General features: G+C 30.8%; 2 protein-coding genes across 2 annotated transcripts; both read right to left on the bottom strand.

The window, feature by feature from the left end:
* Positions 1-29,532: 29,532 nt before the first annotated feature.
* On the bottom strand, positions 29,533-229,351 carry LOC136969945 (laminin subunit alpha lam-3-like). The gene is made up of 48 exons (XM_067264272.1): positions 229,258-229,351; positions 208,874-208,997; positions 208,444-208,597; positions 203,306-203,548; positions 194,107-194,166; positions 190,334-190,450; positions 180,339-180,428; positions 178,547-178,664; positions 172,269-172,387; positions 169,200-169,361; positions 165,876-166,031; positions 163,917-164,057; positions 160,811-160,966; positions 158,794-158,895; positions 156,030-156,244; positions 152,698-152,809; positions 148,430-148,543; positions 141,066-141,292; positions 130,307-130,515; positions 123,946-124,052; positions 116,108-116,285; positions 115,927-116,033; positions 113,388-113,571; positions 109,539-109,678; positions 102,382-102,612; positions 100,097-100,237; positions 99,326-99,496; positions 92,580-92,756; positions 85,274-85,398; positions 82,472-82,592; positions 75,831-75,971; positions 74,725-74,837; positions 72,247-72,330; positions 68,531-68,724; positions 64,657-64,799; positions 61,919-62,026; positions 56,422-56,536; positions 56,026-56,176; positions 54,592-54,790; positions 53,983-54,099; positions 51,935-52,092; positions 50,250-50,382; positions 47,652-47,757; positions 44,357-44,473; positions 39,499-39,672; positions 39,269-39,423; positions 35,145-35,301; positions 29,533-29,667 (listed from the first exon to the last, which is right to left on the bottom strand). The coding sequence occupies exons 1-47, from the start codon at positions 229,328-229,330 to the stop codon at positions 35,152-35,154; spliced, it is 6,732 nt and encodes a 2,243-aa protein (XP_067120373.1). The 5' UTR covers positions 229,331-229,351; the 3' UTR covers positions 29,533-29,667; positions 35,145-35,151.
* Positions 229,352-235,365: 6,014 nt separating this feature from the next.
* On the bottom strand, positions 235,366-261,129 carry LOC136970100 (probable 3',5'-cyclic phosphodiesterase pde-5). Its single transcript, XM_067264482.1, has 26 exons — positions 261,047-261,129; positions 260,601-260,797; positions 255,324-255,482; positions 253,130-253,167; positions 252,898-253,050; positions 252,703-252,740; positions 251,950-252,010; positions 250,308-250,398; positions 250,165-250,223; positions 250,032-250,082; positions 249,907-249,965; positions 249,002-249,053; positions 248,770-248,903; positions 244,736-244,828; positions 244,557-244,625; positions 242,707-242,821; positions 242,485-242,624; positions 242,322-242,408; positions 242,082-242,232; positions 241,609-241,764; positions 241,343-241,393; positions 241,134-241,255; positions 239,379-239,490; positions 238,030-238,110; positions 235,572-235,660; positions 235,366-235,478 (listed from the first exon to the last, which is right to left on the bottom strand). The coding sequence occupies exons 2-26, from the start codon at positions 260,791-260,793 to the stop codon at positions 235,391-235,393; spliced, it is 2,442 nt and encodes an 813-aa protein (XP_067120583.1). The 5' UTR covers positions 260,794-260,797; positions 261,047-261,129; the 3' UTR covers positions 235,366-235,390.
* Between the last annotated feature and the right edge of the window lie 8,558 nt (positions 261,130-269,687).

Genomic DNA, 269,687 nt, shown 5'->3' with positions numbered 1-269,687 from the left:
TCACGCGAGTGTATGGCCAACGAAAGGACAAATTTACAATAAAACAAAACTTTAAGTTTAATGAAAAAAAAAAACAACAATCAATAAAACACTCTTTCACCTCGCGTGATGATACGCAGGATTCTTTTACAACTCCGACTCGAAACCTCACACGTGTAGGCGAAGGAGTAGACAAAAATAACAAAGGGAAACACGTGGTTCACACACAATAAGCGCGACAAATTTATAACGAGTTACAAATAGGATATTCACCGGACTATTACAAACTAGGATTAAAACTAACTTACTTGCTATAGAAAGGGGAAAGAAGAGTTAGATAAATATATGGAATTATATATAAGAAGGGATAGGGGGTACCCAGAATAACGATGTGTCCTCGAGATCTCTATTTCGCTGAACGAGCCGATCCTATTCTTTCTCCACGTCTGCTCCGTCCCAGCTCCACACCAAGAATGACCGTTACTCCCGTTCTTTTGCCTCCGGGTCTTTTTCTTCTTTTGTCCTCCCCCTTACTTCCGGGGAAAGGACTGCCCCACCCGCAAGGAAAGTGAAAATAGAAAGATCGAGAAAACAAGGAGAGACAGAACAAAGAATTGAAGGATTAATATAAGGCTTATAACTATCGCGTATATACAAAATTATGACGTACCGTCACATACGTCCCCCGACAAAGATTAATTGCCGTAGTGCAACCTACGATAATTCACTTTATTACCGCGCAGATAATAGTTGTGACGGGGCCTTGGTGAAGCGTCGACTACCGCATTTTCATCGGGAGAACCTCCAAGACATTCGTTTTCCTCCTGTTGATCATGCATGTCTCTCGTTGGTACATGCGGGATTCGGATTTGAATCGGCAGATCATCTTCCTCTTCATCGTTACGTTCGGGTTCCTCAACTTTAGAAATTCTTTGCCTCCGCTTCCTATGTATCCTCCTAATGTTTATAGGTACTTGACACAGCTTTAAGCGGTCGACATGAACAGTCATGCGGTTACTACTAGAATTGTTCTCGATCTCTACTGTCACAGGACCCAAGATCCGGGCTATGCGAAACGGACCTAGGTACTTGGGGGAGAATTTTCCGAAACGCTTCCCTTTTTCCTTTCGCAAGAGCCAGACCCGCTGACCTATCTTCCAATCAGTGACATTCCTCCCCTGATTTATCCGATTTCGACCCTCCCTATTCTTATCTCTACCGACCTCGTAAGCTATTTCACGAATATACTTAAGTCTTCTCTTCCACTCACTGAGTGATTCGTCATTGACAAAATCATGTTCAGTATCGTTAGGGAAAGCCCAGGGGAGGCGGGGATCGTATCCATATAAAAGAAAGGCGGGTGCTTCACCCGTTGAGGAGTGCGAGGCATTGTTGTATGCGAACACAGCAGGAGGTACGAATATGTCCCAGTCCTTGTTATTTCCGCACGATATGCGGGATATAATTTTCACGATAGATTTATTAAGGCGTTCACAAACGGAATTCGCGCAAGGGCGATACGCGGTGGTAACATTATGTTTGATGGAAAGAGACTCACATGCCTCGCGGAATACCTGTGACGTAAAGTTGCCCCCCCTATCAGAAATAATGATCTCCGGGCAACCATAACGACAAATAACATGTTCGAATAAGACCTCAGTAACGGTCTGGGACGATTGATTTTGTATGGGGCATACCTCAGCATATCTAGTATATAAATCAATTATCGACATAAGATAACGGTAACCTCTTGATGTAATATTGAGAGGGCCGATTATATCGACAGCCACCTTTTGAAAAGGGAAGTTCGCCGTTTCCGTTTCCTGAAAGGGGGCACGGTTACGGTGAACATTATGCTGTTGACAGATGGTGCAAGACTTAATGTATTTTCTAACGTGGGTAGATAGGCCCCTTATGTGGTAATTGCGATCAATAAGGTTGCAAGTCTTCTCGATACCGAGATGACCGGCCAAAGGGGACGCATGAAACGCCTCTATAACTTCGTTGATCATATTCTTCCCTACACAGGGACGTCTCCAATGGCGCAAACCATAACGCCCAGGCTTAACGTTGATGAGAATGCTCCCCTCTAATTGGTACTCAGGTTGAATATCGGTGTTCGGAATTAGGTTATCATTAATATGATTTATCTTATGTACCTTCAACTTGTTAAGAAACTCATCACTCTCCTGCGAGTCAATAATGCGTCTCCAGAACCCATTACTCACGACATTCATATCATAACTCATAGTTATATTAGAATTTTCATCGTCAATGGGGCGTGAAAGTAAATCCGCTACCGGGTTATGTTTTCCTTTTACATGATAGATTTTTATATCATAGTCCGATAACTCCATTGACCAACGCATGAGACGTTTATTATGATTATGCATGTTGTTTACATAAATTAGGGGTTTGTGGTCAGAATAAATATTTATAGTATGTCCTAGCACGAGGGGTTTGAAATGGCGTAACGCCATTATGATAGATAAACACTCTTTCTCCACGGTCGCATAGTTTACCTCTGCCCCACGAAATTTTTTGCTAAAATAACCTACTGGGACGAAGCCCCCGTCCCGTAACTGGCCTAGCACAGCCCCAGCACTTTTATCAGAAGCGTCAGTGTATAAACTGAAAGGGCTGTTGAAATCAGGATGAGCAAGTAGGGGAGGTTTCGTGAGGATAGTCTTAAATTTGTCGAATGAGGCTTGACATTGTTCACTCCATATGAACCTTTTTCCCTTTTTCGTTAGATCGATTAATGGGAGAGCTAACTCAGCGAATTTTGGGATGAATCTGCGAAAAAAACCGACCATCCCAAGGAACGCGCGTACTTGTTTAACATTCACTGGGTGGCTCAAATCTGTGATGGCAGATATATTCTTGGGGTCGGGGAGGATCCCGTTTTTATCAATCACGTGCCCTAAGTACCGTACCTCGCTCATAATCAATTTACTTTTTTCAGGATGTAATTTTAAATTAGCGCAATCAAGGATACTCAAGACCTTATCAAGAAGGTCCATATGGTCGTCTATCGTACGGGAAAATAACACAACATCGTCCTGGAATACGTAACAGTTGATACCCAGGAATTGACCCAACAGGTTAGACATTACATACTGGAAATATCTTCCACTATTTTTAGCTCCCTGGGGTAACCTACACATTTGATATTTACCCCAGGGCGTGGAGAAAGCAAATATGTGCCTAATAGAGGGGTCTAGGGGGATTTGAAAGTATCCTGATTTAAGATCTAAAACAGAAAAGTACTGACTTCCGTGGAGCCTGCTCAGTATTTCATCAACCCTCGCTATGGGAAAGTCTTGGGAGAGTGTAAACTCGTTAATACGCCTTAGATCAAGGGTCATACGAAGCTCACCCGAGTCCTTTTTTATGATATAGATGGGGGAATTCCAGGCAGAGGAGCTCTCCTCTATGATGCCGGCCTTTAAATAAGATGTTAGTAGGTTTTTGAAATCTTTCAGATAGCACTCCGGTATGCGGTATTGCTTGGTATGGACCAGTTCGCTGGTTTCGATAATGGGCTTATGAGAGAACTTCGTCGTACCCTTCAATTCGGATATAGAAGTGGCAAAACAACCTGGGTGTTTATTTAATATACTATAAAGTCTTTCCTTTGTCTGAGAATTTAAGTGACTAAAATCTTGGGATACCATAGGCGTATTATTAACGCAATTAACGGGGGAAATAGGAGTATTGAAGCTCTTACGACAGCACTCACTCACCATTTCTCTCACACTGTCGATAATCGCAGGGATGTTACTTATCACATCCATGCCAATTATAGCATCATACTCGGCATGACCCGGGAGAGCCATGCAAGCGATAGTAGTCTCATGAAAACTGGTGCCGTGCATTATGACACAGCGTAATATTTTCTCACACTCGGTAACAATACCATTGATGCCCCTTATGCCTATCCTATGAGAATCGATAGTAGCGCGATTGACATACGTACGGGATATCTGCTTTTCAATTCTATCTAGATTTATTTTCGCGGTCTATTTGATGAGTATTAATGGATTCGTTCTTATCACATACATACTCATTGTCTTCGCCCATCGCAGCATAAACTCCTTTACGCTCATTAGTACCGTTACAATCGATTTCAATCCTTTCTTCTAATTCCGCCATTTCGAAGGCCTCATCAAGAGACTTGGGAGATCTCCTCATCACGCTGGCCCTTATACGAGAGCACAACCCCTTTATAAACCTCTCCATTATAATTTTGTCACGTAAAGCAATTATCTCGTGATGATCTTTAATCGCACGAGCTAGAAGTGTTCTGGTGCGTATAATGAAATCGGTAACGGGTTCGTTATTCCCTTGCCTTAGATTTAGTAACTGGTCAATTATATTCTTCCCTCCTGCCTTTCTCTTATCGAAACATTTTATTAAGTCTCGTTTAATTTCATCATAGGAATGTGGGTACTGTTCCAGTAAGCAAAAGAACGTTCCCAAAGGTTCACCTTTTAGTCTTGCTTGCAAGACGGCGATCTTCACAACGTTATTCCACCCAGCCAGGTTAGCTATGTTCTCAATAGTTTGGAAGAATTGGGTTATATTTACGGAATCACTGGGGGAATTCGAGAACATCGGGATCATCCCGAGGAAGCCCGTCACGACGAACGATGGGTTACTGTTGTGTCCGTCGTTTTGTACAGAACTATCTACCGGAGTACTAGTAGCCATATTAAAGAATCACCACGTGCGTCACACAAAAAGGGAAGGATGTCAATACAAAAAAATATACAAGCGCGAGTTTACAAAAATTGCCGTTTACACGCAGAGAGGTCAGAGCAAGAATCCTGTCACGGACGCCATTGTTAAGTCACGCGAGTGTATGGCCAAAGAAAGGACAAATTTACAATAAGACAAAACTTTAAGTTTAATAAAAAAAAACAACAATCAACAAAACACTCTTTCACCTCGCGTGATGATACGCAGGATTCTTTTACAACTCCGACTCGGAACCTCACTCGTGTAGGCGAAGGAGTAGACAAAATAACAAAGGAAAACACGTGGTTCACACACAATAAGCGCGACAAATTTATAACGATTTACAAATAGGATATTCACCGGACTATTACAAACTAGGATTAAAACTAACTTACTTGCTATAGAAAGGGGAAAGAAGAGTTAGATAAATAAATGGAATTATATATAAGAAGGGATAGGGGGTACCCAGAATAACGATGTGTCCTCGAGATCTCTATTTCGCTGAACGAGCCGATCCTATTCTTTCTCCACGTCTGCTCCGTCCCAGCTCCACACCAAGAATGACCGTTACTCCCGTTCTTTTGCCTCCGGGTCTTTTTCTTCTTTTGTCCTCCCCCTTACTTCCGGGGAAAGGACTGCCCCACCCGCAAGGAAAGTGAAAATAAAAAGATCGAGAAACAAGGGAGAGACAGAACAAAGAATTGAAGGATTAATATTAGGCTTATAACTATCGCGTATATACAAAATTATGACGTACCGTCACACCCATACCTGTCATCCAAACTTTGTTTGACTCAATGCCCAGCCGGATTATAGCATGCTCTGTACCTCAAATTACCTGTCAATTTAATCATGTCTTCCTGCCATTATACTGTATGTGTACAATAAATATGATTCTGCTATTTGCTTTCCTATCTGGCGTAGCACTTTTAATGGCCAGCAGTATATATTGAAAAAGAAACTTTTACTTGAAACTTTTACTCAATATAGTGTGTTATTCAACAATGCTGCTTATTAATGATGTTATGAAAAATATTTTAAATTTTGACATTATTTTTAATCTTATTAAATAATGTACTTACTGTATCCTTGCAACCACTTTCAACTCCATAGTGTTTATAATTAAGTAAATTTAAAATTGTTGTATCAATCTGAAGATCTTTCATACAGCCTAAATAATTCTGAAAAGTAACTCTTGACCACCTGTATATTTAAAAACAGATAAATTTTATATTATTTGCATGTTAATAACAAGATATAGATAAAATCAAAAATGTTTAAAAGAATACAGTTTGTGATATTAATGATTAAACATTTGTAGATAGTATTTTTAAATAATAATGTGATTTAACCTTAATGCTAATATAAATTTAAAACATATTTTTGAATTAAGCATATTTAAATATATGTATTTCCTTTGGAATTAGCACAAGGTTGCTGTTGAGAACAAATCATATATGAACACTTTACTTTGAGTGGAAAAAGTAGGTTTATTGACACAAAAAGATATGCATTATCTTCAGTCCTATTATATTAAATATATCGGCAAAAAATTATGTAAGAATTACAGAATGTATTAAAATAAATTTAACACACACATACAAAAGTTTTCACAGTAAATATAATTACTTAAAATTATTATAGTGACAATGGAATAACCAAATTGCTATGTAAAACATGGGTGAAATAAGTAGAATAGTAGAGCTAAAAGAATTTTTGTTAAACCATATAAAAACATATTAACAAAAATTCTTTTGGCTCTACTAGTTGTACCAAAAACTAACATCCCAGAAGTTTCCTTTAAGTTCATTTTTGATTGAATTATAAATTTGTTAATAAGACTTTTTGTTAACATTAGTTTAATTAATACAGTTAATAATACTTTTAAAAAAAATCACGTTTTTATAATACTTTGGAACAATTCACAAAAATAAATAATTCTTAATGAAAAAAGTGGAGTTTTGTTTTGAAAATCAAATTGCCCAAAGAGAATTTAGCATTATTCATAATGTCTGATCAATTTAATAAGTTAATCAATATTTATCAAGTTGCATGGCCATTTTAGTCATTATTCATAGTGGCTGGGCATTATAAATAATGCCTTATTAATAACTTTGTCCCTAACATACATATGGATATATTACATATGTAATATATATTTAAACTAGTAGTAGTAATATACTTTGTGCAAAGCATATTACTATTTCTATCTAAAATCATATACAAATCTTCTTACATAAATTATGAAACATTCATTTATGACTTTATGAGAAAACAGAAAAACAGAGTACTGTATATTGTTCTATTTCTAGCCATATTAACTCACAAGTAATAATGTAATGGCACAAGATTTAAAAGTTACTTATATGCTTAAAATGAAATTATAATAATTCATACTTATTATTTCCAAATCCAGGTGTTACTCCACCAAAATATAACAAACTCTTGCTCAGTTCTAAACTAATGGGTCCTCTCTCTGGTAGTTTCCCCTCTTGAAGTTCATCATCTACAGATAACTGTCCTAATAATAACAATTAATACATATAATTTAAATATGGCTATTACATTTAATTATGAATATTAAAGTAACAGTAATATAACTCCTTATTGAATTTTTCTATTTGACAAAAAAAATTATTATTCTGTAAAAAAATGTAATAACAATAATATTAAATTAGGCTAAAAATTCAACAAAAGTTCCAATATTCATAACTTTTGCTGGATGCAAATCAGGCTGAAATAATTCATATTATTTTTTGAATCTTTCATCTAAATGTTTGCACTGATTCACTATCAAAAATAAAATTCATACAAATATTTGTATTTATTTATTGTTTTTTGTACAATAAAGATATTACAGATATGCATGTGAACACAACTGTTGAAGTAAAAATACAAATGCTTCTGTTAGGTTCATAATTTGAGCAAAATGTCCCAAATAAAACTATCTTATTTTCCCATAGAATTGGAATATGTAATAAAAAAAATGATGGGTTTCTATTGGAAAATATAAAGTTGATGTTTGTTTCAACAATAGTAATTCCATCTATGAGGAAACTAATACTGCCATCTTGAGCTCCCCATTGATGCAGAACATTTTTATTGAAAGATTTTTGAGATATTTTGGATGGCTAAATAGTGAATATTCTCTTTTATCCTTACATAATTAATATAGTATTATTATTGGCAATAGATATGTAATACTTATTAGCTCGATTGTGTTTTTTTCATACGTGAGCATTAGGGTGGTCCATGCTTAAATTGCAAAAAAAAAAATTTTTAAATGGAAGTCATGCCACCCCCTTGTTTTGTTACACCTATCATTCTTATTGTGTGTTCAAAATTTCAGCCCCCTATCTTATATACAAGGGGGTGCTCATTGACTTTGAAATATCTGAATTTTATGAAAAAATCCTTAAAAAGAACTAGTCAGAATATTAAGTAAAAAATGTAAACTATGTATCAAAAGTAAGTTTTTATTTTATTCAAATATAGTATTTAAACACACACAACATGTTATAAACAAAGCAATACTTAAAATAGTAGTAATTACAGTTCTTTTTTCTCAACCTAAAACTAAGTTTGTTAGAACTTTTTTGGATGTTTCAGTAGAAACAATCTTTCTGTTTTGTTCAATGACATTAAGTAAAAATTGTTTTTCTTCCTCATTCTTAGTGAGTATCATATTATAATCTTCAAATAATTTTACACCCCTCTCCACAGTGTCGTTAACCACATGCAAACTTCTTATAGAACTTTTGCCTTGAAGGTAATCAACATTGTCACCCCAAGTCTCAGGAGGTAATCGCAAGAAAGACTCCTTGATGTCTAGAACTGAAAGCGTTTTCAGCGTTCTTTGCAATGCAAAGGCTTCTAATGTGACTTCCATGGATAGTTTAGCAGAGTCACCTCGTACTAAACGAGAACCGCCGTCAACATCCATTTTTTGAACAATGGCCATTTTCTCACCATAAGACAGCTTGTCGGAAAACAAGGCAAAGGCAACTAGCTCATCAGACAAGTACCACAAGTGACACTCTAAGACATCCCTTGCTGCTGCACTGATTTCGGAATCAATGGCTTCATATGATTTTAATCTCTTCCGAAGTTGCAAGTCATTAATCGGTGCATCTGCTGCCAAAGGCACTTCGATCCAAATCTTGGTGTATATGAGTGCACCAAAACTAACAAATCGAACGATTTGTTTTTCTTCTCTTTTGGTTAGCATAAATGCTTGTGAATTACTCCTAAAGAGAAAAATCTTCATAGCATACAGCAGTTTTGCCGTCCATCGAGCATGATGTATTGGTCCGGGGCATGCCAAAGAATCCTCGTAGGTGGTTTGTTCAAAACAATCATTGTGAGCTCTGTTAGCTCATTGTAATCATCACGAACTTGTTTTTCTCCAGCTAAAGTAATCGTAAGACTCGCAAGAGTGTTTTCAGCAAACTGTTCCATGCTAGTACTGGAATCAAGACAATTGTAGTGCTCTTTTGGAAATGTATCCCATACATCTCTGAATCTCTTGAATAATGGAATCATAGGAGAGCTTGATGGCCCAAAGCACAGTGTAAATATTTTTGAAAGCATTATTTCAAACACGTGATGACGACAAGCAAGCCATAAAAGATCACGGCCTGTCTTTGCTTCTAGGAGAGTGCACGCTCCTTTTTTGGCACCGATGTTAGAGGCAGTAGTGTCAAAACTCATAGCTCAGACTTTATTTGTGACATTCCACTGTTCCATTGTGTCAAAAACAGCTTCGGATGTTTTTCCCCGTACGTGCAATAAGTTTGGACACGCCTAACAGTTTTTCGCAACCATTACCAGAGACAAGAATCAGAAGGTGCTCTACTTTCATATTACCTGTTATATCAGGCAGTATTTTCCCATCCCAATGTATTACAAGTGGATAAGTTGGGTCGGATGTTTCTTTTACATTCGCATTGAATTCTGTCCTTGCTTTTTTCTTGCATGTTGAATTGTGCTTTGAGAGATTAGGAGTGAAGTAGGATTACAACCAAGTGTGGCAGACAACGGAATAATCAGTTGCACTGCTTCTTGTTCGGTTATATTGTTACAATCAAGAGCGCTGGTAACGTGTAAATATACCAGTAGTCAATGGCACAATGTCACTGGCACTGGTAACGCTCTGTGTCTTTTTTGGTAAAGCAACTACAAAATCATCATCTTGCTTATCCTGTAAAGTGATATCGGCACTAGAAGTGCTACTGAAGCTGAAATCAAGTTCTAGTTCTTGACTTGACACTACAGAAGTTGAAGCATTACTTTTAGCGGCCTTTTCTCTTAATTCTTCAGCTTTTGTTTTTGTTTTAGAGAACATTCTTTGGTCTTTTCCAGCTTCTTGTGAATCAATGTCATAATCCTCTTACTCTCACCTCTTTGATCAATGAGAAACTCTCTGTCTTCCTCAATTTTGATTGAGTTCATGGCATTTGCATGGGCAATATCAAAAAGTTTGTCTAGCTCTTCTATAAACAAATGCTCTCCATTTTTCTGTGCTTCTGAATCTCTTGTTTTATTTTTCTTTAAAAGCAGCCATTTTTTATGAATTTTTATAAGTTTTTCAACGCAGTGATTTGGTTGTCTGGTCAGAATACCAGATTTGCTCCACACCTCTATGACTTCTTGAATGAGCACATGCGCAGAATCTTTCACATTTTTTGATTCATTTAATGTGTGGTGATAACGAAGTAGAACTTGCCGAAGAGTTGGAAGTTGGTTAATCCTTACCAATGGCTCAAGATCCCAACATCCAAGTAGAAAAATGTCATATTTTTTTCGAGTTGATGAACTCATTTTAATGCACTAATTCATTCACAGTCTAGTAAATAAGTACTAAAGTTTTTTACGTTTGTCTATAAAACTGTTTAACAGTTGTATTTAAAAGTAGATTCGATTAATTTAACACACGAAACTGACCTGTAACAAAAAAATCAAGCTCAAGCATTTTTCACAAAAATTTCAAAAACAGCACTTGATTGAGCGCCCTCTTCCGCTAAAGCTAGCCAACTGAAATTATACAATGTTATTGCTATGGATACATGTTACAAATTTATGGGGTGGCCAAAAAGAAAACATTTTATGGACCACCCTAATGAGCATACTACTATTTTGTATTTCAAATATGTTGATATTTCAACTTTCTTGAAGGCACAGAAGTCAGGTTCACCTAGGGTGCCAAATTTGCTCATACCAGCCCTGTGGGGATACACCTATGTAGGGATGTCCTGATACCACAAAAGCCATGATACTGGTATCATGAGTAGTTTTAAAGTATCAATACTGATATTGGTATTGGTCTTAAAGAATCAATACTGGACAGTATCAGCATCAGGTATTGATACTGGAAATCTTGCCAGATTTATTTATTTATTTATTCCCGATACCGCCCGAGCATAATTGGGTTAAATAGAGATATATCAAAGCACAGGTAAATACCTACATAATAACAGAGAGATAACGTGCAAACAGTATGACAATAGAGAAGAGGTATGAACAGATGGTGAGATGACTGGATACAAATCAACCGATATAATACATAGCTTGAGAGTAGAATAACATGTACAGTAGTATAAAATAGACAATACTAATAGTAGTTATAATAATATTTTGAATTTTTAATAAAATGTCGAATAGCGTATTACACTGATCAGACCTTCTGCATATGGCATTATAATACTGCTTAATAAGAATTTGAAGTTTGTTTTGCAAAAAATCATATACTGCAATGTATTTTTTAATATCTTTTTTATTCTATTATACTGGATTTTTCATCATAAAGTAGTTTAAAAAGTATTTTCATTTTATTTCAACTATTTAATACATGTTTTGTTAACAAATATTTATATATTATTTTTAAAACTAAAAACGTTTAAACTATACTTCATTGTTTTATCACAAAATTATAATTCTATTTACCAATAAAGAAATACAGTAAACAGAAATAAACACTAGTTTCATTTTTGAGCCAATCATAGCAAATCAATGAATCCCACTTCTAATCTGCTATTACTTTTCATAAAAGATGCACAATCTAGCAACTGCAAATGTATAAATTATTAATATTATTTTGCTTTTTTTGTAGTACTTTTCATTGCCTCGATCTGATCAGCCCAAGCTTATACATACCTTGTAACATATCTCTTCCTGCAGTCAACTTTGACCAATTTCCATTATTGTACTTTTTTTGGGTTTTTAAGACTAAGCGTGAAGTATTTCCTAAATCAAACTGATAAACTACATGTCCCTCCTGTAGTTCTAAGGAAACGAAATGTCCCTAAAATGCAAATATAATCAATTAAATAAGTATAGATTTTGAATACACACATGTAAATATACATACAGTTTATAAAAAGTGCCTTTATATTGAAGTTAAAGTATTCTTCCAATATATATTTACAATAAATTTATGTTAAAGAATATTTATTTTATCATAAATTTAATTTACCCTAACCGTAATTTAAAAAGTTAGAATATGATAAATTTACAAGATTTATTGGATTTTAATTAAATACTGTAGCTTATAAAACAATTAAATTGTTAACCACATAACTTATAAAAGTTTTTATATTATTAAAAATTAAGATTTTTTTTTATTTAACTTGATATTATATTAATTTTTTATCGGCATAAAATTACTGAAATATTTATTATTGTTATAAAAACAGTAAAATGTAGAAGGAAATTTAGCAAATGATTTTCTCAAAACTGAAATGTTTTACTATTTTTAATTCATTATTAAATACAGTAGATTCTTGTTAGATTAAAATAACAAGTTTTTGATGTAGGCAAAAATCTATACAGTTTCAGAGTACACTGAATTCTGCTTAAGGAAATCCATCAACTTTTTCTTTAGTTCAAACTATTATATGCAGTGTACTAAACAATAATGGTTAACATCCCGTTGTGACCGTCGGCCATATTGTATATATATATTTTATTGTATATAGTTATAATCCTATCTTATTTTTGCAATTTCCTCTTTTTTCCTTTGTCTATTCTTTCTTAAACTTTCCAAGATGACCGTTATCGCCGTGGGGCTGGATTAGCCGTTCTGAGAATCGGTAGAGACAATAGCAGGTAGTGTGGCCTGGGGAAAAAGTGGCTAAGAGAGGGGTCACTTTTCGACTAGACACGAAGAGAGTCGGACGAAAAGAGCGAGGCTCGATCGTGATTTCCGAGAGAGGAAAGAAGTTTGCGATAGTCTAGTGAGGAACCGAAATATAGAGACCGGCATATTGGAGAACCCTGACAATTGAGAGAAGAAACGATAGTGAAGAAAGCCACTATCATCAAACCCAGATCCTACACAAAGTACATATCCGCCGAAAAAAGAGAAAACCCCGGGTGAATCATCTCTTCATTTCTTCTACCTTTCTGCTATCCTATCTTTCTTATTTTTCCTTAATATTAAGTTAGATTTAAGCTAGATTTAAGTTAGGTTAGTCATGCGATTACGAGAGACTGATTGTTACACGCTTGAAAATTAACACACCATTGTGCTTTGTTTAGGGACAGAGAGTCCCCTATGTGAAACACCTCGAATTGTAAGTCAGTTGGGATTCCTTAACAACAAAAACCTTATTTGTTCTAAGTGGAATAAAGGAACATTGTCTATTATTGTAGTCGTTGCAGAGTCCTTTCTGTACGTTTCATTTGCGGACCGTACTGCCTCACTTTTATAGAACACCACACCGTCCACTTATCAGCCAAAATTATTAATATCCTTTTCAGAAAGTTCCAACAAAATATACGAAAATTTAGCTGATTTCTATATTCAAACTTTCAGGATTTATTTAGGAGGTTAAAAAGTTCCATCTGATAGCATAAACAAATTTAAAAATTAGGAATGGTATCATAGCAATTTAGTTTAGTTCATTATATTATCATTAAATTCATTATATTCTAAATCTATGGTTCTTAAATTGTAACTGTTTTTGTTTGCTACACTGAAAATTAAAACATAAAACTAGAAGACACAAGATTTAACTAAGTTTTTAAAACATAAACAGCTACAGAATTTTATTATAGAATTATAAAAGTTAAATATATAAAGCAGTTCAATACATTAATGTTAAAATTTTCTTAAAATAAAAAATTATACTTACAGTTACATTATCAGACATAAAAAATAGCAGTGCATCTTCATCATATGTTTTAAATTGTAAAGTCACAAGAAATGTATAGATATTGTATCGACGAATTTGAGGTAATATAGCATAACCATTTCCTTCAAATCGATATGCGTTTACATCAGCCTGGTCAATTATTCTAAATTAAATAATATATTTTTCTATTAATATGATTAAATATACTTATTACCTCACATTTATTGCTGCTTCCATTATTTCAGACAAAGAATATATATTGAGTGAGTGAAAAACTTCTACACATTCTTCAAATAAAACTTGTAACATAATGTTAACAATATTGTTTATTTGTTATAAGCAGTTACATTTGTCCCGTTATTTAATATAACCTGTCTCTTCCTCTCTGGAAATTTGTGGATCCTGTTATATTATACTATACTATATCCACTAATCAAAAATTTTATGAGTCTGTTTAAATATCCTAAAATTTTTATCTAAGGACCTGAATGGGGGTTAACTGGGAGGTCCGAATATGAGGTATCAATCGAGAAATTAAAGATCTCCTTTTCAGATGCGAATAGGAGGAATTGAATGTTTTGATTGAACAATGGAAGTTTGTTTTGTAAACTATTTAAACAATAGAAAAGACTAAAGTCGAGGAAAACGCGGCTGGAGAGGAGTCGTATTCAGTCGTGACATTGACCTCTCCCGCATCCTCCACTGGGTTTCGAATTGTCACCAGGTGACGATGAGAGACCAATGGGGAGGCGACTTTGGATGAAAAATTAATAAAACTGCGCATTTCAAGGACATTTGGGGTTCTTGGTTTCCGATTGTTGGTGCTCACCATCAGGAATTGCCACCATGTGGACCAACATCGGCCAACTAGTCGACACCCAAAACTAACCATCGCTCCTGGAGACATGGTGTTTCTCCTAGATTTACCCTTCTCCCGAACTTTCAATTTGAAATTGTGCCGCACGCCCCGAGGCTGTCTACTGAAATGTACGTCGTCGAGGGACCGAGAGAACTTCAGACCGAACATTGGACACTCAACCAAACAGAAAGAAAAAACTTTTTATTCACACCCAGAGTTGGATTTTGTCCAAGCTTTGAAGAAAGTTGTAAGAAAACTTCTATTTTTATTAAATGGTTTTAAGATGGAAAACCTGTCTTGGTGAGTCTTTCCACTCCCACACGACTGTGTCAATCGCCTGGTTATCAAGACAGCCCCCCCAGACAGCTAACCTCACATTTAAACAAATTTTTATTGAAATAATTTTTCTATGATCAGAAAATGTAAAAATTGGAATAGGCTAAATCTGGACAATATAGCAGATTTTGTAAAATTTCCCACTGAAACGTTTACAAGTTTTGTTGAGTTGCAATTGCCATAAATGAAAGCATTATTGTGATGAAATGTTTATGCTCTTCTAATTTACTAAACTTAAAATCAATTTGTAATGTGTGCACTTCCTTTAGTTTGTCCAATAGATGAGAATAAAGATTAGTATTAATCATTAAAATTGAATGATGATAAATAATCATGATATTATATATTATTTCTCTGTAATCCTGTATCCCACAAACATACACATACATACATACAAAGCTTCTTTGATGAGAGTTTGAGTGTTTCTGTTTAATTGATATGGTGGTATTTCATTTCCTTTATAGGATCAATAGATGAGATATCATCAACATCAATCATCATATTTTGCACTTAATTTTATCATATATCATTCACCTTTCATTACCAGAGATCAACCAACCTAGGAAGTGTTTATTCAATATCTAAATTTATACTTTCCTTCTATCAATGAGATTTTTCTGACATACAAAAAACCCAAACATTAATCTTTAAAATGAGTCCTAATTTAGATAGATGTTCTATTAATTCCTAATATTTAAAAAAAATTTCTTCTGCAGTTTATGAGAGATTTGCTTCTACAGTAGCGTGTAATTAATCATTTCTTGAAAAAAAAACAATAACAATTATAAAATTTTGTTTAAGTCTCTTGGCAATACTGCATGAGGATCACATAGTTGAGGCGAGTCATTATGTGATATACTGTTAATAAAAAATGTAAAAAAGAAAAATTGCTGTTCCGTCTGTCCCTTAAAACTTTATCATCATTTACATCAGATGATTTTTAAGACTTAGGTTGATCTTTAAATAAAATATACCTTTCAAAGATAATTTCAAAATTTTGCAAACTGTCTTTGAAAAGTATGATGATCAATGCCAAACTCTACATATTCATGTATATATCAGGGTTGTGGAACAGTGACATGCAATGATATTTGATGATAGGGAAGCTGTGCCAGCCCTGGATAGAATCATTGGAAGTGTTATATGATATTTTGGTGGGTAGCATCCAAGAGCTAAACCATGTGAGGTTGGTGTTCTGTAAAGCACATGCGCAAATGTGTATATCTGGCTGTTTTACCCCATTAAATATTTTCGCTGTGGAAGCTATCCCATATTCAACAATACAGCACTTCCATTGGGAATATGCATATAAAACTTTATATTCGAATATACAATAGCAATCCAATCTTATCATTTTTTTTCACATGTAGTATAGAAATTTGTAATAAGATACATAATGCAGTTATAATAAAATATTAATTTTAATTAATTCAAAGTATGTTAGAATATAAAAATAATTGCACAATATGTATTTATATTTTAGAAAACACGAGGGAAGTGGTGCTTCCACAAGCTTTGACACGACTGATTTCCACAGCCACTGCTGTGGAATCAGTCGTGCAGTCAGGAGCAAATTTCTTGCTAGATGAGTCAGAGCCGGTAAAAATAAATCAACTCAGACTCCTGTTCTTTTTATTATGTATTTTATATTAAATTCTTAATAAAAGTATTAACCTCCTAGCTTTCATTATAGAAACCTCCTATAATAATACAAGAACCTATTTTATGATGATTGTCCTACATCGTGATCTTTCTTTGTAACTTATATCACTAATTATCGTTGATTCTTTTTTCAGAAATTTATATTCAAATCCATTCTGAGTTAGTTTATTGTCAAAAGACCCATATAAAATGGCTAAAACAATTCAGGCTAAATCTACTGTTTTTGAATACTTTACTATGACCATAGATGGAAAACATTTTATGTCTCAATGTGTGTTTAAAGAAAAAAATGATAATGTTAATAATGAAAATCACTATAAAAAAAAAGATAAGTACTTTCAGTTTCAACAAGAATACGTGATGATACACTTGGTAGTGATGAAACGCCATTCTGGGTTAACGTATTTTAAATTATTATTTAGAGTCAAAGTCAGACCTGAAATTCTGAGTTCAAGTCAGAATCATGTTTTGTCTTCAGCCCTGGTATCAGTTTCATCATATGTGGCACTACAATTGGTAAAAATTGGATCAAGTTCATTTTCTTCAATAGAAACACCCTGTTTTTTTATTGCATATTCTCATTCTATACCAAAAATAAACAAACTTTTACTAAAACATTTTTTCAAATGATGCACTTGTCTGAAGTTAAAAGCAGTTTTAAGCAGCCACACATGATGCAAGTAAGAATCTGTTGATATTTGTGAAATTTGCAGAAAAAAAGGAAGAGAAATGATAAAATTAGGAAACTTATTTGATGGAATCATTCTCTTTCTTCAAATAATGAAGTGAGATACAAAACTAGTGCCACAAATAATAATAATTTCCTATGTTTTTTTTTAGAATTTGTCTTCCTTTTTTCAGTAAACTTTACAGTATCCACAGATTCGTGCATTCATGGTGTTGTGGCTGCATTCAAATGCTCATAACTTCTAATAAGTACATCTTGTAGTGTCTGGGATCAACCTAGTAGTTCCCAACGTTGTGTTGGGGCAAGAGTGTTAAGGACCTTACAATTAAATGCACTTCGAAGACGTTGTCAATACAAAAAGAATTATCCTTTATAGAATCATTAATATACAATAGCCGCACAAGGTACAATTATATCTAATCAGCCTCACAACATAAGAGCGTAACAATAAAGCTTTACAAAGATATCTGACCGATGACTTAACCTAAATATAAATATGAATATATATATATATATATATATATACAAATCTTATAATTTACAAGGTGATCATGCACTGACGATCCACAGGTATACGACACTTTATACCCGAGTGGTTATCCTTATCCAGCAACACGTTTTAGTATAACGTGACAAGGAAATTTATTCTTGCTCATCGGAATGAACTACGAGTTACCAGACATTCCCTTCAATTTCGACTCCTCCTTAGTAACGGAATTCAGACGGAAATCAGATCCTTCACTCAGATGCAAACGGATTCTCTTATTAGTCCCTTGTCCCTTCGTTCCTCGCTTAACAAAGTACGGTGACCCTCACCTCTTCTCTCTTCTAGATAGGAAGTCCAAAACCGTCTCCTCCAGATGGTAAGCAGGCAAAAAGATAGTTCTCCCCACATAACCTCACCTTTTATATTCCCTGCCATCTGGGCTAGGCCACGGCCACATGGTACACAGGTGTCCAATTGCACATCCACATACAAATACCCATCAAAGGGTGAAACGCAACAACGGAACAAACTAATTCGCGTGACAATAACTTCAAAACCCAGCATGAGGGGATATATATATATATAGCAAATTTGTATAAATATATATAACGAAAGATTGTAATGCTTACTGTAGTAATTATACTACAATCTTTTGTTTTAATAAGTTTGTTTATTTTTGGTGTAGAATCAGAATATGCAATAACAAAATGGAGAAACTGATAGTCCCATCTTATGATTCCCTCAAAGTTAAACATTTTTGGTTCAATGATTTTTTTGTAGGATGCATATTTTTTGAGTTATTCCACTGGATTGATTAAAATGCCCCATCATGCATACTACACTTAGCTCAAGCTACACTATTTTCTTCTCTAAATCTTGATAATAAAATATGCCCCAAATCAACATTACCTATCTACATTAGCTTTCAGAATGGTCAGAAGTGCAATAATATTCTTAAAAAATGACAGGAGTACTTCTAATCTGATGTCGTCAATGTCAGTGACATTGAACAAAAACTGACAAAATTTTAACTTTATAAAACTCTAAAGAACTTTTGTTCTCAACCAGTAAAAATTTTGTAATTTCATAATTTTGTAATTATAGGCATTACCTTTATATGTAATATGTTTCAGAAAACATTTATCTAAAAAATACATAAAATATATAGAAGAATGTTATCATGATTTTCTCTGAATGTAAGATTTAAAATGAGAAAAAATTACTCTTATGAGAATAAAATATGGCAGTACTATTATTAAACTGTAATCAAATATATTCTTTGGTTAAAATAATGGAGTATAATCATAAAAGTATTAATAGAATTTATAATTTGTATAATTATTTTATTTAATATGTTGAAAAACAGTATAAAGCCAAATGATTGCCCAATTATATATGGCTATATTACTACTACTATTATTTAATAAATTTTTAAGTAATTTGGAACTAGAGGTAGGCATTAGAGGGTCCAACACCTGCCTCTAGTACCAAATTACATAGCATTTAATTAACAATAGTAGTAGTAATATAGCCCAATATAATTTGGTAATCATTTGGCTTTAATATATAACTATCGAGTTTGGATGTTTATATTTTAAAAACAGTATTTTAAAATATTATTTTTTATGTAAGTTTAAATGATAACAACATAATTTTTAAAAATTTTCTAATAAATTTTTACGTATAATAGTCAAAGATTAAGATTAAAAATTTTTTTATTTCTAAATAACAAGAACATAAATAAACATGAAATTTGCAACTGTTTTTTCAAAAGACCGTCATCAAAATTGGGGATAAATTTTGTGGCAAAAAATACCGAAATCTTTTTTAGATATTCATTAGATGGCAACGAAATATATAAATTCAACGTATCAAACATTTTAGAAAAGGTTTGTTCACAAAGACACATAGAAGCAAAACTAGAAAAATATCTCTTTTGCAAACTTCTTAAGACTTAAAATTCTTTACCGATAGAGATTTATAAACATTTAACAAATTTCCTTTTCTAAAGTAATTTTTATAAAATATCATCTACATCATGGTCCATTAATTCTAGTTGACTTTAACTCTAACTTATAATTTATGACTACAATAATGGAAATAATACAGTATGATTCAAGTTGCTTAACTTCTTATTTATATTTATTTTAACTGGCATTAATTTCCAAATTATGTTGTTCAATTCTATTTCAAATACTATTCTTATATTTACTTAAAATTATAATAAAATTTTTAATATTTACCCTTCTTTACAACCATCACATCCAAGATTTGTAAGAAAATTCCATAATGGAATATGTTTTCCATCTAAAATAATTCCATATAAACAACCAAAAAATGCTTGTGTTTTTAATTCTCTTGGAACCTTAATATTTTATAAAAAAAAAAAATGTCATATTTAAAATTTTCAAAGAAACTTTAAACTATTAAACATTATGATATATAATATAAAATATAATGTATTCCAATTTATGATTGCTTTCTTTACAACCTTCCTGCTTTTATGACTATAAATTTTCTGATATTATATTAAAAATCATGATTAAGTGTTTACATTGTTGGCCATCTTTATGTGATATTATATAACACAGATGGGCAAGCAAGAGTTCAGTGGGAGCCGAAATGTAGGTTTTGCAAAATGCATGCGAGCCGCAGTTCTGTACTGTCGTGGTGGATAGTATGGTAAGGCGCGTGATTTTATTTATAATATAAATATAATATAAAACAAATATTGAATTTTTTTAATAAACATATTTTCACAAAATTATAAAAATAAAATTGTAAAAATAATAATAAAAAACAGAAATTAACACTTTCAGCAAGAGCCGCATGTAACTCAAAAAGAGCCGCATTTGTCCATGTCTGTTATATAATTTAAACTACATTTCCAAGAGCTTAATTTGTGGTACTGGGTTTTAAGGAAATAGAGTAATTTGTTCTATGATAGCATTGTATAATAACGATTTGCCAAAAACTAAAGCAATCAAAAGGAGGAAACAGGATTTTTCTCCAGGACTAGAGAAAATTTAGAGGCCCATGGAGATTCCTACCCCAATAAATTAATGTTATGTTATTTTTACTAACAAAAATAAAATCTTTAAGACTACTTTTTATTAATAAAGAAACATTCAACATTTTACATTTGTTCAACAAAAAAATGCAAAAGAGACCCACTCTACCCCAGTCCCCATAAAAGTACTTGATATTTTTACCTAGAACCAATTCGATCATAAAAGTAGGGGTTTACTCTATATTTTTTTATAAGAATCAAAATTTTATGTTTTTAATCTATAAATAACGGCGCACGTAAAAACTGGAACAGTACAACAGTGAAACTGACACCTATATGCGATTTCCAGCAAATAAATATAATGTTCTAACATTTTTGACCACAATTTAGAAGAATTTATCTTTTAAATGTTATGGTATTCTCCATCAAATGATAGAACTGTCTTTTTGTTTTTTGTTTTATTTCCTGATGAGGCCTTTAAATTGTGGCCAAAAATATTAGAACATTAGAGTAATTTGCTGAAAATCACATATAGATTGCAATAGTGAAACTAACACCTATATTTGAATATAAGTTTTATAAAATACATAAAGAATATATACATATATATATGTATGTATCATTAATATAGCATTCTAATAAATAAATGATATTCAAAGTATAAATATTAAATTATAAATCACTAGTTGTCCAAAAATCTAGGATGTGAAAATGTTTGATTATAGATAGGTCCAAACTCAATTTTAGGCAATACATTAAATATTTTATTTATCTAAGCTTTAAGAATGCTAGGAGTTTAGATGCACCAGATACTTGGAGAATTACATACAACAAAAAGCACAGATATAAATAACAATGTTTAGTTTTCTGACTTCTAACTAATACAACATTATTTAATTTACCTCAGTAATAAATATTCATCTTATCAGTTATCTTGGGAACAGTTAATCACATTATATATTCATGAAATCTCAGTACCCAACAAAACTTTTCCCATATAAATCTGTTTTCAATTGATTTATACATTAAAAATTATATTCAAATTGTTTTCTAAATATGTCAATAATTTTATCAATTCATATTCAATATTAAAAATTCTGAAAAAATTAATGCTTTACAGTCAAACTGTAGTTTATTTGAATTTGTAGTGCTATGCAACTATGTATTATTATTATTATTTTATTTTCTCGGTTTCCTTTTTGTATGTATCAGGTTTTCTTGGTTTGTACCATGTCGCGTGGATTTTTGTTATGATGTCACCATAGGAAACGTGAAAAGCCTTCTGATTGGTCCAGAGTGGGACAGTAAGTGAAGCAGACTTCCGGAGAGCGGGAAGTATAAATTGAGGAACTCTCACGATTTAGGACACTTTTTTTGTTGTTTTTGGATTCGTCGAGGTGGTCGGAAGAGGAAAGGTCGGCAAGAACGTCAGAGTTAGACCAGGGAGAACAGGAGTCGAGAAAGGGCGACCATTTTCAGTCGGGAAGCACAATCCATTTCCATCGTAGTGCAATTGAGAGAGTATCAACGAGGGACGTACTTCTGGTGACGTGAATTACATTCAGGTCTCGGACAGAACTATTAGTTTTGAGGTTTGACGTAAAGAAAAGGAACGCTCGGAAACTCGAGATCGTGTTGCATTCACTTAGCATAATACCGTGATTCGTCGAAGACTACTATATGCAATTATCGTATAGAAGGAAAACGTGTATGTATATATGTATATAGAGTTTTGTAAATTTCATTAGTCTTAAGTCGTGTATTGTGTAAACTTGAGGGATAGGAAGTATCTCACAGTTATTGAACTTTAGAATAAATTACTGTTGTTTCATCAAATTCGTGCACATGTAATTGGTCATTACTTGAGTCCTTAATATACATCCTTATTACATCCATGGACTTCGATCCATCGGATAATCTACAAATTAAATGTTTTTCAAGATATTTCATACCTTATCATCAGACAAACACTTAACAATAAACAGATTCAAACAGAACATGTTAATAAATTTAAATAATTTGTAAATGGGACAAAGGTTTTTTAAAATTTTTTTGTTCTGTTTTTGTTTAAAAATTAAAAACAATCCAATTATAATAAAATACCGACTGCATAACATCTTACAAAAATAAAACTTGCTAAAATTAATCAACTCAAATTAGTACATTATTATATGATTATACAAAATTTAAATGTGTAAAATTCACTATTTTTATTATTAAGAATTACAGATAATATTACCTGATATAATTTTGGTAAACCACCCACATAGAGATGTGATGACTGATCAAAATCCATTTTAGAATATCCAACAGGTGATGTACCTTCAACTTCCCAAGGATCAGGAAGTTGTCCATCTGTATTTGGTTGTACCCTTAATTTTGCAATATTTCCAACTCTAGGGAAATAAATAATAAGAAACATATAACTGTTATCTTTTAATAACTATATTATTACATTTTATGAACAATGTTAAATATCATTGATTTATTCTTAGATAACAAATTTCATCAACATAGCTAATAGTATGTTAAACCCATAAAATCATTTTTTGAACAAAGAATAATACAGTAGATATCATTGTTTAAAACAGAATATCATCTTAAAGTAAATGGCGTATAGTTTATCAACAAGTTTGTTTTCTAATAATTTTCTGGGCATGATATTACAGTTGAACCTCTCTAAAACAACACCCAATATAATGATATACTCCAGTACAACAATAGAACTTCCACAGTCCCAGCTTAAGTCTTATACAAATATTGTAATTTTTTACCTGCTTCAGCAATAGTAAAAACCCTGATACAATATAACTATTGGGATGTGTCGATGCATCCTCAGCCAATTCAAGTGCTTCATTGTGGTTGACCATGTGGCAAAGAGCAGTTGTTAAGGCGAGTATGGGCTGCACTCAGAGGTATAGCCCCATAGCGAGAAGCAGAAAAAAGGGGTAAAGGAGTTTGAAGAGGTTAGAGCGAAGGAGAAATAAAGGTGGATAGGATAGTTTGAAGATATCAGGGGTTTAAGGGCGCCTGCATCGCAATTAATGAATATAAACAAAATTATATACAATCAGTCCAGCATCTTGATGTCTCTAGCGAACTTCGTAAGTGCTTTAAAAATAGTCCTGTTGCTAATGAAAGTCTTAAAATGGCAAGGCCACAGTTCATTTGCTTTGTGCACTGTGTTGATTAGGTCTTTCCTTCGGGGAGAGTAGAAGGGGCAGTGGTAAATTATATGCTCTGGGTTTTCATCCTCATTCATGGAGCACGTGCAAATCCCGTCAGATTTATGCAAACCTCCTTAGGTAACTACAGAAGTTGCCATGTCCAGTCAAGAGTTGGGTAATCCAGTAAGAGGGAACCAGATGCTTATAGCTGTTTCTTTGGAGAATGTCTGGGAGAAAACTGTAGGTGAGCCTGCCTGTTTGGCTGCTGTCCCACCTATCTTGCCAGCATTTCCAAGTATGTTTGCGGATGTTAATTTTTAGCCAAGAGATGGGAGTAGAGGCAAAAGAGCATCTAGAAGTCCTATTGGGAGCAGAACGGGCCAAGAGATCCGCCCTCTCGTTCCCTTGTATCCCAGAATGTCCTTTCACCCAGATAAAATTAACTGAGATGTCTTTTCGGAGGTCAAGGAGCAGATTAATGCTGTCCTGGACAATGGACAGTTTGATGTTTAGCTTCTTGAGTTGCATCAGGGCGACTTTGCTGTCGCTCAGAATGGTAGCTGTGGAGAATTTGTGTTGGTTTTTGTTGTTAGTAATCCATAGTAGAGCTTTATGAATGGCCAGGGATTCCGCCTGGTTCGCTGTGCAGTGATTGGCCAGCCTGAAGTAAGCCTGATAGATGTTGGTGCCGTTAGCCTTAACCACTACAGAGCCACCCACCCCTAGAGCAGACTTAGACCCGTCGGTAAAAAGACAGAGGCCTGTGGGTACTTCTGCACCTTCCATAGAGAAAAGTTCGTCAATAGAGATGCTAGGGTGATAAACGTGGTGTTTCTGCTTATGGTCCAAGTTGAAAGTTGAAAGGTGATCTGCAATGTTTGCTGCAGCTGGGTTGAGATCCAAGTGGTTCATAATACTATTAAAATGTTCTGTGGTTATAGAGCCAGCAGCTAGTTTAAGCTGGTGGAAAGTCCAGACCTTTTCTTTTATAATTAAGTCAATTGGTAGCAAGTTTGCGATGTTGAGGATAGCATCGGATGGTGCAGTTTTGTAGGCTTTAGTGATGAGTATAGTGGCAAGCCTTTGGGCAGAAAGTAGTTTTCTTCTTACGTGAACCTTAGAGACAGAAGTGCCCCAAATTTCAGAGCCATACGTCAAAATGGGCTCGATGACTGCAATGTATAGTAACCTACAAGCCTTGCTGTTATATCCCCATTTGTTTCTAGCTATGGAAGTGAGGGAGTGTAGGACCTTGACAGCTTTTTCATAGACATAATACATATGCTGTTTCCAGGTGAGCCTATTGTCCATTATCACGCCCAAGTATTTAACTGTGTCAGTATTCCTGATCCTATTTCCATCCAGCCTGATGGTAGGCCTCTTTTGGAGGGGAGTAGTGCATGGAAACACTATGCAGGTACATTTTTCATATTTGATCCTTAGTTTCATATCTTTACTCCACCTGGATATGGTCTGCAATATTTCATTGGCCCTAGCCTGAAGGACTTCCTGATTTCTATGTGTAATAGCAAGGACGGTGTCGTCAGCATATCCTTGGAGCTTACAGTTGTAATCCTTGGGTATATTAGAGTGTATTTCCAAGAGACTGTTAAACATCACATTCCACAGAAAGGGCCCCGACCTCGAGCCTTGGGGGCACCCCCTATTAATGCCTTTCTGTAGATAAGTAGTGTTGTTACAGATGACCTTAATTTCCCTGTTGTGGAGATAACTCTTGATGAGATTGAAGATGTTTTTCGGACATCCAGTGTTATCAATTGCAGTGAGGATTGCTGGCCACCATGCATGGTCAAATGCACCTTGAAAATCAATAGTGATCAGCATGGTGTGCTCCCCTTTGCCTTTGGCATCCTGAATGTACTGAACAATGGAATCCAGAGCTGTGATGGTGCTTCTTCCTTTCCTGAAACCATACTGGTTGGTGTTGAGGCAGTTGTTATTTTCACAATGATGTTGTAATCTGTTGATCATAAGGCCATCTAATATTTTTCCTATTACAGGAAGAAGGGAGATAGTGTGGCAAAGAGCAGTGCCATAACTAGGCAGGTGCAACAGATGCACCCACACAGGGGCCACTTGGAAGGGGGCCCAAAATGCATGTACCATATATTCCGGCATATAAGACAACTGAACGTATAAGACGACCCCAGACTTTTACAGTTAAAATATAGAGTTTGGGATATACTTGCAGCATAAGACTACCCCTCTTCCAAAGCACATCAAATAAAAGTAAAATAAAATCAGATTTGATTTCAATATGGTAATTTTAAGTCAAATGCTTATGACATGCAGGTACTTAGCAGGTAAACTGTCACTTATAAACATAAAGCTGTTTGTCATCAAACAGGAAAAATTCAGCAGAAAAACACACTCGCGATAATCACTATCATCAACTGCGACCATCTTTTTCGCTATCAATTCTTTTCTCCCAATAATTTTTTTTTTATTTCAAGAAAAAGATCGATTCTAGCCCAATTTTGAAGTGAAATGTTGCAACATATCAGCCCGCCCTTGTATCCTATTACCGTACCTCCTTCTCTGCCTCTCAGATCTCGCACATGCGCGCCTGCGCCACTTCACTGCAGTCCTCGGGAGCGAGATCCAAGAGGCAGAGAAAGAGGTACGGTAATAGGATACATACAAGGGTGGGCCAGACAAGTGAAAGATGCATGTTTTTCTGGGCACAGTGCCACTCTATCTCTATCCATACCCCGGGCGTCCTGGCCAACTGCAGCACCTGCCCTATAAGACGATACCCAGCATATAAGATGACCCCTGACTTTTGAGAAGATTTTCCTGGGTTAAAAAGTCGTCTTATACACCAGAATATACGGTATTTAATAGGTGGTTGTCTCTTTAATCCGAAAACATTCGGTAGACTAACTTACAGCTGTACAGGCTTAAAACTTTTTTATTGGTTCTTCATCAAATGCATTAAAGGGATTAAAGAGACAACCACCTATTAAACATATATACAGCGACTAAACAAATTTAATTATACGGTATTTGTTTTATTATTTTCCCAAACCTAATTAATTAAGGGGCCTAAATGCAAATTCTTGCACATGGCACAGGAATGGTTAGTTACAGCACTGGCAAAGAGTTAGGAATGCCTATTCGCTAATTGCGTTACCTAAGACCCTCCTTTCACTCCAGAATGTTTTGCCCACAATTAGCTAATTGGTGGAATTGTAACCATCATCACTACCTCAGCCAATCCTATTATGAAAAACTGCAAACTGCCTATCAATCATGAAGCATTTCCTTTTTCCACCAGACAAGAGCTCTGGCTTGTGGCCAAGAAGGTAGCAGTACTAGCATGTAGTGGAAAAAAAATGGAAGAAAAAAAAGCCAAAAAAAAATAAGTTTGAAAATGAAGCTAGGAACTTTCAAAGATATTGATGGTGAAGTAAAACAAACAGAAATTGCAAAGAAGTATGGCTTAACTCAGTCAACCCTGGCAGCATTTTTAAAGAAACAGAAGGCAATCAAGTGCAGTGTAGCAGGTGGAAACTTAGATCCTTCTTGGAAATATCTGAAGACACCTAATTGTGATGATGTTGACAGTGCAAATTCTGCTGGTTTATTGAGATGTGGGCACAGAATGTATTTAAACTAATTTTCACTTTCTTAATGATTTCAGTCTTTAAATTTCAAGACCTCACCAGAATAATAATAATGGTATAAAATTCTATTTTCCTGTCTCCAAAATATTGTTATAGCAATAAATAAATAAACAAAGCTTACTAAATTGTTTCTATACAGTAAAATAAAAACCTTTTTTTTCATTCCAGCAGTATTTTAATTACATAAAAATATTTTCAACTGTTTTAAGCAGCCTTCATCAGTTAAACATACAGCAAAAAAGAACGTAGAATTATAAAATTATAAACTTATGAAAATAAGAACGAAGAGTTCTAAATTTATGAAATATAAACAAATTTCTATTGCGCTTGCACAAATTGTTGGTAACGCGCTTGCGCGTTAATCCAAACGTAAAACAAAAAGGTAGTAACATATCTGCCTAGGCATCGTAAAAATATTTACATTAAATATAACGATAAACTAAAAGTGGCGTTTTAATGATGTTCTGTCGCTTTAACAATGCTCTGTTAATTTACGTTATCAAAGAAGGATTTCCAGGCTGAAGCCAACGTGTCCGCATCTCTATGGTTGATGCAGTTTGTGGTTAAGTGAGCTCTGTGTATTTCCATTTTTTCAATGGGCTTAACAGCTTGTCTCCATCTTACGGCCCTCACAATCGAGGCTTTATCCCAAAATACCGTTATCCCTTGCTCTTTCGACATGGGTACTGGAGGAAAGTAATCGACGACCTGATTACGAAAATGCATAAACGTAAACAGGACCAGCAACAACCCCAAACTGGGCAAAGAAGAAATTTAGTTCTGGATTATATATTGTTTCTAAATAAAGTAGTTAAGAAAGTAGCGAGGCATAGGAATCTGCACGTAATATACGGGCATAACCCAATGGTGTACAGTATCTTGAGAAATGATAAGAGAAAAGAAAAGCACAACGACAGAACAGGAGTATATTCCATCCCAATTAGAGACCATCGATTTAACACTAAGCTAGTATATGTCAGCACTACGATGAGGAGCCTAAAACAGAGAGTATATGAGCATAAGCAGTCAGTGAACAGGAATGTTGACTCTACGGTACTGGCAGCATTTCCGAAAGAGCAAGGGATAACGGTATTTTGGGATAAAGCCTCGATTGTGAGGGCCGTAAGATCAAGACAAGCTGTTAAGCACATTGAAAAAATGGAAATACACAGAGCTCACTTAACCACAAACTGCATCAACCATAGAGATGCAGACACGTTGGCTTCAGCCTGGAAATCCTTCTTTGATAACGTAAATTAACAGAGCATTGTTAAAGCGACAGAACATCATTAAAACGCCACTTTTAGTTTATCGTTATATTTAATGTAAATATTTTTACGATGCCTAGGCAGATATGTTACTACCTTTTTGTTTTACGTTTGGATTGACGCGCAAATGCACGAGCGCAATAGAGATTAGTTTATATTTCGTAAATTGAGAACTCTTCATTCTTATTTTCATAAGTTTGTAATTTTATAATTCTACATTCTTTTTTGCTGTATATTTAACTGATGAAGGCTGCTTAAAGCAGTTGAAAACATTTTTACGTAATTAAAATACTGCTGGAAAGAAAAAAAGGTTGTTATTTTACTGTATATTGTTATAGTTAGGTTCAACTGTATTAAGACTTTAAAAATATAATTATTACATACTTAAATACATACATAGATATATTTTATATTATATCTATATTATACCACATACATATATTTAAAACTGATTATACAAATTATTACTTTATGAGCTTTGTGTACTAAAAAATTCACATCTAATATTTTATATATTAATCTATTATTTTAAATGACATACCTAATAACTTCTATTTTGTACCAATACTCATTTTTTAATAAATATTCATTTGTTTTAATAGTTAAATTATGAGAAATCACTTTTGTGCCGCCGCCAGCATTCCATAAAAATCTAATTTTCCTATTGATCATTTCCACTGCCATAAAATCATCCTGAAAAATTAACATATAATAATCATATTAAACATTTTAATTTTTAATATATGTACAGTATATTAGATAATAAGTGTAAGAAATTTGATGTAACTTTCTAATTATCAAATAATTCTACATTTTGGCAGAAAAGATTAAAATTTAGTGCTAAGTTGAAGCAAAATCACAGAGTGATCACAGCCCTATAGATAGGGCTCTATAGACCTCTGTATACCTTATTTTGACATAAATTCTTAGTTTATCACCTTTTGTTTTCCTTTTATGAACCTGAAATTACATAAATTGATTTTCTTGACTTATAATTAAAATTTTATTATACAGATAGGGGCCCAGGCCCCAGAGATGCAACCATAACTTTCCCCCTCTTTCATTAATGCAGAATCCAAGATATTTCATTACAAATTATTAGTATTTTTTTTAAAACTGGCATGTGATGATAAAAATATTTCAATTCTCACTTGAAATTATAATTAAATTATTTTTATCTTTGCTGTTTTTATTTTATTTCTATTGTTAATTTTAATCAAATATCATGGAAATGTAAGATTATTTGTAGGATTAATGAGATAAGGCAATGCAACACATGGGTGAGCTGCAAAGGGGAATACCTCTCAGGCGGACTTCTATGGGAAACTGGGTCCTATTTAGGTATTAGACATGTGAAAAAACTGGAAAAACTCCAAGTAGCCAGCCCATTAGTGAGGTGCAAACCCATATGTTCAGTGGTTTTATATCTCATAGCCCTATCAGGGGAATGACAGCTCTATCATGAAAATTTTTATTTTAAGTAACTTTATATTTTGTTCTCCTTTTATCTACTAAAGAAAAAAGGAAGAAATTTTAAATAAATTCTAAACCCTCGCTCAGAAAAATTCATATATATGTTTTAATGAGCACAAAAATCAACTTAATTACTGAAAGATTTGCAGAATTCTGTTCCATTTCAACTACAGACACTGAAAAAATATAATGAAATATGTTTGGTGCAATGCAGCATGCTATTTAAATCATTGGCATTGATCTGTATAAATATGTGGGGACAGGCCAATGACGATAATTGAGAACAATTTCTCATTGCTGAATTTTGAGATTATACAAAATAAGTTGTTTTTGTTGTGTACAGTACTTGTTTCTACTTTTATCTTTTATAATATGATATAAAATAAAAATACATTGGGAGAAGAAAAACAATTTGCAGGTACAAAAATACCGGGGATATGTCCCTTCTCTCCCATATGGATTGACATCCATGATTTAAACACATATCAGTATTACACAAAATACAAAGTTTGGAAATTTATGATTTTTACAAAATTGATATAGTTTTAAAACTATGATAATTAATCTTTTTCATTATTATTTCACATAAATTATACACAGGAATCCTCCAGTAATGCATATCTCGTTAGTGTGAACTGATGCTTTATCATCTGGCTGGTCTTATGAGACTTTCTTAAGGTACCTGTTAATGTGAAATCCCCAGTAAATCAAAGTGTAAAGTGGAAATTGAGACCCCAATATTATATTAATCCTAATAACACAATGAGAAGAGAATAAAGAAAAACACCAAAAAAATTCTTCAGCTTTTTAAGCCTCCAAAACAGTGTTTCACTGCCAAGCATCTTAATGCCTATATTTATATTAAGAAATGCTTACTGGACCTAAGTAACAAAACTAAATGTATTCACACCTTTGACGTGTCCAGCATAACGTTTAATTCTATAAAAACGTTTTCGATCCCTTTAAGAGATCTTCTTCAGTTAATGTTTACAAAGAAACGAACAAAACTTCGAATTTAAAAAAGAACAAATATTTCAAAACTGGTCGTGCATCTAATGGTAAAAACGTAAATCCATTCTTAATAACGTAAAATTTAAACATCCAAAATAATCCTAGCACACGTATATAAATTACCCAAAGGTAAAAAAACAATATTAGACAGGAATAAAGTAAAGTGGCTTCTGCGGAGTCGTAAAATTACGTCATATCCATTTTATAGAAAGACTTCCAGGCCGTGGATAAACTGTCGGAGTCTCTATGATTAATGCACTGTTTGTTGAGATGCGCTTTGTGTATTTCCATTTTTTCTATGTATTTCACCACTTGTGCTGACCTTGTATGTTTAATAATCTCTGCCTTGTCCCAATAAACCGTAACATTCTGCATAAACATTGTTCGTTTCTTCATTTTAAAACCCTTTCTTTATTGAACATGTAGAAAAGATTCTAAGTTCATCCCAGAGAAAGAAATGGAACATCCTAGTTTGCATAAGGAACATTACAGTGGCTGTGAATTCAGTAACATCCCAAGTTATAACAAAGTCCTTTGTAAAAAGAGCCTTGTCAAAACAGAAGACAAAAGTGCTGCCAATGAGAAAAAGAGTGTTGAAAATACTGAAGAAATGTTCCAAGAATGGGAAGAACTCTATTCTAGCAAAAACACAATTGAACAATTCTCCAGTTATGTTCACATGAATGAGTTTGTTGTGACAAGTGATGAAAGAAGTGATGATACTGCTGTGAAAGAATAGGCCAGTAGAACCTACAATCAACTTGGGGAAGAAGATAATAAAGGAGAACTGCAACTGTTGCCATGGCTCTCTCCTTTCACACTCCCAAGCTGGCAGCAGTTGCAATGCTCAATGCCATTTTTTCTGTTGAGAATACAGATTATAATCTTGCTAAGTCATTTGATTCCATTTATAATTATATTAGTGGTAGCTATAAATGTGGGACGAAACTATCATTGATTATCATTGATAATTTCTTTAGAAAATTATAGGCCTAACAGAATCAGAATACTGTAATGCAGTTTTGATTATTGACTTGGACTGTAAACAGATTAATTTGTTCTCATATATTAAACAGAAAAACCAATCAGAAAAAGCACTCTTAATTTTTCTTATTTTGAATACTGTAATATGTGAAAATTTAATTTTGTGATTCATATCTGTTAATACAATAGAAAAGGAAAGGAATTTTAAATATTATACCCCTTTATGAGAACCCCATTAGTGAGATGTTTCTTGTTTCCCTTCCAATTTTCATTAATGGAGGATTCCTGTATTTCATTTCATCCATATTAACACATAAAGTTTTCTTCTTGAATTTTCACAATACATTTTACTGAAATTATAACATATTTAAAAGTTTTCTGTTGTGTCCGTAAAATAAATGACTCTTGTTAACATATATAATTAACTTTATTATAAAGCAAATGTAACTTTGTGATGATACGAACCTGTAACTTGTGCCCCAGGTCTAAGTGTCATCACAGCTAATGCACAACTGACCGAAAACAAAGGAAAGATGACAAAGGTCAAAGGTATGGAGGTCATCCGACTAGGTCAAGGGACAATTCAGTGTGGGTCATCCCTTGGAGGTTTGCATACATAACATTTTCTCTATGAGCAAAGTTTGATTCTTTATACATAAAACTATTTTCATTATTAATTAATTATGAAATAAAACACACAATCATTCTGAAAACTATTCATTAATATAAAAAAATTTAATATTTCTCCATATGTTCCACCATCGCAACCAGTTGACATCATTTGAAATAGTGCCAAGTGATATCATTTATTATGAATTGTTTTGAATGGATATTTTTGGATTGTAAAATGACAACTTAAACATTTAACATCAATTTCATTCATTTAACATTAGTAGATATCATTTAAATGTCAATTCATACAAAGTATTCATTTGTCATTATATAGCTAAAATATCTATTCGAAACAATTTATATTAAATGGTTTCAGTTGACAATACTTTAAATAATAATTATTGGCATAATTTAACACCCTTTGACATCAATTACCTCAATTCAGATGATTTCAATTTAAATGATTCTAACTGCATTATTTCAAATGATATCAATTAATATTTTTACTAGGGTTTAATTCATTTTATCTGTATAAAGTACTGGCACAATAAGGTTATAAGGGCAGCTTTGTTATTCTAATTCTAATTTATTATAATATATATATATATATATAAAATCATTATATAATTCTACTTTATATACAGGGTCTCCATACACATAAACATTTATCCAGGGGCTAAAGGGATCTTTCCAGCATTGAATAAGTATGCATGTGATATATGTTAAAATAATTAAAGAAAATCAATTTAAGACAATTTAACAAAACACATAAATAATCTCTAACTGTCAAGATAAAGACAACATTGCAGAAACTGATATAAAAGAATGAACTTTATTTTGTTAGAGATTATGTTAACCACTTCCTTCAGCAGCAACACGAAAATGCAGATGGTTGAATGTGGCATTACAGATGACATAGCATTCTTGATGTCACCGTTTCACGGGCATCTATATGCATTTCTTCAGTTTTCCAACATCATGTGATACTATTGGATATGCACTATACAGCAGTGTTTTTAGGTGACTGCACAAGAAAAAATCCAGAAGATTGTCTGGAAAACATGGTGGCTGTGAAACAGGACCATACTGTCCTACCCAGAAATTGCCATATTACTCTGCAAACCACTAACATATGAATGTCCAATAATGAACTAGCACACAATTGTGTTGATACCAAACCTGCTATAGTTGTACAATGGCAAGTCATTAAACCATTTGTCTATCATTATGTTTAGAATGTTCAGATATCAGTCATTATTTTGGATGTCATCAATGAATATAATACTCGTCTGTCATAGACAATAGGTTATGCTGTAACTGTGACTACAAACTTATTTTATAAAATGAAATAATTTATAATTTTATGATAATCTGTTTAACATAAACAAATTCATAAAAAAAGAAAGAATTATATTATATACAGCTTTTAAATGTTAAATTCATTTTTAAAATTTGTATTTTAAGTTCTTATAACATTTAACTATAAAATATATAATTATTTAATATATATATTATCTTCCGGTAATCGTTAGTCGGCATCACTGATCAACATATCTTCCTCGTACACTGAAGAAGGACACGGAAGGCGTCCAGAAAACGTTCGTTTACTTGAATTAATTTATTTCACACCGGTCACAGGCACAAGTGAGTTCTAGTTATATATATATATTATATCTTGTATAAAGATTAATTATATTTTTAACAAGTAAAACAATGAAGCCATTTTTGGGACGAGGCTATGTCTTGGAGAGTGCGAGCAACGCATATGCAAACCTCACACTCGCACCTGTTTGTAGAAACATTCTCAGCATTTCATATTTTCTTTTGACCTTGTTCTCAGTCCCCTGACTACCTACAAATCTGGTTTATTTTATGTGCACGTGATTTGGGTGACAAATTGCAACTCCTGACATGTACTCCTTCATACCTCTAAGGTGTGCAGCATTGACAGCAATGCGATTTTAGAGGCGAGACATAGTCTCATTAAACATATAAAAAATAAAAGTAATATTGAGAAATAGTATTTAAAAGTATTGTCAGTTTCATTATTAATTGAAATAAATAACAATTTTAGTAAAATCAAAACTTACTGTTTTATTATTGGCTAAAAAAAAATAATAAACTGTCTCTAACATCATCTTTTATTGAATAATTAATAAGTATATGATTTGTCGTTGCAGGTTCTATATCGGGTTGAAAAGATCTGACACAAATTCCAGATTTATCAGTTGTAAGAGATATCCGTATCTATATTAAAAAATAACAATAATATTAAGAATAATAAACAATAATAAAACTTTAAAAATGAAGTTAAAAGTCTATGTAAATTTTTATTTTATGAGAGAAAATGTTTTATGCTTGTTCAAGACCAATTTTATATAAAATGTTTGAAAATGGAACATACATTCTGATTGTTTTAGAATCAAACAATAGTTTTAATTAAATTTAATATATAAATATGTAATTAATCATAAATGTTATTTAAAATGTATCAGTAAAATATTCATAAGATACAACGATAGTAATTTTTTAGAAGTCAGTTTATTATCGTACATGATAAAACATTTTTAAAACCTATTATATCTCATCTTCAAATCCAAACTTGATAACATTAAAATTGAGTACAAACCATTAAAAAAGCCTTACTGTCCTTAAAATTCTATTATTATTTATAGTCGTCTACGTGGATGTTATTTATTAATAGGACTGAATTAACTCTCATTACTGTGCCAATCTTTAAACACCAGTATAAAGTCCTATTAATAAATAACGTCCACGTAGACGACTATAAATAATTGAGTATAAACCAGTTTTTTTTATTCAATTTTAATGTCATTATTAAGTTTGGAACTAAAAATGAGCTGTAATAGTTTCTAAAATGTTTTATCATGTAATAAACTGACTCCTTAAAAACTATTAGAATTGTTCTTATGGATGATATAAAAATGGAGATGCCTATCAACAGAAAACATCAATTATACTTCAAAGTACAAATTAAAAGCAAAATGCAATTTTTAGTTTATTTATAACTGAGGTAATTGAGGTATAATTGATAATTGAAGATGTATTTTAGATAATATTTATTATTAACTATATACTTTTAAATTTAACATTTATAATGTATATTCCATTTTCAAACATACGTAGAATGTTTGAAAATAAAGTTGAAGTTGGCCTGCTAACAGGTTAAAAACATTTCTTTCTCTTTTATAATAAAAATTTTAACCATTTTAGTCCATTGTGCTTCTATCAGGCCAAAAACCACACTGCTCACCCTACAATGAAATCTGAACTATATCTCTGCATCTCCTTTCTACTAAGTATTGATACATTTCTAGGAAGAATTAACAAAGAGATACCCAAAAAGATAAAGAATTCACTCATCTCTCCCTTCTTAAAATAGATTTTTACTCCAGTCTGCCATTGCATGCTTTGGTGTCTTCCCAGAAACTGATGCTATCTGACAAATGTTATTTTCTTATAATTTTTTAAATTTTTTTCATAAACATATAAATATTTTATACTAATTTAAATATTTTCGAAATTTTATTTTATTTCTTTTATATTTAAATGAAAAGCAAGTAGAACTGATTGATATATTTTCTTCCCTGCATCTCTCAAAAGAAAAACTGATGAACTCCACTTTCTGTAAATCAATCAATCTTAATACTGGAGCAGATGATTAATGCTTAACTTTACAGAAACCAAATGACTGACATCCACAATTCTGTTTATTGTATTACCACAAAATGAAATTGGTTTTTTTTAAAATTTAACTTGAAATATACAAATAATGTTTATAACAACAATAATTTTCTCCACTTTCTATTTGTCAAAGTTCATTAGTTTGGCTTATGAGAGACTTATTTATGAATAAGAAAATGTCAGCATTTGTTTTCCAGTGCACATTACTAAACAATATAATGATAATATATAAACTGCTTGATAACAGAATATGAAAGTATGTAAAAACTTGGCGACATGATAGTGATGACTCAAAAAAATAAAGACCGCTTGCTTAAAACACCGAAAATTATATATTTTAAAAAGTTTTTGGCTCGCTTAAATGTACATAATGAAAAAGAATGTTCGCAAAATAGAATATATTTTAAAAATTTTATTAATTTTTTAAAATATTTAAAATTTTCAGTTAAATTTTAGAAGTTTAAAATGCATTTTAATTTGTAAATATTCATTTTCTACCCGTAATCAGACGATTTTCAATGTATATTGAAGATGGCCTGATGTAATTTCAAAATAAATTTTTGTCCTTAAGCAAGCAGTGTTTGTTTTTCTTTTTTTCTTTTCTAATTGTCGCTATAGTGGAATACATAATGTTTTCTCTAATTTAATAATTTTCTATCTCAAAATAATGTCGTCATAAAATACAGTAAAAATTAAAACTTTGAAAAAGTATATAATAGACATAGCTATATTTGAGAATCTATGTTTGTATTAAAAACATAGATTCTCAAATATACTAGGGACTCGCTTTAACAGATCTTTATTTAATTAAATACTATATTATTCATTAAATCGGTCCTTTGTAATCAGGACTCACTTGATTACAAAGTTTGATAGTTGGAACTTTGAATATATTCTGATACTAATATCACAATATGTTTTTAAATAATAACATATTTAAATATTACTAGCTAGTTTCATTTTTAATATTAATGGCTGTTTCCCTCGTGAACGTTTTAAATATCTCCAGCTGTTCGAGATATTTTAGACTGGCCTGGTCCTCGCACCGTTGTAGTAATCATGCATTATCAAAGTCCAACCTGACGTCGTCATAAATACTCCATTCAAAAAGGTCTTTCCACTACAGCATTGGCTTCTTATGCTACTGATAATGATGTCAAGATGGACTTTGATAATGCACAATTACTACAACGGTGCGAGGACCAGGCCAGCCTAAAATATCTCGAACGGCTGAAGAAATTTAATATTAAAAATAGTATATTATTAATTAGAAAAAATATATGATGTGTGTGATTATTCTGATTAAAGTAAATACATAAATATATACAGTAAATGGAAACATCCATAAACCACATAGTCCAGTTAAAGGGAGTAGGGAGTAAATTAGTGGTCATCATGGGTATAATGGAGGAATAAGTCTGGTATGTAATTTAGCCTTTTATAAAAAGTTCAATACAGCCTATTATCTGTTGAAAGTATATTATAGACATGACATGCATGTGGAGAATCACAGTATAAGTAAACTATTAGTAGAAACAACATTGAGCAGAAGGGACAACGATCACCAATATCAATTGAGAACAAATGAAGTGAAAATAGTATGAGTCTTTGTAATTGTACAATTATAATTATTTAATTTAACTCGTTACTTTAAAATATTAACATAAAATGATATATAATATAGTTACAAAATAAAAAATATAAATTCTACGGTTTTATGTACGGCACAAGTAGTATGACACAAATTCTAAATGAACTGGCAATATTTCAATAGGAAAAATCATTTGGGGGAAAAAAAGATATTAGCCATTACAATTGTTGTTTGTAACTGACCTACTGTATCTTTGTTTTATTGTGTTTTTGTTTGTTTAAGGGGAGTTGCAAGAAACATTTTGTTATTCTCCCATATGGTGTTTAAATTTAAAAAGAATAAATGAAAGTATTTGAGGATCCAACTTCATTAGGCTATGTGGTTTTAGTGATAGGGGCCAATTGTTTAGGCACGGAATCACCAGGATGAGAGAGGTGATCAAAATTTGCAAAATACTGATCTATATGGTTTGTAGATGTTCCCTATAGGATAAAATTAAATAATCCAATTTCTATTATTTAATTCATATGCCTCTATGTCCTTATTTTCTATTTGTTATATATTTCGTCTACGAGGACTTAGCCTATTAATAGGATGTATTGCACTGGTGTTTTGTCTTTAGCAATCGAGGAAAACCTTATTCAGAGAAAACAAACAAACAATCTTTATCGATATCATACCTTGTATTATATCTGGTATTATATCAATAAAGATTGTTTGTTTGTTTTCTCTGAATAAGGTTTTCCTCGATTGCTAAAGACAAAACACCAACGCAATACGTCCTATTAATAGGCTAAGTCCTCGTAGACAAAATATATAACAATTTCTATTGTTTTTAATTTCATATTTTACAACAATCATAATAGTTAAATTAATATTTATCTTTAATAAAAAATTATAATAAATATAAATATTAACACTTGATGCTTTTTGCCGAGCAAGCAAAATATTATCCTTTAATGCTTTCAACTTAGAAGAAACTTCTTCATGCTTATATCTTAATCTTTTGAATAAAGTTTCAGATGAGTGTTGCTTTCTACTTGCTTTTTCTAAGTTTTCTTGACTCTGGTCAACTAAATAAACCAAAAAATATATTCACTTGATTCATTTTTAAAATTCAAATAAATATAAAATTACAGTTGACTCACTTTGAAAAGTTAAGTTCTTCATTCCTAATAAAGTGCTACCTTCTAATCTCTTTATTTTATCATAAATTTCAGGATACTTTGATGTAATATTATTTACTTTTAGTTTAGTTTTATCAATGCTTTCACTGACTGCAGTCTGTATAATTATAGTTGATTTTACTACATTTTCAATTCCTTAAAAAATATGTAATAATTAATTTAATTCTTATATAAAATATAAAATATATAAATTTGAAGAAAATATAATCTGTAATTATTTAATTATAAAGAATAAGAGATTAATCATAAAATTATAATTGCTGTAATTAATCTACAAATCAAAAATATTTATGATATTATAAATTAATAAATCAATTTTAGTAGGAAGGATTTAGATATTTATTGAAATTATTATTTAATTTTCTCTCAAACTTTTAATTTTAATTTAAACATAAATGCATCTACATGTTAGCAAATATATATCACATATCTAAATCTAAATAAACAAATTAATCTAAACACACAGAGTTGGAAAAATTTGGCATTTCGTCACAGGTACAGTGGATCAGTGGCACGTCCAGAGGGAGCCAAGGGGCCCAGGAAAGTAAAGGATAAAAACCACTAGTAAATTTTACAGATGTCTTTTTCTGATTAAAATTCATTTTTTTAATTTATATTGTGTGGTGTGTTCTATTTCTATATTATTTATGAATTGGGTTCACATAAGGTGGAAATTATATTGAATTCACATTAAAATTTTTTTTACCTGTTTGTGAGATCAGATTAAGGGATTAATTATTATAAAATATTATAACAAAATATTTTATTTCTTTGATAAATTCTTACACAAAAGGATGTACATTTAGTCGTTTCCAAAAACGGGAGGAAACGAACTTCCTTTCTAGGCTGACTAAAAACTACTCACTGTCCTATGACAATGAGTCAGTCACCCAGCTGTCCCTATAAAAAGGGGTAGATTTCCCGCCTTTTTGTGCAGTTCGTGGAACCCGAACTGGCCACATTAGCGCAGTCTTCCACAGTCTTAAAGGCGCCATATAGAAGACATAAACCATAATGTATACTGAGCACATAGAAGATTGATTCTCCCATTCCTCATTCTCCAGAATACTTATCAACATGTTGATATTTAAGAAGATCAAACCTCGAGTGAAGGTAGTATAATATTTAGAATGATTGTAAGCTCTCTTTCTCGTGTAGCATTAGTGTTAGATATACAGAATATAGTTAGATTTAGATCCTTTGATATGAATTTCTTGCATTTTATAATGCTTGTGGACTATTGTATATATTTTATTGTTATAGTATAATAAATAATATTTATATATATTATATTGGGGTTCCACTCTTTCTTTATCTTTAAGACATTTATTGTTAAATAGCCCTCCTAGAAACCATCTTTAATATACACGTGTTGGTCCACAATAAATCGACTATCTGGTGTCAGCATCCTGACATTGATCGGGATTTCGTGATCTTGATCATCCTTTACTGCTCATAGAAAGGCTTTGACACAGTGAGTGGACCGAAAGTTCCGACAACAGGGCAAACACGTTTTGCTAGTTGCGTTAACGACCCCCTGTATTCTCACATGTTCAACTTGGCTCTCCAAGATTAAATCTTGAGTGCACACTCCACTGCAGCGGATATTGAATACTTGTAGAATAGGCAAAGATTTTGGATATCATATGTAGACATTGTAGAAACATCAATGTCAACACAAAACTGATTAACATGATAAAAAAAAAAAATACATTTTATGAGAAGAAAAATAGTTTATTGTAATTTTGAATGCCACATATGATAGATGAATGATATAGTTTGTTATTGATATAAAAAATGAAAACGTAGAAAGGAAATGGTGGTTCTGTGCTCCTTGTTCCAAAAGAGAAATACTAAAAATCAGTTGCATTAAAAAGCATTAATTTTCCATAAACATAAACCTACAATTGTTTTTATTTCTTTTATGTGCTTCCTTGAATCATGTGATCAAAATTGAACTAATAAGCTACATAAAATCAGCAACACAGAAACCAAAAACCAGCAGAAAAAAGTAATAGAGCTAACATTTTGCCCATGTTAAAAGGACATCCCTAGGCTAAATGACCCCATAGCAGTTAAAACAAATACTGTACAAATGTCAAGAGGGAAGATGTCATAAGAAAGAGAGAGGGAGGGGGAAAGGATAGTAAGTTTACAGTTTGTAGAATGACTTCTATAGAGGGGGAAGAAATCTACATTGTGAAAATTAATGGTAGCATTTTATTGGGCTGTCTCGTAAATTTCTACCTACTCTGAATATCTGAGCTGTTGTTTTTAGTGGAAGTATACATGAGGCAGGTCGAAATGCATGTCTCTGTTAGTGTTGGTGGCAAAGGTAGCTAACGTAGTGTTAGCCGACCCTTTCAGGATGGAATTCCAATGCTCTTTGAGACAGGTATTTAAAAGGCACATTGTAGCATCAATGTATGCAGTTTGCAGTTGGTTCTGTGAACCAACAACAACTTGCAAGGCCACCCAATAAAATACCTCCATTAAATTTCACAATGTAGTTTCCTTCCCTCTGTGTGGAAGTCATTCTACAAACTGTAAACTTACTTTCCTTCCCCCCCTCTTTCGTTTTAAGTCATTTCCCTTCTTCACACTTGTATGGCAATCCCTCGTTGTTTTAACTGCTGTGAGGTAATTTAGCCTGAGGATGCCCATTTAACACATGCAAAATTGTTAGCTCTATTACTTTTTTCTGCTGGTTTTTGGTTTTTGTCATTGATTTTATCAAGTATACCAGTTGTGAGTGGTTGTGTTAAATAAGCTACAGTTTCAACTAAATAGACTATAGCTTAACTTACAGCTTGAGCTGTAACTCATTTAGCTTAAGCTTCTAATTTTGTCACATGATTTACAAGAAACAGAAAATTGTAACAGATATCTGAAATCAAAAGATTGTGCACTTTTATAAGATACATAAACAATAACTGAAAAAACTTTTGTATAAATAAATCATGGATAACATCAAAACTACAAATTACTACATTAAATTCTGATAACTTATATAAAATGTATTTCTGATATTTACCTATTATACTGATTACTTTTTATTTAATAATTTATAATTATTAAAAATTTTTCTTGAAAAATATTTTTATAAATCCAGTTGATATTTCTAAAATCATTTGTTTTTACATTTAATATACTTAAAAAACAGAGATTTTACAATTTTTGCTTTTACTTTCAAGATGATAAAAATTAATTATTGCTACTTGTCCTGATGCATGAAGTAATCTCTAACAAAATAAATATTTTTCATACAATACATTAAATGTATGTAATGACTGTATTATTTGTTTTCTCAAAACAAAAGAACAGAGAGAGACTTTTGCTTTAATATGCATAGCTTTATTTCTTTTTTTTAATATATATAAAATCAAGCAACTTGAAATTATTCTATCAAATGAGATATGACACGTCATGTAGAAAGGACAGAAAATAATTTAGAATATTCTAGAAAAAAATTGGCCCAGAGCATGACTCGAACTCACAACTCTACCTTACCATGTGTATGTGTTGCTAAGTGAGAGTTGCTAAAACACATCTGCTAATTCCCACTCCAGACCAATTCTTTTCTTTCAGAATATTCTAAGTTATTTAATAAAATATTAATTTATTATAATTATTAAAGGACAGAAAAGTATGAGAGTCTATATTTTTGTTGTATTGGTTAAAAAAGGATGTAGAAGTGTAGAAAATTGTAAGTTATTAAAAAAAACTCAAGTTTTTAACCAGTCAAAATTCCTGTGAAGTATCATCTGATTCCTATGCATAGGGTGTGGGTTGTACTGTACATCTGTTGTTTTGGGTTCTAATTTTAATGGTTCTTAAATTTGATAAAACTATTAAAACCTATTACATATAAATTAAAGAAAAGGGTTATTTAGCTGATTTAAATTATATTACTAAATAATAAAAATTTAAAATTCAACAACAGCTTATGTTAGATCAAATGTACATAAACTGACTGTATAAACCCAACAGAACAACAAAATACCTTCAAAAACCAACAAAGCATTTAATAAATGTTTTCAACCCTTTTAAAAACCCTCCATTGGGCAAGCAAAATTACTCTTCTGACTGGGATCTATTCTGATTAGTTTGCTTGTCTGATGAAGGCCTTCTAAGAAGGTTGAAAACATTTGATAATTAAATAATTTGCTGATTTTTGAAGGCATTTTGTACTGTGTTACATTAATTCAGTTACTAGACTTTTGGACTAATTTTTCAAAAGTCTGCAGTTTAAATATATTATCTGATAACTTCTCATTTTTAATGTTTTTCTCATCTTTAATGTTTAGCAATGTAATTTAAAACAAAAACATATATTTTAAAAATTAAAATTATTCTTAATTTATTTTCAGTATCAATGTAATTTTTTGTTACTTTTGTCTGTAATATTAATTTTTAATCATTCTATAAAAACTTCTTGTTTGGTTTGGTTTATTTGATTACAACAATGTAACATGTGGGTGATCTACTGAGAGGAGGATGCCTTCCAGGAGGACTTTTATGGATTAGTCATCCCTATTTACGTGTTAATAACATGGAAACCTGGAAAATTCCACATGGCCAATCCATTGGCAAAGCACAAACCCATGACCAACTACCAGTGTTCAGTGGTTTTATCCACTAGGCCACTGATGGACACATGAAAACTTCTAAAAAAACAAACATGAGGAATCATTTACGAGTTTCCAGAATTAATAATTCTAAAATGAATATTAAATCGATTAGCACATTAAAAATTATTTAAAATATTGTAATATTTTAAATAATTTTTAATCATTAATGATTATTCTAAAATTTTTACCTTTTCCAAACTGTTGTAACTGCTCATTAATATCATTTATTGTTTCAATTCCATCATTGAGAGATTTTCTTGTTTTATGAAAAGTTGTTATGTTATTTTGTATATTATCCTGCAATTCTGCCAAATAAACAAACAGTTTTTTTTAAATATGATAATATAATTATACAGATTATATTATAATCATATATATTAATATGTGATTATATTATAATTGCATTAAAAATTATTTAATATAACTTTTATATATATAAAATAAGTAAAGCTTAAAAATATTGTAATGACCCATAATTATGTGTTATTGTAGGATTCAAATACATAAAGAAACATTTAAAAAAAGAAGTGTGTGCCCATCTGTTAAGTTACACAATGACATGAACCTGAAACAAGCAAAAGCTGCAGATGCAGTTAGTGACTTGACAGGGAAAACTGAGCAACGACAGAATGACAGCCAAATTAAGCTGCTTGTATATCTGCCATTTTATAAAATTTGACATGTATTTCTTTGTGCATTTGTTTTACTTAAAATGATTACCAAATAAACATAATGCAATCAAGTTTTACATTATCTTATTTTACATGATTCTGAAATAAAATAATTTTATAATACAAGTCTAGATAATATATTTTATAATGGATGTAAAAATTAAAATTAAAATAGATTCATGTAAGGTATTAAAAAATTGATAAGTAACTCAAAAAGTTAAGAGTCAAAACAAATTACAATTACAGATTACATGCATGTTTTTTTTTTTTTTACTTTATAAATAACTTTCAGATAAAGTTATTAAAGAAATGATTTTTTATATAGGGCAGATAAACTTTTGTTCCAAATTTCATTCAATTTTATCTGTATAAAATAACAAAAATTGTTACATTCATGATTATTTATGTCTTCTCAGAACTGCTTCTCCAATTTTAATGTATTTTTTGGGTATAATTAGTTTTAATTTGCACAATCCTTGTTTACATAAATATCCCAGATATGACATCATCACTTAAATCACAAATGTATTGTACAATGTATATATTTTTTATATCTATAATTTGGAATAATGTTTATTTTTGACAAAAGAAATGTTTAAAGTTAAAAATTATTCACTTCAGTATATAAAAACTTACATTTATTTAAAATACTTGAAAACAATTACTTAATCAATCTTTAATAGGTGGTTGTCTCTTTAATCTGAAAATATTCAGTAGACTAACTTACAGCTAAACAGGCTTAAAACTTTTTTATTGGTTCTTCATCAAATGCATTTCGGACCAGTTTTATGAGTCCTGGTCCCTCATCAGTGCTACAGGAAATCAAAGGTTTTTTATTAACATGGGTGACGCGAGTACGTACATAATAAGATTTACAAAAAATTCTTTAAAAAACATTTTTAACTAAATACATTTTTTATTCATACATTTAAAAAAAAAAAAATGTATTTAGTTAAAAATGTTTTTTAAAGAATTTTTTGTAAATCTTATTATGTACGTACTCGCGTCACCCATGTTAATAAAAAACCTTTGATTTCCTGTAGCACTGATGAGGGACCAGGACTCATAAAACTGGTCCGAAATGCATTTGATGAAGAACCAATAAAAAAGTTTTAAGCCTGTTTAGCTGTAAGTTAGTCTACCGAATATTTTCGGATTAAAGAGACAACCACCTATTAAACATAAATACAGCTACTAAACAAATTTAATTAAAATTAATCAATCTTCTTTACACACCAGGATTCAATACAAAAACACACTTACATAAGAACCAGATAATTGGAGTGGTTGATATTAGGGTCGCTAGGTTCAACATACGGCTTATATTTATTACTACAAAGCCTGAAGAAGAGCCCAGACGGGGCTACAAAAACGTTAGCGACCCTAATATCAACCACTCCGGTTATCTGGTTCTTACGTAAGTGTGTTTTTGTAACAATTACTTATTTATAAATAAGCATTAATGGAACAATAAAGTTATGTTTCAATTATAACAAAGTTATAATCTTGTAATAAGTTATATCATCACTAGATTAATAAGAACATATAAAAATCACTTTTGGTTTAACTCTATTAAATGAACTGTTTTATTGAAATTCTATTTGAAAAAATAGCAAATGATATAATTAGAATCTCGAAAGTGTTCTTTAAAAAAATTTTTAATAAGATTAACTTGAACTGCTGAATAAAACTAAAATGAAAGTAGTTTTCTTAAATAATATACATTTTAAAGACTGAATTAAAATCTAGAAGTATTTAGAATTCAAATTAAATAAATTTAGAATATAAATGTAATATATTTCCAAAAACTGAAAGTTGAATACATTTTACAAATCTTTTATAACTTAATTAAACCAAAATACATCTTAATCCAGTAACAGAAAATAAATTTAACTAACATTTTTGATCTTATTTAAAGATCATCATCAGGCTTTATTTCCTCATTGATACAATGCTATCATTCTCATTCAAGTTCCAGCTCCAAGGAGACTGAGCCATACAGAATAATCATCTACAGCAAACTCTTGAATGAAATCTACAAAGATATAGCTCAAAGCTCCAACTTTCAAATTGTTTATAAAAGGAGACAGAATATATTCTTCTTACTCCCGAATGATAAAGATCCTGCAAATAATACTACTCTTCCAAGTGTTTACTCAATACTTTATATGATAACAGGATAGATGGTCCCTTTGCATATATTGGTGCCACATTAGATCTCTGCATACCAGGATCAAAGAACATCAAGACTCAATCAGAAAAGCCTGACTATAACTATCTTGGTGACCTTTGCTTCTGACCAGGATATTGATGTCTTTGTTTCGACAGGGTACATCTTATACACTGTGCATTGACTCCTCATCTAAAATATCTGGGAATAGTTGAAATCTATAAAGCAATTTGTAAAGGGACCACAATTAACAGTAGAGACGACTCCATTGTTATATGTTTCAAGTTTGAAGTTGTCTAGTTTAATTTAGTGTCTCTCTGTTAATATTACATTTTTATTAATTTTACCCTCTTTTTGTTATATGTTTATGCATTTAACTATTTTTATGTATTTATTTTTAATTTTATGTTAATTATTAACCTATTTGTATGTTCAACCCTTGCACATGCAATATGTAATATGATTCGAATCATTCAATCATTTGTATTTTTAAAGCTGACTTCTATTCTATCATAAGAACCTGATGATAATCTTTAAATTAAATTGAAAATATTAGTTCAGTTATTAAATTTGATTTTTGTTACTAGATTAAGTGTATTTTGAGTTAATTATAGTAGTACAACCAATTCTTTTATAACTTACCTTTCAGATAATTTATGTAAAATTCTGCATCATTTAAAATGTTGTTATTTTCTTCCATGACATCATTTAATTTTTTTGACAATGAGTATTTTGAGTTAGGATCAACCTTTAAAAAATTAAACTTTAAATGTATTTTAAAAATTAAATTAAATATAAAAAAATGAAAAGTTTTTAAGATTACTTTAAATAAAATAAATGTATAACGTAATTATTACATCCATTTTTAACAAGAACAGTCCATTTTTTTTTTTTTTTATAAAATATCAAAAATTACAGATAATAAATCTTCGAAAAACTGATTTCACTTTCCAAAAAGCCTAAATAAATTCAAAACATATCAATGATTCATTAACTTGATGCCTAAAACTAAAATATCAGTAACTAATACCTGTGGATAATGAATTTGAAATAGTGATCTTTGAAACTCGGATGGCAAAATGCAGGAACTTCCTCAAAGATCAACTGCTTAAATCATTCATCCAACCATTACTATTATTTTTTCTTTGATAATTTGGCTTTATAACTTACATCAGATTAATGAATCTTTCCAATATTTTTAATTTATAGTACAAAGTTACTAAATTTTTTTAGATATAATAAAGAAAATTATATGTTTTGAATATTACCATTAAATAAATCATCTAAATCAAATTCATCAATAATTGTCAAACTGAATTAGCTCGGCAAGCAGAATATTGAGTAATTTCTCAAAAATCAAAAAGTTTCAATTTATCATTCAATAATTGTCATTTTTTGTTTTTTTAATCTTTGGTCATCTGGCTAAGTAATTTACTGAAAATTAAATTTTAAACCTATTTTGTTAAAAGTTGATGGAATCTTCAATATATCAAAATACCAAATTATAAACGTTTGAAGCATTTAATATTAAATATCTCCAAAACATTTTGCATATTAAACTTTTACTTAACATAGATCAGGAGTGTAAACAAGTTGATTGTGATTGACTAATCAATTGGTGTATCATTTTTGGTCGATTGCAAAAAATTAAAATGCAAAAAATGGTGTAATTTTGATAGGAAAATTAAATTCACATTTGTCATGGAGAAATCTTTTAATTATTCGCTATGAGTGGGTAACATTCTATAAGATGATGCGTGGTGAATACAAATAAGTGTTATTTGTGTTGAAGGTCATTGCTAGGTTATTTTAGTTTAGTAGTTATTTTGCTGCACCCTAAGCAAGTTCAGTTATGTGCAAAATGAGTGAGCCAGAGAGAGGAGCAAAATTTATGATTTGTGCAACAAAAGAAATAAAATTCATTTTTGTTATGGTAAAAAATAAATGGTATTGTTTGATTTATATTTTGTGGGGAAATACTTGATCTTTAGCGTATTCCCTGTGCAAAAAAAGAAACTTAAAGAAATAGATCACACCCTCTATGACTCCAATGCAATGAATTTAAAGTTTATTTTAGACCTTCCGATCACTTCTTTGTCCTTTCACTATAACAGACACTAAAACAAAGGAAACAACAGACAAAAAAACAAACTTGCAACTGTCTTGTCTACACGTCTTCTCTCCTCTTTTTTCTTCTTAAAATTTCGCTTCTTCCATTGAGCATGCACGATCTCCCTCTTTTCCTCCTTGATCCGGATTTTTTGGTTGTCATCAAGAATGCCCATCCCTTCTTTACCCTATGGCCCCAAGGAGCTGGTTACGCAATAGAACACGTGATCTTCAGACCACATATCTTCCCTCCTCCCATTAACTTTTACAACAACAAACAGAAAACTTTTACACAATAAGGACCCATCCCTCCTTTACTTCGTGAACCACTCGAGGGGCTGGTTATGAGCCAGTTACGCAACAGGACACATGGTCTTCAGACCACAGTTTAGTATATTTATAAAAAGAAAATAATCTGAAATGCTAATTGCTGTGCAATAAATAAATATAACTATGTATTGCAGCATAATTTTATTAGGGTAGATTATTAAGCTTTTATAGAGAACAACTGAGATGTGAAGTAAATCATTGATGCTTTTAACTCATGAAAGTTGATCACACCCCACTATAAGTTGGTCAGGCTTGACATAGATAATAATACTGGCATAAAACAATTATAAAAATAAGCAACATGCAATTCACATTGCAACCAGCTAATCTTTTTTAACAAAAAAATAATCATTATATACTATCGCAGTGAATTTTATTTGTATTATTTGTATTACAATTAATCTTGTATAATGAGTAAGTATCAATATTACTTAAGATTAATTGTTAAATTTAAGAAATTAACTTGATGACTTTCATTTTGTATAATGTTGAATAAAATAATCAGCTATTCGTTTTTTTTTCTATTTATTCAAATCTAAAGAATTCATAAAATTACTGTATTCTTTATGCTTAAAATATGTCACAAAATTTTCATAAAGTCAAAGCTATGGGGAAAAAATATCCGAAATTTGATTAAAAAATTTGAATATTTTACATAAGAAAATCCATTTAAAAATAACACAATATTTTAACAATGAAAATTAATGAAATCAAAATAATTTTAAATACAATAATGTATTAAAGACTATACCATTGAATATGTTAGAGATTTAAGTAAACTTCTAAAATATATGTACTTACTTTTGAATAAGCCTCATTAGCAATTAATGAAGCATTTTTTACAGATAAATAAGCTTGATCAATAAACTCCACAATATCTTTAAATACTGTTGATGCTTTCAATGCAAATTTTGCAGATTCGAGGTTACAAAGTCTAAATTTAAAAATTTATATATATATATATATATATATGTATGTATATAGTTATTTATTTATATTTAAATATTAATTAATTCATAAATTAAAATTTAATATAAATTAAGAATAATTTATCTTAAATATGCAATGTATTTTATAGTGTAAATATTGCCAGCCATTTATAATTGAATTATTTTTAAAGTTTGAAATAAATTATATTACATATAAAAAGTAGAACATCAATTACAGAAAAAACTTTTGTAATATTTAAAAGATGCATTATATTATAAGCATATGAGTCACCTATTAGACAAACAAATTTGAAAAGAATACTTGTACAGTACAGCAATACCTCGGTTTTCGTCAATAATTTGTCCGAAAACAATCAACAAAATCTGAAACCAATGTAAACCAAGGAAATTATTTCCATATGAATCATGTAAATCCAATTAATTTGTTCTAGACAGTCCAAAATACATACCAAAAACACATTTTATAGAGAATTAATATAGCATTAAATACTAAAAGCAATAAGAAATTAATATAAAAGACTAATCTAAAGGAAAGCAATAGAATTGTTTGGCTAGATGTGCAGGGAAATGTCTTGTCTTGTAGAAGTTAGTTGGACATGAGCTTCTAACCTATATCGCCCTGTGGTAAAGTGTGACCTAATTGTCATGTAATAGTAGTTGTATGCGTTTATAATGGTCGTATTACAGGGAATAATGCCTTCCGGGAGGTCCGTTTAAGGGTAACTGGCCCCTATTCAGGTGTTACAGATGTGGAGAAAACCCAGAAAACTCCACGTCACCAACCTATCTTGGCGAAGTGCAAACCCACGACTGAACTCCCAGTGTTCACGGAACAGAAACAGTGACCAATAGTGGGCCGTTGCGAGGTAATGCTCACAGAACAAGAAATAAAGTCACACTGAGCCGGAAAACGCATGGGTCACCCTTTGCTTTTGCAAAATTACAGCGAGGTCACTTGGGCACGCTGACAAAATCAAGGCAATCGACAAAAACAGACACAAACTTTTTGTGAAAAAAATTGACGAAAACTGAAAACAAGGTATTACTGTACATGCTTTCTACTACTATCTAAAACTATAAGTTTTTTTCTAGAATGAAAAAATTAAGCTACAATAAAATTTTAAGATACCATTCATTTTGACTACAAAAACAACAGTCCTAAAATGAGAGATACATGTGCTCAATAATTGGGGAAGGATAATTTCTTATCTCACATAATAAAAAGTTCTATAAATTCGATTTTTACGCAGATAATGTGATAGAAAAAACTTCTATTTTGACTCATTACTTTTATCCTGTTTTAAATTTTATATTGTAAAGTGTTTTTGTTATTTATTAAATAGCTTCTTTTGTTTTGTTATACAATGCACATGACTTTCTCACTCAATTACCAATATTTAAAAAGATGGTTTTTATGGTTTTATTAAATACTAATATATTGCAAACATTTGTTTATTGACAAAAATCACAAACTCACTTAAGAATAATAATCGTAATTATTATTATTATTATTACATTACAAATGAAATACCTTACCCAACTAATATCTGTGATTCATTTTGAAGTTTCAATGCATGCTCTTGACACGGAAGGACATACTTAATAAGATATTCAGGATTAAGTCGGGCCAGAATATTATATTGATAATCCAATAAAGTGTAGTTGTTTAAGTCAAATGTGTAAGTGAAAAAATTCTAAAAATAATCAAGAATTAATTATTATTATTTAATATTTTATACATAAAATAAATAATTTGCTCCATATAAAAAGATATAATTGACAGAATATCAAACTTCTCTTCAATATCATCAAAAATTTTAAATGTTGTTTTGTAAGAACACTATTTCCTTAACATAAAATTACTTTAAATCTTATTTGTACATAGTGTTAATTTATCGAATATTTTTCTTGTATCTATTAATTATATTACTCTACAATTAAATAAGATAAAGTACAATGAAGTAAAGAAATGACTCCATAATTATTGGTTTTTACATTAAAAAAACAAATTTTGTTAAAAAGAAATCTATATTTTTAAGTAATAAGAATTCTTTCTTTAATAAATGTCTACTTTTAATCACCTAAAGGCTTCTGAAACAAATTCAATCTTTTGAAAAAATAGTTTTAGAATTAAATTAGAATTACTCATTTTCTATATGATGATAAATAATATAACATAACACACAAAATTCAAAAAATAATAATAAATAAATTATTTAAATATTTGAAATGATTAATTAATAAATTTGAAAATTATTGTAAATAAGTATAGAAATAAGCCAAAATATTATTTCTAAGTTTGTTAGAATTAGGGTTTCTCAAACAGGATTCCGGTTGTTTTTTTAACCTAGGAAATTCTTCTCATTCCAAGAAATCCTGCAAATTTCTTAGAAGTTAACTTTTTTTCTTATTTTGTGTTAAGGTTAAGGAAATTTTGCAAATAGAAAGTATAATTAACTCATAAATTCATCGGAAGACTTTTGTATTTATTAATTTTAAATTTACTTATTAGTTTTTTAAACTTTTGCTCGTTATGGCATGCCACAAATGGTCAATAATCAATATTTAGCTTATTTGTGGCAGGACTCTAAAAATTCTTTACTTGTCAGAACCTGTAATATCTGGAATAATTGCACTTATGCTGTCTTAATTTTTAACCACATCTAGTAGCTTTAATAACTGCGTAACGCCCAGGTTGTGTAAATTGGGCAAGGATACAAACAAGTATGAAGTCTGCAAGTATGAAGTTTTTCTTCATAAACCTGATTATTAAAGACAAACAAACTGCTGAATTATTGGGCTATAAGCTTGATGTTTCTATTAAAGCAGCCGAGACAGACAAATCAAGAATACTAGAGAGCAAAAGAAGTACTACAATCTCAAAAACAAACTAGAAATCTTCCAGACTACAGGTGAAAACACAGATAACATCCATTTTCTCTTAAATGCATTAAACACGATTCCACCACATCAACTGAATCGGAAAAAGCATTCTCGAGAGCAGGACTTTTCATTACTAAAATAAAAATCAGATTGAGTGATCGGAGTATTGACCATCTTTGCTTTTTAAAATCTTCTTATAAAAATTTACAATAATATTTTGTATTATGTTTTATTTAAAAAACGAAAATTACCTTTTAAGTTAGAAGTTTGATCTAAGTTCGTTTTTTTAAATTTTCAACTGAATTCAAAGCATTTTGTTGTTTTTGTTGTATACAGTTTTCAGCACACTTTAATAAATTTTTTCTATTTGTGAAAATTTCTACATAATTCAAAGATAATTTTTAATTTATATCTTACACAGCATTATTAATATGATTTTAGAGGTTGCAGAACGTATTAAATTACTTTAAAAAATAAAAAATAATTATATCATTCGATTTCAAGATATTATGTATATCTTAAAAATAATTAATTCCATCCTGGGATTTCCCGGAATCCCAGGAAACAGTTCACTTTTTTTCTGAAATCCCGGGACAAGAAAAAGACTGGGAAATGAGAAACCCTAGTTAGAATTTAAGCAAACCAACCATGATTTGATTTAGTTAATGTTTACTTTTTGTATATTTTATACAATATCTTACCTCAAAATTACTATTGGTAACAATTATGCTGTTTTTAGTTTCTTTCAGATTTAATTCAGCTTTCTCTAACGTCTTATTTACATACAGTATATTATCTTTAATCATATTCACATTATTCTGCAAAGAAAATGTTTAATATTTATTTCAAAAAATAAGATTAAATGTCAATATATAATTATATAAATATATTTCTAAAATACATTATAATTTTGTACAGCACTTATATAAAAACCTTATGCAACTTTTTCCATGTGTAGAGCCTGTAAAAACCTGGTAACTTCAAACTACTTCTTATTTTTATTCATTAGGATCAATAATTATGATGTGACCCTTGTACTTAAATTTCCATCACTGAATAATATTTTAACAAATAAAATTACAAATACGTTTATATTACAGAATTCTGAAAATATATTTCTGGTCTGGTTAAGACCAGGAATTCTATAAAATCATACATATGAAAAATTGATAAAACTGATAGCAAATTAAATTTGAGACTAATTAAATCTGTCACAGATTAATTTAAAAAGAAAATGTGATAATATAATATATAACTACTACCACAGTCGAAGAATTAATACATAAAAAAAATTTTAAATTATTACTTACTTGATATGTGAAATCAGAAAATTTATCCCATGAAAGAATAGCATATGTTTCATTAATTGGTAAATAAACATCATAGTTAAGTCTAAATAAGAGATTCTGAACATATTTTTCAACATTTTCAACTTTTTCTTTAACATATTTAAAATGATGAGTGTTCATGATACTTGTTTTCACATTCTGTAATAATTTTCTTGCTTTTCTAGATAATAATATAAAATAATTTATTATTATCTTATAAATTATTATTATTATTATTATTATTATTATACACAAAATTTTATGAGAGTAAGCTTAAATTATTAATGTCTTCCATGTAATCAGTTTATAAGCTCTGTCAAATGGAAGTACTCCATTTTAAATATTGTACTTAATTATTAACAATTATTTTTTTAAACTATCATGTTGAACAAAAACAACCTTTTCTTTATTCAAATTATAAATATTTATATTTAAATAACATTTTCAAGTGGCTTCATAGCTCTTCAGGTTTGAAAAAAGAATAGCATAATGTGCAGGAATTCTAAGTATTTAAATGAAATAGAATAACATAGCTCAGTTTATCTGTAAAATTTTTTAAATTCCAAAATGTTAAAGATATAATTAATAAAATTTGTAATTAGTGGTATTCATGTAATGTCAGTTAAAATTTTCTAAAATCAGAGTGATTATTCTATTGTGGCCGTCGGCCATATTATTCACGTATTTTATATTTTTTTTAATATGTAATATAAGTTAGTGTTAGCAATTCCTTTGTTTCTTTTGTCTTATCTATCCTCCTTTATTTTCCCCACCACTCCTTTTTACCCTTTGGGTGGGATTACCGTTTCGAAGAAAGAGACAACCAATAAAAGAATAGAAGAGACGACGCCGAGGGTCTCGACGAGAGAAAGTGAATCACTTTTGGACTGGACTGCAGAGAGAGAAGGTGTGAAAAGGAAGCGATCTTGACCGGGGTGTATAAGTTAGCAGCAGAAGAAAGGAAAAGGATACAACAGGAGAGTGAGAGATTCACCAAGAACACGGGAAGCCTATAAAAATCAAACAGGACTCAAGAACGGTATCCCACTAAAGTATTTCAATCTTCGTCTATTTCTATCTCTACATGTATACCTTTGTTCTTCCCCTTAGTTATAAGTAGAATAAGTTTTAGTTTTAAGATCTGCATGCGTATAATTTGTCGGGTTCCGTTTTGAGCGCGCCATTTCGTTAAGCTTAAAGACTGAACGACTGTAAGAGGATTTTCTTTGTAAACTTGGGATCCATAAAAAACCCATTTCTGTTCTTTCTGGCGAGAATAAAATCGTACCTTTGTTAAAAGTAACGTGTTTCGACTATTATTTTGTGTCGGTATGTTCACGGAAACCATTACACCTCGTCACGAATCTTCACACTATATCAAATGATGTTATTGGTAAATTACCTTAAAATACAAACCTTAATTCTCCTTCTGCCATTTCTCTATGATACATAAAACTATTTGTATTTAATTCATTTAAAACTTCCAGACCAAAATTTAAAATATCATCAATCTTCATGTCAATACTACTTTTATCAATTCCAAAATTTTCAAGTTGATTTACAATACCTATATTATAAATAATTATAAGTATTTAGTTTTTATAATTAAAATGATTAATTTATAAAAAAAATGTTTAGATACCTTTTGTTATAAATTATTTAAATATTACATTATATATTAAATATATTTGATTTATTCTCTTTCAATTATTTTAGATTTAAGTGAATTTTGAGGAATGAAATTTTTATAACAAAACATGTGATAATGTCATAAGTCAACCAGATAGAAATTATAAAAACTTTAATACTTACTTTTAATCTCTTTCCAAAGATCATTTAATTTCATAAAGATTAGCTCCGCATCATCTCTTACTTCTAGAGCATTAAATATAATATTTGGTAATTTTATTCTTATAATGTCTCGCATCTGAAACATCAAAAGAGAATATTCTCAAAAAGTAACAAAGATTTTCTTAATTAGTTATAAATATATAGTATTAAACTATACATAGATACATTTATCAATCTGTTTAAATGTTCATATTAAGAAGCACTTAACCAGTAATACTTAAAAAACATAAATAGAACTAAACCTGATGAGTACTTTTGTATTTATAACATGAAATGAAATTTGTGAGTTCAAATGTATCTATACTTTTGACCTTAATAAAATGTTTTAAGTAAAGCCAGTAAAAAAACCTAATATCAAGCAGAGAAGTTTGTAGATGCTAACATTTTCGCCCATGTTGAACAAGCTTCATCAGGCAAACTCCTCAGGCTTTAGTTCAAGTATACCCAATTTTTTATTTTAAGTATACCCATACAATTTTAATTTCTTATTTAGTAGAAATAGGATCAAAAGTTTAATTATAAGAAACACATACATTACAGAATACATTTAAATACAGTATAGAATAGTAGTTAAAACATATAATTGGGAGAATATTTTTTTAACTGAGATGTTAACATGCAATAAAATCTTATGTCATAAAATTAAATAAAGTAAAAAAATATTATTTTAAATTTATAATGAATTTTTAAAAATAATTTTAACTGACAAAATATGACCTACTTGAACCAATAACCAGTGCGTAGAAAGTTTAATCTTCCAAAACAAACGTTCTCCTAACCCCTTCTGGGTTCTTCTTCAGGTAATTGAGCTGGATCGAACTCAGATCGAACTGGATCAGAGAGATAGCATTATACTATTAAGTTCTTGGTAAAGAAAAAGTACTTGGGAACGTGTGAGATTATTATCGATGATTTATCTCTCACACACATATTTTTACGTATTGTGACCTAACATTCACTACTGTTCAGATGTTGATGGTTAAATTCAAACACTTTTGAACACATCATGTGACAGAATATGCAAACGAACTGGACATTTGAAACATAACATCGTTCGGATTAGTTCAAATTTTCGTATCCGAGTTCAATCCAGCTCAATTACCTGAAAAATAACCCAGAAGGGGTTAGGAAAATGTGTTTTGGAAGATTAAACTTTTTACTCACCGGTTATTAATTCAAGTATGTCATATTTTGTTATACCAGGTGTGCAGTTTCTGATTTATAATTTTAACTGACTGCTAAGAAATCAAGAGCAAATTAATGTAGCATTATTGTAATGCCATCACATAAAAAATTACAGCTTAGAAGTATGTTTAATTTATGCATTATAGAAGTCTTTCAATTAAAATAAATAAATCAATTTTATTATATAGTAACATCACCTTGTGTACTTTAATTAGATGAGTTATTTAATTTTAATGTGATTTAAATATCATATGTATTTATAAAATTAAGTTTTCAAACTGTTTCAATTCCATTTTCAAATGTTACAACCATTAAAACAAACTGAAAATTAAACATAAATATGAAAAGTTAAATAGCTTTTAAAATATCTTTTCGTTGGTTTCCATGGAATCTTCTTTGTAATAAATGTTTCATTGAATCTTAAAACAGAATAGTTAAATTATAATAAAATAAAATAAATAAATAATAACAGTGCCATAATTAGACAGATGCAACAGATGCAAAAGGACAGGGCCAAGGATGAAGGCGACCCTAAAATAGAAATGACAAAATATTGCCAAATAATGGAGGAAGTCAAATAAAACCTAGTGGAGGCTATAACACTTTCTAAAACACAGAGAAAGTAACATACATGTGAGAAAATCATCATTTACAATGGAAGAAATGTTGCCAGACTAAATGAAATTCTCATGGATGGGATTAAACCCAATTCCAAACAGCCTCCTGCACTGCAGTGTCCAATATAAACTTCTTGCCTTTCAAGCTCTTCTTGAGATCCAAAAATGGAAGTCACAGGACAACAAATTCAGACTATAGGGTAAGTGATCCAGTGTTTCCCATTTTAACCATGTAAATTCATCCTTTATTCTGTAGGCAGTATAATAAAAAAAAAAAAAAAAAAATGGAAAAAGCATCTTGTAGGCATGGCAATGCCTTTATGAAAACTGAGAAATGTCAACATAAATTTATTAAATTATTAAAATTTATTAAAATTATTATTATTTTGTAATGTTATGTGTTATATTTATATAGAATTTAATTTTATAATTCTTAAAAATACCATCAATTTTGTATATTTATATGTTTGATTTACATTGTTATATTTTACATTCTAATTATTTAAAAATACGTTTAAAAATTTTTGAAAACTTGTGTTCTGAGCATTCCAATTTGGAATATGATGTTGACCTGATGCAGATCTTGTTTAAAATCAAAAATGCTCATCAAGTTTTACATTAAATTTCATTACTGGATGTTAAAGATTTTGTTGATTGTGTTTTCAAAGTAAAATATATTGAAGTAAGCTTACGTTAAGAAAGAGATTCAGAAGAAATGGAATTTTCTTTACGAATTTTCAGTCAATAGTTGATTACTGTTTACCCGTCTGGGCAATGGCTGCCCCTTATCTGCTTCAAAAAATACAATCTTAATTAGATAAAATTTATTTCCTGATCCATAAATTTTGCAATCTACTCTTCACTGATAACCACGATGTGGTAAGAGTCCGCCTTGGTGTTCCTAATCTTTCTGATCACATAAAATATTTTGATCGCATTCTCTGCTTTAAATACTTCAATAATTTAATTTCAAACTATGGTTAGGTTTCCGCATTCCAACTGTAAGAACCCGCAATACATCTTGCTTCTTCATCCCATATTTTCACCTTTCTCTCTCACAAAGATTTTTTTTGCCATATAGCATCTCATATATAGCCTGTGGACCATACCTATATCATGATTTTAATTTTTTTAAAATAAGTGTAAATCTATTTTGTATTATACATAATGTAACTTTTGTTTTGTTGTTTTTAATTTTTAGTATGTTTTATATAATTTGTTATTATTTTATTGGAATCTTTTATTTCTTGTTATCTGGGGATGGAATACAATCGTCTTCTGACATTTCCAATTGTAATAATAAAAAAAGAAAAAAAAGATAGAAGTCAGAAGGTAAAAATTAAAAGACATGATCAAATTTAATAAGAGATGGTGCTTAACACCTGCCTCTAGTGACAAATTATTTAATAATCACAGAGAAATAGCCTGATATAATATGACAGTCATTTGGCATATTATTAAAATATCGGGTTTTGTGATGTTTGTATATGAATATAATCATATACTAAGTTCTATCTATAACAAAAGAAGTCTACAATAAAAATACAACAAACAGTGCAGATGCGCTTTTTATTATGATCAAACCCACTTAATATCACATGTCAGTTATTGTTACAAAAATTTTTATTCCTGGCCTTAAGTAAATGATAGACTTTTCTCTGGTTAATGTCACTGTGCCTATCAGTATAAATCGGTTAATGTCAAGGTATTTGTATGCACTAGAGACTTAAATATTCTATTTAATCACAAAGTTTGCATCTACAAATGGCTCAGCAAAGTGTTATCAATGACACCAATTGATATTTTTTAATTATTAATAATTTTTTAATTTATAACAAAATATGGGATTTATAACTTTTAAACAGGTGTTTTTAGTGCTTTTTAAGTGTGAAATCTAATGGTTTTCTTGTCCAAAATGCAGTTTTGAGCACACTGAAGCAGTTTTCATCTTCAGAACTTCAGAAACATTCTTATTAAATAGAGTACATTGTACTAATTAATTGTAAGAAGTACTGTGTAATTCCCATTATGATAAAAAAAATAGCAGCTAATATTTTTTTACTTTATATGATTTTACAATTACAACACATGTAATAAACTTTGTGCTTAATAATTATAATCTTAATTGTTTGTTATATATTTAATGTGGCAAATGTAGGACATATACAACAGACCTACAGTTAAAACCTTTCCATCATATCTCAAGCTCTTCTATTGAACTCCTCTAATGTCAACTCAATTTAATGTCACCATATTCTAACAATCCCAAGGATATGATATTAAACATGTTCGACTGTATATTATATTCTATAATAAGCTGAAGAAGTCTAAAACAAGAATATAATAAACAATGCATTTGTAAATGGTTGAAACTGATGTATCAGAGACATTCTATGCAATTATGTATACATTCTTAAGATTGAAAGAAAATGTGAAATACCAATATACAACAGCTGATTAAGTCTATTGTATTACATCAGGATAAATGATACCAGTCAGTTTTTTTAAAGAATTGATAAACTTGGATTATATATAGAGGAGTTTTTAATCTTTTTCCATGATTAAGTGTATGACCATTAGAAGAAGTAGTTGAAAGGACATTAGCCTTCAGTTTTCTTTTTCAGTAACAAATTTAACTTTACTGTGAGATTTTGACACACTGTGTATTTTAGCATAGAGCAAATTTATTGTAAACACAACAACTACATACAGAGAGCAAGAGTTGATTCTCAAACATTCTGAAAATCCATACAAGTCGTAAAATTTCCAATTATATGATCCATACAAATTCCTTAGTGTTGTGATGAGGCTGACCTCAGAAAATTTTATACGTCAATAGTAAAACTATTGATGTTGTGTGTTATTGTTATATGCTCAGGCCCATAGGTAGATTTTCCCTCAAGGACTCATTCCTCAAATTTTATTTGATGATGGAAACAGCTGACACCTTAACCACCTCAGACTTTTGTCCATCATTTTCCTACTGGCAGTAGGCTTCTACCAAAAATCAGATGGAAGCTTTAGCCCCCAGGAACCCACCTTGCCTATGTACAGTACCTGTATGTGTTAGATTTCAAAAAGACTAAAATAAAATAGGCACAAGTGCAAAATATGAAGATTACAATAGATACATTAAAGATATAAAAGCATTTTGTTTCCCATTCAACTTATTTTACATATTTATCATGCATGAAAGAATAGATTGAAATCAAAATAAAATTAGATTAAAATAGTGTTTTACTTTCACTTTCACAGATACCAATACAACAAATTTCAGAAACAACAGATCAAATTCAGTAGTTGAGGTTCCATCAGAACTGCTTAGTCTTGAATTATTTACATAATCATGTTGAAAATGATGTCGTACGTGAACGACAAAACAAATATCGCAGAGTCAAAATATCATAACTGGGCTTATCACTCTGCAATAACTGGCTTGTGGAATATCTTAAAGGCAACATGTCAAAGCAGCTATTGTTTACATCTCATGTGGAGGTAAAACGGTGTTTGTTTCTCTTAAATTTCTCACAATATAGGCTGTTTTGTGTTCCTTATACTACCTTATATTATTATATTATTGAACATTACTCCTCCTATTAATACATACATTTATATTAAGCTATATATAATTTATAAACTAACATTTATTTACTTACTCTCAAATATAGTAAATCAACATGTGTTTCCATGTCAAAATTTGAAATGTAATTAGTAAGTAAAGTATATCCATCATCCAATATTTTCATATAATTTTCATTCAATTCCTAAAAAGATATTGAAATTAAAACATAAATAATAAATATAGTTTTGAAAAAAATATATAAAAATAATTAAATATAGAAAATTTAATGTATATTATGAAACTGTATTTAATAGATTTGTATTTAAAGTCTCTTGTAGCATTGATCCCAGACCAAAAAGATAGAGCAGAACAAGTATTATATAAATCAAGAGCACCAACAACAGAGGAAAATAAAAATTAATATTATATTACAAAAGGCAAGTGTTATATACAGAGTTATAATGTAAAAAGCCATCCACTTACATTGGAGAGACAGGGAGAGAGAGTTACATGAAAGAATTAAGGAACACGTTAGAATAATAAAGTATGATTATAAGAATTCAAGTAAAACTAAACATTGTCTGAGGAACAGATGTCAGATTGATCTTAATACGTTTAAGGTTTGTTCAATTAGAGAGGAATATAATAAAGAAAAAGTTACATGAACACTTAGTAATAGTTAAAAATAAAAAACGTTTATAATTAATGAATGAGAATTGATGAAGTAAATTTGCTTGAATTGTGGAATTGGTTTTTGGCTAATAGGGAGCAGGAGGGGAGACCTCTGGTTGTTGTAGGAGTATTGGCAAATGATGCAGAAGACAATGAATATTGCAGTAGATATATTGGGTGCTGTGGAACTTTCAGTACATTGTTTTCTGTATATTAAACCATTGTTTCCTGTTAACAAGTGAATTAAGTTATTTTCCATAACCCAAACCAACAACTAAGTTTTTACATCTCACAATATCCATAAACTGCAAAGCTATATCATCAGTCATCATGCAAACATCAATCTATTTCATCGCCACCAACTATATTAAAATAATATTAAATTTTATTTGAATTATATTTAAAGTGGCCACCTTAGGAATTTGCCTGCCTGTGTGAGAACTGAGGGGGTAGAACAGCAAGCCAAACCCTTCTTACCAGTGACGGGAAAGTGAGTCCTGTTCACTGAGTCAGGGGTGGTGTAAATTTAGGTGAGTGGGAGGGTTGCGAGGTTGTTGATATGGTGTCAGCAGTATACGAAGGATGACACTTAGTTAAACATAACATATTTAATATAACTAAAGCATACACTAAGGGAAACAATTAAACAGGTCATTCGATAGATACTAAACAATTCTATTTGATTATGGTAGTTCGACATTAACAGAAGTCTCTGCACACAGGAAGCAGATTGAAATAATTTGTGTCCTTCCTTTAGTTCGTTAATATTATTCTAACTTACAAACTAACTTGAACCAAGAGAGAGAGACAGAGTTTATATCAATCTGCAAGTAAATAGCTGTATGTTTTGTTCGTAAGGTGACAAAGTTTAGAATGGTTCCTAGGCGGTGAGGTAGAGGTCTGAAGGGGGTGCTATCAGGTAGGAGACTTTCTTTGGACAATCCCCTGATGTTCAGGTGCTATCCCTTTTTATACGTGTGAGACTGGTCTGAGGTCAGTATGATGTAATATGTTCTAAGTTCGATTTTAGGTCCGTGTTTTGAGGATATGGGCCGTAAAGAATTGGAAGTATCGACAATTTGTGGATATTTTCTATCCATTATTGTGGTTTGTCTTACCTCATAAATTCATTTGTTTGACAGTTTGTTATAATGACTAATTGTCTGGTTTGACTAAGGTTAGGACTTATGTTACAACCTGAGCAATAATTGTCAATTTAGAGGGATATTTGATCGGTTTTATTTGTCAAGAAATTGGGAGAAATAGGATGTGTGTGGGTTTTTCCCACTTTGTCATCCTTTCACCTGTTGACCTTTCGTTCACCCTTTTCTCAGATAGAATATTAGAATCAGATTAGAATATTACTTCAAATATTTAATTATTACTTTAAATATTCCCTTAATTAGAAAAGAGGTCGAAATCTCACACCTGCATGCATGCACCACACATCTATCAGAACTGGCCCTCTCTGCAAGTGCTATGTAAAATGAAATTCTGCATAAATTTGTACTCCACTCCAACCCAAGAACGTAGTCCCAGATGATTGCCTGAACATTTATGCAATCATTTACAATTATCAGAAAATATTAAAATGTGTTGAAAATATGTTTTACTTATGTTTTTACTATAAAGCATAATATTTTAATCCAATGTTTCTGAATATACATAGAAAAATTGTATTATACAATACCAAATACTTACTTGAGAAAATACATGTAAATTGAGGTATTTTCACCATGAATAGCATTCAATAGCTCTTAACTCTGTGTTCAGAATTTCAGAACACAGAGTTAAGAGTTAGATTTAGTAGAACCAAGAGTAGGTTAACAGACTTGTGTTTTTGTGAATGGCAAATGTAATCATTTAGCATCCACAAAAACATAAATCTGCACATAACAATACTGCATAAAGTAAGACTCACTATTTTATTAAATTATATTATTAAACCATCTATTTTATTAGATGATTTAATAATATAATTTAAAATGAAAAAATTTCATTATTATTATTTATAAAAAGTGATAAACAGAAAAATAAACAAAAAGAATTTAATTTATTTTATTTTAATTTATTTAAATGATTATTACTTTACAATCAGTTTTAAAATGTCTTATTTTTGAGTGATCACTATGCTAGTTTATTATTAATATAATCTTTTACCTTATTATAAGTATATTTTTTTATAATGGAGTAAAGTTTCTTCCATGCGATCAAATTAAAATCAGTAACATTAGTTTTGCTTATTATTTCTTTTAAAATATCAAGGTCAGTCAGCAAAGAACCAGAACACTGATCATCACATGCTGAAATAAATATATAAAAATTATATATTATACATAAAGTATTTATAAAATTAAATTTTTGTAATTGTTAAATATATCACTTATGCATTTACAAATGGAGACTAGGATACCTTACAAGTAGGTAAAAATCTTACACGACTACTTTGAACCATTTCAAAGTCAAAGTGAACCCAAAAAGTGGCGGGCTTGATAGAGATGCCACCCCATGGCCGTTTATTCATTAAAAAAATAAACATACAAAGGATACGAAGGACATATAACAAATCATTGCTACACATATAGGTAATGACAGGAGAGAAATTTAACAGTAATAAACAAGATTAAATAGAATACAATATTAAATTTTAAATTTTAGATAAATTTGCTTAAAAAAACACATTAATACATACAGATGAGTCAATATTTGAGCCAGAAATGAATGAATGAAATACACGCACCGGTAAAAGGCTTTTAGATACGTGAAACTGTACTGTTCTCCAGTGTAGATATTATTGTGGTGTACAAGGTGGACAAACAATAAATACGAGATTTATTTACACAAAGATAATATTTTATTAACAGTTCGCGCAGCTCTATGTACACTCGATTCTTTCAGATCCCAACTAGGCAATTCCAATGTACAGCAAATTGGTACGTTGTATTTTTGTGATAACAAAGGATGGTAACACGTGTTCGCGACAATGACTTTTCTTTGTTTAGGTAACCTCCCGAAATATTACAACTAACTTAACCTATCTTAAACTAACTTACTAACTAGAAAACAAAAAGGACAAGAAGAGAGAAGAGGTTAGAAGAAGAAATGATTTGGTGGGGTACCCGGGTCTTCCGTAGATCGTCACTCTTCTAAAACGGGGAATTGCGCTCGATTTGCTTTCAACTGTCCTCTCTATATCTCTGAACTTGATGATCCTGAAGATCAGAAGTCCTTCGACTCTTTGTCGTCAGTCTATATCGTTCGTCTTCTTGCAGACAACTTAAGGTCCCTCCGTCCTGCTAATCGGCGATCTTGACCTTCTTTTCACTGTCTGCCTCTCTCGAATGCCAGCACAAGAATGACCACAACCACTCCCCGACTTGCCTCAGGGTCTTTCGTTTTACACCCTTGTTTCCGGTGTTATTCCTCGAAATTGCACCCCCCACCAGTGGAAAGAAAAGACTGTTAGGAAATTCGAAGAAAAGATATAGAACAAAAGATTAAGGAAACTTAATGTTAGGCTTACGCTACATATATATATATACAACAATATGGCGTATCGCCACATTATAACATCTTTCGAATGAATGAAATGTTTATACACCAGAAAACTAAGCTCGCTAGAACTATCTTTGATTCTTCCTTAGAATCAGTTTGAGTCAAAACAAAATTGTTCCATCCTTTTAAAAATTCTAACTTACTATTTGTATGGGAAACTTTACATATATTAGACATTAATCCATGTAACTCTCCAATATTAGATTTCCCATGGCATTGTCTTTTTTCACTTTTAAAAGTTCTTAAGTAGAAGGATTTATCTATTAACTGGCTTTTAAAAACTTTAATCTAATTGCCACTTTCTTTTTTTAATACAGGTATACCTCGGGTTATGTCATTTCGAGTTAAGTCATTCTCGATTATACGTATTTGTCAAAAAAAATAAATAATAAAAATCAAGTTTAAATCATTTTATACGACTTTACATCTGTCTGCCACAAATATTGAAGTCGTGATATCACTAGAAAAGCGTTAGAAGCACATAAAATCATGTTACTATACAATAAATAAAAATAAAAGTATATAAAATCATATTAAAATGTGTACATTTACAGTAAATGTTAATACTATACAGTAAATCATAAATCCTAGAGAACAAAATATGAAAACATATGTGACTCTGTGTTTTTGTCTTATTTAGCAGTCTTTATTGGTAAACTTAACGTAAATTAGTTTATTTTCTACTATCGCAAAATAATTTTAAAAACTGTATTTGTTATTTAACCTTACAAAATCATTTTATTTTTTAATGTCTTAGAACAAACCACATTAACAAATAAAGAGTCGGAGATGTACTGTATACATTGCCAAATTGTAAACATGTACATTTACAAGTATGTACAGTACATACTGTACATGTATTCGAAAATTTAGATAAATTTTAGTTTTTAATATAGTACAGAAAAAAAGTAATTTGTTTGTAAGCTTAAAATAGATTCTTATTAACCATATATTATTAAAAATGCATTTATAAATAAAATACAGAACTGAGAATGGTTATTTGTGGTTTAGCCTAGTGACAAGTAAATTCGGAGACAAGTAAATTCGACAGGAGAGGCGACTTAAGTCGTTTTTCGACTTAAGTCGCCTCTCCTGAAACCAATTACCAATGTAAGGTGAGGTATACCTGTATTTCCTCTGCGTATAAAATACTTTCATATCTTATCATAGTTTTAACATATATTTTGTAAATAACAAAAGTATTTTATTTATTTTTCATGTTTAACAATTACATAATAATTTTCAAAGAATTTTTAAAAATTTAACATAATTTTTTTAAAATTTTGCCTGATGATGATAACATTTTACATTATCATAAATAAATAACGACTAACCCGTTACAAAGCTATACATCCACAAGAGCCGAATTATCGGGCTAGAGTTGGCTATAATAAATAAATAATTAATAAGACAATTTGGCACTAGAGCTTGGCGTTAGGTGCCATCTCTTACTAAACTTAATAATTATAATTAAATTAAATAAATAATTTTAATAATTTGGAACTGGAGGAAAAGAATGGTCGTCGTGTTAGCTTATATATACTGGAGGAGGCGATCGGACTGAAGGTCCGGGTAGCGTAACTGGTAACGTGTCTGCACGGATAGCAGAAGTTGCGGGTTCGAGTCCCTCTTCGGGCCGATTTCTTTTCCTCCAGTTCCAAATTATTAAAATTATTTATTTAATTTAATTATAATTATTAAGTTTAGTAAGAGATGGCACCTAACGCCAAGCTCTAGTGCCAAATTGTCTTATTAATTATTTATTTATTATAGCCAACTCTAGCCCGATAATTCGGTTCTTGTGGATGTATAGTTTTACATTATCAAAAATATTTTTAAACTTTATAATTTCTGTGTTTTTGTATTTTATTAGTTAAAGTTAGTTAATGTTAAAAGACAGTTTTCTACCTTATTTGAAAACAATATTAACATTATATGCTATTCCTATATCCCTTACCCTCTTTTCTACCGGCTAAACACTTCGTGTATGGCCGATGTCTTTCTTGTATGTACGTATTCCTATATTTATGAATCATTCAATTATAAAATCTCAAATTACAAATTTAATGTTGTCAAATGCTATAAATTTGAATTAATATTTGATTTGCTTAGCCTCATCAAAAGTTATCTGAAAAGCTTTTTAATTATTTTGTTCATACATTTATTTATATATACAACTGTTTGTTATTTTAATAATAAAACATAATTTATTTTACAACTGTGAAATAATGTTTAATTTTCTGTTATTGCATTCTCTGTGCTTATATTATGACAATGAAAACCCATTTACTGAAGAATGTTTCATAAAACAAACACTTTAAATTCCTAGAATCCTAAGAGAATAAGGTATAAAAATTTAAAAAAATCTAAGGAAAATTAATAACTAAATTTTAAATAATTATGGGAAATTTCACTTTATCCTTATTTTTATACATTAATATTAAAGATTTCATTTATAACATAACTGAGTTATACTTACATATGCATTTAGATTCTGTTAAAATATGATGAGGTTGACAGATTGAGCAATCACGACCGAAAATTCCTTCTTTACAATGGCACTGTCCCGTTACTTTATCACATATTTGACTAATTGATCCATATGAATTGCAATTACATGACTTACAAAATCCACCTTCTTTAAATGGATTGCCATAGTAACCATCTGAGCATCTATTAAATTTATATATTTTAATATATATGAAATTAATATAAATTTTTAACACTATTTTTTAATAAGTATTCAAAATTTAAATTACGTAAGATTTAAAACATAAAAATAACTGTATTTAAAATACATGAAATATATAAATTTAAAAAGTAATTAAAATAAAAATTTTAATAAACTATTCTACAACTAAATGAAACTTCCCATAAATAGATTTTTAAAAAATCAACCATCACCTCCAAAAAAACTTTCATCATAATCCATCAACAGGTAAAATGAATATGTTTTAAGATGTTTATGTGAATTTATTTTTGATGTTATAGCTTCCATTATCAACAACATGTATTACAATAAAATCTTATAAGATTGCTATAATGCATTAAAGAAAGAAAACAATCTGATTTTATACATAAAGAAATAAATGAAATATATATGTTATGGACTAAGTGATTAATATGGGCATTATTCATAATGACAAACAAAATCGGGCACTGTAATAAATTACAAGTTTTTTATCATAATAATTTATCAGATTTACCAGTTACTATGAATACTGTTATCACCTGGTCATGCAAACTGATGATAATACTATGAGCAGTCGGCCGATCGGCAGTTGCGTTTGCATTGCACATGTGTATTGCTTTTATTATTGTGTGAAAGTTCAAATTCACCGGAACTAAAAATAACAATAAAATATTTTATTGCACTTTTCCCACGGATTCAGAAATGAATCACAAGGAACTAAATCCAAATTGTGGTGGTTGGCAAAAAGAAGTAACGTGACCAACGATATAAAAAGGGGAACAGAGAGAGGGAAAGAGAGAGTTCCCGTTATGCCGATTCTATAAAAAGTTCCCGTTACACAGTGTCCGTCCCGAAAAAGATCACGCCGGAGACGAATACCGAGCATCGCCCTGTCACTATTTCGAACCACCAAACACCGCAAACACCTTCGCTGGAACGACAAGGTATGAATTCCCAATCTTTGTGAACTCTCTCTCAAAGACACACCCCTTTTATTAGGTAAAGCGATGTATCTCCTCTCAGAGGCTTTAAGTGTAAATTTTTATTTAGTTTGTTAATAAATTTTTGTTTGTTATTCAATCAATGTCAATTATTCAAATATCGCCACCGCTTTATCGTCGGACCCACTCACTTCGGTCACTCGAGTAACACACAACAACAGCGGAACCGCCATCCTTGACTGTGGGCAGGTCTCACTGACCTGTTAACCAGAAAAGGGAGGTACATCCTACCTCTCAGTACCCACAATTGAATTTTAAATTCACATGGTTAATAGGTAAACTTGTATAACATTTTTAATTTTATTTTTATCTCTTAAAATAGTGTTTTCTTCTTTGAAAAAATAATGATTATGAAGCAATCATTAAGTGATTTGAATAACCTCTTCAACAATTAATTAAATGAGTTAATATCAGCAGATGTTATCAAAGTCTTAATTGCTTGAATAAATAAACTAAAGAAATATTTAATTTTTTATATAGTTTATACCAAAAAATAACATCCCAGAAGTTTCCTTTAAGTTCATTTTTGATTGAATTATAAATTTGTTAATAAGACTTTTTGTTAACATTAGTTTAATTAATACAGTTAATAATACTTACATTTAAAAAATTCACATGTTTTTATAATACTTTGGAACAATTCACAAAAATAAATAATTCTTAATGAAAAAAGTGGAGTTTAGTTTTGAAAATCAAATTGCCCGAAGAGAATTTAGCATTATTCATAATGTCTGGTCAATTTAATAAGTTAATCAATATTTATCAAGTTGTGTGGCCATTTTAGTCTTTATTCATAATGGCTGGGAATTATAAATAATGACATATTAATCACTTGGCTCATAACATATACATATGCAGTATATATTTTACTCAAAAATATTGTAGTGATGATATGTATAGTGTAAAGTTGTATATTAGTATACAGCATAAAACTTGTAGATGTTATCATTGAAAAAAATCTATGACTCCATGTGGCAAACTGTTTCACATTGTCAACAGATCCTTTGAAATCCAAAGTATGGAACCTCCACAGGTTGCTATATCAAATCATGAAAACATGGAATAGCTACCATCAGATGATTTTGATGTCTGATTCACTGCATGATTTCTTAAATAGTCAACAATTCATAACTGAAAATTCATGTATGAAGAATTTAACATTCTATTTAAATATGATTAGCAATGGACTAATGTTTTATATTGCAAGTACAGTAACATTTGTAAAACAATTGAACAATTTCATTCTGCAAAATGAAGCTTAGTTAAAAATAAAAATGATTTTTAATATCTTTAAACAACGTTAAAAGTTGAAAATGTGTTTAATAAAACTGTTTTCATATTTTTGAAATATTTTTTTAGATATCATCAGTTAAATTTTAATTTTAAATATGTTTGAGTTAATAGAAACTATAAACTGAAAAGTGTAAAAATGTATTTAAATATTTCTCTTTTATAAACAACTAGCAGATAGGCCCTGCTTTGCTCGGGCAAAAGTAACGTTAGCGAAGATTAAGATTATTACATTATAGTCAATATTACCTGTTTTCACAGAATGCAAGAATTGGGTCCCCCTGTTTCCGGACTAATTAGAGAATTTTTAGATGGGTCTAAAAATATGTTTGATTTCCCGCAAAAACGAAAAAAAAAACTGCATCTGCGACTTGAACGTTGCTTTCTCTTAACACTTCCATTGTTACGTAACACTTCTATTGTTGACACTTCCATTGTTACTTAACACTGCCATCAACAATGGAAGTGTTAAGACTTAATCCTGTCCCTCTCTCCCATGGGGAGGAATTTCAAAAAATCCCTTCTTACTGACGTACCCTAACTATGTACCAAATTTCAACTTTCAACTCCTAACCGTTTGGGCTCTTAACATTTCCATTGTTACATAACATTTCCATTGTTGACACTTCCATTGTCACTTAACACTTCCATTGTTGATGGAAGTGTTAAGACTTAATCCTGTCCCCCTCCCCCCTGAGGAGGAATTTTGAAAAATCCTTTCTTAGTGTGCATTCTTGTGATGTACCCTAACTGTGTACCAAATTTCGACTTTCAACTCCTAACCGTTTGGGCTCTGCGCTGATTATTATTATTATTATTATCAACTCATCTCGATTATATATATAGATTACAGTAATTTTACCTAAATATTTTTTTGAAGAAATAAAAAAAGATGAATTTTCATTCCAATGAAAGTAAATCCATGTTAAAAAATGACTTAAATTTTGTTTTTGGTAAAGATGCAATCTATTTTCTTTATCATAGAGATTGCACAAAAAAATTATACCAACTAAAAGTAACTAGAGCTATGAATGAATTAACAATTCCTAATTAAACCAGTTCATTATAATACTTATGATAAAAATGAGGAATTATATTACATGATTATACCGAATGTAATAATTATTTTAATAATTTTAACACATTTATTGAAAATATTTGTAAAAATAAAATACACAAATTATGATTTTTTGGTATAGATATAATTCTTACATTTCACAATGTGTTCCTGTATATCCTATTTCACAATTGGTGCATATATAACCAGAATCGTCACTTTCACATACGTCACTGAAACTGAAAAATTCAAAAATATATTTGTTATTTTATATTTATAATCACATTTAAAGATATTTAAGACCAAAAATTAATTTAAGAAATAAAAATAAATAATGATAAATATAAATTCTTTCAAAAACTGCTTAAATTTTTTCTTTTTGTAACACACGGTATATTTTTTTAAAGTTTAAGACATACAATAGTAAACTTCTTGATAAATGTTTACAAATTTATTTAATCATCAAAAAATTTTTAATTTTTAAACTTTCTATTCTCCAGAGAAGATAGATATATTAACATGATTGAAAAACTAAAGAACTTCATGAGGAAAATTCTCATTAACAAAAATTTTATGATTTTATGAATTTTATATATTTTTTGGTGAAAAATTAAAAATATTCATTTTCTTTACTTAAACAGTAAGATGATATAGAATTCTTTAAATGTTTAATTGACAAAATAAAAAATTAAAAACTGAAATATATAATATCACATCTAATATGGCAGGGGTGGCCAACAAGTCGATTGCGATCGACCGGTCGATCGCCGAGCCAATTTTGGTCGATCGCTCGTGATGTCTTGACTTAATGTATTACATATTTTGTAACCGAACGCAACAGTATGCATGCAGTTATGACTCGATTCATAAGCAGTGCACCTCGTACTGAAACACAGCATATAAACATAGTATGTATTTCACACGTCCCCCCCACTTAAACTATGCCTATGACAACAAGTCAATCACGACACATTTTTAAGATAAAAAGTAGATCTTATGTACACAAAAGTTGGCCACCCCTGTAATATGGCATATTTTAATAGTGAATTAATACAATACAAAAATATTTTTTTAAAATTAAGTATTAGAGTAGACTCTCGTAGAAAGGAGAGTTAATTAATTTTAAACAATGACATGGCAGGTAAAATAGTACAAAGTTTTATCAACTGATCACAACAGCAGGATATGTTAAGGAAAAGTACAGATGGACTGGGCTGAACTGATTATAATTTTTTGGAAACTTTACTGAGATTGATAGCAATCTTTATTATCAAATATTGTGAGATATTATGGAAGTAGAGGTGGAATTTGTCAACAGGGAATACATTTGAAAACTCAAGGTTTTTTAGATAGACTGGTTGAAGAGCATTGCATGAGACTAAGAAATGACAATTGCCTAAATAATTGGGCTATAACTCTGCTAATTTTAATAATTAATACTAAGTAATTTGTTACTAGAGATAGATATTAGGCACTGTCTCTTAACTAAATTAATAATTATAATTTTAATAATTTATTAAATAATTTAGATGGCACCTAATATCTATCTCTAGTAGTAAATTATTTAGTATTAATTATTAAAATTAGTGGAGTTATAGCCCAATTGTTTAGGCAATTGTTTGCTGATGTTTCTCTAGTACAGATAAATGTAATATATCTATGGTGCTATTTTATTTACATTATTTTATTCTTTTCAAATCCATTTTTATTTCAGAATAATATACATTCCTTAAGAAAATCTTTCATAGTTGATTAAGCAGAGGGGCATATTTATTTAAAAAGATGTTATTTTGCTTTTATAAAAAAATTTTTAAAAGGCATATAAATTGAAATTCTACTTTATCAATGTTCAGTAATAAAATTGTAGTGCTCCATCACTAAATTGTTCTTTTTTTTGTTTTTGTAATTATATATTTTGTATATCCGTTTCATTCTGTATCGAATTTTTGTTGTCGTGATACCTGTTTACTTGTAAAAGTTCTGTTTGTCGCATGCCTCCTTCTTTGGTAACCACTCACTGGCTTGTAGTTGGTTGTAATGACATCACGTGACTAAGGAGTAAGTCCCAGATGGCAGGGGATATAAAAAGGAGAGTACAACATGTTCAGGGACTTTTCTTTTGGTTTTTCAAAAAAAAATTTGTCGAGAAGACACGAGAGGAAGGAAAGCTTCAAAGGATCGGGGTACGAAAAGGAAAGCTGTTCACATCAAGAGGAAGGTTGTGTCTAGAGTGGAAAAATAGTTTGCCTTTTTATTCATGTTTGGATTGTACGGGATTCAATGAACATGTCGGTGATCCCAACATGTACTCGCCTTGTATGTATATATTGTAAATATTGTTATTAGGTTAAGTGTTGTTCTAATCTTAGTAATTAGTCTACTAGTGTGAAAATTGTCAATTCTTTGTGAGATATATAAATATTGTTTTTCATTCCTTTAATTTGTAGTTTGTACAATTTCCTTTTTTTTTTTTGTACAGCCTTTGTACTCCTTTACTAACGTTGGATCTGAATCTTGGCGATTCTTACTCACTACAAAATATTACTTTTAATTTATACTCAAATATAATTTTTAATGTTTCATATTAAGAATTTGTTAATACACGTATATTCAGTTAAATATATGTTACAGACCTATTTAGAATATGTGGGCAAGCACATGGAAGACAAGGAGCTTTAAATGGATCACCATAGTATCCTTTAGCACAAATTTCACAGTAAGAACCATCTGTATTTTCTGTACAATTCTGTAAACAAAGAGTAAAATTAAAATATTTAAACTTAATTAATGTATTTTATGTTTAATAACTTGAGAATCAAGTAATAATAGTGATAATTAAAAAAGTAATACACACACACACACACACACACACATATGTGCATGCACATGCACACACAATATATATACAGTTGAACCTGTCTATCTCAAATCTCATGGAAATGAAAAAAAAATATCTGAGATATCAAGGTTCCTCTTCCTCCACAATAAACAGTAATAGGTTTGATTGGAAGTACATTATATTATTAATACAACAGAAAATATAGTACATACCTGTATTAGGCATAAATAATTGACATACCTTAACAGAAATAGTTTGTCAATCTGATGCTTGACTTTCTTCAATCAATAGACGCAAGCCAAACTGATAGCCAATCAGAGAAAAGCAACATTAATTACAATTATATACTGTATTGCAAGAATGTTTCTCAACTGCAATTTATGCTATCAAAATTTAGTTGCTGACCTTTGAATTTGTAATTGACACTTCAGTGCATAATTTGAGATTTTGAGAAAAAATTATTTGAGGTAAACATAGAAAATAAATTGAATTTAGGATGAAAATCCAGGAAAAAAAAAATAAATTTTGAGAAAAAAACTTTTTGAAATGAACATATTTGAGATACTTTGGTTCAACTGTGTATATCTGTATACATTAAAATAATTAATAAAACTATAAAATCAGTTTAGAATGTGGTAAAAATTAGATATTTTATGAATGCAAAATCCATATCTAATTCATTTTAAATCAGATTTATTTTAAGTGATTTATCATTTTAAGACCTATGAATCACAAAATTATGAACATTTTAAAAATATTGAAATGTTCATAATTTTGTGATCAGAGAGAAATAATTTTTAAAATATTAAAATGTCAAAACCATTGATTTTAGAAATTTTCTTATTACATGAGAAAATAAAATACTATTCTTCTCATTAAATAATAATTTGTATCCCTTACCATACAAATACCAGTATTTTCATCACAAATTTTGCTCCTATTATTACAAGGACATGGTTCTGCCCATCCAACCAAATCCAAAATATTTTTACTATACAAATAATTATCACTGTGCTTGCGGTAATAGCCGACATTTGGATTCTGAAAACATAAATGATTAAAATTATGAAAACAAATAATTATTTCAATCAAATGTTTGAAATTAAAATTAATCGATGCAAATTATCCTTTAAACTGCTTAAACATTTTTAGATAATCTCAAATTTATTTGTATCTAATCGAATTAGAACTACTGTTATTTCAAACCTACAACAAACAATAAGAAAAACAAATATAATTCTTCATCTTTCATTCCATAACTAAATTTTCTCAAATAATAATAACCTTAGATTTATTTTATCTTTTAAAATAACAATAGGAAACTATATTCCAATAAATCATTTTATCCGAGTACAAAGACATAAATCAATTGTCCTGTTGAGATATAATTTGAATAATATTTTCTTGTTAATTAAATCATTTACCTTTTTTCTTTTCTAAAACAATTATGTTTACAGATAGGGCTCTGCCCCTATCTGCCTTCATTGGTCTAACCTCATTATTTGACATTCTACGCAACTCTTCACACCCGTCTCGCAATTTATAATAAAACTTTATTTTTTTAATAAACAATATTAATTTCATATGTATATATTGATTAAATAACTATAAATAATATTTTAAAAATTAATAAAGAATAATTAACAGCAAACAAAAGAAAATTTTGTAACTTGAAATGCTGCAGAGTTAATTAATTACCGTCATTAGAAATACACAGATGCACATAAGTTATTCAACTATATGTCATGGCATTCTCAGGCATCCGAAGTTACTTTGACATATTATAAGGCCTTAAATATTTTATTTTTTGAGATTTCAAATAATGATATCTCATTTGGCTGTATCATTTTGCTTTTCTTTAAGAAGTCTATTTTTTTTTTTTCAAACATTTCACGTCAATGAACAAGTGAGTGTGTGGCTGTACACCATATTATATTTTAAGTTTAGTTCCTAGTCTTTAGTATATTTCCTCTGTTCTTTCCATCTTGTAGAACCTTCTTTTTAATTACTCTTCCCTCTTGAAGATGAGGGCCACTTTCTGGAATCATCAAACAATGAATGTGAAGTTTTCTCAGGGCACACATGGGGAGAAAGTCACTTGGCTGCTTTTCATGGAATGAGGATGAACTGGAGGATAAGGAGAATTGTTGAGTGCTCAAGAAATGGGTGAAACAAATTTGGAAAGAGAAGGGCTCCTGAAAATCTTGGACTGGCATTACAGTGGTAAAGTTGGCATTTCAACTTGACAAGTTTCAGACTCAGATGAATGAATGATAGCTTGGACTAGAAATTTAGAGAAACCAGCAAGACATCTTGGATTGAGGAAAGGTGATTGAAATGCAATTTTTTCCAAGGAAGATTCTATGTGGTTCATCACAATAACAGCAAGACATTCGTACAATCTGGGTTCTTTATTCTATTCTTTCAGCCATCTTTGATACTTCTCACTTCCTATTGTCTGTTTTCCATTTTCCTTTAGTGTAAGTTAGTTTTAAGGATTAGTTATAAGGAAATTTTTGGATAATACATAATCTCGGGTTTTTTGTACATGTCACAATACTTTATAATTATCTAGCTGACAATCACATTTTGAATTATTGCTGGGATATCCACCCTAGAATTGGCATCCGTTACCACTCCTGTAAATAGTTATATCACACAAAATAAATTGTTTGACATATAGGACGTGTGTTTCTTTTTTTAGGATGTTTGCCTTAGTGGGCTAACAAAAACCCTTGCATATCTCACAAGTGAGTGAGTCAGTCAGTGAGGTAAATGTAGCTTTATTATATTACACTCATGTCCAAAAAAATAAGCATAATGATCGATAGATACAGTAAACAATACACAGTGAAAAATTTATGTAAACGTTTCCAGACAAAAACATCTACAATGTAGATAAATATTCAATTAAAAAACAAAAATTTATGCAAAATATGCATGTTCCATAAATACTGTAATAGCTTGGCTTAGCTTATATTGCAGTTTAACAATCAAGGACAGTTTGTATATAAATTCATGTGGCTTGGTCAAGCCATGTTTCTTTAATTTCCTTCCCTTTCTTTTAAATTCTATTACTTCCAGCCATTGTCTATCCAGCCTTGTCCTTATTGGTTAGCCTTAGTGGCTTTTTCAAACAGAAAAGGAGTGGGAAAACTAAAGGACAAAAAGGGTATATAAAGGAGGAGGATGACAACAGAAGAGACTTTTGGGTCAAGTTTTTGAAAAGAGAGGACAGAATCCAGTTTAATCATCGAAATGAGGAGAGATAGAGTTATTAACTGTAAAAATTGGAGAATACTTCCCTAAGTGTAAAGAAAGAGAATTAGTTATAAAGGTTTCTGTGTAGTTTTTGCCCAAATCAATAATAACTGAAACGAGTGATTTAGAGAAGCAAAACACATGCAATGAGAAAAATAACTTGAAATTATCACTATTTTATCAAGGAAAGAAAACCCCAGGTGCTATTTCTGCCAACGGTTTCTTTCTCTAAAGTCTTTGTATTAATTTTCCTAATTATTTTACTTTTCATCTAACCCCATTTTGTTCCAGGGCCCAATTAGTTGTAATATTAGTTAAGTTAGAGATAAGTTTAGGTTAAGTTTTTTTTTGTTTTTTTGTTTGCTTGGAATGTTTTAGTCAATTTATATTTTTTTGTCCCAATTTCTGTATATATTCTATATATTTTAATAATTGTTCTAATAATTTTAATAATATTTTAATAATTGAAATAATTTTTATGGTCAAAGTATTAAAATCTTGTTTTTCTCGTATCTACACCAAGTGATTCTTTGGAATTTTTTCCTCAGTAGCACTCACAAAGCTGGAACTTCAGACAGTAACTCACACAGAAAACTCTGTATTTACACTAGCACTCAATTTACTAATCACATGAATGTTTTTGACCCCATTTAGAGGTCTTTGTCAGATAGTACAGCCATTCCATTGAACTCAATGAATATAAAATTGTGTGCAGATTTCATTTTCATGGACAATACTGCCTGTGCACATTAAGCTGTACTCATCAACGATTTTCTTGACAGTGAAAGTATTATTCATCACGTGGAATGGCCAGCAGGATCTCCACATTAAATCCTGTGGATCATGTCTGAAATGCTGTAAGAAAAAGTGCAGGCTGACAGAATAAAACTTCACTAACACTCCAGGAGCTTCAAGATGCTCTTGTTCAAGAATGGACTTTGCTCCCAATTTAGCTGATAAACATTATAATCAATATGAGCAATCATTGTTCAGTATATGTGCATGCAAAAGACAATCACGTATAGTACCATATTATTCATTTTTGTGCAAAAAGATTTATGATTCAACACACAATAATCACAACACTCTAGCAAAAGTTTGTATGTTAGATTTAAAAGCTATTCAGTTTCTGCTATTACTATATGAATGGGCTTACAACAATGCTTAACATTTTTCTTGTTGTTTTCAGTTTGATGTAATTTAGATTAAATTTTTGATTGGGCTAAATTTTGGATAAATGACTATAGATTAGAAATAAATTTGGCACTAGAGTTAGGCATTAGGTGCCATCTCTTATTAAAATTAATAATTATAATATTTAATTAATTAATTTACATTAAACTGGAAGAAAAGAATCAGCCCGAAGCAGGACTCGAACCCACAACTCCCACTTACCGAGCAGATGCGTTGCCAGTTACACTACCCAGATCTTCAATCCGATCTTCTCTTCCAGCATATATAAGACTAAGATATAACCATCCACAGCTATTATAATAACCATGGAACTTATTACTTTTAATAAGAGATGGAACCTAATGCCTAACTCTAGTGCCAAATTTATCTCTAATCTATAGTCATTTATCCAAAATTTAGCACGATCATTTACGGCAGTTGTTGGTGTATTTGCTTACGATATTAGGTTTTGTTTGATGTATGTTTGTATTAAATTTTTGTTTTTCAATTGTTTTGTTGCACAAATAATACAATGTTCTTCTTATATATATTATGATTTATAAAACCATTCTGGGATTTTGGGATGCTGTACTATGTTCAATTTTGATGGTGATAAATCTAAACAGAAAGAAAAGTTTTTTTTTTTTTTTTTTTTTTTGTGATTTTTCCAATTAATTTCTGTATTTCAAAACAGAGCTGAATCTAGTTTAACTTAAAAATCTCCATTTGAAATACTCACCAGTAATAGTTAGGAAGAATGGAATGAGGATCAAATTTAACTTACGGAGTCATGTGCCATACGTCTTTCCCTGCCTCCCTTTGACACATGGTGGGTCCAACTCGGTGGAGAGAGTTGTGTAAATCTGGGTGTGTAACCTAGGGTGGGAGATTTATTGGAGGGTGTGTTTCGGGGAGAAGTTAGAACAGAAATGGAGAGAGAAGGAAGAATCATAAGGAAAGAGTGTGGGGTGTGAAAGTGCATGAGAGGAATTAGTCAGGAAGTGAGAAAGTAAAGATTGTGCAACCAGGTCAGCAGGAAGATTTTGTTTTCAAACTGTTTCCTGTCTGATGAGAAATAAAGGAAGAGGTACACTTTAAACTCATTGTTGGTACATTTTATGTCTGCGCGTTACAGGAATTCTGTAACATATCATTTGTCGGGAGAATTGTGTGTTAAAGCTATTTGGTAGATTGAATTGTCAGGTTCCGTATGTTCCTGTGTGTTTCCCTGGATGTATTGTACGTTTTAAGGAAAATTAAAGGGTTATCTTGTTAATTTGGATAGTTGTCTTTGTCTAGTCCAGTGTTTCTCAACAGGGGCGATTTTTCCATGTTGGGGGCAATTAGTAACAATTTATATTTTAGGGGCAAAAAACAATTTTCTGGGGGCGATATAGTAAAACATTATATTAAGCTCTGCACACAAAGCTAGAACTAATTTAAAATCGTAGGCACAAAAAACCTTTCACACACTATTTCTAGCAGACAAATTAATGAGCACAAACGTTTTCGGCCATTTTAAAAGGCCTTCTTCAGGTGCACTGAGGACGGTTGGAAAGTCGGATAGCCAATGTTTACGTGACGTCATTGTTTATGAGGGGTTTCCTCTTACAAGTGACGTCTTAGCAGAGAAGGTTTAAACGATCACTCCTCGATAACCCCCTTAATTAAATAGGCCGGTCCACCCTCTCCTTGTCCGTTTCGTTCTCTCGTGCAGTTTCTAAATTTATCAGGTTTCTTTTTCCTTTTTCTTTCTATTTCCTTTTTTCCGCCTTTCACGATTCGCATATCTTCGACAATAGTTCACGCATCTTGGCTAATCTTAAAATATTTTCCAAGGTCAATTTCGTTTAAACCTTCTCTGCTAAGACGTCACTTGTAAGAGGAAACCCCTCATAAACAATGACGTCACGTAAACATTGGCTATCCGACTTTCCAACCGTCCTCAGTGCACCTGAAGAAGGCCTTTTAAAATGGCCGAAAACATTTGTGCTCATTAATTTGTCTGCTAGAAATAGAGTGTGAAAGGTTTTTTGTGCCTACGATTATATTAAGAATAATTAGATATTTTATTCATTATATCGTACAATAATTAAACAAATAGCATTCCTATAATCCTTCTTCCTTCCACTTTTAACCATTTTTGTACCGTCCAAACAAAGAAATCGGTTACAATTAACACAAAAAGGTGGTTTACAATTACTTTTGACAAATTTCGAACCAAAGATAAACAAATTGGCTCAACTTCATCAGCCTCAAGGTTCGCACTAATAATAATTTTTCTGTATACTTAAACATTTTATATTCAATAAAAAGTGTTAGATTTTATTATATTTGTTAAATTTGTTAACACTTATGTTTTTTAATTTGTTAATTATATTAAAATCTAATACGTATTCTGAGTAAATAAATGTTTAATTTTTTACAAAGTATATAATTATCAAATAAACTAATAAACCCAACAAAATTTTTTTTGAAGTGAAGGGGGCGATACTATGTAATGGTTTTATTGAAGGGGACGATACTACGTAATGGCTTTATTGAAGAGAGCGACAATTCGTTAGAGGTTGAGAAACACTGGTCTAGTCCCTATTAAGATAAATAGATTCCCCCTTCTAAGCGTGTGCCTATCAAACACGCTTGTTATCAATTTGTCCCATTGAAGAAATCACTAAAATTCTGTGTGTCAACTCATTCATACTTTATGTAATCTCACAAATCACTGTTGTAGTTATACATAATGTTGTCAATTAAATACACTATGTAATTGTCATGATGTCAATTACACATATTTATTACAAGCATTACTGCTATGTGAACAATTAGTTTCCATAAATAAGGCTAAATTAAATTTGGTTTCCTTTACAAAATTATAAAAGTTCTTTGTTGTCATTCTCATGCTATAAAAAAGTGATCAGAGACAAATTATTATTTTTTAGTAAAGTTTTCTAATACAATTACATATTGTATTGACAATATGTAATTTCTTGTAAACAAATATAGATTTGATTACAAGTAATTATATTAATTCTTTTAAGAAATATACAAAAATTAAGATAATAAATTTGTTTAGTCTTTGAATTTCAAAAAATAATTAAATCTAATACCTGACATGATGAACCTGAATATTCTAAAGGACATTTGCATGATTCAATGCCAACAGCTGTATATGGAGAAGGAAGATTTGACTTCACTGGAACTGCAACATCCAATGATAAACTTTCAAGCCTAAATAAATATAAATATATATTTCTATATTTTACATTTTAATTATTTATTTATTTTTTTTTTGTTAAATTATTATTATTATTGTGTGTTATTTGTGAAAATATTTTCTTGTTTAATAATTTATTACAGTAATACCCCAAACTTACACGATAGGTGGGACCAAGTGATAACCGCGTAAGTCGAATTCGCGTAAGTCAGAGTATAATTTTGCATATAAATACATACAAATTATTTTTAATTGGGGCTGGAGACTAAAGAAAACAATAATTTAGAAAAAAATGTTTAATAAAATCTTAGATAATACATATGTATAACAAATTATATTATTAAAATCGTAAACCGAAGTTATTTTCATGTAGAAGGCTTCATAAAATCTTACAAATTCGACTGACGGCTCAAAGATTTTTTTTTGTCCTGCAAAATTTCCTCGTAGCATGCTAATAATTTTTTTATTACTCGTTTTGTAGAAGAAATGCACTCTGCGCTGGAGTCTATATTTTCTAAAATTTGTAACCTCTTTTCATTTTTGTATCGAAGTCTTTAATAATGTTAACTTTACATTCCGAAGATAAGTTTTTCTTTTCTTGTTTGATGCAGAAGAATCAGTTCTACTTCGTTTGGATGACATAGTAGAGTCTCAAGTCTCCGTAGATATATCAAACATAGAAATAAATAACAAAATAAATTGTAGCTATGCGTCGATTCCACATGACACATCTGAACATGTAAGCTGAACAATAGTGTGAGGGGAAGTGAGTAATCAAGAGTTGCGTGGTGCTCAAACAAAAGACAAATCGACGAGATTTAAAAATCGCGTAACTCCGGGTTCGCGTAAGTCGAGGTATTACTGTATTTAATCATAAATTTTAGTCTATTAACCCATTTTGTAATTATAATTTCCAATTTATTGATTCATAAATAGATTGTGAAGCATTAATTATTATAATAACATATACATAATACATATATATTATAAATAATATCATATACATTGACAAAAAAAATCATTAAAAGAGTTGTTGAATATATATATATATTTTTTCAACAACTCTTTTAATAATTTTTTTTTTTAATAATTCTTTTTCCATCAATATATCAGGTCAGTCCATAAGTTCATGCGTATTTTTATCTACAAAAAAAGCAGCAAAAAATTTTAATTAAATTTTATTTCAATCTATAATGTATTCACCATTATTCTGTACAATTTCTTGCCATCTCGATGGTAGCTTTTTAATCCCGTCTTCGTAAAATGATTTCGGTTTTGAATCAAAATATTCAGAAATAGCCTTTTTTACATTGTTCTCATCCTCAAAAGTTTTCCCTTTTAAAAAATTCTGCAAACTGCAAAAAAGATGATAATCACTGGGAGCAATATCTGGCAAATATGGTGGATGAGGTAAAATTTCCCAGTTGTAGCTTTCAAGTTTCTGTACAGTTATTTTTGCAGCGTGTGGTCTGGCATTGTTATGCTGCAAGAGAACCTGCTTTCTGTTCACTAACGACGGTCGATTTTTTTTCAATTTTTCATTTAAACGCTCTAATTGCTCACAATACATTTGAGCTGTAATTGTTTGATTAGGTTCTAACAGCTCAAAGTGAATTACACCTGACATATCCCACCAAACAGACAAAAGAATTTTTTTTGGATGCAACCCACCTTTTGCAGTCGATTTTGAGCTGCTTGTCGCGATCCATCCATTGTCTTTTTCTCGTCACATTATTATAGAAGATCCATTTTTCGTCTCCAGTAACCAGCCTACCAAGAAAAGGTTCTAAAGCAATACGGGATAAAAGAGACGTGCAAATGTTTACACGTTGTTGTCGGTTAGCTATTGACAGTTCACGTGGTATCCATTTTCCTAGCTTTGAAACTTTTCCGATTTGTTATAGTAGGTGTCTATAAACAGTTCCATGGGATGAATTTAAATGTTCCACAATTTCATCAACTGTTAAAGATGGTTCTGCTTCAACTAGTGCAGAGAGAGCATCGTCATCAAAGTCAACGGGTCTTCCAGTACGAGCCTTATCCTCCACACTAAAATCATTGTTTCTAAATCTTTCAAACCACTTCTGCGCAGTCCTTGCACTAATTACAATTTGATTATGTACAGTATTTATTTTTTTGGCTGCATTTGTAGCATTCTCACCACTTAAAAATAAAAAGTATAAAACATGTCTTTTATATTCATTGGTTACTTCCATTTTAACAAAAATAAACAACTGAAATGTTCACAATTCTGAACAGTATTATATGAATGAGATCTAATTTAACACTTCAGTGTAAAAATTATCACATTAGACTGACATGTTTAACAGCAAAACAAGATTTTTCTCAAGGTCATAAAAATGCCCATGGACTTATGGACTGACCTGATATATATATATTGATGGAAAAAAAATAAAACCATGAGATATCAGTTTAAATTTCATTAATGTTTTTGTAAGAAACTTGATAGTCATTCTATTGAATGCAAAGAGTAATAATAATGAAAAGAAAGAATGATAAAATACTCATCCTGTGATATGCATTTAATATCATTGATGTTTAAACAGACTAGTAATGGTAAAATGGTATGAATTACTAAAACTCATTTAGTATAAAAATGAAAAATTTCCATTATAATATAGCAATTCTCAAGTATTTTAATTTTTATTTCATATTAAAAATTAACAAAACACACCTTGCTTCTTTTATATTGGCACTATCAGTTGCTCTGATCAAAATATATTGCAGATTTTGTAAAGTTACCATCAAAGTTGCTCTTGTTACTGGTAATTGAGGATTCCTCAAATGTTGCCATTCTTTCTAAAATAAAAATTAATTTTATATTTATGAAATATTATATTTTATATTTATGAAATTTAAATTTTGTGAGAGGAGACTATCCATTATTTGATGTGATACCCTATAAGATAAAAAAAAATTAAGTTCTTGTTTTATCATGTCCCAAGAAGTAAAGAGGAAGACTTTTTCACTGACTGTTCCAGAGCAAACACCAAGTAGACCTAGAAGGAGTAGTTCTGGTCAGGACGAGGAGATTTTTGAATTACTACAAAATCTGAGTTTTGATGTATCAGAAGGTGTACATTTATTATTGCATATGCATGCTACTCTTAACGGCAAGGTAGAGGGTTTTATAAAGCGACTTGACCATCTTACGGAATGGATTAAGAATGTGAATGAGGCACTTGTTAATTTTGAGGTTAGATTAGTTGATATTGAGGCCAGGATTGGTCCGGGTGGATTGGAGTCGGTCAGCTCTTCCCTTATGATATTAGTATGAAAGTGCCGAAAATGGAATGAGAGATGGATTACATGGACAATCAGCAGAGAATTGGCAATGAACACATTGGAGGCAGTTAAATCTTTTGCTATGAATAAGTTGAATTTGCCTCTGTTGCGATATGTCAATGCTAGGTGAGTTAGTAAGAAATTCAGCAACAGGCCTAGAATAATAATTTGTCAGTTTAGTTCTCTTAATGATAAATTATCTTTTAAAAATCAGCAGTCTTGAGTCTCGTAATCTGAATGTATTTGTTAACAATGATTTTTCTCAGCAATTGAGAGACATTAGGTATAAGTTAGGGATGTTTGGAAGACAGAAGAAATCTGAAGATGCTCATAGAATCCATTTAACCAATGATAAAATATTTATAGACGGAGTAAAATATGGATATGATGAGGATTCAGATAAAATTATTATTGTTTCCTCATAGCAACCATCGATCCAAGCTCTCTATAGGGGCGTGGAATTGCACTGGTATTAAAAATAAACCGAATTCATTCTGGAAGTATACATCACAATTTGATGTAATCTTTTTATCTGAAACTTGGTATTCTTCTAAAAGTAATAAAAGTAATTTGGAAGTATTATTGGATTATAATTGTATCATTGGTGATGCTTTTAGGGATGGTAGTAGGGGTTGGTTTAAAGCCAGATGGTTGCTCTTTATAAAAGTTTGTTTTTGTTATAAAGTAATTTATAGAGATGATTTTTTGGTTTTGATTAATATTACATTCCCTGTGAGTGAATTCTTGCTATGTTTTGTTTATATCCAAGAGTATAGTTGGCAGGAAATTTTTGAGATTCTAATTAATTTTCATTTCAATGAAGATTTTAATTTAATTACTTTGGGTGACTTTAATGCTGATGGGTGAGAGAAATGTTTTCCCTGACTACGTCGGTGATGCTTTCAATATTGATTTTGCTAAAAGAAGCAGGACATCTAGGGATGCTATTGTGAATAGCAGAGGTCAAAAGATGCTTCAGTTTTGTGTAGATAAGAATTTAATAATATTAAATGATAGAATGTCTGGTGATGAAGCTGGTAAATATACATTTGTTTCTAGCTTGGGTTTTTTGGTTATTGATTTTGGTCTAACAACCTCTTGTGTATGAGGTTGTGGTAAATCTTTTTTTGTTGATGATTGTTGTTTATTGGATCGTTTTCCTATAATATTATGTTTAAACAATCCTGTTCAACCTAAGGTGAATAATAAGGGCAGTTTGTATGAAAGAATTTTTTGGAATTGTGAGACTATGAACATATTTGTGCTTGATTTTGAGAAACATTTGTTAGAATGTGAAACTGTTTCTTTATCAATTGTTAGCAAATTAATTGTCAAGAAAGCTAATTCCCATAATGTGAATTTTAAACCTAAAGATTACATAAATATTAATAATTGGTTTGATCTGGATTGTCGCCTAATGATCCGTAACAGCTTGGCAAGCTTTTAAGAAAAATGGTTTGGAATCATATCGTAAATTATTTGTGTTATTTCGTGGTTTGGTTAAGAAAATTTGTTTAGCTAAGAAAAAAGTTTTTGCATATGGTTCAGTATTCAGGTATATTCCATAAAAATAATAAATGGTTTTGGAATGTGTGTAAAATTAAAAATTATAATAATAGAGTGAACATTTCTTTGGAGGAGTGGTTTACATATTTTTATTCTTTATATGGTTCTTCACTTCCTTATATTGTAGATTTGTCTGTCTTCAATGAGTGTTTAATTTGGTCTGATAAAATTTTGGATGTAGACATTATGGACTCTGAGTTGAGCTATGTTTTAAGTAAAGTCAAAGTTGGCTCCGTGCCTGGAGTTGATGGTATACTTTCTGAATTTTGGAGGATGGATTCTGTTTTTCCAATATTACTTAGAAATTTTGATAGAATCTTGAGATCTGGGGTAATCCCAAAGGATTGGGGTAGTGCTATTCTATGCCCAGTATATAAAAATGGCTCTAAATCAATTCCTAGTAATTATAGAGGAATCTCTCTGCTGAACTCTGTTTCAAAGATTTTTTGTAGTATATTAAATCATAGGTTGGTTACTTGGTTAAATTTAAATGATATTTTATTTGAGAATCAGGCTAGTTTTTGTGAAAAATATTCTACACTAGACAATGTTTTTATTTTACATACTCTTATTACTAAGACGTTAAGAAGAAAAAAGTGAAAGGTATACCTTTCACCTTTTTCTCCTTAACATCTCAGTTGTTGATTTGTCTGGTAGAAATACCAATACAAGTTGTTAATTTGTCTTCAGCTTTTGATACCATAGATAGGAATTTAATGTGGAAAAAAACTCTTGAAATATGGTATTAGTTTTAAATTTGTTTCTTTGCTTACAGAATTATATAAAGAGTCTAATGTTAAGATTAAATGGGGCCATCTCTGTTCTAGGTCTTTTTTCACTGCTACTGGGGCTAGACAGGGCTGTGTTTTAAGTCCTGTGTTGTTTAGTGTATATTTAAATGATTTAATTGAACAAATAACTAATTCTGACTACGAAGGTATCGAGGTGAATGTCATTAGTACTAAAATTTTGGCTTATGCAGATGATATAGTTTTGATTGCCGACTCTGTTAGAGGTTTACAAAGATTTATTAATATTTTAGATAAATATTTATTAAAAAGTAATATGAGCTTGAATCTTATGAAATCTAAAGTTATTGACATCGGTAATGGTGGTAAACTTGCTAAGTTGGATAAATGGTAGTTTAGAAACAATGTAATACAAGTAGTTTCCCAATATAAATATCTGAGCATCATATTTAAGTATAATGGAAAATATAAATCCCATATTCAGACTGCTATAAAGGAATACTTTTATTAAAACTGAGAGAGTTATTCAGATGTGTAGATCAGCTAAATTACGTAATTTGAATAATTGTTTAAGGATTTTTAATTCAATTGTTACATCATCTTTGTTATATGCCTCTGAGGTTTGGGGATATCAATCTGACAAGTTAGATCTGGTCTTGGCTAATTTTATTAAAAAGTTATTTGGTTTGTCTCATTATACTCCAAGATACCTGATTTTTATGGAGTGTTCACTATTACCTTTGTCTTTTACAACATTAAATAAGTGTTTGAATTGGATCTTTAGGACAATTGAATTGGATGAAAAGCAATGGAGTAGAATGTGTTTATGTTATGTGTTAAATAAGAGGGACTTTCTGTGGTCTAAAAGTTTAAGGAAAATTTCTGTTAATAATGGTATTAATTTTGATGAATTACTAAATAATTATTACTGTTGTCCTACATTGAAATTAAATTATTTTGATAATTTTATTCTTGATTTGAATCAATGTATTAATGTAAGTTCTTATAGTGTTTGGTATAAGCATTTAAACAAATCTTTTTTTGACTGTTCGCTTTATAATAACAATTTATTTTTCAATATTAGCTGTACAGTAATGCAAATCAGATGTAACTCCCTCAATTTTTTGCAGAATCATCACAGAGAAATTTGCATATATTGTCAAGGTGATCAGCTATTGGATGCTTTTCACGTGATAGCTAGGTGTGCTAATTTAGAAAAAAATTTGTGAAAGTAGTTTTTGGTATCCCTATTATTCCATTTCAGAATTTTCTAGACCTTATTGGTAATTCATGCAAATTTGATTTAAATAATTTTGTTCAGAAGGTTAAATTATTTAGGTAATCTTATGTTGACTTATTTTGTTTCAGTGATCCTTTGTACGGAAAGTGGTGTACATTTTGTTTGGTTTTGCATATTGGAGTATTGGAGTATACAATTTTGCCCAAAGGTGGCATTTGCTTTCTTCCTTTAAAAGTGTGTTTGTGGCTAAGAATCTTTGGGAGACTATCCATTGTTTGACATGTATAACTTAATCCTTTTTTGTCTTATAGGTGGGTGTAATTAATTTCTTTATATAATGTTGTTTTTTTATTGTTTGGATAGTTCTCCCCACAATTTTTTATTTTTTGTTTTATATATGGATATTTTGATTAAATATTTCTTAGTATCGCTTTGTATACTTTGTTTGTTTTATTTATGTATATTTTATTTTTTTCTCTGTAATAACTTATGAATTGTAATATTACATTAGTTTGCAATGTATATGCAATGATTTTGTTGTATGTATTCCCACATCATGGGTTCTTCCCAGTATGTCTAAATAAATAAAAAGAAATAAAATATTTATGAATATTTAATATAAATGATATTACTATAAATTATAAACATGTAGTAGTAATTTAAAAAAAAAAAAACTTTATTATTTTTATTGTTATGTTACATTCAAGTCAAAAGCTTATCACAAGAATATAATAATATCCCAATTAGCTACTTAGAATATTAATAAGTACAGCACTAACAAAAATAGAATCATCTACCAATGATACTGAAAGAAACACGGTTCTGCAACAAAGCTTCCATCTGTCTCTGGATAGTAGACACATTGTTGCAGCTGTTGATGCTTGTCTCACAAAATAGATGTGTGGGCGTCGGCCATGATATTGTATATTCTGTATATTTTATATTGAACTCTTTCTAGAACTTTCTTTGTCTAACTCTTTTGCCCTTGGGGGAGGATTATCTTTCCCTCGATAGTAAGAACAAAAGAGGGTGTGAGGCCCTGAAGCAAAACGGACAGAAAGAGTGCCATTCTGGGTTGAAATCCCAAAGAGGTAGGAGGTGAAAAAGTCAGTGCTCCAGAAAGGGAGAAAGGTGATCTAAGACAATAAAGTGCAGAGAGAGATCATCGAGGAAAGACGACTCAGTCCAAAAGAAAAAGATTATAGATGAAAGGTCTACAGGGAAAGGGGCTACAAACGAAAAAAAAAAAGAGGGAGGTTCAAAGTTGTTTCCCACTAAAAGACACATCGCAAAGAAACCCGGGTATTTCTACTACTTTCCTTATCTTTCTTTATTTCTTCTATTCTTCCATTTTTTTTAGTTTTAAGTTAGTATAAGTTAGTGTAAGTGAATACGATCCTCGTCAGATTGTCGCGTGTGTGCAAGATAACTGTTTTTGAGGACAAACATTTATATATTAAATTCTGGAAGTTGTAAAGTTGGGATCCTATGTAAAGAACCTGTTCAGAGAGAATAAAACTACTTTGTATTAAGATTTATTTTGTATCATTTCGCTCGTGGGATCGTGTACCTCTCATTACGAACACCACAGATGATCATCTCTCTTGATGGTCTTCTTAGATGTTTGGAGCTTTGTCCTTTGTGTATATGGACTCTGATGTAGTCATTGCTCCAAAAACCTTATCATAGTTTGTGACATTGCCAAAAAGGAAAGAAAAAAGGAGAAGTCAATTAAACTCAGGTCAAGATGAATAAGAGATAAGATATGGTATGTTGGTAATGGTGGACATACTGAACAAAGCACCTTTACAAATGAAACCTGTTTATTGGGAAAACTGAAGGCTTACACAGTATTATAATGTGAAGACAGGGGCAGTGATATTTCAAAGACAGCAATGACATAAGCATAGGTAAAAGGATGACCAGAATCATCTTGTGAAGTTGGAAGAGGAAAATCTGACTTTGTCCTTGAAATTTAGGGTTTTTAAAGGATTTTATCCATAAATTTTGTCTTCTTATTAATTCCTACTCTTCCCTATCATCTCCTAATTGGTTATTTTATTTTCTCCAAGTGAAATTAAGCCAGATCAGGCCAGAAGAAAGACTGATCTTCAGTACTTACCTGACACCATATCTCAACTCCAACCAAAAGAGGTTGATTAAACTTTGAAACTTTTGCTCATATTTTAGACAAAGATGTTTTTTATCCTCCCATCCAAGAATTTTAACAATTATAACGTGACTTTTTCTTTGATTAAAACTGTTCTGTTTTTCCAATTTAACTATATTTTGTCATTTCTATGACTGTTGTTGTCATAGCTCAAACTCCTCAGTTTGAAATTGATAAAGATTCAAACATGTGTACTCAATTCACAGTTGAAACTTACATTTTTTACATTCACATTGCTTTGTGCTGTGTTTATATTATAATTATTTAAAATATACTAAAAATATATTTTAATATCTTTTTGATAATAAAATATATTTTTAGCATATTTAGTAAGACTGGGGCCTCAAATATTGGAGCAGTAGATAAATCTGCTTAACATGTGAGGCACGTGGTTGGACAGATGCAGCCTTTCTCAAATTTTGTCAGTTGTGTGTAACATGTTTGACTGCCTTGCACAGGAATGCCTGGCCTCCAAAACTCTCTAAACAACAGATACACTCAAATTTTGAAAACAGTAATCCTATGTGAGCCTTTTTATAGAATACTTGGGTAGTGATTTTAAGAGACACTCTTGTGTACCTAATATGCAATTGCACACAACTGTAATAATTTACTTACCTCTCTGAGACATAGCTGTATGCCAAGTTTTACAGTAATCAGACAATTCTATCAGGGTGCATTTTTTGTCAATGAGTATATATATATATTAACAGCATGTTTTAATTTGAGCATTTTCAGTAATTTATTTTTTATATAGTAATAAATATTCAGTAATATATTATGTACAATTTTAAAATCTTTACCAAAAATTAAATAAATGGCTATAATAATTAGGAATTATGAATCATAAACAGTGATGTAACTGTAAAAAGTTGAATATGTTTCACGTAAAAATACAGTCTGAGAATTTAAAAGCAAAAAATTAAGAGACTGAATTATGCTATATAAATTTAAATATGCATTATCTTACTTCATTTAATGGAATAGTATAAAGTCCATTAACAGGAGGTAAAAAATGTGTATGGATTAGCACAAGATGATGATTTCCCTGTATAAGTATTAAAGGATATGCTTGAAGAAACATATCTGTTGTTTGATTACTGTCAGAAGTAACTCGAAACTGAAGATTGCCATTATATGCTAAAATCTGTTTAAAAAAAAAAATATGAATCAATTTATGTATCTATATAAATAAAATTAAGATGTAATTTTATTTCTATATTAAAAATACTATATAAAAGTTATTACATTAAAATATAAAATGAAACTAAATTGATCTTTTCGCATGTTTCCAGCATTTTCATATATACACAAAATACCCAGAAACAGGCAAAAAGGTCAGTTTAGTATCTATTTATACAGAGGTTCCAGATACAAATAATAAGTTTTTATGTTTCAATATGGCATCGCCAGCCAATACTTACAAAAAGATTGTCATAGCCCTAATGAGACCTAAAGTCAAACTTAATTTTCTTTTGGAATGGAAAAAGAATAAGGTGTTTCCAATGTCAATTTATAGGATTTGACTTCTGAAGGAATTCTATTCTCTCCTGTCAAAACTCCACTTTATTTGCCCACAAACAGCTATCAGAGGAAGCAGACTACATGTAAGATAAGCAGGGGGTCAGGAGTCAATCCACGCTGACCACTTACTCTGCATGGGTTGGCAAAACCCGATCTCGGTGTCGCTTCGGATGGCTAGGAGGGCAAAAACGAGTGGGGGAGTGTGTCGGTAAATGGACAGGTGTCCTTAAATTGACAAAGACAGGTCTTAACAAATAAAATATTTATTGATTAACTAGATTAATGACAAAATTGGTTACAAGGCTATGCATCTAAGATACTACTCGATAAAATGCGATTATATGCGATTAAATATAAGTTTACAATTCTAATAAGGACGGCTATGCCTAAAGCTTAATTCTGTCTTCGGGGAGAGAGAGTTTACAGAGTTCTAACAGTTACCTCTATGCGAGATCGGACAGTAAACTGAAGTATGGCGGTTGTATGTCTTCTCCGACGAGGTCCCATTCCTTGACAAGTGAGATTGACAGGCACAAGTATAGGAATAACTTCTGTGTGCTGATGCGCACCAAGTTCCAGCTGCGCGAGCTTTTATAGCATTAGTGTGGGAAAGCAGTCCGTTGTTGATGATGACTTGCAGTTCTTGACAGCTAAGTGTCAACTTTCCCACCTAACTGTTGATAGTTGGAGGAGGATGGTTACAATAATTTCCGATCAAAATAAATGAAAGTTTCCTTTCATTTTACAAAAATTTTCCCTCCAAATCTGCGGTCTCACATACATATGTATTCTGAACTAAGAAATCTAGTGAATATGGGGAAATGGTTACATCAAGAAGATCCTAACCTGCTCACTTATGTCAATCAAATAACAGTAGGTTTACAAGAACAAATTACTCAAGTACTTCATAAGAAATATAGCAAAAAGTTAATATGGATATTCCATAAACAATTACATGTCAATAGAAATGCATGAAACTTCCCAATCATATGCTGGAATGCTCTTATGTTGCCACAGGGCTTGAAGCAAGTTTTGAAATTAGGCCTGATGTATGCACCAAGAAATGTAACTCTACAACCAGGAATGATAATTCACCCCAGATAACATTGAAAGAATGTTATCTGGGATGAAAGAAGAACATTGAGAATTCTGGTCAACAGTTTTTAACACGAGGTATAAAATGCAAGATAAAGATAGAGAAATATGAGATATCAGGAAAAACAAAAAAATGGCTACGTAATAACAACATTACACTTCTCAAGGTAGATAAAAGTAGATCAATCATATTAATGAAAAGAAACAAATACACATTGAAGCTAGAGAATCATATCAGAGACACAGAATGTCAGCATATCAATGACTAGGCAAACACATTACAGAAAAGAATTGTCAGGATGACAAACACAAGCCTAGCAAGAATTCGCAACTTAAAATATACTGCTCTACAGTCTCTGAACATCATGAGGTTCTTCACATTTGCAAAAATGCATAAACCAGGTCGTCTTCTCTGCCCAATAATTGACAATTGAAAAGATGGATGGTTTAGTTAATTTAAATAGAGCTTGTTCCAAAACGTTTTTCTTTAGAAAAGTGTCCAAACTAAAAAGTTCAGCTATAAAATCTTTAATAAAAAGCCTGACACTGGCCCCCGAATGATTCCAAAAACGTTTGTTTTACATATGTATTGAAAATGCTAGAAACATATAAAAAGGTCAGTTTAGTATCTATTTATACAAAAGTCCCAGCTAGAAAGAATAAATTTTTATTTATAAAATAATTTTTGATACACAAAAAAGTTTAAACCCTAGTCTATAAATCTCATATTCATCCAAAGAAAACAACTATGATCTAAGCAAACAATAATATTGACTGAAAGAATTTGAACCTATGTGCATTATGAACCCATATGTATTATAAAACATTTATATATGCTTTATAAAATTAATAGAGAATTAAATGATGTCACAAAAATATATATATATCAGATACATTCCTAATTAATAATTAAATTTTGTGTGATCTCATCTATCATCCAATTCTTATATTCTTACTACTCAGAACAAGATTCCTTTTTAATATTTTCAAAATTTAATTACTAAATAAGTAATTAGTCAATAACTAATGATATGCATATCTAAGCTAATAAATTTAAAATAATTCAATATTAAAAATTTCAACTAACTCATTGTCAGTATTATATTAATTTCTTAAAAAATAATATTAATATTGAGCTGAGTGAATAACCTCATTCATTTACCTTCAAATGTCATTGAATTTAAAAAAACTCCTCCAAAAATGCTTTACCAATCTCAACCAAATTTGGTATGGACGTCAAAATATAAGCTATTTGAAGTCCTGATTAGATCATGTCCTTGATGAATATTACAGGAAAACTCTGCCATATACTTTAGCTTGAATTTTGGGTGCTTACAAAGCACATGCAACAGTTCAATTCTGTTTATAAGTGTAAACAGTTTTTTTAAAGTCTGAATCGACATTTCATTGGATTCTATCAGTATTATACAATATTATTGAATTTAATATAAATAAACATTATACAGAAAGTTATTTATATTCTTTTTTAAAATAATCATTTAAAAAAATATATATAGCTAACTTTGTTGTAATCAGTGGCATTCTGTCCAGGACAGCCTGAGCAACTACTATTGATTAATTCATAAATCAATAGTAGATGTAAAAAGTATTGTAGACGCATTTTTAAACAGAATTTTCTTTTTAATTTCTTTAAAAAATTTATTTATTGTTTTGTTTTTATTTTTTATTTTTAAGATCTGTCGATGAACATGAAGACAGATTTTCAACTGGCAGAGCCTGAAGTATTCATCAACAGAATTAAACCTTAGAGTTCATTTTGTCTATTTCCTACATTTTAGATTTTTCATTGACTTGGCTTTTTTTGCTAGCTGTGAGAAGTAATCACATCACTGATTGTTATGTATCTGAATTCAAAGAAACAGCAGTATTTTCAACAGTAACAGCTCTGTTTCAGAAATACTGAACAACACTGATTTGAAAAAAATGCAGTTGGGCAGTTTTCAGTTAGCAATAATGGCGGGCAGCAGGCAGCAATAATGAGAGGAATTCACAGTGGATTCCAAAACAAAAATGCAACAAATGAATCCTAGCTGCATCTATACATGGTCTTTCAATCATATATCAAACTTGATTATAATGGAGACATGTTACTTGACTATTGTTGCATCTTTTTTGGATCCCTAGAAAAATTGTATGCATTCTTTTCATAGCCAAACAAGAAATACCTCTTTTAGAAGCCAGAAAATGGGATAGAATTTCAAAACATCAGATTGTAGAAAGTGCAAACAGCTAAATTCTGATCACTTCAGAGATCTTCAGAAGAGTTTTGTTGTTGGAAGATGTAGACTTGCATAACACTATAGTATGCATGCAAAAGCATTCTTACTTAATCATAATCAAATTTTTACCTCAGAGCAATCTTCAATTATCCTTTCTGCTTCTGTTTCATTTATATAGAATTCTAGCAACTCCTTCAATTCGTTTTGATAAGTGTGAAAATTTTTTCTCAAAATTTGAATTAGTAGAGAATAGAATCAGGTCCATAATGAACCAAGAAAGATTAAATAATGTCTTGTTTTAACAAATCATGAAATGGATTTCTTGGAATAATGGATTTTTTTCCAGGTCCTGCAAAATCAATGTAATTTTTCCTACGTTTAGTGGCTCTGTTACTTGGAATAATGGATTGTTTCTACCTCAAATATATTGTAAACTTCATGTTTTTTCAATGTTTAGTTAACATTTGGGATATATGTTTCCAGGAAATTTATAGAGTTTAATGATACACTTGTTACATTTGGGATATATACAAATGAAGAATTCTACAAAAGCGAGTCAGTCAACTGATATGATTGAGGAGGAGTAACCTGTAGTGATTAATCATTATTGTAGCTGTATGTACTATGTATATATATATATATATATGAGTTTCGTTGTCCATATCGGAAGTCAAGATGTCGTCGTTGCGCATTTTAATTGTTTTCGCGTTGTCATATCACCCTTTTGCCGGGTGCCTGCAAGTGCAGTTAGGATTGATCAGCTCTTACCACATGACGTAGCTGTAACCCGGATGGCGGGGAATATAAATGGAGACGCTCCATGTGTGGAGCCATCTTTCTTTTTTGCTGACCAGATCACAGACGGGACAGAAGAACGGTTGGACTTTGAGGAATTCATCGAGGAGTGCTTATGACCTCGTGGTGTCCACAGATGAGTACTCTGTAATTTAGTGTCGTCGTACCTATTGTATATATATTTTTTCGCGTAGATCAATTTCGTCCAAACTTGTCGGGTATACACTTGTAATGAGACTTAATTCATCTAATTCATGTCGCAATTCGAGGAAATTGTAATCATATAACTGTAGACTTGTGTATCAACAATCCTAAGTTCATAAAGAATATATAGATATCGTAATTTGTTGTGAGTATAAGTTTGTAAGATCCTCAACACACTTGCCATTTTATACGTCGGGGACATTTTGTTGATCCTCGATATTACACACCTAATGAACACTGTTGCTGGTCCAAGTGTAGTACCAAAATTTAGCAAGGCCATCAAGTATTTCCAAATCATGAAAACCTTGCTGGTGAGTTTCAGCCTAAATAAACAGGCTGCAATGTACAGTACATGACATTGCTAATATCAAGCAGTGTTGTATTCAATAGACAGAAAAGTGGTATCAAAAGAAACCAAATTTTTTAACAAATCATGAAGTCAAGCAAAGTACTAATGAGTATATGTAATTTGCCTCTTTTTATGCTTACAGTATGTACAGTTTTTGTCAGCTTTGTCATACACACGTATGGCATAATATACGATCATATACGGCATAATATACGATCATATACGGCATAATATGCACATATGTTACAAACGTACGTGTTTTTATAGGATAAAGAATAGAGTTCTCAAAAAACTGAATAATTTCAAGTACTGGTATTTCTTATATCTAGGGATTAAAAAACAGAAATTTTTAAAATAATGGATATATTCCTGGGTGTGCAGGAAATCTGTTGTTTGTGATATAACAGATTCCTGGAATAATAAATAATTTTTGGTTGATCTGAGCAATCCATTAAAACAAGATTCTTCTGTAACAATTTGCTGTGACTATTTTTGCTGTGAAACTAGCAAGCTATGAAGTTTGAAGGACGACTATGTAAAGGGTGAACTGCTAACTGTGTTAAGTGTTAATTGAACAAAATTATAAAGTGGGTCATAAATCATGATGGTTATAGGAGTGTACTTTTAAATGTAATAGCCTTAATTAATTAATATTCATAAATCATATTTTATACCTTTGTTACTTATGCTTCAAATTTCATAAATTAAAATTTCCATAACTGTGCTTCTTAAATTTCACAACTTGATAAATGTAGGACTTATAGTTTGTCAAGTTGTGAGATTTAAGAAGTACAACAATTGAATAGGACAAGAAGCCCTGAACATATTAACATTTCAAATTCTTGTTATTGACTGTTGTTGTATTATTTTTTGTGCAATATAATTAGGTGCACATTTCTCGTTAATATCTAACTGAAGTTAACCAGATTTCCTGAAACTGGACATTAATCAATTAATAACTGAGAAATAGGTTAATGTTTGCAATTCATATCTTGACAATAAAAGAACTTGTCATTTTCTACAAAAGTTTTTGAATAAATCAAATCTTCTCCATAATTTCATTCAAGATGCCGGTGGTTTCCTACATAAACCTCTTACCGTACCCACAACTATTCTGGAGATAAGAATTTTCAGAAATTTCAAACTGTTCTGTCTCACTAATATTATTAACCCAGAACATCACTGATTTTAATTACATTTTCAATGAAATTGATTAAGTGATTATATAAATATCTTACCTTCAGTAAAATATATAAATTTTAATTATAATAAAGTTGTGTTATTCCCTAAAAACAGCACAAGTAAATTTGTATAACTCACAAATAAACTAATTCAATAAATAATTCATTGCAACATATACATCTGGTATTTTCAGATCTAAATTCTTTTCAAGTTGTGCAAACAGAATTTATTGAATGAATTAGCTGACCAACTAACTCACTTTTCTAACTTAACTTAAGACTTGATGTATTAATGAAAAAATAATTAAGACAAGAAAAATTTTCATACTTTATCACCTAGGTATTCCTGAGGTAACATCCAATACAGTGGCTGTTTAATATTTCCAAAAACTCCAATCCGAATATTTCCCCTATGACCAGGTATCACATAAAGTCCATAGAGAAGAGATAGTTGAGTATTTCCATATTCTAAAACCAGCTTTCTGTTTAACCCTGTAATCTGTTAAAAATTAAAATTGTAAACTTGTACAATGATGCTATATTTGTTAAGGTATTTTATATCAGATAGGCAAGTCTTCTATTAAATATGAGAATAATTTATAAAAATTTAAAATTTGGAATTGAATTTTAAGTATTAACAATCAAAAGATTATAAACTATAAAATCAGAAGTCAATGATGATAAGACTTCTACTCTCTAGCAGTCTTAATTTTTTTCAATCTATCAAATACTTTTGAAGAGTACATCTGTCCACAGGATGATCAGAACAACACCTCTACAGACCTTGAGGTAAAGTTTAGTTTAGGAAAAATATCATTGGGTGCTCATATGGAAACTAAACTTTAAAATATAATTTTTGTCATTTACAAAACTAACCTTACTAATTTTTTAATATATAAAAATTACATTACAATTTTTCCATTATAATCAAAATTTCATCAATATGTTTACTTGTGAGAAATATACATTTATTTTTCTTTTATTTAGATCGTTTGTTTGTTCTTCTTATATTCAAAATGTAGAAGTTTCTACCAAGTTTTCAAAAATAAAATTAAAATAAATTATTATAAGTATATTTTATATAAATATAAAGAAATACCTGAGACCAAACCATATACGCTTCTTCACATTCTGTACTTCTGCCAAAACAGAAACATTCTAAGCAGCCTTCTTTATTATTAAATGTCAAACTAAATGTTCCAGATTTGCATTCGTCACATTTAAATCCTATAACATTTTTCTAAAATAAAAAATAATCATTTTATAAAAATTAAAAATACAAATTTTGCAAGTTCTAATTTACAAAATAGTTAAACATTCTCAAATAACAAAACTTAAATATATAATAATAATAATAAATGTAATAAAGATACCACCTACCCATGCCTCACAACCATACAACAGCATTGGGAGAACCACACTCTTGTACACAGCCATACTTGCCTTCTTTGGAAACATATTCTTATGAACTAATCACCCTGTACACACAACCACTTTCATACATGCATTCACTTGTCTTCCAATCTCCATATCTATTCTGCCATTTCCCTCGAAAGTGCTCACCAAGTAAACAAACTTCCTAACTTCCTAACCCTTTCTAACCAATCAGCTGTATCTTGCATTCACTCATTTGCTTATCTCTTTCAAACACTAAACATTTTATTTTCTCTCCATTTATTCTCAATGTCATCTTTTTGCAGCTCTCATTCAACTTCAACATAAGATACTGCAGTTTACTTGGCTTTCAGCCAGTATCATCAGCATATAATAAGCAATTGAACGGGTCACCACCTACTTTCACTCCCGTTTGCTCTTCTTTCAACTGAACTATAGTAAACCTGTAAACAAACTTAAACACTGCGAAAAGTTTTTCTACAGAAAACAAGAAACATCACAATTACATTCTTACATACAAAAACTGCATACTATTAAAGTTATTTTGTGCATTTAATATCTCATGTAGTAGTATTTATTTGTTATTTCTTTTCAAAAGAAAAATATTCGATTCTCAATGTCCAGCTTATTATTTACACAAAAGCCTGAAGAAGAGCCCAGAAGGTGCCTCGAAAACATTGGCTATCCTATAACACAACCACTCCGGTTACCAGGTTTAACGTAAGTGTTATTTATATCTCATCCCTGTGTGTGGAGATGACTAAATATTTAGTGTTTTTAACAATATGGAAATTCTCAACAATTCTGTCTTTTCCAAAAATAAGCATCAACAGAAGTTTTTTAATTAAAACTTTATGCTTTCTTTTTCAGAAAAAAAAAAATATGAATTTATAGAGATTTGCAATTAGTTATTTGCTTCTGATTATAAAATTATTATAAATTATAGCATAAAGCTATATTGTGAGTCAGCATTACAGTAGAGCATCGATTATCCGACTCAATTGGGGACTGGGGTTGGTCGGATAACTGAAAAGTCGGATAACTGAAAAGTCGGATAACCGAAAAGTATGAAAAAAATACATTATTAGTATAGTGTATTAGGCCTGGTTTAAATACTAGCCTCCCTTTCATGGTCGAGCCAGTGCTGCCAGCTAAAACATGCAAAAATTTAACAAAAATAATATTAAAGTAGCCAAGACATAACCAAATATTGTAGCGCCACATCACTAGCGGACATTTGAATTTGCCGACTAGAACGCGGTCGGTTAACCGATAAGTCGGTTAATCGGGAGTCGGATAATCGATGCTCTACTGTATTTGTACTTTTTTTTTTTACAGTCATATTATTACTTTCAGTTTATTATAACTGCAATAAGAAATGTTAAATGAATTTAAAAAATACATTTTCTAAAGCAATCAAGAATATAATTATAAAATCTGCTATCAGAACAACAGTTCGAAATATTCATTTAAAAACTATATTTTCTGAAGTTAATTAATTTATTAAACTCTTAAATAAAATATTAGACTATATACAATGAACTTAAACTTTGGTATAACTAGAGTTTAAGTTACATTTATAATTGAACGATCTCTACATCTTCATTCAAATCTATTTTATATTATTAAAATTCTGATTAGAAATTCTTCCACTCTTGTTACTACCAAAAAATAAGAAATCATACTTCTTTCATTATAAAAACTATTCTACCATACTTTATCTGTAAAAGATTGGAGAATGTTTTTTATTATAAAATGTAAAATAAAAATAAAAATATTATGAAACAAATACAGTAAAACATGCATAAACTGGAATTGCATGGTACCAAATATTTTTTCCAGTTCGGCAGGTTTCCACTTTAAACAGGTTTTTTTAAATATGGAAAATTGCTCTGTTCTGAAGAATTTTCCCCATTTATTGGGTTTCTGTTTTATTCAGTTTCCATTTTGGACAGGTTTTACTGTATATATGAAAAATTGAATCCTTACTTTGCATGGGCATTGGCCATTTTCATCACATTGGCAGAATCCATCACTATTACACATAGTAGGAACAGTTCCATCTATATCACAATTGCAAGGCAAACAATTTGGAAATGAATAATAAGCAAAATGACATTTGTCACATGCTCGACCTTCATATCCTTCTAAACATAAACATTTTCCTGTGAGGGGATCACATTCTTCTTTATGTGAGCTAGAAGGATTGCAATTACAAGGCTGAAATTGTAATAAATATAATGATTATGGAAAAAAGTATATGTAATTTTATTTTTGTTTTTTAAAATTTTTAAAGTGCAAAAAAAAAAAAAAAAAATATTTCTATTATTGCTTCCTTGCAGTAAGAATAATTAAACTATGAATAAAAAATTTAATCACAATGACATCACTGCCAATCAACTTTGCACCTTCACTCCACTCATCAAATAGTTCATGTATTACTTTTTTCTGAAAAAATAGAAATATTGAACATAGTGAAATATCCTCTTAGGTGGTAAACAGCATGTGTTTAACTACCAAATAAATGTTAGTACTAAGTATTACATGACTTGCAAAGAGCAATGTTCTCTTTGTAATGTTTACACATTTCATATATTATCCTCATTATCCAACTTCGTGAATTAAAAAGAAATAAAACATCTATGGTAGTTTTGGTTTTAGAAAAAATTTCTAGTTCAATTTCTAAAGAAACACTAATTGAAAAAATCTCATATGTATATAAGGCTAAAGTACATTTAATTACAGTAATACCCCGAACTTACGCGATAGGTGGGACCGAATGATTACTGCGTTAGTCGAATTCGCGTAAGTCGGGATATAATTTCGCATATAAATACATACAAAATATTTTTAATTGGGGCCAGAGACTATAGAAAACAATAATTTAGAAAAAAATGTTTAATAAAATCTTAAGATAATACATATGTATGACAAATTATATTATTAAAATCGTAAACTGAAGTTATTTTGATGTAGAAGGCTTCATAAAATCTAACAAATTCGTCTGACGGCTCAAAGATTTTTTTTCTCCCGCAAAATTTCCTCGTAGCATGCTAATAATTTTTTTATTTCTCATTTTGTAGAAGAAATGCGCTCTTCCTTGGAGTCTATATTTTCTAAAATTTGTAACCCCTTTTCAATTGAACTGGGGCCTTCTGTCAAGTTTTCACAGCTTCAAGAATTTTTTCTTTGCCTTTTATAATTGTTCTGACCGTCAATTCCGGTAGATCAAACTTCTTTGCCAATTCACAAATTTTCATTTTTGTATCGAAGTTTTTGATAATGTTATCTTTACATTCCAAAGATAAAGTTTTTCTTTTCTTGTTTGATGCAGAAGAATCAGTTCTACTTCATTTGGATGATATAGTAGAGTCTCTCAAGTCTCCGTAGATATAACAAACACAGAAATAAATAACACAAAATAAATTGTAGCTATGTGTCAATTCCGCGTGACATGTCTGAACATGTAAGCTGAACAATAGTGTGGGGGGAGTGAGTTGTCAAGAATTGCGTGGCACTCAAATAAAAGACGAATCGATGAGCTTTGAAAATCACGTAACTCTGGGTTCACGTAAGTCGGGGTAGCATAAGTCGAGGTATTACTGTATATAAATTTCAAAAGTGTTTAAAAATTATAAATAAATAAACCAAACAATCTAGTTTCCAATTTCAGTTTTTTTTAACTAAAAGAATTTTATAATAGGGAGATCTAATTTTTTCCTAGAAAACAATCTTCACTAGTGACTACCGGTACATATGAGATCATAGACCGTGGTCATTATTAGATAGACTCCTGTCTATTAAATTTATTTTATATCTTTGATCATTACTACATACTGGAGATGTTCAATTTTTTGAATTTCAAAAGCATTCTATATTCATCGCATTCCTTTTTGCAAGCTTCAATGAACTTGACGAAGATCTCTTAACTTTCGTTGTTGTGTACCGGAAATTTGAAGGTTGAAGAGGCTGTATTTTATTTTTTCCTATTTATTTAACTTTTTTCTATTTGATATTGACAAAATTTTTAGTCCAGATAATGAAATACAAATTAATAATGTTACATTACAATTAATTAATAAAAACAATTAATGTTATATCTAACCTAATTTAATCTTACAATTTATATAGTTATTCATACAGAGGATGTCATGATATATGATTCTACAAAAATAATCTTAAAAAGAAAATTAACCAAATGCATAATTTATTATAAATGGCTTGCATAATCAAGCTAATAAGTCTTAAATAATGATTTTCAAAATAATAGATATTTTAATCATAGAACTCATTGTAGACTGCATAACTTATCAATACAACATACTCAGAACACCTTTTAAATTTGCAGTCATGTTTACTAGATACTAACTAACGTTTTCGGTCGTATTTAACGACCTTCTTCAGGAAAAAACAGCAAAAAATCGAACACTTAAAACATTTGCAGTAACGAACAAGCATTTGGAACATTTTTAAAAGATATTCTAAAGAGAATTACGTGTGCCATCTCTACATCGACAAATACTAAATAACAAAATACATAAGAATAAATAAAACACAATGAAAAATAATAGGCTCCAGGGAGACATTAAAAATAAAACACAAACATAAAATAAAGTGCAAACCAAATGGCACAATGAACATAGAGAAGGAAACAAGCTGGGCGGAGACAATAACTAACGGGTTCTGTCCTTAAGTAAGCTTCTGCTTATCCACTTTTCTTAAGTAAGCTTCCACTTATCCACTTTTCTGACGTTTACATACCACTTGAGCGCCAAGCTGCAGATACTTTACTAGCCTCTCGGAAGTTGATAGATTGTTTTTTCTGGCTGGCTTTGCAGATATGCCACGCTTCTGCATAACGGAGGTGCTTTATGTCGCAAACTGTTTGTATTAATCTTGTGCGAGCCCATTCAGCTTGGACTTCTTGGGGATCTGCCAGGACTTAAGTCGCCAGCGCTGAGCATGGCTGTTCGCTTCTTATGTTTCTCTGGTGTTCCGCCAGCCTTTCCTTTAGTGATCTTCTGGTGGCTCCTATGTAAAACATTTTATTCTGCCTCAGTGTGTCCGCAATAGGGATTCTGTAAACTCCCGGAAGAGAGTTTGTATCCATAGCATCTTTATCCGCCCTTAGCAGCTGGTATATAGTGGGATTCCTTTTATATATTATTCTTTTGTTTGTAGTGGTTCCTATACGTCTATGGATGCTGCCCAGTGCCGCTCTATAATCCATCAGCGTAAACTCCTCTGTATTTTGTAAGTTTCGCCCCTTATTCCGTGTCTTAATCTGGCTAGTGAAAGTACCATCTCACATCTCGCATAACGTACCTGCCAGAGGGCTACCCATGGTTACACCCTTCTGTTGCGTGTAAGTGATGACATTAAAGCTAAATATAGATGAGAAGGTGGTTAGATGCATCATCTTTAGTATGTGCTTTCTCTTCTTTTCTGGGAACTTGATCATGCTTAACAGGAAATCCCTTAAATGACAGAAACATGGTTCCAGTTTGACAGAGGGGTACGGAGCCTTGAAGTCTAATATGGTCTTATATTTAACTTCTTGCGATTTCATGTTAGCCATTTTATGTAAAAGGTCTAGGGGTTGTTTTATGCTGTAAGGACTCTGGGGTAAATATTTATTAACGAAGACGTTAACCAACCTTTCTAATAAAATTGTGGGTGTGCATCCTTTATCTACCACAGGGTGTAGCCATGGGTAGCCCTCTGGCAAGTACATTATGCGAGATGGTTCTAAGAACACTAGAGAATGCACTTTTGCCGAAATATGCAACGCAAATCCTAACTTATGCAAGGTATGTTGATGATGTAGTTATTTTCTGGAATGTAAAACCCAACTTACACCAATTCATAAAGGACATCAACGATAACAAATTCGGCCTCGAGATTGAACTCAAGCAAGAAAACAATAAGCTTATACATTTTCTGAATTTATCTATACAGCTTGAGAGCCAAGGAGTTTTTCTTACTAAGGTCTACAGAAAGCCTACTTACAACCCGATTTTTATCCCATGGAACTCGCATGACCCGCCTGCATATAAACTCGCAGCATTCAGAGCGCTCGCTGCACGAGTGCATACACATTGTAGTAGTACCCAAGACAAAAACGAAGAGATGAATTACATCATTAAACTAGCTAAGAAGCATGGGATCAGTCCTAAAGCTTTCACTAGTCAGATTAAGACACGGAATAAGGGGCGAAACTTACAAAATACAGAGGAGTTTACGCTGATGGATTATAGAGCGGCACTGGGCAGCATCCATAGACGTATAGGAACCACTACAAACAAAAGAATAATATATAAAAGGAATCCCACTATATACCAGCTGCTAAGGGCGGATAAAGATGCTATGGATACAAACTCTCTTCCGGGAGTTTACAGAATCCCTATTGCGGACACACTGAGGCAGAATAAAATGTTTTACATAGGAGCCACCAGAAGATCACTAAAGGAAAGGCTGGCGGAACACCAGAGAAACATAAGAAGCGAACAGCCATGCTCAGCGCTGGCGACTTAAGTCCTGGCAGATCCCCAAGAAGTCCAAGCTGAATGGGCTCGCACAAGATTAATACAAACAGTTTGCGACATAAAGCACCTCCGTTATGCAGAAGCGTGGCATATCTGCAAAGCCAGCCAGAAAAAACAATCTATCAACTTCCGAGAGGCTAGTAAAGTATCTGCAGCTTGGCGCTCAAGCGGTATGTAAACGTCAGAAAAGTGGATAAGTGGAAGCTTACTTAAGAAAAGTGGATAAGCAGAAGCTTACTTAAGGACAGAACCCGTTAGTTATTGTCTCCGCCCAGCTTGTTTCCTTCTCTATGTTCATTGTGCCATTTGGTTTGCACTTTATTTTATGTTTGTGTTTTATTTTTAATGTCTCCCTGGAGCCTATTATTTTTCATTGTGTTTTATTTATTCTTATGTATTTTGTTATTTAGTATTTGTCGATGTAGAGATGGCACACGTAATTCTCTTTAGAATATCTTTTAAAAATGTTCCAAATGCTTGTTCGTTACTGCAAATGTTTTAAGTGTTCGATTTTTTGCTGTTTTTTCCTGAAGAAGGTCGTTAAATACGACCGAAAACGTTAGTTAGTATCTAGTAAACACGGCTGCAAATTTAAAAGGTGTACTGAGTATGTTGTATTGATTTTAATCATAGATTTTTTCCCTTCCATATATTAAATTAGAAATAAAAGAAAGAATTAAATACTTCAAATCATTCTTGCATCAGTTTTATCTTATACATTATTATTGTTTTACAATAATGCTTAAAATATGCTAATATTAAAATAAATTAATGTTATATCTACTCTTACAATGATTATGTTTGAAATTAATTTAGATTAAACTAGCTGACCCGGCCACACATTGTTGTGGCTCAAAATGTATCTATTATAAATGTATAACACTTCCCCCGTGGGGGGAATTTCAAAAAATCCTTCTTAGTGTACATTCTCTTGACGTACCCTATTAAAACGCAATCAAAAACGCATCTAAAATAGTATAATAAAAGCCGAGTTCTTCACAGTAAGCCTTAGTCCTGTCACTTTTCCCGCTGGGGAATATCAAAAAATCCCTTTTTAGTGTATATTCTGTTGGCGTAACCTATTAAAACGCAATTAAAAACGCAAAAAACCGCATGTAAAATAGTATAATAGAAGCCAAGTTCTTCACTGTAAGCCTTAATCCCGTCTATCTCCCCCCACTGGGGAGAATTTCGACATGTATATTATATAAAAACACGTGCGTATTCGAATGCAACGTTGTGTCAAAATTTCAAAGGAATCGGTAGGAACAAACGAACGTTATATTTTATTTATATAGATAGATAGAAAATGATCTGCTTCAGTCCATTCTCACAGAAAAGCAGAATGCCTCACAGAAAAGCAAACTTAGGTCGTCGGAAGTTAGCACCATCTGTTGGACATAAAAGCCTTAATCCATATATAAATATATTTTTGAAAGGGGGGAAATGGTGTAGGGGTATGAAAAATAGATAGTAGCCGATTCTCAGACCTACTGAATATGCATATAAAATTTGGTAAAAATCGGTAAAGCCGTTTCGGAGGAGTACGGTAACAAAAATTGTGACACGAGAATTTTATATATAAGATAATGCTATCATCATTAATTCAGTTGGATATGAATCTCTAATATAATCGTTTAAATTCATTTTTAACATATAATATTTCAAATAAAATAATTTTTAAATTATCTTTATAAAAAAAAATTTTCAATTAGGCAAAATTATGCCAGATTACACTCTATATCAGCAATTCTCAACCGTCTTAGCTCTGTGACCCCCAAATAGTAATTACAAATAAAATTAACATTTCCCGACCCCCCACCCAAAGGAATAATAACAGTAAGCCTTACTATTACTAATTGAAAAATGATTCCTCGAAGAAATGGGTATTGAATCAGTTTAGTGAAAACGTTGTTGCTGCTGCTAAGTTACCAGTCGAGATTCAAGACCAGCTCATTGAAATGTCTTCCAACAAAACGCTACCATTTATATCTGAAGATTTAAATATGTTTTGGCTTGCTCATTGACATGAATATGGAAATTTAGTCACAGAAGCATTGAAAGTATTAATCCCTTTCACCACGTCTTATCTCTGTGAAAAGGGTTTTTCGTCTATGGTTGCGCTAAAAATTAAATACAGGAATCATCTTTTATCACTCGAAAACAATTTGCTTTTGTGTTTTTCTAACATATATCCATGTATAGAGAAAATTTTAAATGAAAAACAAATGTAACCATCGCATTAATTTCTTTTCTTTACATGTTTAAACATTTTACTTACATGTTATTGTAAGTAAAATGTTTATAAATTTATAATTTATATAAATGATTTTATTGAAAATTTATTTTAATTTATATAAATGATTTTTTTCTCATAAAATAATTTCATTATTGTTTCATGACCCCCCTTTAATATCATTGTGACCTCCAGGTTGAGAAACACTGCTCTATATCATAATTGTAAATCATTTTAATTTTTCTTTGTCCATATAAAATTAAAAACAATTATATTCTATAAGAAACTATATTTGAATCAATATTGAATTTTATAAAAGAAAATTTTATAAAAAAAAAAACAAAAATACAATAAAATTAAATTACCTTACATCCAAATTTAGCATCATAGCCCCAAAACAATGGAAGACATGTTTCACAACTTTTTCCAGTAGTGTGAGGAGGACACAGACATTCTCCTGTGATTGAATCGCACACATATCCAGTTATTTCACATTTCTGACATTCTAAAAAAAATTATTCCATAAATTTTATTTTCTAAACTACTTAGATATGCTTTAAACTATAATATTTAAAATTTGTTTATTTCCTCTCTGATCTTTTTAAAATAAATTAAATCATGAATTATGTTATTTATTAAATATTTTTTTAATTTAATTACTTTATAAAATTTTCATTTTATTTTAAGTAAATTCAAAAGTAAAGAAAAAATTCATAAAACTATTAAGTAAATTACTAAATGAATAGGTAAAGTAAGAATTCACATTTATTCATAAAATTTTAAATATTGAATTAGATGTTTTGTAGAATATATTCAATTTTTACCATTAAATTAATGCAAAATTTTATTTTAAATATTCAGTTCAACATATATTAGTAGAAGATCAATAAAATTTGTTTTGTTTAAATTAAGGAAAAACTCTTTCACTTAAAATTTACAAGTTTAACACTTCGCAAATTATAATTGCCATTTTCAGGTGAATAAAAGAACAGTATGTTACAAATTTAAAATTATTGAAAACAAAATATTTAAATAAATAAACAATGAAATAAAAATAAAATAAAACACCAGTGTTTATGATGCATGAAATAGCTAAAAATAAATACTAGCACATCCATAACCATGGTTAATGTAGCTAATACATATAAAACTAACGGTATCTAAGAAATTTATTATGTACTGTGGAATTCAACCATATTGTATATATATATATTTATAATAATTTTGTATAGTTTTCTTTATTTGTTTCATTGTCTATCCTTTCCATAATGTTCTTACTTTAACTCATTCTGCTTGGGTGGTGATAACTAATCCTGAAAACAAAGGAAAGGAATGAAGCCATGAGGGCTATGTTGGGAGCATGAGGGTCATTCTTTGCTGGGACGTCGACAAGATTGGACATAAGAAGAGTGCTCTCTAGTTTGTTTTTTGGCAGTGAAAAGAGACAAAATGAGGTCTAAGCAAGAATCAAAGAAAATCCAGTAAAGAAAATCATAGAGACTCCCAATCACCATCAAAGCGAATTAGCGAGAATCAGGACCATCCAGGACCAAGGAAGAAAAGCTCTGAAAATTCATCACCCTAAGATCACCATTGAAAATTGGGTACCCACTTTCCTCTATCCTCATTCTATTTCCTGTTTCAGTCTACTTACTCCCTTCTTACCTAGATTTAGCTAGTTATAAGCACCTAGTTGTAGTTTGTTGTACATTTGTTGTAAATATGTCATGTCCGGTAATTTGTAGTGTAGCAATAATAGAGTCAATAACGACCTGTTATATCAAGATTTGTATGGCTCAGGTTATATACTTGTATATTGGGACTGAGAGAAGCTGGCATTCCAAAGAATTGTTTACTATACGTGAAATAAAGATACAGTGGAACCTCGCTTAACAAGTGTTTTGCATAACGAGCAAAATAAATTGTGAAAAAATGACTTGCTTAACAAGCGAATTTTCACATAACGAGTGGCTAAGAGAGGGGAAGTCCCGGATTGTGCGCATGCTCCATCTAGCACACGTTCAGCTAGTATCTTAGTGTCGCTTGTGATCACACATTTTTCCAAACTTTATCCAACACATATTACGTATAAACATCAACAACCATAGCCCGTTATATAATAAACACGCCAAACGATATGCCAAATTCTTGGGCTATGTAAAGGCTATAATTACATATTAGAAATTAATTAATTTGACTAGAGGTAGGCAGTTATGCTGCCATCTCGTATTAAATTTAATGACCAATTCCAAATTAAATTTTAGAAATGTCTGAATTAAAAATTAACTATTTATATTTATTAAATTTAATACGAGATGGAAGCATAACTGCCTACCTCTAGTCAGATTAATAAATTTCTATTATTTAAGTATAGGCTTTTCATAGCCCAAGAATTTGGCAAATCATTTGGTGTGTTTATGAAACATATTATCTGTGATTTTTTTTTTGTTTTCTGAAAATCAAATTTGCATTTCAGGTTGGTTCATTCAGCACTAGAAGAAAAGATGATGATTCCCTCTCCTTAACAATGTTTATTGTATAATTTTCTTTGAATAAACATTATACTTAAAATATTTGAGTATATTTTTCGACGTGGAACACATTATCATACATTAATTTCTATGGGAAAAATTGTTTCGCTTAACGAGTGTTTCGCATTACGAGTAAGACTCTGGAACAAATTATGCTCATTAAGTGAGGTTACACAGTATTAATTTTATAACATATCTTTGTAACTCATTTCGCATCTATCTTCACTGTACTATCTATGTGCAAACATGTTATATTATATTGGTACAGCAAAATTAAGTTTCTTAGTTTCACTGTACCAACAAAACTACTTGTTAAAAGTATCTTTTAACTTGTTAAGTTAACTTTTCAATTTTAATATAATTGAAATTTTAATTAATGTTGATGGAAAGTTTTCTTTCTTTAAGTATTAATTTGTCATTAACTCTTAAATGTAGTTTAAATTTTCTGTTATTTTCTATTTCAATTTGTTTTTTAACAAAAATTAATAAAAAACAAATTGCAACATGTTTAGCATGTTATCAGTAAAGTTAAGACATCTAAGCACTAAAATCTATATGGTGCTTTAGTCCCATATTTGTGTTGTTTATTTGTAATATTCTCTCCCAGTGGTTTTGTAACACTTCTTGCATGCTTGTTGCTGTAGGCCATAACAGTCTTATCCCATTAGATATGCATTAGAATACGTCTAACCATCAGAGTTCAAAACACACCCTGATCGGTAGAAAAGTAATGATGATGATACAAAGATATAAGAATGAGGAAAATTGTATGGTGACCATCTTTTTTCCTTAGATCTTCTGTTTGAACCTTGGCAGAGAATGAGCTGTAGAGAGAATGTTCAAGGATGACTAGTGATCAAGGAGAGAGCACATATGGGAACATGAAGAAAGGAACTCTTTATCCCAAGGATCACATACCACTAGGACATATATATGTGTGTGTGTATGAAGATATAATATATATATATATATATATATAAATTGAAGGAACTGGCTCTTTATGTGTATGGATATATATATATATATATATATATCCATACACATAAAGAGCCAGTTCCTTCAATATATATTGAAGAAACCAACTATTTTTGGAATAGCACATCAAAGAGTTCTACAACAGTAAAAAAGGGAGAACAGAAACAGGATTGAAATTAAGGTACAGTCATCAAGTTCTTCACACATTAAGTATTGCACATACTGAAACACTTGGAAATGAGAACATCTTGTTATTTGATAACCCATGAAGGATGGATAGTGGGTCTAGAGAGTATTAAAGTCATGTTTACATCCCCCATATTAAGTTTGTAATGATTCATCTATAATTTCTGTCTAACTGCTCTCACACAATAGAAGTTACTACAAATCAAATAAACAGTTATAAAAATCATATAAGTTATGCATAAAATTTTTATAATAATTTATATGATTTCTTAGTGCCTAGATGTCCTAATCTCTAATTATCAGTTATAATGAAACAGCTTTAATATTAGATTTATTATTGGAAATAGACCATAAGATATGAATTCAACATATAATCAAGCAATAGTCTACCAATTTGAGATTTGTTCAATTCTCAGCAAGTTAAATCAAGACAGAAAACAAGCATGTTATTTTTCACACCTCTATCATATATATTATTTACATTTTGCAAATAAATTTTTTAAATTTATCATATGTTTATACCTGAACATCCATTTTCTGAAAATCCATAATAATCTGGCAAACAGTGATCGCAAAATTGACCACCTATGCCAGGTTTGCATTCACAATTTCCATAAATAGGATCACATGAAGGAGATGTTGATCCTGTTTTATTACAGAAACAATGTTCACAGCCTTTCTCAGAAATCAAATTCCAATATTCATCCTAAATTAACAAAAAATATTCAGTTTCTTTCTTTATATTAATTATTCAATATAAATGATATAATTATGAAGAATTGTTTCAACTAAAACATGTTTAGAATTTGATATTTCAATAAAGTATTGATATCACTTTGAATATACCGTATCTTGTCCTTGTAATCTTGCTATTTGATCATGGATTAGTTTATTTAATAATAAATCATATAATAGACTAACAATATAAAAGTTATAGTTTGAGTAATAAAAGTTTTCTTCTAATTCTTTGTGTCTATTACATGACAAAAATATACATATTTTCTGTAAAATATACAGAAATCACTTTTCTTATTCATTAATGTATGTTCATTATTATTAAGAAACATATTCATCTAATGAAGAATAAATTGGGACAAGAATTCTAGAACAGCTTTTTTGTTTTTGTTTTAAAATAAATGTACATGTACATTCAAAAATTGGAGAGGCTTATCTAAACAATCTAAAATATTCAATATATACTTTTTAAGATTAGAAATGAAAGCAAACAAAATAAAAATAAAATACAATGAGTAAATATACATATTAAAATCATAAGTGTGAGAACCAACACCTCCTATGTTTGAATTTAACAATTTATAAAATTGTTAAACTCACAGCCATGAGCAGTGTTTATAACACTGCTCAGGGCTGTGGCTGTTCAAATTTAAATAAAACGCTATATATATCATTTAATTTGATAGCATAAGGAAAATACTTTTTGCAAAAGAAACCAGTCTGTCCATTATTTGAAATAATTCTGAAGTTATTTGTCAGTCGTTGAATTTATGAGCCATATCTGTAGGTCAAGGAAAATGTTCTCTTTTCTGTTATTTATGATATAGAGTAGAGTCAGCTGTCATGGAGATCACTAAATCTTCTGAAGTTCTGATATGAAAGTGTCTTGCATCAGATATCACAAAGATGGTTTGACCCCAGTTAAGTATAGTTTTGGTGTTTATAAAAAGTCACTACAAGATTGGTTTGAAAATATTTTAAAGAGGAGAATTTTCAACTTACTACAGTTCATCAAGCAATTCTCTGAAACTTAATAAAAAACAATAAAGACAAATTTCCACTATGACAAAAAGTAGGTATGTACAAAATTCCAGTCACCTCAAAGAACAAACAAGAAGGTTAGATATGTATGCAGTACTTACTGGACATTAGAAACCAGAATAAAGAAACAAAAAGAAGACCTCAAGAGAGGCAAGATCACTATCAAACTATCTGAAGAATTACTTCATTACTATCTGTTTGGCCTGAATTTGGACAGTAACAGCTGTAAGTAGTATTATCATGAGCTTAAAATTGTATAATTTAAACATTGTTGTTGTTTTCACATTTGTGATTTTAATATGTACATTTACTCTTATTGTATTTTATTTTTATTTTATTTTTCTTTTATTTTATCTTTTTGTTTTTAATCTTTAAAAACTGTGTATTGCTTATTTTATAAACATATTATTTCCTTATTTTTCATTACTATATATTCATTAGAGGGTGAGAAAATTGCTGAAATGCATTCTGGAGCACTAATTGTTAATTAAAAAACAGAAAGGTGTGTGATTTGTTTAAAAATTGTAACAGCAAGGCAAATATGCTTCTATAGTTACCTATAACTCTTAATATTTAAACACCTTTTATCCTGTTTTTGGTATATATATTTTTGATAAAATATATAGTACAAGTTAATTTTATAAATTCATCATGTTTTTAAAAAATAATTTGTGATTACTTTTTGCTTTTGGTTGGAACATTTGTGGCTAGTGGGACATTCCAATTTTCTGATCTCAACATTCGTTAAAAGTCGTTCCTTTTTTCAACATTGAAGTGGCTCTGTTGTCAATGCTGACTCAACACACTCAGCACTCAACAGATATGTTGACTGCTACTTTCCAATGAATTGTGGGTACCATATTTTATGGACTATAAGACGCACTTTTTTCTTTGAAAAATTACCTCCAAAATTCAGGTGTGTCTTATAGTCCGTAGCGTCTTATAGGCATTTTTTTAAAAAATTACTTAAAAATTAAGGTGCGTCTTATGGTCCGTAAAATACGGTAATTGGCGAGACATTTGAATGAAATCCTTCTCAGCAAGAATGGAATTATGGGAACTAAGCACTTCGTACTCAAGTTGGAGCGTCATTGATGATGTCAAATTGTTGACTTCAACACTCAACACTCGCGTTGAAAATTGGAATGTCCCAAAAACAAACGGTATGGTTTAAGCAGAGTTCAAATTACTAGAGGTTCTGATTAACAAGAGTGCCCTGTATTTTCAAAAACTTTTTATTCTAAAATAAATTTTAATTATAGAATAGAAATATTATTTATCAAACCTCACAACTATCACAAGTTCTTCCATAAACATGAGATCGACAAATGCACTGTCCTGAAATTTCATCACAAAGATGGCTTTCTGAACCATATATGTTACATCCACACCCTAAATAAATCAAAATGTTTTATTTGTATTAATTAATAATTGAACTGACTCTACAAAAAATTTTCTAAACTTACATTCACATCCTTTATTTGAGAAGCCATAATATCCATCCAAACAGATATCACACTTCATTCCAAAAATACCTGGTTTACAAGGACATTGGCCAGAAACTGGATCACAGTATTTTGAAATTGATCCATGTTTACTACAAGAACATGGTAAACAACCTGCTTCTATATTTCCATATCCATCCTTGAAGAAATAAATACTTTTGTATTTAGGATATCTGTTTCATGAAAACCATCCATAAATAACATATTTAATTCTATTAACATTTTCCTATTAATAGCCATTTTTTTTAAATTTTAATGCAACATTTAAGTTCAACTTAAGTTGAAATTTAAAAATTTTAAATATCAAATGAACGACCAGATTTCTTTATCAGATTATAAGATTACAGAATTACTAAGTAATTTGGCAAATAGTAGGTTGTTATACTACCTTATCTCAATAAATTTAATAATCACAGATAAATTCTCTTCCACAATATTCTAAAATTTTAGAATATTGTGGAAAAAAGCTGGGACTGTGTGGGAACCCACAACTCCTTTTTACCATGCAGACATATTGCCAATTTTCTTCTAGAATATTCTAATTATAAATAAATTAATTAATTAATAATTATAAATAAAATAAAGTTAATTTATCAAGAGATGATGGTCTAACTGTCTACTTCCTGCTTAATAATTTAATAATTATGTAGCCTTAATAGCCCAAGAAAGGAATCCAGCTGTTTATTTGATATTTATAGTAATTATTGAATTAGTTTTATTTATTATTTAAGAATTTTACTTTAAAAGCTTTAAAAATTAAAATTAAACAATTATTGTAAGGGGCCATACATAATTATGTAAGGGTGATTTCGGCCATTCTAGACCCCCACCCACCGCTGTGTAAGAAACCATATTTTCTTTGATCCCCAATCCCTTTCCCTATCTTATGTAATATTTAGGCATGATTTTATAGAAAGATTTCAACAAAAAAAAATTTTTTTTATGAAACCCTAAAAACCTTAGGTCCAAAATATATAATTATTAATTAGTTAATTAATATGTACTATTATTTATAAAAGACTATGTGAACAAATTTAAAAATTTTTAAATTAAAAATTTAATGAATTTGAATAAACAATCTACTTTAAGAACTTTATTTTTTAATTATTAACAATTTTATTATTATTATCATCATTAATCAATATCATAATGTTCATTTTTATATTAATTTTAATTTTCACAAAAGGTCACAAAATACTTTGACAGATTGACTAGCTAGTGCACGTGTAAACAGAAATTTCATACAAAATAAAACAAGAGAGAATAGAGAGAAACCACATTCCATTACCATATTGGTGACGGAAATGGGTTTCTCTCTGCTCTTAAAAGGTGTGGTGTATTCATTTAATTGTAGTTGTAACCCGAAAAAACATATATTAGTGAAACAAAATGAAAATTAAAAATAAGATTAAATGAACATATTTGGGCAACTTGTAATAGAATTTTTTAGTTTTGTTTGGTGTCATGACTTGGTGAATTTATCGACACTTGGCAATTTCTTCTGTTTAATCCGTGTTTCGGGCTTTTGCCCCTCTTCAGTCCGTCACTATATATACATATGTTGTATCTGGTGGGCATCTGTCTGGCACCTTCCGCACTACATCTTCCCACTGACTTTCCCCTCCCTGCTAACTTGTCTGCTTCCCCTGCATGTCTCACAGTGTGTAACTTCTCCCTCCAAAAATGCTGCACACAGCCATGCCTACAACTGTATAAATATCTTTTTAAGAAAATCTATTTAATAGTTGTAACCAGCATTTATGAATTTCTACGCTTAGGTTCTTGTTAACATTATTTTTGTCTGTAGTAATTTCGTAGCTTTCTTTAAAAATTTTCTTATGTACCAATTTTTTTCTTTGTGTACTATTTTAACATCAGTTTTATCTATGCTGCAGTTATGAGTCGTGCAATGTTCGTAAAAAACAGAGTTTATTCTATTATATTTTAAACCCATGATGTGTTCTTTTAATCTTGTTTCCAATTTTCTTTTTGTTTCTCTGATGTATGCTTTTGGTGGTTCACATGTGCAAGGTATTTTGTAAACGACGTCAGTAGTGTTGTATTTATCTGGTTGTTTATTTACGCCAGATTTAGTCTGCTGGATTCTTTTTTGTAAATTTCTATAAGTAGGTGCCAGTTTTTTATTTATTTTATTAAAACTTTTATTTATCTGTTCGAAGAAGCCACGAATGTAGGGGAAGGATATGTATCTTAATCTGCTTTTATCTTTGTTTTGTTTATTTTCCAGTCTTTTATTGTAGATTTTACTTTCCCAGTTATTTATTATTTACACAGTTGTAGTCATGGCTGTGTGCAGCATTCTGGGAGGGAGAAGTTATACACTGTGAGACATGCGAGGGAAGCAGTCAAGCTAGCAGGGAGGGGGAAGTAAGTGGGAAGACGTAGTGCAGAAGGTGCCAAACAGATGCCCACCAGATACAACATATGTATATATAGTAACAGACTGAAGAGAAGAAACAGCCCAAAATGCATCTCTGTAAAGATTATAAATTAAATAGATGAATTTGCCAAGTGCCTATAAATTCACCAAGTCGTGACACCAAACAAAACAAGAAAAAGAAGACACAGTTTCAACAAAAAAATAAATGAAGAATTTTTTAGCTGAATTTATGTACTGTATGTACTGTACATGAATTTGTGTAATACATTTACCAAAACCTGTATATTTTTGAATATTTTGAGTAACATTATGAAAATAGTCTGTTTATTTAATTTTTCACTATTCACTTGTAAAATGGATTTTGTACAAAAAAAATCATCAAAAGTGACAGAAAATAAAATTATTTCTTAAAACTATGTTCATTGCAGCTATGTTACAAATACACATGTTTGTAACTATTTTTCAAATTTCCACTGCATGAAGGTGCTTTAATGTGGCACCATCTGATTTATGCAGGAAGCATATAGATGACAATTGAAAATGCTGGATGTCATTAAAAATTTTAAATAATAAAATATAACATTTTAAAAAGTTTCCATTACTTTATTCTAAAACTGTATTCCATTTAAAAAGCAGTAAAAAAGTAATGATAAGAATTTGAGAAATAATGATATGGAATCTAATAAACATGATTTTGTATATTACAAACACATTGCAAAATCAAATTAATTAAATCTTAACATTTATCAATTTCTTTCATAAATAACAAGTATTAAATAAAACTTTAATTATGTTTCTTCTTGGTTAGCTGTTAAAATCCATCATCATTTAAATTACTATCTTTTAAAAATAATTTAAATTATCATTATTATTATTATTAATACAAAAAATGCAACTGAAAAGAAAACAAATTGTTTTCTGAAATGCACATTGTCAAATCAATGTCAAAAAAAAGGAAATGAAAAATTGGTGAATAAACTGTGAGCGAGACACACGTTATTGTTCTTGATTGATTATAAGAAAAACAATTTATAATATTAATATAAAATGTGGTTCTTTATACTTGTTACTAAAGAGTATTTATTTAAATTATTATTATTACTATTAAAATGAAATTTGGAATTATTTATGTATTGAATAATAAATATTTTCAACATAAAATATACATGTTTTGAAACAACAAATGAGTTATACCTATGCTCAGTACTGTATAAATTTCTTACTTAACACAAAAAAGAGAAGTACAATATTAACTTATTCCTTAAATTGTTTTTTCAGAGTTTATATTTTTCACTTTTCCTAGCACTTTTGGGTTCCTTTAACCCATCATCAGGGTCATTCACTGTAAATATCAAAAAAATTAAATAATTGTTAAAGATTATTTTCTGAAAATATTGTAGTGTTATGACACTATTATAATTTTTTTTGGTAAACTCCATATCAGAATTCACCATATAGTCGTGTACTTGTATTATTATACTCAGTTCCATTTGTCACGTGCCGGGTTTTACCGTTAATTGTTTCATCGTGATTGGACTATGTTTGTTACATATAGCTCACGTGTCTTTCTATTGGTGCAGTATATAAATTGTGGGAGTGCCATGCTAGAGCTATTCTTTTCTTCTTTTGGATTGGTCTTCATGGGGAGAACTTCGATGAATACTACGAGGAGGAACAAGGAGGTACGTAGGAAGAATTCTGAATAGCGAGGTTCTGAGTTGTGAGTAACAGAAAAAGGAATCCATCGTCATTGAGACAAAAACATTGTGTGGACTTACGACTGTTATATTATATAACTTTTTTAGAGATGATTATTGCTGATATATAGTTATTTTCTTATTTGGTGGAATTTTATTTCCTACTGGCAACTTCCGTCACCACGTGGCTGAGAATAAGGTTCTACATTCGTTGGGAGAATTGTCATCAATCGATCAGCATATATTCTGTCAGTGTAAACCTTGTAAATATATTTAGTCATAATTTTAATATTTAGTATTAGGCTTAGATTACCAATTGTACTCGGTTAACCCATCACCCAATCGGTGGAGGAATTTGTTTGGTACTATCGTGATTGATGTGTAAACCTCAATATATATATATATATATATATATATATATATTTGTTATTAAATTTAGTAATCACCATATTTGTAGTTTTTTCTGTTTGTAAAGTCCTTATTCATCTTACCTCCCCTTCTGTGAGCTTCAGCCATTCAACAGATTTACAATATTAGTTCAGGTGACAAAACCATCAAAACTAATGTATCTGTTTACACATCTTTGTGTTAAAGAAACACTATTAATGTAATAATCAGAGTCTGTGGGCTTGTGTATATGTTTGTTGTCTTTCTTCCTCCATAGATGGTGCTACATCACAACACAGTGTATTACTTATTTATAATTATATTTTTATCACTTTGAGTGAATTGGAAACTGTAATCAGAAAATTAAAATCATCTAACGCCCCAGGTTCTGATAACATAAGGAATGAAATGATAAAATACCTTTCTACAGAAATACTACTAGATATATTAAATATGTTTAACTCCTTTTGGTCTAATTGCTCTTTTCCTTTATCTTGGAAACAAATTGCTTTAAGAATGATATATATAAGAGGGGATGTAGGCAGACGCCAACTAATTATAGATTAATTGCCTTAATTAATGTATTTAGAAAGGTTTTTTCAACCATTATTGCAAATTGTCTCCGGAATTGGATGAACGAGTTTAATATTGTTACACCTCTCCAAGGAGCATTTGTTAAAAATAGAGGTGTCGAATACAATTTGTTTATTTGACTGGTCTTATCCAAATATCACTTTTGAGGAAACAAGAGAAACTATATACTGCTTTTATTGATTTCAAGAAAGCTTTCAATACAGTCAATCATGATTTGTTATGGTATAAGCTTAGGAGCATTTTTTGTCAACTTACTTAAGAGTCTCTTTTCTAATACTAGATATTTTACAGAAACTTTTTCATTTTGTACTGATTATGTTGAGTCCAATAGAGAGCTACCTCAAGGAGAACCACTTAGTCCTATCATTTTTGTTTTGTTTTTGAACGATCTTCCTAAACTTCTGAGAAGTCAAAATTCTATGACAGCATTGTCTTCTCGTGTCGAAATTAACTGTCTTCTTTATGCTGACAATATCCTTCTCTTGGCTAATTCAGCTTCTTTGCTTAAAGAAAGACTTAATCTTACTTGGAGATATTGTGAAGATAATTGATTGACAATTAATTCGGAAAAGACAAAGCATGTGATTTTTCATAGAGGTGGAAAACTTAAAAAAACAGATAATTTCAGTTTAGAAAATCATAAAGTGGAAATTGTGTCAAATTTTAAATATCTAGGTATTTATTTTTTTTCACATGGCACATTCTCCTATCATTTAAATAAAGGATTACTTGCTGCAAGATCTAAAATCTCCAATCTCTTCAAGTTACTTATTAAAATTAAAGTGTCCTCATTAAATAATTATTTTAAATTATTTGATTCTTTGATTGGATCAAGTATGTTTTATGCTTTTCTGGTTTGGGGCAGTCTTTTAGTAGACAAATTTGAACCGATATAGTTATTCTACTTTAAGCAGGTGTTCCGTATTAACAGGTCTGTCTCAGGACCTGCAGTGAAAATGGGATTAGAAAGATCTCCCCTTGCTATTGGATTGTCAATAAAATCGTTTAGATTTTGGAGGAAACTTACTGACCTACCGGAAGATAACTACCGAAAATTGACATATACAAGACTTCCAAAGATAAATGGTAATTCCTTTTTGAAGCCATGGCCTACTATTGCTAAAGGATTACCAAATAATATTGGATTGTCCTTTAGTTATATGTATTTAAGTGAAAGTTTGTTCTTTCTGGACTGTGACCAACGACTAAGAGACTTATATTGGTTAAAAGATGTTTGATATCTGAGTGAAAGAGGTTGGAATAGTAAAATTTTTCTTAATGTAATGTGGAGTCCAGCACCTTATTTATTGTCTAATTTTAGTGATAAAGTAAAGTCATTTGCTGCACAATTTACATTAAATAGGTTTTCAATAAACCTAAATGGTAAAATAATTAATGTTTTAGGTGACTCTGAATGTTCTTTTTGTGGAACAACAGCGATGGATATGAGAAAACACTTTCTTGATTCTTGCAACATTCTTTTGAATGTTCGAGTTGCTACACTGCCATCTGATTTTTGTTACCAAATTTTATTCGGTGATAGTTTTGTCATGCTAACTCTGTATAAATTATATAATTTCTTTGTTCATGTATCTAACTTAAAATAACAATGTTCTTTAACCCCTTTGTAATAACACCTGTTATATCAAATAATAAAGATTGATTGATTTGATTTCATAATTATTTTTATTATTATTATTAGCAGTAGTAATATTGTTAAATTATTGTCGCGCCGGCTCCAAAAAAAGACGATGCCACGGTGTAGAGACTGGAAAAACGAAAAAGAACGATTTTTGAAAAAAAATAGAACATAGAACGTTTTTGATCGGAAGTTGGGAGAAGAATGATTCGAAAAAAAAGAAAGGAAAAAAAGAACGGTGGAGAATTTTGTTTTTTTTTTGTTCTTTTAATAAACTATTTTTGAGTTTAATTTGTTGTTGGTGTGTCTGAGAGGTGTAAATTTTGGAAACCGGGCTGTGAATTTATATCCTGAGCCCCACAGGTCATAACATTATTAATTAAAGTTGTTAATTTTATTATTGTAACATTCAAAGTCAGATTGTTCAGCAAATGATACTACTACATGCCATTTGACATTGCCATTTTTTATTTAGAATTTGCCTTATCTCATTCAAAAGACCAAAAGACTATTAAGGTTTCTATTACTCAGAAAAGACAGGAAGGATATCTTCTTCTTGACTGTAGAATTTTTGGTATGGTTCCATATCTTGGACATAAATGAAAATGTCTATATTGGCATGATCCACCATATTGTCCTAGTGAAATCAGTCTGATAAGTGAGCAGTGTTTGATGGGAACATAATATATTGACTACGAGAAGGGGATGGGATAAATACATTTCACCCTTTTCCCCATACCATGGTAACATATTAACAAGGGAGTTCCAACTGACCTGACTGGGACGAAAGGCCAGACCATTAACTAGATAGTTCCCTGTCATGATTATCTAGTTTTAAAATATATTCTGAAAGTATATTTTTGATGATCAAATAAGTTTTTTGATATTTACTGTGAATTTCCTTTATGATCAGTTAAAACAAGAAAGTGCTAGAAGGAATCAAAAATATAAACTCCAAAATTTAAGAAATAAGTATATACATTTCTTAACTTTCGAACAGAGTAAAACAAATTTATATTTACAAATCACAGAAATAATTGAAAAAACTTATTTGAATCAAATATCATTACATTATACTTACAGCACATCTTGCACAGTTTCTTCCAACATAATTGCCTTTACATTGACAAAAACCTAAAGAAGTGTCACATTCCTTACTCAATGAGCCATATTCATTACATTCACAAGCTACAAAATAAAAATTAAAATTAAAATATTGCAAATAAATTTATTATTTAAATTTATTAACTTAACTTTAATACAAAGAAACTCAAACACTATTACATATACACAAATATATACAACTATTTAATATGAACATTTTAGTATCACACAACCAGGTCATGTACAGTACAGTACAGTACATACTATTATGTTACATTTTGAGTAAATTAATTAATCTTCAAATACAGCAATTGCATTACAATATTTACTGTTTGTGAAACTTTAAATGCAAAGTGTTTGATGTACCCAAAACAAAATCAAATGAGTTTCTGGATTATCCAAAATTTTGTTTATATGAAAGTCCCATAATCCTGTGAAGTTCATATAATCAAGTTTCAACTGTATTTAGTCGATTTAATTTTGTTCTTGGAAGATTGTTTTGTAGGATTGATGTTTATTCTCATTCAATGTTCACTCTTTAATACACAGAATACTAATGCTTCAAATATATCTTATATACTTAATATCTGCTAGTTGTGTAATTTATTCTGCAAGAGATGTCATAATTTATATTCATATTTTTGTTATATTTCAATATTTTACGTGTTTCAGATTTAATACTTTTTCAAACTAGATATGTATTGTTGTAGATTAAAAAATATTGTCTTTTTTGTTAAATGTAATGTTCTAGTACTTGCATTTTACAATTCTTTTATGAGATCTCTTAGTGTTCTCTAAAAGAATGAGATCCATACACACTTTTTCTGGGGGGGGAAAAATCTCTTTATGAACAAAAACAAAATATTTGGTTGATTATAGGCTATGTACTTTATTCATAGTATCTAGTAGGTAAATAAGAAAAATATTTAACTCTTTAATGAAGTTTCTATAAAACTATGTATATTTGGTATTTCATATCATTATACTTGTAGTTTCTTTTTTATTATGCTGAAGCAGAGAATATACATTCTTCTGATTAAGACTTTAAATGAGTAAGTTTAAATTGTGATAGATCTTACAGTAATTTAATATTAGAGATAATAACATAGAAATTATTTCTGGTATATCATAGAAAAATGTACATCATTAATTTTCTGATCTATTGTTAACAAGAAGCAATAAACATGTATTTATATTCACTTTTATCTTAAACTTATATATCTAGTTTACAAAATTAAAAATATTTCACACCTTTAATGCCCAGCATACAGTTAATTTTCATAAAAACGTTTTCGATCACTTTTAGAGATCTTCATCAGTTACAGAATTACAAAGAACGAACAAAAATTCGAATTTAAAAAAAAAGAACAAATATTCCGGTGAAACGTAACTCCGTTCATAATGACGTCACCACTAACGTGAAAAATTAAACAACCCAAATAATTCTAGTACCCGTATGTAAATTACCCAACGGTAAAAAACAAAATAAGATAGGAATGAAGAGAAGCGGCTAGTGCATAGATGTAAAAATTATGTCATATTCGTTTTATGGAATGTCCCACTTCGCCGTTAATTTGTGAGCTTGTCCTACGTAAATTGGAAAACTACATCCTACCTTTCTTCCAGGAAGATATAGTGGTTTACACAAGGTACGTGGATGACATCTTCATTTTGTGGAAAAATAAGCAGAATATAAACCGTTTTATAAACTTGGTCAACGATAATTCCTATGGCCTCACACTGAAGCTAGAACAGGAAAGTGAGCGACAGGTTAATTTCCTTGATTTAGAGATTATATGCAGAGAGGGACACATAGTAATGAAAGTATACCGCAAGCCAATTTATCAACCTTACATCATTCCCAGGAATTCATCAGACCCGGAACACCTAAAATTAACGGCTTTTAAATCATGGATAAAGAGAGCTCACACACACTGTACTAGCATTCATGATACGTACAGAGAGTTAGATTACATACGCAAAATAGCGATTCAACATGGGTACAGAAGACAAATGATAGATACCCTTATTAAAACCTACCAGCCACACAGCTGACGTATAAAGGAAAATGAGCAGAAAGAAAGGATTGTCCTTAGTTACATACCGTTTTTAAACCAAGTCACTAAGAAAGTGGCCAGAAAAAGGAATATCCGCATTGTTTATAGACGTAATCCCACGGTTTATAGGCTTTTGAGAAATGACAAGGAAAGATATAGATACGACACCCTCACAGGAGTTTACTCGATACCGTTGAGAGATAATAGATTCAACTCCGACCTTGTGTACGTAGGAGCTACCATGAGGAATTTGAAAAAACAGATCGAGGAACATAAATACGCAGTCAATAAAAACATCGATAGTACAGTACTGGCGGCATTCGCCAAGGAGCAGGACGTGACGGTTTATTGGGACTAGGCGGAGATCGTTAAACCTACCAGATCAGCACAAGCTGTGAAACACACAGAAAAAATGGAGATACACAAGGCGCATCTCAGCAAACACTGCATCAATCATAGAGACTCTGACAGCTTAGCAACCGCCTGGAGGTCTTTCCATAAAACGGATATGACGTAATTTTTACATCTACGCACTAGCCGCTTCTCTTCATTCCTATCTTATTTTGTTTTTTACCATTGGGTAATTTACATATGGGGACTAGAATTATTTGGGTTGTTTAATTTTTCACGTTAGTGGTGATGTCATTATGAACGGAGTTACATTTCACCGGAATATTTGTTCTTTTTTTTTAAATTCAAATTTTTGTTCGTTCTTTGTAATTCTGTAACTGATGAAGATCTTTAAAAGTGATCGAAAACGTTTTTATGAAAATTAACTGTATGCTGGGCATTAAAGGTGTGAAATATTTTTAATTTTGGATTTAGTTCCAGTAAGCATTTCTTATTATATATCTAGTTTACAATATTAAATTATTATTATAGTGGTGCCTTGTAATTTGAATTTAATTCATTCCAGGACTCAAAGTCCAAATCAATTTTCCCAACAGAAATAATAAAAAGTGAATTAATCCATTCTCTAGTGTTACCATCCATCCGGTTTTCACCCGGACAATCCGGGAATTGACTCACTGTCCGGGTGAACTATTAATTTTGTCCGGGAATTTCATAGAAATTGTGAAATTACAATGAAACAAAGTTCTTGCAAATATTTTTATAAATTTACACTATTTGAACAGCAAAAAACCTCACACTCACTGAAACTCATCTGCCATTCTGCCATGTTACTCTGTTTATGCCGATGTGTGACGCGCAATCCGCCTCTCGACCTTTTTTTTTGCTTGTACGTCCATACACGTCTTCTATGGAGCTAAATTATCTGTTCTTTCTTTCTTAATTTAGGTTACATATGTTACTCCTACACAAGTCCCTAGTCCCTAACTGTAACTGATTTAGAACCGACATGCTCATTATTCTTCTCATTGTAAAATGACATTGCGCATGCATCAAGAACTTCTGTTTGAACAAACTTGACCTGCCGTCTGGGTCAGCAATTTTGTAAAGGTGGCAACACTACCATTCTCAAACCCTAAACAATACCCACTTCAATAAACTTAAAACAGCAAATAGACATAATTTAAGGTAAAAATAACACAATTAATTGCCCTAATAATAAATTAAAACACAAAAACAATAAATAAAATAAGTAAATACTGTACAATAAAATGAAATTTTGGCATTAATTAGTCACGTATCATCGACTTCAGCATATTAAACATGGCCATATGCCTAACACTTTTGAGCTTCGCAATAACTTTTCTTTCACCTCAATATTACAACCTTTCTGTTACATTCCATTGCTTCACACACTTTCCAAATATCATGGTTAATAAGAAATGGTTATATTCAGTTGGACAAAAAGATTTTGTGTATTTTAACAGTAATAAACAGACCACCTTGTAACTCCAGCAGTAGATTTAATAAATAATATTTTTAACCTAATATGATAGGCCTTTCTCAGTGAATTACACCATTTAAAATAAAAAAACAATAAGAATATCAAATTCAACAGAAATAATTTAAAAACTAAAAGGTGTTAATTAATTTAAAAGTTCCTTGAAATTCTGGAAACAGACAAAATACTAAATGATAGAAAATTTAATACTGTATTTTATTGTAATATCACAATATACATAAATAAAATTTATTTCATGAAATTTTTTACACAACTCTAAATAAATATCCTAAATCCCAGATATAATATAAATAAAGTACTTTATATTAAAAAAAAAAACTGTAATTTCTAAACATCAGTAAATTTTTGCATGTTTTTATTAATTATTTATTTTTTAAATTAAACCATTAACTTATACAAAAAATGTAGTCAAAGATTAACAATTTTTTATTTCTGGATGGACATAAATCAATGTAAAGTTTGCAACTGCTTTTTTAAAGTTCATTATTAACATTCTGTGGTTCCCAACATTAAATTCTCCTTTATTCATTAGGTGGTGCTGTCTGATAATTTGATTTTCTACATTTCATTTTTTGAAAAGGTATGTGAAGGCAAAACTAGGAAATATTTCCATAAAAATTTCTTAAATATTTAAAATTCTTTTCTGGCAGAGATTTGTAAAAATTTAATAAACTCCTTTCTTTAAATAGATTTTTATAAAAATCATTTGTATGAAGGTTTATTAATTCTAGTTGACTTTTTGATGTTTATATGCTTTGAACTAGTTTGAATGTTGATGATAAAATATGTTGGTAAAAAACACTGCATGCTTTGGAACAATGGTGCACCCAGGAGGTGAGCCAAGGGGCCCTGGCACCTCCCAAAGTAAAAAAAAATAATAAACACTTGTAAATATAAACATCCACAACAAACCCGACACAGCAATAATTATCCCTCCAACCTCCATATATCCTTGGGCTATAATTTGGCAATAATAATTATAACTTGCTAATAAATTTGGTCCTAGAGGGAGGTGGGGAGACATTAGGCACTATCTCATATTAAATTTAATAATTATATTATAATTTAATTAAATAATTTTTTTTCTTCCATTTTAGTCTAAAATTATTTAATTAAATTATAATTATTAAATTTAATATGAAATGGTGCCTAACGCCTCCCTCTAAAGCCAAATTTATTAGTAAGTTATAATTATTATTGTCAAATTATAGCCTGAGGATGTACGGCAGTTGGAGGGTTATAAACACTGGTAAATTTTCCAAAAATATTTTCCTAATTAAAATTTATTTTTTTATTTATATTGTGTTGTGTGTTCTATTTCTATATTGCTTATAAATTAGCAGTCATATAAAGATGAGAATTTTATTGAATTTGCATTAAAAATTTTTATTCATTCAACTTGACTTCCCAAGATTCAAACCTTGATTGTGCCACTGCTTTAGAAACTGTTCTGGCCCACAGGCTTAAGTTGGAGATGCATTCTACATACTTAATATTCCTGAGTATTCCCAGAATTTAAACAGGATATATTTAAGATGCTAAATACAGTGGAACCTCGGTATACGACCTTAATCCGTTCCTGACGTTTGGACTTATACCGAATAGGACATATACCAAACCAACCTTTCCCATAAGAAGTAATGTAAAAATGATTAATCTGTTCTCATGTAAAAAAAAATCCTCTTGATATGGTATATTAATGGGGTTGTAAAATAATTGAAACACTGTTTCAGCACATTAATAAAAAAATAAATTTTATTATAGATTTTTAAAGTTATTACAGTATATTGTATTATATTATTTAAATCATTAAATCAAAATCAAATCAAATCAAACTCTCCTTAATACTAATAATCTGTTTAGAAATTGACTAAACCCTTTCACAATAATGTCTTTATTTTTCACGATTGTCGATATCGTCGTTCTCGGAATACGGTATGCAACAGTTAAATCTCGAACACCCATGCCATCTTCATATTTCTCAACAATCTTTTTTCAGTTCCATTGTGATTCTAGTCATTTTTTTAGTTTTCTGTTGCTTTTCATTTGCCTTTTTGCAATTCATGATTAATAAAAATAATAAAATTTTACTTACAAATTAAAATCAAAAGAAATTTAACAAAGTCATAAACCGTGGGACCGCGAACGTCTAGTCTGGTCTAGTACACCGATAGTGCTACCTGTTTGTAGATGGCACGTATAATTGAATTAAGTCGTATACCGAACAAAAGTTGTATACCGAGCAAAATTTGTTTTTGTCCAAACAGGACGTATTCTAAAGCAGATGTATACTGAGGTTCCACTGTACAAATTAACTATTTTTCATTTATTTTTGGAAAACTATTATGAAAATTTCAAAATGTTAAAAATTAAGCTTTAATGAAATATTAGAACCAAAAATAACTTACGCTGGCAATTATGCAGTAATGCATTACCAAAATAATTTTCTGCACATTCATGACAGTTCCAACCAGAAGTATTATTAACACATTTCAAACACTGCCCTGTCAACTGATTGCAATAATTTGGATCAGTTATATCTGCATTACCACTGCAATCACATTTTTGGCAATAACTTCCTGGAATCATAGGGTTACCAAAAAATCCATAACCACATCTAAAATTTAAAAATGTTCATTAATTTCACATATTATATTATATTATATATACATTATCATACAATATTATATTTAATTATAGTTTATAAGATATTAATGAATAAATAATGCTTAAAATGAAAACATTATGTCAATCATATAAATAATATTCAAATTTACATTAACTAAAGCAAGCAAGCTAAATAATCTAATTGTGTTAGCTTATTGGAATCACATTTACCCTATCTAATACAAACATTGCTAAACTTATTATATTCTAAAAGAATATTTAGTTAATATATAGATTTATACTTTAAGTATTATTTTTTAGTAAGAAAATCAGCCACTCAGTTATTACATATGCATTTATTGGGTTGTTCAGAAAGTAATTTCGTTTTTTTATTACTAGAGGAATTAGATGTATTTTTATCAGCCAATTTGATTTTAAACCACATTTTCATTATATAATTTGACAGCTGACATTTTAAGGCTTATTTGTAAAAAATTTTGTTTGATTCTGTACAATTGTTTTTTTTTTCGGTGACCCATCAAATATGGAAAATCGAAAGCATGATTTTCGGCATATTTTGCATTTTTATAACTAAAAAATCAAAATGCTGTTCAAACAAGAAAAAAACTTGTGGTACATGTTTGGAGAAAATGTGTTGAGAGAAAGACAGTGCCAAAACTGGTTTACAAAATTGCGTTCTGGCAATTTTAATATCGAAGATACACCACATTCTGGATGGCCATTTGAAGCCAATGAAAACAAAATAAAGGTACCGATTGAAGCAATCTGCCGTATAACAACACGTGAAATCACTAAGAGATTAAATCTGTTAAACCGAACCGTTTATTATTACTTAAAATGAATTGGTTTCGTTTCAAAGCTCGATATATGGATTTTCCATGTTATTAACGAGAGATGCTCTCTATAATTGGATTTTAAAGAAATTTTTTTTTGAGCTTTTACCAGACAATTTAACAATTGATTCGAAAGTGTACTGCCATTGAGTAAACAAATTGAGTAATATCATCAAACAGAGAAGGCCAGAATTGATCAACAAACAAAGTGTAGTGTTTTACCATGATAATGCCAAATTTCACACAAGTTTGGTAACTCGTCAGAAACTTTTATAGCTTAGATGGGATGTGTTATCACACCAATCCTATTTGTCAGATCGGGCACACTCAGATTATTACTTGTTCCGGTCTATACAAATTTTTTTTAACTGTAAGACATTTACTTGAAATGACAATGTCAAAAATCACTTGGATCAGTTTTTTGTAAACAACGATCAAAATTTTTATGAATGTGAAATCATGCTACTACCAGAAACAATGACAACAGGTATTTGACCAAAATGGTCGATATATAATTCAATAAAATATTTATTTATTATAGGAATATTGTGTTTATTTTTCTATGAAAAAAACGAAATTATTTTCCAAACAACCCAATAAAACATCTCTTTGAAAAAGCAATTAGCATAAAACCAATATTTATTCATTTAATTGTTATCTTATTAATCTAAGATTAATTTTTTGAAAATCCAAATAATTTCAGAAGCGAAACTAGTGAATAGTCAAAAACATTTTAAAACATTAATAAACGCACTTGACTTTTTTACACATTTCTAACTAAAATATTCAACTAATTCATTCAAATATTCTATCTTGATATTTAACTTTCTCAAAAATTTTTATCATCGTCCAATAACTCTCCAATACTGGGATAGAATACACATACACAACATACCAATACCAGCACACTTGAAATTAAAAAATTAACATTTTCATCCATTTATAACAGACATCTTCAGGTATATAATGCAGAATAAAATGGCTGCAATATGTAATTTTTTTCAGGAAATAATTTAATGCATTTTGTAAGTTATTCAAAAATATTTTAAAACTAAATATGTAATTTGTTCAGGAAATAATTTTAAACTGTTTTGTAACATATATGAGAAATGATTTTAAACTATAGATGTACTTTGTTCCAGAAACAATTAAATCAATCAACTGATTGATTTAATTGTTTCTGGAACTAAGTTTAATTAAATCAATCAATTGTAAATCAATTAAACTTGTAAATCATTCGTAAAAACGCATTTGATTTTAATGTAACCATTTTGTTCTGCATTACATACCAGAAGATGTCTGTTATAAATGGATGAAAACATTAGTAAAAATTTCTTAATTTCAAGTATACTGGTATTGGTATGTTGTGTAAGTGTATCACCATCATCATCATCATCATCATCATAATCTTTTGTTTTATCTTTATTTTTAATATTCTATTCAGATTAATAATGACACAATATAATAATAAAATGACATCAAATTTTAAATCTACAATACTTTTCTACTAATCAAAATTAATATACAAATATTTATTCCTAGTCAAGTGGTACATAATCTAGACTAATACTTGTTTACCATTTTAATCTACTCAAACTTTCATTTCTAATACACATGCCTTTAATCTATCTTAAACATGAAGAGAATAATAAAAGAAAAAATATTTGATCTTATTTTAGATGGTGCATATTTTTGATTTATCTCATAATAATCAAATTTTCCATTTCTTAATAAATGCAAAACAGATAGAATTAAATAAATAGCATTCAGATTATGCATATTTTACATTTCTTTGAACATTGTAAATGATCGTATTAAGCAAATATACCACAACTGCCATAAATGATCGGGTTAAATTTTGGATAACCGTCGATGGTTATGTCTTAGGCTTATATATGCTGGAAGAGGAGATTGGACCGAAGGTCCAAGTAGCGTAACTGGCAACACATCCACACGGTAAGCGGGAGTTGCGGGTTCGAATCCCGCTTCAGGTCGATTCTTTTCTTCCAGTTTATTCTAAATTATTTAAAATATTGTAATTACTAGTTTAACAAGAGATGGCACCTAATGCCTAGCTCTAGTACCAAATTTATTTTTGTAATCAGTTATCCAAAGTTTAACCCAATTATTTACGGCAGTTGTGATATATTTGCTTATGTGTCGGGTTTCATTTGATGTGTATTTGTATAACTTATTAAATTTAGAATACAATATACTTGAAATAAAAAAGTTCTGAGTTGCAATTAATATATGATTTAATTGCATCAAATATATAACTAATAATGGATGTTGAAAAGAATAAAATATGAATTTTAAAAATTTAACATAAACCAATGAGAAAATAATTTAAGATAATGAAAAAAGATAACATGTAACTAAAATAAATACATATAAAATATACCCATGTGTTTTTATATATATTGTTTTCAATATATATAAAAACACACAAATATATATATTTTGCCTATATATACAGGTAAAACATATTGCAGTTGTCAATGTAGAGCAACAGAGTAATACTTCATCAAACTTCATAAACAGACTTCCAGGCTGCCAATAAAGTGTCCACATTTCTGGCAGCCTGGAGGTCTATTTATGAACTTTCAGCAGTATTACTCTTACTTTAAATTAACAGCCACAATATGTCTTGTTTTATATTTATTTATTTATTTATATGTGTTTTATATATATTGCTTTGGGTATATTTTATATGTATTTATTTTAGTTACATGTTATCTTTTTTCATTATCTTAAATTATTTTCTCATTGGTTTATGTTAAATTTTTAAAATTCATACTTTATTCTTTTCAACATCCATTATCAGTTATACATTTAATGCAGTTAAATCATTAATTTCATAAGTGATTCAACTGAAAATAGAGATCAAAAATGTTATTAATTCATTAAATTAATTTACTGAATAAAAAGACATGACTTCAAAGTTCTGGTATTAAATTTTCATACTAATAAGGGGAACCTGGAAGGTTGTCATGAATGATTTTGATAAAATTTTCTGAATGTGTAGTATTTACTCATACTTAAACTCTACCAAAGCTGCAGGACCCACTATTTAGACATTCTCGAAAAAATCACAATTAAAGTTTTTCTAGAAGTATTAATACTTGCACATAAGCGCCATTTACATGTTAATGGTATGGCATGATTAGTTAAGGCATTGTGTGAAAATCATTATTATATGGGTTTGAATCCCATGTGCAACAAATTTTTTTACATTTATAATTTGATCTTAGTTATTAAATTTATGTACAATTTTTATGCCATTTTTAATTATTGAATTTAAAATTTATTTTTCTCTATAAAATATTAGGGAATTCAAAAATTCTTTTTCAAGTTTTTATCACAAAAAGTATACATGCAATAAATACTTACAATTACTGTTTCACAAGAATATGACAACATTTTGGGAAGTATTTATCATAAAAACAGTTAAAACTATAATGGTTCAGTGCACCATGCTCAAATAATCATTGATACTTCATTTGCACAATCTTTCCATTTTGTTTTAATAACAGATAGTGGAAAATAAACTTCATTAATGTTTTTGAAAATATTTCTTTCATGTTATTTAAGATGCAAACCATGCATATTTTAACATGTCATATGAAACTAGTGTGCTCAGCTGGTTGTGAACTAGAAAGTATATTTTAATAGTATCTTCATGACTGCCTAGGAGATAGCTGCTGCACACTATTGCTCATTGATGCCATTAAAATATCCATATCTTACAAATCAAATACAGTATAAAAAAAAACATCTATAAAAATTTGTCCGGCATGCTTAAAATTTATATTCATACTGTCCATCATTGGGATCACTGGCAAATGAAAAGAGAGAATCCTAGCTGTCAACTTAGAGTTTAAGTACAAGTAAATACTACACATCCACAAAATTTTGTCAAAATTAGTTATGACAACCTCCCGGGTTCCTCTCGTAAATATCAATATAAAATCTTTAAATGAATATTCAAATCAAATAAATTTTTTAAATATGAAAATCACGTAAACTAGATTAAATATTTCTTGAGAAACTATAAATTAATTGAGATAAACATGCTTATATATATAAACAAAATGGAAGGTAGAATTTCACCTCCACCTTGAACCAACCATGCCTGAAAATGTTCTGTTGACTAGACCAAAAAACATTCATATTATTCAAATTTCACTACTGTTAACAGTTCATTAAGTAAGCTGAGTAATCACAGTGGCTAGATAACTATTATGTCCATATTAAAAATATTAGGAATTAAAGTATTGTTAATATCCCTGTTAAAATACTATAGTTATAAAAATGTGTAAATAAATTAATACTGATAATGAATATATTACTTCATAAGACAAAAAACACCTTGATGCTGAGAACGTTTAAATTTAATCAAAAACAAACGTTTTCGGCCCACTCCATGAGCCATCGTCAGGCTAACTACATTCGAATACAATTTCGAACAAGCAATTTCAAATTGAAATAAACTACAAAAAAAGAACTCACGCGCTACGCTGGATAACGTAAACTAAAACTAATATAAACAACATAGAAAATAATAAAATAAAATATGTCAATGTTACATGTGTACATTGTAAAAATCTATAGTCTATAGTTCTCTAGGCAATCCTTTTGCCGTATCTAATGTATTCCTGTGACTTTTTTAATTAAAAACTTCCAAGCTGATGGTAAAATCGCCGCATCCTTGTAATTTAAGCATTTTTTGGTTAAGCCGGACTTATAAATTTCACATTTTTCGGTTGTAGCCGCAAGTGTCGGCGAATGTATCGGTGTTAAGATCCTGGCTTCATCCCATTTCACCACGGACCCCTCAGTCTGCGCCATTTTTGCTAACGTTGTTGTGCATTTACCCTTCGCCACGTCATATCTGTGTTCCTTAATCCTTTTACTTAGGCTTCTCGTCGTGACCCCGATGTATTCTTTATCAATCTTTAACTGGTCGTTGCTGTACGGTATCGAGTACACACCTGGTTGTTCACTCGGTCTAATTGCATCTTTGTCGTTCCTTAGTAGCCTATATATCGAGGGAGCTCTTTTGTATACAATAGTGCTGTTCATGCGGCCCGCAATACCTTCCATGACCGATGATAGACGTTTATTATACGTGAATTTCGTGATACCGTTTGTCAGATCCCGTTTTTTCTTGTTTACTTTAGGATTCCTGTAAGCGGCAATCAAACGTTCAACAGTTCTTGGACCAAATCCCAACACCTTAGCCACTTGCCTGATTCTATCCAGCTCTCGCATCGTATCGAGTATGTTAGAGCAATACTGAAACGCTCTTCTAATTAAAGCTCTAAACGCTGAGAGCTTATAAGTAATAGGATCATTCGATGTTGACGGTATATACAGCGGGTCGTGTGTAGGTTTGATATACACCTTCGTATCTATTGACCCGTTCCTAAATGCAATACTAATGTCCAAAAAATGTAATTCGTCGCTACTAACTTGCTCCAAGCTCAGCTTTAGGCCATGATCGTTGGAATTCATGGCACTTAAGAATTGTTGTATTCTTGCGTGGTTCCTCCATATAACCAGCACATCGTCCACGTACCTTTTATACATGATTATGTCCTCCTTGAAGTTGTTAAGTGTGATGCGCTCCATTTTTCTTACAACTAACTCGCACAGCAAACCAGACATTGGGCTGCCCATCGGGACACCTTTCAGCTGTTTATAGACTTTACCCTCGAAAACGAAAAACGATTGAACACATACCAGATTTGCCATCATCTCAAGGTCCTTACGGTATTCTACAGCCGTTGGATGTAAGCTATATAACACTTCCATTAGCGCATCAAAACATCAGGATGGTTTGATCGATGGATACATGCTCTCAAAGTCCATTACTGACCCAACCTCATTATCCATTAAGGCCAACCCTTGCAGCTCCTTTACCACATTCATCGGGTTCTTTGTAACAAACTGGTGATCGCCAATCAAGTCCGATAAATACGAGTGCATACGCTTTTCCAGTTTATACGTGGGGCCTTTACATTTCTCGACCACGGGTCTAATTTCCTTGTTGGTTTTATGCGTCTTTGCGAAACCAAACAACCTGGGTACACCCGGGTTCGTGACGTGCGCTCCTTTCAGGAAAGGGAAGATTGATGCCAAGGGAGATTTCTCCAACCTTTTTACCTTTCCGTCTATTTTTCTTACTATGTCATGTTCAACCCTTTCGCATTCAGTTTTTCTTATGTAATCTTCTAGGGCCTCAACATAACGTTGCTTTTTCATTACTACCAAATGCTTGCTTTTATCAGCCCTGGTGATTATTAAACCATTGTCTGTCAACCATTTCTTCGCTCTTTTAATATCGGTCCACTCCTTACGCTTCCCTGCATATTTCTCACTTCGGAATGCCGCTTTCCATCTAAAATATTCTTTTTCTATCTCATCCATACCCAGGAGCCCCCTTTCAATCTCAGCTATCATGCCTCGCCAGTTTCCATTACTGTCAAGAGCATAATTCGGTCCTTTATCATGGTCCTTAAATGGTTGACAGACAATGGTTTAATAATCACCAGGGCTGATAAAAGCAAGCATTTGGTAGTAATGAAAAAGCAACGTTATGTTGAGGCCCTAGAAGATTACATAAGAAAAACTGAATGCGAAAGGGTTGAACATGACATAGTAAGAAAAATAGACGGAAAGGTAAAAAGGTTGGAGAAATCTCCCTTGGCATCAATCTTCCCTTTCCTGAAAGGAGCGCACGTCACGAACCCGGGTGTACCCAGGTTGTTTGGTTTCGCAAAGACGCATAAAACCAACAAGGAAATTAGACCCGTGGTCGAGAAATGTAAAGGCCCCACGTATAAACTGGAAAAGCGTATGCACTCGTATTTATCGGAGTTGATTGGCGATCACCAGTTTGTTACAAAGAACCCGATGAATGTGGTAAAGGAGCTGCAAGGGTTGGCCTTAATGGATAATGAGGTTGGGTCAGTAATGGACTTTGAGAGCATGTATCCATCGATCAAACCATCCTGATGTTTTGATGCGCTAATGGAAGTGTTATATAGCTTACATCCAACGGCTGTAGAATACCGTAAGGACCTTGAGATGATGGCAAATCTGGTATGTGTTCAATCGTTTTTCGTTTTCGAGGGTAAAGTCTATAAACAGCTGAAAGGTGTCCCGATGGGCAGCCCAATGTCTGGTTTGCTGTGCGAGTTAGTTGTAAGAAAAATGGAGCGCATCACACTTAACAACTTCAAGGAGGACATAATCATGTATAAAAGGTACGTGGACGATGTGCTGGTTATATGGAGGAACCACGCAAGAATACAACAATTCTTAAGTGCCATGAATTCCAACGATCATGGCCTAAAGCTGAGCTTGGAGCAAGTTAGTAGCGACGAATTACATTTTTTGGACATTAGTATTGCATTTAGGAACGGGTCAATAGATACGAAGGTGTATATCAAACCTACACACGACCCGCTGTATATACCGTCAACATCGAATGATCCTATTACTTATAAGCTCTCAGCGTTTAGAGCTTTAATTAGAAGAGCGTTTCAGTATTGCTCTAACATACTCGATACGATGCGAGAGCTGGATAGAATCAGGCAAGTGGCTAAGGTGTTGGGATTTGGTCCAAGAACTGTTGAACGTTTGATTGCCGCTTACAGGAATCCTAAAGTAAACAAGAAAAAACGGGATCTGACAAACGGTATCACGAAATTCACGTATAATAAACGTCTATCATCGGTCATGGAAGGTATTGCGGGCCGCATGAACAGCACTATTGTATACAAAAGAGCTCCCTCGATATATAGGCTACTAAGGAACGACAAAGATGCAATTAGACCGAGTGAACAACCAGGTGTGTACTCGATACCGTACAGCAACGACCAGTTAAAGATTGATAAAGAATACATCGGGGTCACGACGAGAAGCCTAAGTAAAAGGATTAAGGAACACAGATATGACGTGGCGAAGGGTAAATGCACAACAACGTTAGCAAAAATGGCGCAGACTGAGGGGTCCGTGGTGAAATGGGATGAAGCCAGGATCTTAACACCGATACATTCGCCGACACTTGCGGCTACAACCGAAAAATGTGAAATTTATAAGTCCGGCTTAACCAAAAAATGCTTAAATTACAAGGATGCGGCGATTTTACCATCAGCTTGGAAGTTTTTAATTAAAAAAGTCACAGGAATACATTAGATACGGCAAAAGGATTGCCTAGAGAACTATAGACTATAGATTTTTACAATGTACACATGTAACATTGACATATTTTATTTTATTATTTTCTATGTTGTTTATATTAGTTTTAGTTTACGTTATCCAGCGTAGCGCGTGAGTTCTTTTTTTGTAGTTTATTTCAATTTGAAATTGCTTGTTCGAAATTGTATTCGAATGTAGTTAGCCTGACGATGGCTCATGGAGTGGGCCGAAAACGTTTGTTTTTGATTAAATTTAAACGTTCTCAGCATCAAGGTGTTTTTTGTCTTATGATTTAATAGAGTCTGAGTGAAGTTAGACGAATATATTACTATCAATAAATACATAACAAAAAACTTTGTCAAAATATTCAAATTTCCACTAACATATTTCTTCATAATACTTTTCTTTAAAAAATTACATATAAAAACTAAAAAATAATAAGCAATTTAATTTTTATTATCCAAAATTTGTTAATCCGTCTTCCAACGAACATACAAATGAAATTCGAATGTAGAATAAATATTCATATTCAAAATTCAAATTATATTATGTGAATATGCATGTAACAAGCAAATAGAAAAAGTACATCCTCTTTCACAGTGAATAAGCACTTATTTCCTAATATCTAAAGATTTTCGACTCATTTAATGGGCCATTTTCGGGCATAAGGAAACAAAAATAAAATGCTGCACAACAAGCATGATAGTTAAAAAAAAAGGACGAAAGTAACATTCAAATGTATTCAATAACAAAATTTTTAAAAAATTCAAAAATTTTCAAACAAAAAATTAACTAATATTTTAATTAGTTAATTTTTAATTAATCTTCAGCATATATTTTAATATGCTGAAGATTTTAATTAGAATATTGTATTAATGTAATGTACAGTACATATAACAAACAAAATTGTATTTGTTGAACTATTCTGTTCTAATTATAATATTATATGAATGTATGAAAATGTTTATTTTGCTTTCAAATTTCAGTTTCATTTTAATCTGAAGACAAGTTGAATAATAAAAATCGGCATTTATTTTTTCAGTTTATACATGTAATTTTTCAAGAAAAGTATTATTGACAAATCTATAAGTAAAAAATTATAAGTGATAAAATAATAAATTTTAAGATATTTTGTTTTTACGAAATAAATTTATCAATATGGCCCAGGAATGCTTGAACCAGTCCTGTTTAAGACCACCTTCTTTGGCATTCATTTCTGACAATCTTATAAAACAATTATAAATTAAGATTAGCATACATTACATAATTTCAAATTAAAAATTATGGCAAATAAAATTTATCAAGTAAAACAAATCTGCAATTTTATTTTAAGACAATTCAGTCTCAAATGGAAGCAGATGAGACATTCAGCTTATCCGTATCAATTTAAGCAATCTGTAACAATCATTAATATATAAATAGAATAAATACAATAACAATAAATTATTAAATTAAATAGAAAATTACAATGATCTAAAAAATAGAATATGCATCAATTCACCTTTCGCACTTGTCTCCTTCGTAACCCATAGGGCAAGCTGTACAAATATAATCAACTTTGCCATATAATTTTGTGATAGTCAAACACGTTGGTGAAAAATTATTTTCTCTATTTTCCAATGGACATTTACATTTTTGACAATCTTCTGGTGTTCCAAAGAGTGGATTTCCATAAAAACCTACTTCGCAAATATTGCATATTGGTCCAGTTGTATTATGCAGGCAATTCTGTACATAAGATATATGAATACCACAAAATATACTTTTAAGTTTGATATCTATTAATAAATTTATTTAAATGTATTTTATAAACAAAAATTGGTTTAAGCAAAGATTTAAAGAACTATTTAATATATCAATATTTTACTTAGTTTATGAATAATGAAAAATTTAACTATGAAATTCAATTAAATCATAATTTTCATTTAATATTGGATTTTAAAATTTAAAAAAAATCAACTTAATTTCTCTTTAAATTTAATTGAAGATTACACTATAGATATTTTTAAAAATACAAATGGTTAAACGTCACAGTAGTATTTTAAAATTTTTTAGCTAAATTTTTTTAGAAGCAAGTTTTTATTGTTAATTGTAAAAAATAACCCTACAAGATAGTCATATAACTTTATATATTTTTAAATCTTTTTTAAAATCATTATATTAAAACAGTTTTACTTATAGGATTTAATCTAATCCTATAAGTAAAAATGATAATGCAATGTTCTAGTCATAAATTATTGTTAGAGCTCTGTAAAGTTGTAACGTATTTATATATTAACAATGGAAATTTACCTTCATAAAAATGTCTTAAATGAAAAATAAAATAAAAATTACTTAACATAACTGTATGATATCGGTAATGTTTTAAAAAACTTTCTAAAAAAATTCAGAATAAAAGAGCAAAGTATTTCTTCTTTGAAACCGTGTTTTGTTGATTGTTGGACTATGAACCCAAAGTTGAGTTTTAATTAAACACTTGGCTTTATTTCCATCTTTATTTAGTTGATACGTGCCATTTGCACGTTTCGGGCATAGAGCCCCTCATCAGTCAACATTATCATATTCGATCTGCCATGCATACAAGGTTTAAACTCAGTCGACACATGTATCTTATTTTTTCTATAAACGGAGTAATCCCCTTCACACACAATATTTATATCTGTTGTACTGTACATAATCTTTTGCTTATTTTATGATATCCAGTTATCACAATATCTAGAAGATGTAGACTATAGTTGCATTGATATTACGGAATATAATAAGTAATTTTTCACAAGGACATAAAAATTTCTTTTTCATTAATGTCTTATGGCTGTTTCGGCCTCGTTTACTGCGCTGTGATGCAATACAAATTTGCATATTTTCAGAGTTATTATAGATGATTAACAACGATGTAATTTCTTGCAATAATCGAGCAGAAAATGAGGCCGAAACAGCCATAAGACATTAATGAAAAAGAAATTTTTATGTCCTTGTGAAAAATCACTTATTATATTCCGTAATATGAATACAACTATAGTCTACATCTTCTAGATATTGTGATAACTGGATATCGTAAAATAAGCAAAAGATTATGTACAGTACAACAGATATAAATATTGTGTGTGAAGGGGATTACTCCGTTTATAGAAAAAATAAGATACATGTGTCGACTGAGTTTAAACCTTGTATGCATGGCAGATCGAATATGATAATGTTGACTGATGAGGGGCTCTATGCCCGAAACGTGCAAATGGCACGTATCAACTAAATAAAGATGGAAATAAAGCCAAGTGTTTAATTAAAACTCAACTTTGGGTTCATAGAGCAGAGTATGTGAAATCTGACCAACTGCTTCCAGATAAAAAAACACAACAATCTACCATAAATAAACAATAAAAACAATTATCAAAGATATAAAAATTGAATTACTGAATTGATGAATCAACCACTGTAAGATGCACTTGAATTCTCAGTCATGAAAATTTTATGTGATTGGCTAGATTAAAATAAAATACTCTAAGGATAACAGTTTCAATCAGAATAACAAAGATTATGAATATTCTTAACAATATATAACTGAAAACAGTAAACTCTAAAATTAATTTTTTCAATAATACATGCACGTTAGGAGAGATATATTTCATAAAAAAAATACTTTGAATGCCAACAAAGGTGACTCGTTTTAAATAATTAGTTAATTTAATAAAGAGGGAATTCCATTACTTTGTAAAACTCATCATTTAAGGAATAAAATTATCTACATGATTCCATTATTGCAGTACAATTTAATATTATAAATATAAAATACCATATTTTATGGACTATAAGACGCACTTTTTTCTTCGAAAAATTGCTTCCAAAATTCAGGTGCATCTTACAGTCCATAGCGTCTTATAGTCCATAAAATACGGTATATATTAATGCTAAATAACAATTAAATGGATTAATTAATAACTATAATGTAAACAATAATTTTAATATAAATAATAAATATAAACATTGATAACAACAGCCTTAACATATCTTACTTAAATTAACAATTAAAATTCAAACGAAAAATCAAAGCTTAGCCATTAGAACAATTATAAAAAAAATAGATATAACAAAAAATTCAGATTTAAACAAAAAATCAAATTTCAATATATATGAAAGAAATCAAAATAAGAAATTAAAGATTTTAGACGCAAACAATGATAAATTTTAATCGAAGAGCAATACTTTCACTTTATATAATTTGATAAAGATTCGTTATTCCATTTTCTACTAAGTCAGGAGTTAGCAACCTACAGTTTCAACAAGTAACACTGAGAATTATATGCAGTACTCGATGCTTATTTTCATTCCATATAAATTTTCAGCTAATAAGTTAGATCAGCATTGTAAATTACTACAACTTAGTACAATGCTTATTCTGGAATTTGTTCTATATACTACTCATAAAAGCAATACAATACAATTCTTTTGGTACTTTACCACCAAAAGAACAGGATTCCAGAACTTATTCTCTATAAGTAATGAGTCTTGGATTTGTTGTGTAAAGCAAAGCCATGAATCATAAAAGAAAATGAAAGACTTTAGATTTAAGACAAAAAAATAGATATAATTCATCCATTTGAAGATGAAAAATCTTAAACTGAAGTTGGTAAAGAAATGTCTATGAGTAAGCAGACAATTTCAGATTTTTAGAAAGCAAGCTTTCTTAAAATAATTCTTTCAAATATTTCAAAAAAATAATGAATAAAAGTATTGTTTTTACAAGTTTCATACAAATCTCATTGATATACTTTACAACTGAAATTTTATCCACTATATAATTAATTGACTATTGTCTGCAATATTGATATACGGTAACAGACAAGTCATTATTACTATATACAGTAGAATCCCTTTATATTCACAGTAATATTGATAGATCTGCTAAAACAAGGTATTTATTGATTTTGCATCTAGACCTGAAGAAAACATTCACAGACTGTAGATATTTTCTCTAGGTCAATTATCAAGATCTATTTTAATGTAATTTTACTATATAGTAAGAATTTTCAATATAACAGATGAGTCCATAACAATGTATAATCATGATAAAATAGACTTTCATTATAATAGATCAATTTCTTTGGTTTTATGGTGGTCCATTATATCGAGCTTTTATTGTAGTTGATTTTAATGATATTTTTATTTTATATACAATAAATTGTAAAATAATTCTTTAGTAACATTATATTTTTTATTGTGTTTAGTTCTTTTTTAGAAACTGTTTGAGGATAATAATTGAGATAAAGCATAAATGCATTGGGTTCAAAACAATGAAATCTATATATACAAGTATAAATTGTAAGTATATATTGCATTGTATAAAATAAAAGAAATAGTTATCAATAGAATAAGGCAAAAATAAATTATGTATTATAAAATTCCATGTATAAAAATAATCTGTTATTAAATAATAGTCATAAATTACAACTGCAATCTCTAAATATGATATATATTACCACGAGCTAAACAAATTAAATATTCTCTAAGGAATTAACTACTAATAGTATATTATTATGTTTCTTAATACTGCTTGTAATAACTGACTGATTGACTCATTTATTATTAGAATAAGTTAAATGGTTATATTATAATTGAAGTAAAGTAAAACCTTGATGCATCATTCTTTAAAAGAATGGAAAACAAACAATAAAGATAGAAAAATAACAGTTTCAGGAAACCCTTAAAAATAAGAACAAATAAATCATTATTATTCTTTGAAATATAGCATACATTACAATCTATTTAAAAACTAATTATTGCTGAAAAAACTGTTGATTGACATATGTTTTGTACAAGCCTTACCAGATCCACATTAAGCTTTTTGTAGGAACTAAGTACTTTTAAAATTTTTAAATATACAGTAGAGACTTGTTAATTGGAACCCTGGTAATCAGAATCGCCGGTAATCGGAACGATTTTCAGTCGGACTGTGTTGTGCTGAATCAAACGTTTTTGATACTAAATTTACTTCTAAAGTATAATTTTCATGTTTTTATATTCTTCAATATATTTATTTTGTTTGTACAAAATGCAGAAATAATTTTTAATGATACGATAGTCTCGATTATTATTATAAAAATTTTCATTAGGTTTAAAATAGATGAAAATTCAACGCGAAGCGACACACAACGGAGAAAAATTTGAACATCGGACAGGTTAATGTATTTTTTCGTACATAATCGGTAATCGGAACAAATCACTAATCTGAACAACTCCAGTCCCGAATTGATTCTGATTTTCGGTTCTCTACTGTAATCTTTTTCTTTTAACTTTTTAAATTATTTCCAAAACAGTACAAGAATTATTGTTGCTGCAAAAAGAGAAGATTTAGTATCCAGCTTCCAAACATTACTCTTAGAATGTACAGTACATGTCAATCTTAGGATCAAGTTCTGAGGAAGAATGATCTTTTTCAACATAAAATTGCATTAAAAATCATTTAAAACCTAATTTGTCTCAAACAAAATTGTCATATTTATCTATACTTTCCATAAAAAGTGAAATATTAAAACAGTTGCCAGTTGAGAAAATTAAAAATTCTGCATGCAAAAAATCTAGAAAAGTCTACATAAAATAGACTGACTGAACAAAAATTTAATGTTTTATTTTAATATCCATAACTTCTATTTTCTCAATTTTTAATTTTGTAGGTCCTTAATTTTTCATAAGCCCTAGGCAGTGTGCCTAAAGTGCCTAATGGATAAGACAGCACTGAACCTTACATCTCTATTAAAAGTACAATTTTTAAGGCCTAGAATGCTTGTAAGGAGTCAAAGTCCAATTGTTATTTTATGTTTTGGGCATTATTTTTAGTTATTATTATTTTCTTTTGGGGTCTTTTTTAAGGATGAAAACTCCAAAGAAACCCCAAATATGCTAAATTCAAAAATAAAAACAAAAATATACTAATTTACATGAATGAATGATCCCATGATGTGCAAACATGTAAATAGGGTAGTGCAGAATTGTACTTGTGGACAGATAAAAAGACAACATATCCATTCAACAGTGTGGTGTAGCTCCCAACAACAACCTTTAAGCAAATTGCTGGCATTCTTTGATAAGCAATCAGCTTGTAAGAAGTGTATATTCTTTGTTTAATTATTTTGGTGGAGATTTGATTGATTATACGAAAAAGAATTTCTTTCATTGATTGATTATTTTGTATATAATTGATCTTGACTTATTTTGTTTTTTTGAATATTTGAAATATATACTTATTACTAATTCTTGTTATAATCATTGTTGTTTATATATATATAATACTGTTCAATCTAATAAATATTATTGTGGATTTTTACTTATATAAGTGTTTTTTTTTTTATCATTGTATTTTGCTTCCCAATAAGTCCAGGCCTGGTACTTGATTAGAACCCTAATTTGTGCAACCCTGCGTTTTTGTGTCATGTGGTACATTACATGCTTTCACAATTACCATCATACATTACATGCATCTACAATTACCACCAATTATCATCTTTCACCCATGCTGAGTACACAAAAGAAAGATTTACTTTCATCAGCAATTCATGTGCCTCAGCAAAATTCGGCACATCTTTCGGTTTGCTATATTCTTTTCCTACTTTTTCTTCCTCCTTCATATTTCCAGATGCTAGAAGGTTCTTGCTCTATATAAGAATATACATACATCTCAATCTTGTGGAAAACAAAACTGGTAAAATTACGAGAATTTTTTCATTCTAATATCTGTTTATGGGTTAAATATACTACCAACAATATGATGGAGGGCAACTCAATTTTCAACAACATTCAGCAGGCAATCCAGATGACACGGGCAGTGTCAATTTTTTGAATCCATAAGATTATCATGCATTCATTCCCCTGTAGTACTGAACTGTCATTTCAAATTTTAAAAAAAAGTTTGAATTAGAAATATATTGATCAGGACCATTATTTTTCAATGATCAATGCTGCTATAAAATGATAGTTCACAGACTAATAGAAAAGAGAAAAAATAGTACCAAAACCAAATAAATTGAATGATATATGCAGAAAAATAAAAGTAATGAGAACAATGCAACAAGGTTTCATTGTATATTAATTATATATTGATAATAATTACAATAAAACTGTTTTCCTATTTATGCAATATTCCTAATGAGCTGAAAACTATTACCGTAATTTCCTGCATATAACCCAGAAAAACTGCTAGAGCATATTGTCAGAATCATAACTGTCAAATGTTTTAATCACTGTAGAGCTAAACCTAGGTTAAGAAAGGAACAGCTTTGAATTGTTTGTTAGAAGACTAATGAATATGTAAACAATACTATAAGACCATACACATGTAGAAGTGAATTGGTCCATTGATATCCTTTGTGTTTAGAACAGCCACCAATCACAAACAACAACAAGATTCTCATCATGTGGTGGAACTCTGAATTTTTGATTGGTCAGAACATCCAACTTGAATAAAAGATGAGTTGAGTAAAAGGGAGATAGATAGATAGAATGTCAAAGAAAGTAGTTCACAACTGGAAATCTGGAGACATGGAAGCGATTCTCTGATAAAACCTCTACAACTCTCTGCAAGCTTAATCTAAGAAATAGGAGGTATCCCTGCAACAAATATTTCTGAAGAACTTTTGAAGGATATTTACATGTTCATCATATTATACAATTATATATTGTAAATCTTTCCCCTTTCTTTATTTTCAGTCACATAACTTGCACCTGCTTTCAAAATGACTTAAAATATGGATGACCTGTAGGATATATGCAATAAATTACAGTAATTTTTCTTCTTAATCTAATCTAGCACTATTTAATTTCTTAAAACATAAACATGCTATTAATAATTTCAATTATTGATTTATTAAATCATACCTTGCATTTCCCAGTAAAATAGTCACAAGTTTCAGCATGATTATTGCAATTGCATTGCTGACATTTTCCCATAAATATTGTATTATTAACTCTTCTAAATCCTGGATCACAGTACTAAAATAACATAAAAGATAAATTAAAATTGTTTTTCAGAACAAAAAAACAATATAGAAATACCTGCACTCAAGCATTTTTACATTCATTAAAAATTATAATTAAAAAAATAAAGAATTGAGAAAATTCACAGTTTTGTAAGTTAATAATATATAATAAAAGAGATTTTTAAGAAAAATTCTTGAAAATGTTTTTCTTATAAAACTTAAGTTACAATTTATTGCATTTATTATAGTGCTAAGTTAAAAATTTAATTTTCTTATCTAGATTCTTTGCAGTCTCTTAAATGTTCCATACTTCTTAATTGCAAATGAACAGTAGGATTATTAAATGGCCAATTTAATCATTAGATGTAAAGTAATTTGATTAAACATTTTTAATAATTAATAATTTGAAACTATTACAAGGTGACAAAAGAAAACAAATAATAATCATAAAAAATGAAAGGAAAATAGAAGTAATAAAGGAATTAATACAAGATAGAAGATATGAACAGCTAGAAAAGGACCCAATTAAAGACCTGATCAAAACACTGGATAAGGAATTAGAAACTTTAAACATACAACAATTAATAACAGAAGATATGAAATATATTAAAAGAGAAGACAATAGAAAACCAAGATTTAATACAAAAGTCCCAGTTAAGTAAAGACCTTTAATAGATGTTAAAAACTACATATATTATAATTTGGAAAAATTCTTGAAAAATAAATTAAACTTAATAGATATATGGATATATAGCGCACAGAAAAAGACCGCACAAAAACAGGTTTGACTGTATTTAAAATGTATGTGGATAAAATAAAAACAGAACAACTAAAATAGAAACTCAAATTCAGAAAATAGAAGAAATAGTTAAAATGTTCATATTAAATGATTATTGTGGCCGTACGTCTTATTTTGTATATTGTAGTATATATTATTCTTAGTATTTATTCCATTTTCTTCCTCTTCGTTAGTTCCTTTGTCTATCTTTTCCTAGAAACTTCTTTCTTCCCTAACCCTTCCCTGTTCAAATGGTGGTGACCTAATTAAAAGACAAAGAAAAGGTGGTAGCCTGAGGGCTAAGTGGAGGACAAGAGGTCACTTTTTGACTGGGACGTTGAAGAGATAGGATGTGTTGTGAAGACCTCCAGGTTGTTCTGGCATCGACTGGAGGACAAAGGAGACGATAAGCCTAAGCTAGCGTTCTAGAGGAATCCGAAATATATCCCGCTATAGGAACCTCGAGAAGCTTATTGAGAGGATCGGAGAGATGTCCACAATCAACAACACAGAAAGTTAATAATCTAGCATTCGCCACCATCACCCCAAGATCATCGACACTTTGGGTACCCATTCTTTTCTATCATCATATATCCAACTATCCTATTGTCTATCTTTTCTTCTCTTTTTTCTTTATTTGTATAAATAGTTTTAAGTATTTAATCGTAGTTCCTTATTCTGTACCGCGGTGAATATTCTTTTGTCGCGAGGTTGCTTAACGATTCTACCCAAGTATCTGCAGGAATTATATGTAAAAACAGGGTTAATAGAGAAAGAACAAGGAGTGTCGGAATTGTAAAAGAATCCTGAAAAATTAAATAAACACATGCGACGAGAACATATATGTGTGTTATATTCTCTTGTTGAATCACTCACCACGTGCACATCCCACATTATCCAAAATTTATACTGAAAAAATGGATATAAAAAATAGAAAACAAAGAACAACCAAAAAAACAATTTGATAAAGAAAAACAGTGTGTAAAATTGATATTTATATACCCAAATTATTTGAAAGAGTTAACAAAGTAATTGCTAGTAAAATAAATTTAATACCAGAAAAAACAGATTCAACCAAAAAACATTTATTTTATAGAAATGATAAATAATATGAGATTACAGAAGAAAAAGGTGTGGTATATTCGTTTAATTGTAATTGTGAACAAAAAAAAGCATATATAGGAGAAACAAAAAGAAAATTGAAAATTCGTTTAAAAGAACAAATTCAAGCAATTAAAAATAATTATGCGAATTCAGCAGTAGCAGAACACTAATATGACTGGTTGTGAAACAGTTGTTATTGCCTTGTTGTCCTTATTTCAATTTTTATTATATTTGTCAACATGGATTTAAATTATTAATAGGACTGTTAAACTGGTGTAAGAAATAACGCAGAAAGTTGGGTATAGTTCTCATGGAAAAACAGTCTTAGTACCCAACTTCCTGCGTCATTTCTTACACCAGTTTAATAGTCCTATTAATAATTTAAATCCACGTTGACAAATATAATAATGGTTGTGAAACAATTTGAGTACTGTAAAAATAAAGAAAAAAAAAAAAGAATTATTTCAAAAGGCAGTTATACAAACACATTTATATAGTAAGACAACAAAACAGAATGAACAACAATATGAGAAGAAAAATCCCCCAACCATGGAATAGAATCATCAACAGAAGGAATGACAGGGGATATAAGAGAGAGCATCTAGTAATAGGTTAATAGTTCAAGTGAAAGTTGGAATACAAAATGTAAGTTGTAAATAGGTTTAAAATATACTTAATAATGTAACTTATGTTTGTTGCTATTATACAAGTTTTTAAGAAATATAATAAAAGTAGCTCTGTTTGTAATTCTGATTTTCGAAGTGTTTAAAAATTGAAAAATTGTAAGTAATTTAATGTAATAGGTTTTTATTGTCGGGATTTTATAAATTTATATTGATTTTAATGATTTTGTTTTAGAAAATATTGAATGCAGACCTGCTGATTAGAGACGAACTAGTTCGAAACACAATATCATGTATAAAGTGTACAGGTTAAAAAATAAAGACTGTTTGTTTTGTCTGATAAGCTTTCTTAACTTTTGCTGAACAAAGACATCGGTATAATATATCCTGATAATAAAATAAGACCAAGTAGACATTTTAAATAATATACTATAAGATAAGGACACAAAGGCATATGATTTAATTTGATTAAAGGCAAGCAGTTAGATCAGCATCTTATGATAACTTTAATAATTAGAAATAAATTTAATTTTTGATTTAAATTTAGAATATTCTGAAAGAAAAGATCAGTCTGGAATGGGACTAAAACCCACAATTTCTGCTTATCATGCCAGTTATGCTACCTGGACCTCCATCTGATCTTTGCTTCCAGAATAATTATTAAACTAAATTTATTTCTAATTATTAAATTTATCATTAGATGGCAGCCTAACTGCCAACCTATAGCCAAATTGCTTTACATCTAATCATTAAATTAGGCTTCTTATATCCCAATTAATAATCCAGCAGTTTGTTTGGAATTAACAAATTGAGTTGATGTATATGTTATCTTTCTTAATTCTAAATTTAATAAACATCAAATTAACGAATAAACAAAAACTTTTATTTTCTTGTAAATTAAAATCTATTTGCAGAAATTGTACTGAAAAAAAATATTCCTACTCTGCTAGAAATATTTTGAACAATTTAATGTTATTTTGTTGATTTATTGATCATTTTTACAAGTAAAAGATATTTTACAAATTAACAATATTTAATTATAATTTTGCAAATATATATCACATTTTAAGCTAAAGTAGTATTTGTAATACCTGAAATATGATTTCAAAGGATATAATATTGAGACATTAAGATGACAAATTAATTAAATATTTTTAAAATTTCTTATTGAAACAAAATGCTTAAATCCCTTAATTCAAGATAAATCAAAAATAAAATCTTTCATTTTAATAAAGAATTTTTAAAAATGAGAGTCAATTTAAGATAACCAATTCAGTTACTTGTGTTAGGAAATAATATTTTCTCAAAACTTCATTTTTTGCTTTTTATCATTTCAGAGACCTTTCTGGTCAATCTCACAAACCAAACAACCAAATTAAAAGAATTATAAAAAGTCCTATTTTATTTAATGAGAAAGTTATCTTGAAAATAAAATTTAAAGGTAGGTTAAAAGATTTACATTAAAAATATAAACTTGAAGTTAACATAATAAGTTACTAAAAAATTTGTAATTTAAGAAATAAGTAAATTAGTAACTTTATAAATAAATAGTAAATAAATGTAACTAAAATTCCATTAAAAATTCAATATAAATAAATTTATTTGAATTACTTTGTGATTTTTTAAACATAAAAGAGTTACAATAATGCATATAAATTATACCTCACATGACAATCCTGCAAAATTTGGTGGACATTGACACTTTTCTACTGATTTCAGTTTCTTAAAATTACTTGAATACTCTGTTGCAACTTCCATTTCAACACTTACCAATCTAGAAAAAATTTCTTCTTAAAATACAAGGATAGTCAATATAAAAAATAATGCATTTTATTTCGTATTTGTAAAAAATAATTAGTTTTTCATCATAATTATAGTAAAATGTAATAATATATTATTCTATATTGTGTAAAAGAGTCAATAAATATACAACTTTTTAATATTTTTTCAAATCTGCCATACTAAAAACTGACTCATTATATATAAATACTAGCAGATAAGCCCAGCATTGCCCAGGCAAAAAATAACAACAAACATTAAGATTATTAAATCCATCGTAAGAGAACGAAGCAAGAGCAAATAAGTCCAAGTCAGTGTGTATAATAAGCCTATAGCGCCGCACACAGCTTTAGCACAAAAATAGCCTATAAGCGGAAACCAGACGTCTTCTCCCTGCTTAGGAATGGGAAGGATCCGGTGGACGTTGAAAGGGCGCCGGGGGTATATAGAATTCCACTCCGAGACCATAGATTCGGTAGGGATCTAGTGTATATCGGCTCCACAAAAAGATCCCTCGGCCAACGCATCCGTGAGCATAAAACGGATATCGAGAAGAAAAAGACCAATACGGCCTTAGCTGTTTACGCTAGTGAAAACGGCATTACGCCGGGACTGCAGCACGCGACCCTGATAAGGAGAACTAGGCAGGCTCAACACCTTAAGTATTTGGAAGCGCTAGAGATCTTTAAAGCGGATTCCCAGGGCCTCTCTATCAACTTTAAAGACGAAATACAACTTTCGAAGGCGTGGCAAGCGATGTACGACCCGGCGTTGTAACCGCGCATGCGCGGCGATGTTTGTTTATAGTACACATCTGGAGTGGGGGTTGGAATGTATCCGTTACGTGAGTTTAGTTCGTAGGATCACTCTCAGCTTAAATCCCACCTGAAGAAGGTCCTAAGAGACCGAAAACGTTTGTGGATAAAGAAATATATTTGCGAAGCTAATTAAGGTTATCAGAGAGGACTTATTAAGATTATTAGATTCTTTCATACTTCTAATCCTTCTATTATATTATATTGTAGTATTTGATTTATATAACTATAAAGGTTATCTTATGTAAGGGTTTACCGTACAAGTGATCAATCTAACACATTTTAAAAATTATTTAAATTGTGTACAATAGAGGAAGAAAGAATTTGAGAAATACGTTAGATTGGTCACTTGGTGTGATAAACCCTAACATAAGATAACCTTTGTAGTTATATAAATCAAATACTATAATATAACAAACATTAAAACAAAAACTGTATAAAGAATTTGGTTATTTTAATCTATTCTAATCTTTGGTTATTTTCTAATGTGAATGATACAGTTTCTTAGAGATAACATCTGAATATCAAATGGTAATCTGCCAATGAATCAAATTTCGCAAAAAAATGGACCAAATATTTAAACTTAGTACCCTTGAAAACCACTTAAAACATATTTTCTGCTGGCCAGTAACTTTGTATTATGTAATTCTCCTATTTGAATGCCCTATACCACTCGTTCAAAGAAAGAAGGGACTGTGGCTATACACCATATTTTATATATATTAATTTTAGTTGTAGTTTTCTACTCTGTTCTTTGTTCTATTGTTATATTTCTTCTAGAATTTTCTTTCCTACCCTTTCTCCCTAGATGGTGACCAATTCTTAGAACAAAAAGAAAGGAAAGAAGCCCTAAGGGCTAAGGAGTAGAGAAATGGTCACTCTTGGCTTGGGGCATTGATAGGAAAGGATGTGAAAGGTTATAACCTTTCACTTCCTTTTCAACTTGGTAAACTTGGTCGAAAAGTTGGACTTTCTGACCAACTTTTCGACCAAGTTTACCAAGATTTCTTAAAATAGCACCATCCTTTATCATTCAATGGTATTATTAAAGTAAAAGTTTCACCTTCTGGTTAAGGTTTCAATGAATAAGCAATTCTCCAGGTTGTGGTTCAGCAGCGACTGGAAATGAGAAGAGGATTGGAGAGATCAAAGGGTAACTCTATCGTGGTTATGATAGAGAGAGAGGAGCCATACCAAGGCCAGATTGGCAACAGAAGACCATTTTTCCTCCCAAGAAAACCAAAATTGGCATCACATCTAAGATTACTACAAAGCCCGGGTACCCAACTTTCTACTAATCCTATTTTTTTATATTTTTCTATATTTATCACCTCCCTTCTTCTATAGTATTAAGTTAGTTTTTAAGCTTTAGTTATAGTTTTATTTTATCTCTATCATAAAACTTATTAGTACATATTTTTTATGTCACAAACCATGTACAAATTGTCGTTTTTCCATGTTCATTGCTAGCATAAGCTGTATTTTTACATTTTTTTTTGTTTTTTTGACTGAAGGGGTTGGAATCCAGAAGGAACCTTGTTCATCATATGCAAAAATAAAGATATTCTTTTTTATATATTTTTGTATGTTCCTTTCCTTGGATCACAGACTGTTGCAGAAGGAGATTGAAGTAATTCAATCAAATGTAGTTGTGACCTCCTCTTGGAAGAGAGAATGGTCAATAACAACTAATTAATACTGGTCTATTATTAACATTTGAAAAGTGATCTGTGTTGGATAGGTTATGATGGCCCCACACGTGGTCGAAGTTGTTAACCTTAACATCCAAAATACTTCATATGAGTTGTTTAAATAAAAAAATCTTGTAAAAATGCCAGAAGAATTGCTTTTATGTGATAATAAAGTGTTTATATTTTGCAACTGAATGTATAAACTGTGTGGGAAGTACATTCTTGTAAATATCATGCTTATAAAAAATTAATAGAATTAGTTTGGTTTATTTAGTTACAGCAATGTGATTTAAGTGAGAGATCTGCCAAGGGATGCATTCCAGGAAGATTTTTATGTAAATCTGGTCCCTATATGGGTGTTACTAACATGAAGAAGCCCTGGAAAACTTCACATGGCAGACACAAAGGTATTTACTAGGCATACATAACACACAAAGGTCACAAGCCATCCTATCAAGATGATGCTCACTGCAAAAATGAAGATACACAAGTCCCATCATCATACGATACTCATAAATGCAATGTGTAACAGTCAATTTTTAATGTGATAAATGTCAAGAGTGCCATTGCAAAACAATCCATGAATACAGATCTCATAAATATAGAAACCCAAGTAAGCAAAGTTAATATTGTAATTCTCTTCCTTAAACTCAATCACTTAATCAATTAAATTAAAACTGAAAAAGAATATATATTAAAATAGCCTTACATTCCTTCTGTTTGATCTGTATGAAATCTCATTCTAATAAGCAATCTAGTAAGGTCATTTAAAATCATCAGAAATACTTTCCGTCCAACTTTTCGACCAAGTTTACCAGATTTCTTAAAATAGCGCCATCCTTTATCATTCAATGGTATTATTAAAGTAAAAGTTTCACCTTCTGGTTGAGGTTTCAATGAATAAGCAATTCTCTGTCTTCTGCTCTATAATAAATGCCATAAATCAAAAATATATGTCATAAATTATTATTACAAATTAAATTTATTATTATTATTATTATTTTACTTATTCATATGCTCACAAACACATAGATAAAGTATAACCAAAAATGCAGCAAAAGAAACATAAAAATTAATGAGAAACTAATGTTTTCAACAGCTTTTAGCGATCCTCAACACTTTCTCCAACCTATTAACCGGAGTAATACTTTTCGATATTTGCTAACGCTTTCGAGGAAATCGTTAGCAAATACCGAAAAGTATTACTCCGGTTAATAGGTTGGAGAAAGTGTTAAGTATATCACCCCGGTGTATTGGAAGTGGAGATTAGCTATTAGCTTTTAGCAATCATTGTCAGGTTACAAACTGTTCTAAAAAAGAATAATGCTTCATTTTAGAAATTTTGTTGTTCAAATTGTATATTCCTTTTTAAAGTGTGTATTTGTGATTTAATAAATTTTTAATTATTAAAAGTTTATTAAATCACAAGTACTTTAAATATGTTTAATAGTTTTAAATATTTTCTATTTAACAAATATTAGTAGTAATAGTAATATGAGGAGTAATAACAATAGTAGAAGATTCCATATACCAATAAATTAATTTTTTAAATATAGTTACAAAATTTGTGTAGTAGTAAAAGAAAATTTCATTCAAAATTATATTTAGTTATTTATGTTATTTTTTTATTTATATTATTTCAAATTTTAGATCAATTTATTATACTTCAGTTGCTATCATAATGCATTGTGCTTTATATTGTCATGTTCAAGGAGATATTAAATAGTAATATTTCACTTTACAAATTAATGAAACTATAATAAAATAAAAATATTGTGAATCCAATAATAAAAATAAATATAGTAGTTTTTGCAACAAAATATTATTTAAATGAAACATGATGTTATTCAAGCTTATTATAAATGAAATGATCAAATATTCTAAAGCTTCACTTTACAATCAAATGAGAGTTCATAATATATACAGTTTTCCATAATGACTCCATAATATGGAATTATTATATAATCATTTAGATTATATCAGTACAATTACTTGAATACTAACTACTTGGATTATCTTAATGTACACAATGGTACAGATTGACTATACAGATTGACAAATGACATTGAATTTTAAACAAAAAATGTGTATTTGTGTAAAGATTCATCATATTTTCATCTCTTCTACACAATTACCTAATTTCTGCCATTTTTCTATACCATCCTATCTTGTTTTCATTTGACTAATCTTAATATTAATAGGACAAAATTGAAATATTTTTTCACAAAAGACACTATCAGTATAGAATTAAATTTCATTATTTAGTACAAATACTCAAAAAATAATTTATAAATTTTTCAATAACATATTAATTGTAAAAAATTATGTTTAATTAATGTTTATAAAAAAAAGACCAACAACTGCCGAATTATCGGGCTAGCAAATGGCTATAGTAATATTAATAATTTAAGTTAATTTGGTACTAGAGTTAGGCATTAGGCGCCATCTCTTGCTAAATTTAATAATTAGAATTTTAATTAAATAATTTAAATAAATTTAGGCTTAACTGGAAGAAAAGAATCGGCCCGAAGTGGGATTCGAACCTGCAACTTCTGCTATCCGTGCAGACACATTACCAGTTATGCTACCCGGACCTTTGGTCCGATCCTCCCCTTCCAGTTGATATAAGATTACGTACGACCATCAACGACCATTACAATGCCAGCTGGGGACACATTAATTGCCCACGTCCTCCCAAAGGCACTCAACCAGCCATCGCAAACCCCGGCAAGGCGTATACATATAAATAAACAACTAACCCGTTATATATAAAGACCAACAACTGCTGAATTATCGGGCTAGCAAATGGCTATAGTAATATTAATAATTTAAGTTAATTTGGTACTAGAGTTAGGCGTTAGGCGCCATCTCTTGCTAAATTTAATAATTAGAATTTTAATTAAATAATTTAAATAAATTTAGGCTTAACTGGAAGAAAAGAATCGGCCCGAAGCGGGATTCGAACCCGCAACTTCTGCTATCCGTGCAGACACGTTACCAGTTATCCTGCTATTTCTTCCAGTTAAGCCTAAATTTATTTAAATTATTTAATTAAAATTCTAATTATTAAATTTAGCAAGAGATGGCGCCTAACGCCTAACTCTAGTACCAAATTAACTTAAATTATTAATATTACTATAGCCATTTGCTAGCCCGATAATTCGGCAGTTGTTGGTCTTTATATATAACGGGTTAGTTGTTGTTTATTTATATGTTTATAAAAAAGATGACAAAACATTTTCAAATTTCTGTCCCAAATGCAGAAACCCTTAGACTAAAAAGACTTTTGCTCTTTCAGATAAAATTAAACATTTGATAATCAGGACTATTATTATTAAAATACAATTTAATGTAAATAAGTATATTTAATAATGCTCTTAGAATAAATTATTATAAATGTAATTAAATTAAGAATTAGTAAAAAATAGACAAATTTTTTAAAACTTAAAATTTTTATAAAATTTTATTCTTACCTCTAAAATAACTCCTGGTCCTTCAATAAATGATCCATATATTTTATTTTTTGGTATATGATATTTAAGGGCTATACGTAATTCTCCGCCATATGAATACAGCTACTTGATAAAAATAAAAATATATCAATAAAAAATTTTTAATAAAATATATAATGAAATAAATTTAGTTGCCTTACTGTCCTAATTACACTTTATTACAAATTGTCCCGGAAATAGGAAAAACTTCTACAGGTGATAAAATAAAGAATTTTTGATTTTTCTGATTGTGAATTCATCTTTGTGTCGATAACCAATACACTAGTATAAAGTCCTATTAATAAGTTATGTCCACGTAGACAATTTGTAATAAAATATAATGAAATAATTCTCAAAATTAATTTAATATTTTTATATTTCAAAAGTTCTTTTAATTATTTAATAATAATAATAATTTCATTTTTTACATAAAATTTTTAAAATATTAAAAAATCTTTGTTTATTTTATATTATAGAGTATATATTCATATTATACATCAATGTTTAGTTATATGTTAATAAATCTAATAAAAATCATTCTGTTAAGGACTTAAGTAATGAAATTTACAGAAATATTTGAAAGCCACTGATGAAGTTTTGAGAGTTGTATTGTGGCTGTCAGCCATATTTTGTTTTTTTTTTTATATAGTTCATAAGTTATAAATACATATACATATATATTTTTTCTTCCTTTCTTCTTCCTTCATTCCTACTTTCTTATTTCCGTTCCTTTGTCTCAACAATTCGTATATCAACCGTTATCATTGGAGGAGGAGGATTACCCCTTCTAAGAACCAAGAAATAAACAAAGAAGAGGGTATTAGGACTTCCACGAATTTGGGGAGTGAGAACAAAAGAAAAGAAGAAGCCCTGAGGGCTAAAGGGAGAAGAATGGACACTTTTTGGCTAGACCTCAAGAGGAACAGAGGTGCAAGGCAGCGTTCGAGACTCGAAAGAGAGAGAAAGAAAGGAGGCTGCAGGACTGTCGAGGTCAGAGAAAAATAGGCACAAGGGCTAGAGAATGCCGAGAGAATAGGAGAACATCGAGGACGAACAGCTGAATAAGGAAGAGGAGAAAAGGCCACTACTGTGGAAGGGCACTTCCTCGAGGATATCGATCGATCAACGTGAACCCGGGTACTTTCTATCTATTTCTATATACTTTCTATCTTTCCTAAGTCTATCCATTTCCCTATTACATTAGTTTTAAGGTAGTTATAAGTTTAGTTTTTAAGTCGATTGTAAAGGTTTTATGTTACGCGCGCGTGTATTATTGCTTGTACGCAAATAAGTGGCGACCCCTTCCCCAGTGAGGATACTCAAGTTGGAATCAATTGTAAATAATAAAGAAAAGAACCATGTTCCGAGAGAAATAAAGGAATATTTAATTGTATATATAAGTTTTTGTGTTTCTATTTGTAACGTTTATTTGCGGACATACAAATCTCTCGATACGAACAACCACAGTATAAATGTATATTACACAGGTAAAGGGCTTTTCAAAATAATGTGCCATAGGAGATTGTATGGAGAAACTGATTGGCAAGACATAAAGAGAAATTTTTGGTGACAGTTTGGGGTAGGAGATCATTCTTTTAACTTTTGTTTTGAAGTCTCCCCCAAGACGGCACTTCCAGGTTGATGACATATTTGATTTGCCCTTGGCAGTTGTCTGAGTAAGGTAAGTTTTGCTTTTAGTTTTAGAGTTTTGACTGAGTAAGGTGCGTGGTTTATCCTTAATGAAATAAAATGCCCCAAAAATCAAAAAAAAAAAAACTAACTAAAAATAATTCCCAAACAAAAAGAAAAACGGGTCAGAATCAACTCCTTACACCCATATATATTTGGGTGCACTTAGGCTGCTAAATATTTCTGCAGACAGTGTTGCAGTATTTTAATTACAATCACTCAGTATAAATGAAAAAATAAAAAAATGTAAAAGAAAACTACTACAAAGATATAAAATATATACTTTTAATATCATTTATATGTAACTAACCTTTTTACCAAGATAATATATAGGTGCTTGCCAAAATAGTTCAATATTTTCTGGTAAATGTAAAGTTTGTATTTTTAAAACTCCATTTTCAGGAATAGCAGGATAAATAATTTTTTGTAATAAATCTGTTATTATCCAATCTTCCATTTGGCGTACCTATTAAAAAGCAAGCAAATCAATTTTAATTATTCATTTTTATAATTATAATTATATTATATACAATGTAACTTCAAAAAGTTCCCAGAATTATGCTGGGTTAGTTAATTAAAAGATATGAAAAAGGGAACATGTAATGCATGTCTTCGCTAAACATGTCATGAATAGAAAAATGTGTTCAAACAAATCTGTACTTGTACAAAGATGACAACAGTTACCATTCATTGAAGGTCTTGTTAGTGAGATGTCATGAAACAGAGTATAATGAAAATGTCTGTGGAAGAACAACATGCAAAGTGAGATTATACACCCGTCTCTAGAGAACACATTAAGAAAAAAAGAACGAGTTATGTTACTTAAAAACAAGTGTTTTTATTCTAAAACTGTAAAACTGTTAGCATTATAACAAAAATAACTATTATATGTTTAATTTCTTTGTTTTGTCTTCTTTCTAATGATGTAAAATACTTGTGGAATTCCGAAAGTGCTTTTTTTATGTTTATTTTATTGTTATTTGATTCAAAAATGCAAAAATAAACATATTAAATATTTAAGAAACTTGCAGTAAATTAACTCAGCTTACACCAATTAACATCTGTTTTGTGTGAAATTTGAGAGGACAGTGTTATTTTTAAGGTCAAGGTAGATGGTCAGCCCACACTGACTAACTACTACCACCATTAATGTCAATAAGTCATTAATTTTAGTTTTGTTTGGTGTCACGACTTGGTGAATTTATAGACACTTGGCAAATTCATCTATTTAATCTATAATCTTTACAGAGACGCGTTTCAGGCTGTTTCCCCTCTTCAGTCTGTTATTATATATACATATGTTGTATCTGGTGGGCATCTGTCTGGCACCTTCCGCACTACATCTTCCCACTGACTTTCCCCTCCCTGCTAACTTGTCTGCTTCCCCTGCATGTCTCACAGTGTGTAACTTCTCCCTCCAAAAATGCTGCACACAGCCATGCCTACAACTGTATAAATATCTTTTTAATATATTCTGTTTAATAGTTGTAACCAGCTTTTATAAATTTCTATGCTTAGGTTCTTGTTAATATTATTTTTGTCTGTAATAATTTCATAGCTTTCTTTAAAAATTTTCTTTTGTACCAATTTTTTCTTTGTGTACTATTTTAACATCAGTTTTATCTATGCTGCAGTTATGAGTCGAGCAATGTTTGTAAAAAACAAAGTTTATTCTATTATATTTTAAACCCATGATGTGTTCTTTTAATCTTGTTTCCAATCTTCTTTTTGTTTCTCTGATGTATGCTTTTAGTGGTTCACATGTGCAAGGTATTTTGTAAATGACGTCAGTAGTGTTGTATTTATCTGGTTGTTTATTTACGCCAGATTTAGTCTGTTGGATTCTTTTTTGTAAGTTTCTATCAGACTCTAGCAGACTCAAATAACACACTATTAAACTTACACTCACATCATACAGACACAACACAACATATAAAAAGCATAGACACTATTAAGCAATCGTGGGCTCAAAAAGCACTCCATGGCAGGCACCCTTATGATCTGGCTGAGGATTTTGTTGACAAAACTGCATCAAACAGCTGGTTAGCTTGGGGATGCCTCTTTGGGGAGACGGAAGGATTCATGATCACCATACAGGATCAGGTCATAAATACCAAAAACTACAGAAAAAACATACTCAAAGATGCAACACTCACAAATGACACATGCAAAAAATGTCACATCATGCCAGAAACTATACAACACATCACCTCTGGTTGCAAGCTCTTGGCACAGACAGATTATTTACACAGACATAATCAAGTAGCAAATATAATACACCAAGAGCTTGAAAAAAAACACAAATTATTAGACATCTACAAACCATACTACAAATACATTCCACAGACAGTATTGAAAAACAACACACACAAAATGTACTACGACAAAGCCATAATCACAGATAAAACAATTTACCACAACAGACCAGACATCACACTGACATTGATAAACACAATAAAATCACATACATTATAGACATATCCATTCCAAACACACAATATACAAAACACATGCACTGAAAAAATCAGCAAGTACACGGAACTTGTCCAGGAAATAAGGCATCTGTGGAGGATGGATAGAGTGGTTATTGTACCTGTCGGTCTCTCTTCTACAGGTGTTGTGTAGTATAACACCCACACACACTACACAAAAGCCTGGGAACATTACAATTAAATAGAAATACATACATCACACTACAGAAGGCCACTATATTAAATACATGCCATATTGTTAGGAAATTCCTGAATGCTGACACTGACACTGACACACTTATTTAATTTTAGTTTTGTTTTGGTTGCTATGCCTTGATTCTGGTCTGGCATAGTACACAGCCACTGGTGTCAACCCAGTATAACCCACTAAACACAATGTAATAGTAATAAGTGCAGAGCCTGAATGGTTAGGAGTTGAAAGTTGAAATTTGGTACACAGTTAGGGTACATCAAGAGAATGTACAATAAGAAGGGATTTTTTGAAATTCCCCCCAGGGGAGAGGGAAAGAATTAAGGTTTATCCTAAAAAACTCAGCTTCTACTGTACTATTTTAGATGCAATTTTTTATTTTTAACTGCATGTTAGTAGGGTACCACGTAGGGATGAAAGAAGTGTATTCCTTAACAATGGAAGTGTTAAGGGAAAATGACGTGTGAGATTTACAGGCGCAGATGCAGTTTTTTGTGTTTTTGCTGGAAATCAAACATATTTTTAGATCCATCTAAAAATTCTCTAATTAGTCTGAAAACAGGGGATTTAATTCTTGCATTCTGCAAAAACGGGTAAGGTATATGGCTATAATGTAATAATATTAATCTTCGCTATCGTATAAAAATATTTTTGTATACAAAATAAAATTCTCTTTAAAAAAATATTATGATAAACTAATTAATTAAATATAAAAACATTTAAATTTATCATACTATTTCTATTCCCCAATCATTTGATTCACAGATGTGAGTCACACCAGAACAAAAACATTTTGAGCAGCCATCAGGATTATTAACATCTAAATTATAAAATCCAGGTTTACAGGAATCACATCGTTCACCTTCAACATTTTTCTACAGAAAAAAAAATTCAAATTATAAACAAATTTTTTTGTGTTTAAAAATAAATGTAAGTAAAATTACAAAAAATAATGTAATTTAGTTTCTTTTTAATTAAAGTATTAAATTTTTAATAAGGTTCATAGCACTTACAAATAATTTTGCAAATATAATACTTGAAAAAATATTTATTATGAATGAAGTATATAAATAAAGAAATAGCTCATAGGTAACAGATCATTTTTATATTAACTATTTCATTTACAATCAAGATATATTTCAATTAACTTAGTTAACAATCTCAAATCAAACAAACCCAAACAACCTTAAACGCAGTAATACTTTAATAACTAAATCATTTTTGATCATTTTCAACAACCTTCTTCAATGTATTCTTGAATGAGTCTATTTCAGTGTATATCAGAAGTTTAATCTATATCCTCACATCATACTGGCTACTTCATTCCAACTGCCTGGCTACATAAACAATACCATAGCTGCACTTACCAGGTGTACTGGTTAATAATGCAGATTTTTTAATCAAAGAAAACACAAATTTCAAAGAAACATCAAAAGTGCTTTATTCCAAGTAATGTCCATGCTGGCTACACATTTCCCCCATCATTCAGGTAATTTGTGGATACTGTCCCAATAGAAATTTTTTTGTTTTGAGGCAAACCATTCAGAGAGCCATTTTCCCACTTCTTTGTATGTTTTGAAATACTGCTTAGAAAATGTATGTGCCATTGATAAGAACAAGTGGAAATCAGGAGCAAGGTTTGGTGAGTACAGCGAGTGAGTTAATACTTCCCAGGAAAAATCTTTTAACGTGTCTTTAGCTGGCTCCAAAGTGTGTGATGGTCCATTATCATGAAGCAAAATTATTTTGTTGTGTCTTGTGGCCCATTCTGATTGTTTTACAATCAAAGCATGGTTCAAATTGATTATTTGTTGTCGATAACAATCATTATTAACGGTTTCACCTTTTTAGAAGCTCACAATACACCACACCTTCCTGATCCCATCAAATGCAAAGCATTGTTTTCTTTCCAAAGTGATTTGGCCTTGAAGTATCTTGAGATGGGGCATGTTTACCATAAGCTTCCCAAAGTATACAATAACTTTCAGTAGCACTTTTCTTCAAAGTAATAAATTAAAACTTCCTGCAAATGTTCTTTTTTGGGACAAAATTCAACATATTTAAGTGTAAAAATATTCATGATGTTAAGCCCTTCAAAAATTTTGACATATAAAGTTTAAAAGCTTGTTGTCAATTCAACAAAATGGCATGCGTATCAAATTGGATATATATCAACATATCTGTAATGCCAGCTATTGAACAAAATCCACATTATTAACAGGTACACCTAGTATTTGTAGAACCTATATATTACCATCATTACAACATTTGGTACGAAAAGAGTTACAATTTATTAATACGCCAGGTTATACTTACAAAATTCAAGTGTATTCACACCTGAATACACTTGAATTTTGTATGTAAGTATATCCTACCCTATGCATTTCTCACCATTTATATAAATAATAAAAAAGAATTGCATTTATATAAGCCCCATCCCATATCTTGGGTCTGTGCCCTTATGCATCACCAGAAGATTTCAAAAATTAGGATTTAACCTTCCAATAAAACCACAGCTACCCTTACACAGAATACTATATAATGACAGGAACAAATTAACTATGTTAGAAAACTATTGTAAATAATTGAATGTAGTATTATAAAGTATTCACAAGTCATAACCTACAGTTTGAGCAATTTGAAATAGCTTTTCCAGAATCAAACTTCTAGAATGAGTAAAAATCTAATCTCACCTTACAAATGCATTTTCCTTCACATGTATTTCCATCAATGGTTCCAGCAGTGTGACAAGGACATGGTTTACATTCAGGAAAATTTGTATAACCAACATCACAATGATCACATTTATTTCCAGCAAATCCTTTTTTACATAAACAGTCACCTGGTTTCTGTAAATTTTAAAAAATTAATCTTGTAAAAACTTTATACCTTAATATAAAATCAAAACAAATTCCAAAATTATGATAAAAAATAATAATTTCTTTATTAGAATTTATAAATTAAAATTAAGTATGTGTTAGTGATTTGGTAATTTTTATGAGCAATTGTATCTAGAATAAATCAATTCTAATCACAAATAGAATACAAATCTGTAATTAATTTATTTTAATACTAGTTAATATGAAAATAAACTTAAAACAAAAATAATTGACAAATGTTCCGAAAGAAGGAAAAGAACAATGAAAAAAGAATTTAAATGCTCATTTGAATTAATTCTAAAAATTTGCATTCCTTATTCTAAATTGCAAAACCTGGTTCAAATGTGTACAGTTCATAATATTCTTGCATAATATCTAAGTTGAAAGATTATCTTTCAACTTAGATATAATGAACTGATACAATGAATTTACATACAATGCTGATACATTACAAATTACAAGGTTGCTATTAACAATTCAATGATAAAACAAAAAAATTTCTCGATGTACAACAATTAAACTGTATTTATGGTTTCACAACACATTAAAATTAGTTTTAAATATTAAAGAGCTCTTTAAATTTGCTAAACTATAGTAAATTGGTAGATCATTCCATCTATTGACATTCGAGAAAACACACAAAACCAACTTTAAGATCATCCAATGTATTACAGGGGCATGGGAATTTTAATTCCTACCTGTACCATTTCAAGAAGACAAACAGCAGGAACTGCCAGATTGACACAGAATGTGAGGACAATGTAGAACACTTTTTACAGCTGGCCACCAAAGGAAGTGAACATTTTCAGAGACAAAAAACTGTTTGTTTTGTTAGGTTACAGCAACACAATACTTGGGCAATCTGCCTGGGGATGCCTTCCACAAGATCTTTTTAAGGGTAACTGGCCCCTATTCAGCCATTACAGATGTGGAGAAAACTCAGAAAACTCCATGTGGCCAGCTCATCCTGATGTGGCATTATGCCATATTGTGTATATGTATTTATATTAATTTTGTATAGTTTCCTTTCTTTCCTTTGTCTATTGTTTATCCCTTCTAGAAACTTCCTTCTCAACCCTTTCTTCTTGGATGGTGGTGGCTAATCCCTTTGGAACAAAAGATAGGAATGTGGTCTTGAGGGCTATGTGTGTGAACAATGGTCATTCTTGGCTGGGACTCCAACAAGACAAGATGAAACAAGAAATTCTCTGGTGCGTTCATGCAATCAAACTCTTAAAAGCAGACATACAGTTGTGGAAATCACAATAATCAATATTAAGACTATTGTGAAGGTGAATGATTACCACATGAAAGGGAAGACAAAGAAAAGTTACTTAACAATAAGTTTATGTACAAATAAAATATTGATATATACAAAAATTCACAATGTTGTTCACCACATCATACTCATACATACAGACAGTGATGTACGAGTTTGCTACAGTGCTGGTCCCTTCAGTCAACCCAGACATGGAAGTCTAACACCAAAACTAATTATCAGGCAATGTCCACTACCAACAATTAATTTAAGCCAACAAAACGTTCCAATCACACGGTTGGTATTTCAGCCAATGCAAACAGATTCCTTCACTTCTAGTCTGATAAATCAAGTCAGTATAGGTATCGCTTCAACCGCACCATGCGGTTCACTAGAACACTTTAACACACAAAGAAAAAAAAGAACAAAGGGCTTTTTCCTTCACCTGGGTGACCTCTCACCTGTCAGAAAAGAATGTAGTGTTGCCAATCTGCGTTACCTTAAATACCCTTTTTCTCTTCTTGCGTGCTGCCAATTCCTTATACCGTAACAAAAAATAAAATATTATGTACAGCCCAAAAACCTGCAACAACGCAAGAAACTGCACAGATAAAAATAACAATATCAATTACAAATGAAAACCTAACACATATCAACTGTTGCAAAATGACAAAAATCAACAAGATTCTGAAACAAGACATCAGATTTGAAACCATGCATGAGTATGCAGGAGCAATATATAGGTCAATATATACATACACAAAAGATGTATGCAACAACTCCAGGAATATGAATTGATCAAAAATTGCCAAGACAGTCAAACTAGCCAAAAAACTGGAAGAACTGATGAGCTTATAGCAACTTGAGATATACAAGAGGTATTTCTTTTCAACCTCCAATATGTCAAAAAAAAAAATGAACAATGAAGATCAAAACTGTTTTATTTACAAAAGCTACTTTTCTATATAATTGCCATTTCAATTTAAGCATTTGTCATATCAGCTTTTTTATACCCTCATCAAACAAGGTTGCCACCAGGTTGCTCAGTCAATTCTCAGTCAGAATGGTAGGCTTCAACTCCTTGTTAGTTTGGAACTGTTGTCTTTCTATCCACTGCTTCAAGTGAGTGAACAGATGGAAATCACTCAGTGCTAAGTCTGAGCTGTATTGTGGATGATCAAACACTTTCAATTTGAACTTCTGGACACATTCCATTGCACTATGTGACCATCACTGCAGCCAAATATGGCAGAACTCTTCAACAATTACAACAGACAATGCAAAACAATAAAAGAGGAATAATATGTTTTTTGGCTATTAATCTGGATTTATCATACCAATTTTGGAGGAAACTACTTAACTTTCTCCTCTTCAATCTAATCCCCAGCTTATTTTTTTCACTTATTCAAAAATTTTGTGATAATTCAATGATTCCTGATGTCACTGTTTTTATTTTTTTCCATCATATAAAAAAATGTTGTAATGATTTTAAGTATTTTATAAATATATAGAGTAGATTTATCTTATATAATAATAAACAATAAATACGCATTATAAATCAAAACAATAAGATATTGAAAAGAAATAAGAATTGTATTCTGTAAGAAAAAGTATTTGTGTTCTTGAATTATAATAAAAAAATAAAAATTTCTACATAAATATTTTTATGATAGAACATTTAATTTTGATTATAACTTTGATTACTATTCAACTTACCAAAATACTTTTACAAAAAGAATTAATTTAAGCTTTTTATTAATAAAAAAATATATTTTATAGAAAATTTCTATAAAATTTTATTCTGTATTATTATTGTTATTATTTTTAAAAATATATTCAAATACACTAAAACAATTGTAATTGGTAACAAAATCACATACCAAACCGTCCATTATATATGAGTCATCTTTAACACATACACCAGTGACTCCGGGTCCAGTACAAAAACATTCGTGACAAGGAAAAGAACTATTATGTGCTATACCTAATGGTCTAAAATAGCCATCTTCACACTTCTCACAGTTTATACCAATTGTGTGATGCTGTAAAATTCAATTGAAAATTTATATAAATTATGTAAATATTATCTAAGTATTAAGCATTTGATACGTTGTAAACAAAGAATGCTCAAATAACAAAATAATCTATTATTTTGTTATTATAGAGTTATTATTAGGTTTCTCTACATTTATTAAAGTTTAGCAATTAATTTATATCAATTTGCATAATTTTCACCCTAATAAAGCATTATTAAAGTTCTAAATTATTGCTGAAGATGCTTTATTTTTGAATGTAAATCAGGTAAGTACTCTGTGGTATTTATTATAAAAGTTGCAAGCATTTAGTAAAATTTATATAAATATACAGAATTTACAAATAGAACAACATTGCCAATATCTGTAATTACTCATATTACTATTTGAAACAAATATTCATATCAGGTCAATATGACCCAATGTCAGAAAAATTATTAAATTGGAATATATAATATTTTAGATATTTTTTTAATGGATTAAATGCATTAACTATAGAATACAGTAAAAGTATATTTTTCCATTCCATTTATTGTTAAACTGTATATGACAAATTAAAATACATTTTATATTTTTTATTTGACAATAAGTACATTTAATCTATAAAAAATATCTAATATAAAATATACACCCACAACTGCCGTAAATGATTCGGCTAAATTTGGATATAATGATTATAAATTAGAAATGAATTTGGCACTAGTGTGTGGCATTAGGTGCCATCTCGTATTATAATTAATAATAATAAATATTTAATTAATTAATTTAGATTAAACTGGAAGAATTTACTAATTTATAATCATTATATCCAAATTTAGCCCGATCATTTACAGCAGTTGTGGGTATATATTTGCTTAATATTCGGTTTCAGTTGGTGTGTATATTTGTATATCTAATCTTCTATATATATAAAAACGAATGTATGTCTGTCTGTGTGTGTGTTTGCCCTTCATGCATTACCACACCATTTATCCGATTGCCATGAAACTTCGGGAAGTTGTTTAATACACTCCCGCGAAGGTTTGTGGCATATGAAGACCACCATTTCCCCCTTCCAAAAATATATATATTTATATATGGATTAAGGCTTTTATGTCCAACAGATGGCACTAACTTCCAATGACCTAAGTTTGATTTTCTGTGAGAATGGACTAAAGCAGATCATTTTCTATCTATCTATATAAATAAAATATAACGTTCGTTTGTTCCTACCGATTCCTTTGAAATTTTGACACAACGTTGCATTCGAATACCACGTGTTTTTTATATAATGTACATGTCGAAATTCCTCCTACTGGGGGAAGATGGACAAGATTAAGGCTTACCGTGAAGAACTCGGCTTCTATTACACTATTTTAGATGCGGTTTTTTGCGTTTTAATAGGTTACGTCAACAGAATATACACTAAAAAGGGATTTTTTGATATTTCCTTGCGGGGGAGAGGGACAGGATTAAGGCTTACTGTGAAGAACTCTGCTTTTATTATACTATTTTAGACGCGTTTTTGATTGCGTTTTAATAGGGTACGTCAAGAGAATGTACACTAAGAAGGGATTTTTTGAAATTCTCCCCACGGGGGAAATGTTATACATTTATAATAGATACATTTTGAGCCACAACAACGCGTGGCTGGGTCAGCTAGTATATTATAAATCTCAATTTTAATAATTTTTCTGATGGTCCACATTACCTGACACAGATATAGCCGTCGTTCACAAGTGGCACTCGATTGCCCTTCACGGATATATCTGTCGGTCACTGCAGTGTGGTTAACTTAAGCTATTTATCTTAGAATACATTATTCTCTATCGATTCTTTAGTAATCATTAATCTGTTGAAAAACAACACAACAATATCTTCTGTATGTTGCCAGTCTCTACAAACTTTGGTTGTTCAATATCTATTCTTCAATTCTCAACTTCAGACATCTGATTAAGAAGAATTGTGCTTTGAAAAGTTAATATTTTAGTAAAATGTGGTTTTTACATAATTTCAGTTATACAATTAGAAAAAATTTCTCTGATTGCAGCACCAGGGTGAAATCCACTACTATACTCAGGTCAACTGACCTGAGGAAGAGCGAAGTGATAGCTCGAAAACATTTGTCGACTGCACTATATATATAGTATATACGTGTTACGCACCAGTTATAGGTTCCGGATAGTAGTAATTTCAGTTATATTTCTAAGTTCCATCTTTAAAGTTTTTATATTGCAAAATTTTGAAGTAACATCTTTTAGTTGTTTACATTAATTACTTTTAATATAAAATTTCAATATGTATTTATAAAAGATGCAAACCTCTGAACCCTATGAACAAAATTCCAGCATAGGTTAATGCAGATAAAATACAAACACTTTTGATTTACATAGATCTTCAAGTTAATGTGTTCCAAAATGGAATATGAGGAAAGGACCATTTTAAAATTATTTGAAAACTCTCAAATGCATAAAAATAGCACAAGTGTATACAATGTGATACAAAATAACATAAATTCTGTAATACACAATAAAATATAAGTATAATAAATTCTAAATTTTTACAGTATTTCTAAGAAAAAATGTTTTAAATGTTTAATAGTTTTTTATACGCAAGATATAATTCAAAAATTATTTTTAAATGAAAATATACACCGGGATATACCGTATTTTACGGACTATAAGATGCTACAGACTATAAGACGCACCTGAATTTTGGAGGCAATTTTTCGAAGAAAAAAGTGCGTCTTATAGTCCGTAAAATACGGTATGTAACAATCTTTTTAAATGTATAGTATTACAAGTTTCATGTAAATTTGATGAAATAGCTAATAGATATTTTAGATACAAAACTATTTTTACTTATTTTTACTGCATTATTTTTCATATGTATATAAATTACATTAAATGTAATATAATTACTGTTTCATATTCCTACCTGACATTTTATACATACTCCACCACCTTCATATTTTCCAAAAGTATTAAGACTCAATTTCTTTCTTGCAACAGTTGGATCATAATAACATCTTTCTGCATGTCCAAAACACTGGCATGCTATATTAACATAGAAATATGGAATAAAAAATAAAACTAGCATACCTTACAGTATTTCTCATTAAAATATTTATTTGCAATAGTTTATATTTTTTCATTATTTTATGTATTAACTTATTTAATTATCAAAATGGGTTTCATAGTTCTAACGTATTAGAAATTTGAGTCTATATTTAATAATAAAAATTTTAAATCTTCAAAACTTACATCTCAGAATTTCAAAAAAATTTCAAAACTTTTTTGTTTTACATACCTTAAAACATTTTGATATTAGAAAATATTATTTGAAAATTTAAAAATGCTGGAAACTTCATTCATATGTCTCTCATCATTTTTGATACCTCCAGTAATTTTCAAAAATGTTAGAAATCGTAAATTTAAAACATTTCTATAAGTTAGTAGCAATTTTTCAGAAAAATAACAAAACAATATTGTCTTCTTCCTTTTTAATATGGAAAACGGTAGAGTCCTGCTTGTTCGAACACCGCTAATCTGAACATCCACCTAATCCAAACAAGTTTTGGTCGGTGGAGAGGAAATTTTCTCCAACAGGTCCACATAGAGGTGTTCCCCTTCTCTTTCCTGAGTGAACCATGTGAATAAGGCTTCATCAAGCTTGTCAAATGTTGAAGACCTTGCTATTGCTCGATTTTCAACTGATTTTTCTGAAGTAGAGGCACAAAAACTGCTCAATCTTTGCGCGGTTTTTTCAAGTCAGTTATTATGGCCTTGCCTACGCCAAACTCTACTGCCAATTCCGTTGCACTTTCACCCATGTCCAGCCATTTCAAAACATCCAGCTTATCTTTCAAAGTACATGTTGTGTGTTTCTGTTTCATGGGCATTGTAGCAGCAGACTAAACTAAACTAAAATAATGTAGAGCAAAGAGTACATTCAACATCCATAATTAAGTGTGCTAACTCACACAGTACATCGGTCAACTAATTGGAATTCTGAACTGTGTATTAAAAACAATGTTTTTTGCAGTTAAAACAATTTTAAGGCAGATTGCCATTTTAAAATTGCAAAACTTATTTTTGTTAACTGTTTGTACCCTCTATTGAGTACAAGTCAGATGAAATAAAGGGTGGGGTGCTGACATCATTGATGGTGTAGAATCTATATAAACCAGACTTGTTTTACTGATTGCTTCTGCATTATTTCAATTATTTGGCTAATCCAAAAATCTGTTAATCCAAACAGGGCTCGGTCCCAATTAGTTTGGACTAGTGGGACTCTACTGTATAGAATTTTTCAAAACTTGGAAAAGTATATTACTAGAAAATTTTCATTTCAAATTAGTTTGTATTAAATCATTGTAAAACAAGGATTTATTTTAATTAGTATTAATCAATCACTCATTTTATATAACAAGATAAACTAGTCATCATATTTTATCTATTGAATTAATCAATGCACGTTTACCAGTGAATGAAGTTGGAGGAATACTAATGTTTTTGATTCAGTTAACAGGCCATCTTCAGATGTGGACAGAAGAAAGTAGAATACCAGTGTTGGTTAGGAAAAAAGATGGGATAGAGTAAACAAGCAAGAAAAGGTTGAGTACAATGATGACAATTGGTGCAAAAGACTAATGAGATATGGCCAGAAAGGGAAGGGGAAGTCCATGTCCCTGCTATTTAAACTTATGTTGATAATGATCATAGATGTACAAGTCAAAGAAGCAGGATGACATCTGCCCTTCCTAAATTTGAGAAAACAGTGGAAAAAATTTAGGAAAAAAGCAAGAACAAACCAATCAGAAATAGAAACAAAAAAGGTTAACAAATCATTACTGATGGCAAATTAAAACTTTGTACTTGTATTTTTATTTTTGTAAAATTTTGAGTAAATCAAATCCTCTGCTCCCTTAACTGATATGACCAAGGTAATAGTATTATTATAAATGTTACACTTTTCTACATTGCTGGCATGGGAAGGATAGAGATAGTTCTAGTGATTTTGACCACTTGCCAATCTACATCAGTATTAAGATGTTTCTACCATTTTGTAACATTAGACTGATAATCCTATTTAAGTGCAAACAGATCTGTAAGCTTATAACAGTGAGTGTAGGCACAGTTAATTAGTGCATAGAAAGCTGCAGTTTTTTAGCTGAAGGGCTCAAAGAAGGAAGTGAAATGTATCATAATTGGAATGTTTGTTTTGGGTAGACTTTTGTGTGGATTTGTCTTACTAATAGGTCAGACTCCATAACATCCTCTTTGAGAACAATCCAATATACTGGCCAAAATACATATAAATGTAAACAATCCACTTCCTTCTCCATGTTCACATACTCCAAATTTTTTTATATCTATCTTCAAGTCCATTAATGATGATAATGATAATGATAAAATACATCCCAACCCTATATCACCTCGTATGGAATAATAAAGACGATCATGAATGACAAATGAAGTAGTAGCATGTGTATATCATCCCAAACATAAACAAGGAGACTGACATCAATAAAGCAATATGTCAATATAGACTGACATCGATATGTCAAATGTTTCCAAATGCTTCAGTCAGAGGCTCATGAAACATAAAGAATCTGTTATAATTTTGTCTTCCTTTGCAAATTTCCCAGTATTGAAATAGATTGCCTAGTGGCCATTATTATCAGAACTATGTCTCAACCTGCCCAGTCATTCTAGTCATTTTCCAGTCATTTTTTTATTTTATTTCATACAAAATTGTACATTTTCCTGGCCCCGCAACAAGCATTACCGGAAAAAGAATATATGAATAGTGTATACAAACAATATACAATAAAGAAAAGGAGTAGGTATATCCAAGAGTGGACTCCATGCGAACTTACATGGTAAGAAAGTTTCAACATGCGACAACTTTGCGCGTGAAGAGAAGAACAGGATGTCTACAAGCATCCCAAAGCATAGGGAGGTCACTACGCGACATATTTTGCACGTGGAGGATTTTCAACAGTTGTTGAAATACACGGCTGGTTTGTTGTGTGTTGCAAAGTATGTCCATGGTTGTCCAAAAAGCCAGCCTTCACAATAAGATTAGTGGTGAGGTGTAACCTGGAAGCATGCCTCTATAAATGATTCCCAAAACGTGGTTGTAGTAAACAGTCACAATACAACCCAATGCCAAGCAGAGTGGTGCTGATATTAATTGAAGGTATTGCTATGCTTGACATAATTTATTTGTCTTGCTAGATTTTTGAAAGCCTGGTAGATTTCTTTAGTAAGCCAAATATCAGATGGGGCACATGGCCAAGCAATCCCCTGTTCCTCAAGCAGAAGTTGTAGTTGTAGTCTTTCACAATCGAGTATCATACAGTAAAAGAGGTAATGGATGGAACCATCTTCCGTGAAGCAAGTTGGGCACATGTTGCAAGTCCTGCTAAGTAAATCTCGTGAGGTAGCTCGTGAATTTGCCATGATTCATCAAGATTTGTGTCATGCAGTAGTCAGGGGTATACCACTTGTTACTGATGAAATTCTTCAGGTCTGGGATGAATTGGTACATAAGATGGTGGTTTTGTTGATCCCAAGTATTCTGCCACAGTTGTAATGTATTCTCCCACAGCATCCAGCAAAGTGTGCACTGACTGATCTTACTATATGAGATAGGAAGTGATTCATTCATGGCAACCTGTTTCGCTAGGTGGTCTGCCCTCTCGTTGCCCACCATTCCCTAGTGGGCTGTTACCCAAGAGATGTTGAATTTGTTTGTAGAATTCCGTATGGAATTATGAATACGTTGAGCAAGAGAATGGAGTTTATTGTTCATAATAAGGTTGTAGGCTGAGAGGGAGTCAGTATGAATAGAGATGAAAGAATTGTTGTAATTACTGTTTATGTGATTGATAGCCATCTTTATTACGAACAGTTCAGCTTGAAACACTGCAATCATTACTGAGTTTGTGGATTTGATGATAGGTCTCGGTGTTTTCAACATAAATTACATAGCTGCATCCAGTCAAGTCATTAATTCGAGAACCATCAGTATAAACATTTATCTCAGTACTTAAAGTGTTGTTGATAATGCAGAAGTTTGTAGTTTCAGGTGATGACAGATCCTTGTAGGGAAAGGGCCACTCTATATCAATGTGGTTAACTGTACGCACAGAGGTCTGTATAGTTTCACCCCATTTAAGATGATGATAACGCTGTCGCTGTTTAATGACAAGGTCCACAGGTGGTTTCCTCGCCACCACCTGAAGGTAGCGGTTGCTAGTGGTGCGAAATGCTTTTGTTATTAGAATGAGAGCACGTCTTTGGGATGATACAAGCTTCCTGTTGATATGGACTTTGTGTGTGGCCCATCCCCAGGTACCACACACATAGGCAATAACTGGTAGGTATAGCCCATCGTAGATTGCCGGCATCGCACCCGCAGAGAGGCCCCAGTCTCTCTTGGCTACCTGGGTGAAAGATTGCAGTACGAGGCCTGTTTGGCTTGCGATGTAGTCTATGTGAGCGTCCCAAGAAAGGTGGAAATTGAGGATCAAGCCCAAATACTTCAAGGTTTTCTCCACTTAAATCGTTTTATCTTGCATTTTGAAATGAGGTGGACGTAAATACAAGTTGGGTTGACCGGATCGATTGAACACGATTGCCCTTGTCTTCTGCGGGTTGAAGCGCAACTTGTGCTTGTTACCCCAATTGTGGATATTTTATAACAAGTTGCTAGCCTTGCTCTCGAGGTCAGCCCTGGACTGACCTCCCAAAAGCATAAAAACGTCATTGGCGTAAGCATAGCACCTGGTTTGGCCGAAATCTTCTCTGAGAAAAGAGTCAAATGTGACGTTCTGTAGCAGGGGTCCTGAGATTTTCAGGTTTCTTTTCAGGTTCCTTTTGAAAGATTGATTTTGGATTCCCCCAATCATTTTTTCGTCCTTAAGCTTGATGTTTATTAATTAATGAATGTGACATGCTTATAATGTAAATTGTTAACTTTTTGTAAACTAAAATAAACTTTAGAAAGTATTCAAAAGAATAAGAATTAGGAGTTTTTAACAGCATCAGAATCAGGAGAAATTTTGGTATCATCCCATCACTAATTTCTACACTAACCACCATCATTGTAATGCCTTTGTTTGTTTACCCTGTTCCATCTGTTTTTCTAATCAACACTTCCTAACAACACTTTCATTTGTCTCATGCCTGAAGATGACCTATTAGCCAAGTTAAAAACATTAGCATTTTTTCAACTTCATCCACTGCTAAAGGTGAATTGATTAATTCAGCTTATTATATATAACTAGCCCAAATACCCAGCATTGCATAGAAAACTGTAAAGATAAGGTTAAAATTTGATTATAGTTAGATAATGATATATAATGTGCAATGCATAGTAGATATAATCAGTGATAACATAGAAAAAAGCCTGTTGAAAAGTTACAAAACTACATATGAATGGTCTTCCATAAAAGTTTCAAGAATATATATAACATAACCAGCTCACCTAACTTAAGCCTAAACTGCTGGATTATTTTTTGGGGTATTATCCAGCTATTTTTGATCAATCTCTTCTTTAACCAAAATTTTTTAAATTATTCAATTGAATTCAAACTTAATTTCTAATTATTAACCTTTACACAAGAAAGTGGCTCTCTTTATACCAAAGTCAGATACTTAATTAAAACTTAGGAGGAATCTTTTTGTTTTGTCATATGAGTCCACATGTCAAGTCTGTTTTTTTTTGTTTTCTTGGCAAATGCCTTAGAGTTGGAATCCAAAGTCCTTTTTTTTGTGCATTGTGTTATCATTTCTTATTAAATCCTTGTGTTATCATTGTTATTTTAATTTTGCACTGTCTTAATCGTATTGTATCATCATCCTCATGGCTATTCAACACAACTGCATTTTTCACAGTAGCCTGAGATAGAACTGAAAGATGAATGAAATAATTCAAACTCTGTCTTTGGCATATATGAAAATGTAGTTTGTTTTTGCTTAATTTTTGTAAAAATAATTGACTTATTGATAATTTTATATTTTTACTAAACTGAATAGATCAATGATAGCTAATAAGAACCATTCTTATTTATTGTTGTTTGGAAAATATCAATAATTTCCCAAACAGCAAATAAATTAGAATTTCAATTGTGACAGCTATCTCATAGAGCAAAATGGAAATGTGATTTAAAACTATATATTAGATTATAACTAATTAATCCTTACATTCACATTCTGCACCATTTTTTTTCGTGCCTTCTTTCCAAGGTTGCTGGTTATACAAAGGGCAGCACATTTCACAATTTTCTCCACAAGTATTATGCTCACATTGACATTGATGTTTCTATAAAAATTCTACAGTTAATATTTTCTTTATAAATTTAAAAAATAATAACAACAATAGAGCAAACTATTTCATGTCAATAATACATTTTTGAAAGAGCAGTGACCAAAAAAAAATCACACCTTTAAAATCCAGCTATGAATTTAATAAAATAAGAACGTTTTTGACCAGTTTCACTGACCTTCAGTTACAGTAGAACAGAAAAATGGAAGAACGTGAATACAGAAATTTAAAAAATGAGAACAAGAATTCTAAAAAATAAATAAATAAATAACAGCAATCATAGTTGGAGGTTGTTGGCGCATTTTGAAGGGGAGTAGTACCTGTTACGGCTAAGTTTTAGTAATTGGTCTTTATTATGGATGAGTTTGTTAAATCTAAAGAGTGTGTGAATCGGGATAGTGCCAAAGAAAAAGAAGCAGCTTTTAAGAAGACGGCTATGTTATCAAGAACACCACCAGGTAAACATTTGCGATCCTGTACCACTGGAAGTGCTGTTAAAGGGAGTGACACTAGAAATAATTTTTTTTTCTGAACTAACAATTATATTTCCTTTTCTATTAGAACAGATAAAGCAAATTGCAATTTATTGCATCCAGTCAAATAGCCTTTTGTACTTAAAAAAAAAAAACATTAATCAAAACACAAAACAAATGTCCACAATATTCAAAAACTACCTAAATAATCATATACATTGGATACCAGAAGAATGTGTAACTTAGAAAGCAAGAAAAACTGAAAAACTTAAAGAAAATACTATCTAGAAATTTATCTAGAAAAGCAAAAGGAAAATCCAAAAGTATTAATTATAAAGAAGAATTAACACTTTCCACCGCATGGCAGGTTCTAATGGACGATAATATTTAAATTATTTTATATTTATTTTATACACGTTTATATTCATTGGAAATGGGATCTGTATGCATTTTGAACGACATGGATGCTCACGATATTTGAATATACTAGGAATGCATGCGCATTAAGAATACAGAATAGAATACGTTCTAAAGAAGCTTTAAAATTTAAAGAGCAGCTAGCGATGGATTTGGAATGCCTGATGAAGAGCCCAGAAGGGGCGTCGAAAACGTTTGCACCTAAGAAACAATTTATTCCGGTTATTTGGTTCAAGTAAGAAGGTTTTCTATACATACAACCCAGTGTATTCAGTAGTTGAACATGATGTTAAAACCACAATATTTAAAAAACATTTATAATTTATTTTCATTTAATCTATTTTATCAATTTGTTTTTCTTACTTATTATAAATGAAGTGTATTATACACACAAATATTCTGCACATTAGTCTTAGTAAGACATCTTGTTAAAAGATGACTTAAAAATAAAGCAAAAATAATCTAGAAATGATAAAAATAAAAATTAATCTTTCTACTTTAAACAATATATATTTTTGAAATATCTATGTTATAATATATTAATATCTAAATAAAATATCCAGATATATCTATAACAAAAACAACATAAGTTAGTATTATCTTTTTTTTTTAGTTTAAAAAGTATTAAGGAATGCTATTAGGTAAATATTTTAAAGGAAATTTATTAATGCACAGCTTTGGTAACAGTTCTTGTAAAAATCATATTCAAAAAATATAATGTTATAAAATATTAGGAATTAAAATTTATTTTTCAGTTCAATTTTAGTTTTAAACTGTTTACCTTGGTAACATGATGAACAGGACAATATTTAGCATGACCATAACAAATGCATTGACCTCCAATTGAAATATCTTTAATAGAATAGAAGTACTGAAAAGATAAGAATATTAATATTGTTTAGTGTCAAATTTATCATATTTATACAAATTAAATTAAAATCTAATATAATATTTAATAAATCACAATAAAATTTAGCATTTTTAATTTAATTAATTTATAGATAAACAAATTAATAAATACATTACTTTAAAGTGTTTTTTAGTAAATACAGTTAATGTTCTATGGCATCATTAGTGTGTCTCAAAATATCTACAATGTATTTGTAAAAATCTTGTCATCTGGACAACATTGTTTATTTCTATCACAGATGGCAAAACTAAATCTACACATGATTGTGATATGGTTTCAATTTTAACTGATCAGTTATAATTTATAACTGATCAATCAAGATTGGCTGACATGGCTAATCATTTTTTATTTGTGTAGTGATCAGTCACTATTATTATTATGTTGGGTTAAGTGAGATATACTCGGTTAACACCGGTGGCTGTGTACTATGCCGGACCAAAGTCAAGGCATAGTAACCAAAACAGAAATTAAAGAAGTGTATCAGTGTGTGTGTCTGTATTCAAAAATTTTCTCACAATGTGACATGTATTCAATATAGTGGCCTTCTGTAGTGTGATGTATGTGTTTCTATTCAATTGTAATGTGCCCAGGCTTTTGTGTAGTGTGTGTGGTATGACACCTGTAGAGGAGAGAACAACAGGTACAATAAGCACCCTATCCATCCTCCACAGATGCCTTATTTCCTGGGCGAGTTCTGTGTACTTGCTAATTTTTTCAGTGCATGCGTTTTGTATATTGTGAGTGTTTGGAATGGATATGTCTATAATGTATGTGATTTTATTGTGTTTGTCAATGAGTGTGATGTCTGGTCTGTTGTGGTAAATTGTTTTATCTGTGATTATGGCTCTGTCGTAGTACATTTTGTGCGTGTTGTTTTCCAATACTGTCTGTGGAATGTATTTGTAGTATGGTTCGTGAATGTCTACTAATTTGTGTTTCTTTGCAAGCTCTTGGTGTATTATATTTGCTACTTGATTATGTCTGTGTAAATAATCTGTCTGTGCCAAGAGCTTGCAACCAGAAGTGATGTGTTGTATAGTTTCTGGCATGATGTGACATTTTCTGCATGTGTCATTTGTGAGTGTTGCATCTTTGAGTATGTGTTTTCTGTAGTTTTTAGTATTTATGACCTGATCCTGTATGGCGATCATGAATCCTTCCGTCTCCCCAAAGAGGCATCCCCGAGCTAACCAGCTGTTTGACGCAGTTTTGTCAACAAAATCCTGGGCCAGATCATAAGGATGCCTGCCATGGAGTGCCTTTCGAGCCCACGATTGCTTAATGGTGTCTATGCTTTTTATATGTTGTGTTGTGTCCATATGATGTGAGTGTAAGTTTAATGGTGTGTTATTCGAGTCTGCTAGAGTTACTGCTTTATGTAATTGTGATGTTTCTTGTTTTTTGTAGAAAAACTCTCGCAGTGACTGTATTTGTTTGTAGTGAAGGTTAACTATGTCAATCAGACCACGTCCGCCATCTTTACGTGGAAGGGTTAATCTTTCTGTGGCGGATTTAGGATGATGTTGTTTATGCTTAGTAAGTGTTGTTCTTGTTTTCCTTTGGAGTTGCTCGAGATCTGTGTGAGTCCAATGTATAACTCCAAAAGAATATGTGAGTACTGGGATGACATATGTGTTTATTGCTTTAACTGTGTGTTTTGCATTTAATTGTGTTCTGAGAATAGCATTTAACCTACTTTGGTATTCTTTAATTAATCTTTGCTTTATTTGTGTATGTTCTGTTAGTTTGGCCTGTTGGAATCCTAAATACTTGTAGAACTCGCCCTGTTCCATGGATTCAATAATGTCTCCATTTCCAAGTGCAAAATCTTCTTTCTTCAGGATTCCTTTTTCTATGTGAAGTGTTTTGCATTTATCTAGGCCAAATTCCATTTGTATGTCCTTGGTGTATGAATGTGTGATTTGTAGGAGTTGATGAAGTTGTTTTTGTGTGGATGCATAAAGTTTTACGTCATCCATGTACATGAGATGTGACAGTGTAAACTGTGTTGTTTTTTGTGTCTAATATTGTAACCATATTGCGTGTTGTTTAACATGTTGGATAATGGGTTCAGGGCTAAGCAGAACCAGAGAGGACTCAAGGAATCTCCTTGAAATATTCCTCGCCTAATAAAAATTTGGTTTGTTTGTATGGAAGTGTTATGGGCCCTGAGATGTAGTGTTGTTCTCCAGTGCTGCATAGTGTTTTGAAAGAATGCAATGAGTGATGGATGTATTTTGTACATGTGTAGGATATGTAGCAGCCAACTGTGTGGAACACTGTCGAATGCTTTTCTGTAGTCTATATATGCCATGTGTATGTTTCTGTGTTGTCTGTGTGCTTGCCGTAGAATGACTGAATCTATGAGTAACTGTTCTTTGCATCCCCTGTGGTTTCTACGACAACCTTTTTGTTGTTCTGTTAGAATGTCGTGTTCTTCAACATGTTTGTATATTTTGTTTGCAATACAGGATGTCAATAATTTGTAGAGTGTTGGAAGACATGTAATTGGTCTGTATTGTGTGGGGTCTGTGGTATTGTTGTTTTTAGGTTTCATGTAGGTGATGTCCTGAGTAAGAAAATTTGGCATGTCTTGTGGATTGATGATGATGTGTGTTAGATGTTTAGCTAGTTCCTGGTGCAGTGATGTAAACTTTTTGTACCATAAATTGTGAATGTTGTCTACACCAGGTGTCTTCCAGTTGTGTGTTCTGTTAACAGTGTATTGGAAATCATGTATGTTTATTTCAACACAGGGCATAGTTGGTATGTTGTGCAAGTTTCTGTTCTCCTCCTCGATCCAGCCTGCATCAGCATTGTGCGTGACAGCACTGGACCAAAGAGAAGACCAATATGTTGTGAGTTCTTCTTCTGTTGGTGTGCCACTGTGCTGTGTATCAGTGTTTGCTTTGTTATTGATTTGTCTGTAAAAGAGTTTTTCATTGTTTGTAAATAATTTATTTTGTTGTTTTTGTAGTGTACATGTTTTGTATCGTTTGAGTCTACGTGCTTTGGCAGCAAGTTTTTGTTTTAGTGTATCAATGTATTCTGTAATGCGTGTGTTGTGATGTTCATGTTTTGTGTGTGTTTTTATTTTCTTGAAAATGTTTTTGAGCTGTTTCCTTAATTTGGGTGTTATGTTGTTTTTAGTGTATTGTGTTAGCCTGCCTAATTGCTGTCTAATGTCATTTATTTGTGTTTCTATTCTTCTCTGCCAGGCAGGCTTGTGATAGAATTGTGTTTTCTGTGTATTTGTCTGTGATTGTACTTTCAGTCCATGGTGTGTCACTACTGTGACTGCCCCAGCATAAACTAATGTATGAATGTCTGCGAGTGTAGAAATTGAATGAATGTAGTGTGGTAGTAAGTGAGTGTTTACATAATTTAGTGTTTTTCCTACTTCCTTTGACGTGTTGATTTTTGGTATTCGTGGTCGTTGTGTGGGATCTGTACCTGTATATTTAGTGAGTGTTTCCTGAAATATAAGTGAGAGCGTATTAACTAAATCCAAGTCTATGTTATCAGTGATGGATGAGGAAGTGTCTGTAGTATCATTAGTGGTAATTGTTGTATGTGTGTTATTATCAATGCTTGTTGCTGGATTATCCTGACAGGTTACATGATCTTCATTAATGTTAGATGTTTCTGTCTGTTGATGTATTTGATCAGCGACCTGTTGTTTGATAAGTTCAAGTGTTGTTTGTGGAATAAGGTTGTTGTGTATAATTGTTCTTTTTTGATCAACAACCCTTTGTTCGGTGACAGTGAGATGAGGATACTGTTGTGTGAATCTATGGCGTAGTTGTTGTCTGTATGCTGTCATGTTTGTTTCGAGTTTTGTGATGGTGTAATAAGTACGGATGATAAACTCGTTCATTTCTACTGTCCATTTCATCCGTTGGCGTGGTTTTCCAGCCTTTGTGGTCTGTGGATGCACTGCCACAGAAACACCAAGGCTGGGTTGGTTCCTCACATCTGTTGAGGGCATTGCAGTAGCCATGCTTGGGCCGGTGCTGCTTTCGCCACCGGTAACCAAGGGAGACTGTGACCTATTTTTCGAACGTGAGCCTCTGCCTAACCCACGAACGCGGACCTTGTTAACCCGGGCGACGTCCGAGCCGGTATCACACTTTGATCTAGTTATTACCATGATGAATATCTCCACAGAATGTGGGCGTGGTCACTCTTAGCTTCATTTCTCCCCATAGACCTTACTGGCATGGGTGTCCCTACCAGGAGCTTATGCTCCAGCCTGCATTGCCCTATGGATCAGTAAAATTACTGGGCTCTCCCACCACGACCAGGTGGTGACCACGGGAGAGTTATTATTATTATTATTATTATGCTTTTTTTTTTGTATATACATATATGCATTCCATTTCGTCCGTGTCGGAATTCGAATTATTGTCACACGGATTATTTGTTTTGCGGTACCAAATCATCTTTTGACAGATGCTTGTAAGCAGACAGAGGATTGGTCGACTCTGTATTATGTGGATGTGGCCATAGCCCCAGATGGCAGGCAATATAAAATGCAGTGCTACATGTTACGGGACATCTTTTTTTTTCCATTGGCCGGCTCACCACCTGGACAGGAGAATTGTTGAACATCCGAGTAAGAGGTGAGGATCATTGCTCATCGTTAAGAAGGGGACAAGGAGAAGACAAATAAAATAAAGGGAATCCACTTGCATCTGCATGGAAGATCGGATTTTCGTCTAAGTTTCCTTGCCAAGGAAAAGTTATTATTAAGATTAATGTATAGTAACTATTAGTTCACCACAAAGAAAGTAAAGATAATTCCTTTCTTGTTTCTACAAACTACACATGGTTTGGAAAGAAAGGCTAGCATGACCTTGTGGTACACACGACAATCGCCACATATAAGTATTGTGTAATTTATGTGATTTGTACTGTACATACTTGTATATTTTATATATAAATTTAGATTTGTAGTTTTAGTCTAATATAATTGTCGATTATATACATGTTATAAGGCCTCAATGGCATATTTCATGTTGCGAGATGGGTTAATTATAGTTGTTAAAAGCATAGATATTGTGTATCAATGGTCCTAATTATTATAAAAGATAATATAGATATTGACAAGATTTTGAAATGTGCTTATTTGTAAGATTCTTTACACTCTTGTCTTAACACAATGTCGGGAACATTTCGTTTGATCATCAACACTACATTTGCATCAAAGAACAGCAGCATACAGTTAATTCAACTTTTTGAACTGAAGATATACTAAGAAAAAGAAATCTATTGCAGAAATCTAATAAATAAATTGTATGTTCAAAAAATAGCCATATAAAAGTTTATTCATGAAGAATAATTGAAACATTGATTTAATCCTTAAGAAATAAATGTTAGGCTTGATGTTGCTTGTCAGAGAGATTAGTAAAAACTAGTTAGACTTGCATAACTGGTTATATAACAAAGAAACAAAGAATACACAAAGACTACACTGTCTTGACTCACAGAAGGTCAGCACTGGAAAGGAGGAGTGTGAAACTAGGTCACCCTCGCCAACGGTTTCCCTGAGGGGTCAACAGCCTTTTATTACTTAACGGAAGAACGTTTACAAAACATTGCGACACAATGCATTGTACTGTACGTGATGATGTTGTATAACATTTGACAATAATTTCGATCATTGATTCCAACAATAAATAACTTGAATAAATTTATTTCATAATATTTGAATATCTGACAAACAGCCATCAAAACATTGGCATTATATTTTTGTACTAATTGCAGTTATGTTCATGAAATTATCCATGGTTGATTTAACTTCCATAAAATTAGTAAAAGATGGTTCCAAACAACTGACAAAACAATACAAATACAACCATTTGAGAAAGTCTTTTTGGTGATAGGTAATATCTTTTTTAAATATACTGATTTTGAGGAAAAGATCTAGATTCATTATTCACTTCCAAAAATGACATTATGCTCCAAACAATAAGGTATGGAATGGAAACATCCCAATATTGCCAGTCAAAACAAAATTTTGAAATTCAATCATCAATGAGAAAACTGATTCTGACATATTTTAATAAACAAGTTAATTTGAAGGTTATTAAAAATGGTATAATAATTAACAATCTTCATAACAGTTAGACACTAAGAGTAATTCAAAACAAATAGAGCAAACTATCATCAAAACATTAAAATTTATTGCATGATAATATTTATCTGCATTCTGCCACATTCACCATTACAATTCTTTAAAACTAACGTTCAAGATATTAAAGTATCTTTCCTATAGTCCTAATAGGTAATTTTGCTCTCTCAAAGTATCTGTTCAGACCACTCAGATAGTTTAAGAGATAATCAGTAGGTTTTGGTGAAAAGAGAGACAATGTCAAAATATAATTGTACTATTTCATATAAATATATTATAGAAACTTATTGATGAGACTATGTCTTGTCTATAAAATCACACACAGCTGGACACCTTAGAGGTATGAAGGAGTACATGTCAGGAGTTGCAATTTGGCACAGAGTATTTGGTGCCAAAATCATGTGCACATAAAAAACTAGACTTATAGGTAGTCAGGGGACTGAGAACTGAGTCAAAATAAAATACAAAATGGCGACACTGTTTCTACAAACAGGTGCTTGTGAGAGATTTGTACATGCATTGCTCATTGGGAATTTCAAAATGCAAACATTGTGAAATCAAATTTTGACAAATGTGTGACACATGTTACGCATGTATTCTCTTGCTCTCATTTTGCCATCCTGCAAAACGATAAGAGCAACATTGGGACAATTCGGGTACAAATACGAGGGTGGATCAAATATAAACAGTAATTTCCTTTTAGACATTTATTGAATAAAAATATACACAAGTGAAAACTTTACTTCTCTACATATCCCCTGCAAGCTCTACACACTTTTCCCAATGATTTGGAAGCTTCAATATCCTTCTCTCATAAAAAGATTGAGGGCAAGTTATGAGCCAATTGTGCATGTGCTCCTCGACTTCTTCATTGTTTGCCAATTGTTTTCCTCCAAGTGATTCCTTCAAGGGTGCAAACAAAAAATAGTCACAGGGGGACAAGTCTGGACTATAAGGAGAGTGTTCAAGGGTTTCCCAGCCCATTTCTTCCAATTTATTCCTTGTCAAGAACACGGTGTGAGGCCAACAACCTCGGAACCCATCGGGCACTAGTTTTTGTGAAGCCAAGATGATCAGTGATAACAGATTGAACACTCCCATAGCTGATACCCACATCTGATGAGATTTCTTCAACAGTTAACTGGTGATCACGTTCAATAAGCTCTTGAACAGCACGGATGTTGTCATCTGTAAGGTTTGTCCTTACAGATGACAACATGACCTTCGTTTTCAACGTGTTGTTGCCCATCCTTAAATTCTCTGGCCCACGTATACACATGATTCTGAGACAGTGTACTGTCCCCAAACTGTGCCTTCAATTGACTAAAAATTTCCGAGGGTTTAATGCACTCATTAGTTAAAAACTTTATGATGATGCATTGTGCAACAGACAAATGTATCTTTTGCTCGGTCATGGCTGTAGTGACAACAGAACCGAAGTGCATTCGTTAACCAAGCCAGTTCCCCACTCCTCACAAACCAAACATCAACTGCCCTCTATATCCTCTAGCCAGGAACTGCGTGTTAAGCAGAATAGCAAAATTACCATTTATATTTGATCCACCCTTGTATCTTCCCACTTACCATAGCCAAGAACAGGCCCATGACAATACAACCTGTCCTAACCATGGTAACGAAGCCTGCCATAATCTACACCAGGACCAAATACTGGTGTCAGCTTTTCCTCGTTGGTTAGTGCTCATTTTTCTCTTTTCCTTAGAAAACGATGTGCAGTCAAGACATAGTCTCGTCCCAAATATGGTCTTGCTGTTTTACTTGTTTACACTTCATTAGGAAGAAGTGTTAATAAGTGAATAGAAAATAACATCTAAAACTATTCATATCATTGATAAAATTTATTAAAAAATTAGCAATTCATAAATATCTTGTTCCTTTAGCTGATTTCTAAGTTTTATTTCATTTTATTTTCATTGTTATTTTTAACCATGATCACTCCTCCTAAATTATCAAAATCAAATGCTTTTTTTTAGAAGTATTTGAATTACACACACAAAAAAACTCTTTAGCATAAGTACTTTTGAGCTTTATTAGCCCAACATTACAGGTTCCATTGTAATAACATCAACTCAAAACCCAATTTATTAAAGCTAAACAATCTGTTCAATTATTGGGCTATTTTTAGGCTAGATTAATAATTAGTTATCAATTAATTTGATTACAGGCAGGCGGATATGTCAACATCTCATACTAATTTTAATAATTATAATAAATTAATTTTTAATTTAGAAATTTCTGGAAAAGAATCTGCTTAGAGTGCGACTTAAACCAGCAACTTTTTCTTACCATACAGATGGAGATATAATTAATTATGCTACCTGGTTCTCTATTAAATCTCCATCACTTCCAGAACTATTAATTTAGATACAGTAGACCCCCCCTATAACACAGGTTCATATAACACGGATTCGTATAACACGGCAAAAAAATTGCGATCGTGTTCATATAACATGCTAAAAGAGACTCGTATAACACGGTAAAACGTCATCGCTGACTTGTGTCATGACAGGATTGGTCGAATCTGGACCAATAGCGGATATTGTACAAACCGTTGAGTCTAAACAAGCACTGGACCTACTAAAAAACATTTATTATTCAACGGCCATAAAAATTATAGTTTTATTAATGATTATTTTTATGCGAAAAATTTGTTGATCAAGAAACACGCGTATGCCGTTCGATGAGCTGCTCCGCCACAAAAATAAGCTTAATCAATGGCGTCGTTGAATGGTGCACACTTGGTAAGTAATCCTACAATTTTTTGTTTATATCATAATCTATATGGATTATTCCCCAAAAAATTATACATGATTTGGAAATGTTGAGTCAAATTAGTCTAGAATCGATTAATTTTATGGAAGAAAACCTTTCAAACAGCCATATCCACTAAACTGCACATGTGTCGGGCTGTGATTGGCTCATGTTTTTAAGTGACTCGTATAACACGGATTCATATAACACAGAACGTATCTACCGTGTTATAGGGGGTCTACTGTATAACCATATGGGTTATACACAATGCCAGCTGGAGAAATCTTAAGCTCCCACAGCCTTACTTCTTTGGCACTCAGCCAGCCAATGCTTTACCTCGACATGGTACATAAAATAACATCAACTTGTATATTAATCGTGTATAAACCCATATGGTTATATCTAAATTAATAGTTCTGGAAGTAAAAACCAGACAGAGGTCCAGATAATGTAATTGACAACACATCGACATGGTAAGCAGAAGTTGTAGATTTGAGTCCTGCTCCAAGTCAATTCTTTTCTTTCAGAAATTTCTAAATTAAAAATTAATTTACTAAAATTATTAAAATTAATATGAGTTGGCGGCATATCTGCCTACATTTAATCAAGTTAATTGATAACTACTTATTAATGTACCTAAAAATGGCCCAATAATTCCACAGATTGTTTTAGTTTTAATCAAGTAAATTGGGTTTTGAGTTGATGTTATCACAATAGAACATAGTTGAAGCCTGTAATGATGGGCTAATAAGCTCAAAAGTACTTAGGCTAAGGAGTTTTATGTGTATGTGTAATTTAGATACACCTAAAAAAAGCAGTAAAGAATATGATTATTTTTAACTTCGATTTAATGAATCTTAATAAATTTGCTCGGCTGCTTAAATTTTAAAGCAACAACAGCTCTTTTTAAAATATTTTTTAGTATTTAGATATATTTAAATTTTTAAAAATATATTACTCTTACCCTTCTAGTCACAGATTTATCTTGATAAGAAGCATTATTTTGCAAAAGCATAAGATCTGCATTCAGAGTACGTATTTTTTGTAGTCTTAAACGTACAAATCTTGCTGTGGTAAATTCCTATTACAAAAATATTTTATTTTATTTTATTTTCAATTGCTTAAGTAAGTTTTACAATATCAATAAATAAAAATTATTGTAACAGTAAATTGTATTTAAAATTATAATTAAGAAATTTTTCAATGAGGAAAAAAAAAATGAAAAATAATATGTTTTCTTTGATACAGTGTCATTTTTTTTTTTTTTTTGTTTTGTTTGTAAAGATCTGAAAATAACAACATTTGTAATATTATCAAGGAGTGATTGCCATGCGGTGGAGAGCGAGTCTGCATCTCTGCTGTTAATACAGTTTTCTTTGAGGGATTTCGAAAAGATTTCTATTGTTTCAATTGTTCTAAGCTTGTTATAATCAAGCATAGGTATAATAATCTCCACCCTCATCGAGCCATTTGTAATATTACTTCACAATATAATAACTTGCAAAATAATTCATTTTGTCATTTTGTAACTTTCTTAAACAGATGCTAAACAACAGGTAAAACATTCACTAATAAATTATAAAATACATTTACCCAAAAGATTAAAATAATAGTATTTAATTTTTCATATTTTCTTGATTTCTAGAATTAACAAAATATTTAATTTAAAATTAATTATGAATTGACATTAAGAAAGTCTAAAGATTTTACATTTTAAGTTATTGATTGAATAAATTTTATAATTAATTACATTAACTATAAAAAATATATTATATAAAGTCGTTCCTTAATTTTTTGTTTAATTATATAATTCTACAGTAGCAGTCATTTAAATAAAACAATGATTAATTTTTCAATATACTGTATTTACTCACATATAAGATGAGGTTTTCATTCATTTATTACGGCTTCAAATTTCTAGGTTGTCCTACATGCACAAGCAAAAAATTCTTTGCATTTTTGCAAATAATTTTTATGAATTGTGTATTCACATTTTTTACCAGATGCTTACCCTCTTGTATTTAAAAATCCAAGTATTTTATCTTGGTTGTTTGATCGTTCTTGTATATTGTCAGGAGTAAAGATGAATAGCAATAGGAAAAGTAAGGCTTTTGAATTGAATTCCAGATTGAAATTCCAAAATCACACAAGAGCACGATGTAAGTTTTAATCCATTCCCATGTGAAAACAGATGATTATTCGGAAATTAAAATTCAGAGAAACTCGTAAGTGTAATTGACAAAGAGTGGATTCGACTGTTAAGAATTGGCAAAATAAGGTTCTCGATTGTCCAGCTTTACATGAACAAATTATGTTGTCAATTTTACAAGATTTTTCCTTAAAGTTTAAAATGCTAGTAATTTTTGCAAGACTATGTGTGCATTTACATTCATTTTACTTGTGATTAAACGAAATAAAATTAGAATTGTATTAATAAATCTAATTTTCTTTATTTTGATCTTTAAAGTCACACCTCGTCCTATATGCAAGGTCGTCTTATATGCGAGTAAATATGGTAATCTACTGTTGATTGAAAATAATATTAATTTAATTATTCCTGTTTATTCTCTACATTTTCTGTTCATAGTATATTAACACAAACATTGTTACTGTTTTACACATAAATTTATTAAAACAAAAATTTATGATAAATTATTATGGAAGTATGATCCGTTTAATTTTTTGAAAACTAATTTGTTTGTAATACAGCACCAGCTTGCAAGGACTATATGACTACCTAAATTTTACATGCTATGGATTGTACTAACCTCACCTAACACATGGAAAACATTAGTTCCTTTGAAATTGAGTTCCAAATTGTTTTACAGATTTGTCTACATTATTATTCTCTATAAATTGGAATTTTTTATGACTTTTCCTTTTATAAGACATTTGTTTGTCATTTACAATTTTATAAATTTTGGAAACAGCATCGAATAGGCCAATAATTCTGGAATGTCTCTCCGATTTTTGTCTTTTTTAAATAAATATATTATTTTTTATAACTCAATAATTATATTATTAGTGTCCTTACATCACTTGATCATTGTTTGATTTTCATTATAATTTTATTTGCATATGATTAATTTTACAATAAAAATAATAGTCATACAGTCATTGTTCTTATATACATGTAAACAATTCCAAAATCTTTTAAAGTATTGTTTGTATTGTGGCTAAATGCCATTTGTGTAATATATAGTTATATTTTATTTTAACTTAGAATATATTTTTCCTTCTCTTTCCTATTCATATTATCCTTACTTCCTGGAACCCTTCCCTGATCGGTGCTTAACGGCTTAACAATAGGTGACCCCATTATGGACAATAGGACTGTACGCAGCCCTCAGGGGTAGAACTAAGACAAAGGGTCACTTTTGAATCTTCATTAGTTGTAATTAATTATAAGTTTAGAATTAAGGTCTATATATGTTTGTAATCGCCCTTTGTAAAATAATTATCTATGTATCGGAATAGTCGTCACGAGACCTGAAGCTTATGTCATTATATTTTTGTCGGGTTCCGTACTAATATTACCTGTGTTGGAGATAGAGATATTATAGCTGGCATCTCACAACCCTTCCTGTATCTATATACGCAAATAAAAGATCCTGTTGTAAATATTTATTCCAGTTTCTTTGTGTACCACATTCACGATCTTCACAGTATAAAATTTGTGTCTTTAGATGTGTAATGCCAAGGCATTATTATTATTATTGTTATTATTTTTTTTTCGCATTTTTATAATTACACATGTCGTGTCGAGTTTTTGTTTTTGTTATTTACTTATTTTTGTGAAATTCCGTTTGCGTGTCGACATCGGGTTTTGGTCGGATGTTACCCGTCGTGAACGTGATTGGCCAGTGGTCTAGACCATGGGCCTTACGTCATGCTTAATGACAGGTAGTATAAAAGGACAAGAACTTTCGTAGCCAAGGATTTTCTCGTCAGATTCTGCTTACGAGGGCTCGACGGCAAATCGATAGAAGAATCCCAGACCACTAGAAGAGGGACTATCCGTGAGGGATCAGGAAGGATCGGCAGAATCCAATTGCATCTGAGGCAAGAGTGTTTTATATTACTAAGTGAAGAGGAATAAGTGTTAACAAAGTAATAAGGAACTGACTTAAGATCTTATTTTCGATGTCACACGCGATATTTAATGTATATAGAAACATATGTATAGTATATATATTCTTAGTTTGTAAGATGTTTTTTTTTATCGTTTTGAGTCCTCAAATGATTCCTTTGTACATATAATTATAATGATTGTCTATAATTAAATGTTAGTTTTGAATCTCGAGTATTTTGTAAAGTCCTTATTTATTGTTCTGATTGTATTTACCCTCCAAGATATAGCAGCAGACTCAGGTCTACTAGCTTTGTTACAGATGTTTGATTTCAAAATATCTAATGACTTTTCCCTTCCAATCTTTACAAATTAAATAATAGAAATAAATTTAGTTAGTACAAATTAGAATATTTCAATAACTTAATGAGCAACAAGATATTCTTTTCTTCCACTAAGAATATTAAATGCTGAACAATTTGTGTATATTTTTAAACTATCTGTAATTTAACTGAAGAACTATAATGATTCCAAAATGATTTTTGTCAGTGTTTTACAAATTTTTATAAATATTAAAAAAAAGGAGACAGAAATGTGCAGAAAACTATTTATACTTTTGATTAAAAATCACTTACTTATACTACTTAAAAAAGAAAAAAAAAACATACTTTTAATGAAGGACTAGGATCATCAGCACTTGGTCTACCATTTATTAGTGATGTATGAATCTAAAGAAATATATAAGTATATTTAATAAATCAGACTATTTACGAAACATTTCAATATTTATTTTCAAAAAGATAAATAATAATAAATACAATTTTAACTACAAAAGCAATATTTTAATAAAAAATATACAATATAATTAACATTATGATGTATAAAAAGCATAATGTTAATTATAAAAGCACTTTCATCGAGTTATTTCTAGCTTCTTCAGTTTTAATTGAATGGCAAAGAAGAAAACTCCAAATAATATTGTTAAATTTTTGTTAGAAAGTTGCAAATATAACCTTTAATCTTGGAATTGTTGCACACACTACTCTACTGTCTGAGCATTGACCTAATTTGTGTGAACCCTGTTAAGGGTACAGTTGTCCCTTTGTTCTTCCTATAGAATAAATGTGTTGTGTTCTTACATCGTCTTTGTCCTTTTTTCTTTGTTTTACCTCGAAACAATCCTTCATCAAATTCACATCCTTACAATTTTAAACATCAAGTAATGCTTTTGGATTATAAGCAATATTCATAATAGCACAAAAAAAATATGAATTAAACAATTTCAAACTATATAAAACATAAAATTATGAAAACAAGAATTTCATGTAGGAAAAAAAGCATATTTTTTCATGTATATGTTTTGTTTAGTTTTAAATGATTTCATTTATAATTTGTGCACATGATGTCTAAAGTGTGAACAGTTTTTTTGGAATTTTCTTCTTTATCGTTTGATTAAAACTGATGAAATGAAAAGTAACTCAACAAAAGCTTTTACGTGTTCAATGTAATATTTCTAGTGTAATGTAAGTTTGTTTTAATGTAATTAACATTAAGCTATATTTTTCATTTTGTAACTTATTTCACAAACGTCAATTTTCTATTTTCAAAAATTCAATCAATATGAAAATTTAGATCCAATACATTTTTTCCAGCAGAATTATTGAATGAAAATTTAATACATGCAAAAAACATAATAATCTTGAAATCATGATAAATTAATATTACCATTATCATGTAAATCATAATTAATAAAAACCATTGAGTATTAATTTATTTCTTATATTGGGTTTATATTAATTAAATCTCTTTTAAGTTTATATATTAGTTTTTGTTTAATTCTTTAATAATTATATTTCATTGCCTTAAAATAATGTTCTCTTTCTTTTTTTGTTCCTATATTAAAATATTAGATAATTTTATTTTAAAAAGCATAATAAATAAATATTATTATAATGAATTTCACTTAAAAAATATTTTTTCAGTTAACTATTTTTTTCCATTGTTTAATGAATATCTTATAGAAGACAAAAAAGGACTTACATTTTATTAGAATATACTGTGTATTACAATAATTTGTGGAAATCCAAACAGCTTGGGAACAAGATGAATCTGGATTTTTGAATTTTCTGTATGTAAAATGATAAATTAAATTAATAAATCAGCAATAATGTCTTAATTTTTGAGAATTGACTGCAGTAGTTTTCAAAGGGATAAATACTTTACAAATTTAGCATTAATTTTTTTAATAAAAGAAACACTTGACAGACAAAGGAAAAAAGAAAAGTGTCTACAAAAAACTAAATATATCTGACAGCAAACAACTGTAATTATTGCATGAAAATGTCTGTTAAACAAGTAGAGAAAATTGAAAACAACGGCTATAACTAATACTGATTTAACTGAAATTAGAAACAAATGAGCTAGAAGAACATAGTACTAGTATTCCTGATAATATGTATAATTTATAATAGAAATACTACGACAGTAAGAAAGCAGAAATACTATTGACTTGATATAAATATTTCCAAAATATCAATATTTTACAATAGATAATTTTAGAAATTTAATATAACAGAATCTAAATGAGAGTTTTATTAGATCAAAAAAGTTATTTATTAATCTTTTTTATATAGGTAAATTCTTCTTAGATTCATATTATTATTTTTTTACAATGAATGTTTTCATATTTAAAAAAATAAAACTGTGAACAAAAATAGTGTTGAATTAAATGATATTAAGAGTAACATAAAATATAAATTTAAAAATCAGCATTTATTATCTAAATAATAGTCATAAATTTTATATATTTCTTATATAAAGAAACACACGCAACTGCCAATCATTCTATAATTCAATTATACGAGCGCTAAAGTGGCTTTTCTTTTTCGCTAGACTTATTATACCATCAATAAAAAGGAGGACAAGCTTTAGAAAAACTTTTTATTTCTTTGAGTATGCATTTTGGACAATTATGTCCCTTTTCAACTCTTTTGTTACAACTATATAGGGAAAATTACATACAGGTTAGCATAATGTATACAAGTTAGCATAAATTTATTGTAATGTTACAAAATTGTAAAAGATCATTAGGAAACTTACATGGATTATGAAAAATGCAGGAGTTGTGACATTACATAAAATATGGATGGTGATTATTGATTAACAGGTATAAGCTAAAATAATGATTAAATTGGAAACGATTTACAAAAGGGAAAAACAAACAACATAGATGTAAAAAGTTTTGAACTTACTGCAAACATGACAGCATGGTACATAGTGTTGGAAAAACACCCCAGTATACATGGCACAGTGCTGAGTTAAGATTATAAAATTTGGGAAACCGTGATCTTGGTTACGGTAAGAACAATAGAAAAAACCCTTTGGAACAAGCAGTATGATGAAGTGAAGATAGTGCACCGTTAAAATACAAGGGACGTAAGAAGATTGTTTTAATTTACAGTAGAGTTTTACACAATGGGATGGTCCACAAATTGTAAGTGGTAGAGTTAACAGGATGCATCAGAAAGGCGTCATCTTGAGGTGGGGGAGATAGTGGGTGGGATGGTCTTAAGGGAAGGCAGGGTCGAAAAAAGGGGTTTTTTGAGGGATTTGGGAAATGTAGAAGAGTGAAGAGTGAAGGGGGAAGTGGAAGTGAGACGTATGAGCACCCTGCTGGGTACCGTTCGGAAACGATGCACAGAGTTAACGAGAATCTGCCGTACTTTAACACATTATTTAACCACTACCGCTACCCCTTCTTGGCTTCTCTTGATTAAGTATGGGTACCAAGTTTCATGTAGCTTTTGACTGATATTATTATTCATCACACTGTCTTTATTTTTAAGTATCTCAAGATACCACCTCCTTTTTTGCATATGTAATTCTTTTTTGACAATTTTTACAGTTTCCTTTATGATTTGGCAACCTTTGTTGTTACAAAGAACAGCAACAGCTGAGTTACAATTACTATATCTTAATCACAGATATGTGTTCTTTAAACTGGGTCTTCAGATTTCTACCAGTTTCACCTATATAAAATTTGGGAATGATGCAGTTGCAACCGAGTTTGTAAATTACGTTCTTTTGGTCCCATACATTATTATTATTATTATTATTATTATGTGGGTTTATCTTGTAATTCAAACAAGGAAATTTTTCTGGTGCTAAGGTTATACCATAATTGTGTGATATAGATTTGATTCTTTCAAATAAATTTTGTTCTTATGGAATTTTAAAATATTTTTGAGTGGTGGTATTGTTTTTATGTTTGTGTTTATTAGTATCTTTGATATTGATCTATTTGGTGAGTGTGCTTTTGCTGTAACCATTCATTAAAAATATTTTTATTATGTCTTGTATCTCAACATTTCTATCAGTTTCGTTAGTGATGCATTGTAAGATTTTGTCAATGTAGATGTAAAAAATGTTTTTCTTGATGTAAGTGGGCATCTCAGAAGTGTAATGTATGATACTGTCAACGATGCATGGTTTTTTGTATTTTTTTAAATTGGTTTTGTTAGTAAATCTAGTGACAAGGATGTCTAGGAAAGATAACTGGCAATTAATTTCAGGTTCTAAGTCAAATTTTATATTAGAGTCTAGCTCATTAACAAGTTCTAGAATCTGGTTTGTGTTTATAATGTTACTATTATAAACAATGAAACAGTCATCCACATAGCATTGTAGGTCTATTATGCCCTTAATGTTTGCAACCTTCTTATCAATGTCGGTCATGCTAAGATCAGCTAAAATGGAGCCTATTACCGAACCTATCGGGTTGCCATTTTGCCTAAAGAATTTCAACATTCTATAATTGTTAACTAATTTACTTAATTTATTTAATTTGAAATTTTTTTCTAATAATTGTTATTTAAGTAAGAAAAAATTTAATATTTTAAAATAATTTTGTAAGATTTTTTTCTGGATCCAATCTAAATAAAGCATTGTAAGAAACTTATCTAATTAAAAACTTATAGATTGTAATCTTCATAAGATGGAAATTATGGATGGCAATCTCCTGTGATATTTTAAATAATTTTGTGATAAAAATCAAATCTTTTTACCAGCAGCAATAAGAATTTAGTGAACAAATATGTTTTATCCTCATAGCATCGACTTCAGGTTACACAAGGATACACGAGGTTACACAAGGACCTCATAAAAAAAATTTTAAATGGAATAAATTACTCCATTCCAAATTTTTTATTAAAAGTTCAATCTTCCCTGAAGATGATCCGATGAGGATCAGAAGTACTTGTTCATTAAATTCTTATTTCTGGTAAAAAGGTTTGAATTTTATCACAACATTGTAACCAGTTTGTTTGCTACAGGTACTCCTCACTTTACGACCTATCTGCTTAACGACCACTCGCACTTACGACCAATTGAGTTTTGATCTGCAATTCGGGGAATCCCCTTTCTCAGCTTGAGTGTCTGTCAGTGACGAATGGTGACATGAACACTAAGCGTACTATAATAGGCTTTTGCATACTATAATAGTCTTTTTATGAATAAATTTGAAGTTTGTTGCATAATTTGTATAATTTTACAACGATCTTATATTCCTGGAGCAAGCTCCTCACTTATCGACCAATTCACTTAACGACGTAGTCGTCGGAATGGAACTCAGTCGTAAAATGAGGAGTACCTGTATATCACTATTAAATGACTTTATTATTTAAATTTGAAGTTCACTATAATATTTTTAATTAAATAGAAAAATATCAACACCACATAAATCTATTAATCAATTTAATACTAATTTAAATATTCATATTATTTTTTTAGAAAAAAATTGACAATGGTTACAAAATGGTTTCATATGCTTTATACAATGCACTGTTTGAATTAGTGTTTCTCAAATTCTTTTCAATAACAGAAAAGCAATTATTTTTCAAACATGGCAGAGATTAGTATTATTTTAGTTATATTACATATTTACACAGACATTCAGCTTATATGAATAAAATAATAATATAACACAAAGTAAAGAATTTGCAGCTAGATAAGAAAAAGTAATAAAGATGGGGATAAAATCAAAATAAAATAAATATCTGAAGGTGTACGCACAGTACATGATTGCATGTCTCATGTAAAAGAGTTTTCTAAAACCCTGTCAAAGACTAAAGCTAGTCCCACACCTTTGATTGAATAACATTGATTTAGATAATTGTGTAGCTAGCATTATAATTACTGATAGTACGAGTAAATAGAAAATAATAGTCAAACACCCACCAAATTACATCAGGCTACTTTTCCACGATTATATTTAAATTGATTACAAAATAATTTGTCACTAGAGGTTGCCACTAGGTGCCATCTCTTATTAAATTTAATAATTATAATTCAATTAAATAATTTAGAATATTTTGGAAGAAAAGAATCAGCCCAGAGCAACACTCAAACCCACAACTCCCGCTTAAAGTGTATATTTGTTGCCAGTTAAGCTACCAGAGCCTCCAGTCCAATCTCCTCTTGCAGACATCTTTAAATATGATATAACCATCCTCAGTTACTTATGGTGCCATCACTCAACCCTGGCATGGTATATATAAATGTAAACAAACATCATGAAATCATTTTATCGGGTTTCGTGATGTTTGTTTATGAAAATAATAAAACAGAAAGCATAGCTAATGCAGTAATTATACAGTAAACTACATTTGAATTATAAATTATATAAATGATAGCCAGTTTATAACTTAATGAATCTGGTGTTATCATTTGCTTGACAGCATAAATTTTAGTTTCTTCCAATATTTTACATAGGTTTAGTAAAACAATTAAGAATTAAGTTACTTTATTTTTTTAGTGATTAATAATTTTGAAACAATTGAATAAAATTATAATTTGGATTATCTAATTACTATTTTAATAAGAAAAAAAGGCCATGAATTGATCAAATAAAATGTTTTATATATTCATTTGTGAAGGTCTTAACTATTGTGTATTGTCAGCGTAAAAATAAAACAACTATTTAAATATACACAGGTGTTTGGAAAAAAATCCACACAAGTTTGTGTAATGTAGTGGTTACCTTTGGAAAAAGAAAACTCTGTAAACCAGGATTCAACTCTATATAAGACTTTGGTTCGCATTTTTGAGATAGTACATTATGCAATTGATCAGCTGATCTGTATTTTTGCCTTTCACTCTTTTTCATAAATGGCTGCCTTGAGAATTGCCCAAAGATCTTCAATTGGTCTAATTTCTGGAATGTTTGTAGGGCTGTCCTTTTTGACGAAGAGGGCATTTTCTTGTTGCGGGTAATTCAGTATGGTGTTGTGTAGTGGGAACTTGCTTGATCTGACTAGATGACATATTCTGCTTGAGAACAGTTATTTTGAAGGTAAGGAATTAGGCAACAATGTATACATGCAATTAAATATTGCTAGGTATTGATAGCAAACCTTGATTTTATGATTAGAGCATGACTCAATCCTTTCAGTCCCATTGCAATCCAAACCAAAACTTTGCCCTCAAATTTCTTTTTATTGGAAAACTTTACTACATCAGGGGTATAAGTTAGATATCACTGGTATGAAGTCCACCATTACAAATGATCATCAGGTGCAAGTGGGTGAGTTAAGATTCCTCATTCAAAATGAATTTTAATCTTATGTACTTTGCCTATGATCTTTACATGTCTGTTCTATCCAGAATTATCTACTTCATTTGATATTTAATGTGTTTTTCTTTTGTTGTTTTGTTTTTTGAAATCTCTTGGAGCTAACTATGTGAAATTTTCAGTTTCAGGGCCATAGACTGAACTGAAATCTTGTCACTGTCTTCAAAGCTTGTCACCAATCTTACAAACTTGTCTTTAGTTAGAATTTTTGCTTTTCTACCAGACACTTTTCTCCTCTGTGATGGTAATCCAGTCTTGAAATGTTGAAATGTTGAGAATGAAATATATAGTCTGCTTTGAAATTCCTTCATTTGCAAAATGTTTTACAGTAAATATTTTCTAGTGTTTTATTTACATGCAAAGGTTGTACACTCTTAAGTATTAAAGCATTTTCTTTTGTTACCATTGAAAAAAGCAGAAATTTGAATGCAGAAAAATATTTTAGAATGTTCTACAGCATTCCACGCACTTTCAAATTATTGCACATGCTGCGTAGTTAAAAATTAACAACTGTTAGCTAGAAATGAGAAATTTTGTGTGGATTCATTCTAGACATCCATTATAAGCAATAAAACTCAAACTTTTTATAATTACTAAATCTTTAACTGCTGAATTATTGAAATAGTCAAGTTCTAGACCAGGGATGTCCAACCTTTTTGTTTCTCTGGGCCACATTGGAAGAAGTCATGGAGTTTTGGGCCACAAGTATATATAATATACTTGTGGCCCAATCCTTAAATATACAAATATATTTAAGGACTAACATGTCTAGATTATAGTAATAAGTATTAAAACTTTATCACAAAAAAGGATATTTTAAAAATTACTTCTACAGACACTTTCAATTTTTACTTAGAAATAGATAAATTCATTTATTATAAAGGAGACAAACAAAAATTTATTTGAAAAACACAAATATTTGTTTTATTTGGATCTCTAATTAATAAAAAAACAACGAAACACCATCTTAAAGTGCATTTTTATTCGACTAATATATTTATAAATAACATGTAGTCCAAAAAGTAGCCAATGCGCCAAATGATATTTTTTTATGCCAAACTGAAAACAGGGTAGCCAAATTTGGCGCACAGTAGCCAAATCTTGCTGGAAGGAATACTAAATAAAGCTGGAGTTTGGGACTCAAAGGATTATAAACCCAAATGCAGGGAAAGGAGAGAAAGGACAAAAGATAAAGAAGTGAGGAATGTTGGAAAATTAAGGGTCAATATTTGCATAAAAGAATCTCTATTTAACCTTTCTCACTACTTTTTATCTTTTGGCCTTTCTCTCCTTTCCTCGAATTTGGGTCTATAATCCTTTGAGTCACAACTCCAGCTTTATTTAATATTCCCTCATCATTCACACATTTCCAAATATTTGAAAATATTTCCTTTCCACTCAAAAATAAATATGTATTAAGGCTCTGTGAAACTTGATTTTTGAGTTTATGCCGTTGAAATAAATAAATTTAAAAAAATTTTAAAATTTCTTGGTTTTGTTTACACGTTTATTGGGCCGCATAAGGCCCGCAGGCTGCAGGTTGGACACTCCTGTTCTACACTGAAATTAATCCAGTAGCTAATGGTTTAGTAACTATTCAAATATTTAAAATTAACAAATAAAATATTAAATAATAGAAATAAATAAAATATATATGTAAAGATAAAATTACTGTATATAACAATATGATAAAGCAGTAAAATAAACAAAAATAAGAATAAAATATATAAAAAAACAAAAAAAAATGATTAAATGTATCCACAACTAACAAAAGTAGGCCTATACATTAATTTCATGATGATAATAAAAATAAATAGTTTTCTTTAAGTCACTTTCAAAAACAGACTCATAAAAAGATAGCATTGTCAATAGACATATAGCATACATATACAGATATATGTACTGTATATATACTTATATACATATACATATATTCTTACTTTGCAAAGTATGAATCATTAGCAAAGAATAGATATAAATTAATGCAAAAACTTTCAATACTGAGATCTTACCATCCTCTTATCTATTAAGTATTTCACATTTACAGTAGTCTAATTTAAATTCAATTATATAATCCAGACATAGCTTATTCCCAAACTGTATCTAAAAAAACTATTATAAAGAAATCTATTCTTAGCAAGAATTATTTAAATACATGAATCTTTGAATGCTAAAATTGGAATTTAAGTGCATTCATTTTTTATAAAAGAAGTTTACATTAATTTTTATAGAATATTTACCTCTCCATTTTCAAGCGGATTTATTTTTGAATAATGCGAAGTACATATCACATCATTATCAGTTCTAAATTTCAGTTTACCAACATTAGGTCTAATTCCGTATATATCCCAGCAATCGGCGTCATGTATTACATAATATTGCCACGGTTTATAATGCAGACCGTCGATAGATCTTTCCAATATCCAATTGCCGGGACGAGGAGAAATGCCAGCCTTCAAAATTATATATGCAATTTGATACACCTGTAAAACAAAATTCATATTATAATTTTAAAGTTTAAAGAATTTTATGAAATTAATCAAGTCATAAAGTAAAACTCTACCAATCATAATAATAATTCAAATATTTGAAATTTAACTTGGACATTATATAATTTCTAATTAACAGACAATCTTTATCACATAAATCTGTAGTATCATACACAAGACAATGTAAACAATTTCTTAAATGTAATTTTTAAAAAAGTAACCAAAATGTGATAGATTAATCTGTTCAAATAAAACTGCTTAAATTATATTTCAACTCAAGTATAAACATCAAAATAACTGTTCTTATTAACATTCCATTTTAAATACACTCATTAACTTTATTGTTATACTTAATTTACTTTAACAATTATGCCGAAAAGAAATCTCGGTTAATGTTACCTATGGTTCCAAAATGGCGGCTCGTCTCTGATTCAAGGGAACAGAAGAAAAGTGGGGGCGCACATTCTAACCTAACCTAACTTATTCTAATAATTTGGTTGGTAATAATTATGGTAATTTATTAGTACGTGCGCCCCCACTGTTTTCTTGTTTCCTTGAATCACAGACGAGCCGCCATTTTGAAACCATAGGTAACATTAACCGAAATCTCTTCATTTAATATGTAACAACTTAATTTAAAAACAGCATAGAGCGCAGACATTTTAAAATTTTATTTGTTTTTAATTAATGGAATTGTTTTCTTATTATTGATACAACTAAAATATCCTACATTATAAAAACTATAAATATCATATCCAGCAGTGGCGTAGCGTGGGTGTCAACCGTCCGGAGCGGAAGAAAATTTCGCCGCCCCCTTATTTAGGAATCTCAATTTAAAAGACTAAAAAATACGGTAATTCTAAAGAACTTTTCAGCAAGAACAACCATCATTATTGTGTATTGTACAGGTTCAAATTTTTACAAGATATTATTATTATTTATTGTGAAATTTTGCCGCCTTCTAAAAGTACCGCCCCTACTACGCTAAGCCACCAGGTTATGTCGAAGAAGACTAGTGCCGACACGGATAAAACCACCGAACACCAATCACGGGTTCACATCTCGCCAACAGACCGGCCACGTGGAATTTACCAGGTTTTCTTCACGTAAATAATATCTAACTAGAGGCCACTTTTCTATAGAAAAACCATTTTCCCCTCGGCAGATCACCCACGTCACATTGCCGAACACAAATAAAATCAAACTAAACCCGAAAATGACTAGAAACGAATGAATTTCAAATTACATATGACCTCAGAGCAAGTCGGTAAATTCTAATTTTGAGATAATTAACATTTTTACATAATACAGTATTTCCCTTTTTCTTCTTTTGTTTCTTCCTTTTGGGCCTGAATGTAACAGAAAATTCAACTTGGATCTTTTTTTTTTTTTTTTTTTTGTAACTCTTTCTGCCCTGTGGGCACTAAGAGGGCTTCTTATAGCAAGCCCATTATGGGTTCGGCCAGGCCCACAATGGGGCGGCCGGGTGGTGAGGGACGGGGACCGACATATCCGGACGGACCACTCCCCGAAAAATTCCCAGAGATTTTTCGACCCGTCCGGATTAGATCCCGGGTCCCCCAGGGCGGCAGGCTGCTAACCTTGACCGCTCGGCCATCCGGCCGCTTCAACTTGGATCTGTATCGCGTTAGGTAAATGGTTGCTTTTAATTAAGCAAACTCCACGTGTTAAGGCCATAACACCAAAAACCAGACTTGGATCACCCTTGCTATGAGATTACTACTAGTATTTGAATTAGTTTGCCAGATTTTGCTGAATAGCTTTGCTACGTGCTCCAATATCTGTAATTATTAAAGTGATGCAACTTTCTTCCACATCTTTACGTCATCATCTGTTTTCGTTTACAAATAAATGCTAGTTTTGTGCGTAAAGAATTTTTGAGCCGACGATTTTTCGGAATGTCAGCGTAACTTAGCGAAAAACGTACTCAATTACACTGTCATTTTGTTTTCGCAACGGAACTACTGCTACAAAAACGTTGGAAATGTTGCAAAAAGCCTTTCACGACGATAGTCTATCAAAACAAGAGTTTTCGAGTAGTACAAGATGTTCGAGGAAGGCAGAGAACGCGTCCAAGACGAACCACGCTCTGGTAGATCATTCACTTCAATTGATGAACGTCAGAAATATGGTTTTCTTTTAAACTCTTTCCACCCTGTGGGCACTAAGAGGGTCTCTTTTAGCAAGCCCATTGTGGGTTCGGCCAGGCCGATTGGTGAGGGACGGGCCGACATATCTTGTCGGACCACTCCTCCGAAAACTTTCTGGGGATTTTTCGACCCGTCCGGATTCGATCCTGGGTCCCCCAGAGCGGTAGGCTGCCACCTTGACCGTTCGGCCAACCGGCCGTCTATGCACCATGGCTGTCTGATGTGATGCTCGGTGAAAAGGGTTGGCATGTAGCTATTCCCAGGATACCGCTACACCTATCCACAGTCGCCATTTATCCACAGACAGGAGCGGGATTAATCTGTAAATAATACCCGATGCCATTCAGTGGTCCAGTTGCGATGACAACGACACCACGCCAGGCGTGCGGTTAATGGCACTCTCGTTGTTGGTTTCCTTGTGTGAGCCCGACTTCGTGCAACCTGTTGCGAATGGTTTGGATGGACACAGATACACCCGTTGACAGCGACAGGCGACTTCGGATGTCACATACCGTGGCAAACGGGTCCCAATGGGTCGTTCGGCGAATCTGCCGGTCTGTGTTCTCTGTCATGTGCCGGTGCGATCCATTCCCCTTCGGCGTGTTTGCAGATGCTCTGCGTCCATCGTGTCACATCGCTGGATGGTACTCACGTCGTACCCAACGTGCATGGCAAGTGTGTGCAGTTGCCATGCATATTGGGCACGCATCGACAAACTGAGGTCGCGCGGCTTCAGGACATGGTCTCGTTTCCCAATCGTTAACTGGTGGTATTCAGCTCGCTGTTGTCTCTAAGCTTCTTCAAAAGTTTGTCTGCCGCAAACCGTCGCTGATAGCATTTGCGGTCCGAAGCCGGCTGCTGGTCTTCATATCCCGAAACTGGGTATCAGATGACCCGATGCATACTGGAACTTGGTCTTTTACATAGCTCTATCATCTCCATTGGTCCTGCAATGTGCATCTGGCTACGCACATTCCTTCGTGGTATTGCAATTTCACTTTTGAGGAGTGTATTTTAAAATCCCATAGACTGGAATACTATTGAACACAGGTCATTTAAAACACACGAAATGAATAATAAACTGAACAATAAACAATTTCCTTTGTGAACCGACAAATTAATGATATACGTGTATTGGGTGGTAAGATATAAAATATATATATATATATAATATGAGGAGGGTGACCACTTCTCAGGATTTAACCCAGAGTCAACAAATTTTCGAACTCATCTCCAGGCTCTGGTCTTGTAATAAATAAAATAATCGAATTTTTGAACATGATATTTCATTTCACAAAACTGTCTTTATTTTTCTGCATATATATTTACAATACTCCCGCGGATGTAACATATAAATACGTAAAACATGTTGGACTTAATGTTTTGGAATTTGTTAAGTTATTAGGCCTACTTATTACCTCCTCTGCCATGTGCACCCAGATTCCCTAATACATTTGCACATCTCTGATTGATTGGGTTTACCCAGCCTCAATTAGTGAAGATCGGGATAAAGTTGTTAGTCATATGACCATCACCATCATGGTCACATGACTCATGACCATCATGTGGCCATGAGTATGGCTACATGATGGCTGTCACTTGACAAGTAGTCTTCGATTTATAGAGGGTACGATCGTAAAGTGGGACGAATTAAACACTTTCAGCTTGTCATTCAGCTTTTAATCCACAATTTATACATTCGAGTAAATTTAGAAACACCAATATCTCCGGACGCCATTTTCTTTCCGATGAATTTCGTTTGTAACGTCATCAAAATAGATGATGAGCATTGAGTTGAATCAGTAATTTATGACTACTCGTTAGTAATTCGTTTAACTCGTTCGATTTTAAGAACGTTCCCAGAGTTTCGGAGTTGGTCACTCTAGTTATGACGTAGAAAACTTTATTAACTGTATGATCTACTTACTAACAGAAACGTAAAACTACATGGATAATAAATTAAAAACAACCAGTTTACTATAATCAGTATATATATGTACACAGCAATAAAGAGATTTGCTTAAATACTCACAGATTTATAATAAGAAACAAGGAATACTGAGTAAATTGCAACGTATTCTTAATGTCTCGTCTATAGATTGGAGAAATGATTGACTATTGTTAATGATGTTAGGAAGGAATGTGTTGGTATGATGTTGACATTATAATGTCTCTTCCATCTCCAATTACATTAAACACGCATATTTCAGTGGCGTAGCGAACATAACTGGCGCCCGACACTTTATTGGCGCCCCTCTCCCCCTCCAGAAACACATATAGTTTGTCTTTGAGACCATTTGGGCGCCCCTCTGCAAGTGGCGCCCGGTGCATGATACACCCCCTTGCACCCCCTCGCTACGCCACTGGCATATTCCATTTCTTGACACTCAGGGCGCTTTCAAAATGTCTACACCTAACCTTCTGACCTATTGTATTTGGAATGTAACTTGAGAAATTTCCCGCACATACGTATTGTTTTGTTAAAGATGTTGTATTGAATATAAATTTTTCTTGTATATACATTGACCGGAAAACGTTTTATTGAGAGATATGTACTGTACTGTACGTTCTGCGAAGTTTGAGTATTAAATTATAAAAAAATTGTATATGTATTCTGCTTCAACAAATTTCTTGTATTAAGGAAACTTTAAGTTATTTAAATATTATTTATCAAATTTTAACGAACTTGGAAATAAATAATAATAATTTCAATCTTACTTGTCTTAAATCTAAAGTGATAGTAATCCATTCATATTGTTTTCCATTTTGTAATGTTGGACTTTGCCACCAATTATTTGAACCATCAATTGCATTGGTAATTGGATGACTCTTAGTTGAAAGTTTGGCATCACATACTCCACACTGTGGTTCTCTGAAATGAATTAAATTTAACAAATTACATGCGCACAACATAACAATTAAAATTAACAAATAATACTACAATTTCGGAAATACATAATTTATAATCATAATTCAATATAGTATGTTTTATAGTCAAAATTCTAATATAAACATGTATCCATCACTTTATTATATTATGAACGATATATTATTACAGAAATACTCTCATGATTATTTAATTATTATATACTAATATAGAAGTTACGTTTTAAAATAAATTTAAAATAATATATTTGATATTACTCACTTTAAAATTCCATGTTCGACTAACTTACAATAAACTTCAGGTCCAATTTCACCACAAGTTGCATTAGCAATGATAATTGCATTCGTTGCCAGATTGAAAATGGATGGAAAAAGTCCTCCGTTATCTGTTAATTTAAAAAATATGGGATTTAGAATTGTTGTCCCTCCTTATCTCATTACAGAAGTGAATGTTTACAATAAAACACGTTGCTATCACATTATTTTAATCAAAATTATAGGCCTACAAATCGAAAAAAAACAAATAATATAAAATCAAACAAGAAAAGGTAGGAAATTTTGACATCTCGTATGTCAAAGGTTCCTACCGTTTTATTTGTCTGTCCATACACATATATAAATAAAAGCATACAGATTACAGTGCCCGCTAATTACACGTAGCAACAGTTTATTGATATTTGAGAACTGAGCGAATATAAGATTTGATATAGCCTTTAGTGTTCCCGCTATATCAATGATGTATTTCTTAGACCGCTTATTAAAATCAACATCATAACACTGTAATTTACGACTGACTGTTCATTACATTCATTCCGCAATCATCGTTAACAACTGATTATCATTTAACAAACTACGCTTCTTTTATTGGGCTTCAATTTGAAAAAATCCAGCAACGAGTTTCTTAAGAAGGAAGCACATATATGACTATAACATATGTTCTTTTTCGTTTATTTGAATAAATGTATTTCTATACAGTATAAGTGTTTCTTTTGTAAATACAGTATATTTTACGCATTTAAAGACATTATTCCAAGAAGGGGTTCGTGACCTTCACCTGATTGGAAAAAGGCTAACAACCCCGTGTAAGGTTACGGCTCTTACCATTATAATTTGTGGAATTTTTTTATTCGTTTGCCCCCTCTGAGGACTCCCATTAATGTCATGATTTCTATTTAGCCCCATATTCCTTCATACGAAACCAGTTACAGTATATAACTTTACAATATTATTATAGTTTACTCTTATTAAATCAGTCTCTCAATATGATATTCCTTCACCCGTATTGTCGTACTGTAGCTTTGAAAGAATATAATGATGTACTGTATTCTAATATATTTATGACGTAATAAACCTTTAAAAAAAATTGAGACACGTCCGTCTTTACACTAAAATGATTGAAACTTGGAGTTACAAAAATTGAAATTATCATAATTAATTATAATTTTGCTATTTTAATGCAAGTGATTTGTTTTAAAATAACAAAACATTTTAATATGTATTATTTTATGTATGCGTGTATAACAGTGAATTAATATTTCACATCGGCAAGATTTTAGGGATACGAGAAATAATTTTAAAATTTAAACAGGAAAGTAATGAAATCCATATTTGGAAAGCATTCTAATCACTTTTAAATTAAAATTACAATCTGACGAGCAATTTTTAATCATATTTTTCATTTAATTTAAAATATATGCTCTCCACCTCAAATTAGTAGTGGCTTGCCCCTGTAAAGCATACTTTTCCTTTAACAATAGAGTCGTTCCTGTCATCTTTCGGGGGAAAATTTTCGAATTAAAATAACGTGGCTTCCGGTTTCTATCTGAAGTTCGTGTATAGTTAATAGGGTCTTCCTGCCCCTAAGGTTTCTATATCTGGTCTCATCTTCCATCTATCTATTGATAACTCTTTTCACGGACGGCCGGATGGCCGAGCGGTAAAGGTGGCAGCCTACCGCTCTGGGGGACCCGGGATCGAATCCGAACGGGTCGAATAATCCCCAGGAATTTTTCGGGGGGTGGTCCGTTCGGATATGTCGGGCCCCGTCCCTCACCACCCGGTCGCCCCATTGTGGGCCTGGCCGAGCCCATAATGGGCCTACTAAAAGAGGCTCTCTTAGTGCCCACAGGGCGGAAAGAGTTAAAAAAAAAAAAAAAACTCTTTTCACGAGATTAAAGAAAGACAGACAGACGGACGACAGTGGGCATTTATGAGTCTACAATTTTTTTTTTTTTTAAATTGCAGCCCAATTAATCAGTCAATTTGTGTTTAAATTAAAAAAAATTATCAGATACTTTTAACTAATACTTTTTAAAGACTTCGAATATAGATTAATTTTATAGTATACATTTCTCTATAAAATAGCTTCTATTTATATGGAGATTTATATTTATAGAGAAATTATGTAGAATGTATTGGAAATAAGAAAATCTATATCTTTTTATTGTTTTATTGTATTTTATTAAATTTCCACATGTCCATCATCAGTAGTAATACAAAGAGTAATACGATTTTGTAATTCCCTAAAAACATTTGCCAATTAATTTGCAGTAATGCCTGAAATCCTATTAGTTATTTTAGCTTTCAAGTCTTCTAACGATCGAGGTTTGGTTGCATACACTATTGTTTTCACATGTCTCCATAAAAAAAAAAAATAATAAAATAAATCTAATGGAATCAAGTCTAGCAAACGTAGAGGTCGAGAAAATGATCCACCTCTTCCAATCTCTAAAAGCATTTGTTACTAAATAATTTTACTTAAAACTAGGTACATTAAGCTTTTTAATACTTTTTACAGATTTTTTCTATTACGAATACTAATAAAGTTATAATTTTTTTAAATTGCACACGGACTTTATGGACACCCTGTATGTACTGTATGCGTGTCTGTGTTTGTTCGCATCTATTTCGTTTAATATCTTAGGATGGGATAATAATTAAGAAACAAAATTTAGCGCGATAACTTGTATATAAGGGGCATTGATGCTATTAAATTTTGATAATTAAAATTCGAGATGGGGGAATAGAGGGGGGATTATCGTATCTCGAGTGGGATCGGACTTAATGAAGATTTTACTCGTTATTAGTATTTAAGATTTTTTTATAAAACTCGTCTCTACCATCAAAATTAATCTTTTTGCCATTTTATAATAATTAATAATATAAAAGTTATTTTTTAGCAAACTCTCGTAACAAATGGCGCCACAGATAATTTTAATTTCGTTCTAATATATTTTAGCACAAAATTAAATGCTAATATATTTAGCACATAATATATTAGCCGGAAAAGTTACGCAACATGTTGCTGAATTTCTTCTTTTAAATTATTAAATATCAAAATATATATAAGCAGAAGTGTACGTAATTATCATTTATTCTTCAGTGCATTTTTTTTTTACACGTTACTTAATACAATAGAATATAGTAAATATGTTTTTATATACATTTATTCAGTTTATATATGCATTACTTTATTCCCTGTAACAAACTTCTTATCTGATTTGATCGTTTCGTTATAGATATACTCAATTGTACTTATCATTCAACGAATGTAACAGAACAACAATCCATTAATATTGTGTGCATTATAACCGCGAATTAGATATAAATCATATGAGCTATTTTATAATGTCTTATCGAGTATTTAATCTATTTTTATATAGCGCAGTTAAGTAGAATATATAAACCTACGCATTTTTGACACGCGCCATTACTAGTCGAACCCTATAATTTAATAATATTAGTGGGATATTGGTACTCTGATGCCTCGAGGAACGTGATTTTATTTGTGAAAATGTGCAATCCATGATTTGAATTAAAAATAGATTTAAATGTATGTATTTAATGCAAATGAGATCCTCTTTATATTTCCATCTTTAATATTCAAGATTAAAAGATTACGGAGAATCTTCATCCTATTTAAACGTTTTTCATCTTTTATTACCGTTATTAATAACTTATTTTGAATTAATAAATTTAAATATATGATAAATTATCAAAATGCGTGCATTCATTTTTATGATAATACAAGCATTCTCGGTTTTAACGTCTTCCTGATAGAATAGCGAGGTTTAGGCCGAAGTTTTAAACGCGAAAACGTGTACGTCGGACGTTCAGCGCCGCTTTCTTGTAAGCCTAGAAGTTTAACAATGGTGTTTGAAAAGTCAGTGGAATCGTGCTCGACATTCCAAACGCCATTTTGTCGAACTTCTAGGCTTACAGGAAAGCGGCGCCGAAAGTCCGACGTACACGTTTACGCGTTTAAAACTTCGGCCTAAACCTCGCTAATGTCTTTTGGCTTTTAATGTCTAAACTTCGTAGAACGTACAGTACAGTGCGTATCTCTCGAAGTAACGCTTTTCAGTCGATGTTTATACGTAAGAAATTTATATTTAGATCCGAAAAAACACGGCTGCATTGCTTACAATTCAAACTATATTAACGGTTTGGTAATAGAAAGCGACGAATTTTATATCCTAATATGTTTCGTTTGCGACTTATATGTATGAGTTGTATTGTGTTTTGGGTTTGAGTATAATTTTCCCATTTAAAATAATACGAAACAGTTCCCGTTTAACGTTTACACCTGCAGAACGTTTGATTTTACGGACTGATTGCTGACTTTAAGAGAGAGAGAGAGAGATGCCTATACTATTGTATTATTGGTCAAATATCGTGATTTATATAGATTCACTAAATTATTTGACGGATAGTTTGAATAGAAAACATCATATACGTAACATAAAATAAATATTTGTACATTACAGAAGAAGAATTGATTGCAAAATTTAAGTTTGTTTGTTCGTTTTATATATATATATATATTAAAAAAAAGTCTATTTGTTTTATGAAACGTGTTAACCAATAAATCTTTTCAATCATATAATCCGAGAAGAAAGAAGAATTTGGTATTTATGAGATAGAATGAAGAATGAGACGAATACTTTTTGCTGTCAACACTTTCGATGATTATGAAAAGAAGAAAAGTAAGTTCTTTTCCTAGAATTGTGAAATTTGAGTGACCCATTTTATTTAAGCTGTCAACAAAATATGGGTAGACGGTGGAAACTGACGGCAGTTCTTGTGTTTCGGACTACTAGACTGTCGCGACTCTTTGGAGACATCTTTCTATTGAATTTTCTTAGCTGATAAGTTATTAAGAGGATTTTTGTAATATATAAACAAAAAAAAAAAATGTCCAAGTACAAGTTTTTATTGAATTCTGGCTCGGGATGGACTAAATCACATATAAAAATTATAAATTTCAATTATAATTTTATATAGAAAATTCGGCTATATATAAAAACAATACTTTATATTTATAAAATGTAATTTACTTATATATAAATATCAAAATCACTTATAATATAAGCCTATAAGTTTTAATATTCGTTTACAACTTAATAAAGAATATTTTTAAATGAAGAAAGTTAAAAATTCTAATGTGGAAAAACAGTACAGGAGTGAACATTGACAAAACATTCTTCTGTAATAAAATAGAAAATATTAATTCAAAATTAGATAATAAGTGTCAATAATATGGTTTTTAATCATTATTAAACGTTATCATCAGTACAGATTCTGCAATGTGCTGGGGGTATTTTCCTCTATCATCAGTACACTTGAATGAAATTTTTTCTTACTTATACTAATTTATCACTTAACCTTTCAATTATTTCGAGCTTTACGACAGAAAATGGTCAAAACAATGTTACATATAACAGAGGGAAAGTATGGCGATCGGTCAAAGAATGACCTCCCCCCCTCAGATTTTTACATTTTTGGACTCAGGGGACCTTGAATCGACCTTGAATCGTTCGGGGGGTTTCTTTATGTATAGATGTTAGTGTGTGTGGGGGAAGCACGTTTTTATTCACCCCCTTTGAAGCTTAATAACTCCTGTGCTTTTTGTCAAAAATTTCTAAAATTTTACAAGAAGGTTTATGTATTAGGGGGATTGATGTCGTTAAATTTTGGTGGTTAAAGATCGAGGGGGTGGAAAGATAAAAAAGGGGAGGTCGTTTGTCCTATCTCGAGTAGGGTCGGACTTAATTACAATTTTACTCGTTGTTAGCATTTACAATTTTGTATTGATATAAAACTCATCCCTACCCTCAAAATTAAGCTTTTCGCTAGTTTTCTTCGTAACAAAAATATAAATTAAATATCTATGCTTTATAAAGTTGAATGAAATACATATTTTTATCATGAATTATTTTTTGAGTTTTGTCCATATTAACTCTCATATATCATCATCACTTATCATCCTAATAAGAGAAGAGATATCTGACATGTTCTTTTTTCTTTCTTAAAATTCAAAGAAAATTTAGAAATGCGAACACGGGCGATGTTTCCTACGAAATTACTAATATAAACAAAGAAACCCTTCCCTTAAATTAATATGACAGCAACCAGTAGTTTTTAGTTTTGACACTCCCCAGATAATTTATACAATACACTACAAGTTTAATTATTATTAACGAATATAATTATCGTTTTTTATCATTAAATATGTTATACTCAATTAAAAAAAATTGATTATTTCTCTTCATTCTGAATAAAGATTTAATTTAATTGGTACAAACACAAGACCGTGTTATTTATTAAACACTTGGCACTTTTCCACTTCTATTAGTTAATACCGTACTTATTTTCAATAATTATCTATATATTGATGTAAAAAAGTAAAATAATATATATTTAACTTAATTTTCAATTTTATTCAAGTGGAAGATAGAGTCTTTTTAAGTATAAATGCAATTTGAATTTAATAATAGAGAAATGTGTACAATAGCGTGTTAAGACTTTGTGGGGCCTAGGCATATTTGAATCGGGGGGCCCCATGTACAGTGTTGACTTCAGACATTTTTTTTTCTTCAAGGGAATTTTTTTGGGGAAATATTTTCTTATAAAAATTGATTTGAGGCCTCGGTTGGTTGGTTTGGTGGGGGCCTCAAACCAACCCTTTTACCCTTTTGTCCATAGAATAAAGCGACACTGAATGTATAGTGGTAAAGGGAAATGCATCTTTTATATTACAGTGTACTGTATTTGGAATTTACAGTACTTAAAATGCTAATTTACCCGTATCTTGAATAGGCCCGATCCCAATTGACCCGGTAGATTATAATCACTTTAAGAAATATTAATAATAAATGGAGTTATTTATAATGACAAAAAAAAATGTTAAATGATGATCGGAATATCTTGAAAATTCGTTTAATATTTTATATTTATCAGGAATAATGGGTTCTTAATACATTGTTACAATACATTCGAAGTAAATCGAACCCACTTCTAATTGTTACCATTACTGTAACGATGGAAAGGGCAATGATCTCCTTAATCAACTTAAGTTGAACATATCGATTTATTTTGATGGTAATTTTATCTTTTTGAGTTTATTTATAACTCTTATGCTGCTTAACAATGTATACCACACGTATTAGTTTACGTTCAACTTTGAAGAATACCGAGTTTAAAAAGAAAAAGAAAAAATAGTCATTATTACACATTATCCTTTATAATAAAGAAACTTTGACCCGGATTAAAATAAAGTGCTAAATATTTTTATTAAGTGCCCTATAAAAGCTCTAGAATTTATTTATAATATCGATTCTTAGAACAACTGCTTTTTAAGTATCCTTTGTGAATAGCACTTTCACCGAAAGTTGATGTGTGCATTAGTAAATTAGAGAAGTGGTCCTTACTTCTAGTTAATCCCTTTAAACAAGCTTTAAGATCAAGTTACATATCTTTACTTTGCTCTAAGAAAATAGAGCTACAACAGGGGAAAAAAAAAAGAAATAAATAAAAAAAACTGTACTAAACATAACAGAAAGTCGTGAACAATATCTTTAACACTACATAAAGTGATTAACGGTTTATATCTTATCTTTAAAATTTTTTTTTTAATTTTGACAATTAAAATTTATCAAATTTTATCTCAAAATTATTCAAATACACAGTATTTACGAGAAAATAAACAGGCCTACAGATATACACTTACAAACGATTATGTAAGTGTATATGTATATACATACACATATCATACATATGAATATAAGCTATATTTGCGTGTACTTTCATTTTTATGTTAATATATTTACAAGAATGTACAGTACATATTCTATATATAAAATATGGGTTTAAAAGTTATCTTAAGAGCTATTTTATCATATATTTTTAAAACGTTTATAAGTTCATGTCATTTTAGAATATTTTTATCTAATATTTTTTAAAAATATAATTAATAAAGAGTGAAAATAATATAAATAAACTAAATCGTTAAAACAAGTGTAAAAATTGGTTAATGTTACCTATGGTTCCAAAATGGCGGCTCGTCACTGATTCCAGCAAATAGAAGAAAGGAAACAGTGGGGATGCACGTTCTAACCTAACCTAATCTATTCCACCGTTTCCTTTCTTCTATTTGCTGGATCACTGACGAGTCGCCATTTTGGAACCATAGGTAACATTAACCGAAAAATTAAATCGAAATCCGATACTAAAATTACCTTTGTTCGTGTTAAACACGTATTTGCGTTTGGATTAAATATTGTATTTTGATTTAATTTTTTTTTCAACTGATTTAAAAAAATAATAATAATTTAAAATATTTTAAATTAAAATCTTGCATTCGAGAGGATTTGTCCTTCAAAAATTTCTAGTAAAAATCGGGGCGACGACCTTGATGAAAGGAGAGTTACGCCCCTTCGATGCTTAGTCGGAGTCGTCATTTTGTCATTTTCTATGAAAACTTTTTTTGATTTAATTCAAGCCTTGTGAAAAACATAAAGGAAACAAATCGTCAACTTAATAATTATCATCTATATTATTTAATTTTTAAATAGTTGTATCATGTAAACTTCTTTTTCTAATTTATAATTTTCAAGGACGATTGTCGACATTCTTTCGAGAAATGTATTAAAATAACAATATTAATTGCTATTAATATAATATATATATATATTTAAATCGATAAAGTAAATTAATAAAAATTAATATATTAAAATACTAAACTTTTCTCCTGGATGGAGATGTATTTTCTTAAACGAAAAGGGTGTTTATTTGCCAAATTAGTTAAATTATTAAATGATTTATATTAGCTTTTTATATAAAGTATATATATATATATATATATATATTTTAAAATCTCATCAGGCATTTCCGTGTGGAGAGAAATTTAAAATTTCAATAATTGTTTTTAAATCACAAAGTTTTGAATGTGAATAACTTAGAACATTAATAATGTTCTGGCAGAGTTCAAGTAATCGAGTCGTGCGACTTTGAACGAACCGGGAACCATTCCCTCACAGCATTTTCTTTTTTCTTCTTCTTCTTCCTTTTTTTAATAGCGAAATGATGTGTCATGGCTTCCGGGCAGTACAAGATTCTCTATTTTGACGACGGCTGCAATCATAAAAACTATATAACGAGCAAAAGAATTCACGTTGAATAATAAAGATGAAGTTTATAATGAAGCAAAAACGATTAAACAAATGTTTGTTAATATATTTTGCACCAATCGTGAAGAAGTATTCACCGTAAAATTTGTAAATTTACGGTTAATAGGTAAACTTTCTTTCAATTATTTTTATTTATAAAATTAATCTGTAGTATCTTTGCTGAAATAAAACAAAGAAAATCTTTATCTGTCGTGGTTCATACTCGTATCTATTTAGATCACGTTTCCCAAATTTCGGATCTTCGATTTTAATGACCACCCGAAATAAACATATTGTGATTCAAAGAGGGAAAATCTATTCCTATTTATTTCAAAAATACTAGCCGATGAATAAAAACTTCCAAACAAATTCGCATAGGTACTGTATTGTAAAGTGCATACAATAGTATATACAATTACATAATACATCTCTTTGATCGTACTCCAATTGAGCTTTACGAGCCTAAGTAACTATATTACTCTGTAAGATTTCGTCTCTCCATTTTGAATTAGGTTTGTTTTCTTGGTCTTATCTAATTTCTTGGGAGCCATTAGAGAATTTTAAAGTATCTATCAATTATCTTTTCTTGCTAAATGGTCAGGCCAACTCCATTTTATTGATTACATATGTTATTCTTATTTGTTGTCTAATAATATATATACTGTATATATAAGGCGGAATAAGATAGCATTAGTATTTTTTAAAATATTTACTTTTCAGTTTTCTTATCTAATTAATACTTTCATACGTATGTACGGGTGTATTGTTATGTACGGGTGTGTACTCTATGTACGGGTGTATTGGATTTATAGATAAATACAACAAATAATTTATAAATCTTTAACTGAACATAGTAATTGTCGTAGTTTTTAAGAAATTCAAGAATAAAACCATTAGCTGGAAATAAAACGAAGATTAACACAAATACAATATCATGTTAACGAATTAATTGATATTGATATTTATTTTGTACTGGGCGCAGCACGCACCATATCGTGTAATATTTCATTACAGAATAAATGACAAGACGTTGACAGCTTAATCATTGTAGTTTGTTAATTACGTGTCACGAAAAATGCAATTAACTAAATATAAGCTAAATGATCGTGTTACTATCACATATTTTATCGCTCGATTAAATACATTTAAGATGTTAATTGAGTTAAATGATATATATTATTTTTTTAAAAATTATTTATAGATTTTAAAATATAGTTATATGCTTTCACCATTACAGTTAATGGCTTTCTTATAAGGTTTTAACGTATTATCTTCCTAATTATTTAAAGTTATTTTAATCTTGAATTAATAGAACGAGTTTAAACTTATAAATTGCGTCCATTATTTTATTATTATTATCATTATTATAAAATTCGTTATATATTACTGTCAGCTAATTATTATTAATTATAATGTCATTATACGTAATCATTTTATTTGTTAATTTTGAATTGATTGTATACTTTAGAGACGAAAAGATCATCGAGAAAAACTGAAAATATGATAAATTTGTATTAAATAATTTAATATATATTTATTTATTTATGAGATTGAAAATGGGGTGGTGAGTGCACAACCCTCCATCATACATAGTTACATTGTATTTACACACTATATCGTGATTAAATTCCACATTTAGTCAAGTTTATCGGGTTTCTAAATGGCGATGGTGACGGTGGCCACCCCCTAAAACATTAAAATGCGTTATCATCGGACAGACATGTCTTCAAAGTTTCAACCTTCTATCTTAATTAGAAGCGGATGAAATTTGAGTTGCAAGATTTAAAGACATTTGATAAAAAGCATTTAAAAATATGCTTAAATTTTAATAATTAAAATGCTTCACTGTGAACTAATCTAATTAATAAACTTTAAACAACATCACAGTATAAATTGGCTTAATATAACAGCATTCGATAATTAAACCCTCAGTGTATAAAGTATAAAATTTATGAGATAATTAACAGCGATGAAGACGTTTCTTTTGTCAAAGATTGCTTGGAAGAATCTAAAATAGTCGATGTTATTTGTATTAATTAGATTTAAATTCAGTCAACAAAAGAAATGGTCCGTACACACGTGCGATGAATAAGTAATAGATAACAGAACAAGAAACTATTTAATTGTTTTCGATTAGAATGCAAACACATGCGTAATGTGTATTAATTGGATAGAGTAAAAAGTTTGAATTAAGTGAAATAATTACATAATAGGTCTCTGAATGTTATTTTCTTTTTGTGTAGTGAGGAAAAATAAAGCAAAATAATTGATTGAAATAAGACTATTGAGCTATAATTAGATGCAAATAAATGTGATATTTGCATTTATGCATAAATTTTATATTTATTATTTATTGTCAAATGATAAATACACTAAGATAAAACAGAAGAGCCGATACGAAAACATTGTCGCTCTGTTTTATCTTAAAGGGGAGGAAAATAAATTAATAGAGAATATTTCGTCAATTGTATAACGTATCCGTGACAAAGTGATCCGCTATCAGATTACGGGCCATCATTTAGATGAATTATTGTTTCAATAAATTGCTGATATAATACATACGAAACAAATTATCAAATTTATCCGAAAAAGATTACACTAATCTATGCAAAATGCGAGGAAAATCATTTGTTAGTCCAGACATAATGGACGAAGTTGATCCATTATGGTGTATAATGTTTTAATGCTAGAGGAGTTGATATGTTTTACGAAAGGACTTACAAAAAAAGAAATAAAACATAAAGGTTTGAAAAACAATTTACAATCATGAATAAATAAATTGGATATTGGAAGTAATTAAACTTTTTAACACTATCCATTGTTGTAATAAAACAATAAAAATTGAAGTAAAGTATGTCATCAAATTGGACTTGAATATTTATGAGGATCGATATTAAAAAATCTAGAATCGAAAGAATTTAAATACAAATTAGAAGGGCGATGGAATCGTATAGATCGTCATTGTCACATTACAAGTGTTTTTATGTTCAAATGCTTCTATCTCTAACAGAAAATAATGAGAAACCAACAAAATAGGTAAATTTTTGTACAATTTATACAAAAATTAAACACGTATAATCACAATAATCAGTTTTCGTTATATCATTTTTTAATTCAAAGATATATAAATAATTTTTTTTTATAAATCCATTGTCTCCGGTATACTTGATTCAAAATAAAGAAATAAAGTGATTAGATTATAAATAATATCGTGTTTTATATCATTTTAAAATAGATATTATCATATATATATATATATATATATATATATATAATTTTGTTTCGGTATATTCTTAATCCAAATTAATACTTTTTAAAACTCAGCCATGTAGACACTACCGAATGGTTTGAGAGTAATGACTGATAGGACTGATAAATCAGTTTCCTAACACTAGTAAAGGATTCTTAATAGGCCAAGAAAGTTGTCTATCTTCAAGAGAAGTTTTTTAACTGCACACAGTTCAAATCACGCATTCATTTGTGGTTTTGTGATTAATGTGAGAGATCATTAACAATCAGGCCTGAAAAGCCTATCTCTCTCTCATTTGACAATTACATATGAAACATAATGAATGGTATCCCCTTTCAACCGTAATCTTCCAAATATGAACAATTGTGAAATTTGATTATTAGGCTGCAATTAAAAAAAAAAAAATATCGTAGACCTATAAATTCCCACTGTCGTCCGTCCGTCCGTTGTCTTTTCACAATCCCGAGAACAGAGTTAGATACATGAAAATTAGACCAGATATGGAAACCTTAGGGGTACAAGGTCTCAATTAAGTATATACGAACTTTCGATGAATACTGAAAATCACGTTATTTCAATTCAAAACTTCCCCTGAAGGCAGTTAATAGATGACCGGCACCACTCCCTTGCTAACGGAAAAGTATGATGTACAGGGGCAAGACACTGCAAATTTGAGGTGGAGAGCATATATTTTAAATTAAATAAATTAAAAATATACGATTAAAAATTGCAGCCCGGAATTGCGATGATTTCACAATAAATAATTGCTGGTTTTATTTATTTAACGATTGAATTTCGTTTCATTCTCTACAAACGATATCGTAGAATTAATAATTGTAAATTATTCTATTCCCTTACATTTTCAACGTTTAATCCGTAAATAATTTATCGAAATTTTGCCCGAAAATTTTATTTTATACTAATTTTTGTCCATTTTATTCAATAAATTGCCTATTTGTGTTTTCGTCAGTCGTGTAAAATACGAAATCTGACGAAAGATTAGCGCCGCTAAAAATGAATAATTTATTGATTTAAATTGACCATAAATATGAAATTTTCAACCCCATTCAACTTTTTTTTCTCCCTCCCTTCCACTTTTTATATTTGTATGAGTAACCTTTGATTATACAGTACTTTGACCGGAATGACATCGTCATACTCAAAGTCAGTTTGTGATAAAATCTAAGATATTCAGATTCGTGCTTAAAGAGTTTAAATAAAACGATGTTATTTACATGACATAAATAATGTTTCAGTATTTTCCTACTAACTTTGTTAGATTGGAGTTAAATTTACATGACTTTTACAAGCGATAAATCAAATTAATCGAGATGTGAAAGGTCGAACTTATATCAGGGTGTAGCCAAGATTTTTTTTTTTTCCAAGGGATTTCGGGGAGAAGAACCGGTACTATAATATAGTGTTAGAGTCGAATACTAACCACAGATTTGTCTTTGGCTACGACATCTAGTTATTTACTAGCGTTAAAGCCAAGCCCACTAAACAGAACACGAAAACAAAAACGTTTTTCACATAGTAAATAAGCTACTACATACAGGATGAAATAATTTTTCAATGGAAATATGGAATTATTTACTTAAATTCTAATATCTAGAATTAAATTATAATATAAAGCAAATCATTAAACAAAGTAGTCAATTTTTTAAAAAGCAGCCATTCATTATTCTTTTGATAATTGAAAGGCACGTTCTTCTGAAAGTTGATCAGAATAAAATTCAATTATGGCCGTCTTCAAACTATAGAATTTCTTGTAATTGAAATAAAACTCTATTAGATATTCTATTCAATTTAACGCTCTTCTAGAACTAATTCCAAGAACTGTATTGTAGATCCATTTCAGAAATTCAAAGTCTTGTTAGTGTATGAAATTCTAAGTTTAATACAAGTTGGAATTGCAATTTTATTTAATTTTATTCATGGTTTTTTATCAATTCCTAGCTATTGCAATAGAAAATGAATAATGTCACTCATCCATGACGTGGTCATCGCACAAAATATTCTAGAAAATGAAAACTTTTTTAATTTTTATTCCTGATCTTGTCAATGACAAATAAAGAAAAACATTATTTAATTATCCTTTATTATCGAGAATGAGAAAATAAAACAAAAAAATGAAAACAAATAAAACAAAAATAAAATTCTGGTAACTTTGTCTTTTTATCTAAAGATGATAATATTAAAATTACAATTAAAAAAAAAAAGGTTATGATTAATTGTATGCTGATGTTCTATTGTCTGGTTCTTCAGAAGAGAAAGAAAGCATTGGAAATCGGTAAGTCTATTATCCAATGTGTCATACTTCGTGAAGTGACCTTCTCTAACTCTTTTATACCTCGGAGGCACTAAAAGGGCCTTTTCTCATTCCCATCATGCATTCGGCCGGGCATACATAAGGGCGAGTGATGAGGGAGAGGTTCGACAAATCCGGGTCAAACCACCCACGAAAATTTCTCAGGATCCGATCTGCACCCGAACCCAAATTCCTCAAAACGACGAGTTGACGCCTTTACCGTCTCGATCCTTTAAAATTGAAAAAAAAAAACAATAGAACCTTTTAAAAATTGTTTTAAAATATGATTTCAAATTGAGGATTTAGTATCGAAGATGATATTTTAACTTTATTGGAGATCGTTTCTATAAATTCAACAGTCTCTTATTAAGTATACTTCATGGAAACCCAGGCAAATTTGAATTAGGGGGCCCCATGTACGGGTATTGACTTCAGACATTTTTCTTCGCGGGAATGTTTCGGCGAGAATACGTTCTTATAAAAGGTTAGTTTGGTGTCTCCTGTTGGTTGGGCCCCCATACAACTGCCCTTTCTGCCCATTGGATAAGACCCAACTGTGAAAACTAATATTATTGTTATACATATAAGAGAATTATTGTGACTCGTGTCCATGTGTACAAACCATCAATTGTAAATTTGATGATTTTATTTCAATTTTATTATCTATTCACTCTTAATATTTCTAGATTTATAACACGATGTAAAAGACTAAAGCTAAATTGCCCTATTGTTTTCATTGTTAACATACAATTATTTACGCATTTTTATAAAAATGTAGACACAGTTTCTTCTGATTTATTAGTTGTATCGTTACACGATACGAGTTTATAAATGCTCCAATGTATAGAAATTATTAAGGATTAGATAATATAATTGAATTATAAAACTACTTGTAAATTTTTTAGAGTTAGAAAAATCCACTCTCAAATGTCAAATCTACGTTCGAAAATCATATCATAATTAAGGAAAGTGATCCTGGACATGAATGAAACCAAGCAGCGTGAAGTTCTTCATTGCGTATGGACATTCATTTAAAGTGATAAAAAAAAAAGAAAGTTTGCTCAAGTTTTCAATTGGATATCTTTAAAAAGCGAGTGTCCGTCTGGTTCTCCGAATACGCCCTAAGGTAGTTGACCGCTCCCAAAAAAATAATAAAGTAAACTTGTTTTGGTTGCAGGTGGCTATTGTTATTGGTATACATGTCGAGAGAACACTTTCAGCAAAATTACAGGCACTTTTAATTTCGTGAAATCTTTTATTCGTTATAAAATACATACAAATTTATGTATAATAAGTTATATTTGAAATTTCTTCGTTTATTCGTAAAATAACACCTATGTCTTTAAAGCTAATGTCAGGTTAGGTTAGGTTAGGTTATGACATTAGCTTTAAAGGTGTCCGTCTGGTAAGCTAATATAGCTTACCTTATGAACTTTAGTGATAAATTAAGGGTGTAGAAATGGATTTTTAATGTTTAAATTTATGTTCTCTTGAGATAATGCAAACTAATTGCCAAAAAAAAACTTATAAAACGTTTATTGAATTTGTTTTATGTAGTTAAAGAATTTCATTTTATTATTCTTGACAATGTGGGTACTTGTGGAATAGAATATTTTATCTTCAATCATTGTGAAGAGCTGTCAATAGACCTTAATTACTTTGTGAGGATAAAGAATGTGAGATAATACATCTGAACTCTTTAGTACTATTAACATTTTTGTTAAAAAAAACTTATCAAATTTAACTCTTGATAACTCTTGTGCCTTTTGTCGAAAATTTCTGAAATTTTGCAGGGAGATTTGTGTATTAGAGGAATTCATTCTGTTAAATTTTGGTGGTTAAAGGTCGAGAGGGTAGGGAGATAGAGAGGAATCTTGTGTCTTATCTCGAATGGGGTCTGAATTATTGAAGATTTTACTAGTTATTAGCATTTACAATTTTTTTTTATTATTATAAAACTCGTTTCACCCTTAAAATTAGGCATTTTTTGCCATTTTATAATAATTAATAATATAAACATTTAAAAAAAATAAAATCTCGTAATAGATGGCACCACACACAATTTTAACTCTTACCGGGAAAGTTAAGCAACTCGTTGCTGGATTTTTCCTTATAGATTTTAAGTGATATCTTGATACATCATTTACTATAAAATGTTTTGATACAATACAAGAAAAATATAGTAACATTATTTAATATTTAAACTGTCATAAGATTATTGTATCCAAGATCGGCTACAATTACTGCTGTGTAGCTAGGAACCAATAGTGTTTAGTAATTTTTTCTTGGTGCTTACCTCAAATATATAAATACGTCGCTTACGTGAGACAAAATTCCCACCACCACTTACATCTTAACACGTGCTTAATTGTTTCACAATATTACGTAACAAGACATTCCATTTGAATAACTTAATACTGATTTTCATTGCTTTTTTTGGCACAAAATCCTATTGGATAAACTGCGCTAGATATTGGTTAAAAGGTAAATAAAGTGAGCAGGTTAATAACGAACAGGATACAAATGTATACACTAAGCACGTGTATGAGGCCTTTATGGTGGATCCATTAAAGGAACTAGACTGAAAAGCTGATCATTGGACAATTTACACAGATGTTAAAGATTTTTAAACGAATAAATAATTGTAAATTACCAAATACAGAGATAATTTCTTGGAATTTTTCAGTTTTCTAATAAGCTACTTTCTTTTTTCAAATGCAATTTAAATCACCATTTAAATTGCATTTGTAAAATAAAAATGTACTATTATTAAGTACTATATAATTATAGTTCGAAGTTTATACAATATATCATATTATCATTCATTAATCGATTTTTTTCCCTTCGTTATTATATTTATAATCGAATTCGTTTTGTTAAATTTATATTAAACTTTCAAACAATTGATAAAAGACAAAAATGCCCTAAGGACTTAGATGTTCGTCCGTGTACTATTCCATAAATATCGGCCAAACTATCTTTATAAAAAGAAAATTTGAAGAGAGGTGTATCTATTGTATGATTGTGTCCTTGCTCCTGATTGAACAAACCTATTCAACTTCCTTATACCGTATCAAATCGTATAAATTGTAGTTTAAGATATACATTGAATTCATTCAGGAACTTATCTAGTGATATCAAAAGAAATTACCACCTGTGCTTTATAAATATACGTAAAATAAGTTTGCAAAGTTTAAGTACCTGTTATTTATTGTGCACCCTTATGTAAATACCCACTTTAACCATATTTTACATTTTAAATGCTTTATAAAAGTAAAAAGTAATTTATTTAACATATACTATGAGCAAAAATAAAGGCAGTTGCCTTGGTCCCCTACCAACAAGGGACCCAAAACCAGTCTTATATAAGAAAATATTCCCCCAAAACAATTCCCCCCGAAGAAAAATGTCTGAAGTCGACACTATTCGTGGGGCCCCCTAATTCAAATTCGCCTAGACCCCATGAAGCTATATTGCGCCCCTGTAGCATATCCTATCTAAATAAGAAGTTTTACAATGAATATTTGTTAAAATAACGAAGAAATGGGTGTCAAGTGACCACAGGATCTTAATTTAAAATAAACACGATCCGAAAAGATAAAATCACTTATCAAATTTATAACGATTATTACTATACAAACACGAGGACCTACATTAATTATAATGTTATAATAGAAGAAAAATATATATATATAAATGCCCCAATTTTCTTTACTAATTTAATGTCCTTTGCTTCTCGGGAGTTTATTAAATGTAAGTATATATCGTTACTTAAAAATTATGTGTATAGGGCCTAATTCTACCATTTTTAACGAATATTTTCGAACTTAAGAATGAGGTGGGCCATAAATTCGGGATATTTCTTTATTATCTTTATATTTTAAATGCATTATAAATATTTTTACACATTAATTAAATACTTTTAAGCTATTATCATTCAATTTTTCCTTAAAATCTTTGCTTATATTGTTATGTTTTACGAATATTTTACCAGAATTTCTATTCAATATCGATCTATAGTAAGGACTAGTTTGTAAATTAAGTTCATTCGTTTAATTACATATGACAAATATTATATTTTAAATATATATATATACTCCTGAAAATTATATTTGTAATCATACCGAATAAGATATTATATAGTCCATAAAGTTATTTATAATTGAAAAAAAAAATGAAGTGTAATCGAATGGAGATGATGGAATAAATGCCGAACAGGCGGATCTCTTCTTTAATATTCAACGAATAAATCATTAGAAAACGGATTTGTTATTTTAAATCGTCTAGTTTCACTCGGTACCCATCACGTGACTGGAAACTAGTGGCGAGTGCCTTTGATTTCACGTGACTATCGAGAGAAAACCGGTTCGTACCTCCATTCAACGACTTCATAATAGTTTCAAATGTCTCGATTCTTCTTTTACTCCAAAATATTTACAAACAATTAGTCTGTTGCTCGAGAGATACATCTTCTCCTGCTTAAAATTAATATCTTAATACTCATTTAAAAAAAAAAAATTAAGGATAAGAGAGTTAAAATATATTTTTGTCATGCCATTAAGTAAAATAAATATGAATTCTGCAGTTCTCTATTTATAAATAAAAGAAATGTCAATTTATTCATAGAAACTTATGAAGTGCATTCGAGAGAACTTAATAAATATATTTAATAGACAATGGAAGGCATTTCGTTCCAAGGTTGCACTTAAAAAAAGGATCAAGTGTTAGCAGCAGGTCAGACTCGAGACTCTGAATTAAATAAACTACTGTAAAGAACCTTTTTCTTTTTTTAAAAAAAAAAAAAAATTGTTATCTTATAAAAGTCTGATATCATTTTACATAAAACTTTCTATTGTTACTGATAGAAGTTGGTCAGCACTTTTTCCGATAGAGAAAGAATTTTCTCATTGGGAATAAATAAATAAAATTTAATTATTTTAATTGCATTGTTTATATTATTAGATCTAATAGAAAATATATTTAATTATTGTGTTAATTCGTGTCGTTTTCTTGTATTTAAATAGGAAGAAATTTCAAATTTCTTCCTATTTAAATACAAGAAAATGTATGTACATTCGAAATTGACTGATTAAAAACGAGTACGAATAGTTAATTATATATATATATACTATATTAATTAATTATTATTAACGTTAATACATAAAATATGTATAGAACTTTTAGCTGATCGATTTTATTTTGCCAAAAATTCTTATAAGATCTAATTCGGTTTATCGATTTCTAAAGCAACACACAAAAAACTTAAACCCGATTTAATCAAATATACTTTAAACTTTTATAGGTTTGTTTACCTGTAGAATCCTTCGTACACAATACGAAGAAAGTATTTTATTTATTTATTCTAAAAATTATCAAAACTTAAAGAAAATATAAGAAAAAAAAAAAATGAAGACCTATTGTAAAAACTAGGCATTATTTTATAATTTACAATTAGAAAACATAAATAATAATAAAAAATAAACAGTCGAACAGAAGTAAATATTTTTCGCCAACATTACAAAATTAGATACAAGTTAACAAAAGTTTATTTATAAGAAGAGAGTTAGAAGATTCTCCCGTCCCCGCATAAATAAAAGAAAAAAAAAATAAAGAAGGGGAAAAAAGGGGGTGGAACTTACCCTCTTCGCTCTTGACTGCGAAAGAAGAAACCAAACACAACAAGAGAAAACTGAGCTGCATTTGTAGAGCCATCTAGTCGAGAGGCATCCCCCTTCTCTACTGAGAACTCCTGTTCGGTCGGACCATCTCTAATAGGAAACAAACATCAGGAGCGCCACCATATGCAGCATATCGCAATGCAGTTTGCACGACCCCTTATCATTCTTTTTTTGAGGAGGGGGGTTCTTTCACGTGCAATTTTTGGCACGGTTTCAATAAATATAGACTCTTCTAACAAGATTCTTAAATTAATTAGAAGTTAGTCAGCGTGTTTCGTTACTTCTTCATTTTTCTAATGAAGGAGAAACTTATTTTTATAAGTTCTGAAGAGTGGTTTTTAATTAAAAATAGTAATAATAATAAGTGTAATTTAGTAAATTATTATTATTATTATTATTTTCGAGGAGACGTTACCTATTGTGTCTAATTTTTAACACGATAATTATAGTTGAAAACAGCTTAAAAATGAATTAAAGTTTTTAAAATTTAATTAGAAATTAAATGTAGTAAATACTTAAATCGAAATGATAACTTTTAATGATGTTTTAAGGAAAACAAAACATCATTAAAAGTTCCTTCTCGTCGTAACTAAATAGTATTTAAAGTAAACGAAGAGTCGTGAAGTTTATGTTTAATAATTATTATTGTATTTTATTAATTACTGTAATTAATTTTAGTGTATTTTATTAGTTACACTACAGATCGATAGAATTAGTTTGTAAAATTATATGGAATTCCTTAGAATTTTCGATAAAATTGGAGAAATGAATATGTTAATAATTCGATCAAAAAGAAAGGAGAGGATGGAGAGAGGTTACGAATTCAGGACAAATGACGCGCCGGTCAGTCCCGTTACCATGACAACAGTCACCGAGACCCGTCTATATAAGACATCAGTTATCTTGGATCCAAATTTATTAATTTTCCACTTGGATTTATAATTAAAACAAGCGTTACAAAAATATAATAGATTTTTACAGGTATAAATATTGAAGAAAGGCGTAAGACAGTTTAGAAAAGGTGGAGGGATATTAATACAAAATTGCGACAAGTGTACATAACGTGTCTATGTTGAAACTTATTTACTGTATGAAACCAGCATTAAATCAAAGATGTAGAGACAAAAATGATATACTTTATCTACAAAAATAATCCATTTTGATAGAAATGCAGTGAGGATTTCCCAAGATCCTAACAGAAACGAAAATGTATATGGCATTTAAACTACAATTTTACGTTGTATAATATTTTAGAAGGATGATTTACACGTAACTACGGGTATAACGGCTTACGTTCATAATTATAAAGCCATAAGTTTAAATAATTGGCAATAACTGTTTAACATAATGGATCAGAGAAAAGAATTGGCCCTATATATTCTTCGTCGAAACTAAACTGTAGATCTAATTGATTAGGGTAATAATAATTAATTACTTATTTTTCTTTATTTATTAAAAAAGAACTAAACATTAGAAGTAATTTTTCATAGAAACACTAGGCATTCATTCTCTCTCGGATACTCTCTCTGCCTTATAAATCTAGTCAACACACAAGAAGAACGATCACTTTGATAGCATTTACAAGTGCAGATTTGTATTATTTAATAAATATAATTAAAATAGGCCGAAGAAAATGTCATAAATGTGTTTATTTATTAAAGTTTCTTATAGAAATGAATACCGAAAATAAAACTGCAGCAGGCAAGTCATAAAATTCTATCGACGGCATAATTGCATCCATTGAGATATTAAAGGCTTATTTAATCACATCATTCTATTTAAAGTCGGTATTATCAATGAGATAGTTTAGTATTCGCGTTCAAGGTTGCCGAAGACAATGTTAAGTAAAGATTAATAAAGATTTTATGACAAAATGGTTGACAGATTTAAGTAAAGAGAAACAATGGTTCAAGTTAAACAGAATTGATCATCACCATTTTTATCTCGGAAATTAATAACATTACATTATCAGTTTACTGGCCGAAAATTTCTGTAATTCGATCTTACACGCTGTTGTGCCTTTGATTGATTCATCCTTTGTAGTACATTGAAAAGTTTCTAATCGTTGATATTAGACCCTGTCGGCTTTAGATTCTGCATGCTGTGGAGGAGCGTTATACCTCCGTAAGGCCCAGGCGAATTTGAATTAGGGGGCCCCATTTACGGTACAGTTTTTTGCCTTCGGACATTTTTCCTTGGGGGAGGGGGAATATTTTCTTATAAAGAAATTAGTTCGGGCCTCCTGTTGTTGGGGTCTTCAGGCAATTGCCCCTTTATTTCATTTTATTTATAATTTAATTTTAACGATATTTAAGAGATTAGAATTTGAAATAAATTCTTGAATGTTCGTTGACCTTCATTTTACAAGGAGAGTCTTCTTCCGTAATACGAAGCTTTCCTCAAAGTTTTGATTTCTCAGAACTTTGAAGCAAGTAGGTCCACTTCTTTCAAAAGTATTATTCTTCTTATACAAGAAATATATATTAGCCTTATGTTTATTTAAATAATACTTAGATAATATATCTTAGATAATATGTGAACAGAGATTTCTGGTGTAATTTATTATAATTTTTATTTATACAATGGATAAAAGTTTTAACTATAATCATGAATTCCTATTACTCTTCACTCGTTCAATCCTTTCATAAATTAAACGTTGAAACTTTCAAGAATAAATATATTCAACTGTATAACAATGTTATTTGAAGTTATAACGTGTTATAAAGGCGATAAATTCATACCAATTGACACAATTATACAATAATATATTTAAGATGTGTTTAGCAAATGTAGAATTATTATTAAAGTATAAATACTGTAAATTATCTAATTGATCTGAAAGCTTTAACATTAGCAAAATATTGATGAAGGATAGACATTTAAATAGATATCCTTGACCCTAGGACCAGGAAAAGGGAGGAGGAGGCCCAAACCAGTATGACCATGTTTGTAGTGAAAACAGAATGAATAAGAACGAACTAAACATATTATAATTAGATATTGTAAATAATTTACATGCTTCATTCATTTCAGATACACATTTGTATACATACATTAAAATTAAAATGGGTTATTGTGCCGAAGTAATGTAACATTACATTTAAGTAAGTTCATTCTGTTCGGAAGGAAACTTACCATAACAAAACTTTATATCCACTCTTTAAAATTGATATTATTATGTTCTTTTTTTTTAAAATTAGGATAATTAAACGTATGTATAAATTCTTATATGTATAACTTTATTGATAATGTACTGTACATCTTATTTGTAAAACTTGTTTCTGATAGAAGTAACCTACACATTTTTACATTGCGTTATATAACAGGTGAAAGAACTTTTAGGATAGATCAACAAAAAGGCATTGGCATTAAGAAAAATACAATTTTGAATAGAAAAACCTTAAGCAACTTTACTGCAAGATATTATTTTTCATACCCAATTAAGAGTATCATTTCACGTGTATTTACATTAATTATTCTTCCATGCATATGTATCAATTTTTTTTACATATTCATTAAATTTTTATTATGTTTTAATAAGAATTAATTTAAGAAAATTAATTTACAATAGCTGATTACCAAATGAAACATAAATTAAAATAATTGAACAGTAAATATTCAAATTTCGTACTTACTGGTAAGCAAAATTAATATAAAAATTTCCCTAGGAGAGGTTAAGGAGTTCGGAGGGATCCGGGTTCGAATTCGAGTGGTCGTACCAACTCCAGGAAATTTTTGGAAAGGGCCTCGAGCCTCACTATCCGGCCACTCCTACTACAGGCTAGTATGATCGAACGGCCCTCTTCGTAGTGACCACAAGACGAATAGAGTTAAAAATTAATAAAATCAACATAATATTCCTTAAGAGAATGGATTTTTGGGTTAATTTAATATCATTTACATATACAAAACATAAATAATTATCGATATTTTGGAAGGAATATACTCTGAAGACACTTTCATAATTTTTTTATAAACCTAAATCAATAATTATTTCCTAATGTATAATATATAAATTACTATTAATTATTAATAAAACAATAGTAATAATAGATTATAATTATATTTAATTTAATGGTTGCCTTTCGGGAAACCATTTTTACCACGAATCAATAAATACATCAGAAATTTATTTTTTTATTTGATTAAATTATATTATAGTGGTTATAACACTTCGATACTTTTCAATGTGTTTTAAGATTAGAATTAAACACTGATTATTATATTAGTAGCAAAGGAACCAGAAATTTGCTGGAGGCAATCAGAACTGTTGAAAGTCGCGCGGTTGATGACACATTGGCTAAAAGCAACTAGGAGAACTTGTTTCATTAGTTCAGCAATGTAGGGTGGAGCATTCCACGTGAAAGTCGGTTGTTCCATCCTCCAAATAAATTCAAAATTTTTATTTGTATTTTGTCTTCAATCTTTAAGAATGAGTAAGAATGTATAGCACGTTTAATATTTCATTTGCACGTAATTATGTACACACGTACTGTACTTAGCATGGTGTTTGGACAGGAAAAAAAAAGATACTATTTTAATGAGAAATCCAGTTATCTGGATAGTCCGAGATCCCAATTAACTTGGATGATTGGAGTTTTTCCGTATTTTATCCTATTTATTATTATTTTAAACTTTTATCTAATAAAGATTTAGGAGTGTTTATAACAAGAATAAAGGACAGATGTGATCGTAGTTAATTATAATAGTAATAGAATAAACTCTATACGAGTGAAAAGAAGGGGGGATAGAGGGTGAAATCACCAGAAGAATGAATGCAGGAGCGCGTGTGAAATGAGTGAATTTGCAACGGGTGTCCAAATGGTTGTGTATGGGAGGGTTGTGGTGCATGGTAGCGAAATTTGGGGTATGGCAGAAGAGTCACAGGAGTTGCATAACTGCATGTGAGATGAGGTATTTGATAGAAGTGTGTGGCACATGTGAGATGAGGTATTTGATAGGGTGTGTGAGGAAAACCTATGTGAGAAATGAACAAGTGCTGAAAGAATGAGGGAGTGAAAGAAAGTGTAGTTCAAAATTTGAGTAATTCGGCTATACTGGTTTCGGCTTCGGTGGTTAGGCCACGTTAAGAGAATGAAAAAAAGAATTGTTGAAGAGAGTACGTGGAAAAGGTGGATGGAAAGCGTGGTAGGGGAAGGCCTAGAAAGTGTTGGTTAGAACAAGTGGATGAATATCTGAAAGAATGTAAGGTGTTGAGTCGGAAAAAGAATGCGAGGAAGAGTGCTGGAAGAGACATGAGTGTGTCTGAAGCAAAAGAGGTATGTCTGGACAGGAAGATGTGGAGAAAGTTGCCGAATGGATGATTTTTAGGAGTGTAATCTCCTTTTTCCTGCTCTCAACGTTTTTGGATTATGAGCGTGAGGATATGTATATAAGTATGCATGTATGATTTTAACAGAAATATATACAGTATTTTGTTCTATGTAAAATCTGCTGTAGTTTATTTCATGATAATTATTTCTTTTCCTCTGTTATATAACTGAAATTTTGCAGGGGAGGTTCGTTTATTAGGGGGCATTAATGCTATTAAATTTTGGTGATTAAATTCTTTTTACCTCTAAGTCCTTACACTTATAAATTTCTGTTTCTATCCTGTATTCTGTTTGTCTATTTGGACCCTGTTTATTAATAGGACTTATTATACTGGTGTAGTTTCCGATTAGCAAATAGAGGAGATCTTAGTCAAAAGTCAAAACAAAATATCTTTATTTCCACCTGTAGACTCTGTTTGTGTATTAACCAACTTAAATCAGTGAGTAAAGACACCTTTTTAACATTTTTAAAACCCTTAATTATTTAACAGATATTATTCTTTTATACAGGACATTTTAGAAAACATTATGTTACGCTCTTTCTTAAAGACACTTTATGTCTGTATTGGTGTTGTATTAATAGTAGACAATAAAGGACCATGTAAGTAACTTTATCTTGTATTTTAGGGTACAATAACTTTAAAAATAAATATTTGATCCGGTTGAACGTGGATTTTTTAAAAGTTACACACAGGATAATGCCTTGTTAACATTAAATAATTAATTACTATCTTACAATAATTATCTCAAATGTTAATAAATCAAGTTGCTTCAGTTATTTCGTTTTCACTGGAATCCTGATTCTTAGTCTCTCCATTCGCCAATCGTTGCCATTTCTCCAAATTCAATCTATTTTATTAAATAATAATAATAATAATAATAATAAAATAAATCGAATTTATATCTCATCATACATAGAAATCTTTTTATATTTTTACTTACAAACAACCATCAATCATAGGTTTGGTTTGTGGAATTAGTTTATGCATCAATTCGTAGCAAGGGACACAAATACCTTTAAGAAAACTAACCTAAAAAATGATTTTTCAATTGAAAATGGAGAATTTAAAATTAATTATTATTATTATTCTCGATATAACATTCATCTTATGTTTAAAAATTCGTCAATAGAAGACAGCACAAAATCAACTTGAAGTGTGGGAAAGTGTCTCCAAATAAAGGTGTTTCTGTGTTGGGCGAAAAGGAAATTCCTGTTAAGAGTTAATTATTTTTCTGATGTCTTCTTTTAGTGAATTTCCTTCCTGGTTTTATTGTTTTTAATACGCAAAAACTTAATTGAAGTATGTAATAATAAGAAAAAAAAAATCTTTCCACTAGACAAACACGAAAATTCTTTCTGCGATTAATTAAAAGAAACTTTCCTGCTGTAGATAAAGTATTTGGATATACCAAAATATGAGAGTGTCGTCGGTGAGTGAACGTTTCTTGAAAGCATTCCATTCGTTATTTCTAGCCAAAAAATATGCTTATTTTTTATAAAAAAATTTCCTCTTATTACATTCTTCAATTTAGTTTTTTGTGTTGTTCTCGTATTGATTGTATAATATACATTTTCCTTGTGTATTTTTTTTATCAATTTTCTTAAACATTTCTTTAGATTAAAGACATTATTCCTTTAATAAATTTTAATCACACATTTATCTGAATTTTCTAAGATTATTTCTATTAATATTTTAGTTTATGAATATACAAATATAAATAGAAATAAATTAATTAAGTATCCAAATATTTATTTATCTTTTTTATTGTTCTTCAATTAAATTTTTGTCTATTAACTAATTAAGGTGTGTCTGACGTAAAACAAAATGCTATTTTTAGCAAAAATAGTACGAAAAAGATACGTATTCATTAATTTAAAAATTGTATATTAACAAACAGAATTAACACGAGACTATGGAGTGTATAGTTGGGAAGCTACCTTACAGGTTGATACGTAAATTTATTTTGAATTTAATAGTAAATTCATTTATAAAACGTTTGACAATGTCTTTTAAACTGAACTTTTTATCACCGATCAACGTATGAGTAACCTTTAAAGGAAAGACAATTACGTCTTGGTATAGTTTATATGAAAATCCTGATATTGTGACAGAAATCAAAAGAGGGAGATTTCGATGGATTGGGCATTTGGAAAGAATGGACCCGGAGAGAAATGTGTCTCAAGTGTATAGAAAAAGACCAGAGGGGAGAAGGTGGAGAGGGAGACCACGAAAAAGATGGGATGAGGATGTAGAAGATGATTTGAGAAGGATGGGTGTGAGCTGCTGGAGAAGGAAGACTCAAAATAGAGGAGAATAAGTGAAAATCCTGGATGAGGCCAAGGTCCTGCAAGGACCATAAGGGCCAGAGAGAATAAGAAGAAGAATAGTTTCTGAGAATTGATCTGAGGATAAGAGCAAATTAAAGACGAATTTGATGGATTTTTCTATTAATTTTTCTTGATTTTTACGAGTGTTGATGCGAGCGATTATTTATTGTGACATCGTCACAATGCCTCACAATGTTCTTTTAGTGGTGGCCTTGCCTCTGTACCGTACTCTACCTGTACTGTACATCATACCTTTCCTGCTAGCAATAGAGTCGTGTCAGTCATTTATCTAACTTCTTTCAGGGGAAAATTTTGAATCGAAGTAACGTGAATTCCGTTCTAAACCAGTTTACATATAGTTAATTCGGACCATTTACTCTTAAGCATTCCATATCTGGTCTCGACTTTCATCTATTTAACATATTTCTCGAGATTAAGGAAGGACAGACATAAGTCTGCAATTTTTTCTTTCAAATTACATCCCAATAATTTTCCTATTTACGAAAACATCAATTATTCTAGCATTTTTACAAGATTTTTTTTATTTAAACAAGTTTTATATGAAGTCTTTCGGACGTTAATGTTAGCAACTTCGATTACGTGCGGAACCATCACAATATGGATCACTTTTCAAATATTAATAGTAGACCAGTAACCGGGAGGAGGTCAATGACTACTTTTGGTCGAATTTCTTCAACTCCCCTTCCGCAACAGTCTCTTCTTTCCATCGCCCCAGAGGTATTTAAATAGGAAAATTACATAATACAAGGTTACCTACAAGCACAAAATATGTTTTATGTGGTTATCGAGGGTGCCGAGTTTAAATATTTGGTCCGTGTTTTGGAATATTTGTTTAATTGGCAGATTACCGTTTGATATTCGACTGTGAATGGTACAGTTTCTTAGAGTTAACATTAGGAATAAATACGATATCATAAAAAATTTTATAAGTCAAAAATTGTTTTAGATAACAGCTAATTAAATTAATACTTGTAGATAATTATTCTATTTAAATTGAATACCGATATTTAAAGTTACAAATAAAAATAAATATCAGTAAAATTTTGTAACCTGAGATGCGGCTTGTTCGTTCGGTTTGTTTCTATCCATCATAGGGATTGGTTCTCTTCCTTGAGCTTTTTCCGCATCTCCCTGTAAATTCGACAGTATAATTAATTACGAGAAATAGTAAAGCACAGAAAACACACGAGATTAAACCAAGAGAGACAGTGAGATTCGACTTGGATGCAGAGCAGCAGCGAGCGTGAGCACACAGTTCGAACTTCGAAGCATCGTTCGAGCTGTGAAACATTTGAAGTACGGGGTACTGCTATATTTGCCTTTCTTTGAGATTAATTTCCTCATTCATTCTCAAAAAATAAGCTCAAAGACGTCGATTTCTTTCCTACAAGACATCATTTCTCACAGAAATCATCTAACATTTTAACACAGCTGACTCTTGATAATCCGACAGGTATGGGACCAAAGGGGTGTCGGATTACCGAAAGTGCCCGGATTACCGAAAATGATTACATATTTGGCATTGTTTTGCTAGCAGTAGCCTACAATATTCCTACATTTTATGAGTAAAATGCTGCCTAGGTTAATATGGAAATGAAACACCCATTTCGGTTAACTAAAACATGTTTATTAAAAGAAATATGGAAGCCAATAAATGTACAGTACATACAGTATGTATAGGCATAAATAATACAGTACGTACAGAACTGCTCACGGAAAACACAAGAAATGTGTGTAAGAATTGGGTGGGGAGATTCATATCGCGACATCCTTCTGTGCAAGCAAACACGTAACAGGACGGGGACTACGGTGACCTTGACGGGAGGTGCATCGGACTACTGAGCATGTCGGATTACAAAACGTCGGACTATCAAGGGTCAGCTGTATTTTGAACAGCTGTAAAAAAAAAACGGGCGATTTTCCAAAGAAAAGTACAATGTACATATTTAAAATCGTGTTATCCTATAGGCAAAAATGGCAATTGCATAGAGCCACAACGACAGGGAGCCTCAAACCAATCTTTTATAAGAGAATATTTCCTCCAAAAGTGTTTAAAGTCAACACTGGGGCCATCTAATTCAAATTTGCCTGAGCCCCATAATGCTATAACTCACCACTGGAAAAAAAGTATGCAGTTTCATTTCCAAGTTGTAAAAAGCTAGTGTAGGACGTTATTATTACGCAAATCACCAGAATATATTGTGTAATTGATTTTCTAACTTCGACAATCGATTTCAAATTTCGAAACGTTTCGTCCAGAACGAAATTTCTCAAGGACTTTTCGTGCAGAATATAGTGTCAGCCAGCAGAATCGAAGAGTTGTTTGAATTATAAAGCTTAATAATAAATATTAAATTTTAAAATATATTTTTTGCCAGTTGATGATTATTAAAACTTACCTGTTCGTAAAATTCTTCGAAGATTACATTAACAGTTTCCTTCTGTTGTTCCCACGGTTTAGTGCTGGCACATAGGTCACAAGCCGTCATAGTCACAGCTTCTAATATAAGTCTGTTAAATATTTCAAGTATAATTTCTTAATAAGTGTATTTAAATAAATAAAAAAAAATGAAGTAACTCGGCTTTACAAATCAATTATTACATATCGACTCTCATATAAACAACACTTTCATTAGAAATACTGCGTATTAAAATAAAACAATGGTTAGACAGCCGAGGTGGTTAAGGCGTTAGCCAATCGTTCTGGGAGATCGGAAATCGAATCCAGTGGCGAAACCTTCAGGAATTTTTCGGGTGTGATCCGTCCGGGATATAACCGGACCTTCTGACTGCTCTATTGTGACTCTGGCCGAACCCACGACGGGCGTAAAAAGGATCGTCTTAATGGCCACAGGGAGGAAACAATAATTAATATATAAAACAACGTAAATTTTTATATTAAATGCTAATTTTCGTTTCTGAATCTGATAATTTCTCTCTCTCTTTTTTATAATTACTTTTCCTGCTGTCATATATTACAGAGGGAAAGTGTGGCGATCGGTCAAAGAATGACCCCCAAGATTTTTACATTTTTGGGCTCAGGGAACCTTGAAACGTCGAGAATGAAAAAATTCGGGGTTTTCTGTATGTATGTCTGTATGTATCCATACATACAGACATACATACAGAACCCTCTAACCCCTCGACTTTTAACCACAAAAATTTAATAGCATCAATTCCCCTAATACACAAACCTCCCTTCAAAATTTCAGAAATTTTCCACAAAAGGAGTTATTAAGCTTCAAAGTACACACCCCTCACACAGAACAGTGTGGTGTACTGTATGTATGTATGGATACATACATACATATAAATTTTGAAGGGAGGTTTGTGTATTAGGGGAATTGATGCTATTAAATTTTTGTGGTTAAAAGTCGAGGGGTTAGAGAGATAAAGGGGGATCTTGTGTCGTATCTCCAACTCTCAAAATTAAGTTTTGTTTGCCATTTTGTAATAATTAAAAATATAAAGATTTCTTTTTAATAAAATATCATAACGAGTAACATCACATGCAATTTTAACTTTATTGCTGGGAAAGTTATGCAACTCGTTGTTGGAATTTTCTTTAGATGATTTTATATTTTAAATTTCAACTTAAATAGTTTTATAAGCATGTTTACAGTAAATACAAATCTATTATCAAAAAATTATTCTTTTAAATTTAAAATATTTGTTCTCCACCTCATATTAGTAGTGTCTTGCTCCTGTACATCATACTTTTCCTTTAACAATAGAAACGTGCCGATCGTCTGACACTTTCAGTGGGAAGTTTTGAATTGAAATAACGTGACTTCCGGTTTTATTGGAAGTTTCCCTATGGTTTCTGTGTCTGTCTCGACTCGATCTTTAACAAAATAGGGGCTGTCCATAAATTACGTAAAGCAGATACGAATGTATATGTATTGCCGATAGTCGTTACGATGTGTTACAAAGAGGCGAGATGTTTACAAAAACGTTACTTAATAGAACAATGCACTTATGTTTCTGAAGTGTCGCATGGTTCACCGTACTGCTTTGTACGTTATACACGTAATTAATAAAACAATGTAACGTTAGGCATCCCCTGTTATGCATCATTCCTTAAGAGGGTGATCGAGGACGAGTTACTTAATTTATGAACGATTTATCTGATTAAATTTATTTTAAATTCATACCTGTGATCGACGTTGTTCCAATCAAAGTTCTCTTCTTCGATCAGTGACTGAAGTTTTGCTTTATATTGAAAGAAACGAGCTAAATCTGTGGCCAGAATACAATGTTTGATATTCCCTAAAAGCTGTAGAATAAATTATTATTTTAATTTAAAGTAAATCAGAAACGTTAATGGTCTTAATGGGGAATTGCGTACAGTAATTCAACTCACTTGTTTATATTCTTCTGATGTTAAATGTTTAAATATATTATGTCCATCTTGCTATTAAATTTAAACTTATATATGTATTGAAAATATTTTAACGAGTTTTTTAATAAGAAATTTTTATTAAAAAATCAAATTAAAAATCTTTAATTAACAGGTTATAGTATTTAGTAGTTTAAAAAATGAATTATTATTAAATCATTTTTAATTATTTAAATTTTTATTTGAGTCTTTAATATAGAAAAAATCTAAGAGAATGAAAGGAGAAAAACCTGTAATATTGACACAGTTTGGTTAAAATGGTGGTGTTCTAATGTGGAAGTTGTATAAATGGCAGCTAAAGGTGATTCTGAATTGATAAGAAACTGATTCGTCTTTCCTCTATGATCCAAATCGTGACATAAACACGAAATGAAAAGAGCCAGTTCCTAAATACAGTGAAAATATTACGTTATATAACATTTAAAATGACGGTTGAACTTCAGATACGTATACTGCCAAAACGGCGCTATGGCCGCGCTTCCGACTGTTCGTGCGCTCGACTGACGTCCCGGAGGGGAGCCGCCGGCAGGCCGCCATGTGCTAAACGTCACTAGTTATTGAACAGAAGAAGAAAAAGGAAACGTCTACTAAAAATAAAGTTAATCTAACCTAACTAACCTAACAGAAGCGCCGCCATGACAGTATACGTAAGTGAAATTTAACCAAAATGACTAAAAATAATCATAAATCTTAACAAATTTACTTCGAAAGGTCTAAAAACTCCACGGGCACTTTTTATAATAACGAAAGAAGAATTAGCCACACTGAATCCATGGTTCCAGTTGTGGTATGGGACTCTTCGATAATTTTTTCGTACTGTCAACGTAAAACGTATCAAACAATCCAATTCGAATCTTCAATAAAAGTTAAATTAATCGAATTAAGTGAAAATTATATTAATTTTGCATAGATAATAATAATAATAATAATAATATTGATTTACTTCTGCAATCCAAAGAGATCGATAAACATTTGAGTTGTTGAAGTAACTTTCTCATTTCCATTTAGAGAATAGCTTGAAAAATAAAAACTAATAAAAAGATACAAAATGATATAAATAATCTGGAATAAATAAGTAAAATAAACGTATAAAATTAATTACAGACTTCATTAATTCGTCGCAAGATGTGGGCGATGTTATATTTTTAAATCGTTCTACTTCTTCATCTGTACACGTGTTATGGTACCTGAGAACTTCTATAGCTACTTTATATTTCTGTTCCGAACGGCGAATTTTATCGTATAGCTATAAAATATACAAAAATTACAAATTGTAATTAGTAAAAAATCAATTAAGACGTTAAAAAATAAATAAATAAATGCCCTACTTTCGCATGATGCAAAGCTAGACCGCAATAAATTGAGAAGATCGAAAACGATTCTTCATCTTCTTCATTGAATAATCCTTCCTCCTTGTTCACCATTTGAACCACTCCCATAATGCTGAAAAAGATGTAATAACGTGAATTCACAATTCGAGGCCTCCTGCTCGACTTACTCTGTCTCGACTTACGTCTATCTAACACCGTTCTCGAGATTAAGATAGAACAGATAGACAGATAGACGACAGTGGGAATTTTTCAAATTGCAGCCCAATAGATTGTTTATAATGATTTAAAATCATATCTTAGAATTTTATATAATACGCGTGTAATTTAAGGCCTTATTTTTTAATTAAAAAGACAAAACTCTTTCGTCTTTTTTCTCTGTTGTATCCATTAACGACTACTCTTCGATTTGTCCTAACTTAACAGGCCAGGCAATCAATTTTTAATCATTGGATATAGGGAAATAATCTACGAAAGTTGTAGGCCGAGGTCAGTTATATATAAAATAACTCTAGTTTATCGTGGATAAAAATCAATGGCTACTTTTATTAATAATATAATACTACTTTTCATATTGGAAATAGAAATGCCCTAAAAACTACCTAATATTATTTACAATTATTTTAATTAAATTTGCATTTTTCTAGAAGACTCGAGCCTATAACTTATTTATTTATTAGAATTTTGGTGGTTAAAGGTCGAGGGGATGAAGATATAAAGGGAGTCGTGCGTATCTACAGTAGGGTCGGACTTAATGACGATTTTACTCGTTATTAGCATTTACAATTTTTTTTTAATCTCTAAAACTAATTCCTACTGTCAAAATTAAGCTTTTTGCCATTTTATAATAACTAAAAATATAAAAAGTTTTTAATATGATAACAGATGGCGCCACCAAAATTTTAAACGTTGCCGGGAAAGTTGAGCAACTCGTTCCTAGTTTATTTATCTTTATTTGGCTGCCATTTTTGTAAATAAAAGAAAAGAAACTACGGGGGTAAAATGTCACATTTTTTCATTAAATTAAAGAACGTTTTCAAATTCGTTCTTTTATACAACAATGGTTTAAGGTATCAGCTTACAGGATCCAGAATTGAATCTAAGAGAGTAACTCTAAGAATTTTTTAGGGGTAGTAAGTTCCGGATGCGTATTTACATTCCTTAAATTGCTACGGCAACTAAGGTTTTTTTCATTAATTCATTTTTAAAAACCATCCCTTCCACGGGTTACCTCATCGACGGCCGTATTTGAGGTCATATTTACATAAATAAACACGACTTAGCTCATTTTAAATGCTTTTAATCCTTTTATTTGCGAACTGTCTCTTACATATAATAAAATATCTTTTGCTTTTAAAATTAAGGGAATTAATCTTAAATAATCAAAAATCTTCTACTGGAAACAGTTTCCGGTTTATTCGTATGCTCTGGTGCAACTTCAATCGAAAGAGTGAGTGGAGAAGAAGGTTCGTTCTCTCTCCTTTGTTCATTTTTTTCAAGTTATTTTGTTTAATATTCAAAGTAAACTAAGTCAATAAAGGTTTTCTATCGTGTTTATCGATCGTATAACAAGGTCTTTAAGGTTAATGTTACCTATGGTTCCAAAATGGTGGCTCGTCTCTGATTCAAGGGAACAGAAGAAAGAAAACAGTGGGGACACACGTTCTAACCTAACATAACCTAACCTATTCTAATAATTTGGTTGGTAATAATTATGGTAATTTATTAGAATAGGTTAGGTTAGGTTAGAACGTGCGCCCCCACTGTTTTCTTCTGTTTCCTTGAATCAGAAACGAGCGGCCATTTTGAAACCATAGGTAACATTAACCGTATTTAAAAAGAATACATACGTGTTTCTTAGATAAATTGGCATACATAAGAGACTTCGAGTAACGTAACCTGTCAGTTGATCAATTGATCTAAATAAAAGTAAGAAATTATTAAATATTGTTTATATTTTAGAAATAATAATTATTAATGTTACCGTTATTCTAAATAAAAAAAAGGAATGATTTTATTAAAATTTTACCTATTAAATCGATGATCGTTGTACGCATCGGGTATGTTAAGAGACTGGCCAGTAAGAGCAACAAATCCAGCGATTCCACTGCCCAATGGAATTCTATTAAAACAGTTAATTAAAACTAACATTCAATTTTTAAAATTATGATTTAGACCGTGTTATTGTAGAGGGACGTCCATTAATTACGTGTACAGCTTAAGGAGTAATCGGTTCGAGAAAAAGTATTTAATACGTCGTTGTACGTCTACGTGGACTTTTCTAGTGGCATTAATCGCATAAGAATTTGTTCTTACAAGTCTACTTATTAATCGTGTAAACAAGTAATCCAGTAAGAAAATATTTGCAGGACTTCTTAAATTTATTCCTTCAATGTCAGGGGGACCCGTGAACGTAATTAAAGAAGTTTACGTCGTAAGGAACAGCGAGAGAGGAAATCAAAAGTGGCTCAAAAATTGTACACGTAGTTAACGGATGACCCCATATCTTATCAATGATAAATAATTATATTCGATGAGTTCTTCACAATTGTGTTCAGCATTCAGTAAAATTCTGACCAGAAAGGTTCATGATGATTTAAATTGTTTATTCTGCAGATAGATTATATGAAAATTCTAAGCAGCGATCTACGTGATCACTGAGCTAAAAAACTTCAGTAGTATTTAAAATTTTAAATTCTTTAATAAAATTTTATGGTATTTTTATAGCTGTAAAATATAATATGGCTTCATGAAATAAAACAAACAAATCGTACAAAAATTCAGGTCATTTAAATTATTTCGTTTATCAAAATTGTATTGTATTGATTTAATTGATGGAAGAAGGCAACGTATCACAGGAACGATGAGCATGGTGAACGTGTTAGACACATAAAGAAAACCCGGAAAACTCCACGTAACCAGACAGTTAGTAAAGTATGAACCCACTACCAGTGTTTTAGGCCGTGTCACACCTTGCGATTTCTAGCTGCAACCGCCATTCCCGATAACTAGTAAACCCTCTTCCAAAAACTTGCACCACTACCAATAGCGCCCGCAGATTATTATAAAGGGGATTTACAAGCTATAAAAAGGGGCATCATACATTATGCAAGGAGTTTCAAACTCTATGATTCAGCGCTCCCACAAAATGACGCTAGTTGCACTCAGATCTAACTTGGCCTCGAAAAACAAGGAATGGATTTTTGGTCAACATAGGACGAAGTTGCATGGATCAATGGACAAATATCATTCATTATTTTCTTTTATTGATATATTTGCAGAATAGGTTAGAATGAAGTCAGGAATTTCCCTGTTTTTTGGGCCCTCTTGGGGATTAGGAAAGGGCAACCAAGACGAAAAAGGGGCGGCACTACCCCAAGTGTCTCAATATACGGGCGCCCCTGCCCATTATAACCTCAACTAGAAATAAAAAGTTTGCCGGTTGCAAACGCGAATCCAATCAGCAAACGCCTTTGTGCCACGTCATACGATGGTGACTTTGAAAATAGTTACTGTCATGGCGGAAAGTGAGAATGCCGGTACGGCTTTAGAATCGAGATTGATCGAGCTGATTCAGGCTCACGAATGCCTGTGGAATTTTAATTATTCTTTTTATCGAAAAAGATAAAAGAGCACAGTCGTGGCGTGAGATAAGCGAAAGTTTCGGCATTGATTGTAAGTACCATTTTTAGATTTCTGGATATAAAATGTTGATTGTTTTTAGTTTAGTAACGACAATATTATTTTAAATATAGCTAAAGAACTAAGTAAAAAGTATCACCATTTGCGAACAACATTCCTTCGCATTAAAATAGAAAGTAGAAGATAGAAGGCAAAGTGGATAAGTTAGAGGACGGTTCTGAATTCCACGGTGTGACGTTGGGGAGGGATGAACAAAATAACGACGTCATTTCGGAGAGAAAAGAAACGACTTGTTTTTACCACGTGTTTCGATGCTGCTGATGCTGTGTGTGTGTTTGTTTGTTATGCGAATTATTTTTCTATACAAGCCATTTAATTGCAAAAAATCCAGCAACGAGTTGCTCAACTTTCCCGGCAACATTTAAAATTTTGGTGGCGCCATCTGTTATGATATTTTATTTTAAAAAATTTTTGTATTTTTAATTTCTCTATTATAAAATGGCAAAAAATCTTAATTTTGAAAACAAGGACGGGTTTATAAAAGATTGTAAACTCCAATAATGTGTAAAATCGCCATTAATCGTCATCGTCATCACCTTATTCGAGATATGACACACGATCTCTCATTATCTCCCCACCCACGACCTTTAATTACCAAAATTTAATAACACCAATTTCCCAATACACAAAACTCCCTGCAAAGTTTCAGAAATTTTCGACAAAAAACACAGGAATTAAGTATCAAAGAAGTTAAACAAAATCTTGCCCACACACATTCATACATACAGGAAAAAAAAAACCCGAATTTTTTGCATTTCTTGGCATTTCTAGGTCCCCGAGTCCAAAAATATAAAAATCTTGGGGTCATTTTTTGACCGATTGCCACACTTTCTCTCTGTTATATATAACAGAGCTGGGAAAGTAAACAAACGACTTACATCAAGTATGGAAGATGATTGTTTCTTCCATTACTTCTAGAATTAACATAAGGCAGAAAGTGTGCTAAGATAGAAGGATTCGTGAAAGAAGTCATACCACGCTATACTAATGTTTCTTTTAAAAAGCCTACATTCTACTGGACTTGTTTGCAGTTGAAGTACATCTTTTAATAAAAATTTTACTGTCTTTGTAATCTAGAATTTCCCACTGAATATATCTCAATTGATTAATAGTGTTTTCAATTCTGATTGATTCCAGTTTTCAAATTTATTCAATTCAGGCTATTCTTTGCTATTACTTAGGCCACGGGAGAAAAAATCTGGGCGACAAGCAGAAAGACATCAGTTTTGATGTCCCTCTGAACACTAGCAAATCAAGAATCTTTCGGAGGAACAGCAGATAGATTTGGCTTACAAAAGGCATGCACAATGTCCCTCTAATCTGTAGTGGCTGCTATCTTTAAGTTTACATTTTTTTTCTGATAGTCACACCAGACTGCAACGGCTCTAAGGACTGTTGGAAATCGATGAAGCTATGACTCGACGGTCACGTGACTTACGCACTTCCTGTTGCTAACAGGATTAGAATCGTTCTGTTGCAATCTGTGGCGACACCGTAGAGTTTAGAAATGACATCTTAGTTTACTTTAAGCTCACGTGTTTCCGAGTTGCAACGTCAACGTACAATGTGACTACGACAAGACGTTGCAACTCGTGCTCGTTGCAGTTGCAGTTGCTTGCGCAGGTGGAAAACGCAATGTGTGACTGCTTTAGTGGGTTTGTCCACTCGGCCACTAATGAGCTTTTTAAGAAACTGGACGGCCGGATGTCCAAAACGGCGTTATCCGAGGGCAAAAAAAAAAAAAAAAAAAAAAAAAAACAATTACTTAGCTCCAATAAGACCCCCAAACCAATCTTTTACAAGAAAATATTTCCCTTCGAAAAATTCTCCTGAGGAAGTCAACACTGTACATGGGGGTCCCCTAATTCAAATTCGCCTGGGCCTCCATGGAACTATAACACGTCACTGCAAAGCGGTTAAGATGTCGTTAGAGTACGGAAAAAAGCCTACTTTGCGTTACCAAAAGGCAAAATTTTAAAAAATTGCATAAATTTGGACTACATAAAAGCGTATGTTAGTATTGTAAGATTAAATGATCATGTATATTGTCTTAGCAATATACAACTACATCAATCGTTTAATATACAATATACAGCAGACCCCCCTATAACACGGTAGATACGTTCCTTGTTATACGAATCCGTGTTATATGAACCCGTGTTATAGGGGTGTCTACTGTACATCAATCCTTTAATATTCGTTCTTGAGAGAAAGAATGCTCCTACACACCGAATCCGCTCCTGTTTGCATGAAATCAATATGAAAAAATATAAAAATTTTCCACCAATTTTCATAATTTTTCATATTCTTAATTCTTTTTAGTCTTTATACATTTCACGAAAGATATAAAAAACGAAATACCTTATTTCGTTTGCTGATTCGGATTTATTTTCTTCGCAATTAACATCAAATATTCTTGCATATAATTCTTTAGTTTGATGATCGACAAGAAATAAAGAAGCTCTGTCTGCTTTTACTAATTTCTGAGCAAACATCTAAAAGGAAGATGATAAAAATTACTCGATGTAATTCAATTTAAAAATTTTTATTATTAACATTTAGAAATATGAATAATTGTAATTACAAAACTAACCATGATTTTAATTATTACGGTATCCATAGTTTGCATGTCTTTAAATATTGATCTACAAGAGCAAAATAGAATCAATCACATTAAACTATTGGAGATTCAGAAATACAGCAGAGACTCGTTAATCGGAACCCCGGTAATCGGAATCGCCGGTAATCGGAACGATTTTCAGTCGGACTGTGTCGTGCTGAATCGAACGTTTTTGATACTAGATTTACTTCTAAAGTATAATTTTCATGTTTTTATATTCTTCAATATATTTATTTTGTTTGTACAAAATGCAGAAATAATTTTTAACGATACGATAGCCTCGATTATTATTATAAAAATTTTCGTTAGGCTTAAAATCGACGAAAATTCAACACGAAGCGACACGCAACGGAGAAAAATTTGAACATCGGACAGGTTAATATATTTATTCGTACATAATCGGTAATCGGAACAAATCACTAATCTGAACAACCCCAGTCCCCAATTGATTCCGATTTTCGGTTCTCTACTGTAATTTAAAAAATATTTTACAGTACATATTTTATTATAAATAATAAAAATTCGAATATATTGAAGAAACTTTATGAAAATAATTTTAATTTAATGGTCCCAATTTGGCATCATTTTCTGCTGAAAGCAAATACAAGTAAATTTTTAACGTGTTTATTAATTTTCAGGAACTAAACGAAACAACATTAATTAATTACGGTATCTGTTTCATATTTTATTAATTAATTATTTAATGCAAGACATCTCCTCCTGCTAGCATTAAGAGTCATTTTACACGCCCATTATAGATTCGGCTAGGTCCACAAAGGATACAAATCAATTGTGGGCCTAGCCGAATCTACGTTAGGTATCGCTTAAAAAATTCTTACTTATTACACTTTTTAATTAACAGCGTAAATAACACTTACTTGACTACATCTAATAAAAAATTATTGAGTTGCCGTTGTTTAACAATGTTAGCATAAAGCTGTAAAAATACAATTTTAGAACATAATGCAATATATTTATAAAATTCTTTTAGGATTATTTATACCTGTGAATAATGCAGAGCCATTTTTCCCCAAACTAAATAACTATTTACCATCTAACATGAAAATAAATATAATAATTATTGGCCGTATTTTCATTTAAAAATTGAATCATAGAAAATAATCATATTAAAATACTTCTTCATCTTCTCTATCAAATTCTCCAGCTTCTTCACTTCTATAAAGTTCCAATATTCCTTAAGGACAATCGCAGTTTTATTAGTTATTTTCACAAAAAGAATAATCAAAATAATCATTTAAAATATTATTTTAATATTCACCAAATAATTCTCCAGAAGATTGGACGATTGGATGGCAAAGAATGTATGCAAAACTTGAATCAGTTATGTTGGCTTCTGGAAATAGGGATTTCTAAACGAATAACTTAAATATTAATTGACAAAATAGATTTTTAACGAATGAATTTAATTAAAAATATTAATAAAAACAGTTAAGAAGAATGCAATCAATTAAAATAAAATTTTAAAAAAAAAACCAACAATGAGTTGCTTAACTTTCCCCACGACATTTAACCTGCGTGTGGCTCCATCTGTTATAATATTTTATTATTAAAAACTTTTAATATTTTTATTTATTATAAAATGGCAAAAAGCTTAATTTTGACGGTAGGGATGGGTTTTATACGAAATTGTAAGTGTTGATAGCAAGTAAAATCGTCATTAAGTGCGACCCTACTCGAGATACGACACACGACCCCCTTTACCTGCCCACCCTACCAACCTTTAACCATCAAAATTTAATGGCATCATAATACACAAACCTTCCTGCAAAATTTCAGAAAAAAAAATAAAAAAATAAAAATATTTATCCAAAACAATTTCCCCGGAAGAAAAATGTCTGAAGTCAACACTGTACGTGTGGTCCCCGAATTCAAATTTGCCTGGGTCCCATGAAGCTCTAACGCGCCACTGGTTGGCAACTTTATTGGCAGTTGGTTGGCGTTAAATTTTTATCATCAATAGTAAAAAAACTAAATCGTAAATCAATAGTAAAAATTTTTCTTTTTACTTTCCTGGCTATGTTATGTATAACAGAAAGTACGACAATTGTTCAAAAAATGGCCCCTCAGATTTTTACATGCTTGGACTCAGGGAAATTGAAAGGCCGAGAAATGCAAATAATTCAGTACGTTTTCTGTATGTATGGATGTTCTGTGTGTGTGGGTCCCGATTTTATTCAGCCTCTTTGAAGCTTAAAAAATTTCAGAAAATTTCGACAAAAATGCCTTTGACTTTTGTCGAAATTTTCTGAAATTTTGCAGGAAGATTTATGTATTAGGGGGATTGACGCTATTAAATTTTGGTGGTAAAAGGTCAACGAGGTGGGGAAATAAAGGAGGTCGTGTGGGGTCTCCGGTAGGATCGTACTTAATGTCGATTTTACTCGTTATTAGCATTTACAATTTTTTTTATCTCTAAAACCCATTCCTATCCTCAAAATTAAGCTTTTTGCCATTTTATAATAATTAAAAATATAAAAAGTTTTTAATAATAAATATCGTAACAGATGGCGCTACCAAACATTGCCGGAAAAGTTAATCAACTCGTTGCTGTATTTTTTATTAAGCAGGTTTGCATGTGTATAAACATCCTTCCAGGCGAATATCATTATTCACCCGCATAAATAAAATCTGATATAAGTTAGTGCATACAACATTATCAGAAAAGATTGTACAGTAGACCCCCCCTATAACACGGTAGATACGAATCCGTGTTATACGAACCAGTGTTATAGAGGGTCTACTGTATATATAACGTTATCTACGCTGTACATGCATTTGAAAATAGGGATTGATTTATCAAAAGTCAGAATGATGTTTACTTATGTAACATAATAATATATTAATGTCTAAAATTAAAAATAAAATCAACTTACTATCTGGTATACGTTCGTTCGAATTACTTTTTTCGTTTTGGCTACATAAATAGCCAAAGAAGAATTATTTTCCGATGCAGATATTTCCCTAAATTTAATTAAAATTTTCACAGATGAATTTATTAAAATATTTTAAATTATCTTCACATACAATTTGGCTAATAAAAGAATTTAAAAAAACATTGGTTAATGTTACCTATGGTGCCAAAATGGCGGCCCGTCTCTGATTCCAGCGAACGGAAGAAAGGAAACAGTGGGGACGCACGATCTAACCTAACGTAATCGACGGCCGGATGGACGCACGGTCAAGATGGCAGCCTACCGCTCTGGGGGACCCGGGATCGAATCGGAACGGGTCGAATAATCCCAAGGAATTTTTCGGGGGTGGTCCGTTCGGATATGTCGGGCCCCGTCCCTCACCACCCGGTCGCCCCATTGTGGGCCTGGCCGAACCCATAATGGGCCTATTAAAAGAGGCCCTCTTAGTGCCCACAGGGCGGAAAGAGTTAAAAAAAGAAAAAACCTAACCTAACCTATTCTAATAATTTGGTTGGTAATAATTGTGGTAATTTATTAGAATAGGTTAGGTTAGAATATGCGTCCCCACTGTTTCCTTTCTTCTGTTTGCTGGAATCAGAGACGAGCCGCCATTTTGACACCATAGGTAACATTAACCAAAACATTTTTATAATTATCTTCCTGTTTGAATGTGCCACTCGAGTATTAAAAGTCGAACTATAATAGACTATAAATTAATTTAATAAAGAAACAAATGTTTACTTTAAGATATTGTCTTCTGGATCAAAAGAATAAATTTTCTGTAAGAAAAATTAATGTTAATTATGCAATTATTAAGATACAGTGGTAGCCTCCTGGAATGAATTAAATTCGAAGTACGAGGCACCACAGCTAAAAACAAATAAATATATAAAAATATTCTTTAAGAGCAGTGTTATTCTTTGTTATGAATCTTACTTGTAAGTGTTGTTCGCAGTAGAATAAATTCCATTTAGCTGCATTTACTGCGGTAGCAATCGTTCGAGACAATTCGGATAAAATTTGCATTTTATTTGATTTCGAAAATATACTTTTAGTAAGCTCTTGAAGCATTTTTGCATTCGTTTGGAACTAAAATTAAACGTTTCACACTTTAATTTTCACGTAAAAATATAATAAATGAAGTCAAGTAAATATGGTGGATACTCACATTACTTCGAGGAAGTGCATTTTTTCGCAATTCTCGATCTAAAATTATAGATATTATTTGAAACTAACAGAGGAAAAATAATTTCGAAAAGCTCAATAATAACTTAACCTAATTAGAAATGAAATGAAATTTAGATTTGTGTTTAAAACAAATTATTAAAAATATTTTAAAAAATAATAACCAGAGGCGTGTTATAGCTTCGTGAAGCTCAGGAGAATTTGAATTAGAAGGACCCATGTACAGTACAGTACAGTGTTGGCTTCGGGGGAATTTTCTGGGAAAACAATTTCTTATAAAAGTTTGGTTTAGTGCCCCTTATTGGCGGGGGCCCCAGGCAATTGCCATTATTTCGCATAGCATGACGTGCCACTGATAATATATTTTATTTTACTACAGAAAAGCATAAACGAAATATGATGAAAACAATAGACGATTAAACTATTTACAGAAGGGTATAATTTACTTTTCTCTAATGTTAATAAATTAGTTAGTCGTGATATATTTTTTTCTTTCAGTAAAATAGTATATAGTATTCAATTACAAGGTTATATCATAATACGGGGAATAAGTTATATTTACAGTGGTTGAAAACCATTTCGAGGGTTCAATATTGCTATTAACATTTTGTTTTTCTATTAAAAAAAATGTTAATAACAATATTCTTTGTCTACTTAATCAGTACATTTTTATTGTTTTGGTTAAGATCGTCAGTTTATGAGGTAAAAAATAATAATCTTTTGTGAATATAAAGACTAACGTTATAACTCAACTCATCTTCGCCATTTTATATATTAAATTAAACAATGTTTTTCTATGAAACGTATAAAATATTTGCGGATAAATTAATCGGGGAAATTTTCTCTATAATAGTATAATCTATACATTTTATTAATGTACTTGTAAGTCAGTCTATCGGTCAATTGTTCCGTTCCGGTTCATCACGACTTCAGTTTCATATGCTTTAATATGATACTTGTACGTTATTAGCAGATTATTAGACCATTGCCGAATAGTTAAAATATAAAAATAATTTTTAATTATGTTGCTTCTATTTTCATTATGTAATATTCCTCTATTTATATACGGAATTGTATCGAACAGAAGAACTGTTTCTGAGATGTAAAAATCCAGTAACGAGTTGAATAACTTTCCCGGCAAAATAATTTAAAATTGTGTGTGGCGCCATCTGTTAGTATACTATATTTTATTAAAAACTTTTTATATTATTAATTATTATAAAATGGTACAAAGCCTAATTTTGAGGGTAGAGATGAGTTTTAAAAAATGGAAATACTAATAACCAGTAAAATCTTCATTAACTCCGACACACATCCCTCCTCTATTTCTCCACCCCTCAAACTTTCAACACCAAAACTTAACAGCATCTATCCTTCTAATACACAAAACACACTGCAGAATTTCAGAAATTTTAAAGGAACAGAAGGAACTAGAGGAACAGAACTTATTAAGCTTTAAAGTGAGCGAATAAAATCCTGCTTCCTCCACACACTGATATCCCCATACATACAAATAAATCTCAATTGTTCTTTTCATTTCTCGACGAATCAAGGTCTCGGGTCCAAAAAATGTATGAAGATCGGTCAAAACCTCCCAAGATTTTTATATTTTCGGACTCGGTGGACCATGAAACGTCGAGAAATGCAAAAATGGGGGAGGAGGGGTTCTGTATGTACGTGTATGTGGGAGGCCTTATTTTGTTGACCCTCTTTAAAGCCTAATAACTCCTGTACTTTTTGTCAGAAATTTCTGAAATTTTGCAGAGAGGTTTGAATATTAAGGGCTATTAAAGTTTTGCGATTAAAGGTCGAAGGGCGAAGAGATAAAGGGGGGTCGTGTTAAATCTCCACTAGGGTTAGACTTAATGACGATTTTACTTTGTTAGCATTTACAATTTTGTATAAAACCCATTCCTATTCTTAAAATTAAGACTTTTGCCATTTTATAATGATAAAATATCGTAACAGATAGCGCCACTAAATGTTGCGGGGAAAGTTAAGCAACTCATTGCTGTATTTTTTAAAGAAATTTTGATTTTAGTATCACATCATCGTTACTAATTATTTTTTCTTTTATTAACTAGTAGTATTTTAACCTAATTGAAATGAGAATTTTAAAATGATTATTGATTTATATGCCGTAACATTCTTTTTCTATACATTATTGTATCACTTACTTTTTGCTGGTTCCGCGGATTTCGATTGTTTCTGAATTTTTTGGATTTTTCGAGTCCACCAAAGCTCTAACGTATCCACGTCTACGTACCTCATGATATATTCTTCGAGAAAAACGTTATTTTCGCGTAGATATTCGATAACTTTCCTGGCTAAAATTCCTATTAAGATAATATCAAAAGCTGTGAAAATGTTCCACAAAGATTAGATATTAAAATTAAATTAAATTAAATTAAAGCAATTACAATTTAAAAGGAAGGAGATTTTCAAACTCGTAATTTAGATATTCCACATGTCAAATGGAAGGAATTGGGTTTCGGCATTGTGAATCCGTGTTATTGTTATTTGGTTTAATACCTTTCTGTTTTATTTTAACCACTTGTAATTTTAGTCACTTGTAAAATAAGTACGGGTATGTAATTACAAATGAATCTACAAGTTTATGTGATGCTTTAAAGAAAAAATAATATTCCTATTCATGTTTAGATCTGCACAAACTTTGGGATATTTGATGGATACAGTAGGTCGCAAGATGGCGAACCTTTTAAGGCGTTATGCTACTTCTATGGGGTGTCGGAGATCGAATCCTGGAGGACAATTCGTAAAGTTTTCATGGTACTCACCCAATATGTCGGGCCCCGATCTTAATCTCCTCTTTGTTCCATCGTGGGCACGGATAAACTCATAGGCCTACGCTTATCAAACAATACACTCACACTGCTCAAGTATTAAAGTATTCGAGAACTTTGTGTTAGGAGTGAGAACTGTTTGATATTTTAAGTCTTTTTTATGTAAAATGATTTGATTTCAAAAAGTTTAGAAATTAAATTACGTTTTCACAATTTACATCAATTACAACGTGTTTATAATAGCGAATTTTAATGCCATTTCTATAAATTAAGTAACCCATTTCTAATCCTTTGATTTTCTTGTAGTGTAATTTAACTTAATTACATCATTTATTTACATTCTTTTATTCTGAATGAAAGTACGAATTAATACTCGAATTATTTTTACTAATTTCAAGCATTTATTATTTCTTAAATTCTTGTAAAATGTGAAACTTATTTACTTGATATCGAATACAATAAAATATTTTTGTTAAAAAAAAATGTAAATTGTAAATAAAAAGAACAACCTTTATATCTAAATATAACTTGTTTTACACTTTTAAAATACTAGAAATTTGCTCTATAATTATCAAACTTGTGTAAAATTTTTGCTTTTTACAGGAAACACCAAAATGTACGACGTTGTAATGCAATTTCTGTGAAGATTTTTGTCCATCGTTTTCCCCTGCCTGACACCATAATAATTAGATCCGTAATTAAATAACTAGCTTGTTACACCCTGCTTGGCCCGGGATTATAAAGTATCCTTCGCAGTAATTGTTACACCCGGCGTTATTAATCGTAAATTTCAAAAATGTATGTGGTAAAACCCATTTTAAAAACATTATCAGAATGCCTGTAAACTACGTGGAAAATACGTGGAGTTTATAGAAAAATTTAGAATTAGTTTGGTTTATTTGATTACAGCAATGCCCCAACTGGCACCAATTTACGCATTACTAACGTGAATAAAACCTGGAAACTCCCACGTGGCTGGGATGTTGGTGATGCACGAACCCATGGTTTTAATCCAATGGCAATTAGTGGGCACTTATTAGAATTAAGAAAGTACCATTCGGGAATAAAAAATCCTCCGAGCTGTTAGATGTAGAAAGTGTGCATAGCGAACAAACAAACAAACATTCACGTTTATATATTTAGGTTTATTACACATATATATATGACCTAGATTATACAGGGTGTTTTTTTTATCTCAAGACAATGAAATAACTTAATTAGATCTCATTATTGTGGGGAAAAAGTATAGACAAAAGTTGTAGGGTTTCAAAGGGCCAATAAATTGATAACCTTGGATGTGACCTTGACCTTGACATTCAAGGTCATTTGAGGGACAAGTCTGTTTTTTCAATGGGAACACATATTTTTGACCCCGGCAATGGAAAGAGCGAAAAATTTCACAACCGGATATACCATTGACTTTATGGTATAGGTCAAAGGTCAAGATTATTTTAAGGTTTAAATTATAGGTTGTTTCTAAAGGAAAACCATACTTTTTATTATTGGAATAGGCAGAGAGGTAAAAGTTACATTTACATGGAAAGAGTGGGAAATTTCACAATTATCCATGACCTTGAGTATCCCAAATTTAACCTCTGAAGGTCATCTCAAGCGTGATAATTTTAAGCGCGGCTCAACAAATGCATCAAAGTGGAAGGGCATCATTTTGAACATTTGTTATAAAATTTTATCCTGAATAAACCTGTTATAATCCTCTCCTCCCCACCTCTTATAATGTATTAATTATTTTAGCTATAATTTATTTCTCACAATTAAACGAAGCATGATGATGTGACTAGAGTAAAATTTGGGAAAGTGCGATTAAAGGAAACAAATTTTGGGTAAATGGATATTAATCGTAATATCTTAGTTGGGGAAGACACTTAAGATCTCACAACAGGAGCACCCGTACATTGGGGCACTTGAGGCACGTGCCCCTCTCCTATTCGTTTGGGTTGCCTTTTTTCGTAATCCAGCTGAAAAATATAATAGTGATAGCATTATCCAGACTGCAAATTTACTGACTTATTTGTGTCCTGCTTAAGATTGTAAGATTAGCACGGGATAAGGCAACGGAACGCGTGGGATCTCTGCCAATAGGAGTGGACTTTCTATAGAAAACTGGCTCCTCTTTAGGTGTTAGACAGGCGAGGAAAACTCACAAAACACCAGGACAACCCATTAGTCAGACACGAACCCGTGACCAGCAGTGTTCAATGTCCATTCGACTACTGGTGGACGTGGCCCGTCTATGGAAAAGATAAAATTTTGACACCACTGATTTAAATAAACACATTTGACACTTCTGTATCTTTAATATATAAAATAATATTATTAGGAACAATCAACCCGTTAAAGAATTATAAATTACAAGATTCCATTAGCACAGAATAGAAATATAAAACGAAGCATCTGCTGCAACACCTAAACGAGTTTCTGCTGTAGTATTTATTACAAAAAAGCTCTATTTACTTATGTTGAGTTCATTAATACTTCTGCGCTTCCTTTTTTCACTCATATTTGTATATACGTGTAATTACAGCAATAGTATAATTATAATATATATATAATTATAGGTTATACATATACACAAAGCAAAAAAGTGTATAGCACCAAAGGCAAAACGTCCTCGCAGCGTGGCTTGGCACTAATGTCTCTGTGTGTGTTTCCTGGTAAAGCTGGTTAATTTAAATTGTTAGAGATTTTTTTGCTTTATAAAGGAAACAGTTGTATATCTGTCACTGCTTTGCTGTTTATAAACACTGTTTTATGCAAATCAAAATACTTGGTTTCAACACAGAATTTCAACTGATGCTCGAAGGTAATTAGTTGATGGTATCTGCATTTCTCAGTCTAATAAATTTTACAAATACTTTGCCATTGATGACAGTCATCTTAACGCCTAAATGGGGGCCAGCTTCCCAAAGAAGATCCTCCCGGGGCAGATTGCCCATCAAATCAAAACAAACATTTTCTTTGGTGAGATGTAAACTTAAGAAACCATTATTATTTTTTTTGGATATCCTTCATAACTATTACAGTAGAGGTATATCATTGTATAATAAATATATTGTCGATCAAACAGACGTTTTATAAAAGAAGGAAAACACAAAGAAAACTGTCGTGTAGATTTGTTTATTTACTTCTTAACAATTAGCAAGATAATGCAGCAAGTTGTAAAAAATAGTATCCTCCTCTCAAACATAAAATATATAGAAAAAATAGATTTAATTTAAATTTAAAAGTTAAAAACAAATTTTAACAACCTTAATTGTCGATAATAATATAAATTAGATTTAAAAATCCATTAAATATTTTGGTTAATGTTACCTATGGTTCCAAGATGGCGGCTCGTCTGATTCCAGCAAGGAAACAGTGGAGACGCACGTTCTAACCTAACCTATTCTAATAATTTTGTTGGTAATAATTATGGTAATTTATTAATGTTCAAATTCGATGCAAACACTTTTCTAAGCCAGATGCACGGGCCCGTAGCGTAGCGTAGGCCACGATACCGGTACGACGAGCCGCCATCTTGGAACCATAGGTATCATTAACCAATATGTTTATTTATACAAGCAATTTGCATTCGGTTCTACATTTATTTATGGCATTAAACACGAAGGAAAAAGGAAAAAAAAATGAAAATGGCTCTCTAAAAACAACGAAATTTTTCAAATTATAATTATAACATTAGTAGTAATTAGAAAGACACGAGTATTGTTAAATTATCCACTTCCTTAAGAAAAAAAATCAATTATAAGTAACGTTATAAACGAGCATCAGTTCCTATCACTTAAAAAACACTAAAATAATATAATTTTATAAAATTAAATTTATTAAATCGCTTTATGTTTTGGGACACGAGAGAGCCTTGTGTACCTCCCTAACACATAGAATCGTTAATAAAAATTAAATATTATGCTAATATTAATATTGAAAATGTTTAAAAATTGGATTTTTTAAATTCATTTTTATATGAATAATTATATAGGCCTATACTGTAAAACCTGTTTAAGACGGAACCTTAATAAAACGGAAACCTGCCTAAACGGAAAAAATTCTTCGAAAAACGTAGCGATTTTCTGTGTTAAAAACAAACCTGTTCAAAACGGAAAAAAAATATTCGGTACCGTGCGAGTCCGGTTTACACAGGTTTTATTATATATATATTGTATATTTATCATGGAGTACAGACATACTCGCAGTACTCTTCTAGGTTTCTACACAGTTTTTATTTGCTTTTAAATATTGTTTCTTCTCTTTATATTTCGGAAAATTTGCGTAATTTTATTCACAATCCTGAATACTTATTAAAGAAAATATTATTATAATCGATTAAAAATTTTAATCGCATTCAAACTATAAAATTATCGATTGTTCCACTTCATTTTATCGATAAATTAGCGCATTTTTTATATTTTTACTTCATCACTTTTTTAAAATAAAACACAAGATTTAATTATTTACACTTTCTCTACATATATTTATATTGTTTTTTATTGTATTTATATAATTTTTCCACGTAAATAATACAGAAAAATGATTGCAAATCAAACTAAAACTGGATTCTTCGAAGCTCCTAACGCTTCAATTTTTTTTCAATTCATGGGATTATTATTAATGGGATTATCATGTAATATTACTTACCATTTTGATCGGACATCCGGTCGTTGGATCTCTTATAATTCGAATGATTAGCAGAAATAACGCAATTTTGATGATAACGACTCGACGGCCAGGGACTGCGAGTACGTTGCGAAGAATCACCATCTGTTACTGAATTTTTCGATGGCAAAGGTGGCAAACGTCGATTAGAGAAGAGTTTTTTGCTCAGAGACATGTTTCTTCGTCCACATGAAATGATATAAATTTAATTAACCAACGTATTCTCTTAATATTAAATGAAAAAAAAAACTTTAGTTATAATCAAATACGTTTTTCTAATAAGACAATTTCTATTCGTGTATTATCGTCAGATTTATGAAAAAATTAACGTTTTAAACGAAAATGTATAAGAATCATAATAAAATAAAATGATTAGAAAGGTCAGTTATGCTTTCTAGCTTTTATTGTTTTCGGGAAATAGAACTCACCTGTTCCTTCTGGCAATGATGATGGATCAGGTTGACAATGGAGAAGTCACGCATCCATCGATTCTTTTCAGTTTTTTTTTCTTAGAAAAAAATGACAATTTGACGTCATCGTGTAGGTCCGAAAATTATACGATACGTATTCTATAAGTTCTGTTTTCGAATACTTTATTGCTTAATTTAGAGAAAAAGTTATTATTATTATTATTATTTTCAAATGTCTCTAGTTAAATATATGGCAAGGAAATTAAATTTTAAAATTAATAATGTTTTTATCGTTTAATACTTAAAATATTATTTAGATATATAACTAGGTTTAAAGAATAAACATTTTGATTAAAATGCTTCGGTACCCAAGAAAAAATACTGTGAGGTTCCCACCCCCAAACACCCCTAAAGCCACTTCCTCTTAACTTTAATTCGATCGTTGTTTTTGCAGTTTTATTATTGTAAATACTTGGATCAATAAATGAACTGTACATTTTAGTTACTAAGACTATTGTTTTATATATCATCCCTCACCATTCCCCGTCCCCTCAAAAGCCCGAGTAACGCCAGGTACACGTTGTTAGTTTAATATAAACCTTTTAAGGATCGGTTTTTTTAAATGTAAAACGTTAATTTAATTAATATTATAATTCTTATTTGTTTATTATAGCACTTTATTTCTTTGTAGAATTTTACGAATTTTAGAATTTCTCGTGTAATTAATTTGAATAAAACTTCTATATTATAAATTTCATTTTAAATTTTGTTTTTTTCTATAGAAAAATTGCAATTCTCGATATTATTTTAATATTGAGTCCTTGTCAATATCTTGTCCCTGGTCGTAGAAAGGCCCCAGAATTTATCCTTTCCTGTAAAAAGGCTGAAAATTGAGGCCTCTTTTGATAAGTAGTTGCAGGTGTATTATTTGTTTTATTGATTATATTCATACATACACTTTTGGATAGAAGTGAAGACCAATATTCTTAATTAGAAAAGCCTTACTGTCCTTAAAATTTATTATTATTTATATTCGTCTACGTGGACGTTATTTATTAATAGGACATTATACTGGTGTTTAAGGATTGGCACAGTAATGAGAGTTAATTCAGGAAAAATTTCTTTATTATATCACCTGTAGTAGCAATATCCGTACACATATTACACGTGTTTCGGGCTAGCATGCCCCTCATCAGCAGTATTACCACTAAGCACTACAATTAACAATAAAACAGATAAGTTACAATATAATGTCCTATTAATAAATAACGTCCACGTAGACGAATATAAATAATAACCAATATTCTTAACTTTATATTGCCTTCTTCTGTGTAAAACAACTTAAGAAAACAAGCAGTAAAAATAAACAATATAACCTGCAACAAAGATAACCACTTAATTTCATATCTTTGTCAATATTGTATTCTTCGTAGAGTTCATGATATCGAGTTTTTGCCTAACTTTACGGTTGTTATGAGATTTTAATTAAAAAATAACTTTTATATTATTAATTGTAATAAAAAGACAAAATGCTTAATTTTGAGGATAAAAATGAGTTTTTTTTTAAATATTATAAATGCCAATAACGAGTTAAGTCCGACCCCTCGAGGTTTGTGTATTAGGGGGATCGATGCTATTAAACTTTGATGGTTAAAGGTCGGTAGGGTGAGGAGGTAAAGCGGGTCGTGTGTCAGTTGAACTTAATGAAGATTTTACTCGTTATTAACATTTACAATTTAAAAAAAATAAATAAATAAATAAAACTCATATCTATCCTCAAAATTAAGCTATTTGCCATTTTATAATAATCAATTATATAAAAAAATTTTTAAAAATAAAATAGAGTAATAGATGGCACCACACACAATTTAAAATTTTGTTTTTTTCCAGGAAAGTTACGCAACTCGATGCTGGAATTTTTAAAAAAGTGATTAATTATAAAATAATAAAAATCTAGCAACAAGTTGCTTAACTTTCCCGGCAACATTTAAAAGTGCGAGGAAAATCGTCATTAAGTCCGACCCTTCTCGAAATACGACTAAAAGACCCGTTTATCTCTCCACCCCTTCGACGTTTCACCACCAAAACTTAATAGCATCAACCCCTAATACACAAATCTCCCTGCAAAATTTCGACAAAAGGCACAGGAGTTATTACACAAATATCTATATATACAGAAAAAATGCCGGATTTTATTTGCATTTATCGACGTTTCAAGGTGTCCTAAGTCCAGAAATGTAAAAATCTGGGTGGTCATTTTTTACAATCTAATATTTTGTTTTTCTTCTATTAACGTGAATAACATGAATAAGTCAATATGGCATTGAAATAGGCTAATTTCTGTATTTAGCTTTGTCAGGGTTGATCGGTTTCCACGAAGTTACTAATTGCAGTTTTTAAATCGTATTGTTGTTCGTTAGCATATATCATGATTACTGAGTCATCCGATGAGGTTTTTAAGTCAAGTCCATAAGATGGCCATTGAAGAATATCAACATTATTCTCGGCAAATCGGGATATTGTAGAAAGGACCGAATGTACGGACACAATTATCTGCTAGAATATGAACTTTGAGAGGAAGATTTGGTTTGGTTTATTGGTATAAGGCATTGGTTCTCAAACTTTTTCGATCCACCGCCCCCTTTGTTCCATAAAGTTATACCCAACTCCCCCTAACCCATCAGATACCCCAACTTTTACCTTTGGTCACCGTTCAGTACCCTGCCACCAGCACCCCCCTAGATTTACTCACCGCCCACAGGGGGCGGTATCGCCCACTTTGAGAACCCCTGGTATAAGGCATGCCAAGAGGATGCCTCCCGGGAGGTCTTTCTATGGGAAACTGGCCCCTATTTTAGGTGTTACTAACGTGAAGAAAATCCGGAAAACTCCACGTGGCCAGCATATATTTTAAACTAAATAAGTAAATAGATCTTCGCATGCCTTCGTCGTTTCGACACGAATGACAACCCCAGAACTCACCACGAAGAGGTATTATTTACTCCAAATTATTTGAAATAACTAATAAAATTTTATCATAAAATGCAAAATTAAAAATACAGTTTATAAATGTATAAAAGTTAATATAATATAATATAATATATACAGTCAAACCTGTAATTATTATAATAATAATAAAGTATTACAACAAATGGATAACGTAACTAAGTCGAGGGCCCAAATCTCTATTGGACCTTATAGAAGGTTCTATTTAGATTTAATTTCTTACATGATAATTTATGTAATTTATTCATCTTTGATGGATATTCTGTATAATTTGAAGATTTTTAAAATATGGCATACATCCGATTCTTTAAGTGACAAGATATATATCACATTCAAAAACACTACATAAAAACCACATAAACACTATAAAAAATCGAATTTACTTATTGTGACATCGTCGCATTGCCGGGTTGTAATTTTTAATCGTAATTAAAGTTACGTGACTCTTGGTCTAAACTGGAAGTTTGTATACAGTTAATCGGAGCCTTTGGCCTCTGAACTTTCTATATTTGGTCTCGACTTTCATTTATCTAACTCCATTCACGAGATTAACGAAGGACAGACAAACAGATGAACGACACGAAAGTGGGAATTTATAGGTCTGTAATTTAGAAATTGCATCTTAACGATAGAAAAGCCTCTTGATGATTACTTTTTCGGCTGACAAAGTTTTGTAATCGTTCCGAATTTTTTGCATTTTAAAATTGATTTATTTACTGAAAACATTCAATAATTATTTCTTCACGAGTAATCTATATATATAAAAGCGAATGTATGTGTGTCTGTTTGTCCTTCATGCATTACTACACCATTTATCCGATTGCCACGAAACTTTGGGAAGTTGTTTAATACACTCCCGCGGAGGTTTGTGGCATACGTGAAGACCACCATTCCCCCTCTTCCAAAAATATCTTCATATATGGATTAAGGCTTTTATGTCAAACAGATGGCGCTAACTCCGACGACCTAAGTTTGCTTTTCTGTGAGAATGGACTAAAGCAGATCATTTTCTATCTGTCTATATAAATAAAATATAACGTTTGTTTGTTCCTACCGATTCCTTTGAAATTTTGATACAACGTTGCATTCGAATACGCACGTGTTTTTATATAATATACATGTCGAAATTCCCCCACTGGGGGAGATGGACAGGATTAAAGCTTACCGTGAAGAACTCGGCTTCTATTACACTATTTTAGATGCGGTTTTTTGCGTTTTAATAGGTTACGTCAACAGAATATACACTAAAAAGAGATTTTTCGATATTCCCTTGCGGGGGAGAGGGACAGGATTAAGGCTTACCGTGAAGAACTCGACTTTTATTATACTATTTTAGATGCGTGTTTGATTGCGTTTTAATAGGGTACGTCAAGAGAATGTACACTAAGAAGGGATTTTTTTGAAATTCCCCCCACGGGGGAAGCGTTATACATTTATAATAGATACATTTTGAGCCACAACAACGCGTGGCCGGGTCTGCTAGTTTATAATATATAAATTTATCAGTTTCTCGTGATTATAATATAGTAGTGTCTCTGTAGTCCGTCACTCACCATTCCGACACTCTGCTGCAGGGCGACGCAAATGAAATTTTCGTGTTACCACTTGATGTATGCGACAAAGATGGAGCGAGACTAATGTACTGTAAGTGTACACTATCAGTTGCTAGTTGTTTGTAGCACGTGTGGTTGGCAGATGAGAAATTGGTGAGTTGCAAGAAATCAGAAATGAATCCGGGCATGGACGATGAGGACGTTTGAGGAATCGTCTTTTCGGGCAAGAACAATTTCCATGGGGTTTATCGTTGTTCAAATTGAATATTTGCATTGATATTGTATTTTATTTTTCAGTCTCGTCACACAAAGGCAGAAAAGAAAAAACTGGAAGAGTTCGAAGCATTCGGAGATGCTGCAGTTTTTCATATTTCACGAAGATTTTGTTTACTGGACTAGATGTTGTAACTCGGATTCGACAGTTTCATCCGAGAGTGACAGTTTTCCTCTTACGTTACACGAAGTCTTGGTTAAGACTTCGAACCTCGATTGTGACAGAAGGATGATTCTCCAATAGACTTTCGAATAAGAAGGAAATCACTTCCGTCAGACTTTTGTGTGTTAATTATGGATAATTGTTTTCTTAAGTCGATAACACCACCGAATACTGGTATTTAGTTACGGGTTCGCGCCTGTCCAACGAGCTGACACGTGGAGTTTTCCGGATTTTATTTCCGTTAGCAACACCTAAATACGAGCCAGTATCCCTTAGAAAGACCTCCCGTGAGCAGTAATTGTTGTGTACAATTTATATTTATCACAACTGTACATAATACAACTTTACACATTTATATACGCTGCATTTCTTATGAACAACTGTTTTTAACTCAGCAGATCACAAAAATTAAACTAGAGAAATCGCAGCAGGAATGTTCACCCCCAAAGATAGGCTTCAAATAAAAGATTTATTTTCTAACAATTCTTCTCATGCCATTACAGCTTAGCATGCAAAAGATAAAAGCTGCGAATCAGTTAAAAGTAAGTTTCGAAGAAAAAGTCCACTCAGTAAGAATTTTTATAAAACTCTCATCGTTATTCCCCAAGCATAATTATAATAATTGATAACAATATGCGAAGTTTGATTATAATAGGCGGATTGTCTTAAACTAATTTTAAATAGTGTTTTGGGAGACTGACTGTGATAACAATAGCCGAATGATAATATTATCCGTGATTATAATAACTAGATTTATTTGAACATTTCTAAAGAATATTTGTGTGAAAGTTTTGCCAATTGAAATGATATCAGACGTTTCAGATACACCTGTAATGCTGTCTTCACTTTTGAATTGTTCTGTATTGGAAGATATAAATTTGGTGTAAACAACAAACTAACACAAATATTTATTATTATTATTATTTTATAGAGCATAACTAAGAAAAGAAAAACACTGGCTAGAACTAAATTACTGATATATTTATTATTCAATGAGCACAAACACAGAAAACTAATGCTCAATAATGAGATTGCTTCATATGTCAAATGATGGCGTTGGGGTATCGTTATTCATTGATGTTACATTTTAAATATAATTAATTATTCTAAAAGCCATGTCATTCTAAGTTTGAACGACCTAGGGTCATAGCAAGCTTAAATGTAATGTGTGTGTGTAGACACATCCACTATTAATAAATACATACATTATGTTTAATATTTAATTCTAAAAACTCGGACTTTTTATAAAAATACAAATGAAAGATATGATTTTATGACGATGTCACGCAATATTAACCGCATGTTCAACAAATTGACTTTCGTGACGTCAAACTGTAGGATAAAAAGACAGATGAACAATACTCGTGCCAATAATAAGTAACGGTCATTAAAGATAATGGATAGTTTAAATGGCAATATTACGTGTCAAATTAAGTAATAGTTATTATAATTATACATAAAAATTACAACGATTATAATAATTAAAACTGTATTCTGTTAAAATTTGAACATTTAATTTTAAATAATTTATTTACGAATTTTTATTGTCAGTTTTACACGTTTTATTAATTATCTTTTAAATAAGTTCAAATCTATAATGCGGTACGATAAAGTTATTAGAATATTAATTAAATATGAATCGTATTATAGACGTTTGCTAATCCGGCATCAACGAGACTAGTGTCTCATCAATAATGCATTTATGCCAGGATTCATATCCAAACCACGTTTTTGTATGTCTGCAAACTAACAGATCATCCATATTGGGTTTAATTATTTTTCGGTCCACTAGAGTGGGCGCATTGACTTTTGGGCAGTGACGTAGCGAGGGGGATGCAAGGGGGTGTATCATGCCCGAGCCCACTCACAGAGATGCGCCCAAATGGTCTCCAAGACAAACCATATGTGTTTCTGGAGAAAGGAGGGGGCGCCAATAAAGTGTCGTGCCCCAGGCGCCAGTTATGTTTGCTACGCCACTGCTTTTGGGTGCATAATCCTAGGACAATACAGAAAACTGAAACTAGACGAAATGTAAAATAGCTGGCAATTTCTGTTTCGTTTTCTGCTAAAGATTTTACACTCCTAAAGTCATTGCTTTAAATTTTTCACAATTCTCTTTTCAGCCACATTTCGGTGGACCTAAACCAGAAAATTTTACTACTTTCAGTTTCCACAGTCTTTTTACGTCTGTGGAATCGCCACTTAAGGAACACAGGAAGAAAATGTTTACCTGACAATAAGCAGAGGGGTGAAACTGAAACAAAGAAAGCCGTAATAGAAAAGGAGACAGATGCATTAGAAGTATTTCAGCAAACCTATCGCAAAGTGTAGAAGAGCAAATGGAGTCACAGTGCAGTGATGATGATGATGATGATGATGATGATATTGAAGGAAGGACTAAGATACAAAGTCTATAATAAACTTAATTTATATCTCTAAATTCTACAGACCTTGGCTGTGAACCTAAGTCCCCACAAAGAATGTTTCCAATTGGGCCCCACAACTTCTAAGGCCTGTTCTGTTTCTTGTGCATATATTATTTTCCAGACATATACTTTATTTCTACCCAGGCCTTTAGATCCTCTGTTCAAATTAGGGACTGTAAATTTACCGGTAATTTGGTAAATGAAAATTAAAATACCGGTAAATTTTTTCCTGAAAAATAAAATTAAGGCGATAAAAAATATGCCATTTTGATTTCCATTTCACATTTTTTATTTCAAAGATATAGAATATAAAAATTAAAAAATTAAAGTGTTATTCTAAACAAACTATAATAACAACTTTTAGAAACAGAAATAAAATAATACAGAAAAATAAAAATACAACAGAAATAATATATAGTACCTAATACCATTTTTTAAAAAATAACTTCTCAAGAAACTTTAAAGTCTTATCTCCTAATTTTGATCTAATTTTTGTACAAAATAATCCAGATCCCGAGAATACCCTTCCTGATTCAACACTTGTTGGACGAATGGTCATTAAATAATCAAATACTATTTGAATATACCTCCCCCGTACTTTTTCTTGGCGGAAGTACTCTAATTCGTTTTTTACTATTTGTTTCCAATCTTTCGTGTTTTTTGCTTGTAAAACTGACTCTTCTTGACATTGTTTTTTGTTTGATAAGGTCATAGAGTTTCTGCTTCATTGATAATTCTACATTAGGTATAGAAGTGTCGATATTTTTGTTATCTGACTTTAAATTGGAATCCAAATCGGGATCATTTAAGTGCCTCTGACTAGTATCAACAATAATCGAAAGTATTTCAACAATGCTTTTGATTATTGTTGTTTTACAGTTTATATTAAAAATGTCATCATTTTCTTGACCGGACAAAACCAAATTAGGGTTTGACAAATAGTGTAATATGTCTGAATAAACAGTCCTTCTCTCCTTTATGCTATATATTAATGCTTTTTTCAGTTCAACGCTTACAAATGTATTTTGGTTGGTTAATTCATCCAACATAAATTTCAAAGTAACATCGGCTACATACAAATTAGTCTTTTCATTGCAGAGTGTTTCAATGGCTAACTTAATGGGTTGCAGGCTTGAGATTATATTTGTAGTAATTTTATTTCTCTGTCATTGAAATCTAAGTCCAGTTTCAAATCTATTAGACTTTTTCAGACAGCATCTTTAAGTAATAAAAATCTT

This window comes from Centruroides vittatus, unplaced genomic scaffold (genome assembly GCF_030686945.1).
Source record: "Centruroides vittatus isolate TY-2023 unplaced genomic scaffold, ASM3068694v2 contig_1042, whole genome shotgun sequence".
NCBI lineage: Eukaryota > Metazoa > Arthropoda > Arachnida > Scorpiones > Buthidae > Centruroides > Centruroides vittatus.
This window is presented reverse-complemented; position numbering and strand designations above follow the sequence as displayed.

Bases quoted from the DNA above. Each gene is read 5' to 3' on its own strand.
- LOC136970100 (XM_067264482.1), bottom strand. From the start codon at position 260,793: ATGTCTCTGAGCAAAAAACTCTTCTCTAATCGACGTTTGCCACCTTTG. The intron at 248,904-249,001 runs GTTAGTTTTGTA...TCTTCCTTTTAG, and splicing joins CCGTAATAATTAAAATCATG to ATGTTTGCTCAGAAATTAGT. The intron at 241,765-242,081 runs GTAAATTTGTTA...CACTGTATTTAG, and splicing joins GAGTTTTTAGACCTTTCGAA to GAACTGGCTCTTTTCATTTC.
- LOC136969945 (XM_067264272.1), bottom strand. From the start codon at position 229,330: ATGGCTCTACAAATGCAGCTCAGTTTTCTCTTGTTGTGTTTGGTTTCT. The intron at 158,896-160,810 runs GTTAGTTACATA...TTTATCAAGTAG, and splicing joins TATATTATCTTGGTAAAAAG to CTGTATTCATATGGCGGAGA. The intron at 109,679-113,387 runs GTATAAACATAT...AATTTTTTTTAG, and splicing joins TTCAGAAAATGGATGTTCAG to AATGTCAGAAATGTGAAATA.